This window comes from Balaenoptera physalus (assembly GCF_965194825.1).
Source record: "Balaenoptera physalus genome assembly, chromosome: 19".
Taxonomy (NCBI): Eukaryota; Metazoa; Chordata; class Mammalia; order Artiodactyla; family Balaenopteridae; genus Balaenoptera; species Balaenoptera physalus.
In genome coordinates, this window is record NC_138900.1 from 18,154,663 (window position 1) to 18,357,027 (window position 202,365).

The window sequence follows — 202,365 nt, forward strand, 5'->3', positions numbered from 1 at the left end:
ATGGTGGCATCTTTAGACCCAAGAGGAGGCTGAAGAAGGTATGTCTATGGGACAGGACTTGTTTACAAGCTCTGGAACTGAGGTCGCCTCTGTCCGGCAACCTTTTCTTCTGCCCACCCTGCCCCACATACACCTCCTGCCACAGTCTGTCCCTGTCACACAGAAACCACACCATCCCCAAGGTTATAGATCCCCAACTCCCACCTTACTTCCTCCACAGACCCTCCCACCTGCCCTCTGCCATCAGCCCTTCTTGTCCTCATGCCCCTCCTTGTCTGCCCCAGATCCCTTGGGCCACTGTTTCTCTCTCCCCTCCGCTCTTTCCACCCCACGTGCCTCGGAGGAGCCCAGCTCTAACCTTTTCTGTGCTGCTAGAGAAGCGAGACACCACACTGGGGGACACCAGGGCCAAAATGCCAGGGTTTGAATCCTGGAACATCCTTTTTATAACTGTGTGAGCTTGGGCAAATTACTTAACCTCTCTGTGTGTCACTTTCCTCTTCTGTAAAAAATGGGAGGAGAATGACTGTATCTACCTTACAGGGTTGTAGTGAGGATTTCATATACGCTAGTATATGCTAGTATAAGCTAGTATGTACGAAAGGCTTAGAGCAATCTCTGGTAAAGCAGTAAAGCCAGAATTCTTAATGTTGCTTCAGGGGCCTAGGAGGGAGAGAAGCGGCTTGGGTTAAGATGAAGGCACTGGACAGAGAGAGAAGTACATGGATTGAGGATACACTTAGGGGACAGAGAGAATGACATGTGTGAAAAGGAGCAGTCCAGGGCCGATCGGGAGAGATGGGAGGCTTGGTGGGGACGTGAGATGTGAGGTGCCCTGAGGTATGCCGACAGAGGTGCGGTGTGGGGTCTGAGGTCAGGGCTGGAGGTGCAGATTTGGGCTCCAGCTGTACAACGGAGTGCAGCTGGCTGAGCTGGCCCAGGGAGTGTGTCGATCAAGGGGTGTCTGTCGAATTCAGAACGTGGGGTAGTTGGAGACTCTGAAACGAGCCATTTCTGTTGGGGGGGTGACTGGAAGGCAGACCATGGTGGGTTCAAGAGCAAAAGGCTGGTGGAGGCGTGAGGCAGCAGGATACGTTTTGCTGGGAAGGAGAGGACAGAAATGGGGCAAGGGCTGGAGGGGATGTGAAGTTTTGAAGAGGGGGCTGAAGCCTGATGGGCTGGCAGAGAGAGGGCCATGTCTCTGAGGAGGAGACAAAGGGCTGGGATCAAAGAGGCAGTGGAGGGCTGACGCTGGTAGGGCAGGGGGGAGTGAGAAGCGGGGTCAGTGCACACAGGGCATCAGTTTGACATGAGACAGTGAAGGCCTTTCTGGTCTTCCCCTTTCCTTTCACTGCGGTCAGAGGCACACCGTGAGCTGTGCACATTTCTGTGTGTGTGTGTGTGCACGCACGTGCATGTCTGTGTAAGTGTGTGGATGTGTGTCTCTCTGTGTCCCTGTGCACCTGGGTCTCTGTGCATGCTTATATGTCTGTGTGTGTGTCTGCATGTGTGTTTGTACCTATGCCTCTGCGGATGTATCCCCAGGTCTGGATGTGTATGTATTTGTGAGAAGGGGTGTGTGTGTGTGTGTGTGCATGTCCGTGTATGTCTGTGCCCATGTGAGCATGTGTGTGTGATGTGGCTGAAGTCACAGAAGGCCTGCGTCACCCTCGTGGAGAGTGGAGGACAAACGTCGGCAGGTTTTTGGTGGCCCTGAGAGGTTTGGATGGTGAGTGTAAGGAGAGCCCAGCGAGTCCTCTCCTCCTGCAGTGAGGGGGGCAGGCTGGAGGGGCTTGGCTGCTCTGGGGTTTGCCAGGGGCAGGAGACAGAAGGAAAAATGGCCAAGATGGGTCAGGATGAACCCCAAATCTAAGCTTGCCAAAGAAGGGAGTGAAGCCAGCAGGGGTGATGGCAGACCCCTCCGCCAACACTCCTGGTGACACTTGGCCCTTCTGCTCTCTGTGTCCTTCGTGTTGACCAGTCTGTGCTTTCCAGGGCCTCCTGAAACCTTCTGGTCCCATTAGGCTCAGGAGGGGCGCTGGGGATGTTTGGTGTTAGGGCAGATGTGTCCTCTGGAGCTGGAGGGTTTGAGATTGACCTCCAGGGTCTGCCCAGAGACAGACCTGGAGAGGCAGGGTCCCCGTGACCCTATAGATGAGAGGGACAGAGGGCAGAAGACCGACGCAGTCTCCAGTGGTTCTGGGGGATGCTCCGACCCGCGTGAGCGGCACACAATCGGGGTGTTGCTGCCACCTCGTGGGCCTGCCGGGGATGCTCAGGCCTCTGCTCAGGAGTGAGGGCTTAGCGCCCTCTGGTGGCCCAGTACTGTCTCTGCTTGAGAAGATGTGCGCCCTCCCGCGCTCCCCCACTCCTTAACAGTATAGATGCCCAGGGGCGGGGCGGTAGGCGGGCCCAATAGTGAGGGGTCTCAGCGGGACTGCTTGGGTGAGATTTCAGCTCCAGGTCCCGCCGCTGTGCAGCTCTGGGCAGGCCTCTCTGTGCCTCAGTCTCCTCACCTATAAAGTAGGGTAAGGAAGGCATGGTCAGGGCTGCTGGGAGGGTATATCAGGCAGCATATGGGAGAGGGCATCACGGCACTAGCCCATCAGGAGCGCTTGATTCGCGGTGGCAAACCCTAGGCCCCATGGTTTGGAATTACTTCTGACCTCTGACACCTGACCCTTGCCCTAGGCTTCAGGTGATCTTGGGAGCAGACCTCCAGCCCACTCTCTCCACCTCCCCTCCTGGAGGCCGGCCCAGAGACGGGGAGGGGGCGAGAGCGTCTGTTCCCACGTGGCCCCAACCCCAGCGGCCCCCTTGGCCACCCTCTGCTGTCTTCTTACAACCGAGCCTCCTGTGCCAAGGGCCCTTCTGGGCAGCATGAAGAGTCAGGGAGCAGCGCAGGCCTCACCGCCAGGCCAGGCCGCCCCGAAGAACCATAGCTCAGGGCTGTCACGTGCTCTCCCCTGAGCCTGGGCCCATGGACCATGGAGCCCCCTCCATCCAGCAAGATCAGCCGGGGCTAGCACACTCCCCATGCCAGGGACAGCTCCCCCAGCCTCAGCCAGGGTCATTGTACCCACCAGCATGGGGGCAGGATTATTTCAGCCCTGCTCAGCCCCAGACTGCCCACCGCCAGTTCCTGGAGACCACCCTGGTCCACTCCTGGGCCCATAGGTCAACAGTAATCCCCTTGTGCCCAGCTCTGGGTGAGGTCGGGGGAGATAACAGGACAAAATTCCCATGATTAGCCACAGGTGCTCCCCAGAGAGGAGAGGGCTAAGAGGATGGGGAGAGTGAGGGGAGACCACCTTCTGCCCTCAGGGCTCTCCTGGGGCTCCCATTCCCCCACCGAGGGGTCTCAACCCTGAGGATGAAATTGGTAAACAGGCCCTGCCTGGGAGGGGATAGGGGTTCTGGATGACCGTCCCTCTGTCCACTGCCTGCCCACCTCTGTCTTGGGCCCTTTTGTGGGTGGCCAGGCCCATGGTGACAGCAGATAGGATGGTTTGGTCATGTCTGGGAGGCCAGAGGTAACTGAAACTCATGTCTGACCATCTGGCTGAACCTCACATCTCATCTCCCCAGGGGACTCTAGGGCTTTTGGGGATGTTTATTCTCTTCACCACTTAGAGAGCAGGTGTCATGTCTAGGGAGGTCTCCGCTGCAGGGACTTCGCTGTGGGCTGCCCCAGAGAGGGCCTATTTGGAGGACCAAACTGGCAAAGGGCACTGGGAGTTCAGTGGTTATTTTCCCAACTTGATGGGCCGGCTTGGCCCCTGGGAGGAGCCTGTGACCCCTTCTTGGGTCCCTGACCCAGAGGGCCCCCTCCTTCACCACGAAGTGGTAAACAGGTTAAACGGGGCGGGAGGGGCAGGGGAGGGGCAGCACGCCATGGTCCCAGAGAGGAGGGAGGAAGGCCCACATTCCCCCCATCCTCCCAACACGTATACGGGCTCACACACGTGTACACACCCCCTCACCCCAGACACAGATGCCCATAAGACTGACACCTACCACACCACTCACACACACTTATACACGTACACATAGACTCACATGCTCACCATGCGCCCCCCAGAAACACACACACACACACACACACACACACACACACACACTTTCCTGTGTTGGCAGTTAAGTCCACTGTCCTTAGGGCTATATGAGGCTGGCCCTGGGGGCTGGAGCTGGGTCCAGCACCATCTCAGTGGGTGCAGGGTGAGGTCTCAGGGCTGGGCTTCTGGAGCTCATACTGGGGACCATCAAGCGGTGATCATGGTCATTGCCTGGACTGTGTTTCTGCCATCACCACCCAGAAGGAAAGCCCCTCTTTGATGGATGTGTTTGTGTGTACATCTGCCCAACCCAGGCCTGGCTGTCTCTGAGAGATGACACAAGATGTCTTTTCCTACCCTCAAATACACACACACACACACACACACACGCACACACTCATTCACACCATGGAAGGATGGTCCCTGGGCAACCCTGATCGCCTCCAAGCAGCAGCAGTGGGTGAAGGTGCCCTGCAGGCTGCCCCAGCCGGGCTTCTGGGTGTCTTCTTGCTGAGTAGAAGACCAGTGACGCTGCCACAGTCTTCGCCAAATGCATCCTTGACCAGAGGCACTGTTTCTGCATTAGGAATTCCACCTCACTTTGTGAGCACCGCAGCCCAGGGGCGGCTGTTTCTGGGTCATGGTCAGCCAGGCACCCCCCCGCCTCCTCTCACATTGACCTGGCCCTGGCTGAGGTGTTGAGGTGTCTCTGAGCCTCTCACCATCTGCCTTCCTGCCTTCCACACCTGTGAATCCCTTAGGCCCTGACCCCAGCCTCCTCCCTGCCCCTCTGGGTTCCTTCTGTCCGATGGCCCAGGCCACTTTCAGCTGGAACCCGAGCGGAGGCCTCGCCCTGCTCAGGCTTCTTGGATACACGTGGCCCTGAGCAGACAGTTGGCAGCCTCAAGCCCCTTGTTCTGCCTTTACACCTTTCCAGAGCCCAGAAAGAAAGATGGAGCCGCTCATGCTAGTGTGAAGCTGGCTGGGATGTCCCACCCTGGGGAGCAGCAGCGCCCCCTCAGGGTCTGGCAGCATCTCGCTTAGCAAGTGGGAGCAGACGGAGAGCAAGCTCTGGGGAGAGAAAGGCCACAGAAAGATTCAGGAGGGCATGCGGCAGACTGCGGGCAGACGGGCTGACAGAGAGAGGAGACCCAACAGTGGCAGACAGACAGACAGCCCCTAAAAACAGCCACGCAGCACTTCCCATTGCAGACAAGACCCCAAGACAGCCACAGTCGTACCCAAACTCAAAGCTCCCACAAACACTTTCTCTGAGACCTTTCAAGAATCACCCTGCCTTTTGACAACTTCAGACCATCTCTGCGTGTGAAAGTGTATGCGTTTGGAGGAGAAGTTTCCTCTATAGCTCCTCCTCCTCCTGCCCCAGAGCTGGTTCACATGGGGGCAGGCAATCCTGGGAGCATTGAAGTGGTTCTGTCAGGGAATGCAGTCAGGGGTCAAGGCCAGGTCAGGGGGGCTGCAGATGACATCTTTCGGCCAAAGCCCTGCTTATCCCAGGGTTCAGAAAGCCAAGGATGGCATCACTCCCTGCCTGGAAATGCCACACCCCCTGAGACCCATGTGCAGTGTCCCATTGACCCCAGGGGCAGCCCCCAAATAGCAGCTTGCCCAGAGAGCTTGTCACTGCTCTGGCAGTCCCCAGAGGGCCCCCCACAAAGTGCACTGACAAAAAGGGACCGAGATGGTCCTCCACGGGGACAGGTCTATCTTCTTCGGGGATGAACGGGCCGGTACCAAGACAGGAGGACCCTACTGATGGAGACGTGGCCTTGGGAGCCTGAGGCGAGATGCTGCTGGCACCCTGAAAGTGAGCTGCTGGGTCCTCTGCTTCTTGTGCTCGTGCCCTGGGCTCCCCTGGGCAGGGTCTGCAGGCGCGGGGCTCAGGCTGTCCTCAGGAGAGAGAAGGAGCCCCAGAAAGCACGGGGAAGGGCCCCTGTGTTTCCCCACCCACGCACAGAGTATGGACACGGCTGCTCTGGAAACCATGTGCTTTATTTGGAACCTCATTCCAAGGGAACCTCCCCCCGGGTCATAGAAAAGCTGCAAACCCTGTGGTTTGGTACAAGGCAATGGCTAAGGGATGCGGGAAATCCCTTACAGCTGGGGCCTTTGTCCTCTGGGCCTCAGACTTCCCTGGTCATCCTGACTCTTGGTAGAGCTGGGTATGGGCAGCTGGGACTCCTGGGGTGTCCAGCTCACCCCCCAGCATCTTCCTTATTTGAGGAGTATGGAAGCGGGTATGGGACAGAGGCCAGGGTCCCCATCCAAGGCCTGGGCCTCTTTTCCCCCCTGAAGGGCCTGCACCACCCAGCAGGCACGGCTCCTCGCCTCCTCAGAGCCCTGTTGCTCTGGGTGCATCTCAGCTGCCAGGTGAGAAGCCATGGGGCGTGGGGTGCCCCTGCGGACAGGCGAGTGGGTGGGGCTGGGCCGCCCACGGCCAGTTGGCCCCGCCCCTCAGTACAGGTCTGCGAAGGGCTTGGAGTAGTTGAACATCAGGTAGTCCATATAGTAGAAGTCGTAGGTGCGCTGCCGCTGCAGGGTGGAGAGCTGCGCGAAGTACTGGTGGGCGATCTGCGCGGTGGTCCGCGCCTCCTGCGAGTGCCGGTCCTTGAACCGCGGGAAGGTCAGGTTCCGCGGCGCGCGGATGAGGCTCAGGAAGAAGTTGGCGTCGTCCTCCATGCTCTCAAACTTGCCCACAAAGTCATAGTCGACGAGGCAGGGGCTGCACAGCCGGCTGACGTGGTCCCAGTGGATGTCCATACCCACGGGCCGGTGCACGTCCAGTAGATACTGGATGAACTCGGGGAACCGCACGCCGGAGCCCGTCCGCAGGGCCTCCCGAGAGGCGTTGGCCCGGTATCGGGCCAGGATGGCCTTGCCGAAGACGGGGTGATAGTAGCTATTGGGGTGCTCAAACTTGTCGCGGAAGGCAGAGACCAGCCTCTCGAAGGGCTCGCGGACGAAGAGCATCTTGGTGTAGGTGCTGAGGCGGTGAAGGATGCCCTGGCGGTCGAAGGTGTCCAGCCGCTTGAGGGCGCTGCCGTAGTGGACGGTGTTGTGCTGGATGTCGGTGGTGGACGAGGCCAGCCCGGCCAGCACCATGAGCACCCGCTTCCAGTTGGAGCAGCCTGCCTTGGGCACCTCGCAGTACAGCACGCGGTGGCGGTCCTCCACGAAGATGCGGGACACGTGGCGGGGCGTGACCGCCCTGCGGCTGCTGCTCGCCCTGTACTTGGCGCACGCCTCCCGCATCACCCGCTTGCGCTCCTGCTGGCTCTGGTGCAGGCTGACCCAGCGGCCGTCCAGGGCCCGGGGTGCTGGCCGGACGAACGTACCAGCCGAGCTGTTGGCCGGGATGGCCCCCGCAGCTGGCATTTTCTTGATAAGCAGTCGCCGGCGGCGCTGCCGGGGTCGCAGACGGGCCCCCACATTTAGGTGGGCTTGAGGCTGCTGGGACACCTGTAGGTTCAGGCCCCTCGGGGCCCGGCTGGGCAAGTCTCGGGTGACCCTCTCTGTGGGCGCCTTAAAGTCACCATCCTGGGAACTGCCTGATGGGAGGTCCTGGGGCAAGAAGAGAACTGGTTAGCAGGGTGGACAGGTCAGCTGGCACTGAGGGTCACACAGGTCCGGCCCTCACCACGGCCGGGGTCCCTGACCCCTCTGTAGACCGCTTTTTTTCCCAGGTGAGGGGGAGGGGGACAGGCTGGCCCTGCAGGACGCGACCCCTTTGGTCTGAGCCCCCATAACAGCCCCCACAATCCGCTCTCCCCTCAAGAGGCCGTGGTGTGAGGTGCAAGTGTCATTTAGGCCACAAGATGGCGCAGGTCTCCCAGGAATAGCCTCCTGGTGACGAGGGGCAGGGGGAGCTGGTGGCCTGGAGGAGCCAGGCTCAGAGGTAAAGCTTCTGTCAGCACAGGCCAAAGCCGCCCTCCAACGGGAAAGGGAAATTCATGGGTCCAAGGTCCCAGGCTTTGTTCCCAAGGCTCCTCGGAAAGACAGGACACATTTTCCTTTGCAAGAATGGATTTACTGTGAGCTCTGAGTTTTCTTCCCTGCCCTCCCCAACTTTCCCCAGGTTGCCCATGCTGAGATTCATCAGACTCTCAGAACTCACGCTGTGGGGCTCCTGTGGCCTGATGTTGAACTTTATTCCTGAAAAGCAAACAGAGAGGATAGTATTAGCAGTGGAAGTATCATGTGGTCCACAGGGACCTGCTTACAGGCTCTTGACTGTGGGTGCCTGGGCTGGAAAAGGCAGTTCAGGGTGGGTGGGAGGAGAGGCATGGCACGGTGCAAGTGCCCCTCCACTCTCCTACCCATGCAGAGAGTGGGAGTGCAGCAGAGACTTGGTCCCACTGGCTCCCAGCTGATGCTCACTTCTGGGTGTCCCACCTCCTGATGTGACCATCAGGAGGGTCCAGAAGGCGCCCTGCCCAAGGGTGCCCACATACCTGCCCAGTGGAGCCGCCAGGAACCTCACAGCCTGCCCCCACCTCACACTTTCATTAAGTCATGGGGAAGGGCCCTTCGGGAAGATCTGTCCGTCTTCTCTTCGTACCCTGTCCTAGCTCTAGCCTTTCTGTGCTTGAAGATGACACACTTGTACCCATACCTCGGCACACAGGCCTGGGAGTGCAACACACTCTTTCCCCTCCGACTTGGGCCTGCCCACTGGCTCCAGAAAGTTCCTTCACCTCGGCATCTGCTTTGCGATTTTGGCCATCTCAGCTGGTCTTGGGGCTCCGGGGTGAGCTGGCTTCATCCTGCTCACCCTGCTTTCCTCCAAAGGGCTGAAGAGAGGCCAGCACAGTGATTGATTGCCTGGTGAGCCTTTATTGGCGACTAGGGGCAGATGGAGAGAGATTAGCGCATCACTGGCCACACTCCAGACTGTTCGCTCTGCCCACCAAGGAGGTGCTTTGCCTGCGCTGGGGCGGGGGGGCCGCTCAGGATAAGCTCTGGGGAGTCGAATCTTTGACCAGAGGAGAGGATTTTGCTTTGCTCCGTTTGGTCCCAGTTTGGTCCTTTTCAGGGGAGGTCCTACGAGAACGAGAGGATTTCCTTTGGGGGAGCCTATTTAGGAGTCTTGGCCTCCTTCCCCATCCCAGCCTGGCCTCTGAGGCATCGGGGTGCTTCCTGCGCCTGTGCCATGTGAGCGGACATTTCTGCTCTGAGGCTTTGCCAAAAGCCACAGTCACAGTCAGAACCGGCCATCCTTTAAACAAGCGGAAAGCTCCAACTTCCAGCTGGCACAATGGGGCGCCATGTTGACCACACCTGACTGAGTTCTGGCTGCTGTTGGGGGTGGGGATTGTTCTGAAGGCACTTCCCCTGCTGTCTCTGTGTACACGGCAGAGGTCCAGTGGCTGGAGCCCAGCTGGCGAGGGGACATCCAGGTCCTCTGTCCCTGACCCAGGGACTCCGCTGATTCCTTGTGAGGTCCATTTTTACAGGTTCAGCCACTGCTATGACCCTGGCCTTATACAGGTCAGTCTGAGGATGTGCCCACAATTCTCCTTCATTCATCTGCAAGTGAGAGTGGGGGAACGTGAGGTCACCCCTGGGCTGGAAAACCTAAATTCCCCGAGCCTGCCTGGACCTTTTCCGAGTCCCAAGACAGCTGGAGGTGAAGGCACAACTTATGTTGCATCTTTCTTCTCTGCAATACTATTCTTTGACCTCTTTGCCCAGAGGATGACCCTTCCTTGGGCAAAGGGCAGAGTGTCCACACCTTCCTGGGCATCCCCCAGCTTATGTGCATTATGTGTGTGTGCATGTGGCTGAGCCCTGAAACAGGCCTTCCAGACTCTTCCATGGAGAGGGGGAAGCTCCCTGTAGAACTGGCTGCACCCCTCAGGGGGTGGGGTGTGAGCAGCGGGTGCCTGACCTTGAGGCAGGAGCCTCTTAGAATTAAGCCCCTCAAAGGGTCCCCCTCTCAGCCCAGAGCCTCCTTCCCTCTGCCGCCCCCCCCTTCCCTGCGCCCTTCCACATCTCTTCAGGTGGCAGTCCCCAGCATGAGCTTCCTGAGCTCATTTCCCTCTGATACGTGCAAGTTCCCTCTTGCAGCCAATGATCACAGATCCCTTCACCAGAAGGGACCCTCTGCACACTCAGTTTTCCTTCATGCTGCCGGGTTTCCTTAATTATTTTCTGAAGGCAGCTGGCTCTGCTAAATCACCTTTCCTCCTCAGAGCCTCAGACACAGGAATTTACTCTGCTTGTCAATCCTGTCAACTTGTCAAGGTGCGATGGTGCTTATTTATATTCCTTTTCTGGAGCAAATGAGTCGCGCCAGATTTGGCCGAGAATGGGGTTGAGGAGCCACTTACAAAAGGCATCTTGCCAGCAGGTGAAGTCAGATGAGGATATGCCTACAGAGTCACAGCCCCTGCGGCTGTGACCTCCTACCAGGTCTATCCCCTCAGCCTGGAGGGTGGTGGGCTGTGAGGTCTGACCCATTTTTATCTGTGCAGACTGCACAGGAGGGCTCTGAGGCTGAAGGGTTTCCAAGACAGTTCAGGCCAGAGCTCTGAGCCCAGCCTGGAGAGAAAGTCCTTGCTGGACAGAGCCCAGGGCTGGGTGAGTCTCCTGAGCTCTTGGCCACTTTTGCCCAACAAAGCCAACCTGGTTGCAATTGTCCCCTTTGGAAAAAAACAATTATCTTGTGGAAAACCCAACAACAGATCTTATGTGGAGCCTGAGTTTGCCACAAGTTGCATGTTCGTGACCCTTAAACGTATGACAGCTTGTTTGCAGACTGTGAGCCTATCTCACATGGCCACTTTGGAATAAAGAAACTTAAGGAAGGAAATGTAACAGAAATGGCCGGAAATGGCCCCGCTGGCCAGGGTCCCAGTGTCCTTACTTTTTTCTTGGAGGAAGCTGCTCTTTCACACACTGTTCAGATAAAGGCTGAAGCAAAGACCACCCCCAGCTCTGAGCATGTGCCGGCCAGGAGGAGCCTTGGGCATCTTGAGCCTGGGGCCTGCACATTCCCCAGAGAGCTGCACTTCAGGACCCTGGACAGCTCCAGGGAGCAGCCCGGGAAGGGCCCTGCCTCTGCTGCACCACCAGGAAGGTATTGTCACCAGGAGCCCCCGGAACCCTTGCCATGGGGGACTTGGCCTCAACATAACACCACCTGCCCAGCCCCCAAATAAGTCTAAGAGGTAGATAAAAGCCATATGCCCCCAGCCTTCTCTTCCATCCAATGTCACCATGCTGCGTCTCACCTCACCTGTCTCCCTCACGCCTACCCTGCTGCAGGAACCCCCAAGGCCAGTCATGTACACCCTCTGCTTTCAGAGTCTGAGTCACCTGTCCTCTCCCTTCAGCGTAATATTAATAACCTGTAAGGGAGCCCTATCCCCCTGTACGGAAAGAAATAAATGACCACTTTCTCTTTCTGGACAGAGGAGATTCGCAGAGTGGTTGAAGCACATGCAGTACGATAGCAGTGAGCAGCGGTGAGAGTAAACACGGTGTGAGCTATTGGGGCTGCCAAGTGCGCTCCACACTGTGAGCCCTCCGTTGGCTGAAGAAGCTTCCTGGCTGCCTGCCAAGGGGATGCAGGGACTGATGAGAGTGAGAGGCCAGCCCTATAATTAGGCCATGCAGCCTGGGTCTGCAGCAGAGCTGGGGAGGGGGGTCACTGGCACGTGGGCTGTTGGGGAGGACGGTCCCTAGCCCACCACTCCTCTCTGAATCACAGGAGGGAAACCTGCTGGGTTCAGTTCAGAAGTCCCAATCCTGGATGCCCAGGACCCACGGGGGGTGGGGGCTGGGGACCAGCCTTTTGGTCTGGCTGTGTAGACAGGTGACACTGACGTGGGTCAAAACAGGACTCAAGTGCCTAGAAAGGGCTGCCTCATGAGCCCTTGACCCCCTATAGCCCCAGGCTGGTCATTTGAGGAGAGTGACTGCTGTTCTGGCTGCTCAAATCCCAGCCCTGGGCCCTGATGGGCAGGGGGGAGGGTCCTGTCACTCTAAACACTGCAGCCTTGGGGAAGGCACGGCTGTCCTGAAGGAGTCAGAGCCACAAAGAGGGACAGAGATGGGAGAGAACTGGAGGGGCCAGGAGGGGCCACAGGCTATGAGTGCAAGTGCGAAGTCCCCGCCCTGTCCGCAGTTTCAGACTCGTGGTCCTTGGATTCCCCAGAGTTTCCTGCATTGAGCTGGGTCTCCTTGGCTCCTTTTCCACAGCCTGGCTCTTCCGGCGGCTGAGTCTGCATGATGGACATCCCCACACCCATCTGTGCTGTCCACCCACATGTTCACTTATGCTGCCCATCAGGCCAGGAAACTCCAGGGGTTTCAGGCTGGGCGGAGCCAGGAGAGACACCAAAGGCAAGTCCCCCACTGCACCTCGGTTGCCCCACGTGCGAGATCCTGCCTCCAAGCATCGGTCCCACCCCAGACTCCCTGGCAGTTGCATCTGGTGGGATGAACACCGTTGCCCTGCTCTGCTGTTTCCATATCCCAATTAGAAAGAAGTTGATCCTGTACCTACTATGTGTTCTGGGAGAAAGGCCTTCATGCCCTGGGGCAGCCCTGCCTGGCTGGCCAGTGTGCAAGACCTCACGCAAGCGGTGATGAGCTACAAGGTGTGAGGCTGGGATGCTGGCAGGAGAAACGGCAGCCAGGGTGCATGTGCTGGCTGCTCGGGTCAGGGGAGAGACCCTGAGGGAGCTGCGAGGCCCCACTCTGCAGGGAGTCTGAAAGGTTTCTGAATGAGGGTCCCCCAGAGAAACCACCAATAGGATATATATATGTGGAGGAGGGTTTAGTTTAAGCAATTGGCTCTTGCAGTTGTGGAGGATGGGTGAAATCTGCAGGGCAGGCCACGTCCTAGAGACCCAGGGAAGAACTGATGGTGCAGCTCGGGTCTGAGGGCCGTCTGGAGGCAGAATTCTTTCCTTCTCTTCTCCTAAGGCCTTCCACTGATTGGATGAGGCCCACCCACATTATGGAGGGCAATCTCTTTACTCAAAGTCTATTGATTCAAAAGTAATCATATCTAGGGACTTCCCTGGCGGTCCAGTGGTTAAAGACTTCACCTTCCGACACAGGGGGTGGTGCGGGTTTCATCCCTGGTCGGGGAGCTAAGATCCCACATGCCTCGGGGCCAAGAAACCAAAAACATAAAACAGAAGCAATATTGTAACAAAAATTCAATAAAGACTTTTAAAAAGGGTCCACATCAAAAAATAAAAAAATAAAGGTAATCACATCTAAAAAATACCTTCACAGTAACATCTAGACTGGTGTTTGACCATACATCTGGGCACCACAGCCTAGTCAAGCTGACATATAAACTTAACCCTCACAGAGGGTGTAGTAGTTTCCTAGGGCTGCTGTAACAGAGTACCACAAAACGGGCTGGTGTAAAAATAACAAAAATTTATTCTCTCACAGTTCTGGAGGCCAGATGTCTGAAATGAAGGCGTCAGCAGGGCCCTGCTCCCTCTGGAGCCTCAAGGGGAGGGTCCTTCCTTGCCTCGTCTAGCTTCTGGCTGCCCCAGATGTTCCTTGGCTGTGGCAATTTAGATCCAACCTCTGCCTCTGTCTTCACGTGGCTGTCTTAAGTACCTGTCCCTTCTCCTCTGGTCGTTTTGAATTAGGGCCCACCCTAATGACCTCATCTTGATGACATCTGCAAAGAGCCTATAATATGGTCACATTCACAGGTACTAGAGGCTGAGACTTCAACCTATTTGGAGGGGGCACAATTCAATTCATAACAGGGGGGAAGCGACTTCAGAGGGCTTTAAGAGCACTGGGCAGGAATAGCCTGGAGGAGGTGAGAAAACACTTCCCTTGCTGGGTTGGGTGGTCCAATTAGTAACGAAGGATTGTGTTAGTTCTCCGTGTTCTTGGGGCAGAAACTGTGTCAGACAGAGTCTGGCACAAGGTCTGGCACACAGCAGGAGCTCAGTAAACGCTTGTGAAAAAGCCGAGGCTTCCTGGACTGAGCTGGCCCTGGAGAGGGGGACGGGTGCTGGGCTTCTCTGTGCAGCCCAGGGTTCCGGCTGCGCTTCTCCGGCTCGGCCTGGTAGCCTGAGAAGCGTCTGTGTGTCTGGGTGGCAGGTGCCAGCCGAGTAGCCGGATGCAGACAGGAGCTGCGCCGGCTGAGGGTTTGTCCACCCCACCCCGGCTGTGTGGGGTCTGTGTGGTCGGAACTAGGACACATCCAGCTGGCTCCCTCCCATTGCCACCTGGGGGCCACCTGGCCAGGGCCTGCTCCTGGGTCCTCGCAGTGGCTGTATCTCCTCTGGCTCTTCTCCCACCAGCTCATGCTCTGCCCTTCTGAGGGGCAAGCCCTCCTGACCGCCCCCTTGGCCTCTGTCTGCCTCATTGTGAGCTGCTCCCTTCGTCTGGGCAGATTGTTAATTTATGCAGATTTGATGCAAAACTCAGCAATTAGAGGGCAGCCTGGACTCAAGGCACAGAATTCAGATGGAAGAAGCCTCACCAAAGGGCCTTAAATTCTCACTTGTGTTCACTGGAAAATTCAACTCATTAAATTCTCTGCTAGGGCCTCAGCTGACAGCCATGCCACCTCTGCTGCCCCCAGGGCCCAGGGCAGGCAAATGGGGCTCCAGGCAGCAGGGGGCCCCAGACAAAGGTGCCGGCTGCTCCTGGAACCAAAAGGTGGCTCTGTAGTCAGTGTGGACCTTGGGGAAAGGCGGGGGTCAGGCCACACATGGTCCTGGGTGGGACAGCAGGTGGCCCTGCAGGGCTCTGTCCTCTTGCCTCAGCCTCTGGGGAGTGGGGAGAACTTCTTCAAGTTGCTCTGAGACAACCAAAGTCACAGTGGGGTCACCTTTGGCCCCAGACCAGAGCAAGGGCTTCCTCTCCCTTAACCTAGAGACTCCACTCTGAGTCACAGCTTTTAACAAGGGGTCAGCATATTTAAAAAGAAGGAAAAAAGAAAACGAGAACACTGCTGTGTGACCTTAACCTCACTCAACTTTGGTCTCCTCGCCAGGAAGATGGGATAAAAATACCCCTCTCCCAGTTCCACAAAGGTGTAAAGGAAACGATGCACAGTGGTGGGCATAGGGAGAGCACACAGGCTAGAAGCCACCGGCCGCTGGTATTCCCATCAAATGGACACCTTCGCCCCGGCTGAGTTTCCCTGAGCCCAGCTCCCGCACGATCGCAGGACCTCTGGGACCTGTCTGCGGGGGAGGGAAGCGGGAATCTTCCCGTCTTGGCCTGATGGGCACCTGACAGCTCGGCCCGCTACTTGTTTTGTTTAGCGATTCCATTCCCTCGCCTCTGAGATTAGGATCCACATTTCAACTGGGTAGTTCCTTGTCCGCTCAGCCTTGGCCGTGAATTCCCTTGGAGCTGTCAGAGTGGAGCGCTGGAGCTGCCCGTCAGTCAACCAGCCCGCCAGTTAGAGGGTCTGCAAAGCCAACAGCTGTCCTGCCGCTCCACCCCTACCCATCTGCCCATCACTTGGTTGGGTGGGGGTGGGGGGTCCCTGGGCATCCTCCGTGTGCCCGCCTGTCCACAGGGGAGGGGTCCCCAGCTCCCACTTCGAGGCTCTCCTGTGTCAGAGCCTGGGGGTGACTCCACCATGTTCAGGGTGTGTGTGTGGCCCCAGCGCACGTGCCATGCACTGCTCTGTGCCCTCACATAGGCACGTTGCCTGGAACAGGACCTGGTACGTCGTGCTGCTACACCATGTGTGCCAAGGGGACGCATCACACCACATCTCTGTGCCGCACACACGCACGCTTCCTGCTGTGTGCTGCGGCCTGCGCTGGGCGGGGAGGCTATGTTCACGTCCATGTACGGTTTCTGAGAGCACGTGGCACATACTTTAGAGCAAGCCATGCCTTTCCTTCCCTTTGTGTATTCCTTCAGCACACATAGGCCTGGAAGGATAAGCAGGAGCTAGTGAATGCTGCTGCAGATGAGAAAGAACCAAGTTCGTGACCCTCGCCGGCAAAGTCACGGTGCCCCCCGGCGGCACCTGCAGCGTGGGAGCTGGTGGCAGAACACAGTCAGGCAGGCCACCACCGTCTGTCCATTCACTCCACACTGACTGAGCACTGTACGTGTCAGGCAGTGTCTTAGGCACCAGTGACGGCGTCTTGGCCATGAACGGGACAGTCGTGGCCCTGCCCTCATGGAGTTTACAGGAGGTGAGGCGCTGAACAGTGGTTCCACGTGTGATGGCAGTCACGGAGGACGTGGCAGGCGGCAAGTGGTGGGGGACGCCAGCAAGTCCAGGGCATCAGGTGAGGTCTCCCTTAGGCAGTGACAATTAATTGACACCTGAAGGTAATGAGGGCATTCCTGGCAGAGGTCGATGGCCTTGACCATGACAGCAGGGCTCATGGGATGCAGAGATGCAGAGACTGAAGGGTCTCCAGAAATGGCAGGACCATGGTGGTTGCAGGGAGGACCAGCAAGAAAGGGGCCGTCTGGTCCCGGCCAAGGTAGCAGATCCTTAACTTCTCTCCTAAGGCCCCACGGGGAGCCTAGGAGGGCTTTAAGCTGCGAGTTATTTTGAATTTGAGTGATTCTGAGAGGAAGAGCTGAAGCCAGAGCAGAAAGGCTGGTCCGCGGATGTTGCCATTGTCTGCGCAGGACAGGTCTGAGGCCTGGCCCCAGGTGATGACGGTAGGAAGTGGGGAAACGTGTGAAGAATATTTCAGGAGGAACAGTCGGCAGTAGGAGGTGTGCTGGTAAATGTTTAACAACTGGCTCCGTGGGCGGCGGGGTGGGGGAGCAGCCTAACTTGTAGTGTTTGCTGATTTCCGTCGTGTAGGTACTCCTACCATGGCAGATGCCAAGCTACTGATGTAAATGTGGAGTTGGGCCCTTGTGGATTAGTACCAGTGGGCCCCTGGGTCAGCAGGACCTGGGGACTGACTGGGAGCGGAGTCAGGGATCCTGGCTTCCGGCTTGAGCAGCAGGGGTGTGCTGGTGGCACTTCCTGTGAAGGGGGGCAGATCCTCATTGAGTCTGAGATGCCTACGGGTCTCCCAAGTGCAGATGTCCAGAGGGCAGCTGAAGGAGGGACGATGGGGGGCAGGTGTATGAGCTGGGACGCATTCCATGGCCTGTGGCTCTCTGGGGTCGGTGATGGTGTGGGATCAGCACTTTCCAGAGGACAGAAAGCAGGGCAGACGCAGCCAATTACCTGAAGCACAGGCAGTAGGCCTGGCCTGAGTCCTGCCTTTGTCCACAGCCCACGGGGAGCCACGGCTCCGGCTCTTGAGTCGCTGTGGCCAGGTTAAATGGGATGGATGTAACGTTCCTCCTGTTTGGCTGTCAGGGGCCCCTGGTGACTGGTCTCCAGCCAGCTCTGCAGGAAGGGGCCTAATTTGGCTTGGAGATCCTGCTGGGGGTTGCCAGAAAATACAAACGGTGAGTCATTCTGGAGCCTGAGGCTGAGATGGCCCCACTGAGGGGCTGCCTGTTTGCAGGGAAAATTCCAACAACACCGACTGGCCCAGGCCTGTGACAGACTCTCCTTCGCCGGAGCCGAGTCAGGCCATCAGAGGCCGCCGACGGGGCAGCCTCATTACCGCGATGGCCTGGCCACAAGATAATGATCGGGCCGGCTCAAGCCGGCTTAAGGATGTGACGTTCCGGCCGCGGCATCAATTACTGAGCTGGCCTGTGGCTGTCAGACCCATCACAGCTGCTGCCTGTGATACCCTGAAGAGCCGCAACAGTGAACCCGTCCTAGCTGGTGCGTCCTCGAAGGGCCCCCCACCTGCTGCAGGGGCCGCTCGGTGAGGGAGGCAGCCCAGGTTCCCGGGCGGGAGTCGGGCTCCTGCAGTTGAGACTGCAAAGGGCCGCCCAGGGGCCCAGGGGTGGATGCGCGGGTCCTCAGAGGGCCGCCCCAGATGGCCACGCATCGGCAGTCACGCTGTCCACTGATCGTGCCCGGAGGGGCCCCTGGCCCGACTCCAGCACCTCCCAGGCCCATCCTCTCTCCAGTGTCTCCTCCAGCACCATCGGGACCCCCCCGCCTCCCCGAGGGGCAGTGGCATTTCAGGGATCATCCTGTGTGCCCCTGAGCAGAACTGAGCCCCTGGTGACTCACAGATGGCAAGGGCGAGGCAGGGGGCCCTGGCAGTCAACCCAGCTGTTCTCTGCCATGGGTCTGGAGAGCTGCAGTCCACAGCTAACCCTAACCCCAAGGCAGGGCCTTGAAAGTGGAGTCGGTCCAGCCAAGGACCGGGCCACCAGCAGCTCAGGAAGTCTTCGGCCTGAGGATTTGGCCGGGTCCTCCAAGAGGTAAGGCATTAATCCTGGCCTTGGCAGCGGCTGGCTGTGGAGACGCCACCTTCCCTGGACATCTGGCTAAGACCCACTCACTCTCCCTTCTGTCTGGCCAGCTCTTGGCTCTGCCCAGCTCATCACCCTGGGGTCCAGCCAGCAGTGGACCTGGCTGGCTGGGGGCTGACCATGGCATCCCCAGCCATCCTGGGGAGCACAGAAAAACCTGTCCTCCCACTGCTCCATCACAGCGTGCTGGAGCTGGGCTCTACACCCACATCACGCAATCATGCAAAGACCCACAGGCCCTGTGTCCCCAGCCCCCAGCTCATGAAAGGTAACCAATCCTGGCGCACTGACTGCAGGACTGAGAAAAAAGAGGAGGGCAGAGGGGCCCTGCGGGCTGCATGTTCAAAGGTCTTTCTGGAGGCGACTGGGGAATGGCCTGCAGAAACCGAAGGCCTAAAGGAAGAGGAAAAACTGATCGGGATTCTTAAACCCTAATGTAGATGAGCAATGCTGGGCCTGAACTCACGCAGGGCAGGGAGATGAAAGGGGAGGGTAGATTCTGGAGAATCGCCAGGTGGGAGGGCTGGAGGGCTTGGTGAGTCAGGGGTATGAGGGGTGAGGACGAGGGAAGTGTCTGGGGTGCCCCGCATAATGCTGTCTGGGGGGTGGGTCCAGGGGGAGGGAGGAGCCACTGGGGGAAGACAACACCCTGGGTTTGTTCATCTTGAACCAGAGACCCAAGACTCGAGTAAGGCCTGCAGATAGAAGCTGGAAACAGTGTCTAGACACAGCCCAGCCCAAACTTCCAACATCCTTGAAACACGAGCCAACATAACACTGCATAACAATACCCTCTTAGCTCTGAGCACAAGAATATTAAGTAGAACTACACACTGGAAATATCATCCAGCATTTTCACAATTGTCATGTGTACTTAGAATTTGCCAAAGCAGCAGAGACCCCAGTGCCCCTCTGGTCAGCAGCATTTTGGGGATGTCACCTTAACTCTGAGAGGCACCCTTCACAGGGAACTGCCTGGGTGGGGCACGGGGGCTGCTGGGTTCCTGGCAGGCACTGTCTGAGGTCCCCGAACGTTCCCTTCAAGGCTCAGTTCTCCTCTTAGCCTTGGCCTGCACATTGGCAGCAAAGCTCTGGAAGTTAGACCCGCCCGCTTTGCAAATAGAACGTGGTCCCTGTGTGATAGCTGCTCACAGGGTGGCGAGGGCCACTGTGAACAGAAAGCTGAAGAAGATATTCTGAGCTGTCTTTCTGCTTCCTTTGAAGTCCAACCAGCAGCTGCTCTCAGGACACGAGCACGGATCACAGGCACAGATGCAGCCCCTCCCGGCTGTGTGCATTACCTTCGGAATTAAGACTCCTGTCTGGATTACTGGGCGTGCGTTTTGGGCACCTCTTTGCAGTTGAGAATGTGCAATCCCACAAAACAAAAGCAACCTGGCTCGTGCCTTGTCCTTCTATGCCTGTGTGCGGTGGAGCTGAGGGGCTGCCCACGTGGGTGTGTTTGGGGCCATCCTCTCTAGAATGAATGGTTCTCTGGCTGGGTGAGAGCAGCGCAGCCCACTGAGGCTTCTTCTGCAGGATTAAACATCATTCCTTCTAATGACTTGATTTATGTCTGGAGGTTTACAGCTCCAAACAAAATATTGTGATGATGGCAATAAATCACACCAGGGATGTTTACAACGGCGACTAGAGTGTTTTCTGTTCGTTAGGGAGGTGATTACAGAACGAGGGGCTGCTGTGTGATAGCTCATGTGGGGCAGGGAGTGCCCAGGACACACGTGGCATCAGGCAGAGGGATGCGTGAATGCCTGAGGTTTTTGTGAGAGTTTGTGGTTGGAGATGGCAGGGGTTTCAGAAGAGCTGGAAATCCGCAGGAAGGCACTATTCTGGGCGCTGGAGGAGGCTCACGGGTGGTGGACATCCTGAGAATATCATTTCCAGCTTTCAACCACTGTCTCCCCTGCTGCATCCCCGACTGAGGGCACAAGCCAGCTGAGGTCAGGGCCCAGGAGCCCATGTATGCCGTTCCTCTGTGCACTGGACAGCTTCCGGAGCACACTGGGGCTATTTGCCAGTCTGCAGCCTTGTCTTGGGTCGGGGGAGGACCTGGATGGCCCAGGCTAGAATGGCTCTGCAGGGCTGAGCTTCTGGGAAGGATGAGGGCCAATCGGGCTGCAGACAGGTACCCCTGGGCTGGCATTTCTCACTCAGATGGTCAACAGAGAGTGATCTCTTTCCCCCGAGACATCACCCTGCAGAGCAGAGCTCAGAGGAACTGAAGTCAACCTCAAGGTTGGCCAAGGATTTAGATAGGACCCCAGCCTGGGCTCAGGAAGAAACCCACAGCCCTGCTTCCCGAGCTCCCGTCCTTCGCTGAAGTCTTCTGTCAGAGAGGCTGTCACCCATGCCCCCAATGGCTGGGAATGGCTGTCCCTGTGAGGCAGGGCAGAGGCTGGAGTTGGCACGCAAGGAGGGCGAACACTTGAGGGGCTGCCACAGAGCAACCTGGACAGTTCCCACCAGACCAGCTGACGCTCCATTCTGGCCGGAAGTCTGTGAGAGTCCAAGCCTTTTCGTTGGTAAAATGAATCCTGTCCCTGGCATCAAACTGGGGGAAAGGTGATGGGAGGAGGCAGGACTGGGGTCAAGTTCTGGGGGGAGGTCTGCTGATCCCACGGGAACACAGCAGCTCTTCTGGCACTCTCTTCCTAGGCAAAGAGATGTGTTCTCGGAGGAGCCCCATGGCCTTAAATGCCACATCAAAGACAGTGTGCCCGCTGGAGGTCATGAGACGGGGTGACTCAGGGATGCTGGGCACTGGGGGAAAGTGATGTGTGACCAGGGATTGGCCCCAGCCGCTGCTCATGGCACATTTAACTGGGAGGTGTGGGTGGGGAAATCAGGGTGGGGGGAGGCTCATGTAGTGCACAGAGGGTGTCTTCCACATCAGACGCGATGCAGCACAGGTGATGGTTGGGGAGATGGCACGTGAGTGGCACACTGACAGCACAGAGGATACTGGGTGGGAAGGGAAGAGGATGGCATGTGGGTGGTGATAGATGGTCGGTAGATGGTTGGTGGATGGGGGTGTGGATGGAAAGTGGATAGTGGATGGATGGGTTGAGGTCCAGGGAAGGGATTTCAAAAAAAAATGTTTTTTATTGGAGTATAGTTGGTTTACCATATTGTGCTAGTTTCTGCTGTATATCAAAGTGAAAGTTACACATATACATATATTCACTCTTTTTTAGATTCTTTTCCATATAGGTCATTACAGAGTATTGAGTAGAGTTCCCCGTGCTATACAGTAAGTCCTTATTAGTTATCTATTTTATGTATAGTAGTGTGTATATGTCAATCAGGGAAGGGATTTGAGATGGATGCTGGGCGAGGACTGGACAGGTGGGTAGTTGGAGGGGTGACGGACGGATGAGGAGGCTACACAGACACAGGCAGCCTCCAGTCCAGCCCCACTGGCCAGAGATGCAGCCTCTGGTTGTGGCTTCCCTGTGGGCAAGATGGACGGGAAGCTCAGTCCCTGACCATCTTTGGCTTCCTTGATGGTCAGGAGGTGGCTTAGGTAACAGCTCCAAATCAAAGGTAAGCCGGCACCCCCTCTGACCCCCCCTGAGCCCTGAGTGTACATCCTGGCCGCTTCAAAAGATGGCACTTCCCTTTCCACCAAATGCTGAGAGCAATCTCCAATACGTCAGAAGACAAAGCTTCTGTCCATCTTTGATTAAAACAAGGGCCTCCCCCCCAAAAAATGTTGTTTGTTTTATAAAGTCTGGCAAATTTTGATAATGAAACCTTCAGAACATATAATACCAAAACTTTTCTAATTCCAGGCAGATAAGGAATAATGGTAACGTATTTCAACTTCAGAAGCAAGAAATAACCTTTTATCACCTAATTTAACAACGTTACTGGGAAAATATGTTAGGAGAATGTAAAAATGCTATTTAAATGATAAAATATGCTGTCTTGGATGGCAAGGATTTTAATTGCCACACTCAGAGTCCAAACACACTTCTATGCCAGCTCTGACAAACACCGCTAATGACATGGTGTCCGTAATGAGGCGCAGCGGAGAGGGTCAGCGTCTCCCCCAGGATCTGCAGAAACCCAACAGCTGTCTGGGCTCTGCAGCGCTCATCAACATCCCTGCCTTGTGAAGTATGAACCGGTTCGGTATTAATATTAATCGGCCAACACATTAATATTAATCAGTTAATATATACTTCCCATGACAACAAGAGATAAAGGAATCTTATTATGCGGGGGATCAGGGAACACGGAATATCTAAGTGGATTTCTTTGGGACGCACAGCATGAAGGAGCCTAAGCCTCTTACACGTGTCGTCTCCGCAGAGAATAGAACTGGGGCGCACTAGTGGGCAGAGTCACGAGCAGGAAATGCCCGGGGCAGGGTGAATCCTCTCCAGAGGCAGGGAGATGTTTCCCCTAGTTGGTGAGCAGGTTGGTGGGACCGTGGAGGGTGTGGGCGGCCCTCACACCCTTTCCTCTCAGAAGAATAGCCGTTCCCAGGGGAAGCAGGCTGCACAGCCCACGAAGAGAGAACACAATGGCCATGCCCTCGACCCCCAACCCTCCTGGTCCTGGTGAAAGGGGTCCATTGCTTCTGGAATGAATCATCTGGGACCTGGTGGGTGCTGAGGACCCAAGGGTGTCTCATGCACTTCAGCAGGGGAGGTTTTGCTCCCGTTTTGCATGAATGGGAGCATGAATCTCAGAGAGGTCACGTATGCTGCCTGCGTCCACACTGCTGGCCCTGTGGGTGGCAGAGCCGGCGTCCAGGCTAGACCTGTCTGACTCTGTGCCCTTGTTCTAACCATTATACCACACTGCCTATCTGTGTCTGGGGACAGTGGGCTGGCCAGGCAGGGGGTCACAGCAGGTCTCACAGAGCCATCACGCTGGCATCACATGGACAGAATGAGCACCTGTGCTGCCCACTCTGGGGTTCCTGGGGAGGCCAGCCTGCTGGGCAGTGGCAGGGGGTGGACGGGGGCAGAGCTCTCTCCACCAAGGACTGCCTTCCTGCATGCTCACTTGCAGACAGCTTCCAGAGGCGAAGGCACATCTGAGCACAATTAACATTTTAAGCACTAATTATTTTACTTGGGTGTCTAAGTCTGAGGATCCTTCAATTTCAGTTTAATTGGAGAAAAATGGTCATCAGTTATTGAACAGCGGGAGGGCGGCTCCACGCTTCCCCAATATCGAGCTTCCCCAATACCGAGCCAAGCTGAGAATCATCCAAACATATGGGTCGCCGTGGCAGCAGCCGTGCCTCTGTGCCAGGCGAGGGTGCGGTGGGCGGGCCTCGGGCACCGTGCCCTGCCGTCCCTGACATCTGCTGGGAACGCTTTGGGGCTGAGTTACTCGCCTTTTCGTCTTTTCCATTTTGTTCCATTTTCTGCAACAGCATCTGTTGCAAGAAAACCAACTGCAAGAGGAAATGGGATTCATTATTAAAAGGAAAGCTTATAACGTCCCCTGCACTCCCCCTTGTACTTGATAATAATCTGAGCTCATAATGAAATCCTCAGGCCCTCCCTGGCATGGCTGGGAGGGTCGGGGGCTGGCAGGGGGTGCACTTACCTGCGGCTGAGGGACATAAGGGCTGTCCTGGGCGGGAAGCTCAGTCCGAGGGGCTTGGGCCAGTGCCCATGGCTGCCTCTCCCTCCTCCGGGGGTGGGCACCTGGTGTCCAGGGTCTCACAGGAGAACCATGAGGCTTTGGTGACCACACTTGTGGAAAGCTAAAAGGAATGTTTTATTTTGCTTTGCTTATTTTTTTCCCTTCGGTCCTCTATGAGCAACCAATTAAGAGAATCAATAGTTCTGGGCCCCTGACAGGGAGCTGAGAAGGTGGGCCCCAGGAGCCTGGCTGCTGGCGGAGTGGGGCTGTGGCACTCTCCTCTGGCAGAGTCTCTGCAGACTGGATGGCCTGCTCCAAGGCTGGGGGAGGGGGCTGTGGAGGGAGGGGTGGCCCAGGCAGCTCTGGAGAGGAATGCACAAGAGACTCTAAGGAGAAAGGGTCTGTCCCAGTACACGCCCTTGCTTGGGGACCAGAGCCCCTGGTGAGGGCACCTAGTTTTGTGTGCAGCTGGAAAAGCTGAGTTCAGCTGTGACCAGCCGTGGACATGTGACAGGCCCCTGCCCAAGAACGCATCCTTCCGACCCCCACTGACCCCACTCGGTAACCTCCCCTAGTCACAGACTCCCTGACCCCATCAGGGTCTCCTTAGTGCCCCCATGCTGTCACCACCCTGCTCAGGATACCCTTCCCAGGCCTCATTTCTCTCTCTCTCAGCTTCCAGACCCCTGCCCTTTCCTCCTTGGGGAGAGACCCCACTTTCCAGGCAGGCCTGATAGACCACCCTGGTGCAGGGTCTGGGTCTTTCCAGGACTGACCCCTCAGGCCTGCGTCTGGGTGCTGTGGCCCCTCAGTCACGTCAGCTGCCTGGCATCACCCTTAACCCAGGCTCTGGCTTCACAGAGGCCCTTGGGCCCTGCAGGACTCAGCCTGTGGACAGAGGAAGGGCAGGAGCCACCCATCTGAGCGCCTGGTATGGCCCCTCCTCGCCTGATGTGCGCAATGACCCCAATCTTTTCAAGACCCCAGCACTGTGTGAGCCCACCGCACGTGCCCACCCTCTGCAAGGGGCCCCTGCCTCCCTTCCCTGGGGCTCTGATCCTAGAAGGCTGGGTCTCCCACCTCAGCAGCCCACCCACCGCACCCAGAGACCACCCTGGGGGCCACCCAGGGAAGAGCCCACTCTGCTCCCACACCGACCCTGTTGTCCTTGTCAGTGAGGGTATTTGTTGATTCCAGGTACCCTTGTAGAAGCTCTGGACCCTTACAGAAGCCCACAAGGTCGGTGTTATTTTGACCCAACTTGACCCATGAAGAGACAGAGATGCACACGTGTTAAGCCACCCAAGGGCGCACAGCTGGTCAGTGGCTGAGCTGGGATTTAAACCCAGTGGTCCTTGGCCCCAGGGGCCGCTCTCCTCCCCGCCTACTGCGTTCTCAGGGTCTTGCTGAGCACGGACACGGGCTGCCCTTGCTCCCTCTCCTCAGCACCCAGCTCCCCCATTCCACTCCCACTCCGCACGGCCTCTCAGGGGGTTGACTCAGGGTGGGGACTTTCCTTGCTGCCTCCCTCCAGCTTCAGCCTGGGCCGTATCTGAAACAGCTTCTGGAACTTCTCTGACGCCCTCAGGCATCTGTGTGCAATTGTGGGACGTGAGCTTCCCAGCCTGAGTTTCTTCTTTAGACTCTCCTTGGCTGTCTGCCTTCAGTCCTGGCTGCCTCCCCCTGGGCTGTGGTCCCTGCTCCCTCACTGCACCGGCTTCTGCATTAATGAAGGTGGCCTGGCCCTGAGGGTCTGAGCTGTGAGAGTCCCCACGGAGCCCATGAGCAGCAGCTGTTCACTGGCCTGCGGCCTCAGTTTTACCAACTCTATAATGGGAAATCAGTGGCTTGGTACCCACAGACGAATGTGTCCCCCAGAGGAAAGAGTGACATGAACAACCTGGTGAAGGGGCATGCAGCCACTGTGTTCAGATGGTAGAGCTCCTGGGTGCCCAGGTGTGGACCAGACCCTCATCTTCCCCTCCTCAGCTGGCAGCCCCACCCAGGCTGCAAGCAGAAGTGAACCCCGGGGAAGGAAGGCTCTGGTGAAGGGAACCTGGGCTGCTGGAGGGGACAGGGCCACAGCCGCTCAGTGGCGCTGGCACCAGAATGCAGGTGGCACCATGTGGCTGCAAGAGCAAGCCCTCCTGCCGGAAGCTGTGGCTTCCACTTCTTGCCTTGCCCGGTTCCAGACTCGCTCCGGTCCTGCATCTCCTCACGTGGAAAATGGGATGATAAGGGGGACTCTGGGGAGGGCGGCAGGAGCTCATCCACGGAAGATGAAAAGCAGAGTGCCCAGGGCTGCTAAGCACCTGCGGCAAATTTAGATCCGAATGCTAAGTATCACACAGTGGGATGGCCTGGCTCTAATAGCCCCTCTGGGTCAAAAGAAGAACTGATTTGGGTGAGGTGGGCGCAGATCTAGCCTCAGGCCTGAGGGCAGCATGCCTTGGTCCTCGATGGGAGGAGGTGCTGCACAGGGCAGTTCTGTCCACAGGCCCTCACTCATCTCCTCCTGCTGCCCATCCTGAGAGAAATGGGAATCTCCATCCACGGGACCACACTTAGAGCTTGTTAGGGGTGTAAACTTTGTAGCTGCACCCAGCAGGCAGACGCAGGGAGAGTCAAGACCAGCCTTCAAGCTGCTTCCACAGTCTCTACCAAAAAGCCATGCCTTATGTGTGTAGGTGAAGACGAGTTCAAAGCTTAAAAGGCTTCTTTAGAATTGCTTTTGTCATGAAACATTTCATTCACGCAAAAGAAGATATATAACATATAATGTACACAGTACAAAGAAAAAGGGCACAAACATCCAGGTATCTACGACCAAGCTTAAGAAACAGAGCTTTATTAATAGTATCAGTATCACCCAGACTCCCTCAGCCCCTCTCAGACATCCCTGGTACCCGGCCAGGATAACCACTACACTGAATTCTGTGTTTATCATTCCCATGTCTTTTAAATGTCATTTTTTTTTTTTTGGCACGTGCTTACACTCCTAAGCAACTTATTTATTTTTGCAAGGTAGCCTGGAATTGGCCACAGTGGGAGTAGTTACACCACAGACATTGGAAAGTGCTACAAATCAGGGCTTTTTCGGTTTGTCCCCTGCACCCAAAGCACGTTAACCAGAGTGTGTCTGGTTGTAGGTCACCTCCAGGAGGAAGGCATCACCTTCCAGATGAGGCTCCTGTCAGCCAAAGTCAAATCTCTGAATTAAGGGTGCAGCTGTGAGCCATCAGCAGCCCACACTTCCGGTGGCGGGTGATGGGTGCATCACTGCGAAAGCAGATCTGGGCGGGGCAAAGAGTTATAGCAAGATCCAGACTAGAAGTGACCCCACAAATCTGTCCCCTCGTTTTTTTATTCTACAGTTCACAATATTTACAGGCCACTCCCTGGAGTCAAGCACATGCTTACCAGAGCTCTTCCCAACCTGAAATTATTTATGACTTGGCATTCAGGGAGGAAAAGCAATTTTCTCGAAATGTCTGATGTCATGATATATAGTCCGTTTGACATGCATGTGCCCAAACCCATTGCTCTGCAGGTCTGCCCCTCAATTACTATTACCCTGAATTAAAAAGGAGAATTAATATTGCTTGGCAGGACACTAACTCAAGTAGCATCCAAAGAAAATGCCAAGAGCATCTTCTAGAAAAATACATGCCTTGGAAGAAATTACAAAATGCACCAGTTATTTGGCCAGAGCATTGTTTCCTAGGGCTCTTTGGTTAAGTGATGCTGGAGTGAAGTGATGTCCGGTCTCCTGGCTCATGGAGCCCCCCTCCTAGCTACTCAAGGCTGCACGGCTGTGTAAGGTCACACCCCTTTACTGAACTTCACTAAGGACCCCATTACCTGTGTCCAGGTGTGCCGTGACAGTAAACTCTAAGAACATGCCTACCAGCAGATGAATGGATAAACAAATTGTGGCATATCCATACAATGGAATGCTACTGTCTGCAAAAAGAAACAAACTACCGATACACATGGCAACATGGATGAGCTCAAAGACCTCACACTGAACAAAAGAAGCCACACTGTATGTACTGCAGGATCTCACTTACATGAAATTCTACAACAGGCAAAACTAATCTCTAGAGTCAGAATAAGATCGGTGGTTGCCCGGGGGATGGGGGCGCGGAGGAAGTTGAGTGAGCAGGCGTATGAAAGAACGTTCTGGGATGAAGGAAATGTTGTATATCTCGATTGGGATGATGGTATACATTTGTCAGAACGCACAATGAATGTGTTTTCCTGTGTATAAATTATAGCTCAATTAAATCGATAAAAAATTGTGTGAACATATTTTAGAACTCTGAAGTGCCATGTTAAAAAAACCCTGCCATTTCCGTTTTAGAGATCATGCTTGTATCTCAGAAACCAAACGGCAATTCCTGGAAGAAAAAGGGCTTTTATAAAACTGAAAAAAGAAGTGAATTCAGTTAACATTAGCTACGGCTAATTTTCAGTGATACTTGAGTAAGCAAAGCAATTTGGAAAAACTGCTCCCCGAGTTCCCCTCCAGAGATAACTCCTGGCTGCAGAAAGTCGCCTCACCCAAGGTCGCATCTTCCCTGGGGCTGCCTGCATCCAGTAACTGGTTGATGCAGAGTATGAAGGCTCCAGCTCCTTGCATCAGTTCAGGGCCATCCCTGCTCCAAAGCTCCATATGGGGCTGGCTGACTAAATCATAGTCTGACTTCTTCCTCTGCCCACTCTTGCTTCTCTCCCTTCCCGCACAGGTGTTGATCCAAGAGAACACCTTCCGCCACACATTCCCTGCACTTCCTCAGAGTCTGCTCCAAAGGAATCAGACAGTTGGTGCCAGTGGTCTGAGAAAGCAGATGCTAAGATGAAGTGTTAGATCTCAATCACCTGATGGCCAGCCAGCAACGAGGACCACGGATCTGGTGGTAGTTGGAGCAACAGATTGTCCCTGGCAAGAGGCAGTAATACAATTGTTAAAATTTTTACTGGTGGTGAACTAGGACGGCATACCAGTGGAAGGAAATGCACTGGTGTATACAAAAATGTATGAGAAGTTTGAGAAATATGGGGCAAATAGTAATTTAGGGACAATGGAGTTGGTTGGCTATTGCCTCTTTGGCAGCCTATCAGGAGACTCTCATCTTCTGCAGCAGGAGGACCAGCCCCAGGACTTCATAGTAGGATCAGCAGAGCTGCAGAGACGGTTCATTCTCAGCAATGTCAGGCACCTGATGGAGAAGGAACGGGAGCCTGAGAAATGGGATGGGGACATCTGGATTGACGTATGTGAGGAGAAAAGGGACTATACTCCTGAGACAGGTGAAGGATCCATAAAACAGGCACCGGCAGGAGCCAGGAGTATACACAGATTCTGCGGGTGTTAGATAAGAAAGCAGAGCATCAAGTTGGATAAGGAGGAACAATTTATAGGGGAGCATTCTCTTGGGATACAGGATTTAAGAGTATGGCGAGGACCTCCAGGTGATGATGTTAACATGCTGCTAGGATGGCTCTTAGAAACACAGAGAAGGCTATGGCCCACACAAATGAAGCAGAAATAATAGAATTGCTGTGACAGACAGTGGAGGAAGAGATCAAAAGGCTCACAAAGGTGGTCATGCCAGCTGATCTATGAAAGGCTAGAGAACTCACCACATGACTGAGTTTTGTAGGAGGACCTGCAGGGTACTCCCTTGTCTAAAGCAATAGAGAATGCACTGGTGAGACAGGCACCAGCATCAATGGGAAGCTCAGTGGTGGCCCTCCTGTGTAGGACAGGGCTGAATAGAGAGATGCCATTATAGATCAGGACTCCCTGATATCAATGGGAGACGATAGGCTCCTGAAATAATACAACCCACGTGGCGGTGCTTAGCCACCATAAACGAATCTTAATGAGCAGCAATGTCAGAGCGTCAGCCAAGAGAAGCTGGCCTGCAGAAAGCTATGAAGAAGGTTAATAGAACACGGCATCCCAAGGGCAAGAAAGATGGGCAGCCAACAAGGGTATCGACCAATATATACAACCAAAAGAAACCAAGGATGGACAATCAGGAGGTTGAGGGCCGCTGATCCAATAAAATGGCACAATCCCTGGACCAGTTTTCAAATCCAGAACTCAATGACTGAGGGGAGGTTGGGTCCCCAAGAGGAAGAACCTTATGTCATCACGGCAAGTGTACACAGTAGTCCTTCCTCAAAGTGACTGGTAGTCATTTACTTGGATAAATGTACACTGCAGGGGTTGGGGGGAATGACATCTAAACTTTTCTAGATTTTTGTCTGAGTTGACATTTACACCTAGGGACTTGGCTCTTGGGCACCTGACATGTAGCCTTTCAGGTAGAGTGAGGGAATATAGGGACCAGGTAATAAATGGCCCAAATCTGGTTCAAGTCAGGTTCACAGACTCTCCCACCCCAGTGATCATTTTCCCCATCTCTGAATGTACAATTGAAATGGACATATGTGATAGTTGGTGGAACCCCCATGTCCTTGACCCATGGGATAAGAGCTACCATAGTAAGGAATACCTGGGAAGCCTTTGGAAGTTACCATATCCCTGAGCCAAGATATTAAATCAAAGGTAATATTTAATTTTCCATTTTGCCATTCCTGGGGAAATGGCAGAGTCTAGTGCTACCTTTAAAGACCTAAAAGATGCAGGAGTAGTCAAACCATCAAATCGCCATGTAATTCACTAGTCTAGTCCCTACAAATGACAAATGAGTCCTGGAGGAAGACAGGAGATTGCTGCAAACTCTATCAAGTTGTAGCCCCAATTGTAATCACTGTGTCGTGTGGTATCTGCTAGATTTACGTGGCCTTGGGTACATGGTATATGACCATGGTTTGACAAATAGGTTCTTTTCCATCTCTGTCAAAAAAAAGTATCAGAAACAGTTCACATTGACTTGGAATGGACAACAGTAAACGTTTAGTTTGCTCCAAAGCTATTTTAACTCTCCTGTCCTCTGTCATAATATAGTCCCAATAAACTTCCTGCACATAAATCTCTGTCTCAGAGTCTGCTTTCCCAAGGAGTCAAGCATGCAATAGGATGAAATGGAAATACAGCTTTGCAATCAGAGGCCAAACCCTGGTTCAGGGCCTCAAGACTGAGGTCACAGGCAGAGCTGATTCAGACAGGATCACGTCAACAGCTGCAAGGACTAGGAGAGCATGACTGAAGCAAAAGGCCAGATTCTTGCCAGAATCTAAGCTGCACCAAGAAGCACAGCAACTAGCAATTAGGTGACTGAAATCAGGCTGAGGCCTGGCACTAAGACATTCCTGAAAATGGGACCCTGTGGTGGCAACTCAGCCAATTGGAAGGGTGGCTGTTTCCAGGACCATGGACAGCTCCCAACGCTATTCCGCCTCCAAGGTTTGGCCCCAGGTCGTGTTCTGGTCTCTGGTACCAGGAGCCCCTGGAAATGTACAGTGTGAAGTCTGTCAAAACATCACTGTGGATAACCAGGTGAGGTCCTGGCCATCAGCATAATCAAGTGAAATGACTGCAACTGAGTGTCAACACCACGGACAGTTCCTCAAACTAAGAAGCCAAGATTTGCACATGCACATGATGCCAGTTCTGGGGGCTGATACAAAAATAAATCATTTATCTCCAGAGGGGTTCACTGTCCAGTGGGAAAGACAGGTAGGTCAACTTATAATCCCCTTTATGGGTCCTTGAACCTCCTGAGATGGTGAGCAGTGTGTGTGTGTGTGTGTGTGTGTGTGTGTGTGTGTGTGTGTGTGTGTGTGAGAGAGAGAGAGAGAGAGAGAGAGAGAGAGAGAGAGAGAACAAACAGGAGAGGAGAGGAGGAGGGAGGCCCCAAAATGTTAGGATCCACTCCTCTGGCTGAAACTCCATACTGTGGTTTAATCGTGAGAGTCTAACAGTATGTCTTAAACTGGCAGCCTAGGCCTGTTTCAGAGTGATTCTCCTCTCCCTGGAAAGGGTGTTTCCACTAATTCCCTAAAGTGACATAGTCCAGCAGTGTCTTTGTCCCAGACTCACCTTCCCATGGCACATGGCCACACGGCCTGTGCTGTGTGGGGAAAACCTGTGTCTTCTCAGCTTGGTAACTGCTGACTTTGAACTTAGTATGGCACATGGTTTTCATGACACAGTTCTACAAACATACCCTCACCCTTGAGGGTCATTGACGAGGTCCCCTCACCTTCAGAGATTGGGAATTTCTACCAAGGAACCCCACAAACCATCGTGAGGCATTCTTGGAGGGAGCTGCGAGAGGTCTGCTCTATGACCTGGTTTGACTTCCTCTACTCAGGGCTCCTGTAGTTTGCTGGATGGTTCCAGCACAGCCTCATATTTTCATCTAATTCCAGGACAAGTGGTTGGCATTTATTACAAATTGATTTAGAAAGTATTTTAAAGCACATATTTCTTTTAAAAAGTAGTATGGAAGGACTTTCAAGGAAAGTGACAGGGTCCTCATTCTTACCCCTCCTTCTTTCTGAGAGTTAATCTCCTTTAAGCAGGCTGCACCTGACCAAAGCCTTGAGCGTGTGGCACCACTTGCCAGGATGTAGGCTTGTCTAGTTCTCTATGGCTCCTTGTTTATCAGCCCCAAATCCCATTAGATCCCTTGACCTTCTCTCTCTGAGAGGTGCCCAGAGCCTGGATGTCAGAGAAGAGAGATCTCATTTTCAACGCTTACCTAAGCATTCAGGGAATATTAGAAGAGAGAAATGTGTTTTTGTAAAAATACGTAATACGTGTGAACTCTTGGGAACAATGTTTTGGGGCTGATGGAATGAGCCTTGAATTCCATTTAACACGCAGACACAAAATTTCACACCTATGCATTCACAAATGTAAGTACCACTCGAGTCTCACACTGTGATCTGCAGCAAAAAGTAAATAAATGACTTAATTTCTATTTATTAACCAGCCTTGAGCACACAGGAGAAAATAACAGTGTAATTTGGGATGAACAAGTCCAGACACCGTGTGAGGTGTCTGAGGATGATCAGAGCCTCAGGGGAGGAAGACAACTGGTCACCCAGCTCTGAAGGAATGGGAGGGAAGGTTTTCTGCTTCCATGACTTCTGGGGGGATAGGTGACGTCGGGGTGGGGATAACCTTTCTCTGCTTCTTATCGCTCCATCTTGTGGGAGTGGGAGAAGAATCAGCTCGGGCTGGTAATAGCCATGGCTGGGAGTGGGCTGGGGAAGAGATTAGGGTTGGAATGAAGTTAAAAGTAGACTCTAAATCTCCCTGAACTTACATTTTCCTTGCTCTCTCCCTCTCTCTTTGCAGATGGAAATGGAGAGAGAAGAGTCAAGGCACACCCTGTGAGTTTAAGTGGTAAATGGATTTCTGCAGGGTTGGGTGGGGGAGCTGTGTCCGATCTCCTTGGACACAGCCCATCCCAGGGAGTCCGGCTGGAAGGGAGAGGAGACAGGACTCTCACAGCCTTAATTAATCCTGGCAATTTCCTCTGTGGAACCATCTGTGCCTTGCTAAAGAACTTGTGCCTCATCTCTCCGATGTCCAAGAGAACTAATATGGACATCAGAATAACAGCACAAGGGTCCGTACTGGCTTTCTGGCTCATTTGGAGTCCGCGACTCCCTGCATCTGACAGAACTGAAGTTTTGAAGTAATACGGGAACGTGTTTGGTAAATTCCACTCTGCTACAGCCACCTGGGTTGCGGCGTTTTGCCAAAAGCCGGGGGATGGTGAGCTCAGAACGACCGCAGAATCTTTACAAAGGTTGACACGAGTCCTCCTGCCTCTGCAATTGTGCCATTTCCCCAATTAATTTTAATGACTCGGGGAAGGGCAGAGACCAAATGCTGCCCAAATTTTCCAAACATACATTTTCAGGGCCTTTTGAAATACCCAGTTCGTGACTCCATCCTCTCACACAGGCCGAGGGTGGCCAGGGGACACAGAGTCCCCAAATCAGCCCTGGGAAATTATAAGCAGGCAGAGACTATGATACATTTATCTAGCAGAATGTTCTCTAGCTGCATGTCATATCCTCATCAAGAATGGGAAAAGGGTAATTGGATTTAAATGTCAAGATGTTCCCAGTGTAGGGTGGAAAGCACATCTCTATTTTCTCAGCTACATTTTTTTTTTTTTTTTGGTCTTATGATAATGAAAAGTGCAACCACTTGTTGCTGAAGATGACAGACAATTCTCCAGGACTCGGGGATAAATGCTGAGTCACAGCCCAGGGGCCAGGTGCGTGGCTATCAAATACAGAGGTCATGTGACAGGTGGTCAGGGGAAGAGGGAGAACCCAGGATTAGGCAAGGGGATAGGCTGGGTGGAGAACAAACTGGAGAAGGTCCAGGGGGAGCCCCAGGGGAAGAGATGGCTAGGACATCCATCCTGGAAGGAGAGCGTGACAGGCCCAAGCACTCCCTGGCGATAATTCCTTCTTGGAGTTCTGTCCTGTGGCCTTTTTCTGGATCTTGAAAAGCTGACTGTAAGGATCTAATGGCAAGGGGAAGTGAACTGTCTCCCCCATGTGTCTCAGCTCTAATCAAGTCCACCTTCATCCCTGGTCACCAGGCAGTCGATTTCCACTGCAGGGGACAGTTCTGAATGGATGTCCCTCTGGCCCTGCACTTGGATGTAGAATGACAATGACACACCACACATTCTTTCTTTCATGTACGTTAGGGACGGGGCTGTGGGCTGTATCCTACATGGCCACAGACCCCCAGCTTCTGTGGTGTGGGGTAAGGAGGTGGGGGGCAGGGTAGTGTGTCTGCTGGTACTAGACCATCTCTTCAGGAACAGGAAGGGAGTCTGGACAGCCTCAAGGACATGGGACCTCTGCAGTGTCCCAGGTCCCCAAACTGCCCATACACACTTATCTGCCAAGGAAGCGGTCACCCAGGTTGGCCTGGCAGGCACGGACTGTGCATCTAGTCTGAGCTCAAGCAGACCCCAGAGTGCCTCAGACGGATCCCTTCTCTGTAAAAGTGAAGCCCCGCTCTCTGGAGATGGCAGTGCCCGGCTAAAGAAACAGCCAGGTGCAGGGGAGGGGAAGCAGGGGAGCCTTTCTAAGTGCCCGTAGGAAGCGCCACCCACCGCGCCCCTTCATCTTCTGGGAGAGCCCCTTGTGATCCTGATGTGTGTCCAGGGTTGAGAGACCCTGGTTCGACTAATGCCTCCTCCCCCCACCCCCCAACCCCATCATGCTCATAGTTGACGAAGAAAGGCGGTTTCCACAGCAGTTGGGAGTGGAGTCCTGGAGGGCACCCGGGAAGGCAGGCAGGAGCCCAGGGCAGTACCGAGTCTGGCTTAATCAGTTCCTGGCTAGTGCTTCACTGCTGGTTTCCAAAAAGCACCTGGACTTTGAAGCACTCTCTAATCCGTCCTCCAGCCTCCTCTCTTGCCCTTGAGGGGTCCACTTCTCAGTTCAGTAAGCACAGCTGATAGGACAGGAATGAAAGCAAATCATTCAGCCTGAGGGCAGAGTGTGGGCTGCTGCTAGGAACTCAGAGGAGCACAGGCTTAGGAAGGGATTCCCGAGACCGCCTCCACCCAGAAGTCCTCCAAGACTGTCCCCAGGCTGAGAGTCCATGCACGGGAGTGAGGCTAGAGGCCTTTCTGAGAGAAGGCTGGGGCTCAGGTGTCTGTCTTGGTCACCACAAGTTCTTGGCTTGGCTGAGCTGAGGTCACTTGTGGCCCCTCAGCAAGGAGCCATCCTCCTCGTTCGTGGTGGGATGGTACCTTTGAAAACATGCAATCCTTAATTAGAAACAGGTGGAGGAGACGTTCGATTCCATTCACAGGTGTGAGTGATCCTTCTGGTGGAAGGCAGAGAGTCTGATTTTCTATGGCTGGTGTAGAGCAAAGTGTGTGTGTGTGTGTGTGTGTGTGTGTGTGTGAGAGAGAGAGAGAGAAGGAGGGAGGGATGGAGGGAGACGGACTAGGTAAGACCCCCTGGCTGTCCATAGGCTGGGGAACCAGGAGGTGAGACAGCACTCAGCGGGAGGCAGGTACCGCCCCCTCTCACAGCCACATTCTCGCGCTGCCAGGGGCACACTTGGTGTCTTTCCCCATCAGTCTGTGAGTTCTCTTCTCCAGCTCAATTGCTTGCTCTGCATGTGAGGTGTTTGAAGCCTCATCTGGATGTGCCCCCTCACCCCCTGCTGAGAAGCAAGGGGCCTCTGTGGTGGGATGAGTGCCAGCGGGGGGAGGGGGCCCAAAGCTGTCCCCGCCTCTCTTCCACTTCTCCCCAGCCGGGCTGTGTCCAGGGATTGTCTTCATCTCTGCCAACAGCTGGGATTTTTCTAAAGGAAAGCCAGGTCTGGTACTGCTGCCTGCCAGAAAGCACATGCCTTTAGAGGCTGCCCTCCTCCTCACCCACCCCGGGCCACAGACTTCCCCACCTGAAATTTACTACAGCCTCTAGGCCACGGCATGGAGGACCCTCGGACAGAGACCCCACTCACCCTCTGCTCAGCTTGATGAGGGGAGCGGAGAATGTTTCGGGGACCAACTTGGGAGGATTCACGGTCGTCACTGGGACCTCATCCCCGACTCACCGTGCAGGGTTTGTACCCACTCCCTCACACCCTGGGCAGGAAGGATACCCTGGGTAAGTCCGAGCTCCCAGGGAGGGGGGCTGGGCATGGTGGGAGGGGCCGCTCTGGGAACAGGAAGCTGGGTCCCCACTCCCAGCGGGCTCTGCTGCTGGTGTCCCTCCTGCCTGGGCACAAGTGCCCTCCCTCCTTCTCCCCTCACTGAGCTCCTTCAGTCGGGGTGACAAAGGCAGGGCACACTCCTAGGAGTTAGGAGGCTGGGGTCTGGCCTGGCCAGCCACCACGCCCACCCCTTCCTCTCCACCCCACCTGAGGGCAGCAGGCCGAGTCACGCCCTGGGGGCACACCCCAGCAGACACACCCTGCTGCTGTCTGCTCACAGAGCAATGTGCCTTGACTTGAAGAACTTACAAGATCATCAACTGAAGTCCCAGCAGCAGGCGCAGGGGGGAGTGGGGGCCCCCTGAGAACCGAGCTCCTAGATGTCAGGTGTGACACACATAGGAAGCGTCCACTCCTAGGTCACATGTTCTTTTGGAGCTGAAGCTAGAACCAGGGATGATTTATCTATTCTACTCCACCTTGTGCAGAGAGGGTTGAAGATGGCATACGAGAAATGACAGCATAAATTAAAAGTGGGACTGACAAAGGGAAAACAAGTGAGGGGCTATAAACGGATCCAGAAGCAAAGCTGAAAGTTGCATTTCACAATGACGTATATTCACTTGGGAACAGGCTGTGATATAATAAAGAATATAACCGGTCTTTGTCCTGGGGTTCCTGGCACAGAGCTTCAAACTCCCTTGGAACTTCCTGAGTGGTAGGGGTCTTTGTTGTGCTAACGAGGTGACTCTTGCTGGGCCCCTTGAGAGCTTCAGGATGGGAGCTGGTCACCAGACAGGTCAACCACCCGATTAGAGGGTTGGAAATTTCAGCGCCTGATGGAGGGAGTGGGTGGGGGCCTGGAGACTGAGTTCCATCGTTTGGTCAATGATTAACTGATCCTGCCTCTGTTCTGAAACCTCAGTAAAAACTCTGGACCTCGAGGCTCAGGGGAGCTCCTGGTTAAACACAATGATGTGCCAGGAGGGTGCTGTGCCCTGACTCCATGGGGAAGGACATGGAAGCTCTGGGTTCAGGACCCCCCCGGACCTGCTCTATGTGCATTCTTTATAATGAAACTGTAATTGTGAATATAGCACTTCCCTGGGTTCTGTGAGTCTTTCTAACTAGTTATCAAACTTGAGGGGATCATGGAACCCCTGAATTTGTAGCCCATTGGTGAGCAGGGTGGGTGGCCCGGGGACCCCACTTGTGGCTGGTGTCTGCAGGAAGCTCAGGACTCTGCCCTCCACTTGTGGGGTCTGACACCAACTCTGGGTGTCAGAGTCAGAACTGTGTTGTAGAACCCACCCCACTCCCAGTGGCGGGAGAAACAGAACATGGGCATGAGCTTCTCAAGAGCCAACACAGAACAAAGATTCCTGTTGACCTCATGCTTAAATTAAAGGCAATCATGAACTTCAGGGGGCTCTTTTCCAGACCCTCCAAAGAAAGAGGCAGCATCAAGGCAGCACATCCAGCACATCCAGCTGCACTCACAGGGCAACGCTCAGTGTGGTGGCAGACCTGGCCGGGTTGAAGTGGAGGCTCTGCGGCCCCAGCGTGTGGATGAAGGGCCCCCCCACCACCACACCCGCACCCCAATCTCTTCCATGTGATCAAGGTGCTGAGTTGCCTCTCCTGGTTCCCTGAGACTGTGAGCTGCTTCAGGTGGAAATGGGGTCTGAGGCAGCCAGCAAGGAAAACAGAACATCTTCGCACCTCTCCTCTGCCCAGGGTCTTCTTGGGCAAACCAGAAAACTGGGCCACCCTTGGCTGCACAGGGCCCAGAGCTCCAGGGGAAGAGCTTGAACTTGTCTCCAATCATTGTTTGCAGACATCTAGACACATAAAGACACATCCAGTGAGATGAAGGTGAAACCGAGTCCCCCTAAAACTGAGTTCCCCTGCCGAGTTTATGATTAACCTCTCTATCCAAAACTTTATTCCCCTTCTGGTCTTGCACCTGTTGAGGGGGGTTGAGGAATATCAAAGAAAAGGGGGATTGAAGCGGAGCAAGACCCTGCAGGGCCCTCCTGGGTACAGAGGACTTTCTGTGTCCTCTGTTTCTTGTTTGTAGAAAAAGGCTTTAGTCTCCAAGGCCTTCCCTGAGTTCCAAAGAGCAGATTCAAGCAGTTACTAATTAGGGAAATGAGGGAAGGCAGGAACAAAGGAAAAGCAGTCAAGAAACAACAGTTCAGCAGTAACAGAGTCCTAGTTCCTCCTCAAAGGCTATATGGTTGTTCTGCAGGAACTAACCCCCCCTCCCTCCCACCAGGTGGAGGGTGGTGACCACATGCTGAGGACAAGCATGCAGACCTCAGACTGGATGGAGCCAGAGGTTGATGATTAAGATTTCTGAAACACTACCAACCAATCAGAAGAAATTCATGCCCCCTGCAGCCCTCACCCCCATCATACCTTTAAAAACCATATGCCCTGACCAGCCAGGAAGATGGATTTGAAACAAGCCTATGTCTCCCATCTTCTCGGTTGGTGCTCTCTCAGTCAAGAAATATTTCTCTCCTCCAAACTCTGATGATTCAGTTTGTTTGGCTTCACTGTATGTCAGGCACACAAACTTGGGTTCGACAGCAAAGGGGGCAGCGGCAAATGCCAGACCCTGGGAGGGGCTGGGGCAAAAACATGTCTGAAGGAAAAAGATTACATGTCTGCATCGCCCCATGCTGAGCTTGGTCCCCATATTATCTCATTTAACTCTCACAAAGACCTGTGAGGAAGGCTCTGTGATTAACCTTACAGCCAATTTACATATAGGGAAACGAATCTCAGAGAAGTAAAGTCTCCCTGCTTCATCCTCGCCCAGTCCCAACTGTTTCTCCACACAGCAGCCAGAGTGATCCTTTACAAGGTAAATCAGAACATGTCATTTTCCTATGAAAGCACCTCCAGACCCCGCGGTGGTACCCAAAGATATCGCTGCCTGGTAACTTCCCTTGCAATCCCCTCTCCCCATATGTGAGAGACCAGCCTCTAACACACAACACACAGGAGACAGCTAATGTGATGGATGTCACTTCTGAGGGTAAGTTACAGAGACACTGAGATGCCTGTTTGGTCTGCCCTGTCCTGCTTCCTCGCTCTGAAAGAAGCCAGCTCCTGTGTTGTGAGCTGTTCTATGGAGAGGCCCACAAGCAGGGAACTGAGGGAGTTCTCAGGCCTGGGAGGAATAACTCCTGCCAACAGCCATTTGGCTGAGCTTGGAAACAGATCCACCCTCAGTCAAACCTTCAGATGAGACTGCTGCCCCAGCTACACCTTGACTGTGGCCTGTTTTGCTCTGAGCGTCCACTGGATTTCCCTTTAAGCTCCACTGCTGACTGAGGTCTGGAGCTCCTGGGATGCCCACATAGCAGGGCACTCTGGTACAAGACAGGGGCGGGCCCATCTCCCCTCCATCCCACCCCTGTTAGATGCCAGCAGACCAGTTCCCCGTGCTTTGTCAGCACTTGGTCAGTTGCTCTTCCTGCCTGTTCCCAGCCCCTCCCACAGGACAAGATGTGGTCCACAGAGGGTGGGGCCGGAAGTTGGACTAGAGCAGCTGACACCACAGGTGTGTGAGCTTGCCTCCATCCAGAGGCCCAAAGCTCCCTCGGGGGCAAGACTGCCTTAGGATGCATTCTTTCCCTGGGGGCCCCAGCTCCTCTTGACCTCAGCTCACAGTCTCCCAGGCAGCTGGAAGGGGTGGGGTCTGCCTCCCTCCCCCACCCCCCCATTCTGTGCTCCCCCACACCTCTCTGCCCAGTGGGCTGTGAGCCTCTTGAGGGCAGGTGCACGTCTGAGTACCTGTAGCCAGGCCAGGCATGGCCAGAGGAGAGACCAGGATGCTGATTGAACCAAACCCAAGTATCAGGGGATAGGTTGGGAGCTCTCTCCTGAGACTGCATGAGGCATGGTTATATGAGGTCCAGCCCAAATGTGCCCCTTCTTCACCTGGCACCAGTTGGCACTACTTCTCCACCTGCCTTCTTTGGATCTGGCAGCTACTCTGAAGGACATCCATTGTTGGGGACTTTGATGTGTTTCTTCCCCTGGGAAAAGCCAGGGGAAGAAGCAGACACTGCCCAGAAAGCTGAGGGGCACCACCACCCCTGTAACAGGAGCCACCCCCCAAGTAGCATGTGCATACGACCAGATGGAGGCCGCAGACACCACCCTTGGCCCGGCCGGAGCCAGGAGAGGTTTCTGAACGGGATGGGGTTGTGTTTATTATCCCAAATTTGTCCAGAAAATCATGGGTTGGGCTGCATTTATCTGAAAGAGTAGCTAAGCAGTCTGCACGAGGTGGGCTGGGGGATCTAGAACAAAACAATTCAGATCTCTTCTGCAAATAAAGTTCTGCCTGCTAAGCCAGAATTTCTGTTGACTGCCACAGGTGGGGCTGTGAGCCTGCCATGAGGCTAAGGCTGGCTGGAGCCTCCAGGCTCTGCTCACAGCAGGCCCACATTGGTACTCGGCCTCCCACGTCCCTGCCCTTGACCCTTTGAGGACACACCCATCCATGACCCATCACAGGTGGTAGAGCCTGGCTGGTTTCGGGGCTCAGTGGGGCCAGGGCAGCGGGACTCTGGGAGGAGAGGCAAGGGGAGGCACATAGGTTTTTGCAAACAGCACACAGAGGCTGGCCTGGAATGCAGCCACCAGCCCGCTACAGCGGAAGGCATCCCCAGGGAGCGGATTCACTTGGCACCTGGTCACAGTAATTACAGCTGAACTTTAAAACCTAACGCAGCAAAACCGCAAATATTTAACATGTGCTCCTCCCCCCAGGAGGCACGGAGGAAACAGGAGCAAATGGCCGGATTCACAACATGAACTCCGAGTCTGCTCACCAAATGGATGAATAAAGAAGCCAGCCGAGACAAGATGCACGACCCCCAGCAAGCAGCAGCCCCCTGCCCCGGCGCCGCTCCTCGGGCTGGGAGCAGGAGCCCGGTCAGGCGCAGACTCTCGGCTCCCCTGAGGCCCACTCCAGGACTACGTGGCACACACACGTGCACTGATACTCATGTGCACGGATGCACCCGCCCACAGGCCTGCAGGCCCCCAGCCCCACCCCCCGTCCTCGGGTCTCTCTCATATGCAGGACTCCTCGGGTGGTGCTAAGAGCTGCTATGGGAGCTGGTCCAGCCTCCCAGGTTAGCACGAGACTGTGGTCTGGCCCTGCCTTTCCATCCCAAGCTATGAAGATGGAGGACTTCCAGGAGGGGATGCCCACAGTACCAGGCCTCTCCCCTGGCAGGAACACAGACTCAGCCTCAGAGCAAGGAAACACGCGGTTCTGAAGACAGGGAGGTGATGTGGGAGCATCCTAACTTAGGCGCAGCTGGGGAGCTGGACACTTGGCCGTCAATGGTTCCCACGTGACTCTGGACAGAGTGCATCGTCCCAGCAGGTGCACACGCTGGGAGGGGGACCCGTCAGGTCAGGAACCATCGGGGAGCGCGGCCAGTCGGATGCTGGTGTGGGTTGGGAGCAGTGCTCAGGCTGGCAGATGGGAGGCCCGAATGCGGGGCCATCTGTCACTTTTTCTTCCGCCTCCCTTTGCTCACGACCCTCGGCCCACGTCTCCCTCGCCCCTTGCCAGGGGAGCCCCTCCTTTGTGGCAGTTGGGATGAAGATGCAAACCCAGAGCCGCCCTTGCCAAGAGTGGGGCTGGATGCCGTTGTGGAGAGGCAAGTATTTGGTGGGTCTCTCTGCTCTGGGGAAACGGACCCAGCTCCATCCTATTTCCCACCCAGTAGGGAGATCTGAGGCCCGAGACCTTGCCACCACCCCGAGGCTGTTGCCTCACATTTAGGTGGCCCGATGCCCAGTGTGGCCAGGCCCGTGTGACCCGGCTCTGTCCTCTGCCCTACCCACAGCCCCACCTTGCACTCCCAGTGGGCAGCACAGTCATCTCAAGAGATCGGTGGCCTGAGGACCCTCCGCCCAGGTCCACGAAGGCCTCAGGACGGAGTCAGGTCAACTCTAGTCCCCAGCTGACCACCCTCTCTCCCAGGTCCAGGGAGGGAATAAGAGGGACTGTGCAGGAGGCCCCCACCCGCTGAGCAGTGACCCTCCTGCCCCATCCCGGCTGCTTCTCTCTGGACCGGCAGGAGAGCAGGACCACCTGCAGGAGAGAGTCCCGAGGGGCCCCATTCCAAGCGTCCCAAGTGGCAAGTCCAGCTGAGCCCAGGCCCCCGCCCAGCCCACCCTGAGCTGAGCCTCCCCAAAGTGTCTACCATGACCGGAAGAGGGGACACAAAGGGACAGGGAATGCTGGGGCCAGAGGTCACCTGTGGCTGGATGCCCCAGCCTGGCTCTCCTGGCTTCTCCTCCCACCCGACCCCTTCCCTGCTCACACCTCTCTACAGAGACCCCCAGAGTCCCAGGTGAGGACCAGGTGGGGGGTCAGGGGGAGGAAGAGCCACAGGAGAAATCCTACCTCTCACTCGTGCGGCATGTGGAACAGATGAGGAAGGGAAGGAGGGAAGAGTCACTCCTTTCTACTAAGGAGGATGCCAAGGCGCCAGGGGGGAGGAGCTGTCAGGGAAGGGCATGCACTACCTCCGAGACCCCACCCAGGGCCCAGCAGGGAGCCCGGGCTGGCACAGTGACCAAGGAGTGTGCCCCTTGGTTTTTAATTTTCACCTTTCACAAATTTCATTACCGAAAATTCCAGGTTTGAAGGATTAGAACTTCAGGCTCAGCTCTCAGAATGAGGGTCTGGAGGAGCCCCGACGGCGGCCAGGGGACGCGCTCCAGGATGGGATGCCCTGGGGTTGTCTCTGGGGCTTTGAGGGCTCAGCCTGGAGATAAAGGGAGATGCCCTTCCAGGCTCGGGACCTCCTAGCCCTGATCAAGGCTCTGTGACATGCAGAGCTGTAGACCTAGAGACCCAGCTGCGACCCCTCAATCACACCCACAGCCACCCAGCTCCTGACACATCCACACAGTATGACACACCTGCACACACACACACACACACACACACACACACACACACACACACACACACTCCCGGCCCTTGTAACATCTGCCTCCCCACCCCCGGCACGTCACACGCACAGCTGAGTTGGACGGCTCCCCAGAGCTCGGAGAAATCACTACCGGCCCCCTTTCCGCATAATCTGCTGGGTCCCTTCTCCAGGGATCTGCCTTGGAGCAGCTGCTGGCTGGCTCTTCTCCAACCTGGGCCCTAGCTGGGGTTGGCCCAGGTGGGGCCCCTCCCTCTGGGCCCCCTGGAACAGCCGCGGAGAGGAGGGGCTGCTGGGGATGCCCTGGGGCCCCTCCCCCTCCCCCTCCCCCTCCCCCAAGCGGCCGCTCTGGGCAACTCCAGGCTTGCTAGCCCTGCCGTAGGCAGCAGGCCCTCCGCAGACCCTCTTCTGCCCTGAGGGTTCCCAGGGGGGCAGGCAGGAAGGAGACTGGTGCAGGGGGCAGGCCCAGGCCTGGCCTCCACCCTCTCCAGGGCCATCCCCGGCAGATGCGGCCCACGCAGCAGCACCGTCTGGGCCCGCTCCTGCACACAGCGGGGGAGGGGCGTCCTCCAGGCTGCAGGCGCACATTTTAAGGTGTCTTCAATTATTCATAGACACTTGGACGAGCTGCCTGCCTGCTGCGAGGAACCCGGCAGCCACCCGTGGAGGGCTGCTTCCGGCTCCTCTGGCAGGACTCCAGAGGGGTCCTGGGTGTCTCTATCCAGGATGGGAGAACCACTGGGAAGGCGAGGCCCCCCCATGCTGTCCACGGGGAGAGAGGGGCTGGCCCAGCATCTTCCCCTTCTGAAAGGCTGCATGGGGTTAGGGGCCCCACGCCAGGGTGCAGATACTACCTGTGGGTCAGGGTCTCTAGGGAGGAGGAGGAGGCAACAAAGCAGGAGACAAGACAGGACCTGGTCAGGGAGTCTGGGGTAGGGTTTGGGTTTCATGGGCAGGAGCCAGTTTAGGGCCTGGGTGGCTGGTAACCAGGGGAGCTTGGTCAAGGGCACGTGGCCAAAGGCCAGGGTCATGGAAAGCCTGAAGCCAGAGGAGCTGGCCTCACCCAGGGCCTACAGAGTGGCTGTTGTGAGCCCCCATGAAGGGCTGGGGCACTGAGGAGGCAGGCCCAGTGCCCTTTAGACTGCACCTATTCGTGCCCGGAACGTGAGACCTACACCAGGGAGAAAAGTGCCCACATCCTGTTCCTGCCCACCCAGTCTCCCCGTTCCCATCCCATCAACACCCACTTTGTCCCCTCCACACTCTCAGCCCCTGCAGTTTGGATGGGGCAACACCACACACACCAAGAGGGACATGTGATCCAGCTGGAGTGACCAGCTTAGTGACAAAGCTAGATGATAATGGAGGCCTGGAGATGCTAGGGCCACCCCCCTGGGGAGAGGCTGCCTGGGAGTGAAGCCCATAAAGGGAAAGCAGAGGTGAAGAATGGAGAAGCTGAGTTCTGATGACGGAGACAGCACCTGAATACAGCCCTACCTGATGCCGTCCATGTCAACTGAGATGTCCCTATCAACCCAAGACCCTTCTCCCTACGGATTCTCCTCCTCTCTCTGGCACCTGCCTTCTCCAGCAGGAAAGGTACAATGGGTGAGAACAGAGCTCCAGCCACCACTCCTCCCTTCCAGGCACCAGCTAAGGGGCGAGCGACAATGAGATGGCCCAGGGTAGGGCATCCTGCAGACACCCCTCTCCCGGAGGGAGGACTCAAAAGGGGTACCCAAGGGGGCTGCAGCCTCTGGCACGTCCAGCAGCAGCCTGATGACAAACGGAGGCACCTGGCACACACCTTCATGTAGACACACACATGTGTAGATACATACACGCACAGACACTCACAGACACGGGCTTCTAAACGCCTGTGCACGCGCACACACACGGACACTCAAGAGATACGCGCACAGACACGCACACACATACAGACGCACACATTCTCAAACAGATGTTCACAGTCATACGCACACACTTACAGATAAGCCCTCAGGCACACCCCAAAGGCCAGGCATTCACCCTCTGGGCTGCTCACACGCACATGTGTACTCACGAGCCCAGGGCATGCTCACGTTCCCACTAAGCCACGGTGGGATTGCGTGTTGGAAGTGGAAGGGTGACCGGAGCACTCTCGGCCTGCAGGGGAGTGGGACAGAGCCTGCCACTGCCTCCTGGTCACCAGCAGGCCTCGGAGGAGAGCCGTGGGTCTTGGGAAGGGTGAGTGCCCGGTGAAAAATGACTCGCTGTCACTCAGCACTTGGTTGACGCCTCTTGCTCTTGACTAAGAGCTGACACGTTATTGATCCACTTAGTGTACTCATACCAGCAGCCCGAGCCGGGGTGAGCTAAGAACTCAAGGAGCAGGGAAGGAAAGGGCCGCGTGCGGATGAGGGGTGGGGTGCTGGGTCAGCAGTTACGCTCGGGTGGGGAACAGTCCTTTCTCCCCAGAAACATCATCTCAGCAGTGACGCCCCTTCCAGGTTTGTGTCCCAGTCGTGAGGGCCCAGCCCAGGTTGGAGAGGGGAAGGGGCGTAACCAGTGAACAGAGGGAAACTTGATGACAAGACCACAGGAACACTGGGTGTGAGGAAATGTCAGCATTTGGGCCTTTTTCCTGGAGATGCTGGAAAAATTAAGCTTTCTCTCTTTCTCCTGAAAGAATTTAGTCCACAGCCAGGGCTATAGCTTCAGTCTATCAATTAGCCTTTATTGACCTCCCTCTGACTTCCTTCTTATAGTGCATTTACCTATCCATCCATCCATCCATCAGTCTGTCTGTCCATCCATCCATCTATCCACTCACCAACCTGCCCACCCACCCATCCATCCAACTGTTGATCTGTCCATCTGTCCATCCAGTTGTTCGTCCATCCACCTACCTACCCATTTGTCCACCCACCCACCCATCTGTCCATCCATCCATAGGTCCTTCCTTCTTCCCTCCTTCCCTCCCTTCCTTTATCTGTCCATCTATCCATCCTTCCGTCCATTCAACAGTTATTAAGCACTTAGCAGGTGCTAAGTCCTGCATCTTTTATGGTGATGGGAGGTGAGAAGGTGGCTGGAGGTGGACAGAGGCAGGGACAGACCTGGGCCCTGTCCCGAGGGTGCCCAGTCTTGGAGGACAGAGGACAGAGAACTGAGGGTAGACTAGACTGCTGTGAGCAGGCTCAGGGCGCCCTCTGCTGGCGGCAAGGTACATGCACAGCTCTAAAGCCAACGCGGGCTCTAGGGACCTTGGAACTGGGCTGCAGGGGGTGGTCACAGGGCTCCCAGAAAGGGTCCTGAGGGACCACCAGTGTTCCCACAAAGTTTTCATTTGTGGATATGTGGACTTTGGGCTTCCTGGTGGTACACACCAGTCACATCTGGGACAAATGGCTTTGAACCTGGGGATGGCCATAGGCACAGACCAAGGACAAACAGAACATGTCTGGTCCGACCAGGCTTCGGCCGCCCTTGCTTGGGCCAGGTCCAAGCACCATTCCTCCCTGGGTCCAGGCTGAGCCAGAGCACAGCAACGACGAGCACGGCCATCCCTGTTGTGGGCTCCCCCACTTCTGACCCCAGTTCCCAGGCTAGGCTGACCCTGCAGGGGGAAAGGAACCAAGGGGTGGCATTTAGCATAGGCAGGCAGGGTCCTGCCCTTGGTAGCTCTGGCCCTGCACACCTTTGCCTGCCCAGCTCCCTGCCTGCTGCATCCTCATGGCTTTGGAGTGGAGACGTTGCCCAGCTCTCAACAGGGCAGGTGCTGCAGTCAACATGGGAGCCCCAGAGGGTTAAAAGAGGGAAAAGCGTTGCCACCCGCAGCGAGCAGACACCAGGATTGGCAGCAGAGCTTCGGCTGTGCGGCTGTGCGTGACTTTGGCTGGTGAACCGCAGCCAATGGGATGGAGTGCGGTGTGTATGTATGTGTGTGTGATGTACTGTGTGATGCGGGTGTGTGTGTGTGTGTGTACACGTGTGGGTGTGTGTGGACCACAGGGACCACACAGCTCCTCCCTGCCCCTCCCAAGGTACCAGGAACCTCAGGTCCTTTCCCTCCTCTGTCAGGCCGGTTCTCTGGTCAGGAAGGTCTGTCTGGGAGTCTCCACCGCTCAGAGGGGTAACTCCAGCCTCTGCAGGAGAGAGCCACCGAGGTAGACAGCGGGGCTGCCCCGCCTTCCAAACGCTGCCCGTGGAGAAATCAGTGCTGAAGCTCCCGCAGCAGGGAAGCCGGAGCCCAAGTGTCTCCTTGTGGCCCTAAGCCTTCCCATTGTCACCCAGCAGCTGACACGCTGAGTGTGCGGTGGCACTGTCACGACACAGGCCGGTGGCCTCTCTGGTTGGCTGGAGAGATGTTTGCAGGACAGTCACAGGCCGTGGAAAGCCCAGCTTGCTGTGCGTGGTTCTGATTCCCCTGCACAAGTTTCTTTATTTCTTGTGACTCAAAATAAATTGCTCCAGGCCCCACTCTGCTGAGGGGAGGCTCAGGCTCCGCCATGTGTGTCCCCCTCTCTTCCTCTCGAGGGTCCTGAGAAGCCCCAGGCCTACACAGTCTGGGGTGTCCAGGGAAGGCCCTTTGCCTTCTGTCCTCCTTGGCCATTGCAGGCAGGTGGAGGTCTAACCCACAGGCACTGTCCAGTCTCCTCAGGTGTCCCCCATTGTCCTGCCACCTCCTTGGGCCTGTCACCCCCTACCCAGGGAACCCCAAACACCTACCCCTTCCTAGCCTTGGGCAAACTCCATTCCTCCCAGCTTTGGACACTGAATCTGCCTCACATCTTTCAAAGACATTTCCCGTTCCTTTTCCCTAGAACAATTCCTCAGTGAGCTCAGGATTTCCAAAACAGAAGCCAAAAAGTAGGGGTGGGGGGGGGCGCGTCTCCTCAGATACAAACCCGCTCCCTCACAAGGACACAGAGAGACTCGGAAGGAAAAATTCAACTGGGACTAAACACAGATGACTGTCACCATGGCTTATCCAGCAACTCAGCACAGCCCCTTCCTGCCTGCCCTGCAGGCCCCCCTCCCTCACAGACACAGGGTCCCCTACCCCAGGCCTGTGTCTCCCTCCAAGCCTGTCCTTCTCCCCCGAGGAGAGGCCTTGCTCTGATCCTGTTTCTCCAGTCTAAGGCGCCCCGCCTCCCGACCCACATCCGGCTGACAGAAGGTATTTGCCTTATATCAAGGGAAGTGTAAACGGTTTTTAAAAAACATTTTAGCAGCTTCAGCAACAGTTTGGAAAACATGTATTATTTTGGAGGTGTCAGACGCCCCCCCCCATCTCTGGCTCTAGAGTGTCACACCTGTGACACCACCAGGGGGAGAGGGGCTGGCAGGCAAGGCAGTTCCAGGCCCTGGAACCAAGCCTGGGGTCCAGAGCCCACCGTCACACACAGCAAGAGCTAGGAATCTCCTTCCCTCGCTCCCAGCAGCAACAGGGATTCAGGATTCAAAGGGCAGCTCCATAGGCCTCACCCACAGCCGTGGTCTCACCCCAAACCCATCCCCCCAAGCCCCAGGTGGCTATAGCTCCTCATCATTGGGTCCAATGGGGCCCGAGAGCCCTTGGCTGAGTCTACGCTGCTTCTGTGCCCTCCCCTGCAGACCAGGAGGCTTCTGGGTGGCAGAGTGGATTGAACGTATACATTTATCTCATCGTCATCCCAAGATTCTAGTGTAATGACAGCCAGGGAATAAAATAGATAGAGGCCCATGGGAGCAGAGACCCGGAGGGGGACAGCAGCAGATGACAGATTCCAACAGATTTTTGGAAGTTGGAAAGTGGCTGGAGGGTGGTAACAGATCCCACAAGGTGACGGAGATGCGTAGCTGAGCTTGCAGAGGTGTGTGTGGAGGGCTGATCTGTGTCACGGAAACCAGGACTTGGAGAAGCACAGCTGCCAGGGTTGACGTGTAGGCTTGAAAGTCCAGCAGCCAGGCAAACTGTCCTTTAATCACCAGCCAGGCAAACTGTCCCCTAATCACCACCCGCACCCTGACCCCACCCAGCAGGAGATGGAAGATCTCACCTCTGATGAAACTGCAAAGGGCCTGAGGACTCTGGGCTGGGAGGGGAGCAGGGCAGCTCTGAAATAAGAGGATTAACTGCACATACCAGGGGTCTCCCCCTCAGGCTGGAGATTGCAAATCTCTCTGTTATGGGTTAAGTTGTGTCCTCCCAAAATTCATATGTTGAAGTCCTAACCCTCCGTACTTCAGAATGTGACTGATAGGGTCTTTAAAGAGGCAATGAAGTTAAAATGAGGTCATGCGGGTAGATTCTAATCCAATATGACTGGAGTCCTTATAAGAAGAAGAAATTCAAATACAGATAAAGACAGATCATGTGAAGACACAGGGAGGAGACGGCCATCTGTAAACCAAGGAGAGAGACCTCAGAAGAAAGCAATCCTGCTGACACCTTGATCTTGGACTTCTAACCTCCAAGACTGTGATAGAATACATTTCTGTTGTTTACACCCCCCAGTCTGTGGCAGTTTGTGGCAGCCCTAGCAGATAAGACACTCTCCCTTGGAAGACTCCAGTTAGGTGGCTGATTCCTCCCCACCCTTCATGAAGTAAAGCCCTGCCCCCGGCCTTACTTCAAACAATTAGGTGTTTGGTGACCTGCTCTCAACTATGAATCGATATCTAAGGGTCATCAAGCATCTGAGGACAGCCTCCAACACGAGAGAGACCAAAAGAAGCAAACAGATAAAGATGACCCTAGAGGAAACAGAAATAATTCATGAACCAGCCAAAAACTGCAAACACCTTAAACATAAATCAGTAGGGAGTTGGTTAACTAAACCAATGGTACATCTTTATAATGAATACCATAAGGCTGTTAAAAAGGGTGAAAATAATCTTTATGTGTCTATGTGGAAAGAGGTCCACCATGTAGCATTAGGTGAAAGAAAATAGATTACAGTGTGCAGAATGTGACTGCGTTTATGCAAATTACACGTACATAAGAAGGGCCTGGCAGAGGGTGGTAGGCAGGCTTGCAGTGTTTATGGGTTGAGAATATCTTCTAAATGGACTCACACATGTGATAGTAAAAAATGCCTATGGCTTTCCTGACTTCCAGGCTTTCCCGACCTCCAGGCTTTCCCAGTTACCTCTGGACCCATAGAGGCATTTGTGTTTGACCTGGAGGCCCAGGAACTCATATACCTGCCTGAAGAGGCCAGCATGAGGCCAGGCACACAGCAGATACTCAGTGACTGCTCACTGGATAAACAGATGGATGGATGGATGGATGGATGGATGGGAGGATGGCTGGCTGGTTGGACACGATCACATGATCATGCAGGTAGCTAGATGACAACTGAGGTCAGCTAACCCAGCAAGGAGGTGAGGGGCATTCTGGGCGCTGAGCTGTCTGCCTGCTGAAGACCTGCACACCTCTAGGACTCCTGTCACCTCCCATCTGAGCAGACAGAGATGCCCAGAAAAGAGGCTGAACCTGTTGAGTTGCCAAGGCAACCAGAAGCATGCTGGATGCAGAGCTGACAGTCCCAGGAAGTCTTATCTTCCACTTCTTAAATCACAGCCCTATCAGCCCTACCTCAAGGCCTGTCCCTATCAGTTCAGAAACCAGCCCTCTGGGTCTGCTTTCCCTCCCTGACCCCAGTTCCAGGAGAAGCTGCAAGACGCCAGCCAAGAACCCTAGGTTCCCCACCCCTGGGAATGGGAGTCCCAGCTCCCGAAAGAGCTCAGATCATGCAGGGGACAAGGCACGGGATGGCACAGCCAGAGAGTGAATTGGGAGCTGCAGGCCATTCACAGAACACCCATGGCCTGGACCAAACAGCAGCCCTGGGAGAGTGAGGAAGGGGAGGACCAAGGGGGAGCTAGTGACTTGTTTGAAGACAGGGCTGGAGTTCTTTACTGGCTGGAGCAGAGGGGCAGCTCAGATGGCAACAGGGCAAACATGAAAACAGCAGGGCAAGCATCCTGGACAAGCCGTCTAGAGAGAAGTGGGTGTGTGGGAGAAGGTGGCAGCCAGCGTCTTTGGCGCTGGGGTTAGGGGCTGTGGAGGGAGGGGCTGGCTGGGTTTGCAGGGAGGTTGCAGTGGGGACACTGTGCTGTAGAGAGTGTTGTGTGTCAGCAGGCTGTGCCTTCCCCCTGATGAGCAAGGCTGCTCTGCGAAGCCGAAGCCGGAGCCAAAGTTCTGAGGCTTCGGGCAGTGTAAGCAAGCCTGGCGTCAGGATCCCACACCAGGCGGGATAAGGAAGGAGGGGCTGGAGCAGGGGGCATGGGGAAGGCAAAGGGAGGGCCACACCCAGCTGGGTCAGGTCCCAGAGTAGGAGAGCAAGAGAATGAAAGAGCTGTCAAGATTCTGGAAGGACCCAAGCCTGGGCTTTGTCATCTGATGAAGAAGAGATGTTTGCCTGTGACCTCTGATGAGGCCTGGACGCAGCCTGCCCCTCTCTCTAAGGCTTGCTGGGCCATAAAAGTCTCCTAAACCAGTGTGTCTCAACCTCAAAGTGCATTCAATCCACCTACCAAACGTAAAATAGATAGCTAGTGGGAAGCAGCCGCATAGCACAGGGAGATCAGCTCAGTGGTTTGTGACCACCTAGAGGGGTGGGATAGGGAGGGTGGGAGGGAGGGAGACGCAAGAGGGAAGAGATATGAGGATCTATGTTTATGTATAACTGATTCACTTTGTTATAAAGCAGAAACTAACACACCATTGTAAAGCAATTATACTCCAATAAAGATGTTAAAAAAAAAAAAAAGAACCACCTGGGAATCTTATCAAAATGCAGATTCTAATTCAGTAGATCTGGTGGCAGGCCCGAGAGTCTGCATCTTCAGGAAGCTCCCAAGCTTTGCGGAGGCTGCTGGTTCACAGCCACACTTTAAGTAGCACAATTCCAATGATGAACCCTTGCCGCTAGCCATGCCGAATCTTGGGCCCCACCTAGACCCAGAGAATCAGAATCTGCATTTTAACAGGTTGTCGAAATGATCTGTAGTTATGTTAAATTCTGAGAAGCACCATTCTCAGTCCAATGGCTTTCAAAATCGCTTCCACAGCGGAGTTGCCTGGGGAGCTCTGAAAACTTCTGCTGCTTGGGTCTCTTCCCCCAGAGATTCAGATTTGATTGGTCTTAGGCATGGGGCAGCTTGGGCATCAGCTTTTTAACACCTGCACAGGTAACTCTAACACGGAGCCCGGGCTGAGAACTGTTATTCTGAGTTGCGGGTGCCCCTCCCGGTGCCCGGGTAGATGGAAGCTGTGGCATGCAGGCAGCTCTCACCCAGCCCTGCACTCCTCAGCCAGGCTCGGTCTGGAACCCGTGGCTCAGAAAACCTGGCAGATTCAAAACCCCAATGTCATCCTCTCCAGCAATAACAGTTTGAAATGCTTGGGTTTTGCCTGGTAGCTACATGCCTCAAAGAATGAAGACCCTGGGGAGGGAAAGAGGGTTGTGCTGGTGAGTGCGCCCTGGTGGCATTTGAGGTGGTGCCTCAAAGACAGCTGAGGAGGGAGCCTGCCACTTCACTACTGCTGCAACGGTACCTGCCAGGGCCACCAATCCTTGTTCTTCTGCTTGGAGAGAAGATACTGGAAGATGTGGCACCTCCACAGATCCCTGTGGACTGGGAGAAGCCACAGGTGGCAAGTGGAACCTCATTTCACCCACCCACTGAGCTACACTGGTTCCTGAAACAGCAGCGAGCATGGCCAGGCTACAGACCCTTCATGTGTGTCAGGGATGGAGGGACCTGCGCCAGGTGATGCTGGGGTTACCTATGGCAGGTAGGGGCTGTGAGTACCAGAAACCCCAATGCTGGGCTCAGGGGCTCATGGCTGGTTCCTGGCTGCTGTCCATGGGGTGAGGGCCCACACTGGTTGGCCAGTCTCCATCTACATCATTTCTGAAGGAATCACAAACTAGGGGGCTATGGGGTTCTACAGCATGTTCCTATAAATGAGGTTGGACAGATGGTGGAGAGAGAGATGGATATACAGATAGGCAGGATGCAAAGGCAGAGGGTGACCAGGGCAGGAGCTAAGCAGTGTTCCAGCACCTTAGCTGGGGTGATGGGAGTCCTGAGACTACAGCAAGGAAGCCCTCTCTCCAGCTTTTGGCTCAGGGCTGCCCCCACTCAGGGTGAGGTGTTTCCACTCTTAGGCTTCTGTGGGACAGTCTGCCTAAAGTAAGGTCTAAAATTAAGGCCCAATATCACATGCTGCCTTGACACCTGGTGAAATCAGGAGGGCCTCTGATGGCCCAACTGCAAGTCCCCTCCCCACTCTGCTCCTGCAGATGAGGTCCCCTAGCTAAACAACCACCTATCAAGGGGACCAGGCACAGTTTCTGCTTACCCTGAGTAGCAGGTTTCAGTGCCCTACCAGCCCATGGAATTATTCAAACAAATCAATGACATCCTCCCATAGGAACCAGGGGGCACCCCACCCTCTTGATACTACTAGCTTGCCTCCCACAGCCCCTGCTTGTTCTCTCTCCATGTGACCCTAGGGGCAAGGCATGCAGTGTCCTTCTCCCCCAGGCTGTGAGTGACTAATCAATGGCTGTTGAGTTCATCTGTCCAGTGTTGAGGGTTCACCATCCCCATAACCATAGGCTGGGAATCCTCTTTTACCAATGAGGTGAACAGGAGGTGATTAAACAGGCGCCCAGCTCTAAGAGTGGGGCTACAATGAGAGGGGCCAGTGCACAGACTCAGAAGATACACATTATACTTGCAGGGCTGAGCCGCATTTGAAAATAAAGTCCAAAGTTTATTACTATCCTTATTTTCCTCCCTAACAAGATTAAGATCTTAGAATGCTTAAATCCAATTACTATCCCCATACACACTTCCATGTTATTGCACTTCCTAAACTTGCAAAATGAGTGTTTATTTTTTTACAGTAAATATTTATTTACATTTATCAACATACCTACAACTTATTTCCTTACCATTATTTCTTGCATCCCATTCTTTCTGGTTAAATTTTCTTCTTACAGAATTACACTTATGCAGTGACTTATCATCAAAATAAAGCCACTTCTGGGAGTGAGGGGAGTGCTGATGATAATTACACCAGGCCACAGGTGTAAATCGGGGCTGTCCCAAGCAAACTGGACCCATGGGCAGAGGGTTTGATGCCTTCTGAGGGTGCTATTTATAGAGAGGCTGCACTCCAGCTCAGCACCTTAGTCAGGCCAGAGACCTCACCTCCTGTCTGTGTAGACATCAAGACCCCAGTCCTGGAGGTGGGACGTCTAGAATGACTGAGTGAGGAGCTCGGCAAATTCCTTCTCCCAAAGAAATGACAGAACAGGAAAAAAAAAAATCAAAACAACTGTTTAAGAACTCTGGAATTTGACCAACAGTATACAACATATTAGGAAACATTTATTCAAGAACTTCTACTGAACTCTAGGAAGAATAAGGTAAGCCTATGGCATTTTAGCCCGGGGCTGCTTCCATCACCCCGACTCAGTTCCCTGGTGGTTGAAGTTCTACCAAGGTAGAGCAGGCCAAGAAGATTGAAACATTCCATGCCCAGGAATGTTGCTGAAAATAATAATTCCAAATTCTCAGCTAGCCCAAGGTTGTGATATGGGTTGAGGGAAGCAATAGACCATGCAGAAATTTAAAGTGAGATCTAGGAAATGAGACAACTAAAGTGGACTACAGATAAAACCATGCTTAGAGGGAAATTTATAGGTGTAATATCTATATTAGAAAAGAAGGATCTCAAATTAATGACCTAAGCTTCTGCCTTAAGAAACCAGAAAAAGAAAAGAAGAGCAAATTGAACTCAAAGCAAGGAGAAAAAAGGAAATAATAAGTATCAGAGTAGAAATCAATGAAATAGAAAACAGAAAAAAAAAAAAGACAAAAACAGTGAAACTAAAAGCTGGTTCTTTGAAAAGATCTACAAAATTGACAATCAGGAACAAAAGAGGGGCCATCACTAATGAATATAAAGAAATACTATCAACATTTTTATGCTAACAAATGAGACAACTTGAGTGAAATAAACAAAGCCCTAGAAAGACATAAATTTCTGAGGCTGACTCAAGAAGAAACAGAAAATCTGAATAGACCTATAGCAAAGAAATTGAATTAGTAATTTAAAAATCTTCCAGCTCCAGATGGCTTCATTAGCAAATTCTTCTAAACATTTAAAAAAGAAATAACGCCAATCCTTCACAAACTCTTCCAGAAAAATAAAGGAGGAGGAGGAGGAAATACTCTCAACTAATTCTAAGACCTATGTTAATCCAGTACCAAAGCCAGACAAAAAACATCACAAGAAAAGAAAACTACGGACAACTATCCCTTAAAAAATTCCACAACACAGGGACTTCCCTGGTGGTCCAGTGGCTAAGACTCTGCACTCCCAATGCAGGGGGCCCAGGTTCAATCCCAGGTCAGGGAACTAGATCCCACATGCTACAATTAAAAGATCTCACATGCCGCAACTAAAGATCCCGCACACGGCAATGAAGATTCCACACACCACAACTAAGACCCGGTGCAGCCAAATAAATAAATAATAATAAAAAAAAGTTCCACAACACAATCCTAGCAAAATGAATCCAGTAACAAATAAAAAAGATTATGTATTATGACCAAGAGGGATTTACCTTAGGAATGCAAGGTTGATGTATTAATGTAATATACTGTATTTACAGAATAAAGAATAAAACCATATAAACATCTCAATAGATGTAGAACAAGCATTTGACAAAATCTAACACCCATTTAGGGTAAAAAAATTTTTTTTCAACAAACTGGCAATACAAGGAAACTTCCTCAAACTGGTAAAGGTGATCTACAAAAATCCTACAGCTACCATTATACTTAATGGTCAAAGACTGAATGAACGCCTTTAAGATCAGGAATAAGGCAAAGATGTCCACTTTCACCACTTCTATTTCATATTGTACTAGAGGTTCTAGCCAGTACAATCAGGCATGGAAAGAAAAAAAGGCATTTAGATTGGAAATGAAGTAAAATGCTCTTTATTTGCAGACAACATGGCCCTGTATTTAGCAAATTCCAGGGAATTCACAAAAAGAACTAGAATTAATCACCAAGTTGCAAGGTACAAGATCAATATAGAAAAAGCAATTTTATCTCTCTATATTAGTGATGAACAGTCCAGAAATGAAATTAAGAAAAACAATTTCAGAGACTTCCCTGGTGGCGCAGTGGTTAAGAGTCCGCCTGCCAATTGCAGGGGACACGGGTTCGAGCCCTGGTCCAGGAGGATCCCACATGCCGCAGAGCAACTAAGCCCATGTACCACAACTACTGAAGCCCACGTGCGCTAGGGTCTGCGAGCCACAACTACTGAGCCCGCGTGCCACAACTACTGAAGCCCGCATGCCTAGAGCCCATGCTCTGCAACAAGAGAAGCCACCGCAAGGAGAAGCCCATGCACTGCAATGAACTGTAGCCCCCGCTCGCCACAACTAGAGAAAGCCCACACACAGCAACGAAGACCCAACGCGGCACCCCCCCCCCAAAAAAAAACAAAAACAATTTCATTCACTATAGCATCAAAAAGAATAAAATACTTAGGAATAAATTTAACAAAAGAAGGGTAAGACTTGTATACTGAAAGCTATAGAATATTGCTAATAGGAACTAAAGAAGATCTAAATAAATGGAGAGGCACTCCACATTCACGGATTGGAAGACTCAATATTGCTAAGGGTGCAGTTCTTCCCAAGTTGACTGTTGGATTCAATGCAATACCTATCAAAATCTCAGCAGGCTTTTTGTTGGCAGGATAGGCTGATCCTAAAATTTACATGGGAACTTACACTGTCTTTACAGAGACTCAGAATAGTCAAAACAATCTTGAAAAAGACGAACAAAGCTGGAGGACTTATACTTTCTGATTTCACAACTTATTACAAACCCATAGTAATTAAGACATTGTCCTGTTGGTGTAAGGATCAACAAATAGATCAATGGAATAGAATTAAGACACCTGAAACAAACCTGTACGTTCAAGGCCAATTTATTTTGACCAGAGTGGCAAGGTAATTTAATGGGGAAAAGATAGCCTTCAATAAACAGTGCTGGGACAATTGGATATCCACGTGCAAAAGACCATTACCTCACACAAAACACAAAAATTAACTCAAAATGGATCATGGACATAGATGGAAGAGCTAAAACTATAAAACTTTTAAAGGAAAACATAGAGGAAAATCTTTATGACTTTAAGTTAAGCAGAGATTTCTTAGATACAATGCCAAAAGAATGATCCGTAAAAGGAAAAAAAATAAACTGTACGTCTTCAAATTTAAAAACTTTTGCACTTCGAAAGACACCATTAAGAAAATGAAGACAAACCACAGATGGGAGAAATTATTTGCAAATCTAATAAGTACTTGTATCTACAAAATAAAAATAACAACTCAATAAAAAGACAAATAACTCAATTTAAAAGATGGGCAAAAGATCTGAATAGATATTTCACTAAAGAATATATTCAAATGACTATTAAGCACATGAAAATATGCTCAATAGCACTAGTCATTAGAGAATGCAAATTAAAACCACAATGAGATACCACTGCATACTCACTAGAATGCCTATAATTAAAAAGACAGATAATAACAAGTGTTGATGAGAATGTTGAGAAATTGGAACCCTCATACATTGTTGGCAGGAATGTAAACAGTGTAGCCATTTTGGCAACAGTGTCTTTAAAAATTCAACCTAAAGTTACTAAACCATCTAGCACAATCTAGCAACTCTACTCCTAAGTATCTACCCAAGAGAAATAAAAAATCTGCATGTGAATGTTCATAGCACTATTATTCATAACAGCCCAAAAGTATAAACAATCCAAGTATCCATCAACTGGTGAATGGGTAAACCAAGAATCCATGGAATGGAATACTATTGAACAATAAAGCGGGATGAGCTACTGATGCAGGCTACATGATGACAAGTGACCACAAACCTGATGCTAAGTGAAAGAAGCCAGATGTAAAAGACCACATATTGTATGATTACATTTATGGGCAAATCTATAAAGACAGAAAGTAGATTAGTGGTTGCCTGGGGCAACAGGGAGTGACTGCAAAGCGCCTGAGAGATTTGGGATGGAAATTGGGGGCGGGGCAGAGGACAGTAGAAATATCCTAAAATTGGATTGTGGTGATTACAGAGCTCTGTAAATTTATTAAAAACCACTGAAGTGTACACTTAAAATACGTGAATTTTATGGCATGTAAATTATACCTGAATAAAGCTGTTTTGTAAAAAAGGCTCTAGCCGCAGGCTCGGTGGCAGGCCACCCCTGGCACTCACTGCTTCTTCGCTAATCCGTCTCATTTTCTGGCTCCTGGGATTTCCGTTTCCTTCTGGAGTTTTAAGGAAGTTGTAGGTTCTGTTTTACCCAGGGTGGGTGGGCACATCACCTTTGTCAGCCACACTACCGATATTTGCTTTCTTGGGATTCTGGCATTTTCTGCTCCCTGAGGAGGGCTGTGTGTTCCTCTCAGTGAAGCAAATGGAAGAAATGAAAAACGGGCTTGGGGGAGGGATGTTCCAGCCTAGGTGTGAGCTCCCCAGTGTTGGATCTGGCTCCCTTCTCCCTCTCTCCAGGACACAGGATGGGTCAGATGGGGGTCATGCCACGCTAGTGCCCTTCCTTTCTCTTTCTCTGGTGCATGGAAAGTCCCAGCACTGTTTCAGCCTCAGACCCTAATTTACAGGTCCCCAAGTGGAAGGAGGCAGTTCTCGACATCACAGGGCTCCTGGGACCAGCTTGCTTGGGAAGGAGGCGGGAGTCGGGGTGGGGAACACCAGGACTTCTCCATCACCCTACTCACTGCTGCGTTCCATGAGCCCGGGGACCTCACGGTCTTGTTCGCTGCAGAATCCCAGTGCCCGGCCACGTTGGGACTCAACATTTCTCGTACGAATGAATGAAAGTGGAAAAGTGCCCCCTGCAGTAAGAACCCACCTCCTTCTGGGCCAGCGGCCTTCCTGCTCTCGCCGACTTTCATCCCAGTCCCCAGGAAGGGACAAGGCCCACACACATTTTGCAAGCCCTGTATATTGTACCTGCTTGACAAGCAGACTTGGTTTAAGCCCAGAAAATCCTTTAATTACTGCTGCTACTTCTGGCTGGGTTCTGGGACGGAACTAATTCGAGCAGCAGTCACTCGACCTGACCTATTAAGAATGTAATTTCATTATTTGGTCTGCCCCGGTCGCGGGCAGGGGGTTACAATAACTGGTTTTGCCAAGTTCCTGCTGGAATGGCAATTCATTCCTCACCCACTTCTGTGGTGACAACCCGCAGACAACTCCCACCCTGGTGCCCAAGTCACTTGCCCCAGCCCAGGCCCTGATTGTGTGTGTCCCACGCCTGCTTGTGGCAGATGGCAACGTCAGTGTGCACTCCAAGGAGCCAGCCCCACACTTCAGTGGGAAGTGTTCCCCATGTGAGCTGTGAGCCCGAGGCGCGCACACACCTCATGGTTGTGCACATACACACTTGTACACAGGATCGCGGATGACAGCCAGACACACACACATTCACAGAGGTCCCCGTCCTTCACCAGCAGATCTATGCACAAACCAGAACGTGTCTGCAACACACAGGAATGAAGTACACCCCACACATCAGTATGGCACTGTTTGCAGGCCCCCAGGCTGGCCCTCCAACAGTGTGTGTCTCAGCTCTGAGTGGCTGTCAGGGTCACCCATGAGACCCTGTGTCTTTGGGATCCAAAGACCCGCGTTCTAGTTTAGGCACTGCTACTTCCTGGCTGTGTAACCTTGGGCAAGTGACTTTGCCTCTCGGTGCTTCAGTTTCCCTATCTATAAAATGGAGACAAGCAGCTGTGAGGTTTCAGTGTAAAAATATCTATAAAGCAGGTAAAGTGCAGTGCCTGGGACACAGGAGGCACCTGGCACTCATACCATCGTCACTGCCCACAACACATCCCCAGGTGCCACCTCCCTGGGTGCTATCAGGTCCCACTCACAGCCCCAGTGTCATTGCCACTCCCTGGCCCTTGCCTCCCTGACACCTCCGCTACCCAGTCATCTTCTGGGTCCCCCAGGTCTCAGGCCTGAATGGTGAACAGTGATCTGGCAGGGCTCCTGGCCCCCTGAACTGGGCAGGGGCCCCTCGGGCTCTGGGAAGCCACCGTTGGTCAGCAGACACCTGGAGAAGCTCTGCCCAGGACTCGCTTGGGGCCTGGCTTGAAGTGAGTCCTGCCAGGGCTGGAAAGATAAAGAGTTCCCTGCCCACCAGGGAGACCCACTACCTCTCTGTCCTGGGGCGGGGGTGGTGGGGGGAGTAGCTAGGGAGGGTGGGAGGGGGCAAGTCTCAGCCTGAGGGAGGGCGGGAGAGTGGACACAGCCTCTCCTTCCAGCCCATCCAACCAACAGGCGGTGACAAGCGTGACCAACCAACTCTGAAAACACCTTCTAAAGTTTGAGCTGCCACTTAAAAATCAGAAGAAATGATATAATTATATGTTACAGATTCCTTGTTTCTCTGAAAAAATAAAAAATAAAAAGGAGGATCTGGCCACCCTGGGCCCGCATTCCACACGGTGCTCCTGGCTGGAGCTGAGCAGCGGCCCTGCCCCAGGAGTCAGGGACCATCTGTTCCCCCCTCCCCTCCCCCACCCCGTTCCCTGTGGTCTCCCGGCCCTGGCAGCTCTGCGCTGATACATTTTCTGATGGGCCTGGTGACCCCACACCATTTTTTTTTATTGACATTCCCCCTCATCCCTTCCTCTTTCCTATCTCCCTCCCTGCGGGGCAGGCCCAGACCCTGAGGGCAAAGGTCGAAAGCACCCACAGATGCTTGTAGCCTTTGGAGAGGTGGGGTGGGGGTCCCAGACTCCTTCCAGGCTGCCTTTTCTTCCCAGGACCTAAGCACATTCAGACCCATGACCAAAACGTGGTGAGGGGTTCACAGATCACCCCCTCGGTCCAACCTAGCTTGGAAACCACCTGGGCTGAGAACCACTGGCCAGGGACTGGACCCTTGACCTGCTTTGAGGACAAGCAAGCTGGGGTGAGCAGGTAGCTTGGACGGGGAGCGCCTGCTCTATGGTGGCCGGTCTTCAGGACTGCTGAGGAGGGCTGGGAAATGCCATGGCTAGGTCGCAGGGCGTGGTAAGAGGCAGCTCCCAGCTTCCTGCCTGGACCCCAGACGGAGAATGCGAAGACCCCCCCCCCCGGGGCTCTTCACCCCTCCGTCAGGAGCCAGCCAGCTGTGCAGGGGCTCCTGAGCAGCAGTTGTTGGGGACAATGGAACCCATTTAAGTTCAGCTATTTTTCCCAGATAAATAAAAAATTTTAAAAGCGAGAATTGTCCACTGAGTCCTACCATGATTCAAGTTAAAACTGTAGCGCCATAAATCCTGGGAGATAAGCTTTACAACGAAAACATCGGCAGACACGTAACGATGAGCTTCTGGCTTAGGTGGGATCTGCCTGAGCACCCAACTTCCTGCAAAGATTTCGGGAAGGAGACCCACACTGACCCGAAGGCTACAAGAAAGGCATCATCATAATAGGAGGGGCCAGCATGCCCAGCCGGCAGGCAGTCAGTGCCCAGGTGAGAGCTCCACTTGGCCTGGCCCGAGGGCATCCCTGATCGGCCCACCTCACCATGGACCCGCATCGGCCTCCAGAATCAGCCTCCGGCACTTCTGTTGTCATAACTACAACCATGACATTTTCGAGGTTTTAAAAAAACAAGAACCAGCTATGAAGAAGGATGACAGTCGTAGCAACAGCCTTGTCCTTAGACCAGGTTCTGGCAGAGAACCATTTCTCTGCTGCCCACGTTAGCAACCTAGGACTTCTGGAAGGTGAGCAGGGCCTGGATAAGCACATGTCAGGACCCGACCGGACCCTTCCCCAAGCTGGCAGTGAGATTCACTGTCTCCCCAGCCTCTCTCCCAGAGCCCTGAGACTGCAGACCAAGTGGGGCTGAGTGGGGAGGCAAGTCGGAGCAGGAGGCCACCCCCAGAGCCCTGTGCCACTTTGGGATTGAAGTCTTGCCCTGCCCTCCTGCTCTCCCTGGCAGAGCTCCTGGGCTGAGTGGGGGGCTTGGCTCTGATGTCAGGTGACTGACTCTCCCTCCATCCCCCCACTGAAGGTGCCTGGTTGGTGTATGGGCACAGAGGTGGGGAGGTGCGGGGTGCATGTCCCTGCTAATGCCAGCCCAGGTGTGCTCCCCGCGGTGGCCCAGACTAGGTACTTCTGGGGCATCTCACACACAGATCTTGAGCCCTCCTCCTCCTCCTCCCTGGATATTTCCTATTCATTCTGGGCCGGGCAGATGGGAAAGGGGTCACCCCACACCTGAGCCCCACTCTGGGCTCACGGAGTAGTGACTCACATCGCAGGTGAACAGAGCCTGATTCACCTCCCAGGTGGGGGCTTGGCGGGGGGGAACAATCAGCTGCTGTGGAGACACAACCTGAAACCGGGGCTTCCGGGGTCGGCACGAGCATCGGAACCGCCAGCCCAGCTCAGCCGCTCAGCCCCGCCCAGCCCCGGACACAATGGGAGCCCCAGTTTCCCAGCTGCACTGTAATTTCAGAAGGTGTCTTTGTGTGGGTTTTATTAACCAAGACGCCAGAGGAGCCTTGGGGTTGGGGCAGGGAGTCTGGCTGCCAAGAAATCTGCTGGGTGTCGGCAAGAAATGCCCTTTGAGGAGACGGTGGAAAAACAGAAAATATGAGAACTGCTGACCGTGACATTAACCAGCAGCAACAGGTGAGCAGGGCAAAGTGAGCCTCGGAAGGGCTTTGCAAGCAGGCAAATCTGGATTCGAATCCCAGCTCCGGCCACTCTGGCTGTGGGACTTTGGGCAACTGACCTAACCTCTCTGAACGTAAGCTGAGGACCGTGATGCCTGCGTCTCACTGGGTGAAGGAAGATGAAATAAAGGCACCCGAGACAGTGCCTGGCGCCAGTGAACGATAACTATTACTAGGTTTCATGCACACTGAAGCTTAATCACATTGTCTCATTTAAAAAATTATCATCGTACACGTGTGTGGAGCTCTGTGGTTTTCAAAGACATCTTTGTCCAGTACGTCATTAGAGCCTCAGAGTGACCCTGTATTCTATTTTTAGCATTTTACTTTAGTTCCTTTAAAACATGTCTTGCTCTTATTGGATACGATTGTCCCCATTTTCCGTTCTGCTCTCCTTTTTACTTTCTCCACCCCTAGGAACATTTAGCATAACAATGCTGGGACCATTTTCTATTAATATCAGTTTTCAGATTACACTGATAAGATGTCTGTTTCCTAATTTAATTTGGTGATTCCTGTTATTAGTTCCTACATGCTCATTATTTTTCACTTAGCATATTCTAACGCACCAAAGGAAAAGTGAGGCTCCAGCTGGAGGCCTCCAGGGTGTCTTCCGCAGTGGGGAGGGAGGAGCCCAGGAATTGGGGGCCACAGCAGAGAAGCAGATGCCAGGGGGCTGCAGGCCGGGGCGGTGTCTCAGGTGAGAGAGGATGGGGGCAGAGTAACTTCCACTGCAGACGGGCCCGCAGTGGACACTCCTGAGGTCAGGGCATCCCAGGGAGGGCTCTGTGAGGGTCCTCCCCCCAAAGCAGACTTCAGAGAAGGCTCCAAAACCAGCACCCCCCAGGGCCTACCAGCCCGCCTGGGCTCTGGTGCCCACACTTGAGGGCTGCGTGTTCTGACATGGTCCCCCTTTCTGGCACTTATTGTCTGATTGCCGTGGAAGTCCCGTGTCTGCCCCTCCATCAGTACTGTCCTCTGCACAACTCCAGGGGGCGCCCTTCACACCACAGCTGAAATCAACACTACCCTGGAATTAGCCTAGAACACAGTGTGAGTGGTGCCCTTGCCATGTGTAGGCCCTGCCTCAGTGCTCCCACTTGACCAAGGCAGGGCTCAGCCATCGTGCCATGGGCTCTAGCCACCCCTGGTCCCCAACCCTCCAATCGTCCTCACTGACCCCACCAGTTCCCTTCCCCAGGCTGGCACAGTGATGGCTGGGCTGGCCCAGCTCACTGCCCGCCCTGTGGCACCAGAAAGAACCCCCCACAAAGCCACTCTGGAGTTGAGGAAAGGGGGGACAGGAAGCCCCAGGGCCACGCTTGCAAGGACCACCGCTACAAGCATCCTGACCGCAGCCCTGACTTTGGGAACCCAGTGCGTTCTGTGACAAGGAGCCGGCATTCCAGAGAACCGAACACTCAGTGGGTGGCTTTAACCAGAGTTAAATTTTCTTTGCTGTGGTCATAGCAAGGCAAGGCGAGGCAGGTGAGGCAGGCTTCGTGAGCCCCGGGCGGCGTTTGGCGAAGACGGTTTGAACACACGCGCTTGCAGGTGCGTTGTTTAGAAACACTGGGTTCTGAGAATCCCAGCCCTGCTGATTTTGCAATGATATATTGCCAGCTACTTAACAGGATGGATCACCGCAATTACATGTCACTTCTGATATTCACAGTCACAACAAGGAGGTGTCAGTTTCACAAGGGTTGTAGGAAATATATATGACGTTCCACAATGCTGTTAGAAAAAGGTTTCAGGAGACAGACTCGAGAGGATTCTAGTAAAACCTACCTGCCCAGGCAAAGCAGACAGCTCCATGGAAACTGGAGGGGCTGGCTCCCCTGGCCGGGGAAGGAGCGTGGGCTTAGGCACACCGGCTCCAGCAGGCTGCCCCTACCCCAAGGCCACCTTGCCCAGAGAAGGGGGAGGAGGGACGGCCACCGCGCTTATGGTTATTCCATCACCCTCACGTGGGTGAGCTGCTGAGAGCGTCTCAGCAGTTACCCCTGTGGCCCTGGCTCACGCAGGGCTTTTGGCCTGGTGGTGTCTCAGGGCTACAAGGGGTCACACCTGGACAAAGACAGTCATTGTAGGAACAAGACAAACCCTCTGACATTGACCCCTGCACATTGGCACAGGCAGGGCCATGTGTCCCTGGTAACCATGGAACCGAGAGTGAGGGCCACGCTTTCTCCAGCCAACACAGCCCTGCCTCCAGGGGACCAAAGCAGGAGCTCTGTCAATTTCTGAGTCAATTCTGGCTCTGTTCGTTTCTAACTGTGAGATATTGGGCACAATACTTAGCATCATGCACTCTGGAGGGAGACCACAGGCTCCCACTGAGTCTCATCCAAATCCACTTCACTGCTGCTGCTGGAGGTCAGCATCTTGTCACCTCTTGTGCCCTGGAGAAGGCCAACAAGCAATCCACAGCCCCCCTCCTCCAGGAAGCCCTCCCGACTCCTCCAGCCAGGACCTTGCCCTCGGGTGTGTGAGAGCGAAGGAGTGAGTGTGTGACCTGTGTGAATGAAGATGCCGGTGGAGGAGGGATGGGCAGGGTGGGAGCTTCCCGCTTTTCTCGCCCGTTCTTGTGGTCTGTGAGTCTGGAACCCTGGGTGGAGGAGTCACAGTGCAACTCCACACACCCTGCCCAGCATCTCAGATGCCATCTGCCCACAATAGAACATGTGGTCTCCAGCTCCCTCCTCTGACCACTCCCTGTCTGAAGTGTCTGCTTCGGTGAGGGGCACCCTAACCCCCATCTCCCAGAGACAGACACTCTGAGCTAGAGTCACCCTGAACCCTGACGGCTGCCCTCCTCACCCTCCTCATCCTCCCGCCCATGTGGTCACCAACTCTGGGGTTGCCGACCCCATGATGGCCCTGAACCACCTCTCCAGTCCCTGCCTGCCTGCCCCAGGCCTTGCCATCTCTTCCAGCCTCACTCAACCCCTCCCAGCCACTCTCCTTATACTTGTGGTCTCCTCCTCTGCTCCTGCCCACAGGCCCACGACATGCAGTCACTGGAGTGGGCTCTCTGATGGCCACTGCACCCTCAGAATCCCCAGAGCTTTCCTGCTGAGCCTGCAGCAAAGGCTCGCTCCCTGCAATGTTCCAAGGGCTCACGGGGCCCAGCGCCTGGCTGTGTCTTCGGCCACTAGTCTGGATCCCTGGGTCTCACTCCAGCCCCTAATGCACTGGGAGCTCTTCCCACGCACATTCTCTCATGCCTCTTCGATCCACGCTCTTCTCTCTGCCAGGTTCTGCTCTGGGACCAGACAGGCCAGCCCGAGCGAGCATCACTGCTGTTGGGAAGGCAGTAGGTGCCGCGGGCAACAGCCCGCTGCCTAAGGATGAATCCGGGCTCTGAAGCCCAGAGCTTTATGGCCCTGGGCACAGCTTGTAACCTCTCTTACCTCGGGCGTCTTGTCTGTCAAATGGTGTAACAGTACTTAACTCAGGGGGTTCCGAAAGTATTAAATGAGTGCTAAGTACTTGTGAAGTGCTTGTCTTAGTGGTGGGCACGCAGTGAGTGGCTGGGAGCGTTAGCCCCCCATCAGTGTTTTCTGCGTGTCCATCCTGTAAGTCTCAGGACCTCATTTATTATAAGAATTACATGCATTAAAACATGTAAAGGGCTTAGCACAAGACCTGGCACGTGGTAAACTTCTGTTATTATTATTATTCCTGGATGCCCTGGGGCCTGGCTATGGACCAACAAGTCATCAGAGGCTGTCCTGTCTGCACTCGGGGCCGCTGAGCCGTCACTGAGGTTGCCTTTTTCCCTCGGCACCCCAGCACTGGCCTCAGTCCCCAGAGACCCCTGCCCCCATCACAGCTACATGGCTTTGGAAGAAGCAAAGAGCTACTTCACTAAAACATGGTGTGGCTCACTCTAAGGAAATCCACTCTGCCAAAACCAAACATTTTTAAAAAACCCCAAAAAACAAAAACACCTATTTGTAGTGTGCCAGCAACAGAATCTGTATCATAAGGTCACAGTTTTAAAATATATCAGTGAATAAGCCAATCAATCCACTGTTCACTTTGGCTTCATGGGTCACTTACAATGCTTCGCTTCACCCCATTAAAACAAAATCCATCCCACTTAAAAGAATGAAGAAGGAATGATAATATTTAGAACATCACAGGGGAGGGGGCTGGGGGACGGATGGAGGGGGAGGTTGGGGTTAGCAGATGTAAGCTTTTATATACAGAATGGTCCTCCTGTATAGCACAGAGAACTATATTCAATATCTTATGATAAACCATAATGGAAAAGAATATTTTAAAAAAAGAATGTATATATATGTATAATTGAATCACTTTGTTGTACAGCAGTAATTAACAAAACATTGTAAATCAACTATACTTCAATTTAAAGAAATAAATTAAAAAATTAAAAAAAAAAAAAGAACATCGCTGGACTTGCCTAGTGGCACAGTGGTTAAGAATCCGCCTGCCCATGCAGGGGACACGGGTTCGATACCTGGTCCAGGAAGATCCCACATGCCGCGGAGCAACTAAGCCCATGCGCCACAACTACTGAGCCTGTGCTCTAGAGCCTGCAAGCCACAACTACTGAGCCCACATGCCACAACTACTGAAGCCTGTGCACCTAGAGCCCGTGCTCCGCAACAAGAGAAGCCACCGTAATGAGAAGCCCGTGCACCGCAACGAACGAAGAGTAGCCCCCACTCGCCGCAGCTAGAGAAAAGCCCGCGCGCAGCAACGAAGACCCAACACAGCCAAAAATAAATAAATAATTAAAAAAAAAGAAAGAACATCACATTGTACAGCCCCAAATGAATGAACGGTCTAGGCACAGGGTCAGTGGCTAACTGACATCCCAAAAGAAAGCCGGGCAGATGTGCGTCTCCCAACGGAAGAACATAGGACCACACATGAATTCTTGCCAAAGAAAAAAAAAAAAAAGAAAAAGAAACCAACCTGCATCTGATCAAGCTGCTAAATTGACTTAATTTATAGGGAATAGGAAGAGCAGAAGTCTGTGCTGAGCTATACCAAACAGGCACGATCAGCAAAAATCCCAGCTGCGGGAAACCTACAGGACCTGCGACCCAGTTTCCTCCAATAAATAGCAAGAGAGAAATAAAGATGTGCAGGGCCTCTTATGGACTGAGAGAGACTTAAATGACTCATCCACCAACTGCGACATGTGGACCTTATCTGGATACTGGATAGAACAAATTGGAAATAAAGGTATTTATGATATTTGTGGGACAACTAGAAACGTGAACACTGGTCATTTGGTGAGATTAAAGAACTGTTGAATGTTAAAAAAAAAGAGTTCTTATCTTTTAAACTGAGAAATATATTGAAATATTTATGGCTTTATGGTTACCAGGGGGTAAAGCGGGGCAAGGGGGGAGGGATAAATTGGGAGACTGGGATTGACATAGACACACTACTATATATAAAGTAGATAAAATAAGAATCTACTATATGGCACAGGGAACTCTACTCAATACTCTGTAATGACCTACGTGGGAAAAGAACCTAAAAAAGAGTGGATAGGGACCTCCCCGGTGGTCCAGTGGTTAAGACCCTGTGCTTCCACTGCAAGGGGCACGGGTTCGATCCCTGGTCGGGGAACTAAGATCCCGCATGAGGTGTGGCGTGGCCAAAAATAATTAAAAAAAAAAAAAGAAAGACTGGATATATGTGTATGTGTATAACTGATTTACTTTGCTGTACAGCAGAAACTAACACTACATTGTAAATCAACTGTACTCCAATAGCAATTAAAAAAAAAATTGATGGCTGAATTGATAGGCCATATGGTATATGCTTCAAAAGGAGAGAAGTGGATGGGGCTGTGGATGGGGCCCTCTTGAGGCTACTGGGTGTTGGGTGCATGGGGTTCATTGCACTATGCTAATCTACTTTTGTGTGTGTTCCAAGCTCTCCATAATACAAAGTTCATAAAGACAGGCAGCTCATAAAAAGTCAGTGTGCCCAAACATACATATGGAGTGTACCTTCTGTACCCCCAGGGCCAGCACATTGGGATGTGTTATTCCCGGTTCTGGTCTGCTCTCTTCCACTTAAGGAAGGGGCAAGTGTAGTCTCCTGGGTCAAGAAGTGAGTTTCCTGAGGCCTCAGAGCCTGGCAATATTGGAGACTGAAAAATAGTAGGATAGGTGGATTCTCTGATACCCAAGAAAATCTAATCTTAGAATGAAGGTAGGTTAACCGGCAGTGATTTATGTTCCAGGAGGTTTGATTTTAAATATAGCAAACATTTTGGAAAATATCGCTTGGTTTACAAAAGTTGGCAGCCCCATAGGATTGCATCTAATGCACAAACCAGGTGAGATTTGCTGACTGGTCTCTGAGAAGTTCAGGTGCTTTTAACAGCTGGTAGTTGCATGGGAGAAATCTGAAGGACACCCCCAACCCCAAGGGACCACAAACAACTAAAGGCTCTGCCTGCCTCCTCAAGCTTGTTTCTGGATCTTCACCTGCCCACCCTCCCCCTTCCACCTTGATCAGTGCCACCAACAGCAGATACGAGACACTCCATTCCCAGGGAAGTTTCTGCTGCTGGGAAAGCCAGAGTAGCCCGTGTGGAATTTCCTCTGAAGGTGTCCCCCACCATCGGCCTTGCCTGATCCGGATGACAGGGCAGACCCCACACATCCACACATCCCGTGGGTAGAAATCCTGACTTGTCCAGGGCCCTTGGGGCCACCCACCCATGCAACTGGATACATACACTTTGTAAGTACTGGTTTCCAACAGATAAATGTAATCAAGGTTTATATGCTCAAAGAAGCCAACAGGATGGGATTGTTTCACTTGAAAGATCAGAAGAAAATTGTAACTAATGTTGTGGAAAATTACTTTGATATTGCTTTCTTGGTACCGAATCACAATTAGGCTGCTGTGAGAAGTACAGGGAAAGAATAAATGAATAGCAACAAATCAACACAAACAGCCTGTGTCAGGAACACTTTGCTCAGGGAAAGTAATGTAAGCATTACTTAAGGTTTTATGATTGTGTTTGATGTGATTTCCGTAGGACGTCCAAGTTGCCCATCACGTGGCATGTGGCGAGGGGGTGGTCCAGCTCCATCTACAGCCCGAGGAAGGGAGCTCAAGACCCAAGTGTGCTCCTTGCCTGGGTTTGCCAGGCCGTTGCCATCCCCGGCTGCAGCGGGAGGGGAACCTCAGCTTCCTGCCATCCTACACACCCTGCCAGCTGAGGCTCCATGCTCCTCCCCTGTTCACCACTCCACCCCACCCCAGAAACCCCAGCCATCCGGTGGGCTCCCACCCCACCAGTAATCAAGGAGATCCGCACGTGCGTGCACTGGGGCAGCTGTGCAAGGCAGTGTTGGCTGGCGGGAGGGACAGGAATCCACGTCTGCAGAAGACATGAGGGGCAAGGGCTCTGCGTTGCCAGCTGCTACAGCACGGTGGGGTGTGTGTGTCGTGGCCACCAGACCCCGAGCCCACCCAGGAAAATAACACCTGTCCCCAGAGGACACCACGGATGGGATACCCAGGTGGACACCACAGACACACTCATGCCTTCTCTCCCAGGCTCGTCCCATAGAGCGCAGACACTGGACACGCAGATCCTCTGCCCACGTGTGCTCCAACCACACGCACTCACCAAGACCTGTGCCGAGGATACACGGTGCCATTAACCCCAAGCCCTGTCTGAGGGCCCTTTTCTGGGAGCTCGCTTCTGCATATATAACCCACAACTGCAGAGACCAACTCTTAGCGCCCCTGCTGGCGCTGCCTGTGGACCCCGGTTCCACTGACACAGTGAGCCGGCCACTCTGGGGCTCACGTGAGGCTGCAAAGTCTCCGCAGAGGACCAGCTCGGTCATGGGCCCCTGCTTTTGCGTCTTCAGAAGCCAGGAAGCAGCCAGACCCACCTTCGACGGCCACCCCCTAGGAGGGTCCGGCCCAAGCGTGGGTCAGCCCCAGTGACTCACCCACTGCCTCCTGGAGACCCAGCGCCTGGGCTGCCTCTAGCTGACTCTCTGTGATGAGAGAATCAACTCATCAGCCTCTCCCACCAGGGCCTCTGATAGCAGCTGCCAGGCCCAGCGCCCCAGCTCTGGCCTCCTCGTGCTCCTTCTGCCTTTCCACGTGTTGCCTACAGGCCCCCAGTCTGAGCCTGGGTGCAGGCTGCCCTGAGCGTGTGCGCCATGGCTGTGGGGGTGCTGCGGAGGAGGGTGCAGGCCTAAGAGCCCTCCGCACTCAGGGCCAGGGGCCCCTGTGCCATGTCCCGCACTCCTGTGCTATGGGCTGCGGGCAGGGATGGCACAGGAATCTCTCTGCCTAACTCCCCAGCCTCCACACCTCCTTCATTCTGTTCGTGTCCTGGAGCACAGGGCCGTCATCACGGACCCTCCCCTAACAAGGCCTCCGGGACCACTGCTGGGAAACGCTGGTGCTCGGGCCTGGCAACCACGCTTTCCTCTCACCCCAAAGCAGAGTGGTCCCTGGCCTTGGCCCCGAGCCGGATGCCCTCCAGCCCTGCCGTGCTCTCTGTGTCCCAGCAAGAGGGGCTTTGCCTGAGCTCCCCTCTCCATATCCTGTCCACCCTGAGGTTCTATAACCATCCTTCCTGCTCTCCCCTCACTGCCACCCCACCTCTGAGTCAGGGAGGGTACTTCCCTCCAGTGTGTTAGGAGGAAGCAGGTGGGGGGCCAGCAGGAGCCACCTCAGCTTCACAAAGCCAGGAGGTACCCCGACCTCCCTGACCAGGCTGGAGAGGCTGAATTCGAGGGGTCCCCGGGGCTGGGCAGAGAATCAGAGTCCCATTTGGGAGGCCTGGGCTGAGGGAGAAGGCATTCATCTTCGGATGTCCGAGACCATGTGGAAGAGGCCCCGAGAGGTGGCAGAATCCTCCTTAAATCTGGGTTTCACCAAAGGCAATGACCAGCTGAGAGATGGGCAGCCTGTCTGTCCTTCCCCAGAAGAGCGCACAGGCCAGAGGCCAGAGGCCAGAACCCTGGGGCTGGTGGTCTGACAACAGACACTGTGTTCCCACACTGAGGCTGAGGACCACCAGGAGGAGGCCAGGACCCCTGCCTTGGCACCAGAGCAGCGTGGAGACCTGCCCCTCGGGTGGGAAAGCCGGGGTCAGCAGACGGCGGGGCGGAGAGTGAGGGCTCACCTGGCACCTGCTGGAGGGCGAGCTCCGTGGGGTCCTGCAGGCTGATGAAGAGGAGGAGGCCTGCGGCTCCGAACAGCAGGATGGACGAGAACATGCAGGCCAGCCGCATCGTTCCTGCTCGCGGGGTCATCCAGGGCTCGCTCTGGGGTCACCTCTCGGGTGTGGGAGGCGCGTTCTTCCCTCATCGTCCACACCGGGTGTCCATCAGGCCACAGTCTACGGAGCAGCAGAGGAGAGAGACGGTCCGTCACTGAGGCCCAGGGCCCCAGTCACCGCACTCGACCAGCGTAATCCTGGATCCCTCCACCCTTACTCAGGTGCGTCCCTTTCACGTTTTCAAGCCCAAGGAGGTGAAGGGAAGCCCGGTCACCACCTGTGGCCAAGACACCAGCTTCCTGCCAGAGTCTCCTGTATCTGCACCCCTAGAAAAACCATGGAGAGAGGCACTGCCCAGCTCCTGCCCAGGGAAGCCCAGGGTGGGGCCCCATCACCCACAGCTGGAGACAGCGGCCACCCCCCTGCAATGTCCAGGCAGGAATCTGGGTCCTTCTCCGTCGCAACTGGCCTGCTGGACAGAAAAGCTCTTGGGTCTCTCTCTGCCCTGGCTCCTGTTTACAGGGTGCTGGGGACAAGGGTCTCCACGGAACTGGAGGCTTCGAGAAGGAGCCTCCCAGGCCCAGAGGATGGCAGGGACTGAGTGACTCCCCACCCCCACCAGCCAGAGCTTTCCCTCCCTGACAGACTGTAGGATGGGCTGGTGGGATCGAGGCTCCAGTGGATAGTCACACCTGCAGGAGCTGAAGCTCTGACCAGATCTCGGTTGTCCCTGCTCTCAAAGCCCCGGGGCCTGGAGCTGAGACGGGGCAGCCAGACCCAGATCTGACAGACCCCAGGCTCAGAGGCTGTGTCCCTGCAGATGGACCCCCACTGCTCTGGCCGCTGCAGACCCAGAGCATGCCTGCGTGGCTTGTCCCAACCCTCGTTCCTCCTGAAGTAGAAGAAATTGCAAATACACCAGTACCAACCAAGAGACATCGGTTGGGCCAGGCTGTGGGTCAAGATGGGGGTACCCCGGGACTTCCCTGGTGGTCCAGTGGTTAAGACTCCGCGCTTCCACTGCAGGGGGCGTGGGTTTGATCCCTGGTCTAGGGAACTAGGATCCCACATGCCGCGTGGTGCGGCCAGAAAGAAAAAAAAAAAAAAAAGATGGGGGTGCCCCAAGGCCATCTGCCCAAGGGAAGGATGTAAGTTCCTGCAGTGGGGCGGGGCTTGGTGGGGTGGGACAGGTGCGGAAGGGGAATCCGCCCAGTAAGCTGTCACTGGGTCCCCTTACCTTCACTGGGTCCTACCTGCCCGGACCCAGGGATACCACCCTCTTTCCACCCAAGGAGCCCTTGGGAACTTGCCCCTCCCTGGCACAGGGCAGTGCCTGAGGGAGGCTGAGGCCAGGTGGGCAGCTCCCAGCAGCCTCCAAGGGCACAGCTGGGTGGCTGATGGGGCCCCAGACCAGATGTGCTGCTCGGCACAAGGATGGTCCCTGCCCGGGGTCTCCTTGGTGCGATACTTTGGTCAGGGAACCCATCTCCGACCTGGCACCCAGGTGCTGGGGGAGGAAACCCTAACTTTTTTCCCTCTGCATCCAACCTGGGGGGCGCGAAGCAGGAAGTGATACTAAGAGAAGCCCCTCCCTCCTCTGCCCAGACAAAGATTCCCAAGGACTAGACAGTTCTCAGCAAAGCTCTGAGGCTGAGGAGAGTTAAATTGCAGGTTTGGGTTTCTCCCCTCTACAGTCTCTGTAATTATTTTTTCACTCAGTTAACTTTAATTAACCTTCTCCAGGCCTCCACGCACGGGAACGCGCCTGAATGCCGGGCTCTCTGGGCTGACCTGAGCAGGGGTTTCCCACGGCCTCTCAGCTTTTATGTTTGGGATGCAGTGCTGAGCCGGGCTCGGTTTGCCTCTGGAGTTGGCTCTGGGGTTCCAGCTGGCCCTGAGCTCGCTGCAGTGGCCCCCTGCCGCAGAGAAAGATGGTTGCTTCCTGCCATCACCAGGGACACTTCCACCCTGGGCTTGCGGTGGGTGAAAATGGGTAGCATGTGTCCCCAAAGGCTCAGACCCTGAAGCCCCTCATGAAGGGCTGTGGCCTCCCCCTCCGTGGCTGCCCCAGATGGGACTGTCCTGGGGACCTGGGTCATCATCCTGCAAAGACACAGATGCAAGAGTGCAGGCCCCCGGCTCCGGGAAAGGACGAGGCCACTCTCAGCGCTGCCCACAGCATGCCCGGCACCCTGTGGTCTCCCAGGCCCTTCCCTCAGCGATGACAGGCCCTGAGTGCAGGGCCCACAGGGTAAGCCTATAAGCAAGGCCGCAGCTGTAAGGACACCCAGCTTATGCTGGCCATGGTGTTGGCACATCTCCTGCAGCCACACCGGCCTGCAGAGTCAGACACGAGGCCAGGAGGCTGATCTGATCTAGGGTGAGCTCCGACGTCAGGACATTTCGTAAGGAGGGGGAGAGGGAAGGAGAGAGGAAGGCGGGACGAAAGGATGGCAAATTGATGGCCAGCGTACACAGCTGCCCGGTTAAACAGCTAATAAAGAGCTGCCTGATCTCGACCCAGAGACTCTATTGGATGAGAAAAGGGGATTCAGACGCACATGTGATCATCATCGCACGGTCTGTACAGTGGCTGGCCCTGCAGAAATGAGTACAGAAGAGCTGGTCAGTCCCTTTTTCTTCCTAATCTGTCACACTGTCGCCGTTCAAGCCAGTGTCGATTCCCCTTGTCCTGCAGCCACGACCTGTCCTCACTTGTTTCTGAACCTGCCCAAACCCAGCCCACCCACTGGAGCCAGGCTCCAGCAGCCCACGTGCCTGGAGCCGGGATGAGGACCACATCCCCGCCTCCAAATCTGGGGGAGGAGAGAACACAGCCCCAGGACCTGCACCTTCACTGTGGCAGAAGCGTCAACCATTCAAGTGTCTCATTTCAGCGACTCTTCTCTTTGTTGGCCCCCAAGAGAGTATAAGCCCCTTCCCCACCAGCCCAGGGAAGCTGGTGTTAGAACCGTGCATGGCTTCCCCTGCCCAGACCCAGCCCTTAAGCCTCAGACCCCAGCCTTCCCGCGCTGGGACCCTCCTCCCAGTGGCGGCTCTCACTGAGACACCATCTGATTGGCTAACTCCCTGCTCCACGTAAACAAGAATCAAAGGTTAGCATGCCTCCCCTCCTGGGAGACTGGCTTGCAGTCTGGCTGGGTCTTCAGTTCCCCAGGAGGGGGCCAACATCACGTTATCCGTAGGAACCTCCTTCCTTTAAAGGGAGGTAGCTGAGAGGTCACCAGCAGACCACCAGACACTCCAGAGGGTACGCACATCTGACCCCCTACTGTTCCCGTGAGGGTCCTTGTCTTCAAAGTCACACGTTATTTTCAAGGCCGTGGGGAGAGCTGTCCAAAGGCTGTCTCCCTCTCCTGGGAGTTGAGCTGCTGCCTGGGAAGGGGACACCACACTCTATCACAGGCTGGGCCCGGGCTGCCCGGGGCACAGAAACACATTCACAGGCCTCCGCCCCCCGCTGGGAGGACTGGTGCAGCCACAGCACGCACTGCAACACCCTCGGCTCCGATGACAAGTGGAAAACCCTCCCCTACTTCCCTGCTTCCCTTCCAAGGCCAACAGACAATAAGAAAATTCAAATAACTGGGGGTGGAAGGGGGAGGGGTGAGGCAAGAAAAATAAACAGCCCACTGAGTTTCCAGAAGGTCCTGCCCTCCTCACAATTTCTAGTGCTCCCAGCGGCTTCTCTCCCTGAGGCCTGAATGGCATCAACCAATTTTTACAGTAAGAAAAAGAAATCCAATTAATCTTGTAAACACCTCCTGGGACACAGGGCAGGGCCAAGGATTTCTCCTATTTCCTTATTTATCTGATTTAAAAATTCGTCTCTAGAAAATTCACTTCAGGGCACAAGCAAGGACTTGGGAATTCAGCCAACAAAACACACGCACCTCCAGTGGCGAAGGGCCGGCAGGCAGACGGACGGACGGCTCCAAGGACGCACTTGGTTGTGGACGCTCCGAGGCCCAGACACTCACCCCAGTCACCCAGAGGACGCTGTGCCCCACTGGAGGCGGCAGGATGCACCCAGCCGCGTGCCCACGGGGTGCACTCACTTGGCGTGCAGACCCCGGGCCCAGGAAAGTTCTCTGTCTAGTCAGTCTCCACCTCTAACGGGCAGGAGCGAAGAATGACGTCCCTCCCGGCTGAGGGCTCCAGGAGAAGCTGCTCATCGGGAGAGAGGCTGCTATGGCAACTTGAGGAGAATGGAGCCAGGCACTGCCGTCACCTTGAATCCGGCACCGAGCATTCTGCCAGGGCAGCAGACGGGGCCGCGCCTCCAGCTCTGCCCCCCACCGAGGCCGGCGCTGGGGCTGACCTCCCGGCTTCCCTCCTCAGCCTCCTGGCCTCAGTAACTCATTTGCTCTTTGCTGAAACAAAGCACACAGCCCAGTCCCCTGAGAACACCGCCTCCATCTGTTTTGTCAGACGAGTTCTTCCGTGTGTGTGTGTGGCTCCTGCTTACTTCTGAGATGGGGTTCTTCTTGATTTCAGCTCCTTAAAATCCTGCAGCTAATTAAAACTGCTCTAACGGCAGTGGTGGTAGCAGCAGCAAACTCTGGGACGAGTCCCTCCAGTTTTTATGCGTAGGCATAAAGTTGCAATGCTCTGCGAGGATGACGAATGGCTGCAAGCGTTGAGACTCTGAGGCGGGGCTGCAGACTCCTGCCCCACCGCTGACACGTGTGTGTGTGTGTGTGTGTGTGTGTGTGTGTGTGTGTGCTGACCTGGGTCCCGAAATGGCCAGGGCCCAGCCTTGGCACACCCAAGTAGGCATGACAGCACCCCATTCCTGGGGGAAGCAATTCACTTGATATACATTCCCCTGTTACAAGGCAGGGAGTCCTTCCAATCTCCCATGCTCTCTGCAGGGGGAGAGAAAGGGGAACGCTAAGGTGAAGGCCGAGGCATAAATCAGGCTCAAACAGCCCCAAGCCATATCCCCACGGCCCCACTAGGAACACCACAGCCCAGCTTCCCACCACTGCGCACACAAAGGGGATGAACGAAGGCCTGCAAACACACAGCCACGGCGAGCGGGTCCCGAGAGCCTGGCCAAGGTGTCACAGGCTGCAGTGCCTTCCACTGCTACTATGGGTATCATCTCTGCCCAGAGCGTCTTATATTTTCAGGGTGTTTTATGACAATGGAACAGGGTCGTGGAATAGTAATTCTACAGGTAGAAAAACTGAGTCCCTCCCCACCCCTGCCCAGGCAGTACCTCCAATCTTGTGAGCATGTGTACCTCAGTTACAGCCCTTCCCCCACTGTGTGGAGAGCATTCACATGCCTGTTTCAGACTCTCTGCTCATCTTTGTAGTCCCAGCACTTAGCACAGTGCCTGGCACAGGTGATCGATAAACTTCGCTGCATGTTGAATGAGCATGAGTTAATAGGCAGAGGTGATTGGGCCATCTGGAGAGAGGCACTCCAAGAACCTGGAATTTTAAAAAGGTCACTTATGTTTCAGGGAGCTGTGGGTTTGTTTTGATCAGGTCTGGGTTGGAATCAGGTCCAATGAGTAGTCCAATCCTATGATTGAAGAAGAGACAAGGAACTGAGCTCCACCAGGGAGCCCATCGGAACCTGACAGCTCCCAAATACCCAAGGCACACTCGCCACCAGGATGCCACTTTTGTATCCTCATGTTGGTAGGGCAGATTTCAAATCATGGGGCTTGAAGACTAGTATACTTGTAGAGGTAAATGACGACTCTATTTCTATATATACACGTATATTAACACACATAACACACGCACAAACAAATATACAAGTCATTTAGATGCTGTAAAATGGATGATTCCCAAACCTTTAAAATACAGTATGATGATAGGAAACTCCCAAACAAAATTGGAGGTTGAATGTGTTGATCAAAAACCAATGAAAGAGGCTTCCCTGGTGGCGCAGTGGTTGAGAATCTGCCTGCCAGTGCAGGGGACACGGGTTCGAGCCCTGGTCTGGGAAGATCCCACATGCCATGGAGCAACTAGGCCCGTGAGCCACAGTTACTGAGCCTGCGCGTCTGGAGCCTGGGCTCCGCAACAAGAGAGGCCGCGATAGTGAGAGGCCCGCGCACCGCGATGAAGAGTGGCCCCCGCTTGCCACAACTAGAGAAAGCCCTCGCACAGAAACGAAGACCCAACACAGCCAAAAATAAATAAATAAATAAATAAATTACTGTTTATTAGTTTCTTTAAAAAAAAAAAAACCAATGAAAACAACACACGGTGTAACATGGATGAACCTTGAGGACATTATGCTATGTGAAAGAAGCCAGTGACAATAGGACAAATACTGTACGATTCCATGTAGTCAAATTCAGAGACAGGAAGTAGAATAGTGGTTACCAGGGGCTGCAGGGGAGGGGGGGGAGGAATGGGGCATTATTAATTAATGGGCACAGACTTTCAGTTGGGAAAGATGAAAAAAGTTCTGGAGATGCATAGTGGTGATGGCTACACAACAATGTGAATGTAGTTAATGCCTCTGGACTTAAAAATGGTTAAAATGGTAAATTTTATATTATATATATAAATAATAGTAATGATAGTAATTCTACTGCAATAAAAAAAAAATCAGTGAACGCAAACTGAGCAGAAATCACTATGTTATCATTTTCCTCATCCCACAGGTGACTGGGTGTGGGCCCAGAAGCTGAGGAAGACCAGAATGGTCAAGTTCACGCCTGTGTGAAACATAACCAGGACATAGAGGAACTAAGTTTACGAACCCAGGCAGCCCCCCCAAAAGCGACCAGATGTCATGGGATGGACACAAGGCTCAGAGTGGGGAGCTCAGGTTCTGGGCCTGGCTCCCCCTCCAATTAACTGTTGACCCTCAGGGTTTGATTTTCCTAACCTTGAAATCAAGATGCATCCAAAATATGCGCTATAGGTGAGTTTCCAAATTCCTTGCAGCTCTGGTGTGAGACAAACACCTATCTTGGAGAACAGAAAGGCACCTTGTGAATTTTATTCGTGTGAGGCCACTTTCAGGTCCCTCACCCACACCTGCTGACTGCCCCTTGCCACAAATCTGGGTCAATGCTGTGCCCCTAGGGACCAAAGCTGCCAAGCTGTTTCTCTTCGAGATAACTCTATCCTTATTTGAGGGGGCAAGGGACCCTGATGCAAGTGTCAAACTGAAAAATGTGTTCTCAGGTTCTTTCTGATCTACCCCTGAGGCCTGCGTGGTCGAGGCGAGTCTCTCCTGGGTCCACTCTCTGCCTAGGTTACCACTGCTCTATGTTTGAACCCACTGATCCCAGTTGGGACAGTGTGTCACCTAATGATAAAAATCATTTTAAGGCAGAAATCTAAACAGGGCTAATGATTTGAATCGCACTGTATCTATGGTCAACTCTGTCATTTAAAAATCTTTTAACTCTTAAACAATGTAAAAGGGCAACATGAGGCATCCTTGTGGTGATGGAAATGTCCTCTGTCTTGACTGTATCCATGTCAACATTCTCACTGTGATATTGGACTGTAGTTTTACAAGATGTTACTACTGGGGGAAACAGGATAAAGGGTACACAGTATTTCTCTGTATTACGTCTTACAACTGTATGTTCATCTATAATTATTTTGAAATAAAAAGTTTAATTAAAAAAACCAAGAACTTAAAAAGAAAAGTTACTGGCCTTTCAGCTCATGCATAATGGAAGCACATTCTAATGTTGTGCACATAAATAACAGATAACCATTTTCATGGATTAGCACCATCCTCTGTTGAATAAGACACATTTTAAAGGTAAGGGACTGTGCCTTTAACAGGAAAATTTGATGTGTTAGCAACTACTGGTTGATCTTTGTGTATTTTTCAATTGCAAATTGCACTTTAAAAACGCAAACAATTATTAATATTGATTGGGACTAAAACAATATTGAATTTCAATGTACTTCCGGCTCTTTCATGACTTTCCCCGTGGATAATACTCTTTTATCATAATCAATGATAAGAGTATTTGCACGCTCAATTTCTTTTCAGTGAGGGACCTTGAAGAGGGCTGATGTGATCCACGGATAAAGAACTTCACAGGGACAAGGCTGGCTCCGGAGTCCTCTGTCAGGTTCTCAAACTTAGCAGCTGGGACAAACTTTCAGGGCCACTTTCCCCTCTGGTCTTTATCCAAACCAATATTACAGAGCACAGGCTACGAACAAATGCTCAAGGCCTGGAATGGGACTTAGTGTCACAGTTTTTAGGGGAAAAGGAAAAGGAATAGACATTTGTCATGCTTTGTCAACGTTCCAGGCACTATGCTGGGTACCACATAAACATCCCATTTAGCTTTCACACAATAACCTCTTGAAGTGAAAATCTTTATCCCTATTTGTCACAGGTTTGGTTTTCTATAAGGACATGCTGTGATGGAGTTTGGGGTACAAGATGTTTATCAAGCCTCACCATCTATGAAGGGAAAAGGGAGGAAGGGGAAGTGAGCAGGAGAAGTCGGTCAGGGATTCAGGTCCAGCAAAGCCTGGATGGGAACTCTGGAGTAGGTGTTGGCTGTCAGAGTACCCTGCAGCAGGCAGAAATGGCTCCGTCTGTGCGCCTCTACCTTACTCAGTAGCTGGATGTGGGGTGCCCAGGGGAGGGCATGACCTGGGATCAGGCAGTTTGCTGCAGATCCCTAAGGAGATGACAGCTGACCACCTGTCCCGTGGGTGGTCAGTGAGTCCTTCCTGGAAGGGGATCCAGGCAGCATATCTCCAAGTCCACTGCTCTGTTTTACAGATGATAAAATTAAGACCCAGAGAGACTGTCAAGGTTACACGGTAAATAAGCCATCCTAGATCTGTTTGCCTCGCTTCTTCCAAACAAAAGCATAGATCAGATTATCCTGACCTTCAGTTACTGAGGCACGAAGGTTTGAAGGTCTCCAGAGGAACATGCAGAAAGTTTGACTGCGTAAGCAGATACCTTTGTTTCACCTGCAACACGCACTACTAACATCCCTGCAACACGCATGCGCCTGTGCGCACACACACGCTTACTTCTTGGCAATTAACTCGTTGCTAATGGTAGGCGGGGACGTGGATTATTTGGGTTAAAAGTTCCCCTGACAGTACAGCCTGGAGAGCATCTCCCTACAGTAGAGCCGCTGGATCTTGCGAAGAGCAGCAGACGATGTACGAAGCTGCGCGGCCTCCTTTTACTTTTAGAAAGCACTGAGCTACTCACATTTTCCAGCTGCTTTGAAATCCACAGCCACAGCAGGGAAAATTACAGGGAGGAAAAAATTGCATATTTACTTCTCAAAATTGAAAGTTGGGGTATAATATGAACAGAAAGGAGTGTATGAGTAAACCCAGAATGCCCTGGCCCCTGGCAGAGTGCAGCTGCCTCCAAGTTGCAGACTGAATCCGCAGACTCCAGAGGAGTAGAGAGTGGCAAGGAGGTTTGGCTTCCTTCCAGGGAATCCCTCTCCCTGCGGCTGGCGCAAGGAGGCCCCAGAGGACTTGCCTTTGTGCTCCCAGCTGCCAAAAGTGCCTGGCACAGAGGAGGTATTTGGGCAATGTGTAGTGAGTGATGAAAGGCTAGGAAGAGGAGGGAGGAAGGGAAGGGATGCTTGTACACTAAGGCCAGCTGGGTGCTTTGAGTTGAGGTCATGTGGAGCCCAGCAGGTGTGCCCTGGTGTCCTGTGGGATCAGGCTGGCCTTTCTAAGCTGGCGCCAAGGCTGACCACCACATTCATGATTCCTACTAGCCCAGCATGATTTTCCCTGGAGCTCTTCTCAGAACAGGCTGGTTCCTTCCAATCTAAGGGCTCAAAGACTAAGGATATGGCAGAATAACCAAGTCTATCGTCTCTGTCTTGACTGTTCCGTGGAGAATTGGGTCTGTCTCAGGCTATCAGGATGGGACCAAGGCTGTGAGTGACCTGGAAGTCCTAATGAGCGGCTATGCATGAGGTAGGAGCCTGCCCTCTCTATGAGACTCTGCCTCATGTCTCCTTCCACTTGACTTCCTGTATTTCAAGTCTCCTCCCCCTCAATGCCTTCCCCCTTTTTCACCACAGAGTGTTGGAAAGACATAAATTTAGGACCAACCTCCCCTCCCTTCCCTCTCCCCCGACATCCAACCGTACACCTGGTCCCCTGCTCCTGTCCTGTCTATCTTTTCCAGCCCCTCATTGTGGCTGATTCAGCACCGGGGTCCTGGACAGCTCCCCCACCTCCACACCGCTTCCGGCAGTGCATTTGCTGTCCCTCCCTGTTCAAAACCGTCTGAGGGCGCCCAGTTGCCGAACAGTCCAAGTTTAAATGTCTCAGCATGTCCCACAAGGCAAGTGAGTATCCGTTCTCATCTCTCACCATTCCCTGACAGCCCCCAGGCCGGGTGAGGCATCCAAAGAGCCCCTGGGCTTTCCTCCAACACAGGTAAGAGTGAGAAGTTAGTGTAGAGAAAAGACCACTGGGCTCTGAGTGTGTGCTACTCTCAGCACTAAGTTTTCTCCCTGGGAGACTTTGGGGATCAACATTTTACATCTCTGAGCTTCAGTTTTCCCAACCAGTAAGTCAGTCCCAGGTGGACTGATACCACAGGGGTATTTGTGAAGATTCCTGCTGTGACGGGATGCTGTCCTGGGGTGGAGGAAAGAGGCTCAGGGCAGGTGGGGTGAGCTTCTGAGACCCAGTCCCTTCCCTGCAGGGCACGTGCTCCCCACGGTTGGTCTTGCCCTTCTCTCCAAACAGTTCTGCTGACTTCTCTGCTTACCTTGAACAACATACAAGGTAGGGGGAGGGGTTCTGGTTTTCCTCTCCCTGAGCCTGCAGCCTCTTTTCTGCTGCCCTGCGTCCTGGATGTTCTCATCTTTCAGCTTCAAGGACACAGGTAGAAAAGGGGCTAAACCTTTATGACTCCTGGACATGGCACTCTATGGCATGTTTTTTCATGTGCTAGTTTTTTTTTTTTAAACTTTGGGTTTATTTATTTATTTATTTATTTATGGCTGTGTTGGGTCTTCGTTTCTGTGCGAGGGCTTTCTCTAGTTGCGGCAAGTGGGGGCCACTCTTCATCGCGGTGCGCGGGCCTCATTATCGCGGCCTCTCTTGTTGAGGAGCACAGGCTCCAGACGCGCATGCTCAGTAGTTGTGGCTCACGGGCCTAGCCACTTCGCAGCATGTGGGATCTTCCCAGACCAGGGCTCGAACCCGTGTCCCCTGCACTGGCAGGCAGGTTCTCAATCACTGCGCCACCAGGGAAGCCCCAATGTGCTAGTTTTAATACAAAGCACTTTCAGTATATAAGTGATTGATTAAGTGGTGGGCAATACCCAGTGAACTGGGAGCATCTGAAAACAGAACGGCATCAACAGAGGCCCCACGTTGTGCCCTATACCACACTGCATGCAAAGGGTCACTTGAGCCCTGACTTTTTATATGGTTGCTGAAAACAGGAAGACACAGGTGCAAATACACATTTTTATGATGAGACTCAGATTGGCCAATCGATGGTCTTCAGTGAACACTTGTTTAAAGCAGCCCTTTCCTATGATAACCGTAAGCCATTTTAATGTGAAAATTCTTTTAAAGTAACCCTTGGTAGCAGATCCAGACCTTCAGATTTTCCAGTTTGAAAACCTGGATTTTTAACTTGATATTTCCTGATTCTCAAATTGGCAAGTAATGTACATTTTAAAAACCGACTTGACCCAATAAAAACTCACGTCCAAGTTGGATTTGGCCCGGGGTCCACCCGTTGCCAGTCTTGCCATGAAAAGCATAGCCTGGATTGGAGAAAAGCACCCAACCTCTGGATAAAAATGATGCCTAACAAACAGTTCAAAGAATTTTTGTGCAAAATCATCTGAGGGGAGAGAAAGCTTGTGAGTCAGCTGCAGTGGAGTGAAACTGCAGCAGCCTCGCTGGTCAGGAGCTGCTTCCTACAGCTCTGTAACCAGATGGCACTCACGCAGAAACAGTGGCTTCCAGCCCAGGGCATCTGTCTCCACCTGGAGGACAGTCACCGTGGTAGGACAGGGGAGTAGTGACACAGGATCCCAACCCAGCAGTCACACACACACACACACACACACACACACACACACACAGACTCACACTTGTATGCGCCTGTTATGGGTTGAATTGTGTCCCCCCAAATTCATATGTTGAAGCCTTAATCCCCAGTACTTCAAAATGTGACCTTACTTGGAAACAGGGTCATTGCAGAGGTAATTAATTAAGATGAGGTCACACTGGAGTAAGGTGAGCCCCTAATCTAATAGGACTGATGTTCTTATGAAAAGGGGAAATCTGGAGACAGACATGCACACAAGGAGAATGTCCTGGGAGGATAAAGGCAGAGATCTACAAGTCAAGAGATGCCAAAGACGGCCAGCAATCCCCCTAGAAGCTCGGGGAGAGGCCTGGAACAGATTCTCCTTCACCACGCCCAGAAGGAACCAACCCTGCAAATACCTTGATCTCAGACATCTACGCTCCAGAATGGTGAGACAATATTTGTTGGTTGTTTAAGTGCACCCCTCATCTGTGGTATTCTGTTATGGCAGCCCCAGCAAAGGAATACAGCTCCCGTGGCAGAAGGCTCAGCCCCCACCTATAGGACAGCGTCCTCGGTGGGACAGCAAGGAGCTGGGGCGTTGCCAGGAGACCAGCTCTTGCCTGGTTGGGTGGTTGCCATCAATTGTGTGCAGTGTCAGACTAAGCATTTGCCATGAGCCCTGTGACAACCAGCATGTGTTTGGAGGTGAGTAATAGAAAACCCAGCTCGGTGGGAATCCCGCAGTTTCACGGTGTCACCAGGACCCAGGTCCTTCCTGTGGCTCCACTCCTTTGTCCTCAGGCAGGTTTTATCCTCACATGGCTCCTTCATGGCTGTACGATGGCTGGGCCACAGTCCAGCCTACAGGCATCCTCGTTACATCCAGCAGCACAGAGGGAGCCCTGTCCCCAACCGGACCCTGAGCCAATGGCACCTCTGGGGCTGGGGGAATGCCCGCTGTTGGTGGATGCAGGCCTGGGTTACTGGAGCCAGTGGGATGGAACTGGCCTCCCTGGAGCTGAGGGTGGGGTCAATCCCTCCCAAACCCAAAGACTAGTAGGGTACGAGCTGGGGAGGGGTGACCCAGAGCCGGCCACTGAGTTCACTGCACAATTATCTCCTTTGCTCCATATAAAAGCCACATGAACAAGTATAACCCCCATTTTACAGATGAGGAAACAGACTTAGAGAGGCTGAATAACTTACCCAAGGCCACACTGCTAGGAAGTGGTGGAGTCAGATTTGAATTCAGGTCTAAAAGTCCAAAGGACGTGCTCTCCACCACTCCTCCTGTTGAGCCTTGGAATTAACCCTGCCTGTGACTGAGGAAGCCACATCCCAGGCACACGCCAGCACAGACCTGTGTCGGTCAGCGGGGAGGCGGTCAGGGCTGCTCTGCCGCTCTCAGGAGCCCTCTCTAAGCCGCACCTTGTCTGCAGCACTGGTCTACTGGCTCCCAAGCAGACACTGGCCTTGGTGAGAGCTTGAGGGACAGCGAGAGCAAGGAAGGTCCTAAGAGGGCCCTCGGCTCATGCGTGAAAGCATCTGTAACTACATGTGTGCACACACATGTGTAAGCGTGCAGACGTGTCTCTGTGACTCCGTCCTGTGGATGGAGTGGGTGAAGGGCTGGGTATGTGTGCCTGGGTGAGCGTGTGTGTAAGTGGACATGTGTGTGTGAGTGGATGCGTGTGCGTGTGTGTGCCCGTGTGTGGCGGTTCCAGAACCTCCCATCCCCTCTGCCCTGTGACCACCAGCAGGGAGCAGTCCAGCTGCAGCCCAGGCCGTTCCCAGCTCCTGGCCACCAGGACATAGACCACAGCAGCCCTCGCTCCCAGCTCAGCGGTGCTCCCGCACCCCCAGCTGCGGCCTGGGGTCAGGCCTCCTTCCTGGCAGAGGAGAGCAAGGCTCCCTTTTCTGCACGGCCTGGAGGGAAGGTGGCGGGAGGGTGGGCTGTGGGGGGCAGTGTTCAGGGGTGGCAGCCCAGAAAGGCCATCTGCCATCTGTGCTGTGCCTCCCACTCTCCCCACTCCGTCCCCTTTCCGCCTCAGGGTGCATCACTCTGGCGACCCCTGGGAACTGGAAGCTAATTTTTCACGATCATTAGTAATGGAAAGACCTCAGGTTCTGCCTTTAATTAAAGTCAAACGTGGGGCTGAGGAGAAGCGCTGCATGTAGGCATCCTCTTCTCACTTGTAAAAGCCATACGCACATAATTAAGCCAGGCATGGAAGCCATAATTAAAAATTTCACAAACCCCCTCATTAGCTGAGCAGCCTGCACAGAGAAGAGGAACCGAGCCCCTCCCTCATGTCGGTAGCAGCTCCTACAGATGGTTAATTGGGGCTGGGGGAGGGGGCAGGCTGCACCTAGTTGACCGTGCACCTGGCAATGAGCTGACAAGACTCCTGACCTCCCAGGCCAGCAGTGATGACCTCTCACCTCTATCTAGGAAGCTTCTAGCCAAGGGCTAGGGCTCCCAGAGTGTAACGGGTGGATCCATTGTCCATCCCCCCACCCCCACACCCCCAGGTTAAGGAGGACCACAACACAGGACCCTGGTCCCAAATCTCACAGTCTCCCTGGCTCGAGACCCATCTGTGCAGGGCGGGATGCACTGATGGAGCGGGAGAAGGGTCTCAGCTAGAGATTAGCGATGGCGCCAGTTGGACATCCTCAAGCCCCACCCCCCACCCCCCAGTGTGCCCAGGAGGGAAGCGGGACCCTCGGATGGAGGCAGGCTCAGCAGATCCCTTCTCTCTCCCAGCAACTGTGCATCCTGAGGCCCTTCAACTCCTGCCATGCACACAGATGTCCCCAGGCCTGGTGGCCGCTGTGCACCTGAAGACAAAGGCCCCAGACAGGATACCTCCACACTCCCCAGAAACATTCCATCAGCCCCAGCTTCAGTCAGCTTTCACAGAGCTGTGCGTCGGGTGGCATGGCAACCTCGCTGTTCCAGACATTCTCTGGCCCCCTCTCCCCCCTGCCCGAGTCTCAGCCCCTGTAGACATCTGGTCCATCTCTTGTCCTGAATCAATCTTGCCCTGCCGGTCACCGCAAGCATAATCTCCACGTGCCCTCTAACACTGTCAAATGAATATTCACTTGTCCCGATCGCCGCCACTTGTTTTCCGTCTGGCCTGATCAATGGCGCTCCTCTGAAGGAACTGTTCTCGTCAGAAGCATTGATCGACATCTGGGAAGTTGCCCGGCGGGCGTGGGGACAAGATGTGTCCTCCCGGCCACGACCAGCTCACCTCACCTGCAGACCACTGGCCCTGGGCTGGGCCAGGGCGTCCACACAGCCAAAACCGGCTCTCAGCCACTGGCTCTCCTTTTGTGGATTTGGGGATCTTATGGGGCCACAGGAAGTCATGGAGCTGAGATCTGTGTTCTGTCCTGCTCAGGTCAATCTCCGCCCAGAGGAGCTCCCATCTGAGCCTTCTACCAGGTCCCTGAGCCGAGCCCTTTCCACCTTCCTCGTGGTTCAGGAAATGTCATTTCTCTTCTGTCTCTTCTCTGGCAAACAGAAGGGATGCGAGCCCTTCTGCCAAGGGTCAGCAGACATATCCCTCACCGCCCTCCCCCCCACCCTGCCCCCAGCATCCTGTTCTCGGAAGCTGACCCAGGGCAGCTGTGCTCTTGTTCCTCGTCTGTTCTCAACATGTTTTGACGGTCAGCTCTGCAAGTCAGCTCAGGGGATCCCTTCATTTCATTCACCCTCCAAGCCAAGCTGCCCTGACGGTCAGAGCCCTCGCCCCACTTTCTCTTACTGTCCCTCCACATCTCCTGGTTACAAACGCAACTGCCTAAGAACCTGCACTTCCAGCCACTGACACAGGATAGTACACAAAAGTAAGCCAATACATTTGGGTGGGGAAGGGGACTGTCCTACTGATACAAACCATATATAAATCTTACTTTTTGACCCAATTTGATTTTTTAAAAATAAATTTATTTATTTATTTATTTTTGGGCTGCGTTGAGTCTTCATTGCTGCACGCGGGCTTTCTCTAGTTGCGGCGAGCGGGGGCTACTCTTTGTTTTGGTGCACGGGCTTCTCATTGCGGTGGCTTCTCTTGTTGCGGAGCACGGGCTCTAGGCACACAGGCTTCAGTAGTTGTGGCTCGCGGGCTCTAGAGTGCAGGCTCAGTAGTTGTGGCGCACAGGCTTAGTTGCTCCGCGGCATGTGGGATCTTCCCCAACCAGGGCTCACACCCGTGTCCCCTTCATTGGCAGGTGGATTCTTAATCACTGTGCCACCAGGGAAGTCCCTCCCAGTTTGATTCTTTAAAATTCATTGTGAAACATTCCAGATAGACAAAAAAATATTAAAATAATATAAAGAACAACCAGTGCACTTACCCTTAGCTTAAAGAATAAAACAATTACCAATATTTGGAGTCTCTTTTGTACCCCTTCCTACTACTTAACCCCTCCCTCCCCCCTAGAGGTAACCACATGTGTTAAATATTTAATGAGCACCTACCATGTGCCTGGCACTGTTCTAGGCAATTAGGATCTATTGGTGAACAAAATAAACAAAGATCCTGCCCTTGTAGAATTATATTCCAACCAGGAGAGAGATAGTGCTACAAACATGATAAATGAGTAAATTACAAATAACACTAGAGGGTGATAAACGCTATGGAGAAAAGAATAACAGCTGGGTGATGGGGATGGGAGAGCTGGAGGCTAGAGGCAGTCTCAAGACCTAAGCATGTGCGAGGAGGCCTCATTGAGAAGTGACATTTGAACCATGTGGATATCTAAGGAACAGCCTGTGCAAAGGCCCTGGAGTGGGAGCATTCCTGACTCCCAGTATGTTGCGAAGAAGTGAACATAAGGAAGATGAAATGAGATAAGGTAAAAGAAGTAATGAGGGGCCAATCATGTGGGCTGTTGAAAGGATGGTGGCTTTGACTCTGAGTGAGATGGGGGACAGTGGAAGGATATTATGACCTGGATTTCAGCAGGACCCCTCTGGCCATGTAGATAGGCAAGGGCAGGAGCAGGCGGGTCAGGGAACAGGCAACCATAATAATCCAGGTGAGAAATTTCAGCTATAACATGAAAATCTGCTTCTGCCATTCTCATGAGAATTGGTACTCTTAGAAGAGGGCTTTATTATGATGTTGAAAATTATATGTTTTTACTTTGATGCTCTGATATCAATGTGTATCTCAGGTCCACTTGCTGAGCTTTTCTCATGTAAATATTCTGGATCCTGAGAAAACTGTAAGTTACTCTTCATGTCAAGCCTGGCCCTCCCAGCTGGTTTTCATACCTAGAAGTGCAGGAAACTCAGTTGCCTGGTATATGTGAATGAAATGGAAATGAGATAATGAGACACATAGTGATGACTGGAAGGAGGGCGCTGGAGTGGTCAGGTTGCTTGGCTCCAAATCCCAGCTCCATCACTTACCAACTGTGTAGCCCTGAGCAAGTGACTTAAGCTCTATGTGCCTTGTTTTTCTCATCTGCAAAATGGGGGTAATAATGGTTACCTCCCAAAGTTGTTATAAGGACTAAATGGGAAGTGCCTGGCACACAGGGAATGCTCCATCATGTTAGTGGCTGCTTTGGGGAAGATGAACAGGGCTCCCCAAAGTGTTCCTCTCTCAGGCAAATCCATCAACCTGGACCTGGAGAAACAACTCCCTCTAGCAAAGCCTGAATGACAACAAGAAATGGGAGTTGTGGAAGCTTCCAATGGGGGTCTCCGAGAAATGTCTCAGGGGCTCAGGCTAACAGGCAGACCCACAGAAAAATGTGACGCTCCTGGAAAGGGCTTCCATGAAACTGGCCCTTGGGCACTTCATCAAGAAGGGAAAATGAGCAGCCATTCCAAGCACTATGCCTCTGCAGCCAGCACTGGCCTTGGGCTACCTCTACTGCATGTGTCATGACGAGCAATGGGGTTGGTAGTTATTTCAAAGTACCGTGTTTGCAAAACTATTTCAATCATGTCTGCTGAGTATGCCAAACACTTCAGAATGATCAATTTCGAAAGTTTGATGCAGTTGGTCTTTTCCCTGATGATTAAAAACATGGTAGCGTCTACCTTCAGCCTGTTTACTCACCAAGCACTTTTGACAATTTCAGTTCAGACCAAGAGAACCCAGTGTGCAATCCAAATTCAGAGAATTAAGAGAACAGCACGGCATCCAATGCATTGGGTTTGGGTGGGTGTTTTTGGTTGTTGTGAGGTGTTTTGTTTTTTTTGTTTTTACATAATTATTTTACTAGCAAGGTTGAAGTCTTCTAAAAAAAACTGGCAAATGCTGAAGCTTGGCAGGGAATGATGGAGTATATTCTGAAAATATTTGTGAGGTTTTCCCTTGTATTCACACACACACACACACACACACACACACACAGTCTTTGTCTTGAATTTGGCATTGCAAAAACACCCTTAATGGAAGTCCAATATTACTTTCCAATTCAGCTCATTTACTTCGAAGAAATTTGACTCCAGTTCAGAGACATAATCAATTCTATTGGTAGTTTCCAAGGCTTAGGAAAACAGCATTTCCTCTCTGATCACCTCCTGAGCCATGGATCACACACACCTAGGTAGCTATGCATGGTTTCCTTTATCACCCATTCATCACAGCTAATAGCCAAATAATAGAGCTGACCTTTTGCAAAACTTTTAGCCTGCCACCCTCGTAATGAATTCCTCCGGGCTATGTTCTCAGTTTCTTCACTAAGGCAAGGTCTGGCTGCCGTCAATGTAGTTTTCATGGGAATTTCCAGTAAGGTGAGAATCTGTATCCTTTAGGATTGCAAGAGTTTTGTACAGACTGGTGACAAGATCCTGATGTTGCTAGTTTCTTTCATGTGAAGTAGAGAAACGTTTTGCAGGAAAAAAAAAATTAGACCCACAGGTTTCAGAATAAATTTCATGTGATCTTGGTCCAACGTATTTTAAGATATGAGGGTGGTTTGGCATTGACTGCCCAGATTTTCCAGTGCCTCAAGGAAGGTGACCGCATCTTTGCAAGAGACATAAATCTACCCTTGATATCAGCCTCATGTGTCGTCATCGCCAGCTACCTCAAAAGGGACAAAGAAAGCAAAACTTGAGTCCTGACGCTCAATTTGATTTGCAGATGGTAGTGGGACCTCCAGGGCCAGCAGCCAGAGGGTAGTGGGGCAGGCCCGGCATCCATCCACACCCAGGCTCCAAGAAGCAGGAACGTGGCTGTGGGTTTGTTTCACATAAAAAGTCGTGAGCACAGTGTACTGGCGCCTGTGGTGATGGAAATGATCTTACTTTGATTTCCAGCTTGTGTAGTGTTAGGACCAACTTCAACTCTTGGAAAGGATAAAACTGAAGATGTAACAAGCTCACAGGCCCTTTTCTGTGCTACTCTCTAGTAAATACAAAAATCAAACTTTTCCTCAAAGCATATCCTCAGTTTAAAACAGAAAACGCGTCTGCGTATGACATGTAATGGGAACCACAGTGCACATGGCAACATAAGCACACAATGACAGTCCACAATATACACAAGTGTCACGGAGCAAAATCTCTTTTGTTCGAAATTCTGCAGAGCCCCACCCACCAGAAGAATTGTGAAAAGCTTTCCTTTCTATAGTTTGATTATGAAAATATAATTTTATACTTTGAACCCTCCCCACAAAACACCTCTCCAATTATGAAATATTCTTTTTCAAGCATTTCAAATCCTCCTCTCCCTCCCCAGATACTGATACACCTGCCTGAGCTTCATGTGCCTGTCCTTCTTCCTCCCATCTCCCTGGAGAAGTGCTGCTGTCGACGACCACCTCTGGGGAAGGTGGTGAAACAACGCCACTTGTTTTCCAAGCCCTAATTGCTCAGAGACTTTCTTTCCCTCCCCACAAAGCCACAGCACCTCTTCCCATCTTGGTTAGGACCAAGCCCCAACATCCAGCACGGTGGAGGGTGGAGTTCCCCGAGGCTGTGTGTTCTCCCAGCCCCATGATGAAGACCAGTGAAGGTTCTCAAAAGGAAGGCGGGGGTTTAAGCAGCATGCCTAGCATGGAAAACCCAGGGTCCCCAAGCTCTAAGCCTCTATCTATCCCCTGGCAACAATCACTCAGATGCAGTTTAGTTAATTCCCTTCCACACCATCTCTGGGCATGACTCAGCACTCATGGCAGCCTTCCTGCATACAATAGCAGAGGGTGCAGAGTGGTGGGCATGAAGGGACCTCAGAACAATCCTTTCTCAAGCAGAGACAATTAAAAACCAAGCGTCAGATTTGCTCTCTGACATGTGCAGGGTTATGGCCACTCTCATTCTTTCCCTCAGGCCCTGTTGTTTTAGGATGAAATGAAGTAACTCTAAAAATGGCCAATATTTCTCCCCCGACACAAAGGCATAAATCACTACATCTTTGGTGCTTTCTCTGTGGTATCGATTCTTCTCAGATCGAAGGCAGATGGTTCCGATATGGCATCATCTAATACTCCCCCAGCTTGATTTATGGATTTCTTTGTGCATTACCTGAACATAAACCCGTCTTGCGTTATTTCTTGCACACTTGTCAAATTAAGGTAAGATATTCTTGTTGACCTTTAAACCTAAAAAAAATTAAATGTGCCTGAGACATTTTCCAGCAAGCATAAAAATGAGCTGGGTCCTCAGATGCCAATTAAGAGGATGTAATTATGAAGGGGATCGTTGTCTGTGCTTCGGGTAATGATTTAATTTTAGTTTTAATGTGTTCACTCAATGGAGGAAAAGAAAATAAGCCGGTTACGAATAACCTCGTGAAAGAGACGAGAACAATTTGGCACGATTTGTCCCTTAATTTACCAAAATGGGAAGGAGCTGGGGGAGCTTGGCACCCCAGCCTTCCAGAAGGAAGGAACGCTTCTTGAAAGGTGCAGAGAGAAGCAGCAGTAGCAAGAACCAAAATAGAGACAAGGAGGCCGTTTGCTGTGATGTTACCAAACAGAGTCAGCACCAGCCTTCAGGCTGTGCGAGGGTGTGAATTGGATCTAACTTTCAGCAGGGGAGGAAATTCCGTTTGGGAGCTGCATTAAGGCTTCCTCCTACGTTGTTTTTCCCTCTGCCCTTCCCACAACCAGGCCCAGGAAAAGGGTCTCTGGGCAACATCCACATGGGGCTGACTATTGTCTGCCAGGACACAGATAAAATGAATGCACCGTTCAGCCTCCTTCTACAAACCCTACTCTTCACGGCTAAACGATGTTGGCTGCACCTATGTGGTCTAGCCTCGGTATGTACAAACCTAGAAGTGCACACACGTGCACACACACACACCTGTGACCACATAGGGCCTAGCCCATGAGGCTGGCTTTGGCATGCCTGAGGTCCCTTTCAGAAAAATACCCACTTTAATCACTTACGAAGATAGTATAAAGGTTAAAAGACAAGAGTAGTAAAAATAACTATGATTACAACAATTAGTTAAGGGATACACCAGATAAAAAGATGTAAAATGTGACATCAAAAACATAAAACATGGGGGATGGGGGGGGTAATAATGTTGAGCTTTACAATGGGATCAAAATTAAGTTGTTATCAACTTAAAATAGACTGTTATAGATATAAGTTGTTATGTGTAAGCCTCATGGTAACCACAAAGCAAAAACCTATAGTAAATACACAAAGAGAAAGAAAAGGAATATAAGCATACCTGTAAAGAAAGACATCAAATCACAAATGAAGAAAGCAAGAGAAGATAGGAGCAGCGAGGAGCTATAAAAACAGCCAGAAAACGATTAATAAGCACATATCTGGGGCTTCCCTGGTGGCGCAGTGGTTGAGAATCTGCCTGCCAATGCAGGGGACACGGGTTCGAGCCCTGGTCTGGGAGGATCCCACATGCTGCGGAGCAACTGAGCCCGTGAGCCACAACTACTGAGCCTGTGCGTCTGGAGCCTGTGCTCCACAACAAGAGAGGCCACGATAGTGAGAGGCCCGCGCACCGCGATGAAGAGTGGCCCCCGCTTGCCACAACTAGAGAAAGCCCTGGCACAGAAACGAAGACCCAACACAGCCATAAATAAAAATAAATAAATAAATAATTAATTAAAAAAAAAAAAAAAGCACATATCTATCAATAATTGCTTTAAATGTAGACGGACCAAATTCTCCAATCATAGAAAGGTGATAGATAAAAAAAACAAGACCCTATGCTGCTTACGAGAGACTCACTTTAGATGTAAGAACACATACAGACTCAAAGTGAAGGGTGGAAAAAGATATTCCATACAAATGGAGACCAAAAGAAAGGTGGAGTAGCTATACTTATATCAGACAAAATAGACTTTAAAACAAAGACGGTAATAAGAGACAAAGCAGGGCATTACAGACAAAGGGGTCAATCAAACAAGAGGACGTAACATTTGTAAACATTAATGCACCCAACATAGAAGCAGCTAAATATATAAAGCAAATATTAACAGACCTAAAGAGAGAAATAGACAGCAATACAATAATAGTAGGGGACTTCAACACCCTACTTTCGTCAATGGATAGATCATCCAGACAGAAAATCAATAAGGAAACATTGGCCTTAAATGACACATTAGATTATATGGACTTTGTTAAGTATGCTTACAGAACATTCCATCCAAAAGCAACAGATTACACATTCTTCTCAAGTGCTTATGCAACGTTTTCCAAGATAGATCATATGTTGGGCCACAAAACAAGTCTTAATAAAAATAAGAGGATTAAAATCATATCAAGTATCTTTTCTCACCATCACGGTATGAAAATAGAAATTCATTACATGAAGAAAACTGAAAAATTCACAAACGTGTGGAGACTAAACAACATGCTACTGAACAACCAAAGGGTCAAAGAAAAACATCAAAAAGAAATAAAAAATACTTGAGACAAATGAAAATGGAAATGTAACATATCAAAATTTATGGGACGCCCAAAAACTGTTCTAAGAGGGAAGTTCATAGCAATAAATGCCTACTCAAGAATAAAGAAAAGTCTCAAATAAGCAACTTAACTTCACACCTCAAGGAACTAGAAAAAGAACAAATGAAACCCAAAATTAGTAGAAGGAAGGAAATAGGAAAGATTAGAGCAGAAATAAATGAAATAGAGACTAAAAAGACAATAGAAAAGATCAATGAAACTAAGAGCTAGTTCTTTGAAAAGATAAACAAAATTGACAAACCTTTAGCTAGATTTACCAAGAAAAAAAGAGAGAAGACTCAAATAAATAAAATCAGAAATGAAAGAGGAAACATTACAACTGATACCACAGAAATACAAAGGGTCAGAAGAGACTATTATGAACAATTACACATCAACAAATTTGACAGCCTAGGAAAAAAATGGATAAATTTCTAGAAATATACAACCTATCAAGACTGAATCATGATGAAATAGAAAACCTGAACAGACTAATTATTAGTAAGGAGATTGAATCAGTTATCAAAAACCTCCTGACAAACAAGAGTCCAGGACAAGTCACCCTCACTGGTGAATTCTACCAAACATTCAAAGAAGAATTAATACCAATCCTTCTCAAACTCTTCCAAAAGACAGAAGAGGAAGGAACTCTTCCAAACTCATTTTACAAGGCCAGCATTACCCTGATACAAAAACCAGACACGGATGCCACAAGAAAAGAAAACTACAGGCCAATATCTCTGATGAACATAGGTGCAAATATCCTCAACAAAACATTAGCATACCAAATTGAACAATACATTAAAAGAATCATATACCATAATCAAATGGGGTTTATTCCAGGGAAGCAAGTATGTTTCAACATCTGCAAATCAGTGTGATATACCACATTAACAAAATTAAGGATAAAAATCATATGGTCATCTCAATAGATGAAAAAACATTTGACAAAATTTAGCATCCATTTATGACAAAAACGTTCAACAAAGTGAGTATAGAGGGAACATACCTCAACATAATAAAGGCCATATATGACAAGCCCACAGCTAACATCATACTTAATGGTGAAAAGCTGAAAGCTTTTCCTCTAAGATCAGGAAAAAGACAAGGATGCCCATTCTCACCACTTTTATTCAACATAGTATTAAGTCCTAGCCACAGCAATTAGGCAAGAAAAATAAATAAATAAAAGGCATCCAAACTGGAAAGGAAGAAGTAAAACTGTCACTATTTACAGATCACATATTACACAGAAAACCCTAAAGACCTCATCAAAAAACTGTTGGAACTAATAAACAAATTCAGCAGAGTTGCAGAATACAAAATCAATATGTAAAAATCTGTTGCATTTCTATATGCTAATAATGAACAATCAGAAAGAGAAATTAAGAAAAACAATCCTATACAAATACATCAAAAATAGAATAAGAATAAATTTCATCAAAGAGGTGAAAGACCTGTATATTGAAAACTTATAAGATATTAATGAAAGAAATTGAAAAAGACATGAAAAAATGGAAAGATATACCATGTTCACGTATTGGAAGAATTAATATTGTTAAAATACTACCCAAAGCGGGCTTCCCTGGTGGCGCAGTGGTTGAGAGTCTGCCTGCTAATGCAGGGGACACCGGTTCCAGCCCTGGTCTGGGAAGATCCCACTTGCCGTGGAGCAACTGGGCCCGTGAGCCACAACTACTGAGCCTGCGTGTCTGGAGCCTGTGCTCTGCAACAAGAGAGGCTGCGACAGTGAGAGGCCCATGCACCACGATGAAGAGTGGCTCCCGCTTGCCACAACTAGAGAAAGCCCTTGCACAGAAACGAAGACCCAACACAGCCAAATAAATAAATAAATAAATAAAAGAAAAAAAGAAAAAAAAATGTGGTGGGAGGGGGGTCTAGAAGTCTCCCCCTCTTTAAATAAAAAAAAAAAAATTACCCAAAGCAATCTACAGACTCCAGGCAATCCCTATTAAAATTCCAATGACACTTTTTCACAGAAATAGAATAATCCTAAAATTTGTATGGCACCATAAAAGACAACAAATAGACAAAGCAATCTTAAAGCAGAGCAAAGCTGGAGGCACCATGATCCCTGATTTCAAGCTATATTACAAAGCTATAGTAATTAAAACAGTGTGGGGTTGGCAGAAAAACAGACACATGGATCAATGGAACAGAATAGAGAGCCCAGAAATAAACCCATGCATACTTGGTCAATTAATTTATTACAAAGGAGCCAAGAATATATAATGGGGAAAGGAGAGTCTCTTCAGTAAATGGTGTTGAGAAAACCGGACAGCCACACGTAAAAAAAAATGAAACTGGACCACTATCTTACACCATACACAAAAATTAACTCAAAATGGATTAAAGACCGTAAGACCTAAAACCATAAAACTAGAAGAAAACATAAGTTGTAAGCTCCTTGACATAGGTCTTGGCAATGATTTTTTGAATCTGACACTGAAAGCCAAAGCAACAAAAGTAAAATCACAAATACAGATAACAGATTGGTGGTTGCCAGAGGCAGGGGGTGGGGGGTGGGAGACATAGTGAACTGTTCTGTGGGGTTTTTTTTTTTAGTTTAAATAAATTGAATTTAAAAAACACCCACTTAGGGACTTCTCTGGTGGTGCAGTGGTTAAGAATCCGCCTGCCAACGCAGGAGACACGGGTTCGAGCCCTGGTGTGGGAAGATCCCACATGCCGTGGAGCAACTAACCCCTTGCACCACAACTACTGAGCCTGTGCTCTACAGCCCGTGAGCCAGAACTACTGAGCCTGCACACTTAGAGCCCGTGCTGTGCAACATGAGAAGCCACTGCAATGAGAAGCCTGCGCACCGCAATGAAGAATAGCCCCCACTTGCTGCAACTAGAGAAAGCCCACATGCAGCAACAAAGACCCAACACAGCCAAAAATAAATAAATTTATAAAAAAAAAATACCCACTTTACAACCAACCTCTAATTAAATCTATCCCCAAAGCTCACTAAGATAACAAAGGGATCCCACTGGTAACGCCCAGCTGCCTGTTAGAGCCCTCTGTCCCCATCCTGCTTCGGTATCTTGCGTGTATGCACACCAGCTGTCCCTGTTCCTCTCCTCCCTCTGCCCAAATGCCCCAAACCCCTTCTCTCCTCACACCCAGCTCTGAGCTCCATAGCCCACCCAGCCCCTCTCACCTTCCACTCCCTTCTTTTCTTTGCTGTGGTAACTCTGCACTTCCCTGGGTAACCCTGTTCCCTCTTCCTTCCAGGACCAATGGGATCTGTCTTTCTTCTTCTCATTACCCTGACTACACAAAGGCCTGGGAAACACCAGGAAGACAGAATTCTCCTCATGAGGCTGGGAGGAGGGGATGCTGAAGTGCTCGCCTGTTAGAGATTGTTTCCCAGCCACACCCCTCTGCAGGCGTCTGCATGTGTATGTGCGGGGACACACACACACATACACGTGCTCACTTACCATGAAGGAGAGGAGACACACATACTCTTGGGGCCCATGGGGTGTAAGGTGCTCAGTTCCAGAAACAAGTGGTCCATCTTAAGCCACGTGTCTAATTAACGTGGCCTACGTAGCTGGGCGCTAATAGGCCCTTCCTGTCCTGCAGCCCATGGTGCTTAACCTCAGCCCCCTGGCCCAGGAGAAAGCCGGGTGAGACAGAGGGGCTCTGATGCCCCAGCCGGGAGGGTCGAGGGTGGTCCAGGGACTCATCTGCCCCAACTGACCCTGTCCACCACCTCCCCAGGGCTGGGTAGGCCACTCAGAGTCCTCTTCAGGCAAACAAAGCTTACTGGGTGCAACCGTGTGCAAGTTCAGGCCCCTCCCAGACCAGCACAGGGTCAGGAAGCACCTCTCAGAGGGCCTGCTTCCCCCAGAGCCACAGAGGAGAAGTCCTGCCTCTGCTTCCTGGGCTCTGGCAGCCTAGCTCCACCCTGGAAGAGGCTGTAGGGCAGCGCTTAAGAAAAGCAATTTTTTTTTCCTTTTTCCTTCAGTTTTGCAGATCCCCAAACAATTCTTTCGATATGATGGTTCTGATTAGATGCCTAAAATATTTCCATTTGACATTTTTCTCTACTTTCATACCCATCTGTGTCTTAAACCCCTAAGAGTCCGCCAACTACGGCTCACAGGCCAAAACCCACTGGCAACCTGTTTCCGTAAATAAAGTTTTATTGGGACACAGACATGCTCATTTGTTTTCACATTATCTATGGCTGCTTCATGTTACGATTGCAGAGTTGAACGGTTTCAGCAGAGACCTTTCGGCCCACAGAGCCTAAAATATTTGCTACCTGGCCGTTTAAGAAAAAGTCTGCTGACCTCTGACCTGAACTGCAAATATAATTCACTTATAAATCAGCAGTCAAGTAAACTTTTGGGATGTCCAATAAACTTTGAGTAAGCCATTCAACACCATCACTCAAAGATATAAAAATGAATATCCCAGAAGCTCAGGGTAAACCATATAGAATCTCAATTCTAAATCCATACATCTCTTAAAATGACACATACACACAGGAATATATTCTCATAGGAAAACACTTCAAAGAGTACAATTAAAGATCCATTTGAAAGTCACCCCAATCCAATCCACTCCACACTGGGATAATTTGTCATAATTCCTTCCAGACTTCTTTCTAGCTATGTATTTACAATTATGTAAATAGAGAATATACAGTTGTGGCTTTTTTTGCATGCACATATTTTTAAGCCATAAATGGTATATAAGTACATATTGTTCACAGTCTGCTTTTTAATTTAACAATACATTTTGGACATTTTTCCGAGGCAGAGTAAAATACATGCTTTTTAACCACCTAGAATATTTGAAGGTTGGGTGATGCAAATTCTGATCTCAATGCACACAAACATCTGGAGAGGCCGCTGAGCTTAGCATAACCAGCTATCCTTCTTCCCAGGAAAGAGGAGCCAACGTCCTCCGGTCACGTCAGAAAGCAACCTTTCAGTTGATGCACTGCAGGCCCCTGGCACACACACACCCCATCTATTTCAAGGCACTCCCCACCCCCGGAGGCCCTGGTCCTTGTCTACAACTTGTGCCCCCTCAAGGAGTCTTTGCATGACCCTCAGGCCCTCCTGGCAGAGTCCCTAAGAACCATGACTCCAAAAACACCACTCAAACGAGCTATTTGAAAGGAGAATCACTGTGAATTTAAATGACTTTCTCAGAAGCTTGACTTTTAAAAAAGGAAGATGAATCTGGCCCTTGCAAATAAAAAACAGATTGAGAAGCTGAGCTTCGCGGAGTGACTTAAACAGGCATTCAGAGCTGGCACCCACTGGGAACAGTGCAGCAAAGGCGGGCGTTGGGAACAGGCAGAGCCTGGAACTTGACTCATGAGCACCTCCCCCCGCCTTTGTATCTCCTCCTCTTTGCCCCCTGCCTTCATCATCCCCCCCACCTTTACCTCCTCCCTTTGTTCCACAAACCCTCACTGAGCACTGCACCCACTATGTGCCAGCTTGTGTATACTGCCCTCAAAGAGTTCCCAGTGATGCCAAGACAGTCCTGAGGCAAGGGACCATGGCACGTGGCTCTGGTCTGGGCAAAAGGATGTGCAAGGTGAGAACTGAAGGAGGAGCAGGGCAGGTAAGGGATGGGGGAGGGGTATGAACCTCTCCCACCAAATATGTACAATTTTCTCTTTAAAAAGACCCACTCCGGCTGCTGATGGAGAACAGACCTGTGGGAGGGAGTTGCTCCACCCACCCAGGGGCAGCCTGAGTGGCGCTGGGTAAACACCGGCCGAAGGAGCAGGGGTCCCACACACACTGTGCAGGGGCTGTGCAGGTTGCAGGGAAGATTGTGGCTGGGAGGTGAGTACCGCCTCTCTCCTGAAGGTCCAGCCGTGTTGGTCCAACCATGGGGCGCCAGACTGACCCTCCCTTGGGGAAGGAGAGAGGGGCTCCAGGGGGTGCTGAGCTCTCTCCAGCTGAAATTCATGAAGTGGCCAGGAATAGAGGACCCGGGTGAAAATCCCACTGGACTACTGACCGGCTGGATGACCATACACATGGGGCTCAACCTTGGGTCCCTTTTCATCCATTGATTGGAATCAAGACAAGGCTGCCAGCTCCACACAGCTTCCGTGCCCTCACGTGGGGCTGGGATGTTTGTTAGAAACCTTCCTTCCTGCCATGAACACATGTATAGATGGACACCTGAGGGTGCTGGGGCTAAGGAAGGTGGTCAAGCTGAGTAAGGAAAGAACATTCATGCCTGGAAAAGCAGTTGTCGGAAGGAAAGGGACTTCTGTGTTAAGGATGACAACAAACACCATTTGTCTAACTTCTTTCCTTCCAAGCTTACTTTGAAAGAATCAAATAAATATAGAAATGGGCGGGGTGGGGGGGTGCAGCCTGTATCCATGGAGGAAAGTTGATCAGGTCACGGGGCAGGAAATCAGGCACAGCCAGGAATTCTAGCAAGCCTAGTGCAGTGGGCACAGGAAGGGTGACAGGGCAGCCTCTGGGAGGTCAGGGTGCCTGGAACAGTCCAAGAGCCACAAAGGAGGTTCACGACAGCTTCAGGGGGATGCCAAGGGTCAGCCCCATGGAGTGACCTCCACAGATGGGCACCAATACATCTCACAACATAGCTTCAGAGTCTATAAAGCAAATGATTAAAGGCAAAAGGAGACTTGACAAATCGCCAGTCATAAAGGTTTTAACACTTTTTAAATGAATAAATTATGCAAACAAAATTAAGTGAGAATATTAAAGACTTGACTAATAAAATCTGGCGCTCTCTCTCACAGCTTTGTGCTCAGCAAACAGAATACAGTTCTCTCAATCACTCTTAGAATATTTAGAAATATGGGCTTATATTAGACTACAGAAAAAAATCTCAATAGAAGTCATTACTGGGACTTCCCTGGTGGTCCAGTGGTAAAGAATCCGCCTTGCAATGCTGGGGACGCGGGTTTGATCCCTGGTCAGGGAACTAAGATTCCCACATGCCGCGGGGCAACTGAGCCCGTGCACCACAACTACTGAGCTCGCGTGCCTCAACTAGAGAGCCGGCATGCTGCAAACTACAGAGCCCATGCGCCCTGGAGCCCGCGCACCACAACTAGAGAAGAGAAAAACCGTATGCCACTACTAGAGAGAAGCCCGCGTGCTGCAACGAAAGATCCTGTGTGCCGCAACTAAGACCTGAGGCAGCCAAAAGATAAATTAAATAAATAATAAATAAATCTTTTTTTTTAAAAAAGTCATTACTTTACCATGATGCAGTAAAAATAGACTCTAACGAAAAAATGAGAGGTAAAAATGTTGGCTACAGCATTGTTTTCAATAGAAAAAAGTTCAAAAAATATAAATTCCCATTAGTAGAAGAATGTTTAATTAAATTTTGGTCCTTCCAAACTCTGGAATCCTATACAACTGCTGAAAAGAATCACCTCATTCATCTAATACAGAGTTGCAGAAGAGAATGGGGTACTGGTAGAAAAAGCAATAAATTGAGGGAATATGGCTGAGAATGTTCCAGAATGGAAGAAACATGGGTTTTTTTTGTACTGAAAATGTACACACAATGCTAATATCTGGGTAAAAATTAAAAAAATTCACCCATCTTGGTAAAACTCCGGAATACCAAAAAGGTAAATCTTAAAGTTTACCGGAAAGAAAAGACTGATTATCTACCAACAGTTAGACCATAGCAGACATCTTAGCATCAAGAGATGCCCAGAAAACAGTGAGGAATATTATTTTTTGTAGGTGCTGTAGGGAAATAAAGGTCATTCTATTCAATTATTCAAGAATGAGGGAAAAATAAAGACATTTTCAGATACCCAAAGCTGAGGGTGTGCCAGCTAAAATAAAAGAATTACTAAAGGATACATCTCTGCAAGAAAAATGAACTCAGAGAGAATAAGTGGGATTTAAAAAACAGGAACATAGGTAAAATTTGTTGGCAAATTTAATTAACCATCAACCGTACATATTAAAAATACCATTTTTGCATTAAGGTACCAAAAAATTCTCAACTATAACAACAAGGAAGATGGAGGGAGAAAGTGTTTGGTGCGCAGTCCCTATGTGCAAAGATCCTTGATTGTTTTGGAGGATGACAGAGATAATAACTTTAGACTTGCTAAAAAATTTATAGTTAAATATGTACGTTAACATTTTGAGGGTACTCAAATGATAGAAAAAATCTATAGTTTTCAAATCAATAGAGAGAAAGAAAAAGAAAGAAAATTGTATTGACTGGACTGAAAACAAGAAAGGAAAGTAAACAGAAGCCACAAATAAGGTGATGGAAATAAATCCAAAATATTAGTGATAACAATAAATATTAAGAGATTAAGCCCATCTAACATTAGCAATGCTCACTATATGCCAAACTAAGCATGTTACATGTATTGGCTTATTTAATCCTCCAAACAAGTGCATGAGCTAGGTATTGTTATGATCACATTTTATACATGGGGTAACTGAGGCCCTGGAGGTTAAAGGAATGTGTGCAAGCACCCGCACTGGTAGAGAGCAGAGCCAGGATATAGACCTGCACACGCAGGATCCCCAGCTTATGCACTTTCTCATGTTCTCTGCTGCCTTCAGAAACAGGTGCTGTCATCTGGCCTACTGCCAGCCAGATGAAAACCATCAATCTTGATGGTAAAACCCTTTAAAAAGCAATACAGAAAGGCTGGAAATGGCTGGAAAGTGGAATGCCAGGAAGTACTAACCAAAGGAAAACTGACATGATATTATTGATATTATTATCAGATAAAAGTGAATTCAAGGCAAAAAAGGAACTAATAGAGGTAAGGAGTGGCACAACACAATGAGAAAAAGAACAATCTGAAAAAGAAGGTGTAACAATTAGGTACTTGTAGGCATCTAACAACAGAACCTCACAATACGTAAAGCAGAAAGTGCCAATCACAAGGAAAATTAACAAATCTACCACCAGAGTGGGAGATTTTAACAGGTCTCACTCGGAAATGGAAAGATCAAACCAATAAAAAAATTAGCAAGGGTACAGAAAATTTGAAAAGCACCGTTTCAAGATTGATTTTATATATGCATATGTGTGAATGTGTGCATATGTGGAATATGCAAATATAAATATGTGTGTGTGTATTCCTATAGCCAGCAAATAGAGAAGATACATTATTTTCAAGAACATGTAAACATATATAAAAACTGACCACCTACCATATACCAGGTTACAATGTATTGCAAGGAACTAATATACTACAGATCACATTCTCTGACCACAATGTACTTAAATTTAAAATGAATGATATATGATATGACTTATATGTGAAATCTGAAATATGGCACAAACGAACCTATCTACAAAACAAAAACAGACCCACAGACATAGAGAACAGACTTGTGGTTGCCAAGGGGGGAGGTGGGGAGGGAGAGGATGGACTGGGAGTTTGAGGTTGGTGGATGCAAACTATTACATTTAGAATGGATAAACCACAAGGTCCTAACGTATAGCACTGGGAGCTATACTCGGTATCCTGTGATAAACCATAATGGAAAAGAATATAAAAAAAGAATGTCTGTATGTGTGTAACTGAGTCACTTTGCTGTACAGCAGAGGTTGGCACACCATTGTAAATCAACTATACTTCAATAAAAAATAAATAAAATAAATAAATAAATAAATAAAATAAATGATAAACTCCATATTTTTTAAATAAAATAAATGATAAACTCCATATTTCATACATTCTAAGATTTACTTTTTCATAACATTGATGTAACCAAGATACATCTTACAATAGATGGGATGTTAGAGTTTAACTAGCAGTGTTTTGGTTTTTTTTCTTCTTATTGGCATATAAAATAGTGGTATGCATTACAATCAGCATCAATTTAAATTTCATGTAAATATGGTAGTTTAAGAAAAATGTATGGGATACAATACTAACTAGAAATTAATAACAAAAGAAAAAATAAAGAGCTTTAAAATACTCTCCTGAACACCTCTCTCATATCAAAGAGAAAATAAAAACAGCACTTTTAGACCATGAAAAATTATGATAATGGCAAATTATGCACACCGAAACTTATGGAATGTGGCCAGAACTGTACTCAGAGGAAATTTTTATCACTTTAAGTGTTTCATTCTTAAAGAAAAAAGGTAATAAACGAACTGGACATTCAACTTAAAATTAGAAAAGGAACAAGATAATAAACCTTAAAAGGGGATTAAAGATGAAAGAAGAAACTACAGAATTTTAAGAGTTCAACAGCAGGATGAATAAATTCAATAACTGTTTCTTAGAAAAGGTCAATATAATATACAAAGCTCTGGTAAGTCTAATCAAGAAAAGAAAGAGAGAAAAACATTGAAGAGAAAGAGATATAACCGGAGACGGAAAAAAAAAACTATTAAAATATAAGAATACCACGTGGAATTCTATGCTAATAAATTTTAAAATCTTGATTAAATGTATGATAGCCTCAGGAAGCAGAAGTTACACAATCTGATTTAAGAAGTAGAAAAGCTGAATAGAAAGCAAGTGTGGAAAACAATCATCCCCACCCCCAGAGGCGTTGTCCTCAGACAGATTTCACTGGAACATTTCAAAGCTTCAAGGAACAGAAATTTTCTATGCTATTTAAAATGTTCCAGAGGATAAAGAAAGGAGAGAAACTTCCTAATTAATTTTATGAATAACTCATAACCCTGGCACCAAAACCTGCCAAAGATGAAACAAAAATAAAATCATAGACTAATCTTGCTTGTCACTCTAGATGTAAAAATCCTAAATAAAAGATCATGGCAGACACACACAGCCCCCACCGTCACCACCCCCGGTTCCAAATGTATGGAAATGCTGGATAAAATATAATATAAAATAATTAAATACATAATCAGGCTTAAGGGAAAAAAGGGAAATCCTTGGGTGCAAAAAATGGAGAGATGTGTGAACTGGAGCGATAAACTGTCAGCTGGTGCCCCTGAGGCCCTGAACAGCAGATGGCAGATGGAAGAGGGCAGAGCTGGGGCGTTAGTGTCCACAAGGGGCAGGAGATATAGCCTGGCTCTCACCTCTCATAAGAAGAGGAGCTAAAACTGAGCTCTTGCTCTAGAGGGGATCTCACCTCAGTGAAATGGGGTGCTGGAACACTCAACCTCTGTCTGGGGAAATACAAAAGATTTTGTAGGGGGGCAGTTTCCAGAAAGAAAGGAAATCCCAGCCCTGCACTATGGTCATGAAATCCAAATTTACACTACGGATGTGGTGTTAGAATCCCCACATGTAGAAATAATGGGGAAAATGGGTCCCAACTGCTGCATCCATGGAACTCCCAGCAGAAACAATTTTTGAAATGTACTGAAGCAACACTTTTACAACCCAGGAAGCACAGGGCTACCATTAAAAAAGAAAAAAAAGAAAAAAAAAAGACAGAAATCACCAATCTTAAATTAGCTTGGATAATTTTTGTTTCCCTAGAATATCATATAGAAATTATAATCTGCTCAAGGAAATGATTCACCGTGAGTGAAATCAGCTGATAAACAAACAGAAGGACTAGCACTCCATGATGCAATAAGGAAAACCCCCAAAAGATACTATAATTATGTTTTAAATTATTAAATGAGTAAAAGGAAGACTTAAAATAATGAAAGAACAAAAACTACGAAAACAAGCATGTAGGTTTAAAAGGTCTCCATAGAATTTCTAGAAATAAAAAATATAATGGTTGAAATTAAAAACACACTACAAGAGTTTAATAACAGATTAATTAGTAAACCAGGAGATGTAGTGATCTAGGAAATAAATCTGATATAATCACCCAAAATTCATACATAGAAAATATGAGACTGAGGTTACAAGGAAGAGAACAGAATGAGAAGGTCCCAGATAATACTAATAACCATAGAGACTCTGGCAGAAATGCATCCCCAGGGACTAAAAGAAAGTCAGATCCTTCTAGATAACTTACAATAATGATCTTGAAGCAAACGTGTTAGTGTCAGTGTAGGGTCTCTGGAGCATTCCAGAGAACACTAATAACTAAGACTTACAAAGAAATGACCATGTTCCAGGAGCTATTTTAAGCACTTTACATACATTAACTCACTTATTATCACAACAACCTAAGAGTTTGGTAATATTATTATGCCCAACTTGTAGATGAGAAAACTGAGAAAGAGTTTATATAATTCTCCTCAACTGTTATGCACTGAAGTAGAGTAGATCCATGTAGCTATCTGCAGAGTCCATATTCTTAACCACCATGCTATACTGTCCCTATACATGTGGTTGGCATTTCAAAGGCTAACATTGAGAATAAAGGAAAAGAACTATTGGAAGAGATGATGACTGAAAATTTTTCAGAACTTAAGAAAGTCATCAGATTGAATAAATAAGTGTTTCAACTTCCAAGCAGGAGAAATAAAATTATATAAGTAGATATATCTGAATGAAGCTGAGGAATATCAAAACAAAGAGAAAATCACAAAAACTACTGGAGATAAAGATATTATCCACAAATTACTGACAGAGTAACTCCCAGCTTCTCTGAGGAATAGTGGACACCAGAAAACAATGGACTAAGTCTTCAAAGAGCTAAAGAAATATAACTATCATCCAAGAATTTTATACCTGGTTTAACCATTAAGGGCAAAATCGTATTTAAATGAACAAAGTCCCAGAGAGTCTTTGGTCTTCCACACAGGTCTTCCCTGAAAGGACTACTAAAGGGTTATGAGGGGCAGTTAGAAATGGAACTCAGAGAGAAGGAGGAAGATGCAATAAGCAAAAAGTTGGTAAACAGTTGTAAATCTAAATAATCACTAACTGTAAGTAATAATAACAGTAATAATGATTTAAAAATTGGGGAGTTTGTCAACAATATGGTGCTAAAATTAGACAAAAGATATGAGATGGGAATATAATCAGAATTAAAGTGTTCTACAGTCATTGTGTTGCTTTGGAAAAAGGTAGAAACTTTTATTTAATTCATACTGTGCTAAGCCAAGTATGCATATTAAAAATTTGAAGGTAATCACTGAAAGAATAAAAAACAATGTATAACTTTCAAATCAATAGAGGGAGCAAAAAAGAAAGAAGAAAATACAATTAACCTTTTGGAAAGCAGAAAAGATTTTTTAAAAAGAAACAATAAAAAAGCAAGGAAAGTAGAAAACACAAAATAAAACAGAAAAAAGAATGCAAATACACCAGTAACCACACACACACACACAGATTAATCTTGCTACAAGAAACTTCCAAAACATGATTCAGAAATGTTGAAAATCAAGAGATACTATAAAGCTATACCATATAAAAGACAAAGAAAAAGTTGTTTTTTACAATATTAATATAAGGTTAAACCAAATTTAAGGCAAAAAAGCATCAATGGGGATTAAAAGAGTTCTTACACACTAGGAAGATATAACAGTCTTGAACCTGTATGCACTCAATAATATAGCTTTTTAAAAAAATATGGAGTAAAAGTTGATAAGATTACAAAGAAAAAAAATCAAGGAATTGATAACCATATTAGGAGATTTTAATACATCTCACTCTGAAATTGATAATTAAAAAGACAAAAAATTAAAGATATAGAAGATACAAATAATACAATTAAAAAGATTGAGCTAAAGAATGTATATAGTTATAGATAATAGAATTCTGCACCCAACTATTAGAGGATATGTATTATTTCAAACATAATGGAACAAAATATGACCATATACTAACCAGGAAACAAAGCAATTCTCAACTAAAATTAAACAATCAATAGCACACAAACCACAATCTCTGGCTACAATGCAGTAAAATTGGAAAGCAGAACAGAAAAATATGGCTTTGAAATGCTTAAGAGTCTAAATAACTCATGAGACAAAGAATCACAAAGGAAATTATACAACTTCTGGCTATCGAACAAGCAGTATAATAAAATAATTATGTACCCCAACAAATTAAGATTAATCCAGAAATGCATTACAGAATGACTCAATATTAGACTATCTATTAATATAACTTATTGCATCAATAGGTCAAAGGATAAAAACCATGTTTACCTACATAGATAGATTAAATACATTTGCAGGGGAGGGGGAAGCCCTTGATTACATATAAACACTAGTAAGATGAGATACTTTGTTTTTTTAAATTCTGAAAATCTTATCTCATAGATAGCATCATGATTAATAATGAAACATTAAAGTCAGGAATAGAACAAGGGAAGCCAGCTACTATTTAATATTGCCCTGGGAAGATTTGCCAATTTAATTAGAAAGGAAAATTAAATTAAAAACATATATAAATAAAAAGTAGAAAGGAGTAAATCTTCATGACCTTGAGTTAGGCAAGGCCTTTTTAGATACAATACCAAAGCACAGCAACAAAAGAAAAAAAAAAGATAAACTGGACTTTATAAAAATTAAAAACTTTTGTGCTGCAAATGACACTATCAAGAAAGTGATAAGATAACCCACAGAATGGGATAAAATATTTCTAAATCATATATCTGATAAGGAACTTGTATCCAGGATATACAAAGAACTCTTACAATTTGATAATTTAAAAAAATTAAATTATGGGCAAAGGATCTGAATAGACATTTTCCAAGGATGTACAAGTGACCAATAAGCACGTGAAAAGATGCTCAACATCATTAATCATTAGAGAAATGCAAATCAAAACTACAAGGAAATCAAATACTAAACGCAAATCAAATACTACTTCATACCTACTAGGATGGCTAAAATCAAAAGGACAGACAACAACAAATTGGCAAGGAGGTGGAAAAATGAGAACATCCATACACAGCTAGTGGGAATGTAAAATGGTACAGCCATGTTGGAATGCAGTCTGGCAGTTTCTCAAAAGGTTAAGCATAGAGTTACCAAATGACCCATGATTTCCACTCCTCTGTCTATGCCCCCCAAAATGAAAACACACATTCACAAAAAAACTTGTCCCATAATGTATACACAGCAGCTTCATTAATCATAGCCAAAAGGTGGAAACAATCCAAATTCCCATCACTGATAAAAGGATAAAATAATAAAGGTAGTACATACATTACAAGGGAATATTATTCAGCCATAAAAAGGAATGAAGTGCCACAATATGGATGAACCTTGAAATCATTATGCTAAGTGAAAAAAAGCCAAAAAAAAAAAAAAAAAAAGACCACATACTATACGACTCAATTTATATGAAGTGTCCAGAATAGGCAAACATACAGAGACAGAAAGCAGATTAGTGGTTGCACAGGATTGGGGAGGAATAAATGAGGAGTGACCACTAATACATACACAATTTCTTTTTGAGGTGACGGAAATGTTCTAGAATTGACTGTGCTGATGGTTGCACAACTATGTGGACATCCTGAAAACTTCTTCTTTTTTTTTTTTTTGGCCACACTGCGAGGCTTGTAGGATCTTAGTTCCCAGACTAGGGATTGAACCCGGGCCTTCAGCAGTGAGAGCGTGGACCTCCAGAGAATGTCCTGAAAACTATTAAACTGTACACTTTAAATGGGTGAATGGTACAGTATGTAATTATACTAGAGAGGTGGGCAGAGAGAGCAAGACAGAGAGAAACAGAGAACTTCCAGATTCCAATTGCCATATTGGCACCCACTATTCCGCCTTCTTAGCCTTCTCTATGCTTTGCCAGAGGTTACGTGTCTGTACTCCAAGGGCTAATCCCTCCACTTCTACCAGCTCCAATGCTCTCTTACCTTCTCAGGGACTTTGAACCAGCCTACAGAATTTTCCACATTCTACTGGATCATTCCCATCAATATAGAAATATCCTGTTATGGACTTCTCTGGTGGCGCAGTGGTTGAGAATCTGCCTGCCAACGCAGAGTACACAGGTTCGAGCCCTGATCTGGGAAGATCCTGCATGCTGCGGAGCAACTGAGCCCATGGGCCACAACTACTGAGCCCGTGTGCCACAACTACTGAAGCCCGTGTGCCTAGAGCCCGTGCTCCACAACGGGAGAGGCCACGGCAATGAGAGGCCCGTGCACCGCAATGAGGAGTAGCCCCCGCTCGCCGCAACTATAGAAAGCCTGGGCGCAGCAGTGAAGACCCCACGCAGCCAAAAATAAATATAAATAAATAAATAAATTTATTTTAAAAAATATATATATCCTGTTATTTTTCCCATCAGAAAAACCAAGCAACAACAAAAAACCTCTCTCAACTCTTTTTCCTTTCCATTTCTTTGCTCTCTTTCACAGAAAAACATGAGTTACCCATATTCACAATCTCATCTCTGGCCATTGTCTCATAGACCCACTTAAATCAGAATGTTGTTTCCCCCACTCCACCAAAGCCCCTCTTGCCAGGGCACATGGTGGATCCATTAGTCAATCCTTGGTCCTCATCTTACCTGACCTGCCACCAGCATCTGACACAGGTGACCACACGCTCCTCCAGGAGGTACCTTCTTCACTTTGGTTCTAGGACACCACACTCTTGCTTTCTTCCTACCTCACTGGTCACTTTTTGGTCTCTTTGGTTGGTCCCTCCTCATCTCGCTGACTTCTTCATGTTAGAATATTCCAGGTCTCAGTCTTTGGGACTCTTTTCTTCTCTATCTACACTCACTCCTTTACTGACCTCAATCAGTCTTACGGCTTCAAAAACCACATGTTGATGGACTCCCAAATTTACATCTCCAGCTCTCACCTCTCTGTGTAACTCCAGACTCATATATCCAACCAAATATTCAACATCTGCAGTGGGATGTGCGTTGGACATCTCAAATACAGTGTGTTCTTAACTGAATTCCCTCCAACACCTGTTCTGCCCACTGCCTTTCCCATCTCAGTTGTGGGTAATTCCATCTTTCAAGTTGCTCAGACAAAAGCTTTCTTTTCCTCACACCCCATCTAATCCATAAGGAAATCCTGTTGGCTCTGCCTTCAAAATCTATCTGGAATCTGACCCATTCTCTCCATGTCACTGCCACTGTCTTGGCCCAGACCACCATCTCTCACTGCAACAGCCTGCCAGCTCTCTTTGTCCTTTATCGTGGCAGCAAGAAAAGAATGATCCTCTCAAAACATAATTTGATCATGGCACTCCTCTGTTCAAAATCCCACAGTGGCTCCCTACCTCCTATGGAGTGAAATCAAATTCCTTATCCTGCCCTGCACAACCCAAATTGTCGGCCTCTTCCCATCTGCCCTCCGACCAGTGACCTCATTCCCAGCTGCCCTCCCATTGCATCTCTCCACCATTTTACCGTTCCTCACTCCTGCCTTAAGACCTTTCACTAAGTGCCCCTCTGCCTGGAAAATCTTTGCCTAGATCAGGGTTTCTCAACCTCGGCACCATCAACATTTGGGGCCAGACAGTTCTTTGCTGTGGGGGCTGTTCTGTGCATTGCAGGATGTGGAGAAGCATCCCTCACCTCGTGGTACCCATTAGATACCAACAGCATCTTCCAGGTGTTGCCAAATTCCCCTGGGGGGGCACAATTGCCCCAGGTTGAGAACCACTGTCCCAGATCACCTGCATGGCCCACGCCCTCAGTTCCCCCAAATCTCACCTTGACAATGAGGCCTACTCTGACCCCCCCATTCCCTCCTCCCCCACTCCCCACTGCCAATCCCCTTTATCCTGCTTGGCTCTTCAAAGCAACTCTCACGTTGGCTTCATGGGGGACTGGGATCTTCCTCTGCTTTGTTTCCTGACGTATCCCCAGTGCCTCAAATACCGCCTGACACACAACTGGTTCTCAATAAATATTTGTTGTATAAATAAATCAGAAGACTCAATATGGTAAAACATAATAAATAAATAAAGTAAAAGGTCAATTTATCTGCCAACTTATCCTAAATTTATCTACAAATGAAACACAATCCCAATACAACTCACTATTGGATAGTATTTGAAATTTGACCCAACATTTCCACGAGCGTACCTAAAAGAATAAAAATGTGATATCACACAAGCACAGTGAGATGGTTTGCTTCCACTCTAAGATATTACAAATGTATTCGTAAGCTACTATCATTAAAATAGTGGGTTCTGGTACTAGAATAGACAGACTAAAATAGAGGAGTCCCAAAGCGGCCCCAGGAAATACAAGAATTAACCAAATGAGGAAGCTAGCATTTTAAAAAAAGTAAGCAAAGAGTGAGTGCTCAATAAATAAAGCTGGGACAATTGGCTGGCCATTTTACACCTGCGGTATATGTATGTGATGTGGAAATAAATATAGAAGTAGTAATACACGCCAGGGAAATAGCTCAAAGAGTCCTGGGGGGTTGCTTCTGGGGAGCAGGAGTGGGAGAGGTGGGGAAGGATACAGCGGGGGATTGCTGGGTTTATTACACTCCTTTTATTATCTATGCTTTTTAAATGACACATACATATTACCTTGATGAAAATAAAAGTTATTTTAAAAAAGCAATAAGCATGCCCCTCTTTAACCTGTCAAGTTAACCAAGATTTTAAAAATGAAGATTTGCTGGTATGAAAAAAGGCACACTCATGCACCACTGGGTCTTTCTGTAAGGTGATCTGTAGGGAAGTATTAAAAGTCTTAAAATCAGGCATACCCTTTGAGCCAACAATTACACTTCTAGAAATTTATCCTGAAATGACACAAAGGAATACAGCAAGAATGTTCACTCTGACACTCTTTAAAATTGAAAAACAACAATGAAAATCCCCCCAAGTGTCCAACAGGGAACGGTTTATATAAATTATGATAAATTCATAGGAAGGAATGCCGTGCAGGTGTCAAAAGCAGGATGAAAAGAGATCCATTACCAGGCAAAGGCGTTCGTGATGTATAGAGTGATTAAACAGGTTATGTGCAGTAGGCATAAAAATTATTGCACTTTTAGAAAATGAATATGACTTATGAGTTTATGTACATAAAGTGATTTAAACGTAAGATCTTCCCACCCTGTGAAAATGTATGGGAACCCCAGATCCAGAGGGTAGGTTGGGTGATGAGACTTTTATTTTCTTCTTTTTGCTCTTAAGGCAGGGAGTTACTGAGATTTGTGAAGGTGAAGGCAGGCATGCTAAGGTGAGGTCCCTCAGAAGTGGGGTGGGAGTCTGCACAGGCCCCTCTGCTACTCACTCATCCACCAAACCCCAAGCTGAGTGGACCAACTGGCCAGCGCTGGACTTGCCAGGATCCAGCTGCACTCAGGGTCCAGGCAGCAGCCTGATGGCCGCAGCCACAGCGGCAAGGACCCCCTTCTAGCAGATTGGGCAAGGGTGGGGGGGTCCCAGGACGGAAGCCATATTTGGGCAGGCCACAGCTGCCTGCAGCCCGGCAGTTCTTCAGCATGGCCTGCAGTCTTGGCAGTTACTGTCTCTTTCTGGGGCTCTGGCCCCCACCCTCCAAGTGGGGAACTGTCCACCTTGCCAGTGAAGCTCTGGGGTCCAAATTCCTCCAGCCCAGAAGCCAGATGCAGTTCACAGGCATATTGTTTGGTCAGTGTAGGACTTGGATTTTAAATTCTGAATTAGTCTCCCGATTTCAGAAGGGGAGAGATTTCATATAAAAATCTACCCACTCTTGAATATTCGAATACCTGGCTACACTGAACCCCTAGCCCTGCCTGCGATGACAGCTCGATCTGAGTTCCCCTCCCCACTTCCGAAAGGGCAAGTGTCCCCAGGCATCCCAAACTGCACCACTTTCCTTCCAGGAAGACTGGCTGCACTGGGGGCTAAATTTTCCACCCGGGCTGTTCATGTCTGGGCTACATCATGCCCTCTCCCCACTTTACCAGGCCCCTGTTCCCTCCTACCATTGGCTGTGGGAACCTCAGCCCCTGTTCTGACCTGCCCCTTTGGGACATTAGGGTTTTTGTTGCAGAAAATCTCTCCAAGTCTGCCCCCCACCCAGAGCCGGGTGGTGTGGCAGCTCAGATCCGAGGGAGCCCTTTGGCCCTTCTGCTGCTCAAACCCTCCCCAGGGGGACCTGGACTGAGGCCAAGACCTGGTCCCTGCCTCACCCCAGCCCTGGGCTCAAGAAGGGGACACAGAGCAAAAAGAAGGATGTTGGTCCTCGGGGACTCTGATCCCGGCAGAAGATACTCACCTGGCAGACAGTTGGTTTAGGAAAAGCGAAATCCCTAAGAGCCAGTGTTGTGGGCTTCGTTTCCTGGAAACTCTGGGGATTATTGGGAAGGGCTCTTGGAAGAGGCCCCTGTGAGGAAGTGAGGAAGACAGGAGTGGGCAGACGGAGAAACTGAGGCCATGCCTCACAGCTGAGGCCTGAGCCCGTCCCACAGGGGGCTCCGGAGTGGGGATGGACACTGCCAGTCGTCGGGTGCAGACAGGGTTGGGCAAAGAGCCCCCAGAGGTCGAGGGCAATTCCTATTTGGTGAGGAGGGGTACCACTGGGAGCATCAGCAGGAGAATTTCCCAGCAGCCCCCGTGGGAGCTCGTGGGCAGAGCACACCTGGGAGTGGTCAGGGAAGCGTCCCGGAGGGGTGCTGCCAGCCCAGTGCTCTCTCGCAGGCCAGACCTTCTAGGACGAGCTAGAGACGCGAGCGGAGAGTGCGCTGAGAATTCAGTCCCATCCCGGCATTTATTTGAAACAGAACATTAATTCTGACTGTCATTAGAGTCCATTTCAATTTTGTAATAACATAAAAAGTTAAGAGTCTAATTTATTCATACAAATCTTGTTAGGATCCAATTTCCACATAACGTAACATATTCCTTAAAAAGCTGACAAAGCAGGAGAAATTAAAAACGTAAGAAAAGACATCCAGGGGCGCTCACTGCCACAAAGCCAAAGGTGGGGAGGGGGAGAGCAGGATGGCTCCAGAAAGGGCTGGAAGGTTGGAACAAGAACCAGTGGACGCTGGAGAGGCAGGCTGTGCCACCTGAAGGAGCTGCCACCTGAAGGAGCTGCGGTCCGTCACATCCCAGATGCTGCAGGGGGGTGGGGCGCTCCTCTTCACCACCCGCACGGCCCCCACCTGTCCCCAGCATGCGTCCCTAACCTTCCAGCTCCACAGACAGCTCCCTGGCACCTTCCTCAGCAAATCCACCCTCGAGAGCCCATAACTCCTCTTAATTACACGTCTGCAGTGTTTGCATTAGATAGCTGTCACCCTGTAATTTACCCGTACACGGGTTTTAATTGTACATTAATCTTTCCTACACGCCACTCCTCTGCTAGAATCTGTAACAGCAGCAGTTTGGGTCATTTTGTTTATTCCTCAACCAAAAATAGCTGATGAATGTAATTGCAGATTGTCCCTCCCCTTCTTTTCCAAGGATTACCTGCTGTGTGCCCGAGAGAGGCTCCTGTCACCTGCAGGCTGCCTTTAAACACAATATTGGACTGTTTCATGGTTGACATAAATTTCAGAGGAAAGGTCAGCAGCAACAAGCAATCTTCCGATCACCTGCCACGAGCTCCCTGGGCGCCTCTGCTCACATCCTTTCTCTCAAGCTCCAGCCTGATGGGTGCTGGGAGCGCTCGCTTAGCTTAAGGACCATTCTCACAAGAGAGGATGACAGGAGAGGGCAACGTGTGAACCTAAGGAATCCACCGGCATGGAGGTTCCAAGGTCACTTGGAGAACCAGGAAGGAGAACTATAAATTACAAAGCCCTGGCTAGCTGCCAGGGCCCCCCCCCCCCCGCCCGGAAGCTGCATTTAGCATATGATTCTCCCTGAAGCAGGAGGAAGCTCTAACTCCCTTTCCAACGGAATGTGAATGGAATTTGTTACAGGAATATTGTGATTGAAATATCACCTCTTGGCTTTTCATGACAACCCTGCAATAGCCTGCAATTGCGATGGGTTGTGTGTGTGTGTGTGTGTGGGGGGGGGATGGCTGTTGTGGTCTTCAGGGGGCCGAATGGCAGGAAGAGAGCCCCCTACAATATTTATGAAATCCAGATGAAGCCCTACCCTGGCAATGAGCTGATACCATAACACAGATTTCAAAAACGCCTTGACATTTGCCCAAGATCAAATCTCCCCTTGCGAAACCCCATGAGGCCTTGTGCTGACGGCGGTCTGCCCTCTTGCCCCCCTCCAGCCACCTTCTCCAGTTAAACCCGGGTAATAAACACTGGAGGGGAGGAACTGAGGGATTGGAGTGGTGCAGACTAGACTAATACCATGAAAGCCCACTTTTCCTTTGTGGAAATCAAAAGCAGTGGTTTTCAGTGGCGGAAGACAGGAGTTTTGATAATATTTATTGTTAAACACTTTCCCACAGGCAAAACAAAGTGCCAAAGCGCGGCAATCTCCTTACTGACGAGGCTCTGACAGCGTATTTGGATGAAGAGAGACAGGCAGCGGTGATCCACCACACATCAGCCCAGGAAACAGAAACGAAAGCATGAAATGTATTTCCTTGGGGACACAGATCTCGTTTAGGTGCAACCCTTGATTCGTTTTAGGAGACCCCATTAGGAAGCGTGTCACCAGCTTTCCCAGGACCTGGGTAACAAGTCATTTCCAAAGTGGTCCCTTAGGGCATCCTCTACCCCAAAGGGCTCCCTCTTCTACCACTACCCAGTACCCGTGGCTTTTAGAGACATAGGTTCCCCATGTTCCAGGACCTGGAGTGGTGGAATATTGCATGAAATACTGCATAGGAAACACTGAATGAAATATTGTATGGAATTCAGGCCTGAAGTCCCCAGAGATTGTTTACTAGTAAAAGGCGAGGGTGATTTAGTTGGGTTTTGATAAACACTTCATATAGCACATCCTAAGAGAAGCAGAATCCTTGTCAAGCACGCATCTTTATGAGCTGTCCGCCTATAAACCCTGCATGAAAGGTCCATGCTTAATGTTGGTTTGGCAGTAAATTGGCACGATGCATGCGTCTGCTGCATCAAATTAGCATCAACCCATAAAACGTTACTGAACGATTCCTCAAATCTGCCAAGTCTTCAGATCAATTCGGAGAAAGTGTCAAAGGTTTTTTTTTAACTTTGATAAACTTTTCATATTAGTTATCACAGAAGAGCATAAACCTTTCTAATCTGTCTTTCCACAAAAAAAAAAGGTGTTGTTTTTCTCAAACTGCTTTTAGCTCTTCCATCTTTGCACACCCGCCTCCACATCGGCATAAACAATGTGTGTGTCATGGATTCTTTGTTGCCCTATTAAAAGTGATTGGTATTTAGCTCACACTGCCCCTGCCCCGTGACCTTGGAGAAAATTTCTACTGGCACTGTTAAAGGGCAGAGGTAAATCGGACTCCACATTGGATCTGTTCGACTTTAACCTTTGCTTTTCGTTGCTTTTGTTATTATAATCATACATAATGGCCTGCCTCAGGGAACCCTTCCCACGTGTGAATGGCTGCAAGAAAAAAGAAACTAACACATCCCCTCACCGAGGCTGGTCATTCCAGATGTTTTGCAAGACTGATGGCCCTTTTACGTTACTTCTTCACCGCCTCTCCCTCTCTGATTCTGTTAATGAAACAGGTATCCAGACCCCGATAAGATGGTTTTTCAGAGACACTAGTCTGTCATCTTCTCAGTCTGCCGGCTTTCCGAATGAAGTCGTATTCCTTGCCTCAACACCTTGTCTCCCATTCAGTGGCCTGTTGTGCGGCGAGCAGAGAGAGCTTGGGCTTGGTAACAGCCCAGGATAAAGTTCTCACCCCTGGCCTTTGATGTGCAGTCCTAAGCACGCCTCCTCCAGGAAGCCTTCCATAACTCATCGATGAACTCTGATCCCTGCTCTATGCCCTTGTGTGTCGTGTCAACTAGACCATAGTTTCCTGGGGGCTCAATGCACTTCGTTCCCTGAGGACTTCACGTTTTGGACCCTCAGGGATGGGGCTCACACTGAGTGATCCATGAGGTGTCATCTCCCTGCTCCCCATCTTTGACGGCCAGCCCAGGCCTCCCTCTTCCAGAGCCCCCAGCAGATGCTCTGGCCAGAATCCCTTGCTCTCACTCCCCAACCTCAGAGATCTCAAACCAGCCCCCCCCCGACCCCGTTATTCCCCCATGGGTTGCATCAGAGTTGTATGTGAATCTCTCTCCTGGAGGTAACGGCTGGGTCCCCAAACCAAACAAGAACAGAACCTGGATTTGAACATGGGTCTGATCCAGAGCTCTCATCCCCCTGGCAGTGCTGCTTTCCGCATAATTGTCACACTTGAGGAGAAAAGGACCAAGTCACACTCAAAGAAAGGAGGCTTTATCATGGTCCCCATCAAAATGTGATGGGACAGGAATGGATGAGGTGGTAATAGACTGGCCCTTTCGCCTTCACTTGACGGGAGGGCATGTCATCTATGCCCTTTGTGTGTCATCTATGAAAAGGTGGTGTTGAAAAGCCTAGCACGCTGCACGGAGCACGGATGGAATGTTGCTCTCTGCAGAGGGACCCAATGACAGATAAGCCCATCAGGGATGAGGGCCCCCTCGGGGTGCTCCTAAATGGTCAGTGCTTGGAGCACTGGAGGTGAGCGCAGCTGCTGGGGGGAGGTCATTTAAAGGAACAGAGCACCAGGACAGGACACCCTCCAGGGTCCGAGAGCTCGACTTCCAGAGCCCTCCCCATAGCAGCACAGGCTTCCAACAAGTCCCTGTCAAGTCAGCTGGGGTGGGAGAGGACAAAGCCAACAGGCAGTGCTCCGTCCTCTGGCCCTTCGTTCAGTGGGTATGTATGGGCCCCACTCTGCGCCAGGACTGTCCTAAGCACTGGGACCCAGCAGTGCACATGACAGACAGGGCGGTCTCAATGCTCCTGGAATTTGTGAAGGGAAAGAAAAACGAGCCCCGGAGAGACTGATGGACCACGGGAATCCATCTGGTCATTCTGGGACAGGTGGCCAGGTCCCAGCTTCATCCAGAGAAATACCTGTCTACTCCACCCATTGCCTAATGACATGGAGGATTGAAACCCACCTGGCAGAGGGAATTACCAGCACCCTTGACATTTAAGGCACTTAATGATTTGGAGATGGAAGTGAGTTTTCAAATTTGTTGAATAATGTTTTCAACCACAACACATCCTTGGCAAAAATAAAAAATACTGTATTAGTCATCTGGGAAATAAAATTAAAACCACAGTGTGATACGTCTACATACTCATAGAAGAGCTAAAATGAAAAAGGTTGACAACACAAAGTGTTGGGAAAGATGTGGAGCAGCTGCACTCTCATATATAACTGGTATGTGTTGGGGGAATTAGTACAACCACTTTAGAAAACTGTTTGCCGGCACCTACAAAGATGAACATATGCATATTCTGAGACCCAAAAACTCTCTTCCAGGTACATGCTTATGATGATGTGTACAACATATGCCCAAGAGATACATGCAAGAATGTCTACAGCAGCACTGTTCATAAAGCCCCAAACTCCAAACAACCCAAATGTCAATCAATAGGAGAAGGGATAAATAAATCAGGGTGTCTTCACACAGTGGGATCCTACACAGTAACAAGAGCAAACAAACTACAACTACTCACAGCAGCATGGCGGACTCTCACAAACATGATAGTAATCCAGACACAAAGGCCCACAGACTTATGACTCCACTTACATCAAGTTTAAAAACAAAGAAAACCGGGCTTCCCTGGTGGCTCAGTGGTTAAGAATCCGCCTGCCAATGCAGGAGACATGGGTTCGAGGCCTGGTCTGGGAAGATACCACATGCCGCAGAGCAACTAAGCCCATGTGCCACAACTACTGAAGCCTGCGTTCTAGAGCCCACGAGCCACAACTACTGAGTCCGTGTGCCACAACTATGGAAGCCCATGCGCCTAGAGCCCATGCTCTGCAACAAGAGAAGCCACCACAATGAAAAGGCCATGCACCGCAACAAAGAGTAGCCCCCACTCACCGCAACTAGAGGAAGCCCGCACGCAGCAACAAAGACCCAATGCAGCCATAAATAAATAAATTTATTAAAAAATAAAAACAAAGAAAACCAATCCATGTCATTATGAGTAAGGAGAGCAGTTACCCATGCTGGAAGGGAAGTATCAGGAAGCGATCACAGGGGTGCTGCCATGTTCTGATCCCTGCTCTGGTGCTGGGCACACAGGCCTGTTTTGTTTGCAGATATTCACTGCATTGTACACACAATCTGTGTGTTTTCGGTATGCATACCGCACTTGGAATTAAAAGTTTTCAAAAGGGAACCCACCTACACTGTTGGTGGGAATGTAAATTGGTGTAGCCACTATGGAAAACAGTATGGAGGTTCCTCAAAAAACTAAAAAGAGAGTTCCCATATGATCCAGCAATCCCTCTCCTGCGCATATATCTGGAGAAAACCCTAATTCGAAAAAATACATGCACCCCTATGTTCATAGCAGCACTCTTTACTATAGCCAAGACATGGAAACAACCTAAATGTCCAACAACAGATGAATGGATAAAGAAGATGTGGTGTATATATATACAATGGAATATTACTCAGACATAAAAAAGAATGAAGTAATGCCAATTGCAGCAACAGGGATGGACCTAAAGATAATCATACTAAGCGAAATAAGTCAGAAAGAGAAAGACAAATACCATATATCACTTATATGTGGAATCTAAAATACGATGCAAATGAACTTCTCTACGAAACAGAAACAGACTCACAGACATAGAGAACAGACTTGTGGTTGCCAAGAGGGAGGGGGGTGGGGGAGGGATGGAGTGGAAGGTCCTACTGTATAGCATAGGGAACTATATTAAATATCCTGTGATGAACCGTAAGAGAAAGGATATGAAAAAGAATATATATGTGCATAACTAAATCACTTTGCTATATAGCAGAAATTAACACATTGTAAATCAACTATGCTTCAATAAAATTTTTTTAAAAGTTTTCAAATGTACTGAATGCAGGACAGGGAAAAGGCATCCATGGGAAATTGCTAAGAAAAGGGACACCAGTCTGTAGGGGCACATGCCCCCTAAGCCTTTGTCACATCACCAGACAAGGCCCTTGATCAACATGCTTCCTTGCACCTGAGATGGAGAAGGACTGAGCCTCGGCTGAAACACCAAACCCAGGAGATGAAGGTGATAATGACGATGAAATAATAGCTGTTTCCATTTACTGTGGGCTGGCTATCTGCTGGGCTGGGCTATCTGCTGCTCTATGAGGTGTATTCTATTACCATCTCCATTTTACAGATAAGGAAACTGAGTCCCTAGTCCACAAAGTGATCACGTGGTGAAGCTGGGTTTTGAATCCAGGCAGTCTGACTCCAGGTGCTGGCTTCTGTCACAGCCCCGAGGCGGCTGCACGGGGTGGGGCGAGGGGTGGAGCCGGTTGCCATGGCTGTCCATTGACACTTTAATTCATGGCAGAGGGAACTGAGAAGCGTTAAGTAATAGGCATAGATTGTGTTTTCACAGGGATGAATGGTCATGAAATTAAATTTGCAGATGAGGCCAACCCTCAGGAGTGGAAATAACATCAGTTGGAGACAGAGGCCCAGAATCTAAGCAGGAGACGGCAAGATGGACCCAATCTGGAGCAATGCAGTTCACCACGCACACTGAGGCAGTAATCCACGCCTAAACGACTTTCATGAGAAAAATGTGTGGGAGTGGGTGCTGTGAGGGATGCTGAGGTGGCTGTGACCACGGACAGCAGGCAGCCCCTGCACCACAGCAGCGGCAGGCTCGGCCCCCAAGCACAGTGACGGGAGAGGGGGCATCGGGCTGAGATCGCCATACGGCACAAGGTCACCACGCCCCACGCGCACACCACCCCCAGCCCTGTGCCAGCCTCTGCCAGAGAGATTCGAATAAGATGTGGGAAACTGAGGGAACCATCAAGAAAAGCTCCTTGGAAGTAAGACTCAATTTGGACCCAGATGTGTGTAAGGGAAGGGTTAGAAAACAGTATTCCTGGCAAATGTGTCAAACAGGCTGGCTGTATCACCCACTGGCTCCACCAGTGTAGACAGATGGCTTACATCATGAACTGGGCCAAGCCAGTGTAGACAGACTGTGTTGCACTTTGGGCTCAACCACCCCAGCTCTGGGAGACAAAGCCTGATGGGCAGGACCATGTCTGAGGGGAAGCGGGGGCCTGAGCTGAGTTCAGCCACAGGTAAGTCCCCGAAGCCAGAGAGAGTTTCAGAGCTTGTGCAAAGATGCCACAGAAAGTGGGGCAGGCATGGACTAAACGGAAGGTTCCAGTGCCCACACCCTTGACTCAGCCAGTGTAGACAGACTGCCTGCACCATGTACTGGCTCAGCTGGTGTAAAGTATCTGTATCACACACTGGTTCCACCAGTATAGACAGACTGCACAGTTAAGCTCACTCTGCCTGCCCTCAGCAATCAGTGAGTACCTTCTCCATGCCGAGAGAGCAGTGCTTGTACCAGCATCATGACCCGCTGCGTTCCCTTGGCTTCCTCCAGACCTGGCAGGAGGTGCTGCACATGAAGGACCACAGTCAGTATTTGCTGGGGGCCTGGATGCTTCCCTCAGGAGCACAGGGAGAAAAGCCCCCCCATCTCTGGGCTGGGGGAGGGTCTCAGTGCTCACAGGTTTGGACAGATGGGTCTTGTTCAGGGAGATGAGTCAGCCCCCCAAGAAGAGGCAGCCTCAAAGGTTGGGACAACTAGTCTGCCAAGTATGAGTCAACCTGAGCCTGGGCTAGGAGCTGCTGGCAGGGGGCTCTCCTGTGTTGCCTTCCCACTGATGAGCATGAGGGCATGACCGGTGGTCCACAGTGGCGAGTGCAGCAGCCAGAATAGAAAGGAAGGCCGATCTGGTGAGGCCGCACTCCAGGCAAAGAGCCCAAGGGCTGGAGGAATCAGCCCAGGGAGGCCTGGGGCCTGCGGAGTAGATCTGTCCCTCCTAGCGTCCTCTCCTTGGTACTCATCTCTCCCGGCCCAGAGTTGGGCCCAGCCAGGGAGGAGCTGGCAGAGTGAGGACAAGGTGACAGTGACCTGGCCTGTTGCCTGCAGCTCAGGGGCTGCTCGGCTCAGGGCCCGAAGCCAGCAGCGTGGGCACAACAGGAAGCGGGGTGACTCACAGACCTGCTCCCCCCACTCTAGTTTTGGAAGACAGAGCCGGGGGGACCCAGCTGATGTCTGCGGGGAAGCCAGGGCCTGAGCTGAGCTCAGCCAGCTGCAGGGAACTCACCGGCATCAGAGCGGGCTTGGGAGCTCAGGGCCTAGGGCAGAGCCCCTCACAGAGGGTGGGGGGCAGGCACAGCCTGGTTCCACAGGGAGGAGGGAAGGGAGAGAGGATGGAGAATGAGGGGAGGGGACAGGAGAGGAGTTCTTTCTGGGGCAGGCAGCAGCCAGCTGCCTGTCAGATACAAGTGGGTGGCAGGTTAAGGATCTACCAGGGATGAAACGCAGGTCGAGGCCACCTCTGGCCAGCAGGTGGGCATGAAGGTGGGTGTCCGAGCAGCCTGTCCTCATGAGAGAGCACTGACACTCAGCTGTCACTTACTGAGTGCCCACCACGAGCCAGGGCTAAACGGTGAACACACGGGGGAAGGTAGAAGAAGGCCCAAGGGCTTAGGGGACAGCTGGGAGGTGGGCCAGGTGGGCAGGGGCAGAGGCAGGGGCACACAGGTGGCTGCCTGGCCCACCAGACCTGGAGGATATAACCCAACCAGAGTGGATGGGCACTTGGAACATTCTGGTCCGAGGAGCACTAACAGGTCCCAGTCATGATCCAGAAGTCACGGTCCCAACCACGGTCATCATCTCCTCTCTGCACCTAACCAAGCCCTGGTAGATTCATGCCCACGCACCCCCTCTGTAGGACCACAGCCACCTTCCTTCAGGATTACTGCAACCCCCTTTCTCACTGGGCTCCTTCCTTTGCAGCAGCTGGTAGCATCGAGTCCCAAGTCCCTCCCTGGCCTTCAAGGCTTTTTACGGCCAGGACTCCACCTGTGTCTCCAGCCCCGTCTCCCCCTCCTTCACCCTGCTGGCCACATGGGCCTTCCCACAGCTCCTGGACGGCGCTCTACGATTTCTCTCACTCGTTCACATTCTGCGCCGGGAAGCTCCCTCCCTGCTTAGTTCCAGCTCTTCCTTCAGAGCTCAGCAGAAGAGTCACCTCCTCCAGGAAGTCCTCCAGAGCCCTCGGTCTAGGTCAGATTACCGTATTGTACATCTCGTGACCACCCAGATGCTTCCTTTATACGTTTATCATGGCCTAGAATCATACTTGTATTGGTAACTTGTTTAGTAATGGGATAGCCTGGCACAGCATGAATCAGTGCGTGATGAGGGGATGGTGAGCGAGTTTCTGCAGATGACAAACCCCAAGGGCAGGTGCCCCTCCTAGTTTTGCTTTCCCCAGAGCCTGATCCAACAACAGACACAAAATATTGGGTTGGCCAAAAGGTTTGTTCAGGTTTTTCCATAAGATGTTACGGAAAAACCTGAACGAACTTTTTGGCCAACCCGATACATGCTCATATACGGTCACTGAATGGAGGGTGACAAGGAGTCTGACGCTGGGAGTGTGGGACGGATCATCATTTGGCTTCTGGTTTCAATGTTGACAACTGTAATTTAGTTCAGATAAATGTCACTCACCAGGGCCAGCTCTGACCTTGGGTTGGCAGGGACAGGGTGTCTTGCCCTCCGTCACCAGTAGCAAGAAGCACTGATTTCCCAGAAATGCATAGCCTTCAAGGTGGGGAGTGGGAATGCTGAGACCCAGGCCCCTTGCCTGCAGACACTCTCTGACTTCCCCAAAGATGGGTTTCGAGATGGAATTTTGCTCCTTGATGTCAACCCACCTGGTCACACGCAGGCTTCCCCCATTTTGCTGGTGGCCAAGGCTGCATTTGTGGCCAGCAGGTGCAGGTTAGAGCACCAGATCACAAATGACAGGTAGTTTTGTACAGGGTAAAAGTCACAACTTTTTCCCATGACCAATTTGTAAGTCTCATGCTCTGCCACAGTGATTTACCGACCGCAGGGTCACACATCCTCCAGCCGGAAAGAAATGAGACGGCATCTCCGGTGTCCTCTGCCACCTGAGCTAATGTGGCTCTGTCCCCTGGTTGTCTGAGCCCAGGGGTTTCCTCTGCCTTTGGGCAGCCTTTTCCCAGGAGGGAGGGAACACAGCTGCTCTGGAGTCAGACGAGCCTTGGCAGTGGCTCCAAAGACAGTGCCAGGGAGCCTACGGTCACCCCGCAGTCGCCGCACAGGCCACCTGCTCCCATCAAACGTCCTGAGGCTCCCAGACACCGTGGCCGCATATACATCCAGACAGCTATCCTTGATAGCTTTTTTATTTCTCGCTGTCCCGTGTCAGAGCCACATTGATCTCCTTGGGTCAGCACTACATAAATCTCCTGTTTATAACTCATTACCTTCTGATTAGCTGAAAGGCTGGGTACTTATTTCACAGTGTTTACTAACTCGAATTGCCATAGTTATTCATGAAGGAGCTGCCATAGTCCTTTGTCCACTTTCCTGCCCATACACTCCGTCCCTGATCCATATCTCTCCGATGTGGCTGCCGCACACGGATAAATCAGGGAGGTGTGGCAGATGCAGCTAAGACAGGTGTCTGAGACTCCAGACCAGGCAGCAGGCAGGAGAAGGGGAACCACACCTTCCCCCAGCAGCCCCCAAAAGACTCCAGTGCGCACCGCAGGTGCCTTTAACCAGATGCATCAGCTAGCAATGATAAAAGCTCCCATCTCTTCGATCGGCAAAACCACAAAAAGCCTATCAGGCCACCGGTGGCAGAAACCAGGTGAAGAGCAGAGAAGCAGCCTGTAAGACGTTTCCAATCAGGAGAATCTGACGTTCCTCCTTTTGAAGGTGAATTCTGAGATGAGCCCACCAGGCACTTTCTCCCAAGAACCATACAGCAAAAAAGTAGTTACTGAACTTTCCCAGACTTATTAGCTTACACAAACAGAGATTTGAATAAATGTTTAAAAAATGAAATTCCCCTGATACTCTGTAATCAGTAAATGTTCATTACGGAAACACAGCAAATATGCATGAAATTTCCCAAGTGGTATTCTGGCTACAAGATTAACAAGGCATCTCAAACAGCAGGCTGAGTTACAAAGCATCCTCCTCTGGTCACAGTTCAGGAAAGCTCCGCCAAGCCCAGGAGGTCAGGTGAGGCTGCTCCTCTCCCAGCCGGAACCAGGGAAAATCAGAAAATGCTCCTTCTGCCCACTCAGCCAATTTGGAAGTGAGCCCCGGCACTGGTTGATTGATGTGTCTCTATAAATAATTAATCCTTGACCTTGCTTTAAGAGAGCCTTGACTTTCTAATTTGGGGTCTTTTAAAAAATCAATACTGGGGGAACATAAATCACTCTTGTGGAGTCTGATTCCAGGTAAATAAATAAATAAGCTATGCCTTCCCTCTGTCCCAGGGTGAATGGGCCAGGCACCGGATGGGGTCAGACTTTGAGGGGTTTTTTTTTCTATTCAAATGCTATTGGATTATCGATCATCCTATGAGGCTCAGTTCTCTTCAGGGTCTGAATTTTATCCCTCCTTTGGGTCACGTCACAGAGGCAAGTCTGAGGAAGTCTTCAGAATGTGCTTCCAACCCGCCAAGGGCTTCCCAGAACCCATCCTGCCATATGTAGTGAGCTGTCTGGATTAAAACGAGGTCTCCTCCAGGGACCAGAGTGTCAACCCCTTCTGGTGGCCTATCTGCCTTGCCTTTGGGACAGGGGCAGGGGGTGGGTAGGAGAGGCTATGACAGTTGGGAAATTTTAAAGAGGGCTCTGCCACTGTTGCCCCAGAGGCTGCACTGTTCTAGGGCAGGACTTAGGAAAAGTTCTCCACCCCGTGAGCAAGGGTCAAGGTGAACACAGATGTCAGAGGTTAGCCAAAGAAAGTGGGCTTAGTAGTGCAGCTGGTAAGCAGCCCAGGGATGGGGAAGGAGCTATTCTGCCCCTTACCCCTCTGCAACCGCCCCCCTCCCCCTCCCCCCCAACACACACACACACAAACACACACACAAACACACACACACACACACACACACACACACACACACACACACACACACACACACACACACACACACACACACACACACACACACACACACGTCCCTTCACTCACAGGCCTCTCCTTCAGGCTCCGCTGCCAGGCCAGATCCCCGCCAAACAGATACAGAGGGCCCAACCCGTTCCCCTTAGCATAGCCAATCACGGCTCAGCCTCCAGGTGGAAGGGGGACCAAAGACCCGGGGTCCACCGCAATATCGGAGACGGCTAAGGGACAGAGAGTCCCAGGGTTGGCCCCTACTTTTCGTCTAGGACAGACAGCTGGGCAGCGAGTGCCCACAGCCGAGGGCGCTGCATAGTTGCCGCGCCAGCTCCACGTCGGGGTCGCGGGGCCTGGAGCCCAGACCTACCGCGAAAGTTAGGGGAAGGGAGAGAGGTCACCTCCGACACAAGCGCCAGCACTGGCACAACTAAATCCCGCGAACGCGTCTTCGCCCGGCCGGGCAGGCCTCCGGCGAGGCTGGTGTGCAGAACTAGAAGCCAGCAGCTGGAGCTGCAGCCGCCGCCAGAGCTCGGCTGGGTCCCGCGGCAAAGCGGATCCTTTCACCGCCCACTCCTGGGCTCCTGCACTACTACTGCACTCCTGGACACACGCACGCACACACCTTCACACGATCACTGACGCACACACACTCTCCTCGAGTACAAAACAAGCTGGTGCCCCGGAGAGTCGTGGGGTGAGGATGCGCGCGATGGAACCCGTAGGCACATTCCGCCGTTCCGTAGGAAGCCAAGAAGGCAGCCTCTAACTCCTTCCTCGCCTGCCCGCCACAACCGGTCCCCGAGTCCCAGTCCCCAGCGCGCGGGAAAGCTCTGGGCGCCCCGGGGCTCCAGCCCGGCTCTCTCCGGGCCCGACGCTGCCTCCCCGCGCCCAGCATCCAGTGCGAAGAAGAGAAGCGGAGGATCCGCAGGGACCGAGGCAGTCCGCGGGGTGGCAGTTCACAGACGCGCGGCAACGACTAAAATCCAAGGAGCAAAAGTCTAATTAAAGTTCCCGCTACTGGAGCCAGTCCCCAAAGTGCGGCCAGACCGGAACCCCGCGCGCTCTATCTCCGCCCGCGGCTTGGGACTCTTACCGGCGTCGGTTCTCGGGTATGGGGCTCAGTGCAGTCCCGGGCCCTCCCGGGACCCTTCGTGGCGCCGCTCCCGGCGGGAGCCGGCACAGGGCGGGGACAGGGGTGGGGCGGGGGCGCAGCGCACTTACCTGGCGCAGCCGGCGCTGGCGGGGCCGCGGGTGCCACCAGCCCGGGCGCGGTCCTCCACGGCGAATCCTCCGTTCCGGTGTGCCCGGGCTGCAGGGAGGACCCCCGCCCCAGCTCGGGCCCGGTGCCTCCTCCTGCTCGGAGCGGAGCCCCGTGCAGTGGGTGAGGCGACAGGCGTGGGGCCGGCTACCGGAGCGCGCAGAAGAGGAGAGGGCGCGGTGGCGTGTTCCTCCTCGGTCCCCGGCTCCGGTCCGTCCCCCTCCCGCCGCCGTCGTCGTTGTCGTCGTCGTCGTCTCCTCTCCTCACTGCGCCGCCGGACCCCGCTCTCGCGCTGGGAAGGCTCCCAGCGAAGTGTGAGCGGAGCCTCCGGCTAGGCTGGAAATAGCGCCGCGCCCGCCCGGCGCCCCGCCCCCGGCCTGGGCCCCGCCCCGGGCCCCGCCCCGCGGTGGTGGAGGCAGCGGCGGTGGCGGGGTCGGGAGGGGATCACTCCTGCAATCGACTTGTCCCTCCAGGGAGCTCACAGGCTCCGCGCCCCCGCGCGCTCTGCGGCTCCGGCGGCCCTAGGAGCCGCGCGCTGGGAGGTAAACGCCGCTGGGCGCGGTCCGGCGGCCGCCGGGGTGGGGGTGGGGATGCCCGGCGCGGCGCCGGTCTCCCGGGTTCCCTGAGAGCCGGACTCCCGGCTGCCACTTGGCTCCAGACCGCGGCCAGAGTGCTGCCACTGCCTCGGGGGAGTCGCACGCCGGCGCCGACCCCGGGAAAGGACTAGGTGTTACCAGAGCGGGCCGTGACCACAGCTGGGCCGGAGGGCGCGCCTAGGACCCGACTCTGCGGGGGCGCGGGGCTGGGGAAACGCAGAGGATAGATCCGAGGAAGACTGTGAGAGGTCCCTGGGCTACAGCCTCGGTGGAATTCGGTCAAGGTCTTGGGCAGCCTCGAGCCCCCGTGTCCTCACCGATCCCCAAATTCCTAGGGCTCTGGATTCTGCTGAAAGCGCCCCATGACTCAGGCTCTCCCTTGAGGGCTACCTCCTTGAAGTCCCTGTTGTGTCATGGGCCTGAGAGCTGGGAGGGGTCCTGAACGAGGTCAACCTGGGTCAACCAACCCCTCTGCATACATCCCCCCAAGAGGAGAGTGGGCACGTGACAGAGCCATAGCCACACAAAGCCAGGGCAGAGCAGGGACGTGAAGGGAGTCGGTGGGGGGCTCTGATATTCTGGTCCTTGTTCTTCCAGAGAAGAGGCAGCCCCCACCTGCAGGGGGTCGGCAGGTGCCAGGAAGGAAGGCGGGCTGGCTTCTCACAGGAGCTATACGAAACTGCTAATCAGTCACCTCTTAGTCTTGAAGGGACACCCAGTATTTTCAAAAACCTGTAGAGAAACCTTTAGTAAAATAAAGTGAAGGATGTTCACCCTCCTCTCATTTTATCGGTTGATAAACTATCATGATCTCCCTTAGTTTCTGCAACAACAAAGTAGGCATTATTATTCCTGTTTTATAGAGGAGGAAACTGAGGTACAAGGTTACCCCCAGCATACAAGTTACAAGCCACCAGGTTGCTGGATTCCACACATCTGGAGGGTGGCAGAGCCAGGATTGGGCTGCTGATTCCAAAGTAGAATGGGTTCGGTGCTGGGGTTCCCTCTCCAAGACCAGGGCCCTAGGCTCAGCCGTGCTCCACTGGCTGCGTGTTACTTGTGTGTGTATGAGGGAGGGGGCTGTATATGGCTGAAGTCTACCTGCTCCACCTCAGTCAGGTGCAGATTGGACTAACTGAATGTAAGGGACAAGGACTCAAGCGTTAGGGAGCGCAGGACAGTGGTGTCCTTATCCATCCCACAACCAAAAGCTGTCAGAGTTGAGAGGGAGGAAAGGAGGTGGCAAACAAAGGGGTAGGGGTTGGTGGTGAAGTGGGCAGAAAGCTACTTGCCTGAGGAGCCCAGAGTGCCCTGCCCCTCTACCTGCCCCTGTGCCCACTCGTCCCTACACCTTCAGCCCCCTCTCACCACCTGGGGTCCTGGCTGCTGGTTGGCTGGGCAGCTGGGCTGGTTGCTGAAGCCTGGTGGTCAAGGGAACCTCTTCAGTACCATGCACACTCACTCGGGCAAACACACACACACACACATACACACTCACTGGGCAGTGGGAAAAGGATGGGGAGAGGAGTTCCCATTCCCTAACCCCAGCCCTACAGTCAGGAGGAGGCTCTGGACCACAGGTGCCTCCACGGGATGAGTCTACACAAGCTCTACTTCCACAGGGCGTGTCTACACAGGCTTTAACCCGGCCAGGCTAACAGTGCGTGTGGCTGGTCAGGCTGTCTCAGCTGCCCTGTGCATCTGTGTGCAGTGATCCTACTGGGAAGGACGGTTTTTCCATTAGCTTTTCCAACTGTACTTATTAGCACTTATTTGCATCTAATATTTGGGCAGACCCACTAGGAATCAGCAATACTGCATTCCTTTGACATACGCTACATGTCCAGTTTTGCACTCAGACTTCCTTCTTGTTTTGAGAGGCCCTCAGAGAAATCCCCAAAGGAGGCCTGAGGTCCCTGGCGCCAACGTACACTGAGATTTCCTCCTCAGGATTTGTCCAGGGCTGTGTGCCCTTTTTTGAAAGTCAGGCTCAGCCTCTGCAGCAAGGAAGGCGGAGAAACGCTGCAAATCCCAGGCAGGAAGCCCTGTGCTCGCTTACGATTCTTGATATGTGTGTCTCCACTGAAAGATTAGTGGCAAACTGTTCCCTTTGCATCCCAACTAAGGTAAAAAGACATTTGCACTGGATGGCCCCCTGAGTCCACATCCCAGGCCCCAGCAGAGGTAACAGAGGTTCAGAAGCCATTCTGTTACTGCCAAAGGGGTGGGTGCAGGAGGGGGCCTGACCAGGTTTGGCTGAGGGCAGCAAGCAAATCGCCCCTCCCCTGCTGGGCCCCCGACCATTCCCTGGAGCAGCGGAGATTCTTGCTGCCTTGGGGCAGGGAAGTGAAGGCAGCACAGCAAGGAAAGCACCTTGTGTTTGATGAAGGGCATGGAAACCCAGCGGCAGAACTGACTCCTAAGTTCTAAACCTCCCATTCTGTGGCAATGAGAAGCAGCAGGACACTGTTCTTGGGAGGGGGATAGAAGTCATCTGGAGTGGCAGATCTGGGAGCATCTGTCTCCCTGATCCCACGGGAGAAAGAAGAGAATGATGGCATGGACCAGGGGGTCTGTCTCAGGTCTCCAAGGGCTGGCTGGGTGGTCTTGAGCGTGTCTCCTAGCCCTCCCCATCCTGTTTCTTCATTTGCAAAATGGGAGCAGTAGACTCCGCCCCTCTAGGGCAGCAGGGATTCGCAGAAGAGATGAAGGGTATGAAAACATTTTGAAAAGTGGAGTCCTTGGCTGGCCCGCTCTGAAGTCACACTTAGATCAGCCACCTCAGGGCTTGGGGGTCCAGCATCTGGCTCTGTACTGGCCTCTAAAATATCACGACCCCAAGGTTGCCCAAAGTCAATTCACCACATCATGACATGCTGATCTGAGCACCATTCAGATGGAGGACTCTTCCCCGGGGGACCTAGCTGCTTCCCAGCTGCTTCTGCTGTGGTCCTGCTGTGGGCTGGTGGTCAAGCCTTTCCTCCCCATTTGAATAGTGAGGGGAGTGCAGCCCAGGTTCTTGAGGCTCCTCCAGGCCTGAGCTGTGATTCCATGATTCCTAAAATTTCCTCTTCTGGAAAGGAGGCCCAGAGATTCCCTTGGCCACCTGGGATCTTGTCAGATGAATGTCCCTTCCCTGCTCCTTTCCTCCATTCGCCATGACCTTTCTCCTTTTCTGTCCACCCTTGGGTTTCTGAGGAGCTGGAGGGAATATGTCGCTTTGCTTCCTTCTGTGTTGAGTTGCCTGAAATTCCCTGAGTGTCAGCGTGCCTGTGTGAAAGTTGGCTGCATTAGCAATGCTGCTGGGGTTCCAGGCAGCCACGCGTGCCAGATACCTGTTATAATTTCTCAAATTCCACCATCGTGAGAACAGTTCCTTTTTAAAGAACAGGTTTCTGGGGACACCAGTGTCCATCCTTAACATGATGAGAGCTGGGGACAGATAGGGTTTCCTGGGTAGCACATAGTAGAAACTGACTGTGGTTAACTTGAGTAAAAAGGGAGGCCTTCTTGAAAGGACACTGGGGGTCTCAGAGCAGAGAGGGAGCCTAGCCTCAGCAACCAGGGCAGAGGGCTAGAGGACCCTTGGGCTTTCCAGGAAGGGATACCCTGCTTCCAATTTAAGATCCACAGGTCTGCAGATGGCCTTTTGTTGACTCCAGAGTCCAAGAAGCAGCCAGATAGATTGAAGTCCAAGTCCAGCCCATCCATGCAAACTGGGCTCAGGGCCAGCCTGGTTTCTCTGTTGAGTCTTGCCAATATCAAGTTCATTTTGGTGCTTCTTAATTAAAAAAACAAAACAAACAAACAAACAAAAACAAACCACAAAACAAGTATTGAGCTAGTCTGCTGCAGGTCACTCCTTCAGTTCCCACGAATCCTTAAGCCCCATCATCCTCTGGCGGTCTGCCTATGGGGAGAGGACATTAAGGTGGGGCTTAACTGCAGGAGGGGGTCCAATAGACCTTGAACATAAATGGTAGAGATTTTTCTTTTTACTTTGGGGTAAAGAGTTTAAAATTCTAGACTATATGTCACAACTCAGTACATGCTATTTAATTTGGACCAAATGAATTCAGCATTCACGTCATGCGGGGCTGGGCTGAAGTTTACTTTTTCACTGTCAGTCAAAGACAGTGGAAATCGGCTGGTAGGGGGCATGTCTTCCCTACCTGGAGCATAAATGAGTTTTGACTTCTCTTGCCACTGTAGTGTTCCTGTGCATCTATCTGCATCCAGATACAAATGAGCTCATTATGAAGAGTTCTCCCTATTCAATCAAGTTCACTTGGCTGACCTTCTTTTTTGGCTATGTGTTGTTAGTCATTAACTGAGATGACTATTAAAATGAGGAAATTACTGTATGACATAAATAAATGGCACTTCTTTTTAAACACTCCCTAATTGGGAGAGCTTGCTGATTCTCTAGGACTCCTTCTGGCTTAGCCCAGATTGCCACGGCTTAGCTTTTCATGTGTCTGCCGGTCACTGCCCAGAGTAGAGTGGCTGTAGGTTACTCAACTTCATCCAGGGCTCCATGGGGTCTGAGAGAGGCAGTGGGGTCTCTGAGGGCAGAATTTCCTCTCTAGCATCATCAGCCCATATGCCCTTACCAAGGGGCATAAATCACTTCATCTCTTTCCATTAAGTGGTAAGAAAATGGGGCTTAAGTATCCTCTGAGTTCCTGAGATAGCTAAAAGCGCTTTTAAAAAATGCAAACTTGAATGCTATTCTAAATTTAATGCTTAGTATTAAGAATCATGTTTGGAGATTTTTGAAAAGAAAGGATTGCTTTGAACTGAACAAAATACTTCCATAGGGACACTCCGGAAACATTTATCAGGTGCCATTGGGAGCATGCCACGGGGTAAGGAGATACACCCTGAGACTTCCCTGTTGGGGGAGGTTTATCATCAGATGAGCTTAGAAATGTGACACAAAGATAGAGGACACACAAGTGGCAATTTCTTAGCCAGGCTAGAAAAACCGCATTCTGGAGGAGCCACAGCCGCATTCTGCGCCCACAGAGCTGGAAAGCAAGACGGTCACTAAGCTCAGTTGCGATGTGTGCTTTCCTGAAGACAGATACTGTAAGAATCTCCCAGACGCAGTGGGTTAGTCTCAAGGTTTTCTCAGACCCTTTTAGCAAAGGCGAGTTGTGCCATAAACCACGTGGGCGGCCACAGCAGAGATGATAAAGCAGTGGCAGGTACTGCCCTTCTTCTCCAGGCGATCCTGAGCAAGTGGCATTTTCACAGTGTGCCGGGGGCCCACACAATGCCTGGCAGCATGCATCTCTCCGCCGGGACTGAAAACAAAAGCCTGGTGCATGATGCATCCAAGGAAACAGATCAGGAGAAGCCCATCAATCAGGCAGCATGCCCCCAAGAGGGACCTCCAAGGGCAGCAGATCAGGAATGCCTGTCCCTGGTCCAACACCCAAACCGGGTCCCTAACCTGCAGCCTCTGCTACCCACTCCTCCGTGGGAAGATGCCTCCACAGGAGACACCCAAGTTTACCTTGGAGGGAAGCACCTGAACCCTTCTCCTGCAGGTTCCCCGTGAAGGAGAAACTGGAAAATCCTGAGAAGGTTTAGTTCCTCAGACCCTCCAAAGGTTTTCCAAGCTGGAAGCAGGTCATGCTAAAACTTACTGTCAGCCCCTCCTATTCCATGCCCAGCACATCGCTGAGAGCCAGCCAGCCACCCAGGAAACTCCCCTCCCCACCTTGCAAAGCCATCCTCCAGGGCAGAAAATGTGCCAAGGTCACCAGGCTTTGGAAGGAGATGACACCACCTGGGAAGGTTTGTGGGGGAAGGGACACCTCCAGCTTCCTAGGATTCCTGGGTGCAGGAGTGTTCTGCAGGGAAACCCTTTTGGATAGCTGGAGAAATTAAACCCTGTCATTGAAAATAGAAGGCAGTTGCGACAGAAACTGAGATAAGCAACTGCCATTTCATTGCTGAGTTCTCCCAGAGCCGAGGAAACTTCATCCTGCAAGCAGAGCCTGAAATGCTCTGGAGTTCAAAGCACTGCCCAGTGGCGTCCTGTCAGTAGCTATGGAAACAGTGAGCCCGTTGCCTTCCTGTCAGCTTTTGTGCCAGAGACATCTTGCTGTCAGTAGGGTTTCAAGTTAGCTTTAAAAAAAACAAGACAACCCAAATCACCTCTTTTGACACCACGTGAAGGGCCCTGTGGCATGGAGGCAGCCCTGCAGGTCCCAGCATGGAGCCTGTCACACTCTGTCCCCCATCCCTGTCCTCAGACAGAGCTTCCTGGATGCCTTGGGCTCAAATGAGTCCACCTTTTGTGCCTGTTCCAGCCTTGGTGGCTTGTCCCAAGATTCGGGGGCGGGGTGCAGGACATGAACCAGGCTCAGCCCTGTTTAGAGGTGTGCTGAGATGATGCAGCAGCTGGAGGCAAGCCCATGAGTGAAGCCCAGCCCCTTCTATGGTTCTGGCCACCTGCCTTTAGGCACAGACTGTCCTGCCCCACCTTCATGGACGGACTGCTAGGGACAGGATGGGGGAAGCAAAGGGAAGAGCAGCTCACAGTAAAGGAGGAAGACAGATGCATGGAGTAGAAGGCAAGGCAGATCATGATGGAGCCATGACAGAGGTGGCTGAGTCACCTTCCCCGGGGGGATCAGGAAGGGCTTAACGGAGGAGGTAGCATTTGGCCTGACCTAACCTCACCTGGCCTGTTTTCACTCCTAAGACTCACAGCCGGGCTTCCCTCGTGGTGCAGTGGATAAGAATCTGCCTGCCAAGGCAGGGGACACAGGTTCGATCCCTGGTCTGGGAAGATCCCACATGCCGTGGAGCAACTAAGCCTGTGCACCACAGCTACTGAGCCTGCGCTCTAGAGCCCGTGCGCCACAACTACTGAAGCCCGCGCGCCTAGAGCCTGTGCTCTGCAACAAGAGAAGCCACCGCAATGAGAAGCCCGCTCCCCGCAACTAGAGAAAGCCCGTGCAGCAACGAAGACCCAACGCAGCCAAAAAAAAAAAAAAAGGCTCACGGCCACAGAGAACCAAGGGGACAATAATTCTATGAATATTTAGTTAAACATCAAGAATACTCTGGCACCTACAGATAAAAGACTCTCACTTCCACGCCCAGAAAAAGGGTAGACTCTACAATTAGAAAGTAGGATTGCTGAATTCTGGAAAAGGAGTGTAGCATTTAGGAATGACACTGTCTAGGGGAAACAATCAATCAGTCCCTTTTGAGGGAGTAAAGAGGTTGTAGACAAGGAAAGACAAGCATTTTATTTGTGTGGAATAAAAGATGTCTCATCAAAGCTATTAAAAATATTAAGCCAACATCTTCCCATTTTTGAAAATCATAAGCAGGTTATGCGACATGAGAAATGTTTGAAACAGGCAAAGCTACTGGAACGCAGCTTAGTCTCTGTCTTGGGTTATGGTCCCCCAAAAGCAGACCCAAGACAAGCATTTGGGTTCAGGTAGTTTATTTGAGAGTGACCTCAGGAAGCCCAAGGCAGGCTAACAAGTTTTGATGGTTCCAGGGAAAGCTCTATAGGGAGAAAAGAGATGCAGGAGCTTAAGGTTGGAAACATCTCCTGGGTTGAACTCAGATGGGCTGAGGGGATCAATAGAGTTTGTTACAATGTCATTATCAGCACAAGACACTCTACACAAATTAATGTTTACATAGCTTTTCTCCTCTGGTTTGGTCGTGATAAAGCATTCTTTGGTGGTGTTAAAGAGCCAAGGTTAAAAGTTCTCCCTGTGGTATTTTTGAGAATATGGCAGCAGTGCTGGTGGTATAATTTTGAATCCCCTAATAAAAACAGACAGACCAACTAGGTAGCCAGACCTAAAACCCGTGGGAAACATTCTCAGTAAAACTAGTGGGCAATGGGAATTCCCTGGCGGTCCAGTGGTTAGGACTCTGTGCTTCCACTGCCGTGGGCCTGGGTTTAATCCCTGGTCAGGGAACTAAGATCCCACAAGCCACGCAGTGCAACCAAAAAACAAACAAATGAACAAACAAAAAAAACTGGTGGGCAACGTATCCCTCCAAACATCAGAATACTAGCAAAGGGAAGAAACAGGGTGCTTGTCACCCCTGAGAACATGAGCATCCCCCGGATAGCCAGTAGGTATTCACTGGGAAGCACAGAGATCCCGTTTTAGAACAGTAGCTGAAGCTGGGAGCGTTTTGCCCCCTCCAACAGCATGGAAGTGCAAAAGGCATCAGGTAAGATGATTTAAAGGGGATGGAGCATCCTGAAACTGACCAGCCAGGTGTTCCTTCCAGGAGGAGACACTGCTGAAAGAGGAATCAGAATTGAACCGAGAAGGGATAAAAGAGGGGAAGGAAACAGAAGATCCGGATAAAAGTGGAGACACGTTTATAAAGAGCCAGAACGCTGGAAATCAAACTGCCAGATCTTTTAACTGCGTGAAACGAAACAGGGAGCTTTGTGAAGTTAGAAAAGCTACCTTGAACTAAACTTCCTCCTAAAAGTTCAGAAAAATCAATTTCCTCTTTACAGAAATGAGCACAAGAAAAGAACCAAGGTCATACCCCACACAAAGTAAAAAATAAAAAAGAGAGAGAGAGAGAGAGAGAATAGGGAGTAGAATACCATCTCCACAGACAATGAAAAGCATTAAAGAAAGATATGCTTACAAAACAAATAAGAAGCTATAACCTATGATTTCCAAAGATAAAAGCCATAAGAAATTAAGGAAATGGTATAACAACATAAATCAGAAATTTAAAAACTCGGAAATGAGATGACAAATTCAGGAAAAAATTTGGTTTAAAAGAAACAATATTTCAGAAATTAAGACTAAACTAGAAAGAATACATGAGTGAATAAACATGATAGATATTGCACTAGAAGAAATAGGAGATGGGAAAAAAATGGAAAATATTAAAAATCCATAAGAAACGAACATGATACAAAGGATTCAAGAGAAAGTGACAAATGTTGAAGCTAGGTAAAGATGACTTAACATGCAGAGAATAGGAGTCCCTGAAGAAAAAAACAAAAGTAGGGCTTGTAACAAATATTAAAAGCTATAATTCAGGGAAAACTGTCAGAAACAAGAAAGGGTTGAAACTACATATTGAAGGGTCACACCATGTTCTTGAGAATACTGACCCAGAATGACCAACTTTAGGGTATAATTTTAGTAAAATAATGAGACTTAAAAAAAAATAAAATTCCTTTGGGTAAGCGAAAGTAGCATATGATTTGATAGAAAACTGGATTATCACCAACTTTTTGACTGTAACACTTGTGTCACAAGAAAATAGAGTACCATACTGAAGATACTCAAGGAAATAAAATGTGAACCAAGAATCTAGGAAAACTGACTTTCAAGTATAAAGGGTACAAACTCTTACCAATATGCAAAAATTCAGGAAATATTGAGCCCTTCCTGAGGAATCTACCAGAGAACCAACGTGACTAGAGAAACATGAATAAAGAGATGAACACGAGCTCTAAATATTTGGTTGTTTATGGAATTAAGAATAATTGAGGATTAAAAAGGAAAGAGTATAGTATGTAATGGCTATACTTTCTGACAATATCGACATAGTACAGCTCTTTATTAATGGGAGGAATAAGAAAATGAGGAAAGCATATGGAAAAAATTTTTTTAAGTATAATACTTTTATTGTACCTAGGTTTAATAGAAGTCAAATAAGATCTTGTTATATCTGTTCCAATTTTGTCAGCAAGAAAAATAACTTGGTATGATAAAATTCTTTTATTTTATTTTTTAATTGAATTATAGTTAATTTACAATGTTGTGTTAGTTTCAAGTGTACAGCAAAGTGATTCAGTTATACATATATATATGTATATATACATTCTTTTTCAGATTCTTCTCCATTTTAGATTATTACAAGATATTGCGTATAGTTCCCTGTGCTATATAGTAGGTCCTTGTTTTTTACCTTTTTTTTTTTTTTTTTTTTTTTTGGCTGCACCGTGCGGCATGTGGGAACTTAGTTCCCCGACCAGGGATCAAACCCTGGCCTCCTGCAGTGGAAGCGCAGAGTCTTAACCACCAGACCACCAGGGAAGTCCCTTTACCTTTTTTATATATAGTAGTGTGTATATGTTAATCCCAAACTCCTGATTTATCCCTCCCCCCCTTCCCCTTTGGTAACCATAAGATTGTTTTCTATGTCTGTGAGTCTATTTCTGTTTTGTAAATGAGTTCATTTGTATCATTTTTTTAGATTCCACATATAAGTGATATCATATGGTATTTGTCTTTGTCTGACTTACTTCAGTTAATACAATAATCTCTAGGTCCATCCATGTTGCTGCAAATGGCATTATTTCATTCTTTTTTAAGGCTGAGTAATATTCCATTGTATATATATATCTATACCACATCTTCTTTATCCACTCATCTGTTGATGGACACTCAGGTTGCTTCCATGTCTTGGCTATTGTAAATAGTGCTGCTGTGAACATTGGGGTGCATGCATCTTTTCGAATTAGAGTTTTCTCCAAGTATATGCCCAGGAGTGGGATTGCAGGATCATATGGTAGCTCTATTTTTAGTTTTTTATAAGGAACCTCCATACTGTTCTCCATAATGGCTGCACCAATTTGCATTCCCACCAACAGTGTAGGAGGGTTCCTTTTTTGCCACAACCTCTCCAGCATTTATTATTTGAAGACTTTTTAATGATGGCTATTCTGACTGGTGTGAGGTGATACCTCATTGTATCATTAACTATTTTTAATAATGATGTTGATTGAGGTAGTATTAGTGTTTTACACTGAGACTTTTGTGCGTATAATATGGGATAAAGTAAATAAGTGTTGGATATTCTAATTCTGTGATTCTTGTGTACTCTTGAGAAGTATGATTTTGGGTGAGAAAAAGGAATTCAGGTATAAGAAAGAAGAGTTTAAATAAACACTTGATAATTCTCAAATTGAATTGAAAGAATCAGTACACACTCATGAGGCATTTTATCTTTTTTTAATTAATAGAGTTAGTTTTAAAGAACTGCTTTAGGTTCACAGCATAACTGAGTGGAAAGTACAGAGGGTTCCCCTCCACCCACCCCCATCCCCCAAAACCAGCCTCCCCTACCATCAACATCCAGTGTCAGTGTGGTACCTTTATAACAGTCAGTCTACCAACATCGACCAACCTCAACCGAAGTCCACTGTTTACATTAGGGTTCAGTCTTTGTGTTGTACATTCTATGGATTTTGACAAATGCATAGTGGCATGTATCTACCATTATAGTATCATACAGAATATTTTCACTTCCTTAAAAATCCCCTAAGCTCCACCTATTCGTCTCTCCCTCCCTCCCTCCATCCCCTGAACCCCTGGCAACCACGGATCTTTTTTACCATCTCCATGGTTTTGCCTTTTCCAGAATGTATTATAGTCAGAATCATACAGATGTAGCCTTTTCAAATTGGCTTCCCTCACTTAGCAATATGTGTTTAAGTTTCTTTCGTGTCTCTTCGTGGCTTGATAGCTCATTCTTTTTATTTCTTTGTATATTTTGGACAACACTCTTTTATCAGATATGTATTTTACAATATTTTCTCCCAGTCTATGGTTTGTCTTTTCATTTTCTTGACATTTTATTTAAAAAAAAAAAAAAGATAGACAGATAGATAGATAGAATCCACTATGTATAGATAGCAAGGAGACTGGCAGTACTAAAAGACATGTCAAAAGGACATGGAAACCATCTGTAAGAGGCTCCTGGTGACCAAATATGGAACCATTTGCGCTTCAACAAAGATTATAATTGTAATGAATTAAAACCCATCAAATGTATTTAAACCTTTAATTCATAAAGCTACTTAAAACATAGTCACCTTCAGAGGAGAAAGAACAAATTTATTCTCTCGAAAACTGGTAAATGAAGGGAAAGAATCAAACATTTATCCTGCCTTTAATATGTGAACTCTACCACTGGGTAGCCAAACAGTGTATGAGTGGAAGCATCTCTTTTTTTTTTTTTTAATTTATTTAATTTATTTATTTTTGGCTGTGTTAGGTCTTTGTTGCTGCGCGCGGGCTTTCTCTAGTTGCAGCGAGCGGGGGCTACTCTTTGTTGCGGTGCGCAGGCTTCTCACTGAGGTGGCTTCTCTTGTTGCGGAGCACGGGCTCTAGGCATGCAGGCTTCAGTAGTTGTGACTCGCAGGCTCAGTAGTTGTGGCTCGCGGGCCTTAGAGCACAGGCTCAGTAGTTGTGGCGCACGGGTTTAGTTGCTCCACGGCATGTGGGATATTCCCGGACCAGGGCTCGAACCCGTGTCCCCTGCATTGGCAGGTGGATTCTTAACCACTGTGCCACCAGGGAAGCCCAAGCATCTCTTTATAGAAGTACTCAAGTTAATATATGAAAGAGAAATGATAGAATATCACCATTTTAAAGCCCCTGTGAATGAACAGAGCTAGGTATTGTGCAGCAACAACTGTTAAACTCACAAAAGGAGAGGCAAACAGACATTATGTGTCTCCTTATGAAAGAACACACCACCACCTATGGTCTTGCCGAAAGGACTGAACCCGAGTCTGATCCAACCTCTGGATTCAGCTGCAAATTTTACGGGAAAATACAGAGGGACACCTTGAACTCCACCAAGAGTATCAATCAGCAGAACCCAGACAGTGGGAAACTGGGTCAAAAGGCTCAGACTCTTCAACAGATAAATTATAAAGAACAGAAAGGGATGGAGGGGGAAACCTCTAGATTAAAAGAGACTCAAAAGGTAGATTGGATTTTGAAAAATAGCAAGACTACAGCACATGTCTAGGAAGGCACCCGGGTGATACAAGTGTCAAGAAAGACAAGAGACAAGATTCCTATCAGAGTCTGGAGAGGGGTCACTTATGCAGGGAGGAAGGCAGTTGAGATGGAAAGCAGACACATGAGGGCGCAGCTGGGGATGTTGGTGAAGTTCTATTTCTTGCTCTGGGTGGTGGTTGTTATAATAACTCCTTAAGCTATACATTTGTTGGGCTTATTTTTTCTGTCTGTTTTATTTTACAATGAAAATACTTCTTTAAAAAATTCTGCCCATCCCTAGTTTCATCCTCATTCTCCACATGCCCAGAGGCAATGGTTGTGGCTGTGACTGATTTCCCAATATGATGCCTTAGGGCTCTGGCTCCAGAGTAAGGATGCTGAGTGTCTAATTAGAAGGACCCAACGACCCACCACAATAAATGCTCCAGATGGTCAGAGACTGTGCCTGCCATGTTCACTGCTGTATTCCCAGCTGCACCTGGCATGTAGTAGGTGCTCAATAAATATTCCTTGAATGAATGTATGACGGAAGCTGCACTCAGTGGTTTTACTTTGTCAGGGAGAAATGTACAGTGTAATTGGTCATATAAAAGATACTGCGACCCCACCACGAAAAGGCCCGTCTCCTCCCTGTTTCTGAGTCGGTCCTATCCACATCTCTGAGGTCATTTTCTGGCCCACATTTGGACACCACCCGTCCCACCAACAGGGAGATCCTCCTTGGTGAACCACAATTATGAAGGATGCCTTGCTGCTTCTAGAGGACTGGCCAGGCCGGGGGTGGGGCTGGATCATCCTTTCACCTTCATTTTGAACCAGAGTTTGGTGATGCTTCAGAGAAGCAATGCCTTGGTCCGGTCCCCACTTCCCCCTACCTGGAGAAGCATTTGCCATGGTGACTGCCATGGGAGAAGGAGGGATATCTGTGGGCTCTAGGGTTCAAGAGGATTCCTTCTGAAAACATCAGGGAAAGACAGCATGGGCTGACACTGGTGTGTGCAGGCCCTCTGCCGCTCTGCTTCCCATCCCTGCCCTTGAGGGTCCCCAAGAACACGGGGATTCCAGGTGTACCCACATACAAACATGAGGTACAACCTTTATCCTTGGAGACCCAAATTCAGGGCATGTTTGGAAGGTAGCATCATTTAAAGTGACTTAGATGAAATTAGGTTTACACAAAATTGCTGAGAATTATTTGCTTCCCTTAGCCCCCTTTATCCTGGTTTATACCCATTTAACAGCTGGGACAGCAGAGGCCAGAGAGTTACTGGATTATTCCAGTTGGAGAGGAGTAAGGGCTCTTGAGGGTGATGCCTCTGTTTTCCATAGATGGTCCCACTCATGACCGGTGCCTCCCAAACTTGACTTTGGAAAGGATGAGCAGGTGGTTCATGGGACTGGAGCCAGTTTCCTCTCATCTGGTATTTGTTTGCAGTTCTCTTCCCAGAGCACGGATGCTACCTGCCCCTCCACACGCACCTCCACCCCGCTTCCCAAGAAATAAGTTCTAGAAATCTCGGGGATTCCAATTCCCTACAGGCAGATCTCTGGGCCACCTATTCCAGCGAGTCACTTGCTGTGACTCATCCCAGTACAGGGAGCTGATAATTCCTTCCACGTCATCTTCCTAGCAAGTGTCAGGCACAGAGTGAGCAAGCCATGCCCGGACCTCCCCTCACAGAGCTTATCGCCTGCCCAGTGGACATTCAAACGCCCGTGCCTTGCAATTTCCAGAGGTGGATAGAGGTTCCCTTGTTTAATAAAAAGCAGAAGAAAAAAATGGATTAAATCATAGTTCTCTCAGGTAACCCTCTTCTCCACCAGTTAAGTACAGTAAACCTATTTTAAGAGCATCGCTCAGGAAGCATAAACTTTATTTCACTGCATCATATAATCCCCTGTAATAGAAAACCAGTGATGAGGATGCCAGCAGCAGGTGCAAAAGGCAGTTTTACATCAATAGAAAATTCAATTCTAATTAATCTCTTCACAGCCAACATAATTGAGTTTTCATGGGGACCACCGGGCTCAGCCCCACCCCCACTCCACTGTTCCCTTTGACGGGGGACTGTCTTGCCCACTGCTGTGCTGGAATTTGTCTGGAAACAAAGGGAAAAACAGTGCTGATAGCATCTCGGGCAATGTGGGTTTGCAGTGGAATCTCTTTATTTCCATCACCGAGTTATTACTGACATCCAAGCCCCCGAGCGCAGTCTCAAAGGTCTTCCCTGGGTATGTAAATAGCATCCTACTTTGTTATTTATTTCTTAGCTCTCCTCTTCCTTCCCCTGCCCCCAAGTTGTTTTCTGTCTTTTTTTTTTTTTTTTCTGAAGACATCACAAGGGTCACATCTCTCTCTTCTATCACAGCGGTCTTCACTTTTGCAGCATAAGAAGGAATTATGAGCCGGGTGAGTGCCGGTGTCTTACGCACGGGTGTGTGTCTTGTCGGCCTCCCCATCCTCCCGGGTTGAGGCCATAATTCATGCATGGGCGACAGCCAGTTTAAAAGCAATCACTGTGAAGCCACAAGAAAATGCACAGGATTCATAAACTCCCAATATTGCCTCATCTGATCTATTTCCTTCATTGCTTTCTTCTCCCTATGTTAAACTGTGATCAGCCTTAGCATGGAGCAAAGTTGCATCAGCCTAATGTTTCAGACCAGCTATGTTAATTAAAATGCTCCCTCTATGCCGATTTCCAATAGGCTCTCCTCCCAGCAAATGTGAGCGCACAAAAAAAGCCCAAATCAGACTTGTATTGGTTCTTCACGCCCACTGTGAGCAACAGGTCAAGCAGAGACGGGGTGGGGGCACTGCCCAGGAGCCAAGGTCTGGCACAGAAAGAGGGTGCTGCAACTTGAGAGTCCTCCTCGAAGCAGGGTTCATGGTCCCTGTAATCATAACAAGCAGCTTGACAGGGTGAGTTGTCTCCCACCTTATTTGGAGTCTGGGGTCTGCTTTGGATGCCTCTGAAAACTGCGTCTTCTATTGCCAAAGATAGATCTAGGTTTCTGCCTTGCCCACGTGAGGCGTTGGCACTGCCAGATGAGGCTGTGAGCATCGTCAGGTGTGGGCGGAGCAGTCCTGCCCATCCAGCAGCGCATCACCTGCATCACCACCACATACCCGTTTGCCGACTACCAAAGCAGAGTCCCCAGCCAGGAATTCAGGGCTGGGCTTAAGCAGAAAATCGGAGTCCGTCTCCTGTTCACCATCATCCTTGGACCTTGGTGTCCCAGAAGCCACGGACACTAGCAATGCTTTCACGTTCATGCCAGTAAAGACGACTAGGGGCAGCAGAAAGCCCAGAGAACCAGAGTAAGGCTTGGGAATGGGGTCCGGATAGACTCCTCACCACTAGGGGTCGGGCTCCTTGGTGGAGTCTGGGGTCAAAGGATCAAAGGTTTCTCCTCCCAGACTCCTCCTGTGCTGGTTTCCCTTGAGGACTTTGAGGGGTTCCTGTTTCCCTGGTCAAACACCCGTTTTTAAACACATTGATGGATGAATGGATAAAGAAGATGTGGTACATGTATACAAAGGAATATTACTCAGCCATGAAAAAGAATGAAATAGTGCCATTTGCGGCAGCATGGATGGATCTGGAGATTGTCATACCGAATGAAGTACGTCAGACAGAGAAAGACAAGTATCATATGATATCACTTATATGTGGGATCTAAAAAAATGGTACAAATAAACTTAACTACAAAACAGAAATAGAGGCACAGATGTAGAAAACAAACTCTGGGTTATTAAGGGGGAAAGCAGGGTTGGGGTTGGGATAAATTGGGAGATCGGGATTGACATATACACACTACTATATATAAAATAAATAACTAATAAGCACCTACTGTACAGCACAGAGAACTCTACCCAATACTCTGCAATGACCTATATGGAAAAAGAGTCTAAAAAAAGAGTGGATATATGTTTTTTAAAAAAGTTCTGGGGCTTCCCTGGTGGCGCAGTGGTTGAGCGTCTGCCTGCCAATGCAGGGGACGCGGGTTCGAGCCCTGGTCTGGGAGGATCCCACATGCCGCGGAGCGGCTGGGCCCGTGAGCCACAACTGCTGAGCCTGCGCGTCTGGAGCCTGTGCTCCGCAACAAGAGAGGCTGCGATAGTGAGAGGCCTGCGCACCGTGATGAGGAGTGGCCCCCACTCGCCACAACTGGAGAAAGCCCTCGCACAGAAACGAGGACCCAACACAGCCATAAATAAATAAATAAATAAATTTTAAAAAAGAAAAAAAAAAAAAAAAAAAAAAAAAAAAAAGTTCTGTACTAATTATTTTTTAAAAGTTACAATAAACAGCATTGTGAGACAGCCATAAAAAAATTAAAAAAAAACCCACACACCCCACTTCCCCAACTCCTCACGGGGACAGCCTCCATCCACCTGCTCCCCTCTCTGTCCCCCAAGGGCCATCCCTCCTCCCTTGCCTGCTTGCTGCCTGCCTGTTCCTTGTTGCCCCTGCTGTTGTGGGTGCTGAGCTGGCTTCTCCTCTCTAGTCTCAAGATCTGGGCTCATCCTCTGGCCACCTCTTGCTCTTCTGCTGCTCTGATAGCTGGATAGGGAGGGTCAGAAAGCGGTCTGAATGCCGCCCTGGAGACGCTGTGGGGAGTGGGGAGATATTGGCAGCACAGTGAGTCACCGTCTCCCAGGCCTGCTTCCCATTCTCATGCCACACCCTTGAGGTCCAGCCATCCCCACTAACCTACAGATGCTCACTGAGGTCCCAGACTTTTATGGGGCTGAACTAACCAAGGTCAGAAAATGGAGGATGGGGGTGGGGAAGCCTTGACCATTTTCTGATGTTTCAGATGTTACACTGAAGTCTGGGGCCATAGCCCTTTGAGGCCTGAAATCTTGAGTTTTTATGGATTGCTATTTATGTGACATTCAATGACTAATAACAAAAATAAAAGGAAATCCCACAAGACCCCATCCCCACTTGGAAGTATAACTGAGGGTGTAGACATTCTTCTGGAGGGTGAGACAGGGAAGGCACAGAGGCTGCCCTTGGGAGGATCGTTAGCTTTGTCCTGCCACACTTGAACTTCTTTGGGAGAAAGCACAAACGTCCCCATGCTACACAGGGCCCCAAAGTTTTAAGACTTAAACCTAATCTCAACCTGGTGTTGCTCATCACAGGGGACACCAGCAGACACTCCCACACAGGTCCTGTCCTCACCACCTCCCCTTTGATGATTTGTAAGGACCTAACTGGTCACCCTTTCTGGGTCTCACATCCCTCTGGTCCACCCTCCACCACAGTCTGAGTCGTGCTTCTAAAATACAACCTGACCACACCAGTCTGATGTCTACCACTTGTCAAGTCAAATCCACAATCCCCACCCTGGGAATTTAAAACCAACTTCTCCTTTCTTTACACCATTCTCTAGACGCATCACTGCTTTCTTCCTGCCTACTCCCGTTCACGCTGTTCTGCTGGAATGCCTCCCCTGCCACCCACTGCCACGCCTCAGTACGCACTTGTGCCTGCTGCCGCCTCTTATCCAATATTGTTCTGAGAGTCTTAGCCTGTGCAATAAGTCAAGAAAAAAATATAGATATGTATAATGATGCAAAAAATAGAAAAGAAGGTAATTACTTGAAGATTATATGCATTTCAAAAAAAACAAATGGAAAACTGTTAGAACATTGATATCAAAAAAAGAACTGAGATGAACAGTTTCCCGATATACAAATTGTAACTCGCTAAATATAATGAAAAAAATCCCATTTACCATAGCAACAAAATATATAAAATATCCAGGGATGAACCAAAAGAAATATGCAATAACTGTACCAAAAAAAATCTATAAAACTGTACTGTGAAATATAAAATAAGAGCTTAATAAATGAAGAGCCATGTTGTGGCATAGGAAGACTTGGTAATAAAGGTATTTCAATTCTCCCTAAATTAATCTATAAATGTAACTCCAATAAAAAATCCCAGCAGGATTTAGGGAGAAGAACATAATAAAATTCAATTGGAAGATTTCCAAATGACCAAGATGAACTAAGAACTGCTCTTTAAAGAGGAACAATGAAAGAAGATTTGGTTTACTGGCTATTGAACCAGAATATAAAGGGATGCTTCTTAAAAATAGAAATAGACAAAACAACAGAAGAGGAAACAGGATTCCCCAAATGGATCCTTGCATATGTAGACATCTGATATTACTAAGAATAAAAATGGATACTTACTGAGTAAGTAATCCATGTGCCAGGCCCTGTTCTAAGCACTTTACGTGTATTAATTCATTTAATCCTGACAACAGCTCTGGGAGGTTGGTTACTATTACTAACCCAAGTTACAGATGAGGAAACTAAAGCACAAAGCAGTTGAATAACTTGCCCAAGGGCATACACCATTATGATAAGAGTGACAGATAAAGTTGGTTAAGAAGGATAGTCTATGGGACTATCAATGGGATAAAAGGAAGAAAATGGAATTAGATTTCCTACCTCAGATCGTGTACAAAATTGAATCCCAGATATGGGAAAGATTTCAAGGTAAGAAGAATCAAGGGTACTAGATGCTCATCACTGTTCACAATCTCCAAAAGGTGGAAACAACCCAAACGTCCACCAACTGATGAATGGATAAACAAACTGTGGCTAGTCCATGCCATGGAATATTATTCATCCATGAAAAGGAATGAAAGGCTAATACATGCCACAATGTAGATGAACCTTGAAAACATTATGCTGAGTGAAAGAAACCAGACACAAAAGGCCACATATTGAAAGACTGCATTTATATGAAACATCCAGAATAGGTAAATCTATAGAAAGAGAAAGCAGTGGTTTCCAGGGTCTGAGAGTAAGAAGGAGGAGATTTGGGAGTGACCACTCAATGAATATGGGTTTTCCTTTTAGGGTGATGAAAATGTCTTGGAACTGGATAGAGATGACGGTTTCCCAGCATTGTGAATATACTAAATGCCACTGAATTGTACATTTTAAAATGGTTAATGGTTAATTTTATCTCATGTGAATTTTACCTAGAAAAAAAAAAGTACTGGAAGACACTGTGGAAAGAGTGACTTTAACACCTTGGGGTAGAGCGTTACTATACTGGCCTCCACTGAAGCACATCTTCCTGTGTCTGTGCCCCTTAGCAATGTGACCTTGGTGTTCTTTCCATCAGGAAGTGGAATCTGTCCCCCCATCTCTTGAAGCTAGGCTGGCCTCGTAACTTGCTTTGGCCAATATAATGCGGAGAAGTGACCCTGGGCCAGGTCTGGATCCTCTGATGTAAGAGATGTTACAGCTTCTACTTTACCCTCTCATAGTCCTAAGACCGCCGTGCCATGAAGGAGGCCAGGCTAGCTTCTTGGAGCAGGAGAGGGCATGTGTTGGAGAACTGAGGCACCCCAGCCTATAGCCAGAAACAACTGCAGCTTTAGTCACGTGAGTGATCCCTGGAGAGACCAGCAGAAAAACCACCCAAATGCCATCCAGAGAATCATAAAAAATAATAGATGGATAATGTTTTAAGCCACTATGCTTTGGAGTGGAGTGTTGAGCACTGATACCTGAGTAGATAACTGATACATTTGGGCTAAGGAAGGCTTTTTTTAATGCAGTGGTAAAGAAAAATAGATAGTGATGAAATAAAAAAATCACATTTTAAGGCAAGACAAGAAAAATATGAACATAAAACTTTTCCTCTGCCCTTTGGCCTCCTCCCTCCCCTCTAGTGTGCCTTGTGCACATGCATTATGTATTAACCAGATCTCCCTGATGGCAGAAATACCTGCTCAACCATAAAGATCAATTTTTCTTCTTCTGGCACCAGCCATGTAACTCCTTAGAAGATAACATTCCCTTCTCAATCCTGTAAGGGGTCACGATGACCCACCACTCACCTTGTATGTGCAGACATCTCTGGTGAACTTTATGTACAATGCCAATATATCATTTCTCTTAAACATAGAGATTGGCGCAGAACAGACTAGTCAGATGACCTGGGGAGATACTGGGCCACACCTAATGGAAGTTCTTAGCTTAAATATTTACTTATGACCTTATTAATGCTACTAGCTATATTACTTGTATTCTGCCTATTTTACAAGATATTTGGTCATGCTTCTTGCATTGCCAAATAGTGTGACTGAGCCTCAGATAAAATTAATGATAATTAGGTGACTTGAAATGATTGGTCAACAATATAGTTCTAGGGAGTTCCCTGGTGGCCTAGTGGTTAGGATTCCAGGCTTTCACTGCTGTGGCCCGGGTTCAATCCCTGGTTGGGGAACTGAGATCCTGCAAGCCATGTGGGGTGGTCAAAAAACAAAACAAAACAAGACAAACAAACAAACAAAAAATAGATATATTTCTATAAGATCAGTGATTGTAATAGTGTTACTCTAGATATGGGAAGAAGCAACAAGAGGGAACCATTTCCTGGACCATAACAGACTAGTAAGACAGGTGGTCCAGAGGCCTTTGGTTACTGTTAACAGGGCCTAGTCCAATAATAGCACACTGAGTGTCCTATCAACAAAATCCTCACCTGACCTGGGAATAAGCATTCCTAGCACCATGGGACAAATTGGTCATAAAATACCTTCCAAACCTTGGTTGAAGTAAAGACCAAAAAGGAAGAGATTGTAAAATAAAGAATGTCACCCACCATTCAGTTCTACAAGAATCAAGTCATTAGCTACTGCAGTCACTGACGTACAATACACCCTGAAAGGAATTTAGGGTGAAGATCAGGATGAGACACTTTGTGCCCCCAGAAAACTGACAGAACTGGCCCTCAGATAGGGCCAGATATTTTCAGGAGAAGATTGTGTGAACCTAGTTTCTTGCATCTTCCCATACTTAGAAAAGCACTAAAACCACTAACTGAGATGTCTGTTCCTTGTGGCTAGTGGCAACCTTCTACCAAGATGTGTGCTTGATTGCACACACCCCTTTGCCAAAATCACATATATCCTGGCCTCCCCCTTTTCCTCTTCGGAACAGTTCTCAGAGCTCTCTGAGAGACTGTCTCCCGGGTTATAATCCTTAGGTTGGCTTGAATAAAATTTTTCATTTCTTTCTTAGTTTGACTATTGATTAATTTTTTGCGGATAATAGAAACAGGACAAATTTGACTAGGTAAAAAAATGTAAAACTTCCACACAGCAAAACACAAACAAATAAAACACCACTAACAACTGGTGCTTATCCTGGGGGTATATCAAAACTGGGAGCTTTCTCAGTACGCATATATCAGTCACATGTCAAGGAAACATTTCAGACTCCCCAGGGTTTAGAGTGAATACATGTGGCACTAGTTCATGGTTAGAGCAAGAATCCTGTAGACAGGCAACGGCTTGAATCCCACTTGCCGGCTGTGGGCCCTTGGGCAAGATGTCTCTCTGCCTATAAAACTGGTACAATAGTAGTATGTGTCTCATAGGGTTATTGTTATATGGATTACAACAAGTTAATACATGTGAATCCATTAGAGCAGTGCCTGTCATACAGTAAGTACTTAATAAATGTAGTCAGCATGTGAATACTGAAAATTTTCCAAATGATTCCCATACACCACCCACCAAACCAGAAAACAAAATTTGACTGGAGTGTGTATGTGGACAGAGATTTGTAATACATTACGATGAGCAAAAGGTATCCTCAAGGTACAGACAGCTCTGAATAATCAATAAGAGAAACATGTAAAAACAAATGCAATCAGTTCCAAAAGAAATGTAAATACACAACAAACATTAAAAGACATTCAACGTTTGGACTTCCCTGGTGGCGCAGTGGTTAAGAGTCCTCCTGCCAGTGCAGGGGGCACGAGTTCGATCCCTGGTCTGGGAAGATCCCACATGTTACGGAGCAACTAAGCCCGTGCGCCACAACTACTGAGCCTGCATTCTAGAGCCTGTGTGCTGCAACTACTGAAGCCCACGTGCCTGGAGCCCGTGCTCCGCAACAAGAGAAGCCACCGCAACCAGAAGCCGGCACACCACAACAAAGAGTAGCCCCCGCTCGCCGCAACTAGAGAAAGCCCGCGCGCAGCAAAAAAGACTCAACGCAGCCCAAAAATAAAAATAAAAAAAGACGTTCAATTTTAACGGTCATCAGAAATATACATTAATGCAATTTGTTTCTGGTCTTTCATATTTGCAAAGAGTAAAAAAGGATAATTACCAATGTTGATGAGCATGGGGAGAAACAGGAACGTTCATACGCTGTTAAGCAGATTTTGAATTGTTACCATCTTTCTGAGAGTAACATAGCAGGAATGCATACACAATTGTAATGTGATCCACTTCTTGGAATTTATCATAAGGAACTCATCAAACAGGTTAAGAACAATATATGAATAAGGATGTTCATAATAGTCTCCATGTTAAAACAACTCTGATGCCATTGAATGGAGATTCATAAAATAAAAGGACAAAGCCGGTTTCAGAGCAAAGTGAATATGGTAGAACCCACTTTTGTAGATACGTATGCAGAGGGTGTCACTAAACACTGTCCCTGCTGTTGGGGAGGGCGTTGGTGGCGGGTGTAATATTAGGAAGCCCAACGGGGGCTGGATATCCTAGGGAATTCACGTCAGCCTCATCATACCCAAAGCTGACGATTTCATCTCCATCTGTCTGATTACTGAATTTTATTTTTCAGGTGGTTCGAAACTTGTTATTGCTCACCTCAAATGCCAACAAACCCCTCGTTCTTCCTTATCTTCCCTCATTCTTTCACAATAGGTCTGATTGGATGAACCATTAAGCCCATCATTTAGCAACCAAAACTTGGTTGCCCTTTCTTTCCTCAAGGGCAGGAAGAACTTAATATGCAACCCTTCCCGGAGGAGAGATGAAATATTTGCATTCTGTCTCTCTAATGCAACAAAACGAATAAAAAGATCAAAGAGCTTCGATTCTTTAATAAAGCAGGCTGAGCATGCAGAGTCTGCTACCACATATATGTAAAATTTACTATAAATAACCGAGAAAAAAGACTGGACGGATGGGTATCCAAGTGGAGGAGGGGCAGGAGAGTTGAACAATCTAATTGGATAAATGAAATCAAGGGTGTTTCCTGTTTTCTTGAATTTTATGATTTTTTTGTAATTTTCATATATTTCTCTTGAAACAGAAAAGCAATCTTCTATACTGTTAGACTTTCGTGTACCTTTCAGAGGTGTCTCCTCAACTCAAAATCATCTCTAATCCTCGCCCCTTATTTTGACAGTGTTGGTGGGTGTCTAGCTGTCTTGTACAATGTGCTTAAATGCTCCCAATCCCCAAACCTGCCTCCATGCAAGCCTGAGGGGCTGAACCAGGGGTGGGTAGTGTGGACAGGGAATGTTGCCTGCCATTCCAATAAACAAAGAATATTGCCCGCCATTCCAGTAAACAACGTTGCCTGTCATTCCAGTTCTACAAGGGTCAAGCCATCAGCCACTACAACTGCCGCTCCCCCCCACCATAGGGCACCCTGAGGGGATCCAGGATGAAGAAAAACAGGATCCTGGCCCTAGATGGTTAAGATGTATATCTAAGCAATAATTTCAGTGAGCCCTTGCATTTTCCGATACTTAGAAAAGCACTAAGATCATTAACTTGAGTTGTCTGTTTTTTGTGCTTTCCAGTAATCTTTTGATGTTCGATTACTTTTTTTTCCAGCAAAAGAAACTCCTTTATATCCTGGCTCCTCCCTTACCCCTTGGGAGCAGTTCCTCAGAGCTCTCTGAGAGGCTGTCTCCTGGGCTATAGTCCTTAGTAAAGTCCCCAAATAAAACATAACTCACAATATTTAGGTTGTGCATGTTTCTTCAGTCGACAGCAGTTACCAAGCTGGGCCAGTCAAGATCCTCTGACCAGGAATTTGAAATCAGGTTGAGAAAGTCAGTCCTTTGTGTGGCTAAACCAGTAACCTACACAGCCAGGAAAGCTGGGCGGCCTTGTTTTTAACCAGTCCAGGCTCTGAGTGGTGAACCTTCCTGAGGTTTCTGTTTGCAGGTTCTACAGCCTCTAAAAACCCATATTTTTGTCTAAGCCTATTCTAGTTGGATGGTATAATCAGAAGAGTATTAAGCAATATCAACCTTGGTACCAGAAGTGGAGTTACAAGTAGACAGTCCTTGAAAGACAGTGAGCTGACTGAGGCAGGATGAGAGTGGGGATGACCACAGTGGGGAGTCCCATCCAACACCGAGAAGCCTCCCAACTGGTGTAAATATTGGAGAAGCAATTATGATGCTTGTTTGCTCCTGGGCCTAGGATTAGGGGCTAACAGAGAACAAGGCTATAGGGGATCCCTACACTTAGACGGCTTAGGTTTTCATGAGATATATTTCCAGGAAAAGGAAAGCCTGGCTGGGCTTCCCTGGTGGCGCAGTGGTTGAGAGTCTGCCTGCCAATGCGGGGGACACGGGTTCGAGCCCTTGTCTGGGAAGATCCCACATGCCGCGGAGCAACTGGGCCCGTGAGCCACAACTACTGAGCCTGCGCGTCTGGAGCCTGTGCTCCGCAGCAAGAGAGGCCATGATAGTGAGAGGCCCACGCACCGCAATGAAGAGTGGCTCCCGCTTGCCACAACTAGAGAAAGCCCTCGCACAGAAACAAAGACCAAACATAGCCATAAATAAATAAATAAATTTATAATAAAAAAAAAAAAGGAAAGCCTGGCCAACAGGGGCTTGGGATTTTCCGTCTCTTGGGAAATCCACAATTCTTAGCTTGGGCTCTAGCTGGGGGTGAGCCATCGAGGCGGTCACCCCCTGGGGGGAATCTTCCCCAGGGCTCCTCTCTGGAGGGTCCCCACAGGACACTGGATCTGGAGATCCCTCCTGGGATGGGTGCTGGCCGGGGAAGCAAGCCACCAAAGCACTGTGGAAGGCAAGAAACCTCTGGTCCCATCACTCCCAGATCCTTTCTGGGCAGGAAGAAATGGTATCTGCTTTGGACTGGCAACTGAGTGGGGTGTATCTCTGTTCAAGAATGTTCTTAATGTATCCCAATCTTATAAATGAAACTCACCACTGTCCATAGGATGAGTTTTTACTCAGCCTAGGGTGGCACCAGGCACCGATGGAGTAGTAGAGTGACCTGCTCCTTATAAAAAGAAAGTGAGCTCTGAGAAGAGGAGCCACACAGCTGCCTGGGTGGGGCGGGGAACAGGGACATGTGGGTTTTAGGCACCTTTCCATTGGGAGGAAGTCCTCTGATCTAGGATGGGGACAGATGGACAGGCAGGAGGGACGGTTCTGTTAGCTTTACATTCCTAGTTCCAGGCCTTTCAACACTGGCTGCCCTCCTGGCCGTGGGCTCCATGGGTAACTACGGCATCCTTCAAAATATGTGCCCCCTTATGCTCAAGCTAGCTTCAGCTGTGTTTTGTTACTTGCAACTTACAGTCTTGAATTTTTAAAATGAATATATTTTGTACTAAAAAGGTCATAACTGAACATGCTAAAAAATTCAAGTAGGTCAAAGGGTAGTCAATTAAAAAAAAGTAGTTCTCCCTTCCACTCCAGACCCCTGTCCTTTTGTCTGGAACCAACCACCATTAACGGTTTATATAAAGGGTTTCAATAAACCCTTTCAGGAACTGTCCATGTGTATAGAAGCACTTGTATGTAGTTTTTTTTGAACAAATAAAAGCTTATTATACACACTGTTCTGCACTTTGATTTTTGTTCTTTTTTTTTTTTCTTTTTTTACTTAATGATATCTTGGAGATCATTTCATATACCAATTGTTTTTTTATTTAAAATTTTTTTTACCAATTCATTTTTAACTTAAAAATCACATAAATAAAAAAGTGGTACTGTGATAGTTGACTGTTTATGGACACATTAAATTAGCTTCCTTCTTTATACCATGTACCAAAATAAGTCCCAAGTAGTGGATTGAAGATTTAATTATAACAACTGAAGCTCTCAAAAATAATGGAAGGAAACGTGGGTGAGTGATCTTCACATGGCAGATATTGAGTGTGAGAAGGTCCTTCCAGGCCTGACATGGAAACTACAAAATCCAAGGCCCACAGGCTCAAGTGTGCATGTGGGTTTTCTCCAGACTCTACTTTTTCTCCTATAAGAAAAGAGTGTCTTAGGTAGGGCTTCCTAAAAGCAGACCCCAAGATGAGCATCCATGTGGTTTGTTAAGGAGCTGGCCTTTCATACTCCTGCCCCTGTCAGTCATCGACTAAGGGCTGCCCAAGGGACATGCACCTGTGGGCAGAGCAGCTCCTGTAACCCAGGGAGATCCCGAGAAGTTGCAGGTGCAGCTCATAGAATCGGGGCACAGATGCCCAGGTGTGGGGATCTGAGGGGCTCTGGGAGGAGCATCAGTTGTGTCTACCACACAGGGAGTCTTTCACAGAGGCGGGAGCTAGGGGAGGCCTGTGGGGGTCAGATCAATGCCACGGTCAGCTGGAGGTCGAGACGTGAAGTTACAACTCTGAGCTTGCAGTGAAAATTCCAAGAGGATGGGGGCCCCAGGCCCTCATACCCACAGCCAGCTGGCCCCAGAGCCCAGGCATCTTTGGGGCAGGGGGATTATGCTGAGGGCTCTCAGAACGGACCCCTGTAAGGAAGTGAGGAGTGTGGGAGTGGGCAGAGAGGGAAGCCGACCACAGTGGGGTTACAGCCAAGGCCTCGGCCAGTCCCATGAGAGCTCTGGAGCTGGGACAGCCCTTCAGTACCCAGTGAAATTCCCAGCAGCCGAGGGGTGGCGGCATCAGCCCTGGAGAGGAGGTCTGGGTGGCACGTCACAGTGTCCCCTCCATGTGGGGATGGGAAAGTCTCTCCTGGAGGCATCCATCTGCTGTGACTCTCCAAGGAGAGGGGCCGAGGGCAAGCCCAGGGAGCCGCAGATCCAAGGCCATTGGGACGGGCTCACCCTCAAGGTGGTCCCCTCTGTGGAACCCTGGGGGGGCGGGGGGGGCTACCCGTGGGCTCCGTGGAGCTTGGGTTCCCTGGCAGAGCTGCCATTGGGAGAGATCTCAGGGGAGATGTTCTCAGAAACCCGGCGAGGGGGAACACTAAGGGTCAAGGGTGAAACCCTGGCGTGAGGATGCTCCAGCCTGGGGTCTGTCTCCCCCAAGCTTTGCTGTAGGGTTAGGGTAGTAGTCTGATGGGGTGGTCAGCGGGCCAGAGCAAGGTGGGCTTCAGCGAATGCCCTGGCCCTCTCTGGGCTGAGAGGACATGGGCAGCTTTACCCTCTCGAGAAGGGTTCCCATGGAGGGTGGGGGGCCTGTGGCTGGGAGGCTGCTGCTTCGCTTTCCAGCTGCTGGATCGGAAAAGCAGAAGGAGGTGCCCGGGCATGACTGGGCCCGGCCCGGCTTGGAGAGAAGGGCTGCCTGGAGACTGGGAGGTTTGTTTCTGGCCCCAAACCCCCATCCCAGTCACCTCAACTGCTGTTGCTTTTAAACAAATTATCCTGAGAACAAGAAGTGGCAGAGGGGCGTGGGAAGCCAGGCAACCAAGGGCTCGTGGGCAGGAGCTGGAGGAATTGTGTCCCCACGCCTGCCCCTTTGCAGATGAGGTTACGGCCGAGGGCAGCCCTGGGAGCCCAGAGGGGCGGTGATGGAGAAAGCAGGCCAAGGCTTCTCAGGGTGTGGCCACCCGAGGAGAGGTGTGGACCCCTGCACACCTCGGGTCCAGCCAAGGAGTGGGGTGGGCAGTGAGGGCAGCCTGCACTGTTGCCATTCCCCGTGCTGACCAGTTCTGGGCGGGAGCCGGGGTCTCAGGAGGACCTGGCTTTGGGTCTGGTTGCCAGGATACGACACGGCCCTGCCTAAGCATCCCTGGAAATCTAGTTTCCCTGAAACACCCCCGACCAGGGCCGGAGCGGAAGGGCCGAGCCTCATTATTGGCTGAACAGACGGTTCTTAACAAATTGTCCTCAGCAGACAGGGATGTGTGGGCAGTTCAGCCCCATGAGGAGGTCTGGGAAAGTTCCAGGCCCTTGGTGCTGAGGGGAGAGGGGTTCGTGCGCCTCCACATCAGGGCCAGCCAGGCTCCTTGCTGGAGGGGCTGTCAGCCAGCTCAGCCCCCATGCCCCCCATTGGTCTCCCACAACTGTCCCCAGGACTCTGTGCCTCCACCTCGACTGGACGCCCTGCTCGTTGGCATCACCCCAGAGCCTGCGGGGGAGCCAGGCACCAGGAGCCAAACATTAAGGATTATGCCCCAAACCAGTAGGGACGGCTAACAACTCAGGACGGAGCTCCACTCACACTGGTATTGATCCCGGCCGTGCAGTGGCGTGGAGGCCAGTGAGAACCAGGCTTGCTTCTGAAAGGAGTTTCCTGCCTCGCAGACACTGAAGGTTTTAATCGACGCAGAACATCTCAGGGGACTTCCCTGGTGGCGCAGTGGTTAAGAATCCGCCTGCCAATGCAGGGGTCACGGGTTCGAGCCCTGGTCCAGGAAGATCCCACATGCCGCAGAGCAACTAAGCCCGTGCGCCACAACTACTGAGCCTGCGCTCTAGAGTCCGCGAGTCACAACTACTGAGCCCTCGTGCCATGACTACTGAAGTCCACGTGCCTAGAGCCTGTGCTCTGCAACAAGAGACGCCACCACAGTGAGAAGCTCGTGCACCAAAACAAAGAGTAGCCCCTGCTCTCCACAACTAGAGAAAGCCCATGTGCAGCAACAAAGACCCAACGCAGCCTAAAATAAATAAATAAAATAAATAAATTTATTAAAAAAAAAAAAAAGAACATCTCAGGACAGCATGTGCTCCCCCACGCCCTGTGCTTGGCTGGGGGGCAGGCATGGCGGCCCAGGCAGTCAGAGTTGGTACATTTGGGACACAAGCCCGGGGCACAAGCCCAGTTTCCAAGCCAAAGGAGGTTCCATGGAATTATGAGCCAGGGCAGGGGGCTTCCAAGAAATGGAAACGAACAGCCCCATTGCATCCAGCTCAGGAGAGCATTAGTCACGCAGCCCAGGGCATGCCCAGCACACAGGTCCTGCCAGTGGGATGACCAGGCAGGGCACGACAAGAGCCCGTGTGCCTCAGGTTTCCGATGATGGCTGCAAGGCTGACTTGCTCCAGGGAGAATATTTGAGATGCGGATGTGATGGGACTTTGGCATTCCATCCTCAATGGCTCTTAGCTCCCCTTCTCATGGCTCATGGCAGCTGGGTTTTCTGGAAGCAGGTCCTGGTGAGGAGGGGGCGGGTGTGGTGTCGATGGGGCAGAGGTTCTTCCTAAAGCGAAGACTTTCCAGTGTCCTTCAGGGCCTCATTTAGGGAAGTCCGGGCAAGTGGAGAAGGCTGTGTCTGCTCAGCTGGGAGGCGGGAGAGGTGGGGCAGGCAGATCCTAAATGAGGCAAAAGCCCTGAGATGTGGCTTCCAGACAATGGCCCCCAGGACGATGACGCTTGCAGGTGACGGCCAGCATCTGGAGGACAGCAGGCCCACCAGGACCAAGAAGGGGCCCTAGCTGTCCAGGGCATGCTGGCCTCTGTCCCCTTTTATTGTCCTGGACCTCGTCCTCTGGAACCCAAAGGGAAGGGCGGTATATCTACCCTCAGGCTGGAGTGGAGGCCGGTGTAGCCGGGCCAGCGGTCACTGGGAGTGGCCTCTGCGTGCGCTCTAACTGAGATGCTCCCTTCGTTGCCAGCGCTGGAGGTTTGTCCTCGTCCTGGAGGCTGGACGTTTCCCTTGCACCCTCCACTGCCCTCTCCTTGCAGCCCCCCAGGGCAGAGTGGAGAGGATCATTTACATATGGGTGATGTAAATGTGTAGCCCAAAGATGTGGGTGCTGGCCAGGACCATCGGGCCCCTTTCCCTCAGGCTGTCCCGTCCTCGGGGAGCCCTGCCAGCGCCCCTTGCAGGAGAAGAGGAACCTGCAGCTTCAGCCATGGGCCAGCCGCCTGGAGGGTCCAGGCCCCATGCAGGCAGCACGTCTCTGGGTCATCTGGTAGACGGTGTCCTCAGGGAGCCCAGGAGGACTGAAGCTGGGTCCTGGCCACCCCACAAAGAGGGACTGGACTCCAGATGCCCGCCCAGGGCTGCTAGGGAGATGGAGAAAAATGCAAAAGTGCTGGTCTCCACGAGCTTAGGATTATGCTTCAGGGACAGAGAAAGCTTCTTCAGACTGGGGTCCTTGTCCCACATGGGAAGGAACGGCAGGAGCGGCAGAGGGATCCAGAGTCCTATCTCAGCTGTTCTGGGTGAGTGAGGCACAAGCCCGTACACCTCAAACATCTGACCGCGGGCTTCCCACCAGGAGCCTACGGAGTGAGCTATTTGGGATTGCTGAAATTCAAGTCTGTGCATCAGTGCATCAATCATTCATCTTAGTGTTCTGCTAAAGTGTACAGCGGCCGGGCCACACTGCACGGCTCCCCGCACGCAGACACACAGGGCGTGGGCATCACCAGTTTCCAGGAAAGAGCTGCCTCATCATATCCTCAGGCCACTGTGAGCCGGTCACAATACACAGCTGCTGTTTTTCTTTGCTTATCAAGGTAGGGGGAATAATGCGCAGTGGAGGAAAAAATTGCTGCTTCAAACTGACACTCTCTTCTGGGAGGATGGAGCCTGGTGAGGGAAAGATGATCATTCCAGGATCTCCGCTGTTCTTCTCAGAGGGCCTGCTCTTTGTTCTGCCCCAGTGACCCTCGTGTGTGTGTGTGTGTCTGTGTGTGTGTGTGTGTGTGCTTGTGCACATCCATGGTGTCCCTGGAGCCAGCTGTAGGAGGAAGAGCTGGTACTCCCGGGGGCAGCCACCTCTGGGATGGAGGTGGGGGTCAGAGACCAGAAGCCAGGAGCCCAGGCCTGACATGGAGAAAAGGCGTATCTACCAAGCAGCCCCTCCTCCAAGGTCCACAAACTCGCAGGCCTCAGCTTGCACTCTTAGTTGATTTGGAGAGGCTGGGGAAGGTGGACCATGATGACTAAATTACGGTCATCATGGCATGATCGAGAGCAGAGGACAAGAATTCAGCAGAGGCGGCAAATGGAGCAGGAGCGACGTGAGAATAGAATTCACCCCCTACTCTCAGGCTCAGCTTTGCAGAAATCTCAGTAGAGTTCTTAGGCTTTCTGTTGCATGCGAAATATTATTTAGACCATAAGGGGCATCTGGGTTACATTCGTTAGGTTTTAGTATTGTTTTGTTTAATTTTTACAAGTTGTTATTAAAGCAATGCATGCACATAGTTCAAAAAGTCAAATATTGCCAAAAGATTTATAATACGGAACAATACTTCCCTACATCCCAATCTTGTTCCCAGAGACAACGTTTTTACCTCCTGGGCCTGCTCCCTCCTGTATTCACCTCCATGTTTCCAATCCACATTCACAACCATGGCCCCCTCTTCCTTCATTGGTTCTGTCATTCTATTTTGATATCCCACCCTGTGAATGAGTTCCCAGCTTTCCTAGGGCATCCCCTCCCTAATTCTCCTCCACCGTCCCCCATCACACTTCTGGTTACCATTACGGCCAGTGTTTATGTTATTTTGACTATGCAAATGGAGTTTATTGTTGAGTCAAGAATATATAATCATCTCATCTCCTTTCTTATCCAACCTTGTTTTTTTCCCTCTAGAGTTATTAATTGCTTCACTTTTTTATTTGCTTGGTTTTCAACATACCTATCATTAATTTTTTCCACATGTTTTGAAATCTCTGCCACAGTCTATTAACAATAATTTTTGATACATGCTAATATCACAATTACCAAACTGCATCGAGGCACACCAGGATATTGCAGTGAACATTCAGAAGCATCACGGGGTATTTTAAATTTTTGAGAGAAATACAGTGATAGTCAACATTTGTTAGCTGTCACAAACTACTAGCATAAGGCAGTTCACTGTTTCAGTGTTAGTGTGAACTACATTCCTTCAACTGATGTCACATTTTTGCAAAGCTGGGTTTTCAGCATTTACTGTGATAATATGCAAATACTGGGTAAATATCAGTGTGAAACAGAAAATGAGGGTGGAGGTGTATAATCTGATTCAAAGGTTTGAGAAGCTGTGCAGTGTCCAAACAGGTGCACACACCTCATTAGGAAGTAATTGTGATTATTAAAGAATAAAATTCATATATTTTGATTTCAATTTATGTGTACTGGTTTTTCAAAAGGCTACTAGGTTGTTAGGACATAAATATTGATTAAGTTGCTCAGACCTAACTATTTTATAAACAGAACTGTTAGGTATTTCTTTTAACCTAGGAGTATCAAGAAAAAATTACCAAGACAAGGACACCATGAACCAAGAAAATCTGGGAACCTCTGCTCTAACAGACATTCTGTCTCACTCCTGAGGATGTCTCTCCTGGAACTTTCTCCTTCTTGTCACAATCTGCTGTGAAGCTGTCACTTTAGGAGCAGCCTTCACTCTATTCCTGTGTAGATCTTCCATTTCCTGGATTCCATGTTCTTTCTCATCTTGCTGGAGCATGTTCTTCAGCTTCCCGAGAAAGGGTATTTGGAAAATAAATCTTTTTAGTGCATGAAGGTCTGAAAATGTCTTTATTCTTCTCTCATTTTTGGTTGATAGTTTGGCTGGATATAGAATTTCATATTGAAAATAATTTTTCCTCAGAATTTAAAAAATTTTGCTCCATTGTGTTCTAGTTTTTACCTTTGCTATTGAAAAATCTGATGTCATTCTAATTTCCAGTTCTTTATATGACATTTGTTGAAAACATTGTCTTTTCTCCATTGAATAGTTTTGGCACCCTGGTTGAGAATCAATTGACTGTATGTGAGAGTTTATTTCTGGGCTGTCTCTTCTATTCCATTGGTCTGTATGTCTTTCCTTATGCAGGTAACACACTGTTTTGATTACTGTAGCTTTGCAGTAAGTTTTGAAATCTGGAAGTGTGAGGTTTCCAACTTTCTTCTTTTCAAGATTATTTTGGCTATTCAAGTTCCTTGAGATTCTATATGAATTTTAGAATGGGTTTTTCTATTTCTGTAAAAAGTACCATTGGGATTTTGATAGGGATTGCATTACATCTGTAGATCACTTTTGGTAGTGTTGTCATCTTAATATCAATCCATGAACATATGATGTCTTTCCATTTATTCAGGTCTCATTTCATTTCTTTTAGCAATGTTTTGTAGTTTTCAGTGCACAAATCTTTTACTTCCTTGGTTAAATTTATTCCTAAATATTTTATTATTTTTTGATGCTATTATAAAGGGAATTTCTTTCTTAATTTCATTTTTGAATTGTTCATGACAAGTGTACAGAAATACAACTGATTTTTGCATGTTGATTTTATATCCTGCAACTTTGCTAAATTTATTTATTAGCTCTACATTTTTTATTACTTTAGAGATTTTTACATACAAGATCATGTCATCTGTAAACAGAGATCATCTTACTTCTTCCTTTCCAATTTGAATGCATTTTCTTTTTCTTACATAATTGCTTTGTCTAGAGCTTCTAATACTACTGATTAGAAGTTGTGAATAGAAGTTCAATAGAACTGCTGAAAGCAGATATCTTATCTTGTTCCTGGTCTTAGGGGAAAAGTTTTCAGACTTTTACCACTGAGTATGATGTTAGCTGTGGGTTTTCCTTAAATGGCCTTGGTCATGTTGAGGAAGTTCTCTTCTATTCCTTGCTTACTGGGTGTTTTTATCATGAAAGGGTGCTGAATTTTGTCAAATGTTTTTTCTTCATCAGTTGAAATAATCATGTGTTTTCCCCTTCATTCTATTAATGTAGTGTACTATATTGATTGGTTTTCTTTGTGGATTTTTGGTTTGTTTTTCTGTTTTTTTTTTCTTTCTTTTTTTTTAATGTTGAGCCATCCTCACATTCTGGGCATAAATTATGCTTGGTCATGATGGCTTTTTAATATGCTGCTGAATTTGGTTTGCTAGTGTTTTGCTGAAATTTTTGGCATTGATATTCATTAGGGATGTTGGTCTATAGTTTTCTTTTTTTGTAGTATCTTTTTCTGGCTTTGGTGTAATGAAAAAGCTGGTCTCATAGAATAAGTTAGGAAGTGTTCCCTCTTCTTCAATTTTTTGGAATAATTTAGGAAATATTGGCATTAATTCCTCTTTAAATGTTTGATAGAATTCACCAGTGAAGTCATCTGGTCCTGAACTTTTCTCTGTTATGAGATTTTTTAAAAAAAATTACTGATCCAATCTCCTTACTAGTTATGAGTTTATTGAGATTTTATATTTGTTTTTGAGTCTGTTTTGGTAGATTATGTACTTCTAGAAATTTATTCATTTCATCTAGGTTTTCCAATTTGTTGGTTATAATTGTTTATTCATAGTATTCTCTTATAATCTTCTTTATTTCTGTAAAATCTGTAGTAATGTGCCTAATTTTAGTTCTGATTTTAGTAACTTGGGTCTCTCTCTTTTCATTCCTAGTTATTTTAGCTAAAGGTTTGTCAATTTTGTTAATATTTTCAAAGAACCAATTTTGGTTTCATTGATTTTAGTTTTCTATTCTCTATTTTATTTCTCTCCCCTCTAATCTTTACTCTTTCATCCTCCTACTTGCTTTGGGTTTAATTTGTTTTTATTTTTCTAGTTCCTTAAGGTGTACAGTAAGGTTATTGATTTGAGATATTTCTCCTTTTTTTAGTATATGCGTTGGCTTCTATAAATTTCACTTTTAACACTACTTTCATTGCATCCCATGAGTTTTGGTATGTTGTGTTTTTGTTTACATTAGTCTCAAGTATTTTCTAATTTCCCTTGTGGTTTCTTCTTTGACCCATTTGTAGTTTAAGAGTGTGTTGTTTAATTTCCACATATTTTTGAATTTTCCAGTTTTCCTTCTGTTACTGATTTCTAGTTTCATTCCACTGTGATCAGAAAAGATACCTTATATGATTTCAATCTTCAAAAATGTATTAAAACTTGTTTTGTGGCCTAACATATGATCTATCCCGGGGAATGTCCCGTGTGCATTTGAGAAGAATGTTTATTCTGCTGTTACTGAGTGGAGTGTTCAGTATATGGCTATTAAGTCTAATTGCTTTATAGTGTTGTTCAAGTCCTGTTTCCTTATCGATTTTCTGTCTTGTTGTCCTATCTGTTATTGAAAGTGGGGCACTGAAGTCTCCAACTATTATTATAGAATTATTTATCCCTTCAATTCTGCCACATATATTTTGAGGCTCTGTTGTTAGGTACATATATGTTTGTAATTGTTACATCTTATTGTATTGAAACTTTTATCTATCTATCTATCTATCTATCTATCTATCTATCTATCTATCTATCTTTCTTTCTAGTCTTTCTTTGTCTCTTTTAATCTTTTTTTGATTTAAGGTCTATTTTGTTTGACAGTAATATAGTCACCTTACCTCTCTTTTGGTTGTTGTTTGCATGAAATATCTTTCCCCATCCTCTTACTTTCAACTTCTTGTGTCCCTATATCTACAGTCTCTTATAGACAGCATATAAATGGATCTTGTTTTATTTATCCAATCTTCCAATCTCTTTCTTTTAGTAGGAGAGTTTGATCCATTTACATTTAATGTGATTACTGATAAAGAAGGATTTACTTCTGCCATTTACTGTATTGTTTCTATTTCTGTAAATAGAAACAAATATGTACCTGTTTGTTTTCTGTATGTCTTCTATGGTTTTCATTCCTTAATTCCCCCATGACTGCCTTCTTTGTATTTCGTTGATATTTTGTAGTGTACCATTTTGATCACCTTTTTGGGTATTTTTTTAGTTATTCTCTTAGTCATTACCTTGGGATTACAATTAACATTTTAAACTTATAAGAATCTAATTTGAATAATGCCAACTTAGTTTCAGTAGTATACACTCTGCTCCTATACATGTCCATCCCTCCTCTTTATATTATTATTATTGTCACAGATTACACTTTTATACAATGTATGCTTATTAACATAGATTTACAATATTTATGCATTTGCCTTTTAAATCATATAAGAAAACAGGAGGAGTTACAAACCAAATCAAAAGTACAATAATAGTAGCTTTTATATTTACCTTTGCAGTTGATTTTACTGGTGTTATTTCTTCTTATGGCTTTGAGTTACTGTCTGGTATATTTTTACTTCAACCTGAAGGACTCTCTTTAGCATTTTTTGTAGGCAAGTTCTATTGGTAGTGTTCTGCCTCAGCTTTTATCTGGATGTCTTAATTAATGTCTTAATTTCTCCCTCATTCTTGAAGGGTAGTTTTGCTAGATGTAGAATTCTTGGTTGCATTTTTTCTTTCAGGACGTGAAATATGTAATCCCACTGCCTTCTGATCCCCATGGTTTCTGAGGAGATATCAGCTGTTAATTTTATGAAGATCTCTTGTATGTGACCAGTTGGTTATCTCTTGTTGCTTTCAAAAATTCTCTTTGTCTTTGGGTTCAGCAATTTGAGTATACTATATCTTGGTGTGGATCTCTTTGAGTTTATCTTACTCGGAGTTAGTTAAGCTTCTTGGATGTTTAGATCAAGTCTTTCATCAGATTTGGGACATTTTCACCATTATTTATGCAAATATTCTTCTGCTTTTCTCTCTCTTCTTCTGTGATTCTTATGATGCATATGTTGTTATATTGATGGTGTCCCATAGGTCCCTTGGTCTTTGTTTATTTTCCTTCATTCTTTTTTCTTTCTGCTCTTCAGACTGAATAATTTCAATTGTCTTATCTTCAAGTTTGCTGATCCTTTTTTCTGCCTACTCAAATCTTCTGCTGAACCCCTCCTGTGAGTTTTTATTTCAGTTATTGTACTTTTCAGCTTTAAATTTTCTATTTGATTCCTTTTTATAACTTCTCTTTATTGAAATTCTCATTTTTTAAGACATAATTTTCCTGATTTCCTTTAGTTCTTTGTCCATGGTTTCATTTAGTTCATTGAATATATTAAAGACAGTTGACTTCATGTCTTTGGCTACTAATTCCTATGTCTGGTCTTCCTCAGGGATAGTTTCTATCAAATTCTTTTTTCCCTGTGAATAGGCCACACTTCCCTGTTTGCTTGTATGTTTTGTTAAATTTTTTTGTTGTTGAGAACTGGACATTCTAAGGATTATGATGTGGTAACTCTGGTACTCAGATTTTCACACTTCTTAGGGATTTCTGACTTTTGCATGTTGAGGGCTGGTGTCATCTATTTATGACTTTTTCCAAACTATTTATGTGAAGTGTGTATTCTTTGTTGTGTGTGGTCACTGAAATTTCTGTTCCATAGTCTCTGTGATTGTTCAGTGACCTGACAAATATTCTCTTAAATGGCTGGGGGAGGGGGGGTACCCTTTCTTTAAAGTTCCTCATGGTGGGAAAGCTGCTTTAGTTCATGGGACTTCAAACAATGATTGGCCTCTGTGCCAGCCCCTCAGTGATCAAAAGCAGTATTCAGCAATCAAAACACACAACCCTTATGTTTGTAGGACAAGGTCCTCATTGCCCACCCTGACACCAGCAAGCCATACTAGGAATGTGGGCTGCCATCCCCATGACTGCCTGCCAAGGGGCTGGTGGCTGGAGAATGCTAACCACTATATAAAATGTGAGAACTTACCAAAATTTACCAGCCTCTTCATCAAGCTCTCCCCTGGAAACTACAAGTGTTCAACTGGATTTCAGAGTTCCAAAATGATTGCTTCAGACAACTCCAGCTAATTCAATAGTTGTTTGGATGGAGGGACAGATTCCTTTAGCTTCCTACCCTACCATCTTCAGTGACACTACCCAACCTCCCTGTTTTTAATCATGCTAAAACCCCACTCCCAGCCCCAGCTTCCAGAGCCCAGCCTCTCCAATACTGAGCCTGGGAATTCTGTGGTTAATGGGCTCGTGCTCACCAACATCCCCCTCCAACACACCTCTGATATTACTTTCTCTGCTCTGCTCAATCAGAATGCACTCCTCCCTCTATTTTCTGCCTTCCAAAATTTATTGAAACCCCTCACTGCTACTATTGTACCTCATTTGTCTTTGTCCTTGTTGGTTTATACCTTTTAAAATTGCTTTACTTTCATGGTGGCAGGGTTGGGATGGGGAGGAGAAGATGCCTGAGGTCAAGCCACTGGTTTTTAATAGGCACTCACTCCAGGTTTTGCTACTGCTAAACACCTTGTTCCAGTGCAAGGCAGCACTATTACCATTTGACTGTCATTGTATCCTTCTATGTATTGACTATCACGGTCAGGAGAAATGGTGGAATAGGAAGTTTGCAAGGGTTTGCTCAACAGTGTAGCCAAGTAATGGCAAGATGGCCAGCCCTGAGTTTCATCTAGGGGAAGATGAGTCAAAGTGGGATGTCTGGGGACTCCCAGGCATATTACTGGAGGGGACACTGAATTCTAATCATGCCAGTACGCAGTTCTGCTGAATTCCAGAGCAGCCTGCTACTGTGGCTTTGTTCTTAGTCTAACCTGCCTTGAATTGAATGTAATTGAATAACAGGCACCTCTGATGCTGGGAGGATGCCTGAGCCTTTAGGATTCAAGAGAAGTAGTGGGCCTCTCCTCTGAGCAGGTCTCAGGCCCCCACACACTTGCCTGCATCTAACTGCAAACATGTAGCAGTACCCTTACAGGACAAGGGAAGTCACCTCCTTTTTCTGTTCTTTGGCTTTTAATATTGAGTTTCAGCCCTGCTCATGATCTCAGCTTCTGCCAAAGGACGTACAGGAAAATCCGTTTTTATTGAAGCTGAAAAGGTCAATTTTCTTGGATGTCTCCATGGTGAAAATAATAAATGCTGCACATTCATACCCTGTGTGATATTTAGGCTCTCCAGCTGGAATGACCCTTGGGAAAAAACACCTGAGATTCTAATTATGTTTCTCATCCTTCCAGGCAACATTTGCTGCAGAGGAGACCAGCTGGTTTCTCCTTGGGTCATAGGATAGGTATGTGGTCAGGGACTGGGCAGCCCTGCTAGGTGTCATCCAGTTTAACCTGGGCAAGTTCCCAGTGGGCCTTCCTGGATCAGGAGAGCAAGATACACATTTGGTCTAAAATGTGGCCCAGTAGTTATGTGGCTTCTGCTATTCAGGGCTTATCTCATCGATTGACCTGAATTTGCAGGAGGACGGGTCTTTCTCCTCTGTCTGTCCAAATCCCATTTGAAGATAGGAACCCCCTTCTGGGAAAGCCTGAATGGCTGAGACTCAGCTTATGTGGATGGCCAGCCTCTGGTCCCTGAGGATGTTCCTACTCCCTGGGGCATCTGAGCAGCCCGAGGGCAGGGCCACTGGACGTGCAAGTTTATCTCACCTGGGATTAACCGATGATGGACCTAGAGTAGGAGAAGGGAGGGGTCATCAAGAAAGCAGAGAAAGAGACTGAAGGTTCAGGGTAAGTTTCCACTCAAGGAGGGCAGGGTGGTAGGGGTGGAGGGAGAAACTCTATGGCCAGCCTGGTATTGATCTCTTTGTGGGTACTTATTCTTCATTAATCCAGGAGATTAGATCATTTCACCAGCTCTCTTTTGATGTTCATTCGTTTTGCCTGGTACAGAGTAAATGCTTTCAACCTACAGATCTACATCTGTCTTCAGTTCAGCAAGGTTCTCCTCGATTTTATTTTTGAATGCTTTTTCTTTTCTGCTAGCTGTGTTCTGTATTTCATCACACCCTTTACCCTTATTGCATTTCCAATATCTTGTCTCCAAAGATGTTGCCTTCTCTCTGATTACTTCCAACTTCCCTTGTCCTTTTTTGCTGCATCCTGAAAAAGCGTCTCAAATTCACTGTCCATGTCACTGCATCAATTGTCCACAGGCCCTCTCCGGACTTTTACTGTCGCTGATGCCTTTTAAAAGTCTGCTGTGGTGTCATTTGTGTCCTCAGATGGTTTGCCCAACTTCCAGCTTCATTTTGATTACAGTTTGTTGTCATTCTCTCTCCATCTCTTGGTTTTTAGAGTCAATATTTTCATTTTGAAAAAAAAAGTCTTCATCTGTTTCCCGGAGCAAATATTTTCAAAATTCACATTTTTTTGCCTTCCTTGATATAATTACAATATGGTTTCCTGCTCCGTCCACCTTTTCTTCAGGTGCTATACGGCTGAGTTCACTCTCATGCCCAGGTTTCTTCCTGCCAAGTTGGGCGTGCTCCATCCATCGTGTGAGTGCGGTGTATCTCTCTTGTTCAGGGCAGTGTCCCTGAGGGCCGACTGAGCCCATGGCAGTGGTGAAGGGGCAGTTGGAGAAGAGCCCTGACCACAGAGTTCTGCCTGGTGCGAAGACTCAGCCTTTCCAGGCTCAGCACAGCCTCCTTGTGGCAAGTGGTCCCCGGGGACAAAGAGTACTCATGCCTCTAGTGTACCCCTCCAAGTTAGAGGGTTCAGGAAGGAGTTCTTCCACACCAGTAAATGGCCAGGTCAGAGAAAGCTTCGAGCACCCCAGGGCTGCATCTCGGTGCAACCGAGACCGTGCTCATGGCTCTGCGGCTGGGGCCTCTGAAGGCCCTTGAGACGTGGTTGGCACTGGCCGCCACGTCCCCCACGAGTGTGTTTGCTGTGTGCCTCATCTGGAGAGGAAAGGACATATGTGATGCTCCACCAGCATCTCCTTTACTTACTTTCCTGACACCACACATTTTTTCACTTCTTTCCATACTCAGGAAGGAGGGCTGTGGGTCTACTTCAAGCCAGCACCTCACCCTGGTCTCAGCTGCCCAGCACCTTGCAGAGACTCCTTCAAGTCTGTAAAATGCAGCTGCTGCTTTCCTTGACTTTCAGCAGGGCTTGCCTGAATTTTGTTATCTTTTTTGCATGTTTTCATTTCAGGGAGGGAGATATGAGGCATTTTCCTTACCCTCCCTTCACACATCTCATGCCTAAGTTGTGTGCTGTGTCCTTCACAGCGCTTTGGATACTTTTTAATAACACATGTCAATGGCTAAAGAGATTGATGAGTCATTATTCCAGTGAAACTTTAATAAGGGACAAAAAATTTTTTTGTTTTGTCTCTGGGAAATGCGGAGATAAAGAAAGCACAGCTTCTTTATCTGAAGACAGGAAAATAACAGCACCTATGTCAGGTTCTGTGGCTTGAATTAATTAAGACAATCGATATCTGTGAAGCCCTTACAACAGTGCCTGGCAAGTGGAAGTGATCAATAAGTGGTGCTTAGGCCTTATTTATTATAAGAAAAATCGTCACTCTGACTCCTGTTCCAACACGACCTTGTTTGGTTAAATCACTACTTATCGTGAAAGCACATTCTGTATTTACCGTGATATATGCTGTGAGTCTTCAAAATACAGATAGCCTAAGGTTGGGATTATCGCCTTACCTCAAATTCAAATTTTTACTAAAGAACATCAGTGGATAAGTATACCTCTTCCGAGAGGAAATAAAAGACCAATGAGATATTTAGGTTTATCCCATAAAACTAATCTTGTCCCTGAGTCATCTAGGAATAATAAGTTATATATACACCCACACATATATACACATATATGGATACAAACAGATACACACATATATGTGTGTATATTTTATGTATGTAAATATATATGAAAAATATGTGTATATAATTTATATATGTGTATATATACACACAAATATATGTGTACATGCACATATATGTTATATATACATGTATATTATATATGCACATACGCATATACACACACACAGTAATGACTTTATTATTTTTTTAAAAATTATTTATTTATTTATTTACTTAGGCTGTGTCGGGTCTTAGCTGCAGCATGCAGGATCTTCGTTGCAGCATGTGGGATCTTTAGTTGCAGCATGCAGGCTTCTTAGTTGTGGCATGCGAACTCTTAGTTGCAGCATGCGAACTCTTAGTTGCAACATGCGGGATCTAGTTCCCCAACCATGTATTGAACCCGGGCCCCCTGCATTGGAAGCACAGAGTCTTACCCACTGGACCACCAGGGAAGTCCCAATAATGACTTTAGAGGGACTAATTTATACCTAATCTTTTAACCCTTTACAACCATATTGAATGTAGTAATTTGGGACCCAGAGTCAGGCCCTTCTTCCCTCAGAGCCTCTGAATCCTGGAATGCAGCCCAGAGCTCCACCCTTTTCCTAAAATTCAAAATAAAGAACTTTTTTTTCTTCCCCTCTGGGCAAAATTAGCAAATAGAGACAACTCTGCAAACAGGGATGGGGCTGAGATCAAAGGAAAACCTTGTGCATTTTGCAATATCACAGCTTCTCAGTGTCTGCACCAGGTTGTTTCCCCATCTCTGGACCCTGAGCTGGAAGGTCTCAGCACCCTGAGGTCTTGGTCGGGCCCTGCTGTCTGGCTGGAGTGACAGGAGAGGAGGGCTGCATGGAGGAGGTGGCGCTATGGGCTCAGCTGACCTCGGTGCAGGCCACAGGCAGCTGCACAACCTCTCTGAGCTTTGGTTTCCTGACCTGTGAAATGGGCTCACAGCACCACTCCTGGATAAAGAGGGCATCTGTGGGGAGAATTGCTCTGCAGATGGACCACACTCGTGTCTCCACCTACTCCCCTCCCAAACACTCCCTGGCCCACTCAGGCTGCTGTGTCACAGCCCTGCTGTTTTCACCAAAATTGGCAGGTTCCAGTTAATCACCAAATCCCTCAGCTACCCCCCCAGTTCCCAGCCCCTCCACCTCCTTCAGCTTGAATGAGGGAAGTGAAACAGAGCTCAAGAGACTCAGCTGCCCAAGGAAGATTCCTTAAACCCGGTAGTGACCCTGTACCTGCAGGCCCTGCCATCAGCTAACCCCCAACAAGCCATTAAGAAGAGAACAGGCCTCCAGGGCAGGCAGTGAATTCCCATCCCCCTGTGGCGTGGGGCAGAGTGCTTGTGGGGTGTCCTGCACCTGCTGGGTAATCTCTCCAGCCCTTAGCACAGTCTGTTCCCTGGACAGCACTGAGCCTGGCAGATGAGAGGGCCAGCATGGGGGTGGGGGGCAGGTGCAGATATGTGCCCTCCACCATCCCCACCCTCTTTGGATGCAACTTTGGGTAACCCTGTGGTCAACAAAGATCAGTGTTCCTGGATCAGGAAACACAGGTCATGAGCACGCCCAAATACAGGCACCAATATGCTTATCTGTGTGCACATGCACTTGTGCATACACACCCCTCACAGATGTGCATGTGCGCACACTTACATGTAGGTACACACCTGCACCACACACATCCATGTGCACGTACACAGACACACAGGCATCTGCGGGTACCTTTCCTGTCTGCCCCGAGGCTGTCCCTGGCACCTGACTGTCCTTAGATGCCCTCTTGCCCCCTACAGCCCCCCGAGCCTGGCCTGGGCAGTCCCAGGAGGCAGTGCTGTGATTTCATTTTCCATTTTCTTCTTCTCACCAAGGAGGCCTCTGCAACATGAGCGGCCCGAGGGTACGAGCAGTGCGCAGAGCTGTATGAGATTCATTTGAGAAGCTCCAGCGGTGGTGGTGTCAGACTGTGTCAATTCCAGAGTGTCAGACTTTATTAAAAAAAAAACCTGTGTGATGAACACGCACACACACTTACACACACAAATCCTCAATGGCACACTTGAGCACACTCACAAGCATGCACACTCACACATGAGAGATAAAGGGCTCACACAGATGAGAGCACTCCATACACATTTTCACACACACATGCACAGCACAAACACAAACGTGTATAGGCATGTACACACACACGCAGAGAGACAGGCACACAGGTAAGCACGTGCACAGAAACCAGGCGGCACGCACACATATGCCAAAGCTGGTTTGCGATTCCTGCCCTGTCTTCCTGGGCCCACTCGTCCCAGGTTGGGGCCCTTGGCTGAATGGACAGGAGACACACTGACTCGAACGACCTCCAAAAGGAAGGGAAGCGGAAAATGCTGATTCTGCCTTCTAACCATCTTTCACACGCGCTGGCCCTCTCTCCAGGCTCCCTCCCCACCCCACGCCCCGAAGATGGCCTCCAGGTCGCTCTGAACCCCAGCTCTGAGCTGCAGAGTTGCTCAGAGCCCAGGCACTTTGGCTTGCTGCCTGTGTCACCCCAAATTGCCCCCCTCAAGGACACCCCCCCACCCCACCCCACCCTCCACCCCCGTTCTCCAGGCCCTCCAAGCCCCCCTCCCTCCCCCCAGACCTCTAGGCGGTGGGTGCCTGCTCCAGACTCCTATGTACCCCTCCAGGCTGGCTTGGATGGACCCTTCTCTGGTGCCCCCCGCTCCCACCAGGCAGAGCTGGGCCCCTGTCCTCTGCTGTCCCTGAGCTGGGCATCCATACCTCCATGGCTGTCCTCTCACAGTGTCATGTAGTGCGGCTCCGTTGTCTCTGCCATACCCAATAAACCCCTTCTGGAAGCACAGGCTCCATCCTCCTCGTCTGAACGTGCCAGGAGCCTGGCTCGTGGTAAGCCCTCAATAAATATGTGTTGGCGGAATGAATTAACAGATGAATGCACCCATGTTGCTAAGCTGAAGTCAGTTCTGTTCTGTTTGGAGACAGGGACCTAGGCCAGCTGAGAACCCTCCCTCTCTGCTCTACTGTTTTGAGTTCAGCAGTGTCCCCAGAGGGAAGGATCTGCAGGGAAAACTTAGCGAGGAAAATGCCATCTCCCAGCCTCATAAATCTGCAAAGGCCCACCTTCCTCGGGAAACTCCATCCTCTAAATGAAAAATGTGGAATCAGACGTTCTGTATTCAAATCTATATGAATTCGGATCATTGACTCAAAACTTTGTGTTATCACCCAGCTGCGGCTCAGAGCATGGACACATCACTCTGAAGGGAAACGTTCAACACCAGCAGAGAAGAGATATTCCCGTGGTGATGGCTCCAACAGGAAGAGGTCACGTCTCTGTTCCCATTTCCATAGGCTGAACCTGTGCCCAGTGGGCACCCGCAGATGACTGACCTCTGCCAGTGACCAGTATCTGTAACGTCTTCTTATCCCACGTGCCCTGGGGAGGGCAAGCTCCCCTTCCACCACCCTCTCCCCTAAATAAGGTCAACTCACCCCTAAGTAAGGTCAACTCACCCCCATCTTAGCTGAGGCTTTTGCCTTTTCAAGACGCTTTGGATATTTTGGTTCTTGAGTTTCCACATTTATCATTAAAACAATTATCAGCTAAAAATGCCCTGTTCCCTAAAACAATGCAATCAGAAGGCAGGAGTGTATCTGAAGTTATAAATAACTTCCTTTCTCCCTGCTACTTGTTTGCGGTGCTATATAAATCTTTAGGTGTACGAGTTTCATCATTACTAATGTTCTTTAAAATGTAATAAAACTTTTCTCATTAAAAAAGCCAGCCAATCAAAATAAGCACGTCACAGACCCACAGACTCGGGCGCCGCGGTATTTGCATTGCAGAACAACTGTAATTTTATTCATGGGTTGGCATAGCTGCAGCCCATCAGTAATTAAACACGGAACAGCTGTCACTCTGCGGCATCCAAGGCAGACAGGATGGGATAATGAGCCCCTGTCCCTGGGCTCTGCACAGGGGGCTGACGTAGGAGGAAGGGGGCTGCGCAGGGAGGGGCCGGTGCGGGCAGGGGCTGACCTGTGTGGGATCGCTGAGCTGGGCTCAGGGCTGTCCCGGGCTCACACACTCCAGGCTGTCCTCCTTGACTCTGAGGGGAAGAGGGGCTTAGAGAGACAGCGGAGGGTTTGCTCGATTTGCGCAGACCTCAGGGCTCCTGGTGGAGATGGGCTGGGTTGGGAGGCACTTCCTGCTTCCTGCCTTGTATCTTCTGTGCTGTTTGAAAAAGGTTAACAAGCCTGCAGGTGGTGACTTTTGTAATTGACAGAGCTGACTTTTAAAAAGGGTCCGGTGCTGAGTGGTGAGAGCAGAGGAAGGGCTCCGGTTGGACTCCCAAAGACTCGGAGGGATGGGTCCTAAGTGTCTAGGTATCCAAGCTAGAAAGGGCATCTACAACCTTCTGGCCCAATGCCCCCATTTTGTAGGTGAGGACGGCTGAGGGATGGAAAGGCACTGTGGTCTGGGGCAGTCGCTGGTGAGAGCCCAGTACGGGACTGGGAGTCTGCAGGTCTGGGTTTTAGACACCCACAGTCCACAGTGTAACCCAGAGCAGCTCTGTCTGCCTCTGGGTCTCAGTTTCCTTCTCTAAACAGGGAGTGGGATGGGGTGGGGTGGGGTCTTTAGGGCTGTTGGCAAAGACATCCTGGGAGCAGAGTCTTCCCTGGGCCCTTTTAGAGACGGACCTATTCATCTCCCATGGGGCCTAGATGGGGGGGCCAGCGGTGGTGGTCCAGTTTGTTGTCTGTCTGTCCTTCTACGAACCCCACCTGGACTCCCCTTATACCTCTCCAACCCCCAGTCTGCACATCAGCTTCTCTGAGGGTCTCCTTCTCCCTCTCTCCCTCCCTCTCTTTCTTCCAGGCACTTTCAGGTTGTGTGTGTCACCTCCCAACAACAGGGGACATGGGCGATGTCTCCCAGAGCCCCCTGAGGAGCCCACATCAGGGGCCTGAAGGCAAGACCTCAGGGGCCTGAGCTCCTGCAGGCCAAGCTCCCTGCCAACCGCCCGAGGCTGCACACCCTCAGGTGCCTGCTGACCATCCTGACCCAGGCCTCCTGCTGTTCTGGAGGCCAAGGGAGGGGGCGGCCTTCCTCCATGAGGAGTTCTTGGCTTGTCCAGTCTCCCAGGGCACTCTCATCTTTGTCAATTGCTGCCACACCGGAGTCAGGGAAGAATGGAGCAGACCGGCTGGCCAGGCTATGGGCGGGAGACACAAGGGCCCCCTAAGGGGGCTGCACTGGGGTGGAGAGGGGATGTCTTCCGGGAGTGGACTGCCAGGTGCCGACTCTGGTCTGAGATCAGATAGACTCGTGTCCTTTACCCACAGTGACAACAGGGGCAGAGGGGACGCTACTCAGTGACTTGGACGGGGCATTGTCTGTCCTGGGTGTGCAGATGGGGATGGGAAGGGTCCATGTGTCCACTTGTCTGGATGATGGCTTTGTGGGAGCTGGGGGGTGGTCCGGAGGGAGGGGTAGCGGCTGGGAATCCCTGGGGCCATCACCGTGGGGAGAGGAATGCCAGGTCATAGCTCGGGGAGCGAGGGAGGCCCCATTGCCAGTCTGTGCCCTCTAGGACCCAAAGAAGGGGAGGCCTATAACTGAGACCCAGAGGTGGGGGGGTGCCTCCACCAGACACACACACTGAGCTCCAGGGGCTCGGCTGTACTGCAGGTGTCCCCGGGTCTCCTCATCTCCCTGTGACTGCGAGGATTTTATGTCCTACTGGGCCTGGTGTCCTCTGTACCTTGATGTCTGGACCTGTGAGGGTGGCTGGATTTTCAAAGACATCTGTGGCACCTGAGGGCTGACAACAGAAAAGAATATTTGAAGTCAGGGACCTCTGGTGAGGCTCCTGGGGCCAGGTACAGAGAACATCCCACTGGGTAGGTGGGGCCCATGTTTGCAAGGACCAACAGATGCTGGATCTGACCTACCCCTCAGGCTGGGGACCCTGTGGACTGGGAGGAAACGGCCCTCCAGGAGAAGGTGGTCTCCTGGGCTGACATCCCACACGCCCGGGGCTTGTGGCTGCTGCAGAGGCCCTCAGAGGGGCATCTGCCTGTCTCTGTCTGCTCTGGCACAGGGAGAAAAAGCAAGTGCTTTGGGGCACGTGAGCGTGCATGTGTGTGCAGTGTATGTGTGTGTGCATGTGTGCAAGTGTGGGTGTCTCCACCGAACCATGCAGTCTGGGGGGCCAAGAGTCCCAGGAGCCAGCTGGATGTTCCAGCCCCAGCATCTCTCTCGGCCCTTCCTCCCCCGGGCAGTGGACCCATCGGATAAGCCCCAGGAATGGAGCGTGTTGCTTCCCCCAGGTAGACTTTCCCCTCGGCTCCAACTGCGATTTAGGACCAGGATGGTCTGAGTCTAGCACAGAGAGAAAAGGCTTTCTTGGGGCAGGGTGGCACGACTCCCGCTGCCTGTTAGCAGCTTTGACGGATGTGGCTGCTTGGGGAGAGAAAACCTGCTCAGAGTGGGTGGGGCTTCAGGCACTTCTGGCCACAGTGGCTAGTGGTGCTGTGGGGCTGGGGGGCACTCAGGGCCGCTTAGCTCTGAACGCAGGGCCCGGAGGCTTAGCAGCGTGGAGGGATGCTAAGGCATCCACCAGCTCAGCTGAGTCGGCAGGTGCTGAGCGGGAAGGGGGAGAGGTTGCCTAGCGGGCGCCTCCTGTGACCCAGTGGCCCGGGCTGAGCACCGTCAGACGTGTTAGGCCCACGCAGGAGGGGCGCTGATGGAGAAGGCCAGCGAGCGCTCCAAGCCAGCAGAGAAGCTGCTCCCGCCACCCATGAGCATGTGGACTAGGGCCTCCCAGCAAGACCCAGGCCCCCTCCTGGGCTGCAAAGTCACCTCCTAGACTCTCCCTGGTCTCTCTTCCTTACACTGGTGACAAGCATCCGTGCTCCACGCTGCCTCTGACAAGAGCCATGGCCACAGTTTAGGGGGACGCTCTGTTTGGTGCTGTACAAGCACCTCCCCGTGCACCTTCATAACAAACCCACGGGATGGGTGCTACCGCTCTCCCCCTTCACGGAAGTTACATCAATTATAACTCTTCTTTGTTGTGGTTGTTAAAATTTGAGCTTTTTATTTTTTTAAATTAAGTAATTAATTAATTTTATTTATTTTTGGCTGCGTTGGGTCTCCGTTGCTGCACAGGCTTTCTCCAGTTGTGGGGAGCCGCGGCTACTCTTTGTTTCGGTGCGCGGACTTCTCATTGCGGTGGCTTCTCTTGTTGCGGAGCACGGGATCTAGGCGCGCGGGCTTCGGTAGTTGCGGCATGCAGTCTCAGTAGTTGTGGCTCGCGAGCTCTAGAGCACAGGCTCAGTAGTTGTGGTGCACGGGCTTAATTGCTCTGCAGCATATGGGATCTTCCCGGACCAGGGCTCGAACCCCTGTCCCCTGCATTGGCAGGCGGATTCTTAATCACTGTGCCACCAGGGAAGTCCAATTATAACTCTTTTGATCACAAGGACTAAAGCCCAGGTCAAACAGGCTTAAGCAAAAGTGGGATGCACTGGCTTGAGCATCCAAACAATCCGGGGACAGCCCTAGCTCCAGGGCTCTGAACAGTCACGTGCTTAGCCCTGAACCAATCACCGTGGCTGGGGAGTGTGTTGCTCTGATTGGCCCGCCCCCGAGTTGGTAGCGGCAATCAGCTGCTCCAGAAACAGGACGACAAAGACTGGGGAGTCCCCAGAGAAGCATGGGGTGACCAGAAGGCAGATGACTCCTGGCTGGCTGGCAAAGCTCACCACGAAAGCCAGATTTGAGCCAGGGCCTGCGGAGGCTCCAGAAAGCCCCGTTTCTCTGCTTCCCTACAGTGTTCTGGGGTCACTGGGCTGGCATGCCTGCCCCCAGATCTTTACTGCATGGCCCCCGGAAAGTCCCTGACTGTGATCCAGGCCTTGGGGACCCATTTCTGTCAGCATCAATTCTGCTCTTGATTTTGGGAGGTGCAGGATGCTGGGGCAAGACAGGGTCCTCTAGCACAGGCTCTCCAAGCTGGGGCCCTGGGGACCCCAACTGGACTGTCACTGCAGTTACATAACTTAAATATATGGGACGTAATTATCTTTTTTAATCTACCAATAAAATTGTCTCTGATTATTTTAGTCACAATACAAATAGCCTCAATTAGAGCAGAAATAGGGCGAGGGTTTATGGCTCCCATGAATCTGACAGCAACCCCAATTCTGAGGCAGAAAAGCAGAAGGCCATGTATGGCCTTGCCATGAATCTTGCAGCAAAATGTCCCTAATTCCAGTGTGGGCGCTGCAGGCTGGGAGGAGGGGGGACGGAGGACACCTGGGTCACCTGTGCAAGGCCCCAACTCCCATAGCTTGTCTCAGACCTGCTGAGAGAGGGAAGGTCTTCAGGCCTGCAGGAAGGCTGCACGTGGGTTTAGGACACTGACCCATTTACGGGTCCACGCCCCACCCTGCAGCCCGGTTTTCCATCTGTCCCTCTGTTACAGCCTGCAGGGCCTGGACGAGCCCCGCTTTGGACCTTGCTCCCAGACTCTCCTGGGCCTTCAGCTCCAGTCTGGCCCACTCAGCCCTCCCAGCCAGCCTGACACCCAGGTTCCCTTTTACAAGAGGGCAGTTTCCACCTGCTGTCTCCAAAGGCAACCCTGTTGGAGAGACCCAGGCCCTGAGATCCAGCCAAGCCCTCACATTACTGATCGAGAAACTGAGACATCAAGGGGAAGAATAGTCCAGGGTCACACAGCAAAAGAAGTGGCAGACAGGGGACCCCAAGTCTCTGTCCCCAGTGCCGGGAGCCACAGGGAGCCACAGGAGAGTACAGGACAGAGGTGGGGCAGCCAGCCCTTGGAGGGAAGCCTCATGGTCCTCCCTGCCTTGCCCCACCCTCTCCTTCTCCTCTGAGTGTGCAGCTGCTGAGACCCCTGAGAGCCCAACCCAGTCTCCTCGGCCCCGTCAAGGACAAGGACACCTCGCCAAGCAGCCATCCTCACAGGTCTAGACTTTGAGCTGGACTCAGCCGTGGAGCCCCTGCCCTGGGCCCACCGCGATTCCCCTCAGGAGACACTCCCATTCCTGTTGCAGGTTCAGTACGTATGGCGGGTGACCCCATACCACCTGGGCCACCCGCCCAGGGAACGGGCGTCAAGGCCTGAGGGCTTAGAGCCGGCACACTCCCAGCCCCACGGTGACAATGGCTGTGCGTGGCCGCGATGTCCCTGCAGGGCTGGGGCAGGGCAGGTGTGAGGCTGATGCGTGGGGACAGCAACGGCCCTCAACCCGGCCACTCCTGCTCTTTCTGAGGAACCTGAGCGTTTGTCTCTCAAACTCCAATGGAAATGTTTTGGGGATTTTAAAAATTGGAATTGTGGTGAGAACACAGATGAACCTGGAGAGAAATAGGATTTTCACAAAGCGAGTCTTCCCAACCCTGAAAGAATCATTTCTCTCTAACCAGGCTTGTCTTTTTGTCCTTTCAGTGTTTTAGAGTTTTCTTCGTCTGGGTCTTGAACGTTTCACGTTCAGTTTATATAGTTTGTAGCTTTACTGATGTTGTGAATGAGGCTCTTTGTTTTCATTTCATTTCCCAGGCAGCTATTCACTGGTACAGGGGAAGCTGTGGATTTTTCTCAGGGTATCTTCCATCAGCCCACTTTTCCAGGCTTTCTCAGTGGCTCTAATTGTTGTGCAATTAACTTTCTTCGATCTTCCCGGTAAACGTAAACATATTGTTTACCAAGAATGAGAATATTGTTTCTTCCTTTCTAATCTTTGGTTTTCCTTTTCTTCACTTTCAGTCTTATTGTGCTGGCCAAGTACCCTTGTTTAAAACTCACACATAGAAGGGTCACCTCCAGCTTCCCACTGAGGCCCCAGAGATGGGCCCCTAAGAGCCCACAGTCCTGTGCACACCTATCAGCGTTCCCAGTGGTGCTGGGGCTCCTGTCCTCAGCACGCCCACAGTTCCAAATGCCTTACCTCTCCCTGGACTCTCTCTTCCTTCTCAGGGAACTCCAGGGCCAGGCTGGGGGTGGAGGCGACCAATCCTTCCACCCCCTTGTCCAGGGGCTCCAAGGGAGATTTTCCTGGCTTGTCCCCATGTGTCTCTTCTTGAGGGCCCCTGGCCACAGTGCTGACCACAAGGATGAACTTGTTTCCTGACTTAAGACCCATCTGGGTGTTTCCCAACAAGGGCTGGCAGGCCGGGGGGTGGTATGGGGGCTCCATGACCCTCGGAGTTCTGGCCATAGAACCATGGTCCCACCTCCCAGCTGTGCCGTCTGATCTTCCGTCCAGCACGTGTTAGTGGGCCCTCACTGCCGGCCGCACCCAGCGCAGTGACTGGGGGTTCCAGGGAAGACCAGGTGAGGAGTGGGGAGGAGACTTGCCCACAGTGCAGCGAGATTGGCTGGGGACGGGGGTGCTGCTGGGCTTGAAGGTGAGAGAGGCCTCTCCGACTTGCCTCTGCGGTGGGAGAGATGTAGGGGTCACCTGGCGGAAAGATGGGGGGAACAGGTGGGGGACGGCAGCCCAGAGGTGTGAAAGGAGCACTGACCGCCCAAGTCCCGGGTCCCAGCAGGGCAGGATTCCAGGCTGGACGGAAGAGGACACGAGGCTGCAGGCAGATGGGGGTTTGTGCAGGGATGCCCAAGGTAATGAGCTTGAACTTTACCTGGAGGGTCTCGGGCTGAGGATGAGGGGCTCATGTAAGAAAGATCACAGCTGGGGGGAAGGGGGACTGAGGACATTCTGGGGGATTGTCCGCCGCCCCTAAATTACTGGCATTTTGATTTGACCAGTTAGAAATCTGAGACAAAGTCATGGTGTTTGTTAGTTTGGGGCTGCCCAGCACCCATTCCCTCTTCTCAGGGTCCTGATTCTCCATGGGTCTCGCTCCTTCTGTGTTCTCAGCCTGTGTGTCTGGAGCTGTGCCCTACGTGGGGCCAGCTTGTGACCCAGGGCCCAAGCCCATCAGAACACTGCTCCCCTGTGCCACGGTGATGGGCCCTGCAGTACACATGTGACTCTGGCCACACGGTCAGGCCCCGTTAGAACTAACCCCAGGGTGTTGTCTGAGCCACTGGGATGCAGTGCCCACCATGTCCTAATGGACCTGCACCTGGACAGATGTGAGAAACTACCTGACCGCCACGTGGAGCCCATGAATATCACCAACAGAGTCAACCAGAGTCCAGAGTCTAGATTCCAGAGTTAGTGGTTGAGGCCAGTCTGCTCTGGATGGGATTTGCTCAACCCATAGTGGGCTGGGTGTCCTGCCCCTTGCCACCCCAAGAGACCTCCCCATGCCCAGCATCCTTCCAGTAACTTCCCCCTTTTCTGGCTTAAGTTAGCCCAAAGGGGTTTCTGCTGCTGGGTGGAGGAGCTGGCCCCAGAGGACTGCTTTGTTCAAATGGACAAGAATGAGGAGACCCAGCTCTGGGAAGACCCTGGAACCAGCTCCAGTGCAGGGACAGAGAAACACAGCATTGTCCTTTGAGGGTCCAGACGGCAGGTTGGAACTCTTAAGGCAGAACCAGGGATGAGCCTCAAGACCGCCTGGGGTGCAGGACGCCTGGGGGCAAAGTGGCTTGAGCTGGGCCTTGGTGGCATTTGGATGGGGGAGAGCATGCTGGTGTGGGACACCCAGGGGCCCAAGGCCTGAGGCAAGGCAAAGTGAGGAGGCCTGGGTCCTGACGCCTGGCTGGAGCAGAGGCTGCTACACCCTGGCAAGCAGGCTGGGGAGTTTGGATTTGACACCCAGGAAATAGGACATCACCGCGATATGATTTACTCCAAGTGGGTGATCATTGATTTAGGACTCCTGACAGGTGTGCTATTCTGAAACTTGACAGAGAGAAACATTAAGTCCAGGAGTCCCCATTCTGCATGGAGCAATCCCGTTTCTCTATGCCTGGTCAATTCTACAAAAGCACTTTTGTCCCCTGGAGGGAGTCAGGATGGATTTGAATTAACCAGGAAGTTCTTTGATTGCTATTTTAAAACTTCTCTCTGCTACCCGGCCTGACATAATAATTACCTGCCTGTGATTTATCTCTGGCAGATTATGATCGATGATAGGGTTTGAGGTGACAACTGAGTATGTCCAACACCTCACCTCCTCGCTCGTCATTCAAGCTGAAGCAGCCCTGGTTTTCCCTCTGGGCTACCGATGTTCGCTATCACCTTGCTGAGAATGGGTTACAGAACGGGGTGGGCATTTTGCAGGGAGTCCTGTCAGCTCACACAGCACCCTGCTGTGGTCAGCCCAATGGGGGTCCATCCATCTTGGTCTTGGCCCATCACCTTGTAAGTCACCCCTTAGACAGAGACTCACAGCCCAGATGCTAAGCCAGACTTCTCCCACCTTCCCCAAATATATATACTGGGCTCCTACTGTGTGTCTGGCACTGTTCTGGGGACACATCAACGAACCAAACAGAAAGAGCCCTGCCCTCGGGGAGTGTGGAGGGAGCGTGAGGGGCAGGGTGCCACAGGCACATAATCAAATCAACAGGAAAGGAACTTCAGAGACAGATGTGCTATGGAGGAAATGCGACAGGGCTCGGGAGGGCCCCTTGGAAAGGTGGCATTGGAAGTGGAAGCCCAAGGACCCAGCAGTGGAAAAGGCAGGAAAGAGCAGATCAAGCAGAGGGAACAGCGAGGGGTTGGGGAGGATGGGACGGAGGTGGGGGGTGCGGATGAGGGGAAAGTGGGGGGCATGAGCTCAGAGAGGTTGATGGGGCATTGGGGGTGGTCTCCTGCAGCTGGGGGTGAGGTTGCCCCAGAAGAGCAGCCCCCATCCTCCCCCAGAGGAAGCCCTCGGGGAAGGGGTCTCAGTGCAGCCAGTAGGAACCCCGGGGTGGAGTTCAGGACGGTCCACACCAGCACCGTCAGTGGCCCCTGGTGGCAGGGCGGCTCCATGATTGCGGGCCCAGTACGAAATGAAAACGCACGACCCCTTGTTCAAAGAGCAGGAAAAAGCTTCCTCTGTTCTTCAACAGTCTCTCTGGCCATGTGTCATGGTGTTTTTTAACTTGCTATTTAATGCTGCCCTCCCTTGGGCATGGGGAACCTTGTGGGGAGAATGCAGATCCTCGTGGGCACCCGGGGTCCCACCCTGCAACTCAGTGCCTAACCCGGCCTCCCAGTGCCTGTGCTCAGGTTCCCAGGAGTGGAGGGTGACAGCAGTCGCTGGGTAGGGCGCAGAGTAGGCAGCTGGCATGTGGGAGGTGGTGGAAGGAGGGGACTCTAAGCTCCAACACGTGTTCCATTATCCCTTTGAACTTCACTTATAAAGCACAAGTTCAAAGATAAAAATGATTAAGAATCTCAGGAGTGGGAGGTACAAACTATCAGGTGTAAGAAAGACGTCTTCAATGCTGTCCCAGCAGTGGCCACAGGTCTCTGTCCACATGGGAGGCTTGCCTCCTCCCCTCTCCTGCTGAGGGAGCCCGGTACCCCTAAGCCATGGACCCTGGACCCTGGCCGGCTGCAGCGGGGGGAGTTGGATGAGGGTGCCTAGCTTGTTGGTGCTGCTGGTCTGCTGTGCACAGGGCCACAAGCCATGGGGTGGTGCCACAGTGGGTGTATTTCTTAACAGGTCTCAGACCTGGACTCTGCCCTGGTTCTGCAATCAGCTTCCTGTGAGTCCTTAGGAGAGACATCATTAGTTCAGCTTGGCCTCAGTGTATTTATCCATGAAATGGGCACAATGCCTTCTCTGCTCCAGGGTTCTCAGAGCTGTGGTGAGGCTATGAAGGACATGAGGGTCAAACAGCTGCTGGGCATTAAGATGTAGTTTGGTAAAAATAGCTGTGTGTGAAAGCAGAGAAATCCAGTGGCGGTGTGTGACTTTCCAGGGCCTGGAGAATCTGTGATTGGTTGGCTTGTCCCCTGAACAAGTTCTTCTGAATGACGATTATCCTGAAAGATAATATAAGCATACTAACAAACATTTGGAAAGCAGAAGAATATCCTTCATAAGCCCACAATCCTAATACAACCATTGTTAAAGGTATAATCTGGGGAATATGTGGGCAGAGTCTTTGATGTGGTTGATTAGCTGGTGTGACGCGTTCGTTATTCCAGTCTTGGCTCACTCTGGGCCCCTCAGAGGCGATGGTGGGGTATAAAGAATGACTCTGAAGCCAGACCAACCAGGTTGGGGTCCTGCTCTATACAGTTTAAGAACTGTGTGATCTGGGCAAGTTACTTAGCCTCTCTGAGCTTCAGTTTCTTCATCTATAAAATGGGGATAACAATGGTACCTATTTCATCAATATATTAGGAGGCTGGAGTGAGATGGAACTGAGAAATACTGGTCCTGTCCTTGCCCCCCTGCCTTAGCCACCGCATGTGCATGGCCACACACCTCTGATCCTGGCTGTGTGCCGTGTCCTGAGTCCTCCAGCAAGAGCCACCAATGGTGCATTGGGAGGGGGCTGTCACCTCCGCACAGAAAAGGCTGCATGTCTCTTGTGGAGGTGCAGTGGACAGGTGCACGCTCTCTCTCTCTCTCTTTCTCTCTGTCTCTGCACACCTTAGGCTGGGTCTGCAGGCAATACAAGTGTCTTGGGAATGAATCTCCTGTTTCCTCCCAGGTCCTCCCTGCCCCACAGGCTCCTTTGAAAGCGAGTCCCCTGACGTACTGATGTGGACAGCATATCCCCTTTGTGGCTTTTCAGGAGGCCCAGCTGTGAGGGCTCACAGTTCCACCCTTGTTACCAGAGGAACTGGCCTCCCCATGACATCTGGCTTCCTACATCCTGCTCTGTGCCTGGTCACCATGTGTCAGCCTTCACCATCTGCAGGGAACTCAACTGATGCTGGAAGAAACACAGCCACAGTGGGGACACGACCATCTGGGAAGCTCAGGGGCTTCCCAAAGCCTGCCACATGCCCAGTTCAGGCACATCCCACCTCCAGGCACACCGCGCCACTCATTCAGTACCTTCCTAGGCTGGGGTACGTACGGGATGCCAGGCTGTCTGAGATGTGAACAGGCGATGCTGTAGCTCACATGCACAGTCCCAGAGCCCGCGCTGCAGGAGGGGCTGGAGCATTATCTCTGCCCAGAGAGGGGACCCGCTTGCCAGAGATCACACAGCAAGGCGAGGGGCAGAGCCAGGCCTTGAGTCTAGGCCTCCTGACTCTGAGCCAAGTGCTTATTTTTGGGGAGGAGTTGACAGAGACTGGAAGGGTGAGTTGGCCAGAATTTGGGGGTCTCAGTTTTTTCCACACTCCTGAGACTTCCCTGACCAGCCCCCTTCCCCATGGATCTGTCTTATCATCCTGGGGAATGCCAGCATGAGTGCCAGGAAGAAGGGTGGCTGCCTGAGGAACCCGGATGTCATGAGGTGAGTTGTGTTTCCCCCAAAGATACGTCCACCTGGAATCTCGGAATATGACCTGATTTGGAATAAAGGTCTTTGCCGATGTTATTAGGGATCTCAAGATGCGATCATAAATCCAATGATAAATGTCCTTATGAGGACGGAAAAAGAGAAGACACAGAGCCTGAGGGAAAAGCCCACGTGAAGATGGAGGCAGAAACTGGAGTTACGGGGTTCCCTGGTGGTGCAGTAGTTAAGAATCCTCCTGCCAATTCAGGGGACACGGGTTCAATCCCTGGTCCGGGAAGATCCCACATGTCGCAGAGCAACTAAGCCCTTGCACCACAACTACTGAGCCTGTGCTCTAGAGCCCGTGAGCCACAACTACTGAGCCCGCGTGCCTAGAGCCTGTGCTCCGCAACAAAGAGAAGCCACTGCAATGAGAAGCCTACACACCGCATCGAAGAGTAGCCCCCGCTCACCAAAACTAGAGAAAGCCTGAGCGCAGCAACGAAGACCCAACGCAGCCAAAAATAAATACAACTAAATAAATTTATATTAAAAAAAAGTTGAATTTAAAAAAAAAGAAAGAAACTGGAGTTAACGCCACTGCAAACCAAGGAACGTCAAGGTCTTCCAGCCGCCCCCAGAACCTAGGAGAGAGGCATGGAACGATCCCCTCTCAGAGCCTCCAGAAGGAACCAACCCTGCAGACAGCTTGATTTTGGACTTCTGGCTTCCAAAACCATGAAAGAATAAATTTCTGTGGTTTTAAGCCACCCAGTGTAAGGTAATTTGTTACAGCAGCTCTAGGAAATCAGTACATCTGGGGAGCCCATCTAAGGGCAGGGTCTCGGCCAGTCATGTGTCACTTTCTCCGGGGTGGGCTGGTCAAGTGCAGCGGCATCATCCTGGTAGAGGTGGGCACGAGCCCGCTCACATCCTGCCTGCCTTTCACTCAAGCGTGCGTTCCAGTGGGTGATAAAGGCAGTAAAGACAGATCTTCAGGAACCACTGCAGTAAGAGAAAGAGACTCCGGTATAGAACTGAGCTCAAGTCCTCCATGTAGAGGCCACTGGGCGTTTTAGAGGGAAGATGGGGGTAGGGAGGGGGAACAGGCAGGGGCGGAGGCAGAACTGGGGAAGTGAAAAAGTGCACAAAGCAGGTGGGGGTTGGTCAATGTGATTAGGCCCCTGGGTTTGCTCACTGGAGCTTATGGAAGTCAGCTCCTACCCTCCCCCAGAGATGGGGAGACAGGGGCCCTATCTTCAGGTGTTGGCTGGAATAGACAGTAAATTTTTTTGGCAGCCTTGAGCTTTCCAAGGCAGGAAATTAAGGGGGTGGGGGGAGTGGGCTGTCCCAGGGATACGGCCTTGAGCTGGTTTGGTGATGTCGCTCAGCGTGGGGAGTGGATGAAATTGTTTGTCCTGAGAGGCTGCAGTCCTTACAGGCCAAGGTTGGGGCCAGTGGGCAAGAGGGCTCAGAGGAGCCTGAGTTTGGTCAAAGAGAGAGTCTTTGTCAAGGAGATGGAGGCAGATGCAAGCCCAGCCCTCCCGGCACGGAGTTCTAGTGGGGAAGACAGCCAAATCAATGGGGAGTATGTGGTGACGGGGAGAGTGCGGGAGCAGGGGGCACGTGGAGGAGAGACATCTGAGCAGACAGAAGGCAGGGCCGTCAGGGAAGGAGGGAAAGTCCAGGCTGGACCTGAAGGTGGTGGAGGCAGAGGGGGCAGGGAGGGTGGCTGGGGAACAGCATATGTGATGCGTGAGGCTTGGAAGCAGAAGAGCCAGTGAATCAGGGATGTGGAATTAGGGGAGGTGGGCGGGGGCAGTGAAAGATGGGGCCTGGGCTGACAACAGGGGCCAGGTGGAGTTGTACCAACATTCGCGACCCTGCCTGGAGGTGGGACCAGACACAGCATCGCTAAACGCTCTCCGGGCGATTCTAAGATGCAGCCCTGCTTGAGACCTGACGGCTTTAGCTTAAGGGTAATGTGGCATCCCTGAAGGGCTGTGAGCAGCCGGGAGGGATAAGATCAGATCTCTTTTATTTAAAAGCTTGCTGGGCAGAAGCGGGGAGAGCCTCGTTGAATGTTCTAGCAATAACCCAGGGAGGGAAGAGGGAGCCTGGTCCAGGGCAGTGGGCTTGGGAGGAGGGAGGGATTCCAGCGATACTTGGGGGAGAAGTGGCAGCATTTGATGACAGGTGGGATGTACCTGTGAAGGTGAGGTGACACCACATTTCTGTGTGGACAGCTCGCTGCATGGTCACTGACATGGGGAATCACAATGGGAATTGGGGCCATCAAGTAGTGACCACGTGAGGCTGTTTGTCTTGCCCAGTGATACCTGAGTGGTGCTGTTGGGAGATACAGAAATAGAGCCAAGGGAAGAGTCTGACCTGGGATGAAGGTGCTGCAGTTGCCAGCACGTGGGCAGCAGTTAGAGGATGGAGGGCCTGCGACAGAGGGCCCCTGGGGTGGGGGGGCTTCGTTTTTTGAGGGATGGGCTGAATCTCAGCAGTTGGAAAAAGACCAGCCAGAGAGGCAGGAGGAAGTCAGGAGAGGGTGGGCAGCTGGGAGACAAAGCAAGAGAGAGTTTCATCAAGGAGTGAGTTATCCCCAGCGCCCTAAGGTGCCAAGAGGCAGAGTAAGATGAGGCTGAAAGGCGTTTGGTATATCTGGAGGGACAAAGAGCCTGGGCTGGGCTGGGCTGGCTCTCCTCCTGTCCCCCACTCCTGGCCCCCAGGCTGAGGCTCCCTTCTTACTTGGAGCCCCAGGCAGCCCGGGTGTCAGGGTAAAAGGCAGCTTTGGGCGCACAGAGGGAGAGATCTCCAGCAGGATGTAAATGTTCAGCTGGCTTTAATAAGGAAACTTCGGAGTTTAGGTGTCTTCTTTCCTGCCTTAGGAAGAGGGAATGCAATTTTTTTCCCTCAAGGGCAGCCTAGTATCCTCCTCAAGGGCAGCCTAGTTAATTATAGCAACATTTTACAGACTGAAAAGTGCACGCACCCTAAGCGTGCAGCTCTGTGCATTTTCACAAACTGAATACACCCGTGGAACCACCCAGATGAGTCCAACCCAACCTCACTGGCCCCAGAAGTCTCTCCTGTCCCCCCCCTTCCAGGCACTACAGGCCACAGGTAACCATGATTTTGACTTCCAACTGTTTAGCTGAGTTTTCCAGTGTTCTTCTTAACTTTTTTGTTTTTCATTTATTTTGTTTTTATTTTATTAATATTTCTTTTTTATAAACAGGCAATACATTGCTTCCTAAGTTCTCTTAAAAAAGAAAAATTCTACCTAGTAAATTTGGAGATCTAACTGGCTTTATTCAATGAAACATGGATTGGACAGCATCCCATCAAGCAGACAGAAAGGAGCTCCAAGGAGATGTACAAGATGGAAGACATTTATAGGCAGAAGGAGGCAGGCAAGGAAGTTATTCTAGCAAAGAGCGGATTGTTTCAGGCGAGGTCACCTTCCTATGGGGGAGGGGACATCTATCTCACTAGTGCTGACCAAGTAATTCCAGATTGACTGGTTAAGGGTCACTTTCCTGGGAGAGGCTGAAACCGCAATTAAGTTAGGTATTAAGTCTTAGTTTGCTGATGTCGGGGCTTAGCACAAGTGACTCCATTTTAGCCTGTTGTTTCCTCTTTTTTTTTTTTCTTTTAACAGTTCGAAAACCAAAGCGATATAAAAGAGCGTGCCCATTGAGAAGTCTGGCTTCTATCCTTGTCCTTTTCCATCCCCCCTACCTTAGAGATCATGAGACGGAAAACTTTTTTCTGAAAAAGGCCAGATAATATTTCAGGCTTGCAGGCCCTGCAGCCTCTGTTGCAATTACTCAGTTCTGCCGTTGTCATGCAAAAGCAGCCATGGAATCACACAGCGCCTGCTCTGTGTCAGGCTGATCTCGCTCAGCACCATGTTTCTGAGATTCATGCTCTTTGCGGCATAGATCCATTGCATGACAGCACCACTCTATTTGTCCAATCTGCTGCTGATGGGCATTTGGGTAGTTCTAGTTCAGGGCTTTCCTGAACAGGGCAGCTACGAGCAGCCTTGCCCATGTCTGCCGAGGGACAGATGCTCATGTTTCTGCTGGGTGCGCACCAGGGAATGGAGGTGCTGGGTCAGAGGTGGGCACTCTGTCTTAAGGTTTCAAATGAACAGCTTCCATTCTAGGTTTCATGAGTCATCCAAGCTGAAAGTAAAGGCGGAGACAGAATTTGGGGTGAATGGTGGAGGGACAAAGAGGATGAGGGGGCAGGGCGCATGGGCAGCCTTCAGGAGACAGGAGCAGAGTGGGGGGTGGGGACTCCCTGGGGAACTGGTCTGAATTGGTTGCGAGTCAGAAGGTCCTGCCTGGGGACCACGCTTGCCTTCCCTCTTGTGGGACCCCACCGTCCCTGTCGACTCTGTCTTGAAGCTTTCTCCATCCTGGCTTCCAGGAGAATCAACCAGGGAGTTTTCAAAAATCCCAATGTTCTATCGCCATTCCTGGAAATTCTGATTCAGTTGTTCTGCGTGAAGCGCAGGCACTAGCAGCTTTTAGAGATTGTCCAGGAGATTCCAGTGAAAGCCAGGGAAGAGGACCACTGGGCCTCATGTGGTAGTGGTCATGTGAGATCACAGTAGGCCCCCAAGAATCTAACTGCCCACCGAAGACCACCCACCCACTGGCAGACATTGTGTCAGTCAGGGCTCCCGGATGTAAACAACAAAAATGGACTTAAGCAAATGTATACTGAAAGGACGCCCTTGGAAGGGTGTGAGGCAGCTCTCAGAACCTCCTGAGACCTGGGCTGGGGAGGAGCCCATGGCGGGCAGCCTCCGGTACTGCCCAGCTGCCTGTGCCGGCTCCGACGGCGGCTCTCCTGCTGCACCCTAGGCAGGGCACCGGCCTGGCTGGGCTTGGGCCTGCACACCCAGCGGCCCTCGAAAGAGAAAGGGTGTTGAGGCAGAGGGCAGCCACAGTGACAGTGCCCCGTGGGCTCTGGCAGGGTGGAGGCAGGGTGGGGAATGCTCTACCTGTTCTGGAAGGGGCTAAACTGGGCAGGATGGACACTCCCCAGGGGATGATGGTCTGTGCCTCCCCACCATGGCCCTTTCTCACCTTCTCTCCAGTGGCCCAGATTCTGCAGGAGCACTAAAGCCCCAAGACACAGGGGACCCACGTGAGCTCTTGGCTGGGCCCCTGGGTCCAGCAGAGCGGAAACCGACCAGCAGTGTCCTTGGCCCCTTCCCTAAACTATCCTGCTCTTCTCAGCGACAGCGTGACCTTTACCAGCCAGTCTGGACAGTGTCCTCTCTTGCTGTGGTCACCATTGGCATTTGCTGCCTGGGGGTGACAGTCCCTCAGTGAGCTGGCTTTGAGGTCAGTCAGGGTAGAGCATGTTTCCCCCGGGGGCCACCCAGGAGGATGAGACATGTCAGGTTCCCAGGGAGTCCCCAGCAAACGCCCTGGGAGGCCAGGTGCCCCTCCGACCTCTGAGGTCTCTGGGAAGGGGGGCCTGTGGGAGCTGCTGTGGATCAGCTCCACCCCCCCGGGCCAGCTGACTGGGCCACTTCCCTCACTTCCCTCCCCCTCACTCCGGGCTCAGGTGCTGGGAGCAATCTCTGAATCCATGGAAACCACAGAGGAGGCAGAAAAGAAGGGAGGAGGGGGCTGAGAAGCGTTTTGCAAATCCCGGGGAGGGCGAGGGGGGTACTCCTTTCCTTGATGAGTAAAAGCCAAAGGTACCATTTTTCTCTCCGTGGCAGCCCCCCCCACTGGGGAGGGACTGGCCCCCATTTCTCACCAGAACGTAGAATGCAGAGCAGGAGAGGGATTGCGGCTCTGGTGGGGAGCCAGCAGGCCCCGGCGTGGGGGGCGGCAAGGGTCAGGGGAGGGGAGAAGGGCCTGGGGAGCAGTCTGTGGTGGGTGTGCGGATTGGGGCTCGGGGGTCAGGGCTCTGGGACTGGAGGTTGGGAAATGGGGGTCAGTAGTGGGGAGAGGCAGAGTTGGGAGGTAGGGATGGGGAGCTGGGAGTCAGGGGGTGGGGAGATGGGGTTGGCCACACGGTCCAGGCTCCCGTGAGCCAGGGTCGTCCCCCTACCGAATGGCCCCAACTTCCCAACTGTCCTCTTGGCACTGCCCTGCAGTCCTCTGTCTGTGATCCTTGTCAATAATAACCAGACCTTTTCCTGCAAAACACAAACCAACCTGGGAATGTAAGTTGGTGCAGCCACTATGGAAAACAGTATGGAGGTTCCTCAGAAAAATAAAAATAGGACTACCGTATGATCCAGCAGTCCCACTCCTGGGCATATGTCCAGACAAAACTATAATTCAAAAAGATACATGACCCCTATATTCATAGCAGCACTATTCACTATAGCCAAGACATGGAAACAACTTAATGCCCAACCACAGATGAATGGATAAAGAAGATGCGGTACATATATACAATGGAATACTACTCAGCCATAAGAAAGAACAAAATAATGCCATTTGCAGCAACATGGATGCAACTAGAGATTGTCATACTAAGTGAAGTAAGTCAGAAAGAGAAAGACAGATACCATATGATATCACTTATATGTGGAATCTAAAATATGCCACAAATGGACCAATCTACAAAACAGAGACAGACTCACAGGCATAGAGAACAGACCTGTGGTTGCCCAGGCTGGGGGTGGGGGAGGGAAAGAGATGAACTGGGAGTTTGGGGTTAGCAGATGCAAACTATTACATTTAGAATGGATAAACAACAAGGTCCTACTGTATAGCACAGGGAACTATATCCAATCTCCTGGGATAAACCATAATGGAAAAGAATATAAAAAAAGAATGTATATATGTGTGTATAACTGAGTCACTTTGCTGTACAGCAGAAATTAGCACACTGTTGTAAATCAACTGTATGTCAATTTAAAAAAAAGTCACAAACCAAACAACCTCCCCTCTCAGACAGAGTAGGAGGTGCAGAGGGCATCAGCGGTGGCTCCAACAGATTCCAGGGCCCCAGATGAAAGCAAGCTCCCCAGTTTTCAAAGGAGCCCCATAGGCTGCAGGGCATTCCCGAGACAGAGGTTTTTTGTGTTTTTTTTTACAGTGGTTTTATTTATTTTTTAATGACACAAATGCCTGAATATATTCTCCTTAAAAAAAAAATTCAGCCATTAGATAAAGGTATAGCCCCTCCAAGTTGTCTCACAATTCCCTCCCTCATCCCTGGTTATCTTCCTCCAGACCTTTTAAGCACTTTTACAACATATACACGTGTCTGCGGAGAATTCATAGAACTGTCTATTGTTTTTTTTTTAAACATCTTTATTGAAGTATAATTGCTTCACAATGGTGTGTTAGTTTCTGCTTTATAACAAAGTGAATCAGCTACAGATATACACACATTCCCATATCTCCTCCCTCCCGCATCTCCCTCCCTCCCACCTTCCCCATCCTGTCTATTGTTTTATCGGTTTATAAACATAATGATATAACACAGTATGCACCGTTCTTCAACTTTTCACTCAACGAAATGCTGTTGAGAGTTCTCCAAGTTGATACCTGTAGATCTAGGACATTCCTCTTAATGGGTCTCAAGTGCAGGAGCAGACAAGGGTTCACATGTGGATGAACGCGCAGACTGCTTCTGGTTTTTCGCTATCACAAATAATTTTTCAGTGAACTTGCTGGTTTGTGGCCTCTCGTTTTCATGAGGCAGGATTTCTTTAGGGTAGATAATGAGAATTGCAATTACAGGTCAGAAGGCTTTGTTTTAAATTTTGGGGTTTTATAGCTATTTCCAAGGTACTCGCCAAAGTAGATGTTCCAATTTTATTTTCCCACAGCCTTAGAACATTTGGTCTTGGCACGCTTTTACTCGATGCCCATCTTGGGGTGAGAGTGATGGGCTATGGGCTCTTTAGCCAGCAGGGGCTGGGGCCCCGTGCACACCAGGGGTCCCTTGGCCAGGCCAGCGAGCTTTTCTGATTGGGCCGTGGGAAGGGCAGGAGGAGGGGGCCTCACTGGAAAGTGGGGTGTGAAAGGGCCCTCAATGGGAGGAAGGATGGGAATAAATGTGTGGGTGATGGGGGTGATGAGCTCCGGACCGAGGCCCAGCGCCCATGCCTCATCCCTGGAGAGGCAGCTGACAGGCCAGCATAGGAGTGCGTGTGACCTGAGGTCACGAGAGAGGTTTAGCTACCTTGGGTGGCTGTCACACAATAAAGCCCAACCCGGCCACAAACTACTGGTGGCTAGCGTGTTGGCTAGAAATCCACGTGGCTGGGTCACCTCCCAGCCCACCAAATCCAGATCTCTGAGGGGTGGGTGACATGTCTGTCCCACCCCTCATGCCCCCAGCAACGACACAGAGAGAGCTTGCAGCTTGTCCTGTGCTGGGTGGGCCGTCCCCAGGGGACTTGGACCTCCTTAGAAGGGGCCCTTAGTCTTCACACGGCAAGTGCCCTTGGTGACAGAAGGGACAGAGTCTGCCAGATCCAAAGCTAAAACTGGTTCTCCGTGCAGCCAGTTCTGCAGACGGTGTTCAGCGAGCATCCGCAAAGATTCTGGGAGCTCTTCTCATCCCAGTTTGGGCCTCCTTCTCCCTCAAGCAGAGGTGGTGCCTGGGGGAGACGCTAGGTCCGTTCTCCTCCCAGACCCCCCATAAAGAAGGCCTGGCTGCCCACCCCCGACCGGCACTGCTGCCCTGGTCGGCTGCCCAGCCTCCCCCGGAGGAAGCTGACAGCGGCCCCGTGCTGGGCCAGCAGCTGGTCCTGCGGGCGGATTCGTGATCTGGGAGGAGCCGCATGTGCTGAAGCTCCTGCTTCTGGCGTTTCCACTGTGAGATGATTTTCAGTAAATTCTCCCTCAAGCCCTAAATATTGATCTCCGAGCTCCGGAAATAAAATTGTAATTTTCCCAAAGACTGTTTGAACGGGAATGTCCAGACAGGATGGGGAAGCGAGTGAGACCCCTGCCGGCTCCTGAAGTTGCCGGTGAACTTGGCATCTGACTCGGAGACTGTGCTACTGTCTGGACTGAGCACAGCGGCGGCAACGTCTTGGGTGCCTATTAATCTTTTTAAAAGATGCCCCGGATGGAATGACCAGCTCTTGGAAGTGGGGCAGGCGCTCAGCTTGGACAGTCCAAGCCTTGGACTTGGGCAGGCGTCTCTGCAGCGGGACGCTTGTCTTCGTCTAGGTGAGAAGGTGTTTTGCTTTGGGAAGAGCAGGGCTCTCCTCACGCTCTGTGCTCGGTCTCCCACAAGCTTTGGGTCTGTCTGTGCAAGGCTAGCCTAGGGGTGAACTCCCTGCTGACTGTCACCTCTCAGCTACCCCTCCAGGCTACCCAGGTACAACCCCATGCTATGTGCGCCCCACGTTGGCCTTGCTTTGGGGTGTGACAGTGCAGGCCAAGTCCCCAGGCCGGGCTCACTGGCTTTTGCTGCACCCAAGGTGCACACAAGCCTCCATTGGCATAATCGTTTGGATTTAATTGGCTCCAGCACCATCTCTATTACAGGGGCCCTCCAGTCCCCTTAGAAGTCTCTTTCAGGTATTCCTGGCGGGGTCCCCAGAGGGGTTCTTACGGAAACTCAGAGTCCTCCCACTTCCTGTGCTTCAAGTCGGCTGCCCAGAAAGCTCCACTGGGGGCACCACGTCTCTGCACCACCGCTGCCCAGTCTCCCTCATGCAGAAACAGAGCTATGTGAGGGTGGTGCCTTTGCACGCCCCCAAGGCGGTGCAACCACACGGGGCCGGGCAGAATCGAGGTCCTGGCAGCCAGACTATGCTCCAGGTAGAGGTGAGTTGATGGTCGCACTCTCTCCCCAGGGCCCCACAGTGGGTGCTGCTGGGACCCTGCACCTCCCAGAGTTCCACGTGAAAGCAGCCCCTACGGCCCCTGTCCCCAGCCTCCCCTCCGGGGTGTTAGTTTCAGACTCTCCTCCCTCTGCCCCGTGTGATAACCCGGCATAACAAATCATGCAATGTAATGGCTCAGAACAACCGTTTACATGGCTCGGGACGCTGGGGCTTGCTCGGCCGGTCTCAGCTGGACTCATTCGTGGGTCTGCAATCAGTCCTTGGGTTGGCTGGAGGCTGATAGTTGAAGCCAGCCTTGCCTGTGTGTCTGCTGGTTGGCAGGCTGTCAAACGGGCATGTTACATTCTGGCAGGCTAACTAGGACATCTTCATCCCAAGAGTGGCAAGAGGGTCGGTCCCAGTGGGTGAGCCCTTTCCGAGGCCTCTGCTTTCGCGAATGTCTTGTTATCCAAAGTAAATCACGTGGCCAATCCAGATTCAAGGGCTGGTGAAATAGACTGTACTTCTGGGTGGGAGGGGCTGCAGCATCACTAAGCAAGGACGTGGACACAGCAAGGAGAATTTGAGAACGATTTTGCAATCTATTGTATGTCCCTAACCACTCTCACAAAACTCCTTGCAGCCCCTCTTCCCTACGTGCAAACCCATGCCTACAAGCAGAGCCCTGCTGGCTTCATAGGCAGGGCCAAAAGGCCTAGGTGCAGCCAGGGATGCCCTCTCTGCAGCCTTCCCCACTCATCCGTTTTCCTGCATCTCTTCAGCATCTCTGTGTTCGGCTGGGCTGCCAGCTCATGTATAGAGAGCAGGGCTGGCTCGCAGTGGCTAGGCAGCCCCAAGAACCAGCAAGTCCTCTTGAAGGGAATAAGCACTGACCACCTTGGCTTGGGGCTATGGACTCACCCATTTGTGTCAAAGTTGCTCTGTAGGTGGGCAGGGTTAAGAGTGACGTCATGGCGCATCTCACCCCCCCCTTCACGCCTTGAGGATGAGGGTCCTGGTGCTTTCCTGCTGCCCCTACTTCTCACATGACCACTGAAATAAGTATGGCAGCCATCCTGAGCCAGGGGCTGTGCTGAGGGTCTCATGGGGTCACCCATCTAATCTCTTCAACAATCCTCTGAGCAGAGACCCATCAGCCCCATTTTACCAAGGCGGAAGCTGAGGCTCACAGAGGTTGGGTAACTTGCCCAGCACCACACAGGGAGTAAAGTAAAAAAGCCAGGAATGGGATCTAGGTTCCTGCATCCACATTCCTAACCTCCGTGTACATGCTCTCAGATAATAAGTATCATAATAAGGAAAGTGACCACTGCCATATTTGTATAGTGTTAAACTGTTCCCTAAGAGCCCTGGTGTTCAAGGCCTCCTCTGCCCCTTAGAACTGCCCCTTAGGGGAAACAAAAGCACCCTGTTGTCTCCAAATGGCAAAAGTGAGGACCAGAGAAGTCAGGGGACCCAGGCTTCTGATTTTGAAGTCCATGCACTTCCTTTCTTTCTCCACCACATGATTTCTAACAGGCTGTTTGTGCTTGGGGATATTTATTTGGCAATGATATGGAGGCAGGGCTAGGTAAGACCTTTAGAGCTAAAGAAATGAAGATGATGTATCCTCTCATGTAAACTGAAAAGAAAAACCATGAAACAAGAAACTCACACTTGTGCTGAAATGAAAATCGCTGCCTTCTAGACTTTTTGATTGCAATACTCAGGAGTAGTTTGTCCAAGTTGACCTTTTCAAAGTTTTATTTGGGGGGAGTTGCTGGCACACCAAATTGGTACCCAAAATATTGTGTGTCACAGGGATTTGTGTGTATCTCCCAGCATCTTAACCCCCACCTGTTAGGAGAATTGGATTTAGTGAGATGCTGGGCTCCCAACCCTTCCTTCCCCACTGCAGAAGCCCAAAGGGACAAGATGGCCAGAGCGTGGGCATGAGGCTTGGGCTCTGTCAGTGGCTACACTGCCCACCAAGGGCTTTGGCCATGCAGGGAGTGAAGCCAGGATGCTGGATGCTGTGTCAGTCCAAGGTGATGTCCAAGAGTAGGGGTAGTGGCAACAATTACGGGCAGCAGTGTGTGGTGTGGTCTGGCCGTGCACTCAGCTACCAGCCTGCCTGGTTCCCTTCTGTTTTCTGAGTCTGCCTCTCCTGCAAATGTGCCTCCTAACACCCTCCTGACACATCCTCTACTTGAGAATGACCAGACTCAGGGGCTCTTTGTTACAAGAACGCTGATGAGCATGGGGCTTAAAATGGGAAGAGACTGCAGGCAGGCAGGCAGGCAGGCAGCCCCGGAGACTTGGCATTGACATGGGGGAGTGGGAAGTGGCTGCAGGAAGGAAGAGGTGGGGGGGATGGCGGGGGCGGGGGGAGACAAGGCACTGAGGAGGAAGAGTGGACAGATGTGAGGTCAGGAGAATGAGGAGTCACAGGTGACCCCAGTCTTGCTGGTGGCACAGACAGGTTAGGTGGCTGCTGGGGACATAGTCTGTGGGTGATTTCATGAAGGGCAGAAAGCATCCCCCTTAAAATGACACCCTGACGGAAACCCATGAGGGGGGCAGTTGTGAATGTCAGCAGGGACATCAGAGACATTCAATAACTTGGAGCGGGGCAGAGGGAGAGCCCATCCCCCGGGGAGATTTCTCTCCAGGACACAAGCCACAGAACCCAATTTCCCTGAGCTGCCACTGTACACTCATACTTTTGAATTTCGTTCATTTTATCAAGATCTTGAAACGTGGTAATAAAGTTACACCAATGAATAGCCCCACACAACACGGGAAATGCAATAAAAGTGAAAGCAATAAAAGGTGGAGAGACAAGCCACTCAGCACTGATATGACTTGGAAGAAATAAAAGTAATTATCACCTGTGCAACCTGGCCAGCCCACTCCGCGTGCGCACAAGAAAACCATTTCAGAACTTTATTTCCTATATTGAATGTCGATAATTGGATGTATTTATAAGTCTCTCTGGAAGAAAACAGCTTGTGATTTCAAGATGAGAAAACAGTCTTCCAAAGAGTGAAAAACAATATACTCCCTTTTCACACATAGACACACACACACACACACAAAGAGCTTGTTTCCTTCGATGTTTTTAAGGTGCTGTTGGAATGATTTGCCCTTCCGAAGGCACCGTTCCATTTCTCATCCTGAACTGCCTCTTAGACCTTGGCAAAGTGCTCAGCAGGGACCACTTCATTTGAGGCAGTGACGGGGCTTCCTAGGGAAGGCCCCCCCGGCTGCTGCCTGCCTGCCTCTTTCCTGCAGGAAGATGGATACCCAGGAGGGCTGGGCGGGGCCAGGAAGGGCAGGAGGAGTGTGACGTGGTGTAGGGGCTCCTCTGGGGGTGCTGAGGGATGGTGGTGACGGCTGTGGCATGCTCTGGAGGAAGGAGCAGGCCAGGCTGGCCCCAGGAGTCGGAGAGCTACGGCTGCCGCTGCTGCTGACGTTGCAAAGGCTGAGGGCTGGGATCCGCCAGATCCGTGATGGAGAGGTGGTCTCCTGGGCATTTCATTTCCATCACTCTCCTTCTTTCCCTACTAGGGAAGAGCTTGGGTTAGACTATGCCACCCCCCTCTCCCATCTCACACCCGCACATGCCTGTACCCTTCTCTTCTTTCTGTTCAGTCTATTTGGTGCTGGCTTCCTGAGCCCAGTCTTCTATCGTCAGCAAAAGCAAATAGTCACAAAAACCCCACATGCCACACCGTGTGGGTTTCACCACCCGAGGCTGGTGCCCCCATGCAGTTAGCACAGAGCCCCTTGCCAGCGCCTCCTGCTCCAGACGTGGGCTTGGACCCCACTGCTCTCCTGCTCAGAATCTCTCAGTAACCCCCAACTCGTCACACAGCCCTGCTCTCGGCCCTCCCAGATGGTGGGCTCCTTGGCGACAATGCTGAGGGCCCCTCTTCCTCCTCGGCCCAGACCTCCAGGGCAGGGTCTGGGCCCCATCCCCTCCCAGATTGGCACGTGAGACAGCTTGGTAGTAAGGGCAGAGCTGGCATCCAGTGTGGTCACACAGAGCCTTCCGGCAGACCAGCATCCTCAGATGTAGCAGAAGATGGAAGGGGCCCGTGTCGTGCTCTTCCAGGGACGCCCCTGCGAGGCCCCAAGTCAGAGTCTGGCTGGTCGCCTCCTCTGGGCCAACCGTCTCCAGGCAGCCAGCCGTCAGCAGTGTCCATGGAGCTGCAAGAGCTTGGTGCCCGGCTCGAGCGGTGTGGGCAGAGCAGGGAAACCTGGCAGTGTCACAGGGACAAAGGGAGCCACGGGAGCTCCAAGGAGAAGCTTTCCTGGGACCAAGTTTCTCTGTGGTCTCTGGCTGGGGCAGGGCACTTCACGAGAGTCATGATGCCCTGGCCACTGGGCTGGCTGAGCGCAAACACATCTCAGCCACTTGGAGGTCATGATGAGGGGAGACTTTCAACCAACAGTCTGTGACCTCAGAGGGGACGCCGCGTGAGGCCTGAGTGTGCTGGCTGGAGCTCTCCCTTGCTGATTTATACTCTCTCGCTCCAACTCTCTAAAATCAATCTTTTCCCAATTGCCTCCTGGCTTCCTGCAGCATTCAGGGTTGGCCCTGCATGAGTAATCTTCACCCACTCCCAAGGCTGCTTCTCCTG

At 50.2% G+C, this 202,365-nt stretch overlaps 1 protein-coding gene and 1 long non-coding RNA gene across 3 annotated transcripts; both read right to left on the reverse strand.

Annotated features, from left to right (window-relative positions):
• Positions 1–6,050: 6,050 nt before the first annotated feature.
• CHST8 (carbohydrate sulfotransferase 8) lies at positions 6,051–130,112 on the reverse strand. 2 transcript variants are annotated; one of them, XM_082437582.1, is made up of 4 exons: positions 129,776–130,112; positions 72,600–72,815; positions 8,191–8,228; positions 6,051–7,637 (listed from the first exon to the last, which is right to left on the reverse strand). In XM_082437582.1, the coding sequence occupies exons 2-4, from the start codon at positions 72,727–72,729 to the stop codon at positions 6,531–6,533; spliced, it is 1,275 nt and encodes a 424-aa protein (XP_082293708.1). In that variant the 5' UTR covers positions 72,730–72,815; positions 129,776–130,112; the 3' UTR covers positions 6,051–6,530. The 2 variants fall into 2 exon arrangements, with proteins under 2 accessions (XP_082293708.1, XP_082293709.1); XM_082437583.1 differs by lacking the exon at positions 129,776–130,112 and adding an exon at positions 73,625–73,776.
• Positions 130,113–137,756: 7,644 nt separating this feature from the next.
• Positions 137,757–158,080, reverse strand: LOC309648979. Its single transcript, XR_014256891.1, has 3 exons — positions 147,482–158,080; positions 140,490–147,151; positions 137,757–140,350 (listed from the first exon to the last, which is right to left on the reverse strand). It is a non-coding gene; the product is annotated as an uncharacterized lncRNA (long non-coding RNA).
• Between the last annotated feature and the right edge of the window lie 44,285 nt (positions 158,081–202,365).

What these genes read in the sequence shown, in the direction of transcription:
- CHST8 (XM_082437582.1), bottom strand. Translation starts at nt 72,729, where the DNA reads ATGACCCCGCGAGCAGGAACGATGCGGCTGGCCTGCATGTTCTCGTCC. An exon ending in CGCCCTCCAGCAGGTGCCAG is followed by an intron (nt 8,229 to 72,599) that starts GTGAGCCCTCAC and finishes TTTGCTTTTCAG; the next exon opens with GAATAAAGTTCAACATCAGG. An exon ending in GGCCACAGGAGCCCCACAGC is followed by an intron (nt 7,638 to 8,190) that starts GTGAGTTCTGAG and finishes TTCTTGCCCCAG; the next exon opens with GACCTCCCATCAGGCAGTTC.